The sequence below is a fragment of the Anser anser genome, assembly GCF_964211835.1.
Source record: "Anser anser genome assembly, contig: SUPER_W_unloc_7, whole genome shotgun sequence".
NCBI classification, from domain to species: Eukaryota; Metazoa; Chordata; class Aves; order Anseriformes; family Anatidae; genus Anser; species Anser anser.
Window position 1 is genome coordinate 436,512 of NW_028154225.1, and position 284,763 is coordinate 721,274.

The 284,763-nt window shown below is 50.0% G+C and overlaps 3 protein-coding genes and 1 long non-coding RNA gene across 10 annotated transcripts in view; 2 read left to right on the forward strand and 2 right to left on the reverse strand.

Moving 5' to 3' along the window:
• LOC310888949 (uncharacterized protein) overlaps positions 1–48,639 on the forward strand; it is a 389,701-nt gene extending 341,062 nt beyond the window's left edge. The window contains exon 2 of the mRNA XM_083852616.1: positions 47,219–48,639. Within this exon, the coding sequence (XP_083708742.1) occupies positions 47,562–48,557 (996 nt within the window). The 5' untranslated portion in view covers positions 47,219–47,561 and the 3' untranslated portion in view covers positions 48,558–48,639. The remainder of the gene's footprint in view (positions 1–47,218) is intronic.
• A 17,888-nt stretch (positions 48,640–66,527) lies between these two features.
• On the forward strand, positions 66,528–213,789 carry LOC310888951 (CBP80/20-dependent translation initiation factor-like). Of its 5 annotated transcripts, none has more exons than XM_083852617.1 (12): positions 66,528–66,684; positions 90,553–90,765; positions 94,681–94,764; positions 107,944–108,017; positions 108,808–108,912; positions 111,392–111,467; positions 150,832–150,908; positions 173,319–173,760; positions 175,549–175,878; positions 195,263–195,418; positions 208,399–208,452; positions 209,900–213,789. In XM_083852617.1, the coding sequence occupies exons 2-12, from the start codon at positions 90,586–90,588 to the stop codon at positions 210,113–210,115; spliced, it is 1,794 nt and encodes a 597-aa protein (XP_083708743.1). In that variant the 5' UTR covers positions 66,528–66,684; positions 90,553–90,585; the 3' UTR covers positions 210,116–213,789. The 5 variants fall into 5 exon arrangements, with proteins under 5 accessions (XP_083708743.1, XP_083708744.1, XP_083708745.1 ...); XM_083852618.1 differs by having other exon boundaries at positions 175,579–175,878; XM_083852619.1 differs by lacking the exon at positions 195,263–195,418.
• An 18,332-nt stretch (positions 213,790–232,121) lies between these two features.
• LOC310888954 (mothers against decapentaplegic homolog 7-like) lies at positions 232,122–259,509 on the reverse strand. Of its 3 annotated transcripts, none has more exons than XM_083852622.1 (4): positions 258,686–259,307; positions 257,933–257,986; positions 253,432–253,503; positions 232,122–234,451 (listed from the first exon to the last, which is right to left on the reverse strand). In XM_083852622.1, the coding sequence occupies exons 1-4, from the start codon at positions 259,170–259,172 to the stop codon at positions 233,913–233,915; spliced, it is 1,152 nt and encodes a 383-aa protein (XP_083708748.1). In that variant the 5' UTR covers positions 259,173–259,307; the 3' UTR covers positions 232,122–233,912. The 3 variants fall into 3 exon arrangements, with proteins under 3 accessions (XP_083708748.1, XP_083708749.1, XP_083708750.1); XM_083852624.1 differs by having other exon boundaries at positions 232,123–234,451; positions 253,432–253,506; positions 258,686–259,509; XM_083852623.1 differs by lacking the exon at positions 253,432–253,503.
• A 7,022-nt stretch (positions 259,510–266,531) lies between these two features.
• Positions 266,532–273,328, reverse strand: LOC310888944. Its single transcript, XR_014576274.1, has 2 exons — positions 272,170–273,328; positions 266,532–268,740 (listed from the first exon to the last, which is right to left on the reverse strand). It is a non-coding gene; the product is annotated as an uncharacterized lncRNA (long non-coding RNA).
• Positions 273,329–284,763: the final 11,435 nt, after the last annotated feature.

The window sequence follows — 284,763 nt, forward strand, 5'->3', positions numbered from 1 at the left end:
GGCCCGTCTGGATGCCTACCTGGGCAGCCTGCTCTAGGGAACCTGCTTTGGCAGGGGGGTTGGACCCGATGATCTCTTGAGGTCCTTTCCAACCCCTACAATTCTGAGATTCTGTGATTCTGTGAAATCACAGAATCATTACGGTTGGAAAAGACCTCCAAAATCACTTGGTCCAACCTTCCCCCTCTCACCAATGTCACCCACTAAACCATGTCCCTAAGCACCACGTCCAACCTCTCCCCCACGGACGGTGACGCCACCACCTCCCTGGGCAACCCATTCACATGCCTATCCACTCTTTCTGAGAGAAATGTCTCCTAATTTCCAACCTGAACCTCCCCTGACGCAACTTGAGGCCATTCCCTCTAGTCCTAGAAGAAATACTCAGGTCCAAAGAGTGGGTTTTACTGATGTTTGTTTTGTTCGCTGCTGTTTGGGCAATTCTGTTTTTGTTTTGTTGTTGTTGCTTTGCTTTATTTATTCTTAAGTTAGACCTAGCCAAAAGGACAGTTAGGTTCCATTTTGCCTGGCAGCCAGCCCCGCCATCACGTCTCCGTGCTATCCCACCAGGTCCCCAAGTGCCGCTGGCAGGATGCTGATCATGGAGGAAGGCTGGCAGCCCAAACTGCGTGCCTCTGAGGCTTCACCCCCGGTACCAGCCACCCCAGTGGGCGATGCCCTTCATATGTGCGTTAAGAGCATTTCCAGCATTTTTACACACCCATTTCCAGGATTTCTGTGGCAGACACAGCAAACTTGCATCAAATGTTTTCAGTGAAGCACAGTTTCAAGCTGCTCCTTCAGGGTACGTTGTTCTGCAGCCCATCTGTTTCAGGTGGAGGACCCTGGAATGGCGATGCTCTGATTCAGCCTGGGATCTCCGCTCTGAGACCGAGTCCAGCCGCTGCTAACCACTGATCCTATCTGGGATCTGGCTCCAAATGCCTTATGTGGTCAAAACACTCCAATTTCAATGGAAATCCTTCCCTATTCTTGCATTGTTTTATTTAAAGGGAAGGTTTAAATTATGAAGGATAGGGAGCAGCTGCTGTGACTTTTCTCTGCTGATGCAGGAATGTACATTCCCAAAAGAAAATGGAGGCAGGATTTGGGGATATTACCCAGCAAATTGCAGAGAGCTTTTGCACAATAAACCGTGAGTCTTTTGTGTGGAACTTCAAGTTGGCGACGGCAAAGTTGAGAGCTTCTGGGTAAGGATTAAGGGGCGAACAAATAAAGGAGATGTCGTTGTGGGAGTCTATTACAGACCACCCGGCCAGGACGACAATGCTGATGAATTATTCTTTGCAGAACTAAGGGATGCCTCGAGATCAACTCCCCTTGTCCTTATGGGGGACTTCAACTTGCCAGACATCAACTGGGATCACCACACAGCCGACATGAGCAAGTCCAGGAGGTTCATAAAGCACCTAGATGATAACTTCTTGGTGCAGGTGTTAAGGGAGCCAACTAGGAAAGGTGCCCTCCTAAATCTGTTGCTGGAGAACAGAGAGGGTCTTGTGGGGGACGTGGCAATTGGCGGCCATCTCGGCCATAGTGACCACGAAGTGGTTGAGTTTAGAATTTATGGTGACAGAAGGAAAACTGCCACCAAAACTTCAGCCCTGGATATGAGGAAAGCAGACTTCAGGCTGCTCGGGGAACTAGTCAGCAAGGTCCCCTGGGAAACTGCTTTTGAAGGCATTGGCGTCCATCACTGCTGGTCAGTCTTTAAGCACTGCCTCCTAAAAGCACAGGATCAGGCAATTCCAAAATATCGGAAGTCAAGCAGGTGGGGCAGAGGGCCGGCCTGGCTGACCAGGGATCTTCTTCTGGAGCTTAGGCATAAAAAGAAAGTGTACGGCTGCTGGAAGGAGGGTCAGACGACGAGGAAGGAATACAGGGACGCTGTTCGCATTTGTAGGGAGAAAATTACAATTAGAGCTGAAGCTGGCCAGGTCTGTGGGAGACAATAAAAAGGGCTTTTTAAAATATGTGACTAGGAAAAGGAGGACCAGAAAAAACATAGGTCTGCTACTTGATGGGGAAGGTCACCTCACAGACAAGGACATAGGCAAAGCAGAGATGTTTAATGCCTTCTTCGCCTCTGTCTTCAACGCTGATGATGGGCTTTGGGACCCTGGGTGCCCTGAGCTGGAGGACCATGATGGTGGGAATGACAAACTCCCAACCGACCCTGAACATGTGCGGGATTTGCTGCTCCACCTGGATCCATACAAGTCCATGGGTCCAGATGGGATTCATCCCAGGGTGCTTAAAGAGCTGGCTGACGTCATCGCGGGACCTCTCTCAATTATTTTTCAATGGTCTTGGGAATCTGGAGAGGTCCCATTGGACTGGAAGCTGGCAAATGTTGTGCCAATTTTCAAGAAGGGCAAGAAAGAAGACCCTAGCAATTACAGGCCTGTCAGTCTCACGTCAGTGCCTGGTAAAATTATGGAGAAGATGATCCTTGAAGTTACTGAAGCGCACCTGGGGGACAATGCAGTCATCGGTCCCAGCCAACATGGGTTCACGAGGGGTAGGTCCTGCCTAACAAATTTGATTTCCTTTTATGATAAGGTCACCCATCTAGTCGATCAAAGGAAACCAGCTGATGTAATATTTTTGGATTTCAGTAAAGCTTTTGACACAGTTTCCCATAGGATCTTACTGGACAAAATGTCCAGCATACAGCTAAACAAAAACATCATCTGATGGGTGAGCAATTGGCTGATGGGCAGGGCTCAAAGGGTTGTGGTAAATGGGTCTGCATCAGGCTGGCAGACGGTCAATGGTGGGGTCCCTCAAGGCTCCATTTTAGGGCCAGTCCTCTTCAATGTTTTTATAAATGATTTGGATGTAGGACTAGAAGGTGTTTTGAGCAAATTTTCTGATGAGACTTAACTTGGAGGAGTTGTAGACTCTGCTAAGGGTGGAAAGACCCTGCAGAGAGATCTGGACAGATTGGAGAGCTGGGCAATCACCAACCGCATGAAGTTTAACAAGAGCAAGTGCTGGGTTGTGCACCTGGGACAGGGAAACCCTGGGTATACGTACAGACTGGGCAACGAGACGCTGGAGAGCAGCCCCGCAGAGAGGGATCTGGGGGTTGTGGTTGACAGCAAGCTGAATATGAGCCAGCAGTGTGCCCTGGCAGCCAAGAGGGCCAACCGTATCCTGGGGTGCATCAAGCACGGCATTGCTAGTCAGTCGAGGGAAGTGACTGTCCCTGACTACTCTGCGCTGGTGTGGCCTCACCTCGAGTACTGTGTGCAGTTCTGGGCACCACAGTACAAAAAGGACATGAAACTGTTGGAGAGTGTCCAGAGGAGGGTGACGAAGATGGTGAAGGGCCTAGAGGGGAAGACGTATGAGGAGCGGCTGAGGTCACTGGGCCTGTTCAGCCTGGAGAAGAGGAGGCTGAGGGGGGACCTCATCGCAGTCTACAACTTCCTCGCGAGGGGGAGTGGAGAGGCAGGTGACCTATTCTCCGTAAACACCAGTGATAGGACCCGCGGGAACGGTGTTAAGCTGAGGCAGGGGAAGTTTAGGCTGGACATCAGGAAGAGGTTCCTCACCGAGAGGGTGGTCGCACACTGGAACAGGCTCCCCAGGGAAGTAGTCACTGCACCAAGCCTGTCTGAATTTAAGAAGCGTTTGGACTGTGCACTTAGTCACATGGTCTAAACTTTTGGGTAGACCTGTGCAGTGCCAGGAGTTGGACTTGATGATCCTTATGGGTCCCTTCCAACTTGGGATATTCTATGATTCTATGATTCTTTTGTATTTCCTGGTTTTGGAGAGGAAGGACCAGAAAAAGGATCCTTTTCCATCCAGAGGAAGGATGTGATCCAGCTACAAGAAACCTCCAAAGGGGCCGGAGGGGATTTTCCCTGGGGAGGCTGAAAGCTTGAGGTCTGGCAAACACTCACCAGCACAGCAGGCAAGAGGCTGAAAGCCTCCCCAGGGAAAATCCCCTCTGGCCCGTATTGAGAAACCTCAAGCTTTATCCTGTTGTGCAGATACAGGTTTAACACCTGATTATTTCTAACATAACAACCTCATGTAAAACACTCTTGACAGCAACAATGTGATGCTACCCCCTGATCTCCCCTGGTCATATCCTGCTTTCAAAAATCCATCAAGGTCATTTTGCCTTCCCAAGTGTCCAAGCTCACCGCAGCAAATGCATCTTGGAGAGAGTATGTGACATGAGACAGATGTGTGCTAAGGACTCACCTTGCCGAGGCAATCGGCTCCAGGGCAGACGCGTTCTGCAGCGGAGCGGGGGATCGGGACAGGCAGGGCTTTTTTTGCGGCATCGAGGCCACTCGAGGGAGCCGCCAGGACCCGGCAGCCCTCGCGAGGGAGGCTGACGAGGCGTAGGCGGAGCCAGCAGCGCCCCGTCCCCGGCCCTTCAAAAGCAGCCCCTAGGGAGTGACCAGGTGCGTGGCGATCAGGGCGGGCAAACAGGGCGTGGCACGTCAGAAGGGCGGGGCGCGTCAGAAGGGCGGGGCGCGTCAGAAGGGCGGGGCGCGTCAGAAGGGCGGGGCGCGTCAGAAGGGCGGGGCGCGTCAGAAGGGCGGGGCGCGTCAGGGCGCGCAGGGAGGGCAGAGCGGGCAGAGCGTTCCCCCCCCCCCCCCCCGCCCATTCGAACAACTCCTCTAAAAAAACGTTAAACCTGCAGGTTTAACGTAAATAAATGATGGGAGAATTGTGATACCATATTAAATTGAATGGTAATTGTAGAACATAATAAAGCATGCTGGGGAGCTGAAGTAGTATAAGAGTTTTTAAATAGAAAATGGATAGGGCCTAATTTGTATACCATTGTTAGACAGGTATAACAGTAATCAAGCTCCAAACAGTGGCAAATTATTTTTTTTTGAACTCCCAAGAAAAGGGGGGTATCAGTATTTATTCGGTATTAACTGACACCTTTTCAGGATGGCCAGAAGCATTCCTGACTAGAACAGCCAAGGCTCGGGAGGTAATTAAAATACAAGAAATAATACCATGTTTTGGAGTTCCAGCAACTATATCCTCTGACAGGGGACCACACTTTATCTCAAGAGTGGTACAAGAAATTAGCTGCCATTTGGGTACAGACTGGCAACTTCATATCGCCCTCAGTCGAGTGGCCAAGTAGAAAAAATGAACCACTTAATCAAACAGCAAATTGTGAAACTGGGACAAGATGCAAATTTGGTCTGGCCTCAGTCTCTTCCTTTAGCCCTTTTGCGTATACCAAGGGCAAAGGAAGGGTTAAGCCCCTTTGAAATCTTATATGGACGACCCTATGGAATACAAAGAGGGATATCCATGCAAGCTGGGGATGAAATTATGACCTCCTATATGGTGGCCTTAGGTAAACAGCTCGATGAAATTGGACAGCATGTGAGTGGGACTCGGGGTAAAGGGTTAGATGGACCAGTGCACAATATACAACCTGGAGATTATGTGTATGTAAAGTCTCTTGCAGAGAAGACCTTGAAACCACAGCGGGAAGGACTGTTCCAGGTCACAGCGACAAGAATCAAGGAGCAGAATGCCTGCATCTATCACAACAGAGTGAAAAAGGCACCCAAGACCCCATGGAAGGTTACTCAGGTGCAACCTGGAAGGTTACATTTCTCACAGTCTTAATGGTATCATTGGTCAAGGAAACTGAACAGTGGGTGCGCAATACCTGTGTGAAACTCACCCAGGCAGTGAGTGATAGTTTCAACCTTTCTGACTGTTGGGTGTGCACAGTGCTGCCTAGAGGCAACCTAGAATTCCCCGTATGGGGCATGTGATGTATAAGAAATGTTTGTTCATTATTTTTCATGGCTATATTAAGAAGGGAACAAAAGGAGTTGCTCAAGCGGCGGTAAAAAACCTTGAGACATCCTGCCTGTTGATGTCTCGGATATACGGTTGAGAGAACTTTGTGTAAACAGTACAATTGCCAACCCGATAACCCACTGCCCTATCTTAAGAAAAACTAACATGACCAAATAAGGAGGAGAAACGCTGCAAACTAAGCAGAGGAAGACTACTGCCTTCATCCGCGCGACCACCAGAGGGACAGAGACGACCCCCTAGCAACAATCGACGCAGCCGCAGTACTAGAAAGGGGCCACGTAACCCCGGAAGAACCTGATGATAAAAGGGGACTGCGAAAGGGGGAGGGTGCGCGCCGTTTGGAGGAGCATGGACTCCCCGGCCGCCCAGCGCTGTTTTGCTTGCTGATCGCTTACTCAATAAACTAATCGACTTACTATAAATTCTTTCTGGCTAAAGAGTAATTTATAACAGGGCATACCCAGTATGAATTGGACATTGACCTTTGCGCACCCAAGAAATGGAACATGTCCATTTGGCAAGGATGATCGTGAACATCTAGGGGAGAGATTTGAACTACTCCCACACAAAAATGTTAACATATACACCAGATGCTTAAACGATAAAACCTCATGCATAGGTACAGGTCCACTTAGTTATTTAGCCCAGGAACCTGACAACTGTAGTATGGCAGAATATGTCGGCTTACTAAAATTAGAGATTATGGTGTAGGTGTCAACGAACTCAGGATCTCACGGCCTCAATTTTCTCACACAAATCTGCAAGCTACAAAAAGGATTCTATTGGCTATGCGGAGATGATCATGCTAGAAAAAGCTTACCCTTAAATTGGAAGGGTCATTGTATTGGGGGCTATCTTAGCCCTCGAGGGGGTATATTCAAATAACCCCTTTGTGATGAGACCCACGGGATTCCACAGTTTTGTAAGGTGGTTGATTCCATCTCTGGGAATAAGTGAATTAGAAAAAGCTGTCGTAAATATCTCAGCCACAGCTGATGCTCTTTCGGCATTACAGGAAGAAATTTCCTCCCTACACAAAGTAGTACTTCAGAATAGGATGGGATTAGATATACTTTTAGCCAAGGAGGGAGGATTGTGTACAGTCATAAACCAAACTTGCTGTGTATATGTCAACAAAAACAGATTGAGACTGACCTGGAGAAGATTTGGGAAAAGAATAAAATTTTGCATGCGGGAGCTCAGGACGATACATCCTGGGGATTTATAGACTTGGTATAAAAATTAACTTCCTGGTTGCCAAACCTAACCTGGCTAAAACAGTTGTTTATCACAATAATCGTGGTCGTGGTTTTGTTCATGGTTCTATGTGTAGTGATCTGATGTACCTTATGGTGTTTTAAGAGTACAGGAAACTCCTACAGCAAGTGGAAAAAAACAACTCAGACGGAAACTGGAGTCTAACAGATATTTTGAAAGAGTGATAGAGAAACACTATATTGAACCTAGAAATAGTAAAAGAATTTACTAACTTTTTAGAAAAGGGGGGACTGAGAGAGGGAGTTAGGAGAATCTTATCAAGTGCTGATGGCATTAAACTAGGATGCTACTTAGTGTCTTTGCTAACTATGGTGCATTGTGCAAATTAACTAAAGCAAGAAGCCTTGGGCCCCTTACCAAGGTCAGTCTCTTAATAAGAGAGTGAGCCTGTCTTAAGAAACTGGTAGAAACTGGTCCTGCGGATGGACAAGAGCCAAGGAGCAACTGAGTCTGTGCAAAGACAAGAGGTCAACTAGCAGTGACGAGGAAGAGTCATCAATCTTCATCCCCATGACCCCCGATGACCACCACCAAGAGACGCTGCTCAAGCGCAGATGGGAGGAGTTTATGGAAATGACTCCTTGGAACTAATTTTAATAGGAAGCGGGGACAGGTTATGAATATATATAGGCGTATTGTGAAACTTCATGCATATGTAACTCTTTACTGCATATAACCAAGGCAAGTTGCCGCGTCAGGCGCGCACGACTTTGGCGGGACTACCCCCCGTGCTGCCCAGCGCTGAATAAACATACCTACTTTACAATCTTACTGATTGTGGAGTCTGTTTTCTGCAAGTCACCCGGGGGCATGGTTCAGGCACGGCCGATGGCCTTCTGGGCTCCCTTGTTTACAGGCGAGCGGGTTGTTGCTCCTGGGAAAACGAGCTGAGGTATTTTGGGGATCGGGACAGGCAGGGCTTTTTTTCCGGCATCGAGGCCACTGGAGGGAGCCGCCAGGACCCGGCAGCCCTCGTGAGGGAGGCTGATGAGGCGTAGGCGGAGCCAGCAGCGCCCCCTCCCCGGCCCTTCAAAAGCAGCCCCTAGGGAGCACGAGCGACCAGGTGCGCGGCGATCAGGGCGGGCAAACAGGGCGTGGCGCGTCAGAAGGGCGGGGCGCGGCAGAAGGGCGGGGCGCGGCAGGGCACGCAGGCAGGGTAGAGCGTACCCCCCTGCCCATGCGAACAACTCTTCTAACGGCTGTCGACCGCTAGCTAGGCTGCAGTGGTCTACACCAGGCAGAGTGCTCTCTCTAGAAAGTCTGTAACCACCCAGACTGACTGCCTGCTCAAAAATGCGGCAGTTCAGGTCTCTGGATGCAGGGAGTGTCTGAGCCTGTTGCTGCCATCTGAGGGAGGCAGAGAGACTGTGTGTGTGAGGTGCGAGCAGGTGGATGACCTGGTCCGCCTGGTGGCAGAGCTCAAGGAGGAGGTGGAGAGGTTGAGGGCTGTCAGGGAGTGTGACCGGGAGACAGACTGGTGGAGCGACTCCCTGCAGGGCCTGAAGGAGAGGTACCAGGGTGAGACACCCCAAATGGGGGTGGACCCCCTGCCCTATTGCTGTCGGGCAGAGGGAGGGGACCTAGGAGTTGAGGAGGAATGGAGACAGGTCCCTGCTTGACCTCGCAGGTGATGCTCCCCCCCCCCCACCGGCCCCACCTTCCCAGGTGCCCTTACACAACAGATTTGAGGCCCTGGAGCTTGAGAGACCGGTGGGTGAAGATGAGGTAGAAAGTCTACCCAGGAGGATGCCTGGGGCGAGGAAGTTGACTCCACGCCTCAAGACTGCCTCCACCAAGAGAGATAAAAGGGTGATCGTTGTAGGCGACTCCCTTCTCAGGGGGACAGAGGGCCCTATTTGTCGGCCTGACCCTACCTGTGGGAGAAGAATTCGCAGGGAGCTTTGTGCTGTTTTGTGGGAAAGGAATTCGCAGGGAGCTTTGCGCTGTTTCACACGTCCCTGAATTAGAGATAATGAGGAAAACAGTGGTAAAACCAAAAACTTGAGCAACGATGAGATAAAGTAAATTGGCTACAGTGTTAAAGACGAGTTTTGGGCAGTGGCCAATTGCTGGCTGGTTCAAGGCACGTGTCTGAGGGTCTCTAACCAATTGTAAGACAGATTCAGGTGCATGGACAGCGTGTGGGGCTACGGGGAAAGTATATGTAGTGGTGAAAAATGGCAATAAAGGTCCTGCTGTTGAAGAGCCATCAGGAGTCCATGTCGTGCGTGCCTTCACCTACCCGTAGGGAAGTCTGCTGCCTCCCTGGGGCCAGGGTCAGGGATGTTGCCAGAAAGCTTCCCAACCTGGTTCGCCCCTCTGATTACTATCTGCTTTTGATAGTCCAGGCTGGCAGTGATGATATTGAAGAGAGAAGCCTGAAGGCTATCAAATGGGACTTCAGGGGACTGGGACGGTTAGTGGATGGAGCGGGAGTACAGGTGGTGTTTTCGTCTATCCCTACAGTGGCAGGGAGGGGTACAGAGAGGACACGGAAAGCCCACCTGATAAACAGGCGGCTCAGAGGCTGGTGCCAACACAGAAATTTTGTTTTTTTTTGACTATGGGGCGCTTTACTCGACACCCGGCCTGATGGCCGCAGATGGGTCCCTATCTCTAAGGGGAAAACAGATCCTAGCCCAGGAGCTGGCAGGGCTCATTGAGAGGGCTTTAAACTAGGTAAGAAGGGGGATGGGGCTGAAATAAGGCTTGTTGGAGCTGTGCCAGGGGGAATAATGGCAAGGCCGGGGGAGAAGGCAATGGCCCGACTGAAGTGCATCTACACTAATGCACGCAGCATGGGTAACAAACAAGAGGAACTGGAAGCCATCGTGCAGCAGGCAGACTATGACTTGGTTGCCATCACGGAAACATGCTGGGACCACTCCCATGACTGGAGTGCTGCAATGTCTGGCTATAGGCTCTTCAGAAGGGACAGGCAGCACAGAAGGGGTGGTGGTGTGGCTCTCTATATTAGAGAGTGTTTTGATGTTGTGGATCTTGAGGCTGGGACTGATAAGGTTGAGTCCCTATGGGTTAGGATCAGTGGGAAGGCCAACAAGGCAAGCATCCTGGTGGGGGTCTGTTATAGACCACCAAACCAGGATGAGGAGACGGATGAGGAGTTCTACAGGCAGCTGGCAGAAGTAGCAAAATCGTCAGTGCTTGTTCTCGTGGGGGACTTCAACTTCCCAGACATATCCTGGAAGCACAACACAGCCCAGAGGAAGCAGTCTAGGAGGTTTCTGGAGAGCGTGGAAGATAGCTTCCTGATGCAGCTGGTTAGAGAGCCTACCAGGGGAGGTGCCCCGCTAGACCTTCTGTTCACAAACAGTGACGGACTGGTGGGAGATGTGGTGGTCGGGAGCTGTCTTGGGCAGAGTGACCACGAAATGGTAGAATTCTCTGTTCTTGGCGAAGCCAGGAAGGGGACCAGTAAAACCGCTGTCTTGGACTTCCAGAGGGCTGACTTTGAGCTGTTCAGGACACTGGTTGGCAGAGTCCCTTGGGAGGCAGTTCTGAAGGGCAGAGAAGTCCAGGAAGGCTGGGCACTCCTCAAGAAGGAAATCTGGCTCAGGAGCGGTCCGTCCCCACGTGCCCAAAGACGAGCCGGCGCGGAAGAAGACTGGCCTGGATGAACGGAGAGTTGTGGCTCGAGTTTAGGAGAAAAAAGAGGGTTTATAATCTTTGGAAAAGAAGGCAGGCCACTCTATAAGGACTATAAGGATGTTGCGAGGCTGTGCAGGGACAAAATCAGAAAGGCCAAAGCTCATCTGGAGCTCAATCTGGCTACTGCCGTTAAAGATAACAAAAAATGTTTTTTTTATAAATACATTAACACGAAAAGGAGGACTAAGGAGAATCTCCATCCTTTACTGGATGCGGGGGGAAACTTAGTTACAAAAGATGAGGAAAAGGCTGAGGTGCTTAATGCCTTCTTTGCCTCAGTCTTTAGCAGCAAGACCAGTTGTTCTCTGGATACCCAGTACCCTGAGCTGATGGAAGGGGATGGGGAGCAGGATGTGGCCCTCACTATCCATGAGGAAATGGTTGGCGACCTGCTACAGCACTTGGATGTACGCAAGTCGATGGGGCCGGATGGGATCCACCCGAGGGTACTGAGAGAACTGGTGGAGGAGCTGGCCAAGCCACTTTCCATCATTTATCAGCAGTCCTGGCTATCAGGGGAGGTCCCAGTCGATTGGCAGCTAGCAAATGTGACGCCCATCTACAAGAAGGGCCAGAGGATAGACCCGGGGAACTATAGGCCTGTTAGTTTGACCTCAGTGCCAGGAAAGCTCATGGAGCAGATTATCTTGAGTGTCATCACGCGGCACTTGCAGGGCAACCAGGCAATCAGGCCCAGTCAGCATGGGTTTATGAAAGGCAGGTCCTGCTTGACGAACCCGATCTCCTTCTATGACAAAGTGACGCGCTTAGTGGATGAGGGAAAGGCTGTGGATGTGGTCTACCTTGATTTCAGTAAGGCTTTTGACACCGTTTCCCACAACATTCTCCTCAAGAAACTGGCTGCTCGTGGCTTGGACTGGCGTACGCTTCGCTGGGTTAAAAACTGGCTGGGTGGCCGGGCCCAAAGAGTTGTGGTGAATGGAATCAAATCCAGTTGGAGGCCAGTCACTACTGGAGTCCTCCAGGGCTCAGTGCTGGGGCCAGTCCTCTTTAATATCTTTATCGATGATCTGGATGAGGGGATCGAGTGCACCCTCAGTAAGTTTGCAGATGACACCAAGTTAGGTGCTGTTGTGTTTTAACCTGGCTGGCAGGTAAGCACCACACAGCCATTCGCTCACCCTCCCCCCTCCCTCTCTGGGATGGGGGAGAGAAACGGGAAAGTGAAGCCGGTGAGTTGAGATAAAGACAGTTTATTAAGACAGGAAAATAATAATAACAATAACAATAATAATAATGATAATAGTATTAATAATAATAATGTGTAAGAAACAAGTGATGCACAATGCAATTGCTTACCACCCGTTGACCGATGCCCAGCCTATCCCCGAGCAGCCGGCCCCCCCACCCCAGCCAGCCACCCCTATATATTGTTTAGCATGACGTCAGATGGTATGGAATACCCCTTTGGCCAGTTTGGGTCAGCTGTCCTGGGTCTGTCCCCTCCCAGCTCCTGCTGCACCCCTAGCCTGCTCGCTGGCAGGACAGAGCGAGAAGCTGAAAAGTCCTTGGCTTGGTGTAAGCACTGCTCTGCAACAATTAAAACATCAGCATGTTATCAGCGCTCTTCTCATCCTAATCCAAAACATAGCACCCTACCAGCTACTAGGAGGAAAATTAACTCTGTCCTAACTGGAACCAGGACAGATATCCACCCCTTATTCCATACCATTTATGTCATGCTCAGGTTACACTCTTTCCAATACATTATAATTAATCACCATTTTCATCTATGATATATAGCAATCATGGTAGTGATGACATACAGTATTATATAATAATTAACATACTACAATTCAACTCATGGGCTATTCTCACCCAGTATTATATCTCCTTGAGGTACACACCGGACCTCCCCATTCTTTTGCATTACCCACCAAGTGCATCCAGGTCCCTGAGCAAAAGCAATTCCACGAATGGGTTTGCCTTTTCCTGAGGCAGGAGTAGCCCAGACTGTTTTACCCAGCATGTTTCTTACGTGCACTACAGGAACTTTATCCCCTTCTACAGTGCGTAACAGGTTTGATTGGGCAGGTCCAGCTCGGTTGGCAGATCCCCTGGTATTGACTAACCAGGTGGCCTTTGCCAAATGTGTATCCCAATTTTTGAATGTCCCAGCACCCATTGCTTTCAGTGTAGTCTTTAACAGTCCATTGTATCGTTCAACTTTCCCGGAGGCTGGTGCATGATAGGGGATGTGATACACCCACTCAATACCATGTTCTTTGGCCCAAGTGTCTATAAGGTTGTTTCGGAAATGAGTCCCATTGTCTGACTCAATTCTCTCTGGGGTGCCATGTCGCCATAGGACTTGCTTTTCAAGGCCCAGGATAGTGTTCCGGGTGGTGACATGGGGCACTGGATATGTTTCCAGCCATCCGGTGGTTGCTTCCACCATTGTAAGTACGTGGCGCTTGCCGTTGCGGGTTTGAGGGAGTGTGATGTAATCAATCTGCCAGGCCTCTCCATATTTATATTTCAGCCATCGTCCTCCATACCAAAGAGGTTTTGACCGTTTGGCTTGCTTGATTGCAGCACATGTTTCACAGTCATGAATAACCTGTGCTATAGTGTCCATGGTCAGGTCCACCCCTCGATCACAAGCCCATCTGTATGTTGCATCCCTGCCTTGATGACCTGAGGTGTCATGGGCCCATCAGGCTATAAATAATTCACCTTTATGTTGCCAGTCCAGGTCCACCTGAGCCACTTCAATCTTAGCAGCCTGATCCACCTGCTGGTTGTCCTGATGTTCTTCAGTAGCCCGATTCTTGGGCACATGAGCATCTACATGGCGTACCTTTACAACCAGGTTCTCTACCCGGGCAGCAATATCTTGCCACAGTGCAGCAGCCCAGATGGGTTTGCCCCTGCGCTGCCAGTTGTTCTGCTTCCATTGCTGTAACCACCCCCACAGGGCATTTGCTACCATCCATGAATCAGTATAGAGATAGAGAACTGGCCACTTTTCTCGCTCAGCAATATCTAAAGCCAGCTGAATGGCTTTCACTTCTGCAAACTGACTCGATTCACCTTCTCCCTCAGCAGCTTCTGCAACTCGTCGTGTAGGACTCCATACAGCAGCTTTCCATCTCCGATGCTTTCCCACAATACGACAGGACCCATCAGTGAACAGGGCATATTTCTTCTCATTTTCTGGTAGCTTGTTGTACAGTGAGGCTTCTTCAGCACGGACCACCTCCTCCTCTGATGATATCCCAAAGTATTTGCCTTCTGGCCAGTCCATAATCACTTCCAAGATTCCTGGGCGACTGGGGTTTCCTATTCGAGCCCGCTGAGTAATCAGTGCAACCCACTTGCTCCATGTAGCATCAGTTGCATGATGTGTAGAGGGGACCCTTCCTTTGAACATCCAGCCTAGTACCGGCAGTCGGGGTGCCAGGAGGAGCTGCGCTTCAGTACCGACCACTTCCGAAGCAGATTGAACTCCTTCGTATGTTGTGTTAAGGGGTGGAGCCGATTAACTGTTATGGGTCTGGTTGGATTTAGGGTACTGAACTATCACAATCACAGATTCACCAATAACCAATATGGGTCTGGTCGGATTCAGAGCACTGAACTACCACGGTCACAGATTCACCAGTAATGTATAACCGTCCTTCCTCTAGTCATGTTCAATGAGAACTATCACAGCTAGGAACAATGCAGTTAAGTGCAACTTATTACAGCGACAGGTACGCAGGTTCTTTGGATTGCCGGTGATAACTTACTGTCTGCAAAAGCAAGCTAGCATGCATGAAATACATGGGTGTGCAGCCTGGAATTTAACGCGTTAAAAGGTACAAAGACTCTATAGAGATTTCTAAGTTTCCGTGGAGACACACAGTATAACCAAGTGTTGAAATCTCACCCAAAGGTGTCCTAATATGGGGGAAGAGAGGCTCAGCCCTTCGACTGATCCCAGGGCTCAGGAGGTCCTCGGGATGGTGTATTCCCTCAGGGTGGTATCTTCCCTGACATCCCCTCTCTCTTAGGCCAATTTATATTATTTTCTGTCTTTTAGGTGGAGCTTGAGTGACTCTAGTCAAGCATATCTTAGTTATGATTGGTGAAAAGTTTTCCTGTCTCTGTTTAAAGGTATAGGCTCCAAGAAATTCAGAGCACGTGCTCAGTGAGGGGTGGTTGCACCTTGGAAGTGGGTAGCTTTTGGGATGGAGGTGTGTTTTGGTATTATAATAAGCAAAAGTACACTAGAGTACAGCATTTGTCAAAACACGACAGGTCGTTGGCTCAGGGTAGCAAAAAGTGCGGCTTATCGGTGTCAGTGTGCACAAGAACAATCGAGTCCCCACCTGGTCACAGAGCCTAGCCGCTCTACGCTCCACTCTACGCTCTGTACTGTTCCTTAGAGTCAGCACACCAGGTTCCCCCAGTGTGATAGCATCTAAGGTTGGAAGCCTAGGGAACGCTCAGGTAATGCAGCTACACCCTACCCTGAAAGCCTCTTCAGTGCAGTACATTTTCTTTAAAATGTGAATATTAGTTTTATTTTACCACAATATGCTGCCAATCTCTCTCTTTTGGTTGGAGTGTAGCGGGCCTCAGATCTTCTGTATCCCTGACTCCAAAACCCTAGGAGTCGACCTCGAGTTTCCTGGGGCTCTTTCTGGAAGAGGCTCCAGGTAGGGCCATTCTCTCTCATCCCTCTCTGGGATGGGGGAGAGAAACAGGAAAGTGAAGCCTGTGAGTTGAGATAGAGACAGTTCATCAAGGCAGAAAAGAAAATAATAATGATAATAGTATTACTAATAATAATGCGTACAAAACAAGTGATGCACAATGCAATTGCTCACCACCCGCTGACTGATGCCCAGCCTATTCCTGAGCAGCTGCCCCCCCCCAGCCTGGCTAGCCACCCCTATCTATTGTTTAGCATGATGTCAGATGGTATGGAATACCCCTTTGGCCAGTTTGGGTCAGCTGTCCTGGGCCTGTCCCCTCCCAGCTCCTGCTGCACCCCTAGCCTGCCCGCTGGCAGGACAGAGCGAGAAGCCGAAAAGTCCTTGGCCTGGTGTAAGCACTGCTCTGCAACAATTAAAACATCAGCATGTTATCAGCGCTCTTCTCATCCTAATCCAAAACATAGCACCCTACCAGCTACTGGGAGGAAAACTAACTCTATCCTAGCTGGAACCAGGACACTTGACTTGTGCAAGGAGTGAATCAAAAGAAGGAACTGAGCTTCCAGCTTACAAGCACTGTGCTGTGCACGCAGGCATATAAACACGTAAGTTATTCTTTAGTGTTCAGTTCAGTGCAAACCTCTTGCTGGAGGGGTCAGTATTTCAGACCTCCTGTAGCCCTGTTCGGGGTTTCTGTGTAGGGGGGTGAGGATATACTGGGTTTGAGCTGGAGCCTTAGAAATCCAGGAGAGTGGAAGTTTGTGGTTTGTCATATACATGTATCTTTGCTTTGTCATCAGTGTAAAGCGCTTTCAGTCTGAGTAAGTCACGGTGTTTTAAAAAAAAGTAAAACAAGAAAAATCTTCAGTGTTATCCCAGGCACAGTAAAATGAGGATAATATATTGCCAGTTGTAGGTGACCATACACGTAGAGTTCTTTTCATTGTAAAGACCTGGTACCTTGCTGCTGATGTTTTGGGGCAGATTCTCCTGTCCTGGGCTGACTTGCTGGAAAGCCTTCGATCCATCAATTGCCCCAGGGAGGTCATGCCAGAATGGTGACAGTTTAAAGCCTGATGCTGTAACTTTTCCTTTTGCCACTGTCTATCCACTATCCAAGCTGGCTTGAAAGCAGTACGGTATATTCTAGAAACATGCTTGCAGGGGTCTCCGTCCCATCCGAGACCTCAAATTCTTGGTGAGCCTTGCAGCTGGCCTAGGGGCCCTGTTAGCTACCACGCTGAGTGCCCCCCACAAGCTGATGGAAAGCAAGCTTGGGTGTGACCACTGCTATGTCCCCAAAACCCTTCACCAAGGTCTTTGGCTGATGCATGTCCCTATTAGCATGAGTATTACTCATCTGAAGAGCAATTGCTAGACAATACCCTTGGTTGTCATTGCTGGTTGTTCTTGTCATGCCTCCAAAGTCTTGCAAATCAGTCATGGCTTGACATGATTGTCTGAGTATGTGAGGAGAGATCGACTGAGAAATTGTTTTTTATTATATGTTAGTGCTAGCAAATAAATAATGTTCCCTTTATATTGTGCATGGGGAGACAGTTTTCTCCCATGCTTTCAAATCTGGTGATTAATAATAACTATTAATTCCCATGAATGACAGCAGTATATTTGGAGTGAAGCACATGTTAAAATAACTTGAGAGAATGATGTAAGGTCATAGGCTAACTTGTTCTCTTCATGTATAATACTTTCATAAGGTATAAATATTTCTAGACTTGAGACATTGGCTAGAGACCCAGTTTAAAGAACATACAGAAGTGGATCATAAACAAGGGCATTGGTAGGGTCTCAGCATCACAGCCTGAACCAAAACCAAACTGAACTTTTTGCATAAATTCACTCAAAAGTTGGATTCTGGAAAGACAGAACTATTCATAAGCTTAAGCTGAATTTGGCAACTAGATATGTTCAAAATCCCTAGGGAGAGTTAATTTATTTTTAATGTCCAGGCATTACATTTGGAATGTCACAATGTGTCATTTTGGAAATGCCAAAACATTTCTCTTTGACATCTTCTCGATGAAGCTTTTCAACTTTGTGTTTTGAAATGGCAGTTTTCAGTTAGAATGAGGAAAGGTTAAACAACATGATTAAATGACTTGAAAGTGAACAGAGACATTGCATTTTGATTTAAACAAAAATGTGGAGGGGTAGCAGTTGAATACAGCTGAACCCCTTTACCTTCCCCCAAAATCTGTTTCCAATTGACTCAAGCCATTTTACTCCTACTTTTAGCACAAATAGGAAATGTCACCAGAACAAAAAATTCATTATTCCCCCCTCTTCCCGTTCCTGTGGGGCCCTAGTTTGGAAATGGTAAAAACCACTAATTGAAAACCTAAGAGGGAGTATGCAGAACAGCCTTTTAATAGCTAATGATCCTAAATACAGAATTTTTTGGCAGGCTAAATGCAGAAAATTTAAGCCAGTGCTTCACATTTTCCACCTCTGGATGCTCGTGCCCTTGCTGTGCATGCTGCAAGGGTAAAGGCCTATGCGTGGTGCCCCTTTGGTGGTGGTAGGAGCAGCATTCCTCACAACATGCCCATGGGGTTTGGATCTCATCTTCCTCCTTCCTGGTGAGTCGAGGAGGGTGTCCCTGCTTGGTGGCTGGGTACAGACAGATGGGCCATGGCTGGGTGGCCAATGCTCCTCCATTGGCCTGGTAGTTCATCCGTGCTCTCCTGCTACCGGTAGCGCCTAGGCTCACGTTTCTTGTTTCAGTAGGGCTGTTTTTCTTCTCAGGCTGACCCATGTCACTATGGGATGGGAAGATGTGAAGGAAGTCATAGGGTTAGTGGCAGTGGGGACCTGTGGGAAACTGGGCTCAATTTTAGGGCCAGTTCTCTTCCAGTGTTTTTATCAATGATCTGAACAAAGGAGTTGAGTGCACACAAAGTAAGTTTGCAAACAATACTGGGTGTTAGGGAAAGGTCACTTAGAGGGTGGTCAAGCACTGGAAGAGGTTTCCCAGGGCATTGGTCATGGCACTGAGCCTGACGGAGTTCAAGAAGCATTTGGACATTGCTCTCAGACAAAGGGTCTGATTTCTGCATGGTCTTGTGTGGAGTCTGGAGTGGACTCAATGATCCTCATGAACCCCTTCCAGCTCAGGATTTTCTATGATTTTTGTGCTGCTGCCTGGTGAGGGGATCCTCTGGTGCCATGTAAGATGGCTCCCATGGTGCCTGACCCAGCTCTTCACCCCTTGCATTCCAGCCCTTTGGGCCACCGTGGGCTTTGTCTGAACCTGACCCTGTGCCCCGGCCAGTGGTAGACAGCCATCCATCTGTACATACCAACTTTGCAGGCAATAACACAAGCTCTTCCCTTAGCATTTTGGGCAGAGGATGTGTCTTGCTGCCTGCTGCAGCCCAGGCAGGGACACTCTAAAAGCGAGGGATGTGAGAGGCTCAGTGGAGATTCAAGGATCGTTCCGATCAGAATGTTTCCTGGCACTTCTCTCCAGCCTCATTTTACATGTCTCAGCGCAGACATGGGCTGTTCCTGGTTTCTCTTGCTTGCCTTCCCCTGCAAAAATAGGGGCTAGAGGGGCTTCCCTTCTCTTCACTGTATGGCCTAACTGGTTCCTCTCTATGGTAGTTGTTTCTGAGTGAGCCCCTGCTAATTTCATTTTGGGTTCTATAGGAAACTGTGCTGCCTCTCTGGGGGAGCATGTAATACTCAATAGGAAGGAAACAGTTGCAAGCTCCTCCCCCCCCCCCCCCCCGCCCTCAAAATAAAATATATCTAATAGGGTTGTACAGAAATGACTCTGCTGCTGAATTTCAAACCTAGAGCACAAAATCCTTTGCACTTTTTCTTCACCCTTTCTAAGCCATCCTCTGGAAATCCGTGGTGGGGATGCAATTCTCTGTCCTGTGATCTGTCAGCGAGGCAGAGAGGAGGTGGTGCTTGCTGAAATACTGGAGGGCTTCTTACAGAGGCTCACAGCAGCAGAAACACTGAGGATGTTGGAAAACAAGGGTGGATATGTTCACTTCATTCACCCTAATTAACAGGCAAAGCTTCAAAATGTGTCCCAAAAGCGAGATAAGGGTGGGGGGGGGGAGGAGAAGGGCTGAGACAGCCTGCTCAGATGACTGGAGAATCCCAATGGCCACTGACAGTGCGGAGCTGTCAGCGCTGTGGCGTGCGAGATGGAGCTTAGAAACCTCCGGGTGAACATTTTGCACGGTGTGGGTCTGTAGCTGTCATCCAGTGCTGAGGTTTGGGAATAGCTATGTGCATGGTGATGGCAGCATCCCCATGGTTTTTGTTTCTTTAATTGCTAACAGGCAGGTGTTGCTGTTTTTGACACAGCCCTGTGGTAGGGGCTGTGCTATATGTGGGACAGGACAGCTCAGTGAGGTGCTGTGTGTCATGGACATGATGTTAGTCTCCTCTACCTCCTTTCCCATCTATCCCTTGGAACTGCAGGAAAGCTTTGTGGCACCTCTGGTGAACAGAGGTGTTTGAGTGCTGTTGAATGTCCCACCTCACAAGAGTTGTGAAAGGCTAACCTTTTGCATAGCTTTGGAGCAGGCTCTGGGAAGGCTCGGGCTGCAATGGTCACTCCTGAGTGGTCTCAGCCATGGTGGGATGTCTGTGCAGTTCTGCATTTAATCAGATGAGGTCAAACTAAAAACCGAATGTGAAGCCGGTATGCTGGAGTTTGTAGCTTCCCTTTGCCCATTACATCTGCCTGACTTGCTTCAGCCTTTGCAGCATGCTCAGCTCGGGAGGATTTGTGCACTTCCAAGGTAGACTTAACTAGCACGAGCATAAGATTTTCTTTCAAGCTCATTTAATGGTGAGATTGATATAGGGAAATGATGCCAAACATTTCCTTGGTTATTCCTACGTGTTGGTGTAGTAGGGTTTTCAGATGGTTGCCCATATGTGGGGTAACATGCTTTCTGTTACTCATACTCAGAAAAGGGTTTACTGTTAACAACTGTCTGGAAAAGGCACCTTGTAGCTCTCCTTGCTGAAGGGCCCAGTTCAACATTTGATCTAGGCAGTCAAGCGATTCGCAGTGGCATCAGCAAGCTTGGGATCTGGTCTAGAAGTGATCCAGAGAGCCAACAGTCAAAATAAGGCAGATCTTCATCATTGTTCTTCTTTCGCTTTGACTGCTCTGGCCCTAATTCTGCAGACAGGATGAACTGTCCATCTGGGGTTAATGAGGATGCTTGTGCCCCAGCGTGCCAAAGTATTTGATATGGGGTTGTGGGCGGTTGCAGGTGGAACTGTGGCAATCTCAAATGTCATCTGGTCTGGGGACAGCATCATGGCTGTCAGCCTGGGCACGTGCACAGTGCGCATGAGTCTGTGGCTTTAGAGTGGTCCATGGGCTTCAGGAGGCTCCGTACATCTGTAGGTTTTGTGACCTGTCTCGTTTGTACTTTCCAAACATAGCAGTACAGTATTTGTGCTGAAGGAGTGCTAGCTGCTCTGGCTGGAGGAAGAAGAAGGAAAAAAAATAACCTCAAGCCCAGTTGAGGTTATGAGGTTTTGAGCCCAAAAATAACCTCAAGACCTCCCAGTCTCTGATCTGCATTGATCTGCCAGGCCTCTCCATATTTATATTTCAGCCATCATCCTCCATACCAAAGAGGCTTGGACCATTTGGCTTGCTCGATTGCAGCACATGTTTCACAATCATGAATAACTTGTGCTATAGTGTCCATGGTCAGGTCCACCCCTCGATCACGAGCCCATCTGTATGTTGCATCCCTGCCTTGATGACCTGAGGTGTCATGGGCCCATCGGGCTATAAATAATTCACCTTTATGTTGCCAGTCCAGGTCCACCTGAGCCACTTCAATCTTAGCAGCCTGATCCACCTGCTGGTTGTCCTGATGTTCTTCAGTGGCCCGATTCTTTTCGCAGTTGTTTTCTTTTGCAATTCACGTACCCGTGCCTCTAGGGTTGCAGTAGATTTTCCATCCCATTTTCTCATGTCCTCTCCATGGTCACGTAGGTAAAACCACAGGGTGGCGTGGGGTGTGTCCCCACCATATTGTCTTCCTTGCACAGATGAACGTTTACCCCTAATAGCTGAGACACTGGTTTGTACAGGTGGGGAGGAAAATAAACTCTCTTTAAGTTGGTGGACCTCTTCAGAGAGTTTCTCCACAGCCGAGACGCAGGCCTGTAGGGAAGAGGAGAGACTTTCTTCGTACTGCCGGAGTTGTTTAGCCAGTTCATCCACTGTGGGTTCCTCATCCTCTTTCCAGGCCATTATTGCCAATGAGCTGGCATATGATGATGGTGCACTCCGTACAAACTTCCACCACATGGGTCGTGTACACTGGACTTCATCTGTATCTGTGGATATTTGTGCATTGTCTAGGTCCTTATAAATTACCTCCCGTACGGCTAATTCCCTCAGGTACTGAATTCCCTTCTCCATGGTGGTCCACTTGCCTGGTAGACATACAAGTTCTTCCTTGAAGGGATACCTTTCCTTCACAGCTGACAGGAGACGCCTCCAGAGGCTGTGAGATCGTGCTCCATCTCCAATTGCTTTGTCAATGCCTGCGTCTCTAGCAAGGGATCCCAGCCGCCTGGCTTCCCTGCCCTCTAATTCCACACAATTGGCTCTGGTGTCCCAGCACCGGAGCAGCCAGGTGACAAGCTGCTCACCTATGCAGCGACCAAAATCTTTTCGCACATCTCGTAGCTCACGCTGGTATAGGGTTCGGGTAGTTACTGTTGATTTTTCGACATCCTCATCTTCATCCTCCTGCACATTTGATGGCCCAGCCTCGTCTTCTCTATACCTAGACCTAGCAGAAGACTGTCTGCGTTCTAAACGACCTGAGCCTCTATACCATTTTTTCACCTTGTCTACAGGGGCAACTTGCACTGCTACAGCTCGTTTCTCTGACCCAGCCACAGGAGTGGGAGCGGCTGCAGGAGCTGGAGCAGCTGCAGGGGCTGTGTTGTGGTTTAACCCGGCTGGCAGCTAAACACCACACAGCCGTTCGCTCACCCTCCCCCCTCCCTCTCTGGGGTGGGGGAGAGAAACGGGAAAGTGAAGCCGGTGAGTTGAGATAAAGACAGTTTATTAAGACAGGAATATAATAATAACAATAATAATAATAATAGTGATAATGATAATAGTATTAATAATAATAATGTGTAAGAAAACAAGTGATGCACAATGCAATTGCTCACCACCCGCTGACCGATGCCCAGCCTATCCCTGAGCAGCCCGGCCCCCCACCCCGGCCAGCCACCCCTATATATTGTTTAGCATGACGTCAGATGGTATGGAATACCCCTTTGGCCAGTTTGGGTCAGCTGTCCTGGGTCTGTCCCCTCCCAGCTCCTGCTGCACCCCCAGCCTGCTCACTGGCAGGACAGAGCGAGAAGCTGAAAAGTCCTTGGCTTGGTGTAAACACTGCTCTGCAACAATTAAAACATCAGCATGTTGTCAGCGCTCTTCTCATCCTAATCCAAAACATAGCACCCTACCAGCTACTAGGAGGAAAATTAACTCTGTCCTAACTGGAACCAGGACAGGTGCATGTGTCGATCTGCTCGAGGGTAGGAAGGCTCTGCAGGAGGATCTGGATAGGCTGGACCGATGGGCTGAGGCCAACTGTATGAAGTTCAACAAGGCCACGTGCCGGGTCCTGCACCTGGGGCACAACAACCCCAAGCAGAGCTACAGGCTGGGAGATGAGTGATTGGAAAACTGCCTGGCAGAGAAGGACCTGGGAGTACTGGTTGATAGTTGGCTGAATATGAGCCAACAGTGTGCTCAGGTGGCCAAGAAGGCCAACAGCATCCTGGCTTGTATAAGAAGCAGCGTGGCCAGCAGGTCTAGGGAAGTGATTGTCCCCCTGTACTCGGCTCTGGTGAGGCCGTACCTTGAGTACTGTGTTCAGTTTTGGGCCCCTCGCTACAGGAAGGACATGGAGGTGCTCGAGAGAGTCCAGAGAAGGGCGACGAGGCTGGTGAGGGGTCTGGAGAACAAGGTTTATGAGGAGCGGCTGAGGGAGCTGGGCTTGTTCAGCCTGGAGAAGAGGAGGCTCAGGGGCGACCTTATCGCTCTCTACAGGTACCTTAAAGGAGGCTGTAGCGAGGTGGGGATTGGTCTGTTCTCCCACATGCCCGGTGACAGGACAAGGGGGAATGGGCTAAAGTTGTGCCAGGGGAGGTTTAGGTTGGATGTTAGGAAGAACTTCTTTACTGAAAGGGTTGTTAGGCATTGGAATGGGCTGCCCGGGGAAGTGGTTGAGTCACCATCTCTGGAGGTCTTTAAGAGACGTTTAGATGTTGAGCTTAGTGCTATGGTTTAGTGAAGGACTTGTTAGTGTGAGATCAGAGGTTGGACTGGGTGATCTTGGAGGTCTCTTCCAACCTAGACGATTCTGTGATTCTGTGACTCCCGCGTGCCTTCATCTGGTAAACACTCACCAGCACAGCAGGCAAGAGGCTAGGAGGGGGCAGCTCGAGACGAGGCATGTCACAAGGCAGAAAGAAGGTGTCGCCCGTATCAGCTTGTCATTATTTTCTTCTCCTGCCCAGCCATGGGCAAACCTGAGATGGGCCCACACCAAAGAGGACCTTGTCCTGAGGTTAGATATGGATGAAATAGAAACACAACTCTTCCTGCTCTGCTTTGCATCAAGTCATGACTAATTGGCTTTAATTGCCCTGACCAACCTCTCCTCTACCCACACATCCTCTACTCCTTGGTCCAGGGTCTCCATTTCCACCCAGGTCTAGGCACCCAGACCTTGTGGGAGCTGTACTGTAGGAGCACCCATCTACAGTCCTACTTGTGGCCCTGTGTCTTGGCTTAGTGTCACATCTGCGTTGTAGCCTGTCCTGTCTCCTGCTGCTCCCAAGTGGACCCTGGACCTAGTTCTTTCTTTCACCTTTCCTGGGACTCTTGGCAGTTCCTTTTTACCAGTACCTGGCCCCCATTTTCATTCTTTGATTCATATGGTTTAATGTGCCATGAGATGGAGCTCAGTGAGTGAGTCACATCGTAAGAGCTCTCCTGTAGCTCCTGGTGCTCCCTCTTGGCAAGTGGGTCATGGTTGCTTCAGCATGTCTGAGTCTTCTCCGTTCCAGCTCTGTAAGCCTCCAAGGCCCTGTTAGGGAAATCCCTAAGCGCAGACCTTGGAGGGATGGCACCACACCACATGTGGGGCTATTGCCAGGGTCGAGACACTCACAGTCTGGGTTAGGTCCAGCCTGGATGAGGGTGATGCAGTTCTCTCCACCTGGGGGCATCCCATTGGGATGCCGAAGCCCCAAACAGCTCGTGGCATGGACAGGGAGCCCACAGCTGGGCGAGCTCAAGCTGTGGCAACCCACTCCATCCTGCAGGAGAGACAAACCTAGCTCCTGGCTTCCATCGTGTTCCCAGGGTGCCTGGCCATTCCTACTGGAAGAGGCTGGTGGTGGCACCCACCAGTGCTTCTGGAGTGTCCGCCTGGGTTCTGAGCCCACTGTGCTGACTGAGTGCTCCTGCTCGAGTGCGGGGCTCTGCCAAGAAACCTAACGGTCCTTCTCTTCTCATTGTAACATTATTTGCTTTAGTCCAATAACTTGATAACTGATTTTAGTCTGGAGCTGCCTGTTCAACAAGTGACAGAGCTGGATATGAATTTTTCCTCCTTTATTTATACGCTGAGGATGCAGGGAGAGTTCCTTCGCTGATAACTCCTTTTCTCCCTGTGCACTGGTCTGACAGCAGTCTGACTCCACTTGTTCTCCTAGAGCTATCCTGGGTTTTCTGTCAGTTTGGGTGGGATGGGGAGCTCAGAGTGAGGCCTTGGAGGAGGGCAGCACAGAGGAAAGACAGCAGCTGGCCTTGGGGCTCTTGAGATCTTGAGTCAGCAATGGCCTGAACCACCTGGGCTGAGTTTGAGTTTGCTCCAACTGTAGAGGCACTCACATGATGACTGTATCCTGGACTGCTTCTCAGAGGTTACCTGCCGGTCCCCAGCACATACTCCAACCCCCCTCCTAACCATATCTCCCGTTAGAGCTTTCCCCATCCTAATGCTCTTTAGCCCCCAAAATCTGCATTTTCCATGTGCTATGCAGAAGCTACATAAATGTTAATGATAGCTAAGTGTCCTCAGAGATGCAGGCAGACTCCACTGAAACCAGTGGTGAGTCCGACTTCAGATCGATGTGCCAGCTGCTCTGCTGTACCACTGAAGCATCATGGCGCAGTGGGGAACCTGGCCTGATGCATGCAGAGAAGGAACTGAAACAGGAGAAGCCCTGAAATCCTGCCTGGAAGTAGGGACACCTTGCATCCGAGTGTGAGCAGCTGAAAGCAGCTTGGGGGAGAAGGTGCCAGCTGAGCTCAGCAGGAGCGTTAAGGGTTACGGACACTTGTGCCGTGACAGGCGGCCCTGGACATGGCTGAGCACGTAGGGTGGAGGCCAGCCAGCAGGACTGACTCGATGTAACTGGGAGCTGGATCTGAAGCTGGATGCTTAACTTGGGACTGCCCAGGGACTGAACAGATGGTTCCTCTTTATTTGCATGCTACTTGGATTTGTGAGTCAAGCAGAAGAATAACTTAATTTTTGACATTTGCTCCTCCTCAGAGCCCAGCACAATTTATGTTATACTGGCATTTGCATGAAGGATGTTGCTTTAGGCACAAAACCCATCCCGGCTTTAACCCTAAAAGGAGCCAAATAGGCAGGAACCATATTCCTCCCAAGCTCTTTTATAGTCTCTGTCAAGGGATATCACACTTACACAATGACCAAAGAATCAGGAGAAAACAGTCATTTGGGGCTTGTGGAAGGAAGGGGCAGGGTTGGAGTTAAACTGGACTGGAAAATATCGCATTTGTAGGCCTGAAATGAGAGACTGTTTGTGGGTGAGGTTTACCTACTATTAAAAATACCCTTCAAGGCCTGTGCAGTTCATCTCAAACAGAGGGGATAAATTTAGTAAAGCCCTGTTCCTGCTGACATAAACTTAAGTGAAAATAATATATATGGCCAGGTCACAACATCTGCAAGACAATTAAAAGCCTGGCTGATCGCACCCAAGATGACAGTCACCATGACTATTTTGTCTGTGTGCCATCCCTGCAAGAGGGAAAAAAATAAAGGAGGTTTTGCTCGGCTGTGCCACATAATCCTATGCCTGCAGCAGCTCATGGTGCTGGTGATAGCTCAAGTCACTGGCATCTGTCCTCCTCACCAAAATGGTTGTGCTGCTGCCCGCGGTAATCCTGCGTGGTCACGTATGTGATACTCATGAGTTTGATTGCGAGTCAGTGATGAAAGTCACGGGGTATGAGAATAAAGCCCATCTTCTGGCCTGGCTGCATATAGGACGGGAGACTTCTCCCAGGTAAGGACTTGTGTGCTCTGGCCAATGGAAGCATACCTGTTTTTCAAGGGCTGTATTTGAAGTACTTTGTACCAAGAGATGCTCCTGGTTTTCCACTGACCCGAGTGCAGTTCTCCTGCACCATAATTTTAAGCGAAGCATCAGGGGCTGTTGGGGAAACTGGCTGTGATTGGGAGTTAAAGCTGCCAGAGCAGGGAGCTCTGTGCCCTGAAGGTACTCCAAGTCTGGGGCTGCGATACCTTTCCCCTGCAGTTTTCAGCACCTCTTGCATTCACTGCGATCTCCATCTTGTGGCTGGTCCTGCGCCTGCACGTTCCCCTGCCTCTGCCCATCGAGGCTCACTTGCATCAGGCTCCTGGAGCAATGCAGCTGAAATAGGGTGGCTCAATAGGGTAGCTGCCCCTCAGATGGGCATCCCAAACTGCAAGGTAAAGTGCATTGTCTCCAGTCCCTCCTGTTGGTCCAGCCCCTCCGTTACCACCTGGCTTGGAGCTGCTGACCCTGTGTAAGCTCTTAACCTGCTCCAGTTGTAAAGTAAAACTTGTGGTTTAATCCACGTTCATGGTGGGATCAGCAGACATATTTTCCTTCACCACACGGGCAGGCTACGAGCACTCACAGGAACAATTTAGCAGCCTGCATCATGGGCCATAACTTACTACAGTACAATAACTTGGTCACTTTGATTGCATGTTTGAGATTTGGCCTGAGCCCTGAGAGAAAAGAAGATGCCCAGGACACAGCGACTGCAGTCTTGCTTGGGTGCAAATGGGTTTTTTAACACTACCCCCACCCCCCCTTTGGTGCCCTCTACGTCTCGTGGAGCACAAAAACATTACAGTTCTCATCTCGTTAAGCTGGGTGCTTTGAAAACGGGCCTGAGCCCAGCATCCACGTAGGGCTGGGAGCTGTGGCACAGGGGATCTGAGTCCCCTAGGCCAGCCCACAGTTTTCCAGGGCCTTCAAGGATGCCAGGATCTTTGCAGACTGAATTCCTCTGCTGGCTGTCAAGCCATTGAAGACCAGAACCCTCTTCCTTTGGTGCTGCAAGGAGCTGGGACAGATAGTCTGTGCTCCGTGTCCTCTTCAGGATCCATCTATGTGCTCAGATTCAGGGTCTAGGGACCAGCGCTGAGACCCCTTTGAATCTCCGCATAAATTTTCACCTACTATTTGTGGTTTCAGAAACAAAACGCCCGATGTTGAAACAGCCTGGCATGTGGGCGGGCCATATGTTGGATGTGACACAAGCATACCCTGCTGCTTAGTTAGTTTCTTCGTAATTCTCCCTGGGTGAGACTGGCCACAGCACAGGGCCTGCACCAGAAGCCACGCGCAGCCGAAAGCCAGCACGCAGCCGGAGGGCTGCTGCAGTTAGCAGCTTCGGGACCGAGCTGCGCAGTGAGAACAAGCGAATGCACTCCCTCTCGTGGCTGTGCTCTCCCCTGTCTTTCCATGGAGCAGAAGACCAGGCACCCTAAAGCTTCACCATGTTTACAGGGCATGCCCATGGCTGGTGCCAGTCCCCTGTGTATCCAGATCCGTCAGCGCAACAGCTCACTTGAGACTCTGGTCATTCTGCTTATAGCTTTGCCAAACTGTAATTGTTTGGGCTAAAATTTTTCCACACCAGATGTCTGCCTTAGGCTGAAGTTTTCTGGAAAGTTTCAGCCAAACTATTCTGACCATTTCCAAGAATGAGGGGAAAACACAGTGTTTTGCCCAGATTTTGAAAATAAATAATTCCATGAAATTGCTGTGAGAGAGAGGAGCCTCCATGTTTTGGAGAAAGACCATGGAATTTGGCCCTGCTGTCAAAAAGTACCATTTGCCACTTCCATGAAATTTTGTTTAATTTTGAATTCGTTGTAAGTGCTGAACAGAGCTGGTCACAGACTTAACGCCCTGCTCTCCAGCAGGCACGCTCCAGCCCCGGCTGTGAAGCCTGGAGCACTGCTCTGCCCAGCACTGCAAATAGGAGCCGGGGAGGTGGGAAAAGCTGGGGGGAGCAGAAGGGTTCAGAGGCAAGGGTGGGAGGTGTTGGATCAGGGTCAGAAACGGGTAGGTGCTGCTGGGGATCTTTGAATGGGGTGGCACAAGCTGGCCTAGAAAGAATAACAACAAAGCCGCTCCCATGAGAGGTGTGGGGCCAGATGTCCTCTCCTGCTCCTCCAGAAATGCCTCCCCTTGGTGGCACAGATAGGTGGCCTCAGCACTGCCCCTCAGGTCGCCTCCTGAGCTGAGCATCCTTCCCACGGAGGAAGAGTTTCTTCTCACAGCTGCCACAGGGATGGTAGTCTGAGGTTCAGAGTTTGGCTGCCATGCTGCTGTCCCAGGGGCAACAGCAGGGGGAAAGCAGGGATGCCTGAGGAGCGTGTCCAGGGGACTTCCAGCTGGCAAGAACTGCTGCAGTGGAGGTGAGGGTGAGTGATCCAAGGCCTTGGTGTGTCCCTGGGTGCATTCACCATCCAGAGGCCAGGCAAGCTGAGCGCTAAAACTCACACTGGGTGTCTGGACACTGCCCCGCAGCGTGCCCTGTGGCCTCAGAGGCAAATAGCATCTGGCTCTCTCTTGTCCTGGTAAGAAGGTTGTCTTGCTTTACAGCACTGCAAACCAGATGCCAAAAACGCACTTTTGCCAGTGGAGGCAAGGTTAAGAGCAGAGGCGTTGACACAAAGTGCCTTTGGGGGAAATGGCATGGAGCAGCATCCCTAGTTCAAGAGGCTGTCTGAGTTTAGCAATAGTCTCTTGTTCCCAGGCTCTAGGCCAGGGTAAATTGGCTGCAGTGTACTTTGGGAATGAGGATTTTGCCTCCAGGAGAAAAAGAGTTTAGCACAGCTCTTCCGAGAGTTCTTCTAAGGTTCATCCACACAAAGGGCCGGCTGCCAGTTCCCCAGGTGGGCTTGCTGCTGGGTGCAAACCAGCTTTGGAATCACTCTTTGTATGCTGTGCGGTGAACCGGATCAGTGAACAGACCCAAGACAAAAACTGCTCCTCTCCCCACCCCAAAACCCCTCTCTAGTTATTTTTAACCTGGGTTACTTACTGATCTGTTTTGGTGCCAGGACAACTGAAGAGCCTGCAGTGATGTAGTAAGCAGTCAGTTTGGAGAGAGCAGAAATTTCTCAAGTTGGCTTTGCTGCAGAGGAGAAAGTCCTTGCAAATGATCCCGCTGCGGGTCCGATGCGGCGGCTTTGCTCAGCTTCCCCACAGTAATGCATCAGGTTTCCTGGCTTAACCAGCAAGTTGAAGCAGAGGCAAGCTGCCAGGCACAAGCTCAGGGTCTCCTGTTGTTGCAAAATCATAACAAAGCATTTTGCTTTTCAAACACTTGCCTAACCCAACGGGAATAATTTGCAAACGAATCCTGACTATACTTGCATTTCAGTTCATTATCTTTATGATCCTGTCCCTAAAAACATTTAATGATTAATAAACCTTAAGGAAATACAATCTTGCAGGCAAATGTTTTGGCTGAGCACCTGCTTCAGTACTGAGAAGAGCTGGTCTTGTGTCTCTTTAATTGCCTTTTTAACTTTTTCAGAATACAGTCTTTTGCATTAGCCATAGGACAGCTGCAGAATCTGTGACACCGAACCTCTGGCTGCATGTCCCCTACAGAGGATCATGCTCCACAGCTTTTTTGATGCTAACCTTTCTGCAGATTCTGCTGTTCATCCCAGAAAGGCTCTTCAGAACCCCCAAGGAAGAGGTCTGGCATTTACAAAATGTCCATGGGGAGACCCAGTGGCAGTTTGGAAGAAATCCTAGTTTTTTGATGCCACTCTTCAGCCTGTCTCAAGACTGCAGAGCCTCATTTGTACACATGGAAATGTTTTAGAGGAGAGCTCGGCATTGCTGCTCCGCATTTGTAGGTGACCCTGAGTAAGATGGTCTGCATGGGCGAAGCTGGGCTACATCTGCACGGCAAAGGGAAAGGCTCCAGATGCCAACTTAGGCTGAGCTTCAGCATTTGCAGCAGAGACCACGGGTAAAGCTAATCCCGAGCCCAGGTCTGGACGTGTGCTGAGCTGATGGTAGAGTGGCCGCAGTGGCTGTTGGCATGAGCTGCCTTGGCTGGCTGGGAGGAGAGGGTGAGGATGGGGAGCAGATCCCTAGCAGGCTGCCAGGAGGTGCAGTCTTCCATCTGGGGCATCTGGGCTGCACTGTCTCCTGAACATTGGTGTATGAGCTCATCCTTTCTGGCAAAACGCTGCCATGGGGAAGTTGGGCACTGAGAAGCCCATGGGTTAGAGCACCCATCTGGAAGTGCTCGAGGAGACCTTGCAAACCCCTTCCCAGATTTGAGGAGATTAGCCACCTGGCAAGTAATTTTGGAGCGGGGCTTGTTCAGCTTCTTTCTCTGTTTTGTATAAAATAATTGATGGAGAGAGCGAGACAGAGGGAATGTGTGAGTTTACAGCTCATTGCCTAGGCATTTATCCAGAAGGGGAAGACCCAGTCCCTGCTCTTAAGACTAAGTTAAACAAAACACTGCATAACTCCATGGACTCTGCCAAGGGACCTTCTCTGTACCCAAAGGAAAGTAGAAAATTAAACCAAGACTAGTGAGGAGAGATGAGATGAGAGGAGAGTTTCCAAGTCAACAGCGGCCTCTTCAACATTCCTGCCCAAGGATTGGTGACACCTGGAGATCGCATCTCTCACTTGTGGACCTTGAACCCTAAGACTTTTCAAGCATTGAATGTCATCAGCATAGCCAGGTGTTGCTAAAGTACCTGCCGCCTCGACACCTAAATGCAAGTGATAAAACTAAAAGTAAATTTTTAGTTTCCTATAATAAGATCTCCGCAGAATATGGCAGAAGCGAGGGAGCAGGGGTGTTCCTGTGACAACACCTCTACAACCACATGGGTAAATTTTCTCTGTCCTCTTGGGCAGCAGCTTAAGATCCAAAGCAAAATGGAGTAGTAGCCGGTAGGAGGGATCCCAGTGATATGGTGAAACCTAAATGCAGCGCTGCCCTGCAGCTCAGGGGTTCCTGGTGTGCTACTGGATGGCAAATCTGATCTCCAGAGAGACAAGGTGTGTCACCAGCCCCACTTGGTTGGAACGGTTCGTCCATTTTCTTCCTAGTTACTAATGCCTGATGATGGCAGATTTCTTTCTTAGGAATGGGGACATACCCTCATTTTTGCCCAGTTCCCTTGTTTTTAGTGTGAAAGTCCCTGGAAGAAAGGCTTGATCTATTACAAAGAGGATTTAGTGGGAGCTGCCCCCTGGCCCTCTATCAGTGGTACACCGCCGCCACGCAAGCCTGTAGCTAGTGGTGTGTTTGTCGAGCCTTTGTTCTCGTGTTTGGTGAATTGATCTTGATCTGAGAAAGTATCATTCACTGTCAGAATTCAAAAACAACCCATGAAAAGAAAAGGAGCAGCTTGACTTCAAAGGGCTGTGGTTCTTTTCTTGTGGCCTCTCCTAACCTGCATACAGCTGAAAAACTTGTTTAACCCAATTCATTGAAGGCCTCCTTCTTTCCCTCTAACAGACAAAGGTGCAAAAACAATGAGCGCATTCAGGTGCAAGAGAGGGAGGGAAACGCGGGGACCCAGGCGAGGTTCCTGCCGCACACACCCTGTTCCCAAAGATAAGCACAAAGCCGGAGGAGGGACGGGTTATCTCGGGCAGAGCCAGCTACATGCAAGGTCTCCTTGAAGTCAGTGGTATGTGTGGAGAGATGCTATCTTTTATTAGGCCAACTGGTAGAGTCAGAAAAACCGGACACGCTCTGAGGCACACCGACCCTTCTTCAGGCTAGTGAGGCATCTGGGCCAGCTGATGGCAAGAGAGGCAGGAGGTGTCCTAGGAGGGACAGTGTGGGATGAGAGGATGGCAGGGGTACGCAGCTGGCCAGGACGGCCCCGAGCGAAGTGGCTGGCAGCTGGCTTGGCACTGAGGGATTTGGTTTTGGACCTGCTCAGCTCCTGACTCGACACGTGGCAGCTAGGGGGGCGTATGGCCACGGGTGGGACCACAGCAGCTTCCCTTTTGGTCAGTTTAGGCTGCCACGAGACAGTCCTTCAAGGTCACGCTGAGCACCAGCAGTGTGCTGGGGCTGGCAGCTGGGGCCTTGGGGCTTTCCGACAACAGACGACTTGCTCAGGAGAGACATCTCTGCATCAGGGGTACCTCCCAGGCAGGGCCCTCCTTCCAGCAGGAGCACCACCTCAGACAGTAGATTTCTGGATTTTTTTTTTCCTATTTCTATTTTTAAATGTGCTTGGGAGTTTTTTCTTCAGTGATGCATGTACCTTCATTTCCTCAAGCTGATATTCATTCTTGCCTTCCCCCTTCTTTTTTTTCCAAGAGAAATGTCTTAACATTTGCAAAATTGAACTACTGTTTTTGCACTTCAGAAATGTGAACGTCACTATAGCAATTATCTCTTAAACTTAACAAAACAGGCCTAATGCTGTTAAGCTTAATAGGAACTTTGTCACCTCTGAGCACTTTTCTCTTTATTAATGACTCATTGTAAAGCACATTATCACTGGTGTCACTTTCCCAGCACTGCTGCTCTGCAGCTGGATGTAGCATTAGTGCAAGGCAAGCAGATCTCAGCCACGGACCTGCCTGGTGCGGTGCGAACACCTCTGGAAGTTCTCTGTTGTATGTCGATAAAATGCAAGTAGGATCCCAAAGAAAACCAGCCAGTGGATGGCAGCAACTAGATGAGCTTTGACAATGTAAGGACTGATTGTACGGATTGCCAGGTGCTTGAGAGGGCTGGGTGGCTGCTTCGCCACAGCCAGGAACAGGCTAGTAGCATGCCAAGTGGTTTGGGTTTGGGGGTAATACTGATGGTGTTCATGGAAAAAGAACCAAAAGACAAGGGAAATGAACACCTCAAGCTTTGGGGTGGTTCTTGAAGCTTGATTGCTGCTACAGAGTGTAAAAGCCAGCACTTCCCCTGAGCACCTGCTGTGTAACCAGCACTGAGGAGGAGCTCTGTGCTCTTACACGTGTGTCACTACAGCAGCACAACTGCATGCAGCCTGGGCCAAGCTTCTCCCTCTCATCACTGATAAAACACCATCTACAAAAATCCCTCTGCAAATCTACTTCATATGGCCTGGAAATTCATTTGTCTCGGTCATCCCCAATCACCCAGGCAGGCCCTATTTGTGGAAGAGTCCTCCAAGCTTATCCATGAAGGACTGCATCACCAGTGACTACAGGTACAGGTTTTTGCAGGAATCAGTGAGGTTCTCCAGGGAGATAGCACCCTGGTATCCCTTGCATATCCCCAGTGGTCTAAAGGATCGATTGTTGAGACGTGAGATCCCACTCAGCAGCAGAGCTGTAATGTCTGCGTGCAAGCTCTCTGGTTAGGGGCCACTAGTTAGCAGGAAGAAATAGCTGGCAGCTGACGTGGGCTTAGATCATGGTGAGGACAGTTACTGCTGCTCAGCTGGCATAGGATATCATTAAGCTTCTCTCCTTAGCTATGCCTGAGCTCTTAGTTTCTTTATTTGAGATGCAGTTGCACCATATGTCTCTGTGCCTCATCCCTTGCCCGTGTGGCAGGGAGCAGTGCCCAGGGCGTTGTTCCTCCAGTCTCTGCCATTCCTTGTGTCCCTGTTTGTATGACAATTGTAACAGCAGGGATGGAGGTGAGTAGGATGGGTCTTCTTCAGGGGATGGGGCACCCACTCCCCTGTGTCCAGCCCCGCACTGCCAGAAGGGGCTGGAGAAGCAGGCGAGAGAAGCTGTCTTCTTGTCAGATGGCATCTACCCTGAGCAAGGGTGAGGAAGGCGATGCAGGGATTTAGCTGTCTTGCTGGAGGTGGTTTCCCCTGGGACCTGATAGCCTAAAGTGTCCCTCTCCTAACTGTTATTGGGCACTTCATCAGCATGTACAGCTCAGGACGTGTTTTTGAGCCCTTCCCACCAGCAGAGTACATTAGAGCCCCTCCAAGCCAGCATCTGTGCCCTGGGCCAGCGCCCCAGACCAGCAGCCTGGCATTGCTTCTCAGTGAGCTTTCCCTGAGGTCCAGAGAAGACTCTGGCATCCTTACGCCCAGTTCAATTCAATGCCTGCTGCTCCTCTGCAGCCCTGTGATTCCTGAGCACAGCACATTTCTACTGACACCCTGTGTGTGTGCAGGTTAGTGCTGCTCTGCCAGGCTCGGCGCAGGCTTCTAAATATATTAGTGAAGAAGAAAGCTCTGGGATGGCTTCCAATTTTAGCCAAGGTCACATTGGCAAGTGCTGATGTGCAGAGAAAGGTTGTTATACACAGCATCTTTCATGAGAGCTGTATTCCAGCTGCATATGACATTTCTGCAGTGAATAGAAAGAAATGGGAAAGGAAGACAGAAGCAAGAAGCCTGGGTGATCTAAAGTTTTGCTATGGGTGTGCTGTGTAGCTCAGGATCTTTGTAGCTCTGCTTATTTTCCTACAACAGCAAAAATTAAGTGTTACCTACCTGCTTCAGATGGTAGACTCGGGCGTAATGTTTGTGAAAGTGCTCAGAGCTTTGGGCCCTGGGATTCATCCCGGCAGACAATTTTCCCATTAGGAGGCAGCCAAATGCTCCGGGGAAGCCTACAATGCTGGAAACAGTGATTGCATTCCAGATTTACCCAAGTCTCTTGATGATGCATCCTAAGAACAGCTTTCCTTCTCGCCACAAGAAAGAGCTCGGCAAGGCCAAGGACCGGAGGTGAGGCACATCACAGAGGAGGTTTGAAATCCCCCCTCTGGCGGGGGTGACTCTCCGTGGCTCTCGCCATAGGAAACGGAAGAGACCCGGCCTTTTAATTGCAGCCCCAGCCTGGAGAAGGAGGCTCGGCAGCGGCTGGCTGCGGAGGCCCAGGAGGAGCAGAAAGAGAGGAATAAAGAGGAGATGCATAGTTGGAGGCAGCAGGGACAGAGGCAGACTGCTCTGGCGGAGGACAAAAAAAAGCAGAGGCAAACCAGTGGAAATTTTGCTCCCAGCAGTTTCCAGTGGGATTTAGGAGCCCCTTAAGGCTGGGGCAGCTTCCCACTTCTGTAGTGAGGCACTGGGGGGCCCCGTGGTCCCTCGAGTCCCAGCAAAGTCTGGGGGAAAAAGGAGCAGGTTGCTCCTGCACACTGCCTCTCCCTTTCATGAGGAACGAGAGCAGTGCTGGTGTCTCCCAGGGAGGAGACTCACTTAAGGCTGGCAGATGTGGGTTTGTGAAGGGTGCTGGAAGCACCCCGATGCTCTGTGGTTATTGGTGTGCGGCGAGGCAGGGGCTGCGGGGTCCGACCCACCTCCTAACGAAGCTCCATCTTTTGCCTGCCTCCCCCCCCAAATCTACGAGGTATGTTTCAGTCTGGCAAAGCTCCACAAGTTCCAGATACACTTATGCCTTATGTGGAAATGAGGCACTGGGGGGGAGAGGAGGACTTGTTCGGTGCCCCAGTGAGGGGAAAGCTGCCAGCAGAAAGCCCCAAACATCAATAAGGGCAGACGGGCACTGAGTCCCTGGGGTGTGCACCTGGGCAGCTGTGCCACTGGGTCTGGGTCTCCCAGGCTCACCCCTGGTGAGCAACGTGCCCGGTCAGTAAACCAGGTGATGTTTTGTCTGCTTGCCTTTATTTTTAGCTGTCTCCGGTCAGCAAAACAACTCGGTAGCATTAGGAGATCTGCATCTCCAGACCTAATCAGCTGGCCTGGAGCCATCCTCTATGCAGGTAGGCAGTCTGTGCTCAGTAGTTTCTCCCCAGCTCATCTTGCTCCCTCTGACGGTGCCTCCAGCTCCTCCTGAGGGTCCCAGCTGGGGTACCAGACCCCAGCAGCACACATGGGGATCTCCAAACCCGGCGCTCAGGGTCCTGGCATAGCCCCAGCCTTGCCCCGATGCCCTGCAAGCAAGCCAGAGCCTGGCCATGGGGACATGGGTGCCACCCTGGCTGGGGTCGTGGCATCCCATGAGGAGTTTTATAGGCAACTGACAGAAGTTGCGAAATCGTCGGCGCTTGTCCTCGTGGGGGACTTCAACTTCCCGGACATATCCTGGAAACACAACACGGCACAGAGAAAGCAGTCTAGGAGGTTTCTGGAGAGCGTGGGAGATAGCTTCCTGACACAGCTGGTCAGTGAACCTACCAGGGGAGGTGCCCCGCTAGACCTTCTGTTCACAAACAGAGAAGGACTGGTGGGAGATGTGGTGGTCGGGAGCTGTCTTGGGCAGAGTGAGCATGAAATGGTAGAGTTCTCTATTCTTGGCGAGGCCAGGAAGGGGACCAGTAAAACTGCTGTATTGGACTTCCGGAGGGCTGACTTTGAGCTGCTCAGGACACTGGTTGGCAGAGTCCCTTGGGAGGCGGTTCTGAAGGGCAGAGGAGTCCAGGAAGGCTGGGCGCTCCTCAAGAAGGAAATCATGATGGCACAGGAGCGGTCCGTCCCCACGTGCCCAAAGACGAGCCGGCGTGGAAGAAGACCGGCCTGGCTCAACAGAGAGTTGCGGCTTGTGCTTAGCAGAAAAAAGAGGGTTTATAATCTTTGGAAAAAAGGGCGGGCCACTGAGGAGGACTACAAGGATGTTGCGAGGCTGTGCAGGGACAAAATCAGAAAGGCCAAAGCTCATCTGGAGCTCAATCTGGCTACTGCCGTTAAAGACAACAAAAAATCCTTTTACAAATATATCAACGCGAAACGGAGGACTAAGGAGAATCTCCATCCTTTACTGGATGCGAGGGGAAACCTAGTTACTAAGGATGAGGAAAAGGCTGAGGTGCTTAATGCCTTGTTTGCCTCAGTCTTTAGTGGCAATACCGGTTGTTCTCTGGATACCCAGTGCCCTGAGCTGGTGGAAGGGGATGGGGAGCAGGATGTGGCCTTCGCTATCCATGAGGAAATGGTTGGCGACCTGCTACGGAGCTTGGATGTGCGCAAGCCTGGAGAAGAGGAGGCTCAGGGGCGACCTTATCGCTCTCTACAGTTACCTTAAAGGAGGCTGTAGAGAGGTGGGGGTTGGTCTGTTCTCCCACGTGCCTGGTGACAGGACAAGGGGGAATGGGCGAAAGTTGCGACAGGGGAGTTTTAGGTTGGATGTTAGGAAGTACTTCTTTACCGAAAGGGTTATTAAGCGTTGGAACGGGCTGCCCAGGGAGGTGGTGGAGTCACCATCCCTGGAGGTCTTTAAAAGACGTTTAGATGTAGAGCTTAGCGATATGGTTTAGTGGAGTACTTAGTGTTAGGTCGGAGGTTGGACTCGATGATCTTGAGGTCTCTTCCAACCTAGAAATCTGTGATACTGTGATACTGTGATCCCACTCCTGCACACCTCCCGGTCCAGGCAGAGGAGGCTGCCTCTTTCTGCCCTGGTCCTGGAGCGACAAGTTGCTCGTTGGATGCAGACTTGCTGTGGCTTTGTCCCCAGGTCGGACCGTGCCCAAAATGCTGGTCGGGGTCCCTGCTGGCAGCTAGGGGACGGGTGTAGCAGCAGAGATGTCCCTTCGGGGGACAGCCATCATCAAACAGTGCTCTGGAAGGAGCAGTCACCGCAGAGCTGTGTTTTTCAGCTCTCCTGGCTGTGCAGCTCCCCTAAAATTTCCTGGTGACGGTGTCTGCAAAGTGAATCAAAGCTTGAAGGCTGTTTTGCTTATGTTGCCTTCAGAAATCCCTTTGACTTGGTCCCCGGACAGAGGTTGTGGGTTGGTGTCACAAGCCACAGACAGAGCAGGGCTGGGCGGGCTCTCCAAGCTGAAGCACAGTTTTGGTCTAGAAACCATCTAACAGTGTCTTACAAAACCTCCAGGATTTCACAGGCTGGACTCAAACAGAAATGCCATAGGCAGCGCTGCCAGCCTCAAGCATTTAAACCCCATGAGTCAGCCCCCTCTCCCTGGCTCTCCGAGGCTCCTTTCCTTTCTGGGTCTGCTGAAATGCTAGGGTAAGCTCGGTTCGTATTTTCCAGGTCTCTCCCCACATCTCCCCTCCCCTTGTAGGAGGGCCAGCACCGAGCTGCTGCTCGGAGGAGGGAGGATTTCCAAAAGGAGGAGGAGATGCGATGCTCGGAGCAGGGCCCTAAGTAACGTTGTTGTGCGACTTATGATAAATCTGTGAGATTTGGCAGCGCTTCAGCCTGGCTCCTTATTTAATTGCCTGCAGATCCCGCCTTGTCATTAACACCAGAGGTCAAGGTACCGGCAGTAGTTCCATGATTTGTGGATGCATACTTATCCTATAAATCAGGTCTTTGCCCCGACATGAGCCCTCCTTCTTCACCCAGCTGCACTCCCCTTTGCTCAGCTCCTTTGCCTGACTCTGCTCTTCCTTTCCTTTGTGAGGTACCTTTTGCAATGCCTCTGCTCGGGAACTGGGCATACCATTAAAATCGGTGTGTGCAAATAAATGTGGCCCAGGAAAGGTGTTCTTCCTTTTCCAGGTGAAATGAAGCTTAGAGCTTAGCGATATGGTTTAGTGGAGTACTTAGTGTTAGGTCGGAGGTTGGACTCGATGATCTTGAGGTCTCTTCCAACCTAGAAATCTGTGATACTATGATACTGTGAAGCAGAAGGGAAGGCAAGTGGCTTTCTCAGGTGCAATAATCGCACCATGCCTGCAGCTGGGGCATTGCCAGCCTATGGTTATAATGCATACTATAAAACCAGGGACTGCTTTGCTCTTCCTTTATGGGGCATGATGTGAGGTTTTTAACTCCTTATGGGGTGAAAAGGGAAAGGGAAAAAGAAGCTCTTTTCTTCCTCAGGCCTCCCTGAAGGCTGGGGTTGGTGGCTGAGGATCTCCCCAGAACCCCGGGTTGATCCAAGAGGCCTTTGTACCCGCCGTGCTGCAGGTACCTGCTGGCAGCACAACAGGGAGGCTCCAAAGGGCCAGGAGCGAGGCCAGCAGCACTCAGCATGGAGCTGCTGCTGGGAGCCGCTGGGAGAAGCTGCGGACAGAGAGGCTGAGGAAGGAGAGGTTGTGGAAAGAGAGGCTGCGGAAGGGGAGGCTGGGGGCTGTGCCGGGCCGCAGGGAGGCGAGCTGCAGCCGGCAGTCTCTGGCACCCCTCCGCGGCCGGCCGCGCAATCACAGGCTGACGGAACTGTTGGAGGGACCTTAAAGCCTTGTGCAGGGCTACCTTCTGCTCGCTCAGGGTTCCCAGGCCTTGAGGGAGGCTCAGTCTGTGCTGTGGCTGCACGGGTCTGACTTGCGGAAAACAGACTCCACAATCAGTAAGATTGTAAAGTAGGTATGTTTATTCAGCGCTGGGCAGCACGGGGGGTAGTCCCGCCAAAGTCGTGTGCGCCTGACGCGGCAACTTGCCTTGGTTATATGCAGTAAAGAGTTACATATGCATGAAGTTTCACAATACGCTTATACATATTCATAACCTGTCCCCGCTTCCTATTAAAATTAGTTCCAAGGAGTCATTTCCATAAACTCCTCCCATCTGCGCTTGCGCAGTGTATTCTGGTGGTGGTCGTCGGGGGTCATGGGGATGAAGGTTGATGACTCTTCCTCGTCACCGCTAGTTGACTTCTTGAGCACAGACTCAGTTGCTCCTTGGCTCTTGTCCATCCGCAGGACCAGTTTCTGCCAGTTTCTTAAGACAGGCTCACTCTCTTATTAAGAGACTGACCTTGGTAAGGGGCCCAAGGCTTCTTGCTTTAGTTAATTTGCACAATGCACCATAGTTAGCAAAGACACTAAGTAGCATCCTAGTTTAATGCCATCAGCACTCTATCTCTACTTGATAAGATTCTCCTAACTCCCTCTCTCAGGTCGAGGCCAGTTCTGCCTCCAGGGACAGGATGGGGTAAAGGGAGCGGGGGCAGCTAGACCCCTCCACGAGCAGACTCATCAAACCAGGCTTTTGGGGGAAGAAACCGCAACACCTGATGGGCCTCTGTGGTGTGTAGAGCCCGGGGCTTTCCCCTGTGCATGCGGGTCCTTCCCGTCTGCCCCCAGACCCTCCCCTCTTCGCCCCTGCGTCCATGTCTCTGCTTTCCGGCAATTCTTTAATATTGCCAGTGCTTGGAACGAGCTGGATGGCATCCACAGAAGGTCAAGCAGCAAGCTAAAACAAACTCCAAACTATAAACTATCCTGCAGGGTGCCTCTGCCTTTCCATCCCCAGCCCTGGCTGCAGGAAGGTACTGGGCTGCACTTGCAGGAGAGGTGATCAGAAGTGTGATATATGGAGTAATAATTCGTGTCAAGAAGATGGCTGATGTTAAAGAAGGGGGAGATGTGGGAGTGTAAGGAATGGTCCAGCAATTCGTGCCACTAAGGGGTTTTGAAGGGTTAACATTGAGGCCTGGGTTTAGGCGAGAAGAGATCAAAGGGATTTCTTCAGAGAAAAACTGCTGACTTTGCACGAATGTGCAGTAACTTCTGACAGCCGGCCAAGAGACCACTAGATAAGGAGGAAGAATACGAGCCTCCCTGTCCGAGCGGCCCCCGAGAAACTAACAGAGACTGATAAGCAGGCGCACCTGGGAGGACTTCGGATTCGGGAAACCAATTATAATAACCTTGCCTCTTTTAGAAGTAGTAATAAATATGTATTAGCCTAGGAGTATAAAAAATTAGATGCCTTACGTAATGGGTGTGCGTCCCGGTGGAGCAGAGACTCCCGGCGCACCCAGCGCTGTTTGCTTGCCTCTATTCGTTTAATAAATTGTAAACTCTGATTGTAATCCTATTTGGGACTCAGTCATTTATAATAATTGGGGGCTCGTCCGGGATGGTCTTGGTTCCTGAACTCTGGCTTGATCTAGGAGGGGCGCCCCCACCATTTGGTGGCTCCTGTTCGAGTCAGGTCGGGACTAATGCCATCTCGAACCTGAATAAGGGCAAGCAAAGATTTAGATTTTTATGAGCTCCCTTTTGCCGGCTGCAGCACTATATTTTGCCCGTAATTCTGCGCGCGAAGATCCGAACGAAGACGACGGAGTCATAAGTATTTAATGTGTATACCGTTCGGTTGGGTGGGAGTCGGTTGCCTGTGTGTGTGTGAGAGTGTGACTGAGACGGAACGTAGTTCCGAAGCGATTGTGGAGGTCTTCTAACCGCGGTTCCAATCTCCCGCGAGGGACTTGGCCGGTGAAGGACCGAAGCGATTCCTATAGGATTCGTGGGTGGGTGATAGGTCCTAAACCCCCTGCAAGACACTCTCACTAAGGCAACCAAGGGCTGTAGGAATTGCCACAGTAAAATTCCTAGATGGGTCAGACAAAATCGAAGACCCGGGACCAGAGAAAAGGGAGCAAATTACCAGACATACCACCAGAAAGTCCATTAGGGATAATGATTAGAAATTGGAACGATAGGGGCCCCAGAAAAGGAAAAAGCAAAGTAAAAATGATTCAGTATTGTATGATAGAATGGCCAAAGGAGCCTTTAAGACCACATGTCTTTTGGCCTATTTTCGGATCTTTTGAAGACTGGGTTTGCCAGGCTTTAAATCTACATGTTAATTCAAAGGAACCTTTTAGTCAGGAGGAAAGTGATTATGCAGGATTATGGATCAGGACTTCACGTCCTTTTCCAGCCTCAGTATTTACACTAAAAACAGAGGAGGAGTTTGAAGACAGAGAAGAAAAACGGGAAAAAGAAAAAGAGGATAAATGGGAGCCATTAGATAATTTACCACCTCTATATTCTAACAATCCACCTCTGGCAGTGGCCCCACCTCCGGCAGCTGTGGTATCTCCACCGCCGACAGCACCGGAATCAGACCGACCCCCGGCTGCATGTACGAGAAGTAGGACTGCCACATCTGAGGGAGCTTCTCTATATCCCTTAAGAGAGGTACCCCTGGGAGGCAATCAGGGAGGCATTGGGTTTGTGGCAGTCCCCTTAAATACCACAGATGTAAGGAATTTCAAGAAAGAAATGGGGGCCTTATTAGATGACCCCCTTGGAGTAGCTGAAAGACTGGACCAATTCCTAGGTCCCAATACTTATACCTGGGAAGAAATACAGTCCATTTTAGGGATCTTATTTACTGTCGAGGAAAAAGGAATGATTAGGCAAGCTGGAATGAGAATGTGGGAGAGACAGAATCAGGCAGGACCCCCAGGAGACCAAAAATGGCCAAACGTGGATCCCCACTGGGATCATCAACAACCCCAAGGAAGACAGAATATGAGGGATTTGAGAACATTAATCATACAGGGAATAAGGGAAGCTGTTCCCCGAGGGCAAAACATTAATAAAGCATTTAATGAGCAACAAGGGAAAGACGAATCTCCAACAGAATGGTTGGAGAGATTAAGGAGAAGTTTACAAATGTATTCTGGAATTGACCCGAATACGGTGGCTGGAACTGCACTCCTTAGAACGCAATTTGTAGCTAAATCCTGGGGGGACATAAGGAGGAAATTAGAGAAGCTGGAAGATTGGCAAGAGAGGGGATTAGAAGAGTTACTTAGGGAAGCACAGAAAGTATATGTTAGGAGAGATGAGGAAAAACAAAAAGCAAAAGCTAAGATTTTTGTAGCAGCAGTAAGAGAAAGTCAGAGAAATAAGACTCTGTCCGGAGAAAGGAGGGAGAAGGGAATAGAGAAAGCCCCTAGGGGGCAGTCTTGTCGAGAGAAATACACCATTCCCGCTTGTTACTATTGCAACAAGAAGGGACACATTCAGAGGAACTGTCGTAAGCGGGAGCAAGATGAGAAAACATTCAAAGAAGAATAGGGGTGTCAGGGGCTATATCTTCTGGGGACTTCAACATCAACGGAGCCCTTGATAAAACTACTAATTGGTCCCCATAAAGAGGAAGTTTTGTTTTTAGTGGACACAGGAGCTGAAAAATCTACTATTCAAAAACTTCCAAAAGGAGTAGAGGAAGGGAACAATTATATGTCAGTGATAGGGGCAAAAGGAGAGCCTTTTAGAGTGCCTGTCTTGAAAAATGTAAAAGTAGAAACTGGGAAGAAAACTTATGTTAATGATTTTCTTTTGCTCCCTGAAGCGGAGTACAATTTACTGGGGAGAGATTTGATTTTAAGATTGAATTTGAGCATTCAGAGTCAAGGGGACGAATTGCAGATTAAATTATACACTTTGACACAAAAAGATGAAGAAGTCATTAACCCTTTAGTATGGTATAAGGAGGGGGAGACTGGAAGGATAGAAATGGACCCCATAAATATTCAAATAATGGATCCCCATCGTCCAATCCGAGTCAAACAATACCCTATACCAATGGAGGGTCGAAAGGGGTTAAAACCTGTGGTTGACAGACTTCTGGAAAAAGGAACTTTAGAACCGTGCATGTCGCCTCATAATACACCCATCCTCCCCGTAAAAAAATCGGATGGGTCATACAGGATGGTGCAAGACCTGAGAGCTGTAAATCAGCGAACACTCGCTAAATTCCCTGTGGTGGCAAATCCTTATACTTTATTGAGTCGCATATCTCCCAAACATACCTGGTATAGTGTAATAGATCTGAAAGATGCATTTTGGGCCTGCCCTCTGGATGAGAGATCCAGAGATTATTTTGCCTTCGAGTGGGAGGACCCCGAAACGGGAAGAAAAAAACAATTAAGATGGACTGTGCTACCACAGGGGTTTACAGAGTCACCAAATCTATTTGGACAAACTTTAGAAAAAATTTTACAAGATTTCACGTTACCTAGGGGGGTCAAATTATTGCAATATGTGGATGATCTATTAATAGCAGGAGAAACTGAAGAGGGAACCCGAGAAGCTACTATTAAATTGCTAAACTTTTTAGGGGAAAGGAGATTAAAGGTGTCTCGATCGAAATTACAGTTTGTGGAACAGGAAGTAAAATACTTGGGGCACTGGCTGAGTAAGGGGAAAAAGAAATTAGATCCTGACAGGGTATCAGGGATTCTATCTTTAAGACCCCCACAAACTAAAAAGGAAATTCGGCAAGTATTGGGATTATTAGGATATTGTAGACCGTGGCTTGAAGGCTACAGTGAAAAGGTCAAATTCTTATATGAGAAATTAACTAATAACCAGCTTAAGTGGTTCACAGAGGATGATCAGAAATTTGAGGAAATAAAAAGGGCTTTAATACAGGCACCTGTACTGAGCCTTCCAGATCTGGAAAAACCTTTCTATCTCTTTGTAAATACATCGAACCAAACAGCATATGGAGTTCTCACTCAAGATTGGGCAGGGATTAAGAAACCTGTAGGGTATTGCTCTAGGTTGCTTGATCCAGTAAGTAGAGGGTGGCCTGCTTGTCTTCAAGCTCTGGTCGCTACAGCATTATTAATAGAAGAAGTTAGGAAGATTACCTTTAGTGCTCCTTTAAAGGTGTATACTCCACACAATGTTAGAAGTGTCTTACAGCAAAAAGCAGAAAAATGGTTAACGGATAGTCGGATCCTAAAGTATGAAGCAATACTAATTGACTCACCTGACTTAGAACTGAGGGTAACCTCTGCTCAGAGCCCAGCACAATTTTTGTTCGGAGAACCACAGGAGGGAGTACAACATAACTGTTTAGAGGTAATTGAGACTCAGACAACAGTGAGGCCGGATTTAAAGGATGCTGAGTTGGAGAAAGGAGAGGCACTGTTTGTAGATGGCTCCTCCCGAGTAGTGGAAGGGAGGAGGAAATCAGGATATGCAATAATTAATAAGAACTTAGAACCTGTGGAATCCGGACCTTTGAGCCCATCATGGTCAGCTCAGGCTTGTGAGCTGTATGCCCTATGTAGGGCCCTGGAACTATTAAAAGGGAAAAGTGGGACGATATATACAGACTCTAAATATGCATATGGGGTGGTCCATACTTTTGGAAAAATTTGGGAAGAAAGAGGTCTAATTAATACTCAAGGGAGGAATCTTATACATCAAGAGTTAATAATAAAAATTTTAAGGGCATTAAGAGAACCAAAGGAGATAGCAGTGGTACATGTAAGAGGACACCAAAAGGGATTGGATTATCGAATCAGAGGAAATAATCTAGCAGATAAGGAGGCCCAGGAAGCAGCCCTGAGGACTCAGGTTGTTAAAATCAATGTGATACGAGAGGAAGAAAGGCGAGAAAGAGAAGAAAAGAAATTTACCCCTGAAGAACAAGCAAAATTGGAGAAAATAGGGGCTAAGTTAGAACAAGGAGAATGGACACTGCCTGACGGGCGAGAGATATTGCCAAAAGCCTATGCGAGGCAAATACTGGAACGTTTACATGCACAAACACATTGGGGTATGAAGGCATTAAGCGATCATTTCCTTAAACAATTTGGTTGCATTGGAATTTTTGAAATAGCGAAACAAATTACACAAGGTTGTTTAACTTGTCAGAAAATAAATAAGAAAGTGTTTCGACAAGCAGCTATGGGAGGGAGAAAAACAGCTTATAGGCCTTTCGAGAAAGTACAAGTTGATTTCACTGAATTGCCCAAGGTAGGGAGAATGAAATATCTATTGGTAATCGTAGATCATTTAACACAATGGGTAGAAGCTTATCCTGTAGCACGAGCTACTGCACAGACAGTGGTAAAAATTTTATTGGAACATTTAATACCAAGGTATGGGATAATCCAGTACATTGATTCTGATCAGGGCACACACTTTACTTCTAAAATAATAAAATTGTTGTGTCAATCATTAGGTATTCAGTGGGAATACCACACTCCCTGGCACCCACAGAGCTCAGGGAAAGTAGAAAGGATGAATCAAACAATAAAACAACAATTGACTAAGTTAATGATTGAGACACAGCTGCCCTGGACGAAATGCTTACCATTGGCACTTTTAAACATAAGAACTAAACCACACAGTGAGACTGGATTATCATCATATGAAATGTTATATGGTATGCCTTATTCTCAAGGGATGCCCCTAGGGAACAATGTAATTGAGGATCATAGTATCCAGAAATACATAATTACCATTGGAAGGAAATTACAGGAGATAAGAGAAATTGGGATGATGACTCAGACACCACCTTTAGGATTTGCTATTCATAAAATACAACCAGGAGACAAGGTCTTAATAAAAACCTGGAGAGAAGAATCATTGAACCCTCGATGGGAGGGACTGTACCTTGTTTTACTTACTACTGAAACAGCTGTGAGAACAGCAGAAAGGGGTTGGACCCACGCATCCAGAATAAAAGGACCAATAACTACCAAAGCCTGGAGGGTTGAGTCCACTCCTGGGGAACTGAAACTGAGATTAAAGAGGAACTGATATCCCAGCAATAAGGTTCTGCATGAATTAAGGGCACTGGATAAAGAGGACAAGTCTGAAGGGAGGAAAGGGAGAAGGCAAGACCGGGGTAGGACCCTCCACTGCGGTGTGTATGGTCTACCGAGGGAGGCAACCCCTATGGGTATTGACCGCCGAGTGAGAGGGCCTCGACCGGACTTCTCCCGCGCTAAGATCAGGTTGTCCTGAGAAAAATAACATGAGAACCTCTTAAACCCATAATGAAATTGTGATTAGTTTTTCCAGGAGCTGGATCACCCCGAAGGGCTGAATGGTAACACAAGCTCTGAAAGCGGGCCCAACCTCATGATTGAAGGCGTTTCCCACACTCTCAAGATTGGATGACGAAAAAGGATAAGAACTGCTATACTTCCTGGTATTGTTTTTACAGGGGCAATTGGGCCATGGGCAAAAATGGAGGAATAACTTTTTCACTTTGGGGGAGGAAGTGGCCAAGGCCTTTAACCTTAGTAACTGCTGGATTTGTGGAGGACCGGGGGGAACTGAAAGTTGGCCCTGGGTAGCTGGCCCGGTCGAACCCAAGTGGTGGGTCAGTAATCTGAGCGAAGTTCATAATGGGATGCAATTTTGGAAAGAGGAAGGAGGTCCATGGCAGTTGCACTCATCAGCTCGGGGTGTATATTGCTTGAACAGAACAGGAACAGTGGCGGTGGGAAAAAGTATTTGCAATTGGACTCTGTCCCCCGGATATGATTGTACCGATCCTGGATGTAGTCCTATAAACTGTACAGCACGTAGTGGGAAATGGAACACCACACATGTTCAGCTGAGAAATGGGACTTGGCTGAAATGCTCATACAGAGAATTTTTTGGATCCGGATGTAAAACTGTGGCAAGAGCACAAGCGGGGGGACAATTCGATGGTCAAATCTTGAGCTGTCAGCGCGATAACACCACTAAGGAACAGCATGTGGTGCGGGTCTATCGCTGGAGATGGCAGAATGAGAATGGGAGGCGAGTGTTCTTTAAGCATTTCTGGTCAGCTTATAATATAACTGGCCACCAAGGAGAACTGAATTGTGACTGTAAGTGGAAACCCAACGTGGGAGCTTGGAAGTGCGCATATACGAGAACAAACGGGGCAGACATTGTAACAGGACCACTCGGTAACAAGGACACTCTGTATTATCACGCCCCAAGGGCTAAAAAGGGATGGAATGGTCCTTTTCCAAATGGGACATGGGCCCTAAAGGGACATTATTGGGTGTGTGGCAAACATGCTTACAAGAGGCTACCTGAAAATTGGTCGGGAATATGCTATGTGGGGTACATAAGACCCTTGTTCTTTTTATTGTCACAAACACAAGGAAATCATTTAGGAATAAGATTATATGATGACCTGAACAGAGTGAAACGATCTATAGATACTTCCTTAACCGGGGGTAGTGCCCAAAAATGGGGAAAGGATGAATGGCCTCCTGAAAGAATCATACAGCATTATGGGCCAGCTACCTGGAACCCGAATGAGTTGGTATCAGGAGCCCGAGAACCTATTTATAATTTTATCCTGGTTCCAGTTAGGACAGAGTTAATTTTCCCTCCTAGTAGCTGGTAGGGTGCTATGTTTTGGATTAGGGTGAGAAGAGCGCTGATAACATGCTGATGTTTTAATTGTTGCAGAGCAGTGTTTACACCAGGCCAAGGACTTTTCGGCTTCTCGCTCTGTCCTGCCAGCGAGCAGGCTAGGGGTGCAGCAGGAGCTGGGAGGGGACAGACCCAGGACAGCTGACCCAAACTGGCCAAAGGGGTATTCCATACCATCTGACGTCATGCTAAACAATATATAGGGGTGGCTGGCCGGGGTGGGGGGGCCGGCTGCTCGGGGATAGGCTGGGCATCGGTCAGCGGGTGGTGAGCAATTGCATTGTGCATCACTTGTTTCGTACACATTATTATTATTAATACTATTATCATTATCACTATTATTATTATTATTGTTATTATTATACTCCTGTCTTAATAAACCGTCTTTATCTCAACTCACAGGCTTCACTTTCCCGTTTCTCTCCCCCATCCCAGAGAGGGAGGGGGGAGGGTGAGCGAACGGCTGTGTGGTGTTTAGCTGCCAGCCGGGTTAAACCACAACAGCCCTTTTGGCGCCCAACGTGGGGCTCGAAGGGTTGAGATATCGACAAATTTGACCAGAGTGTGTTAAACTAAAATTGGTATAAGTATTGGACCTGCTTAATAGGTGCTAGTCACGATGTTGATTGCCTTAATCTCCAGTCTGCTGTACCTGTATTCCAAATTGAGTTTTATGGTGCGTTACTTTCTGTATGTGCTCCCTGTTGCACTGTTTATCCTTTCCGGGCCCTGGTTTAAGATTGTTATGGTACTGTGCGGTGTAACAATGGCTTATGAAATGATGAAATATCTGGTCACGACTCTAACCTGGTATTTGTACTCAGCACTGACGTCGACTCTATACTTTGGCAACCATATCTCGGAAACTATTAGCAATTACACCTATTGCCTGTTTTCGTCAGGGAGCCAATCTGTGAAGGGGACAGGGGAAGACATGTTTCCCTACCTGTTCACTCTCCCTTTCTCCTTCACCACCACCCTCTTATCCCCCGAGCTAGTTACGGTGGTTCTCCGAGATGTTGAATATCCTTGGGATACTCAGACCAGCCTGCTCTTGTTGTTATGTCTCCTGAATGCGCTTCAGATTTTGTTGAGGGTTAAACAACTACTTAGGAATCTCATCCGGAGATCTGTCTTGAGGCGGGATAGTTGCGAGTGGCAGGGAGTGTGGGAGGATATGGGCAGGTTTCTAGAGCAGTGGTCACCTCCAGTGTTTTGGACATTCACCCCTGAACAACTGCAAAATCCTAAAAAGCTGGCAGAATGCTTGAAAAAAAGGTGTCATGACTCTGGCAGTTCCAAAGTGGCACAAATCACTGTAGCGTGCTGGGGTCTGGCTTGTGCCTATCGAGCTGCAATTGATGCTACTATCAACCTAGCTCCAGCTCCTGCAGCCGCTCCAGCTCCAGCTCCTGCAGCCACTCCAGCTCCTGCAGCCGCTCCAGTTCCAGCTCCTGCAGCCGCTCCAGCTCCTGCAGCCGCTCCAGTTCCAGCTCCTGCAGCCGCTCCAGCTCCTGCAGCCGCTCCAGTTCCAGCTCCTGCAGCCGCTCCAGCTCCTGCAGCTGCTCCAGTTCCAGCTCCTGCAGCCGCTCCAGCTCCTGTAGCCGCTCTAGCTCCAGCTCCTGCAGCCGCTCCAGCTCCAGCTCCTGCAGCCGCTCCAGCTCCAGCTCCTGCAGCCGCTCCAGCTCCTGCAGCCGCTCCAGCTCCAGCTCCTGCAGCCGCTCCAGCTCCTGCAGCTGCCCCAGCTCGTGCAGCTGCTCCCACTCCTGTGGCTGGGTCAGAGAAACGAGCTGTAGCAGTGCAAGTTGACCCCGCAGAGGGTATTCCAACCCCTGTGGCAGACCCTGCGTCTGGGTCAGAGAAACGAGCTGTAGCAGTGCAAGTTGACCCCGCAGAGGGTATTCCAACCCCTGTGGCAGACCCTGTGTCTGGGTCAGAGAAACGAGCTGTAGCAGTGCAAGTTGACCCCGCAGAGGGTATTCCAACCCCTGTGGCAGACCCTGTGGCTGGGTCAGAGAAACGAGCTGTAGCAGTGCAAGTTGCCCCTGTAGACAAGGTGAAAAAATGGTATAGAGGCTCAGGTCGTTTAGAACGCAGACAGTCTTCTGCGAAGTCTGGGCATAGTGAAGACGAGGCTGGGCCATCAAAGGTGCAGGAGACTGAAGATGAGGATGAGGATGTCGAAAAATCAACAGTAACTACCCGGACTCTATACCAGCGTGAGCTACGAGATGTGCGAAAAGATTTTGGTCGCTGTATAGGTGAGCAGCTTGTCACCTGGCTGCTCCGGTGCTGGGACACCAGAGCCAATTATGTGGAATTAGAGGGCAAGGAAGCCAGGCGGCTGGGATCCCTTGCTAGGGACGCATGCATTGACAAAGCAATTGGAGATGGAGCACGATGTCGCAGCCTCTGGAGGCGTCTCCTGTCAGCTGTGCAGGAAAGGTATCCCTTCAAGGAAGAACTTGTATGTCTACCAGGCAAATGGACCACCATGGAGAAGGGAATTCAGTACCTGAGGGAATTGGCCATACGGGAAGTAATTTATAAGGACCTAGACGATGCACAAACATCCGCAGATCCAGATGCAGTCCGGTGTACACCACCCATGTGGCGGAAGTTTGTACGGAGTGCACCATCATCATATGCCAGCTCATTGGCAATAATGGCCTGGAAAGCGGAGGAGAATCCCACAGTGAATGAAGTGACTAAAATACTCCGGCAGTACGAAGGAAATCTCTCCTCTTCCCTACAGGCCTGTGTCTCGGCTGTGGAGAAACTCTCTGAAGAGGTCCACCAACTTAAAGAGAGTTTATTTTCTTCCCCACCTGTACAAACCAGTGTCTCAGCTATTAGGGGTAAACGTTCATCTGTGCAAGGAAGACAATATGGTGGGCACACACACCGCGCCACCCTGTGGTTTTACCTACGTGACCATGGAGAGGACATGAGAAAATGGGATGGAAAATCTACTGCGACCCTAGAGGGACGGGTACGTGAATTGCAAAGGAAAACAATTGGGAAAAAGGGGTTCTCTGAAAAGTTTGCTGCTCCAACTTCCAGCAGGCAGTCCTTTAAACACAGAAACGAAGATTCTGACCAGGACTAGAGGGGCCCTGCCTCCAGCCAGGGGGAGGAAAGGGACAACCGAGTTTATTGGACTGCGTGGATTCGATGGCCTGGCACGTCAGACGCACAGAAGTATAAGGCTTTGGTAGACACCGGTGCACAATGTACTCTAATGCCATCAAGCTATAAAGGGCCAGAGCCCATCTGTATTTATGGTGTGACGGGGGGATCCCAGCAGTTAACTGTATTGGAGGCTGAAGTGAGTCTAACCGGTAATGAGTGGCAAAAGCACCGTATTGTGACTGGCCCAGATGCTCCGTGCATCCTTGGCATAGACTATCTTAGAAGAGGATATTTCAAGGACCCAAAAGGGTTCCGCTGGGCTTTTGGCATAGCTGCCTTGGAGACAGAGGACATTAAACAGTTGTCTACCTTGCCTGGTCTCTCAGAGGACCCTTCTGTTGTGGGGTTGCTGAGGGTTGAAGAACAGCAAGTGCCGATCGCTACCACAACTGTGCACCGGCGGCAATATCGCACCAACCGAGACTCCCTGAGTCCCATCCATAAGCTAATTCGTCAACTGGAGAGCCAAGGAGTGATCAGCAAGACTCATTCACCTTTTAATAGTCCCATATGGCCAGTGCGAAAGTCTAATGGTGAGTGGAGACTAACAGTGGACTATCGTGGCCTGAACGAAGTCACGCCACCGCTGAGTGCTGCAGTGCCGGACATGCTAGAACTCCAGTATGAACTGGAATCAAAGGCAGCCAAGTGGTACGCCACAATTGATATCGCTAATGCATTTTTCTCCATCCCTCTAGCAGCACAGTGCAGGCCACAGTTTGCTTTCACTTGGAGGGGAGTCCAATATACTTGGAATCGGCTGCCCCAGGGGTGGAAACACAGCCCTACCATTTGCCATGGACTGATCCAGTCTGCGCTGGAGCAGGGGGAAGCTCCTGAACACCTGCAGTACATCGATGACATCATTGTGTGGGGTGACACTGCAGAAGAAGTTTTCGAGAAAGGGAAGAAAATAGTCCAAATCCTTCTGAAGGCCGGTTTTGCCATAAAACACAATAAAGTTAAAGGACCTGCACGAGAGATCCAGTTTTTAGGAATAAAATGGCAAGATGGACGTCGTCAAATCCCAATGGATGTGATCAACAAAATAACAGCTATGTCTCCACCAACTAGCAAAAAAGAAACACAAACTTTCCTAGGTGTCGTGGGGTTTTGGAGAATGCATATTCCAAATTACAGTCTGATTGTAAACCCGCTCTACCAAGTAACCCGTAAGAAGAATGCTTTTGAATGGGGCCCTGAGCAACGACAAGCCTTTGAACAAATTAAGCAGGAAATAGTTCATGCAGTAGCCCTCGGGCCAGTCCGAACAGGACCAGATGTAAAGAATGTGCTCTACACCGCAGCCGGGGAGAATGGTCCCACCTGGAGCCTCTGGCAGAAAGAACCTGGGGAAACTCGAGGTCGACCCCTGGGGTTTTGGAGTCGGGGATACAGAGGATCTGAGGCCCGCTATACTCCAACTGAAAAGGAGATACTGGCAGCATATGAAGGAGTTCGATCTGCTTCGGAAGTGGTCGGTACTGAAGCGCAGCTCCTCCTGGCACCCCGACTGCCGGTACTAGGCTGGATGTTCAAAGGAAGGGTCCCCTCTACACATCATGCAACTGATGCTACATGGAGCAAGTGGGTTGCACTGATTACTCAGCGGGCTCGAATAGGAAACCCCAGTCGCCCAGGAATCTTGGAGGTGATTATGGACTGGCCAGAAGGCAAATACTTTGGGATATCATCAGAGGAGGAGGTGGTTCGTGCTGAAGAAGCCCCACTGTACAACAAGCTACCAGAAAATGAGAAGAAATATGCCCTGTTCACTGATGGGTCCTGTCGTATTGTGGGAAAGCATCGGAGATGGAAAGCTGCTGTATGGAGTCCTACACGACGAGTTGCAGAAGCTGCTGAGGGAGAAGGTGAATCGAGTCAGTTTGCAGAAGTGAAAGCCATTCAGCTGGCTTTAGATATTGCTGAGCGAGAAAAGTGGCCAGTTCTCTATCTCTATACTGATTCATGGATGGTAGCAAATGCCCTGTGGGGGTGGTTACAGCAATGGAAGCAGAACAACTGGCAGCGCAGGGGCAAGCCCATCTGGGCTGCTGCATTGTGGCAAGATATTGCTGCCCGGGTCGAGAACCTGGTTGTAAAGGTACGCCATGTAGATGCTCATGTGCCCAAGAATCGAGCTACTGAAGAACATCGAAACAACCAGCAGGTGGATCAGGCTGCTAAGATTGAAGTGGCTCAGGTGGACCTGGACTGGCAACATAAAGGTGAATTATTTATAGCCCGATGGGCCCATGACACCTCAGGCCATCAAGGTAGAGATGCAACATACAGATGGGCTCGTGATCGAGGGGTGGACCTGACCATGGACACTATAGCACAAGTTATTCATGACTGTGAAACATGTGCTGCAATCAAGCAAGCCAAACGGTCAAAACCTCTTTGGTATGGAGGACGATGGCTGAAATATAAATATGGAGAGGCCTGGCAGATTGATTACATCACACTCCCTCAAACCCGCAACGGCAAGCGCCACGTACTTACAATGGTGGAAGCAACCACCGGATGGCTGGAAACATATCCAGTGCCCCATGCCACCGCCCGGAACACTATCCTGGGCCTTGAAAAGCAAGTCCTATGGCGACATGGCACCCCAGAGAGAATTGAGTCAGACAACGGGACTCATTTCCGAAACAACCTTATAGACACTTGGGCCAAAGAACATGGTATTGAGTGGGTGTATCACATCCCCTATCATGCACCAGCCTCTGGGAAAGTTGAACGATACAATGGACTGTTGAAGACTACACTGAAAGCAATGGGTGCTGGGACATTCAAAAATTGGGATACACATTTGGCAAAGGCCACCTGGTTAGTCAATACCAGGGGATCTGCCAACCGAGCTGGACCTGCCCAATCAAACCTGCTACGCACTGTAGAAGGGGATAAAGTTCCTGTAGTGCACGTAAGAAACATGCTGGGTAAAACAGTCTGGGCTACTCCTGCCTCAGGAAAAGGCAAACCCATTCGTGGGATTGCTTTTGCTCAGGGACCTGGATGCACTTGGTGGGTAATGCAAAAGAATGGGGAGGTCCGGTGTGTACCTCAAGGGGATTTGATACTGGGTGAGAATAGCCCATGAGTTGAATTGTAGTATGTTAATTATTATATAATACTGTATGTCATCACTATCATGATTGCTATATATCATAGATGAAAATGGTGATTAATTAGAATGTATTGGAAAGAGTGTAACCTGAGCATGACATAAATGGTATGGAATAAGGGGTGGATATCTGTCCTGGTTCCAGTTAGGACAGAGTTAATTTTCCCTCATAGTAGCTGGTAGGGTGCTATGTTTTGGATTAGGATGAGAAGAGCGCTGATAACATGCTGATGTTTTAATTGTTGCAGAGCAGTGCTTACACCAGGCCAAGGACTTTTCGGCTTCTCGCTCTGTCCTGCCAGCGAGCAGGCTGGGGGTGCAGCAGGAGCTGGGAGGGGACAGACCCAGGACAGCTGACCCAAACTGGCCAAAGGGGTATTCCATACCATCTGACGTCATGCTAAACAATATATAGGGGTGGCTGGCCGGGGTGGGGGGGCCGGCTGCTCGGGGATAGGTTGGGCATCAGTCAGCGGGTGGTGAGCAATTGCATTGTGCATCACTTGTTTCGTACACATTATTATTATTAATACTATTATCATTATCACTATTATTATTATTATTGTTATTATTATATTCCTGTCTTAATGAACTGTCTTTATCTCAACTCACCGGCTTCACTTTCCCGTTTCTCTCCCCCATCCCAGAGAGGGAGGGGGGAGGGTGAGCGAACGGCTGTGTGGTGTTTAGCTGCCAGCCGGGTTAAACCACAACAAATTTGAACCGAATAATTAGGTTGCAAGCTATCCTCGAAGTTGTAACAAATCAAACAGCGACAGCCTTGGATCTTTTGGCTGATCAATTCACTCAAATGAGAAATGCTATATTCCAACATAGAATGGTCTTAGACTATTTACTAGCAGAAGAAGGGGGAGTATGTGGAAAACTGAACGATTCTAATTGTTGTGTACAGATTGATGATAATGGAAAAGTGGTCAAGCAGATAACAAAGGAAATTAGAAAGCTAGCCCACGTCCCAGTACAGACTTGGAAGGGTATGGATTGGGATTTCTTTTCATGGTTGCCTGGTGAACCATGGGTTAAAAGGATGCTGTTTTTATTTTTATGTGGTGTAATGACATTATTGTTTATACCTTGTATGATACCTTGCTTTACGTTGTTGATACGGCGGGTAATAAATAGCACCCAATTTGTGATGACTTCAGTGGAGAGAAAAGGTGACGTGTCGATAATGATGCTTAAGAAGTGGACACCCCGAGAACTGACTGATGAAATCCAATTGTTACTGACAAAGGTTGAAGGAGAGACACGAATTGATGATAAAAAAAAAATAAAAAAAATGGAGGAATTGTAAGGAATGGTCCAGCAATTCGTGCCACTAAGGGGTTTTGAAGGGTTAACATTGAGGCCTGGGTTTAGGCGAGAAGAGAACAAAGGGATTTCTTCGGAGAAAAACTGCTGACTTTGCACGAATGTGCAGTAACTTCTGACAGCCGGCCAAGAGACCACTAGATAAGGAGGAAGAATACGAGCCTCCCTGTCCGAGCGGCCCCCGAGAAACTAACAGAGACTGATAAGCAGGTGCACCTGGAAGGACGTCGGATTCGGGAAACCAATTATAATAACCTTGCCTCTTTTAGAAGTAGTAATAAATATGTATTAGCCTAGGAGTATAAAAAATTAGATGCCTTACGTAATGGGTGTGCGTCCCGGTGGAGCAGAGACTCCCGGCGCACCCAGCGCTGTTTGCTTGCCTCTATTCGTTTAATAAATTGTAAACTCTGATTGTAATCCTATTTGGGACTCAGTCATTTATAATAGGAGTGTGGCCATGGGGGTCGACAAGCCCCATGGCTGGTGATAACATCGGACTCTTAACGATGAGGCCATCAGGAATGTAGAGTTTAGAGGGAACAAAGAAGGGTGATTCGGGAGACGCCATGCCGTCTCGGGTTGCTTGTTCTCCAGCCGTTAAGGCATGGAAGTTGCTGGGGGTTTGCTGTTGCCGGGCAAAGTTGTTTGACCAATGAAGAGTTAGGGGAAAAGTACTGCTGTGGGGCGAATGGTATAAGAAGGGAGCCTGTCCTCGATGATGAAAACAAACAGGGACATGAGCAACAGGAGCAGGGACAGGCTAACAGAACAGGGACCAGGACAGGAACAGGGACACTGATCGCCTAATGAAGATAGGTTCGGCCAAACTCAGCAAACCGCTCAAAGAAGCTCGCATAGAAAGTCGCTGGAAATAGGCGCACCAGAGCTGGAAGGAAGCTCAAGCTGAGGGAAGCGGACCCGCGCACACAACTGCCCCTCGCTGGCCGAAGGTAAGCAGTTGTGTGCTATGGGGGATCATATGTCCTTAGAAACAAAGACTGTCCTGGTAACCTTACAGCTTATTCCCTTTATTAACAATCAGACAGTTTATGATCCTGAAACATGGGACCAAACTGAGGTCAGGGTGTGGGACTCTGCTACTAAAAACGACAAGGTTGCGGTGGGATTGCTCGGCACCTGGCGAGCAATCTGAGGCCTTAAAGAGCCGTGTGCGACCACAATCAGAAACGTGTGGTTTGCCAGACAGTGAGGGAGCTGCGGGCTCATCCACCGATCCTTCTGCTACACCATCGGCCCCCCCGCCGCTACTGCCATCGCAGGCCTTTGCTGTTACGCCCCCAGTGACCTGAACGTTCCTTTTGATCCAGGCCCTATAGGCCCTGAAAAGGAGCCGGATCTGTTTCCCTTCGATCCGGGAGGAATAGGATACACAAGGCCCGAAGGCCGAGTTGCTTAACAACTTAAAGCGAGACATATTGTTCCCACGACTAGCTCTGGAACTCTCCGGGGTTTGTAATCAAGAAAAGGAATGGAAAATGGAGACTGTTATATGACCTGAGAAAACTTAATGAAGTCATGGAAGATATGGGAGCACTTCGACCAGGATTACCAACTCCAACTATGCTCCCCAGTCATGGCCATTACTATTAATAGACTTAAAGGATTGTTTGTTAAACCCTTGCCAGAATTCGGAAAACTTTGCCATGTTTATGTTTCAATTGATACCTTTTCTGATTGTACCTATGTATAGGCGTACTCGGGTTTCTTATGAATATGTAAAAGCGATGTTCTATATATTTAGAAAGTTTGACGGTTGTGTGTGCGTGTTGGTAGAGAGTAGACTCCCCGCGCACCCAGCACTGTTTACTTGCCTTTTATAAATATTACTAAATTCAGATTGAGTTGTATCTTCATTTATAACAGAAGAAAGTGGCTCGGGAGCTGCATCCAAATGAGCCCTGCAATTCCTGGCTGCTGAGAGCAGGGCCAGCCCTCGCCATGCTGTTCCTGGCATCATCTCCCCAAGCAGTCTCCATCCCCTGGTCCAGCACGTGGGACTGTAACAGTGGGATCTGGCCCAGCAGAGCTTGCTGCACTGTCCAGAGCTTCACCACCCTCTGTCTCACCCAGGCAGGCACCAGGCTTGGGGCAGATCTATGCTTGCATCCCTGCAGGGAATTAAACACCTTCCTCATGTGTGGTTGGTGCTTGGGCTGGAGAGGTGGGCTGCTGTCACCTCTAACCCCCGAGAAATGCACGAAGGCAGTTGGGAGGTTGGGAAAAGCACATTCCTGGTGCTTTTCCCTTCGCACCATTTCCTTTCCCAAATTTTTCCCCAACTTTTCCCCAGAGCAGAGCTGCTGCTGTCGCTCCTGCTGAGTGCGGGCAAGGGCGCAAAGGGGCGCACAGCCCGGTGGTGCAGGCTGGGGCGGGGAGCAAGGGGTACAGCCAGCTGTGCAGGGGGTGCAGGCAGGACTGCATCCTAGCCCAGTAGGGGTGCTGGGGGTGCAGGCAGCCCCCGCAGCCACCAGGTGACGCCGCAGCGCTGCCTGCAGCCTCTGTCGGGGCCAGGGATGGGGATGGGGATGGGGGGAGCGGGGCTTTGGGGGGGCTGCTGGGGTGCAGGAGCTTGGGATGGGGAGCAGCAGGGTGCAGAAGCAGCGCATGCAGCCCTCTTTCCAGCCCCTTACAAATGCTGCGGGTGGGGTAAGGCCGTGTGCCAGCTCTGCTCACCCCCCCGGCTCCCCAGACAGCCCTGGGACCCCAAACCTTCCCAACCACCTCACCCCAAAATTGCCAAACTTGTTAAAAAACGAGGCTTGTCTTTCAGTCCTGGGGGCTTGGGGTGTGCGTTGTGGTGTCAAAACCTGGCGATGACCTGAGGCATGCAATTGCAGGCGTGTGCTGCCCAACGGCACCACTCGCGTGGTGGCAGTGCCAAATGTGCTCCTGCAGCAGGATCCTGCAGCAGGATCAGTGCATCTTCAGGTTTGCCCTAAACAGAGGGGGCAAGCGTGCATGTGGCTGTGCTAGCACAGTGCCATGCAGCTGGGTTGGGCAGCGTGGGGCTTGCCTGTAGCAATCTGTGTTTCTCAGGACCTGCATCAAGCTCTGCCAAGACAGTGGTGGCAGTGTGACAGCAGACCCCATGACACCAAGAATGCTGTATTTTAAGATGTTTCTGAAAACATCTGCTCCAGGTGGGAGCTAACTATTCAGCTCCACATCCATTCACCTCCTTTGGCAGCATGAGCTGCATGCTGCTGCCACTTCTCGGGGCTCAGTGTACACAGAAACAGGTCTGCAGCAGCGATGGACAGCGAGAGTGTGTCTGCCTGCCTCTAGCTCAGCCAGCGCAACCCGGGGACTGCTCAGAGCAGGACACCATGTGAGCAGCGAACATGGGGGCAGCGAGTCATCTTGTTTATATCAAAGACTGGAGGGAGGGTTGAGCACGGGATCTGCTTGCTCCAAATTCCTAGAAGATGTGATCATAGAAGTGATTGTTCAGTTCAGTTAAAGACAACCTGTCCTGAATGTGTCACTTTGCTTGGTGAACTTTTTTTCTTACATTTAGTATTTTCATTAAATATTATCTCATATATAGATATATTAATTCTACATTTCATTGCATTTTAATGCCAGCTTCTGCACAAGAACAAACTCATGGAAAACCGTGGAGTTTTCCTTTTCACTTAAAGAAAAAATGCTTCTTCCCCACCCTAACCAGTAAATGTTAAGGAGCTGAATATCAAAGCTTATTGTCTCTATTTCCCATTTCCTGATCTTCTGTCCCCCCAGCCTGTAGGGTAAACATTAAACCCTGGCCTTTGGGCATGACTGACTGTGAAGCGTTTTGAAGCAGCTGTGCAATGGTGCTGTTGTTAACCCAGCCGGGGGTCCGGACGCTTGGGATGTGAAAGGATTCAGCTGACTTTGTGTATCCTAAATCCTAAAGCTCGCCAAGGTCACAGGGCCAGCAAGCTTCGTGGCAGGCAGACAGCAGAGGATGCTTGTAGGTGTCTCGTAGCATCCCACGTCTCCGCTTGCTGGATGCTGTAACATGAATTAGACATGGCTTTCTGATGTTTCCATGGTTTCTGGTGTGCTCAGACATCTGTTTTGGGCTCGTACAGTGTTGAAGGGATGCAAGACATGGACTCCTGATGGCTCTTGAACAGGAGACCTTTATTGCCATTTTTCACCACTACATATACTTTCCCCATAGCCCCATGCGCTGTCTACGCACTCAAATCTGTCTTACAATTGGTTAGAGACCCTCAGACACGCGCCTTGAGCCAGCCAGCAATTGGCCACTGCCCAAAGCTCATCTTTAACACTGTAGCCAATTTACTTTATCTCGACCTTGCTCAAGTTTTTGGTTCTACTGCTGTTTTCCTCATTATCTCTAACTCAGGGACGTGTGAAACAGCACAAAGCTCCCTGCGAATTCCTTTCCCACACAGTGTGACTTTGTTCTGTGGAGCCAGAGCAGCCTCAAGCCAGAGGGCGAGAGGGGCTAACCCATGGCAGCAGCTGTGGCCACCCACGGGGCTGGGAGCCGCGTCACAGGCGGACGCTTGCACAGCAGGTTGCTTGGGGAAGGCTGAGCCTCTGCCCACTGGGCCGGGCATCCTCTGGTTGGGGCCTGAGTCAGGTTGCCTGAACTGGGGTTTGGACATCGCTGGTGGTGCTGGAAAATGCTCGGATGTGAGAAAAGGGAGGGAAGGAGGAGGTGACTGGTACATCGGGATCATGGCATGGGACCCTGCTCTCGCTCTGGTCATGAGCACTCCCATAGTTGGCTCTCCATGAGAGTGGCTATTGCACAAAGCCATACACAACCGACAAAATACTGACTGTGCGGGTCAATGGCTCAGGCTCAGAGACCCATCTCCAGCTGGTGACGCTTTTCACAAGCCACTGCCAAGCTTCCCCTTCCATGAACTGCAGCAGGAGCCCAGGACGATGGTTTCAAAGGCCAGCTCCTGCTTTGCCTGCAGCAGCGCTGAGTCAGGCTGCCGGCTGGATGCGGTGCTGCTGGGGCAGGAGAACAGCAGGGACGTCCCTGCGGCTGTCCTGAGTATGTCGGGGTGTTAGGAGCAGGGAAGGGGAAAGACGGGGCTCATGGCACTCCCATGGACACGGGCCTGCCTCCAGCATGGAGCTGGTTAAGGAGGGCAATGTGGCCGAGAGCAAAGAGGTTCGTGGGGGAGTGCTGTGCCCCATGCTGTGAAGCACCTTTGCGACGTCCTCCCGTAACTCCTGCGGGCTCTGCGCACGCTGCTCACCAGCTCAGCTCTATGGCACCCGGCGTGCCGCCAGGCCTAGCGCTTCCCTTTGCATCCGAGCACACCCAGAGATTTCATCCAGGCGTTCAGAAGTGATTTCCCAAGGTGAGCAGGACCAGACCTGCCGAGCGCAGGGCCGGGCAGGACACGCTCATCCAATGCCCGCTGACACGGCCAGGGGGCTGCACCCGGCGGTCCCCGTACTACAGCCACCACTTCAGCTCTAGCACCCTGTTTTAGAAGCCTCTATTAGGTACTTAAAAATAAGGAAACAGCTTTGATTAAAGACTCGGGATGATGAGGAATCCACCACAGCCCCAGGTCCCACACGTTTTTTGTTAAATGTTTGCCACTGAATTTGTCCATCTTCCATGTCCTGCCATGAACCCTGGCATTTTTGGACAATTTCTTGTCAATCCCAATCTCCATCTACTGCAGAATTAATAGCATGAGATTATTCTGTCTTCTCCTATAACAGGAAAGATGATTTTCAGCATCTTGACTGTACTGATGATGGTGAAACTGAAACTGGTGATGTGCTGATGGCTTTGGCCATCCTCTTCCTTCAGGACTTGCAGTGTGAGCAGGGTTTAGGAAAGTTGGAACTCCACGTGGCATTTTTAGAAGTATTTAGCAGAATTCAAAAACCACAGCAGTCGGTGCATTTTACACCAGCTGCTCTGCATCGTAGAGCGTAGCCATTGAGGTACAACCCTACTACAAACCCAGGCAGGCCAAGGAGGAAAGGAAACCGCTCTGCCAGTGGTCAGGCTTTTCTTCTTTACAACTGGAGGCATCATTTCCCATCAGCTTGCTCTCCTGTGATTTGCAGCATGGCCCTGGCAACATCTGGTGCCTTTCCTTACCACTTGCTGGAATCCAGAAATGGATCAAATGTGTCATTAAGAAAGAATTTTACCTGCTGTGATTGCTGAGTGCCCCATATATGCTCAGAGATTGGACAGGTGGGAAGGAGAACCTAAAATCTCATGGTTATTTGTTTCAGAAGAAGTGCCTGGGTCTGTGATACTGTGCTTCCCAAAAAGGCTAGAAGAGCCTTGCTGCATTTCTCTCCCTCTGTCCTGGAGGTGAGCACTCCAGAAAGCTGAGAACTGGGTGTCTGGGATGGCAAAACCTGGCAGCTTTAGCAGAGTGGACCTGTGGTTTATCAGGAGAGCAGTTTCCTCTGGTATTGAAACGCAACTGCATCGCAGGAGAAAGGAGCAGTGATCTTAACATAGCCATCACGTGCAAAATGCAGGCATGCTATGACTCCTTTAGCAAGAAATTAGGAAGTCAGAAGGCAAACATCATGGACTTCTCATCAACAAGGTTTTTCTCTGCTCCAGCACCTGAAAGTTGCTAACCAAAGTTTGAGTCCACTGCTACCACGTGTCTGCACTTCAGCCTGTGTGAATGAAGCCCAGCTGGGGAACATGGGTTTATTACACAGAAATTAAACATTATCTGCTGGAAATCATATTATCTGGAGTCCAAAAGCAGGTCTTTCATGATTACTTTCTTTTCAAGAAAGCAGGTTCTCTCTGTGGAATGCACTTAATTGTGCTGCTAGCCCTTTTTAATTAGAGTAGATTAGCAATGAAGTTAAACATTTTATTTCAGCAGTGGAAGAAGAGGGGACGCTGGAATAGGTGCTGGTGTGAGGGGTGTGCCTGCTCATCCCCAGCCCAGCTCCAGAGACCCGCCGATATTTATTCCCAGGAGCCAAGCGTTTGGGCATCCAGCCCCATAGCGCTCGCAAGGGGAGACGGACTCAGCATCTTCCCAGATTTTGCTGACGTTTCTGAAACAAGGGGAATTGCCTCCCCCAGAGCAGCGGGCTGCCCCCAGCCAGCTCATGTATAATGTGGTAGCAGAGGCAGGCAGAGAACTTTTTGGTTATTTGGCAGCTGTAAATTTCCACCTCGTGTGCATATGCTATCCTGTGTGTACACAGGAGGCTATTCACAGCGTGTATATATGCAGGTATAGATTTCTGTGGGTTCAATGAATGCAGAAATAACATCCAGGCATGGTAAGTATAAACGTGCACCACTCTGATTCATAAAATATAATAATAAATAATAGTCATATGCTTGGCATGCTTGTGGGCTGATACTGTTATCTCCTTTCCCCCTATTAAAGCAGGAACGTGTCAAACCCTTTCCTTCTAAGAGGTTTTGCAGTGAGCAGGCAGCAATGGCATTTCCCTTCCCTCCCACTCACCTTACTGGGGAGGCAGTACTGGGGTACCAGTTTGCCAAAACCACGGTCTGCTGCTGGGGAAGGGAGACCAAGTCCCCAGCCCTTGGCCCCGCTGGCATACTTTCACCAAAGCGGTGCGATAAGAAGTAAAGCCCATGTGAAGATAAGCTTGTTTGTTTTATTAGCAGAACAAGGATACATCCTGGGCTCTTTTCATTGCTCAGCCTGATCTGCCAGCATGTGGAAACCTTCTCTGGAGTAAGGTTTCATTCTGCAGTGGAGGACTGTCATTTGATGGCACGGACGTGCTCAGTGTGAGTGGTGAGAAAATCAGGGCAAAGCATAACCCTGGGGTGCTCCGGCTGAACACCACAGCTCCCTGGTAAATCATTCCTCCACCGTGAAGCCAGCTGGAGAGGTTCCCCCTTGTATGTAACATACAGAATGTATTTATTTGACAAAACCATGCCAATTTTCCACGCTTACCCATTCCAAATGGTGCGAGAGTGCTGCTTGCTGCCCACCCGCCTTCCTGTCCATGGCAGCTTGGCTGGAGGGTGGAGAAGAGAGGGGATTTGGGGCAAAGGGGGGACCTCTGCGCCCACAGGTGAGTCAGAGTCAGGAAAAGTATGGTTAGAAGATGAGGGGGAGATAACAGTGGGTGCAAGAAGGGGACTGGAAGGATGTGGGCTCCCAGGAACCAGAGAAGCATGAGGCTGGGATGCTGGTGTGAGTGGGTGTGTGGTGAGAGCCTGGGGAAAAAGCCTCTTTGGTGGGGATGGGCAAACCAGAGAGCATCACTCTGCCCCTTGCTCCTCCCCACCAGTGCCTGGAGGAACTCAGGGCGAGGCAAGAACCCTAAAGGAGAGGAGGCACAGGCTGCAACGCCCTCTCTCTGCTACTTCATTCAGGTAGCCTGTCGGGGCTGTAGTTTGCTTAAAGGCACTGGTGTCAATAAAGCTGCCTGTGGGTAATGCGATACGAAGTGATGAAAAGGCCCGGAACTGCCAAGCCAAACCAAACCAAACCACCCGTCCTTTGTGCATCGGGAGCAGAGTGCTGCTGTGTCATCCAGCCTGATGGCTGCACTCCTCCAGCAGTGCTGCTGAAGTCCTCCGCCCTGTGTGGCCGTATCCTGCACCCCGTGCCCCGACTGGAGGCTTTTTTCAACCCATGGGGGGTGAAATTCCCTTCTCCCAGCCCGCAGATTCGCAATCCCCTCCCCACTGTCAGCCTTTGTGCCTCCTCCCTTCCGAGCAGCATTGCGATCCTCTGATGCAATTAATGGCCACAATAAGGGATTGTGGAAAAAAAAGTTGCATCTGCAAGCAGGGGAAGAGAGGTGCATTTCCAGGGGTGCTGCGTGAGATTGTGCCAGTGGAAGGTGGCACGGAGCAGCACCCTGTGGCACAGCCACGCTGCGCCTGCCGTGTGCCAGCTGAGTGGAGAGCTGGTCTGTTGTCGGTGACTGAACCAAATCCTCCTGCCAGCAGAGCTGGAGTTATGGATGCTGCTGCCAGGGATGCTCTCTGTCAGCCTGCGGAGGCATCTGAGGAGGCCAGCACTGTCTGGTGTGGAAGGAGAGCCTTTACCACCCACTGCTGCTCCCCGCAACACCTCCTCCTCCGAACATCCTGACCTTGGCAAATGCCCATGCATTTCCTCGGGGCTGTCAGAGTGGCAGTCCTTTAAAGCAGTAATTTGTTCTTACCTGTATTATCATGCTTTGCATTTCTATGGCCTCTTTAATCCCAAGATGTAGCTGCAAATTAAATCAGGATGGGAAAGTCGTGAATTATGTCCAGGTAGCTCTATTATGCGGCTGAGTTATGAGAAATACCAGGAAATGAGGGCTATTACCTTCAGCGACATGGGAGGTCAAGGAGAGAATCCAAACACTCTGGCTCACACCTTGTCTCTGGCAGCATGGAGAGCCTGAAGGAACTGGTTAGACTGGGAGGGACTGGGACAAGGGATTTAGAAGGGAAGCAGGGATGGATGTCACCCCTGCCATCACAGAAGAGGGGGAAGAGGCAATGTCACAGCAGGTGATGGCACGCGCTGGGGCTGCACAATGAGCCACCCAGCCCAGGGGCAGCTGCTGGGCTCCTGGGACCAAAACGCAGAGGGAATTGATGGGCACCAGGTGAGCTGCCTTTGCTCCCGCTTTTCCTGCAAAGGGAAGGAAGAGAAAAGGAAATATCTCCTTGGGTGTCCCACCCCATCCCGTCTCAGACCTCCACTGAATCCCAGTGAATTTGGTGTTGACCCACAGCCATTGTGATGCTGGATGCACATCAGCACGTTCATAGGGAGAGTGTCACTCCTATGGGCCAGGTTCCCAAACGAGGGCAACATGTTCTCAATAACGAGGTGAGACAAGCTGTTATCAGGTTCAGGTTTAAAATCCCAATCCCAATTTCAAGACATGCTCATTAGCAGGAGGGCAGAGTAGGCCTTGCCTCTCCTCAGCTCAACTCCTGTGCTGCTGGATTAATAATGAAACCCCAGTAGAGCCATGGATAAAACCATGCAATTCCAGGTTGCTCCCCTTGCTAAAAAGAGACTGAAAGCAGAAACCTGGTGCTAAACCAACACCGTGCTCCCCACTTCCAGCTGCCCTTGGGTGCGCACAAGGTTGTCGTGGCAAACGCACAGCCAAAAATACAGCATGGCGGGGGGGGGGGGGGGAAGGAGGCCTTTTTAATCCGATTTAACGCCCAAATCGAAGCAAGGCTGCGCATCGTTCCGGGCTTTAGGGTCCTCCTGCTGGCCCTGGGGAGCTTCCCCGAGGCGGGCTGGCGCCCGCCGCCGCCAAGCCGGCGGCTCCCAGACTACAACTCCCGGCAGGGCCGGCGGGGCCGGGCGGGGCGAGGGGCGGGCAGTGGGGCCCGGGGCCCGGCCGCCTCCCGGAGCCGTGCCGAGCCGGCCGCCTGCCTGCCTGCCCGCGGCCGGGCGGCGCCCCCTGCCCCGCCGCAGCGCCCACGGTAAGGCAGGGGCCGGGGCCCGGGGGAGGGGGTGCGGGGCCGGGCCGGGCCCCGGGGGGGGCCCCGCCGTCGGCCCCGCCGTCACCTGCAGGGCCTTCGGGGAGGGGTCGCGGTCCCGGGGGCCCTGCCGGCTCCCGCCGCGGGGGTGGTGTGTGTGCGGGGGTGTTTTGTGGCTCTAATGGAGCCTGGCTCCTGTGGGCAGCGTTTGGGGCTGGGTGGTGGTTAGGGCGGCCTCCGCCTGCTGCTTGCCCTCCCTGCTGTCCCTGTGTCGTCGTTGTCCTTCCCCCCCCCCCATGACACCACATCCCCCCCGTGGCACTGCATCCACCCCAACACCTGCCCTGCCTGCAGCCGGGTGCCAAGGTGATGGGTGGGTGGCGGTGGCATCCACAGCAGGACAAGGATTTGGACCCAAAGCTTCCCTTTGAGCGAGGTGGTGGTGTGCGTGGCCTCGGTGGCCGTGGGATCACATGTGCTCGTATGGTGTTTGTGCTCTCCAGCCCGGCTGCAGATCTGTGCCTGGCACCTGAGAGCTCACACGCTGGCAGTTTTCTTGTGAGCGGTGCCGTAAGCCTGGAGGCATGGCTGCTGGGCGGCCCTGGGGTCCCAGCACCTCAAAAATCAGTGCCTCCAGTCGTTTTTCTGGAAAATAAGGCTGAGAGGCATCCCTGGAGGATGCACATTTGCCTTACAGGAGGAGAGATGCAGAGCAAAACCTTCCTTGCCCCTTTTGCATCCAAGCTCGCCACAGCACGGCGTGTGTCATGCCAGTCTGTGGAGGCACGTACGGTGGTATTTCTGGCTGCCGGCTTGCTCCTGGCATGTAATCTGATGTGAGGGCAAGCCGTGGGTGTCCCCGGCCCTGAAATAGTGCAAATCTGGGGCTGAGCTTTGGGGATGGCTTTGTCAGGGTGGAAAGCAGAAGGGACCTTCCTGCAGAAACAGTTGCTCCTCTGAAATAGTAGGCTGTGTTCATTTGTCTGTCTGTGCTGCCTTTGCTCCCACATGCCGTTCCTCCTCCATTGCTTGGAGGGGTGCAAACTGCTGCCGGGAGTCACAGCCACCACTGGGACTGCTGTAGTAAAAGCCAGCCTTGTTGACAGCAACAAAAGGTATGGGAGGAGACACAAGGTACTGAGCTTCTAGGCTCTTCCTCTGGTGGTTTAATGCTCCTTCCACCTACAAACCTAAGAAAGCTTTCTGATGGTGGGTGCTATCAGAGCATCCAGTTACTAGCAGCGCAGCAGGGGATGTCATGTGTGTTGGAGAGGGAAGCATCACACTCTGCTTATGGTTCCTCTGGTCTTGGCATGCAAATGTTCATGCTTTGTCCCCACCACATGGAAAAAAACATTGTGTGGTGTAGGTTCATGTTCTTTTTCCTTGTAACGACCATAAAGGCTTAATTCTGCACTTAGCTGATCCTGAGGTCCAAAAGCAAAACCTTGCACTGGATTTTATTCCCTCAAGTCCAGAGTAAAATTTGTAGCCTGTTTTCTTTGGCAGAGATGCACATGTTTTCTGTTTTGGGCAGCTTGGGCTGTGTTTGTATTTAAAGCTCTTTCCCTCTGAGCTCTGGGCCTTCCTTCTGCAGAGCCTGCACTGGAGCGCTCTGAGAATTGACTGCGTCACAGTTAAAGTACTGTGGTACTAATAATGTTGTCCAGCTCTGAGGAAACATTTTTTATCACTTATAAAATCTCAAATTGCTTTTAAAGGGAAGCAAAGGAACAGCGGTTAGATGGTGAAGGTGATGTGGTAAATGATGAGTTTCAGGTGAGCAGCCCCCAGGGGCTCCCCAGCTGACAGGGCTGAAGGAGGCTAGCGAAATCGTTTGTGGAGATGAACTGAACACCAGCCCTGCCTCTGCAGAGGGATCTGCGAGAGGAGTGAGCTGTCTGAGGCATTTGGCGTGCTCTCACATGCTTGTTCCTGTAGCTGAGTCAGCCTTGCACACAACTGGGCTGGGAATTGTCTGTGGAGGGTTCCTGAGAGCTGTGACAGATCATGTGCGAAGCGTGGAAACATTCTCCACAGTGAGCCTTCAGTAAGGTCCTGTGTGTTTGTGAGGAGCTGTACCTAAATCTACAGCAAGGCCTATGGCTTCTGTGGAAGCTGGGGGCTGGGATCCTATATTTCAGGAGCTGTTTTGGGCACACTTAGCATATTGTTGGAATATTTCTGCTAAAATGCAGAGCAGTGGAATACTGCAAATTGCCTCATTGTTCTTCAGTTTAACAGAAGCATTCAGATGTTTACATTACACATGACGTTGTTAAGTTTCAGAGTTAACAGTCTGCTGGTGTGTTTGGGGTAGCTCTTCTTCAGGCTGGGGAAAGGACAACTGTTCCTATCTGGAAAATCTGCAATGTTGAAGCTTATAGGCAAGTAGTGTCCATAAATGCTTCAGGATGTCCTTGTGAAACTCCTTGGAGAAAGTACAGTTCTGCTACTGTAGTGCAATTAGTGCTTTATTGAGTCATCAGAAGGGAAGGGCTAGTGTAGCTAGCCAGTAATTTTATGTTTACTTGCGAGAGTGGCTGTTTAATTTACACTTGATATAAATTATATATATAAATGTATGTATCTATAGTCAGTTATAAAATGAATGCCTTGCTAATGATTATAAGAGAAATACATTTCCTGGTCAGTTCAGACTGAAACAGGGATTCCATTGGGTGTTCTTAAAGCTTTTGAGCATCTATATACTAGCTTCCATGCTGGAAAGAGAGGCTTTGTTTCTTCCACATCTGCCTTGGGCTGTCCCATGTTTGGTCTGGCTTTGCTGGCTCGGACTTGCAGAAAACGGATTCCACAATCAGTAAGATTGTAAAGTAGGTATGTTTATTCAGCGCTGGGCAGCACGGGGGGTAGTCCCGCCAAAGTCATGCGTGCCTGACGCAGCCATTTGCTGTGGTTATATGCAGCAAAGAATTACATATACATGACATTTCACAATGTGCCTATACATATTCATAACCTGTCCCCGCTTCATATTAAAATTAGTTCCAAGGGATCACTTCCATAAACTCCTCCCATCTGTGCTTGCGCAGTGTATTCTGGTGGTGGTCGTCGGGGGTCGTGGGGATGAAGGTTGATGACTCTTCCTCGTCACCGCTAGTTGACCTCTTGTCTTTGTGCAGGCTCAGTTGCTCCTTGGCTCTTGTCCATCCGCAGGACCAGTTTCTACCAGTTTCTTAAGACAGGCTCACTCTCTTATTAGGAGACTGACCTTGGTAAGGGGCCCAAGGCTTCTTGCTTTAGTTAATTTGCACAATGCACCATAGTTAGCAAAGACACTAAGTAGCATCCTAGTCTAATGCCGTCAGCACTCTATCTCTACTTGATAAGATTCTCCTAACTTCCTCTCAGCTCTGCGAAGCTACTGTTGCTGTGCTCCTACTGAGATCCCGAAAAGATGGCTAATAATGGAGATGGCGTCTCTGTAATGGATGTGAGATCTTTGGCTTTTCCACATTAGCTTTCAGGGCCTTCTTTGAGGTAGTCCATGGAGCTCCAAGGCTTTAGAGACCACAGGTGGATGAGGAGTAGTCTCGTGCTTCAGGAAAGCCATTGCTTCTGTCTCTGCACTCCTACAGGGCAGCCCACAGAATCGTCTAGGTTGGAAGAGACCTCCAAGATCACCCAGTCCAACCTCTGACCTAACACTAACAAGTCCTCCACTAAACCATATGGCTAAGCTCTACATCTAAACGTCTCTTAAAGACCTCCAGGGATGGTGACTCAACCACTTCCCTGGGCAGCCCATTCCAATGCCTAACAACCCTTTCGGTAAAGAAGTTCTTCCTAACATCCAACCTAAACCTCCCCTGGCACAACTTTAGCCCATTCCCCCTCGTCCTGTCACCAGGCACGTGGGAGAATAGACCAACCCCCACCTCGCTACAGCCTCCTTTAAGGTACCTGTAGAGAGCGATAAGGTCGCCCCTGAGCCTCCTCTTCTCCAGGCTGAACAACCCCAGCTCCCTCAGCCGCTCCTCGTAAGACTTGTTCTCCAGACCCCTCACCAGCTTGGTCGCCCTTCTCTGGACTCTCTCGAGCACCTCCATGTCCTTCTTGTAGCGAGGGGCCCAAAACTGAACACAGTACTCGAGGTGCGGCCTCACCAGAGCCAAGTACAGGGGCACAATCACCTCCCTAGACCTGCTGGCCACGCTGCTTCTTATACAAGCCAGGATGTTGTTGGCCTTCTTGGCCACCTGAGCACACTGCTGGCTCATATTCAGCCAACTATCAACCAGTACTCCCAGGTCCTTCTCTGCCAGGCAGCTTTCCAGCCACTCATCTCCCAGCCTGTAGCTCTGCTTGGGGTTGTTGCGCCCCAGGTGCAGGACCCGGCACTTGGCCTTGTTGAACTTCATACAGATGGCCTCAGCCCATCGCTCCAGGCTATCCAGATCCTCCTGCAGAGCCTTCCTACCCTCGAGCAGATCGACACACGCACCTAACTTGGTGTCGTCTGCAAACTTACTGAGGGTGCACTCGATCCCCTCATCCAGATCATCGATAAAGATATTAAAGAGGACTGGCCCCAGCACTGAGCCCTGGGGGACACCACTAGTGACCGGCCTCCAACTGGATTTGACTCCATTCACGACGACTCTTTGGGCCCGGCCACCCAGCCAGTTTTTAACCCAACGAAGCGTATGCCAGTCCAAGCCACGAGCAGCCAGTTTCTTGAGGAGATTGCTGTGGGGAACGGTGTCAAAACCTTACTGAAATCAAGGTAAACCACATCCACAGCCTTTCCCTCATCCACTAAGCGTGTCACTTTGTCATAGAAGGAGATCAGGTTCGTCAAGCAGGACCTGCCTTTCATAAACCCATGCTGACTGGGCCTGATTGCCTGGTTGCCCTGCAAGTGCCGCGTGATGACCCTCAAGATAATCTGCTCCATGAGCTTTCCTGGCACTGAGGTCAAACTAACAGGCCTATAGTTCCCCAGGTCTACCCTCTGGCCCTTCTTGTAGATGGGCGTCACATTTGCTAGCCTCCAGTCGACTGGGACCTCCCCTGATAGCCAGGACTGCTGATAAATGATGGAAAGCGGCTCGGCCAGCTCCTCCGCCAGTTCTCTCAGTACCCTCGGATGGATCCCATCCGGCCCCATCGACTTGCGCACATCCAAGTGCTGTAGCAGGTCGCCAACCATTTCCTCATGGACAGTGAGGGCCACATCCTGCTCCCCATCCCCTTCCACCAGCTCAGGGTACTGGGTATCTAGAGAACAACTGGTCTTGCTGCTAAAGACTGAGGCAAAGGCGGCATTAAGCACCTCAGCCTTTTCCTCATCTTTTGTAACTAAGTTTCCCCTCGCATCCAGTAAAGGATGGAGATTCTCCTTAGTCCTCCTTTTCGTGTTAATGTATTTATAAAAAAACATTTTTTGTTATCTTTAACAGCAGTAGCCAGATTGAGCTCCAGATGAGCTTTGGCCTTTCTGATTTTGTCCCTGCACAGCCTCGCAACATCCTTGTAGTCCTCCTCAGTGGCTCGCCCTTTTTTCCAAAGATTATAAACCCTCTTTTTTCTGCTAAGCACAAGCCGCAACTCTCTGTTGAGCCAGGCCGGTCTTCTTCCACGCCGGCTCGTCTTTGGGCACGTGGGGACGGACCGCTCCTGTGCCATCACGATTTCCTTCTTGAGGAGCGCCCAGCCTTCCTGGGCTCATCTGCCCTTCAGAACCGCCTCCCAAGGGACTCGGCCAACCAGCGTCCTGAACAGCTCAAAGTCAGCCCTCCGGAAGTCCAATACAGCAGTTTTACTGGTCCCCTTCCTGGCCTCGCCAAGAATAGAGAACTCTACCATTTCATGCTCACTCTGCCCCAGACAGCTCCCGACCACCACATCTCCCACCAGTCCTTCTCTGTTTGTGAACAGAAGGTCTAGCGGGGCACCTCCCCTGGTAGGTTCACTGACCAGCTGCGTCAGGAAGCTATCTCCCACGCTCTCCAGAAACCTCCTAGACTGCTTTCTCTGGGCTGCGTTGTGCTTCCAGGATATGTCTGGGAAGTTGAAGTCCCCCACAAGAACAAGCGCTGACGAATTCGCAACTTCTGCCAGCTGCCTGTAGAACTCCTCATCCGTCTCCTCATCCTGGTTTGGTGGTCTATAACAGACCCCCACCAGGGTGCTTGCCTTGTTGGCCTTCCCACTGATCCTAACCCATAGGGACTCAACCTTATCATTCCCAGCCTCAAGATCCACAACATCAAAACACTCTCTAATATAGAGAGCCACACCACCACCCCTTCTGTGCTGCCTGTCCCTTCTGATTTGAAGTACGTGAGAAACCGTAGCTGCTGCTTTCTAACATGCTGGAGAGAGCTTGGAGCACGTGACAAAATGAGAACATTGCTCGGAAAGCTAAAGGGAGGAGTTTCCAGGCTGAGTGTGAGCCTTGTGCCTGAGGTCTTTGCACCACTGGGGAGTGTGGCAAAGTATCTGTGCATATTTAAGGGGGATGCTGGGTTTTGGGTAGCAAACTGGAGTGACTGTATGAACTGAGTGGTTGCATGAAGTGCGTGCAGGGCAGGTGAGTCTGTAGGATGCTCTTCTGGGATGAAGAGCAGCTGGCTGGTGGAAATGCTCACTGGTGTCAGCCTGCCTTGGCAGAGGCACAGCTGGATGGTCCCAAAGCACAGGGCTTCGTTCACAGCAGCATCTTGTGGCTTCGGTCTGTGTGTGGCTCATCCCAAGCAGGCTGTACGTGCAGTGTATGGCCAGCTGCCTCCAGCCTCTTAGCAGGATATCAGCAATAATGAGTGCTTGGTGAGGCAGCCGAAAGCCAGGCTCCTGCCTGATGTCCTCCATACCCCTGTGCAAGCATCTGCTCTGAATTTTGCTCCCACATAAACCCTGGAGAACAGTGTTTTGCTTTGCTCTGGCGCTGATGCCACCCTGCTGTGCTGGCATTAAGCATAGCTTAGGTATTTTTAGCGGCTGCAAACTGTGAAATGCTGGGAGCCTGCTCCTGCAATATCAGACTTGTTTCCTACAGAGTCACGAGGGCTTGGAGGTTGGGCTGTGGCATTGGATGGCCAGATCAGAGACAGATGATGGCTCTTGCTTGGTACAGATGGTGAGGAAGAGAGGGGAGGAGGCAGGACAGTGAGCACATCCTCCCCTTTGGTCTTCCCTTCCTGTTTGCTTGCTCTGGTGTCAAACATCTGGATGTGAGCTCAGCCAAATTCCTGCTCTGGGGCTGCAGCTGGAGCCCTTCTAGCTCCTTGTGCTGTGCCTTGAGGCTGCCAGGGTGGGCAGAGCTGATGTCAGACCAACCTGGAAGGAAGAGACAGGTAATACAAAGCCTCCTGCTCCCTTTGTATGGAGAAAAGTACATGTGTACCCTGTATAGTAGTCACAGCGTGGGGCTGTTCTCTTTGTTCCTTGTCTCCAGCAGCAGTAACCTTCACTTACCGTGGTTAATTGTCGTGTATTGTCACGTTGACCTGAGTTACCTCTCCGAAAGCTCAGCCTGGGCTTCCAGGCTGCTTGCCGTTGGGAAGAAGTTTTCTTCTGGTTTTGATTAAGCTGGAGGTAAGACCTGGTGGCCTCATCCTGGAAGTCTGGGCTGAGGGAAGGTCTCCTTGCATAAGGTCCTGGAGTTGATTTGGTTCAGAAGGGAGCTCTGCTGAGAGCAGGGTTGGCCTCAGAGTCAAACCTGGCTGCTCAGGGCCTCATCCAGCTGAGCTTTGGCGCTCTTTCCAAGGATGGAGACTGCATGCCCTCTTGGGTCATCTGTTGGGTGTTAAGTCACGCTCACAGTGAAGGATTTATTTTCTTCCATCCTTTATTCTCTTATATCCCATCAGTTTCCCGTGCTGCAGCTGCTGATGGTCAGAGCGCAGGGTGAGCGGCTGCCATGGGTTGCTGCTGGAGGAGGCTTTGTGCTGCTGGTTTTAGCGGTGCCCCGTGCCCTGCTCTTGGCCCTCACCATGGGTTTTGTGGCCAGCCAGGGATGTTGCCACTCTTCAGAAACACCACAGTGCTCATGTGCGTGCATTTGAGAAAGGTTATTGCCAACTGACCTAATTATTATAATCTCACTCTTCCCTAGTTAGTGCAGGTTTCCTTGGCTCTCATGAGGCTTTCCCAGTTTCTCCAAGCTGTATTTTGATTTCTTGTCTCTCTTTTAATAACATTGTTCATTCACTCAAGCTATGCAAGCCAGATGCATTGAAATACTTGTGAATTGCCATCCTGCTGTGGTTCAGCTGCAACTCTTGGCACCTCGCTGGGCTGGCCCTGGAGCTCCACTGTGCCCAGCCTTCCAGGCAGCCCCCCTGTGTTTGTTTGCCTGTGGTCCTGCTCTTCGTCACAACCCTGTCCTCTTCCCCCTGCCCCAGCTGTACATCTTCATTGTGGAAATCCTCTCTTTGCCCATGTTACAGGTAAAAATCATGTATTGTCCCTCTGCCCTGCTCATGGATGTAGAGCTGTTTGCTGTCCATTTTCTTGTGCCTTCTGCAAGACCCCTGCTGCTGTCCTGCCCTCCCTGCTGTGGATGCTGCCTGCCCTACCTGACCCCTTTCCTTTGCAGAAGGGTTTATTTGGATACAGATATAGGCTGGTTAACTCTTAAAGGTGCCAAATTGTACTCCAGCAGGACAGGGATTTGCAGCACGTCAACAGGATTTAAGAGCAACTTCAACACGGATAAATGAAATGAAGCCTGCGGGGGGGGGGGAGGGGAACAGAACAACAAAACATCGCATCTTGGGGTGAGTTCTCTTCATTCATAAATGTCTGAAAACTGGAGAAGCAGGGTGTTTCCTGGTGTGGTCTGAGAGCCTGGCAGTGGCTGCCTGGCAGGCAGTAACCGTTTATAGCCTGGTGCCTCTTGCAGGGGCAGAGCTTACTGCTAAGCTCTCATGTTAAAGCACCTGATGGGGTTAGCAGAGGGCTTGAAAAACAGCAATTCAGCACCATTGTCCTGAAAACTTGTTTCCCCCCCCCCCCCCCCCGTCCTCTTCTATATCCAGTTCATCTTGGTTTGATGTGAAGAGGATCAGAGGAGCAGCGTGGAGGCATCAGCAGGGCTTTATCTGCGTTGGGGTTTCTGCGGCTATCGGGGTTATCTGGTGCAAGGTCTGGCAGTCTCTGTAGAGTAAATATTTTCTAGTCAGGTGGAGCATCCCATGTAGGAGCTCTTAAAAGCTAAACCAAAAACACTGCGAGGAGCAGAAAGCCCAAAAAAACTGGCCCAGGAGGGTTCCTTGCATCGCTACCGCTCCACATAGCCAGGGCTGCGTCAGTCCGCATGCTCTCCTGCCCTTTGAGGGGGAGTGTGGGTGTTTCCACGTCACTTTATTTTTTAAATAAGAGGGAAATATTTGATGCATGCCTGAGGTTCCTGTAAGTGTCTAACTGCTACCACATGCTAACTACAGTAATGCTTTGAATGACGTGTTCTGTGCTGGCGCTGCTGTGCCCTCTGTGCAGTGTGCTGGGGACTGGGGGTACCCCAAGTTAGCCTCAGTTGTCCTGAGTGCTCCTAAATAGCTGTCTATAGAAAAAATAAGTGATGGTGACTTTTTTCAGTTACTCGGCCTGTAGAAAAACTGTGGTAACAAAGATAGTTGTGAGGAATAAGAGGGTTTTAATTGCAGTCAATCAGAATAGAGCTGTTTGATTTCATTAAAACAGGAAACCAAATAACGTCAAGTTAAAGATGCTTCATTCAATCCAAAGCAAAATATGTTTTGATGTTTTTTTCACACCATTAAATGGAAAGCTGTGGAAACTGTGTATATCACTGTGAAACAAAAGCAAAAATCCTTTGTTTAAAAATACTAAACCCTGCAAAAAGAAAACTCCTTCCAACATTTTCTTCCCAGTGTTTTGGCTGAAATGACTTGACCAAAACTATTTAAAAGTCACAAAGCCAAATTGGGGTTTCTGGCAAACAAGTGATGGTGGTGTTTGTTTTTTTCCCCCTTTCTGGCTCTGTGCCATTAAATTATTTGTGTTTGTTGCAATGTGACTGTCAGAGGCTGTGTGGCTTCCAGGTGCTGACTTGCTGGGAATGGATTAAGATAGGTTAATGGCTTCAGCCTTTTGCTTCTGCAAAAGGGAATTCAGTTCCTCAAGTGACCGCAGGCAGCAGAGGTGCACGAACCTTCTCCCATGCTGGAGGAGAGGAGCTGTGGAGGCTGAACTGTGTAGCATGTGGGGGTCCTGGCCATGAGGCCCTGCCCTGTCTTCATTTCTTGGTCGTCTTGGGTAGGGTAAGTCAACATCTGCTACTCGGTGCCAGGTTTCACCTCTCTTTTTCTGGTGCAGCAGGTTGTAGTATTGGAAAAGCTTGGACATCTTCTGGCACTGCGGTATAGGGGCGCTGTGTCAGGGCGCAGAGGCTGGGGGGATGTTTGGGGCAGGGTGTCCCCATGGACCCTGAGTCCTAACTGAGCTCAGCGCTGCCGCAGACCCCTTCCAGGAGGGAATAGGAAGCACATCTTGGAAAAGAGAAGGAAATGAACTTCACACTTACTTGCGGTGTGTGTGTGTGTATTAGTAGAAGTTACAGGACTGACAGTTACCTCTGGTGAAAGAGACTGAGTTCAGGAAGGTACCTTGAGCTCGAGGTGTGGGATGTGAAGGCTGGGGAAAGGATTTAAATCCTCCTCCTGCATGGGGTTGTTAGGACTGCTCCTGTGGAGGAATAGGGGAAGAATTGCTTAGAAAGCCAAAACTGGTCCCCACAATGGTGTAGGGCATCACGTTTGCTGGCTGAAGAAGAAAACTCCAGTGGGAGTGGGAAAACCCTGCACCAAGCCCCAGTGTTTTGTGCGCCATCCAGTACGCCAGGCACTACCTCAGCAGTGGCATTTGTTAGTGTCACTCCCACTTTTCTCGTAGTCTCCAAGAGCTTATAAGAACTCTGTGCAGCTAGGTGCAGGGTTTGTTTTCTTGACCATCCCTACAGTGTAATTTATTCCAAAAGTGCCTTCTCCACTCTTGTTAAGCTCAGCTGCTTCATTTGTGGCCTGTGTGTCTGGTGTTAATACAGCTGTTTCACTCAAATTACCCTTTACCTTTTTCCTGTTTTTTTGTTTTGTTTTGTTTTTAATTTTATCCAGAGCTAAATAGTTTGGGCTCTTTATTTGTCTCTCTGAGGTCAAAGGTATGTGAATAGCAGGCTTCCTGCCGCAGCGTTTCTGCTGAAACTGCAGATGGTTCTCCCCTTTGCTGCAGTCACAGTCATCCCCCCACGTTCTTGCTATGATTAACTTCAGCACTGTTAATCCCTGGCTGTAAGCAGAGGTTGGCCAGGGCAGTGAGGCTCGGGAGGGAACTTCCTTGGATGCTGACAGGTCCCCCAGTCACTGTGTGGGGAGTGGGCATGGCTGGGTCTTGGTCAGATTCCTCGGGGTGGACACAGCTGTCCTGAAGGTGGATCTTGTTGGTCTTGGATGTCTGCGGGTGGTCCTGGGTCTTCCAGTCCTTACCCAGCCCTGTAGGAATTGCGTATCTGGTTGGGTCATGAGGCACAGCTATCAAAATAACTATTTCTGGCATTATTCCTGACCAGGCTGTGTTTATGGGGGGGGGCGGGGGGCAATCTCGGTGCCTTCTTGTCATGTTTTTCTTGATCCTGTTTCTCTTGAGCTGCAGGGTATTTACTCAATGCAGTTACCCCAGAGGCACTCTGAAAACTAAGACCAAACTTGTGGTGCTCCTCTGCTCTCACCAAGCCCCTCAGGATCCCCGGCACATTCCCTGTGGCTGGGCTTTGTGGTGCTCATCCGTGCCCTCAGAGGCAGTCAGCATGTGGTGTGGAGGGCAGAGGCTGTTGTTTGCAGACTGAAATTGATTCTGGGGTTTTTGGGCATGGGGCTTGGCGTGCAGCACAGGTGCAGTGGGTGCTTGGGTCCCTGTGAAATGGAGTGTGCGGCTGCAGAAGTAGTTGAGAGTGAGCTCTTCTGTCCCCCAAAATGGGCAAGTTTGGGGTTCTTGTCCCAACACACAACTCAAAATGTGGAAAAAACAATAGTGAACAGGGAAGGCAGCCCATTTGGGCTGTCTCCGGGCATTCCCTGGGCAAGGCAGGTAAATGCCTTCCAGCTGTGCTCTGAAGTGCATGCTTCTCTTGAAAAGCATGGCGTGCAGCTGCTGAGTTGGCTGGCAGCACCCATCCCAAGTGTCACCCACATTAGGCTGCTCAGCCTTTCCCAAAATGCTCCTTTTTCCACTCAAGAGTTAGTCTGCTTGGAGGCGATCAGAGCTGCTTCCCTAAGCCTGCCAGACTTGACCTTGGCTGTGCAGCGAACAAACAAGGAGGGGGTGCCCAGGCACGGTGACGGTTCTGCCTGTTCCTTCCTCACCACGAGCCACATCCATGTGAGTGTGAAGCCAAAAAAGCTGCTGGTTCATGTCTTCTGGGACACTTACATTGGTCAGTCCAGCTGCAGAGGTGAACATGTGGCTCACAGTACAGAGTCCCCAACCCCAGTGTTGATCCCTTTGCTTCTGGCACCGGGGTTTGGCCGGATGGGTTTCAGCCCGTCCTTGGAGGACAACTGGAGGGGAGTGGGTGTCCTCTTGCCAGGGGTCCCGTCCTGGTAGGAAGCTCAAAGGGCAGGCTGCACCTCTGACCCTGCTGGGAAGGAGGCTGCTGGCATGAGCAGCACCAAACCTAAACCCCATTGTTTTTAGGAAGTTGTGATGTCTGTGCAGCTTTGTGTGTATGCAACCGTTGCAGGGTCTTTGGGGTTTGTGTTGGTGGTCTGACCGCAACCTCTCTGCGTTGAGTCTGGGCATGGTCCAGAGTTGTGAAATCTGATTTATTTATTTATTTATTTTAACAGAATTGAAATCTGAGTTTTTAAACAGAATTCATCACTCCTATCAACCCCAACCGGGTTGATCTCATGCTCATCTCATGATGTCCTGGAAGTACCTTTCTCAGGGTGGCACGTCACCCTGGTTGGATGGGCTAAGCCCATCCCATGCATGCCAAAATAATGGTGCTGGGAGAGAAAAGTGAGGCCTGGGGCTGAAGCTGAAGCAGAGCTTTGTAGGAAGGGGGCATCTAGTGACAGGGTGGCCGGGACAGAGGGTGACATGGCAAGATCTGCAGCGACAACAGTGGCTGCCGGTGCCTCCTTCCAGGAGCAGGGACTGCAGGCAACGAACAAATGGCCTCAAAGATGTATTTGTAGGGACACACGTGCTTCTAACCGGTTAGTGGCAATAATGATGTTGACAAGCAAAATGCGCTCAACCTGTTTGTCACCTCCATTTGCTTCATATTAATGAAACCTTCCTGTCCCTCTCCTGTCCGCTGGGGCTTATCCGAGCCGAGCTACATTTACCTTTTAGCAATCAAAGCCAACGATCCCCTGGGCTATCGATAAACATTGCCACGCAAATGCAGCATCATTACCCCTGGGATTCAGTGGGCTGCTCATCACTCCTGTCCCCTCGCTTGCCCTTCAGCACTGGAGGTGTCACTGTGGGGACGTGGTGGCTTTTGGGGAGACGTGCAGTGGCTGCTCTGCTGAGTGTGAGTCTGGAAGTGATTGCACAAATGCTCTTGCAGCCTCAAAACCGAGGCTGGTGGCTGGCCAGTAACGCATTAAAATTCCTGTCTGGGGAGTTTTTCTGCTTGGTGTTTGTGTGGCTGGGTTCTTGAAGGACACATTGTCATGGTGGGTTGGTTCAAGTGAGAGGAGTTGCTCTGCGTGCCACCACCTTGCAGATGACAGCGAGCTCTGCCACCTGGCATTGCTGGCATGGTCCTCACTGATCCCTTCCAGAGAGCTCCTCTTGTGCCCTGGGGTCCTCCAGTGCTCATCAGAGCCAGGCTTTGATGCTGATAGCACCGACCCCCTGCCTGGGTGGGGGTAACTAGCGATGTGGTGGTGTGATGTCTCCACAGGCCACTTGTTGTCTGCGGGGAACAGAGTGGTACGTCAGCCTGGTGGCACAGGTGGATGCTGCTGGGCACGGTGACAGCCTCACTGGCCCCTCTTGGTGAGCGTGAGGTCCCCCTCATGTAGCAGTAGAGAAAATAATGCAGCTGGTAAATCAAACTGTCATTCCCCTATTATGCAGGGAGGGTTTATGCCAGACGTCTGGGCGATGGCAAAGCCAAGACTTTCAGGTGGTGCTGGTTTGCGTTGGGATGGTCTATCTGGTTGGAATAAATGTCACTTCTCTGAAATGTGATTGCTTTTCTGGATGGCAACCTGCTTCCTGAACCACGTCCTGACCATGGTGGGAATTGGGAGCAGCTAAGGAGGACACCGTCAGCCTCAGGGAAGGGAAAGATTCGGCAGCCAGCTCAGGCCTGGTCAAACACCTGTTCTCAAATACACAAGGGTCAGACATGGTGCCATGTGTCCTGTCCCCAGCAGAAGGTTAAAATAAATAGGTAGGATGTGGGAGATGCTGCTCATGGTTGGGGTTTTTTTGGTTGATTTCCTTCCCCTATCTTTGCAAGCTCTTGGCTTGTCATCTTCAAATCTGGAGGATGCCAGAAGCAGGGGTTTTAGGGGATGGAGCTCCCTCCGTGGCTGCTGCTGCCCACCGTGGGATGCTGCTGCCCCCAGCCCTCCCCTCCCCAGTGCTCTGCTGCAAGGATTACTTCAGCCTGCTAACATCTCAGCTTGGGTTGGATGTGTCTTTTAGGATTACGGGGCTTTTCACAGCACAAGTGCACATTATGTTGCCTCAGTGCCTGAAAAGAAAAGATTTACTTCCTGATAATGGTCTCCCTTTGGTTGTTCACAAAAGACCATATGTGCTGGCTGGTGCCAGTGCTCACCCATGCTCTTCCACGGGGTGGAAACGTGCTCGCAAACAGCATGGATCAGCTCGTTCGTCATGGCAGGGTGTGCTTTGAGAGCAGTGTGGTGCTGGGACAGGGGACATGCTCTGCTGGCTGAGGAGTTTTGCACCGTGAGGGTGCCAACACCCTGTCCCTGCGTGCAAAGAGGATATCCTCCCTTTCCATGCTCTTCAAACTTATGGTGCTTATGGTGCCAAACTTATAGCCTTATGGTGCTGCCACATTACCCGCTGGCTGGTATGAGCACAGTGTATGGCAGTGGTGTCTAGCTCTTGGAGGAGAGGCAGTGCAGCTCCGAAGAGGAGCGCATGTGAAAGCTCTGTTTTTGCTATTTCTTCCATTCTTTTGGTGCTGTTTCATGTGGAAAGGTGAATAATAACAAGAGTAAGATGTGATGCGGGCTCTTGTTCCAGTAGCTTTTAGTAGAAACAAGTGAATGTGAAAACAGTTCCTGTCCAACTTAAGTCACAGCTTGTAGTAGCCACTAATATACGTTACAAAACTCAGGCTGTTCTTGACTCAGGGGTCGTTGGTTCTTTTTTATGACCTGTTAGAAATTCTATTTCTAGAAATACCAACGTATTTCCATGCATTGTCTTTGTATAAAAGCAAGGGCTGGGGAGTGCACCTTGCCATCATGCCATAGCCAGAGTGATGCCCAGCCAGCCCTGTCCCGTGTCATGGAGCATCCCACTGCAGGGTGGGACTGACGTTCCTCTCAGATGCCCCATAAGCCCACCTCCGCTCACCTCATGAAACCCAGAGGTGTCTGCATTGGTTGTGGGCTGGTTTTCCCTTTATTTTTCTTGACAACATCCATCACAAACCAAAGGTAATATCTTCCCCCCAGGCAAGGAAGCACATCTGTTGGGAAAGTATCTAGTGCACAGATTTGACATAACAAAAGGCTTTTTCTTTCTAAAGGTGTAGAGGTTTTGGTTTTGTTTAACAGGGGGAAAAAATCCACCTCCCAACTGCAGATTTCTTAGAGCAGCAAAGCAAGCTGCACAGCAAATCACTGCCTGGGTGAGAACGAGGGATTTCTTGGTTTCTGTGGCTTCCTCGCCCTTCCTCTTTGGATCACTGCGTCAAGACAGCTGTTTGGGGTCAGATTCTGTGGCCTTTTGCACTTGGCAGTCTCCTGGCTTTTGCTTGCTGTTACCGAGGTCAGCAGCTTTTGGTAGCATCAATTTGAGCGATGTAACCCTGCTTGCAGCTGGTGGAGAAGCCAGGTGAGGTGAGCTTGTCCTGTCTGCATCCTGGGCCATTTTGGGATATTTCCAGACTCAAATCCTGGCAATGGGGTACCCCACGGTGCTCAGTGCTGCCAGGAGGGCTCCCTGCCTTGCAGGGTACCAGGGTGCAGCTGGGGGTGCCCCGTGGCTGATATTTACATTTATTTGTATTTATTTTAATGCGATGGCTCCATCTTGATTTGCCATGGCGTTCGCTCGCTCTGTGACATGCCAGGCACATCGGTGGCACGGAAACGTGGCAGCTGTTGGGCTCCTGGCCTGTCACTCAGACTCTTCTGCATGGCCACGTAGCAGAAACTAGACCTGAGCCTGGAAGGATGATGAAATACATAAAATGGTCAGCCAGCCGTGGATACATAGAGTATCTGAAAAGCCTAAGGCTAGATCCAGCAGCAGTCGCTCGATGCAAGGTGTTTAGAGTTTAATTAGAAAAGGGTCAGATCCAAGATATAATAGTTTATATTGCTGTGCTTTGCCTTTTCTTATCCAGGAAGATACCAGCTAGGGAGCAGCAAACCCAAACCATCCATGTGATGCTGGCAGAAACTCATCATGCGTGAGAAAGTGTATTAGGCTTTCGGCATGCATCCTATGAAAGCAAAACAAATGGAAAACATCCTCATCTTGTTTCATTCTCTGCCAAGGCAGTAACAGTAACCACTAACCTTCTTGAGATGTTTTGGTGCTTAGCTGCTGGGTGGATGCTGCTTTGGCCCTGCCTGCTGGATGAACGTCCAGATGCCAAAAAAATGATCATTCTTTCTGAGCTTACTTGCTGATAAAGGCTAAAACTGTGCTAAAGGAGGGCTAAAGGAAGAACCCCATTTAGATCACTCTTTAAAATAACAGCTATTAACTTCATTGTAATATATAATTATTATTAATCACTACTAAGTCATAATAATGGGTTTGCACATCTATAGACTTTTTCTGCTGCTGGTTCCCTGCCTTATGGTAACAACAAGCAAGGCTTGGGCTTTGTGGCAAAGGTTTGGAAGGTAGTTTGTAGACCCCAGAAGCTTATAGCCTTTGTGCTTTGACAATGGAGGGGGAGAGAGGAAAAAAGAGATTTGAGGTTGTTCCCTATTAATTATCATACAGGGTACACCTCTGGGTCAGGAATCCTGGACAGCAGGCACTGTGCCACCAGGAGTCCAAGGGACGGCCATTCCCCAAGGAGCTCACAAGTGCACACATTGGCTCGGTTTCTGAAGGCATCAGCCCCTTTGTTGTTTGGATATGGCTTTTGGGTTTTGTTGTACATGCTTCAAGGGTGAGGCGAGATGGGAAACCTGTTCCCATCCTGTTGTGGTGGGCATGGGAGGCTGAGAGATGTGACTCACCTGTACTGCACGGGTCAGGTTGGTCCTGTGGTACCTGCCCCATTAGGAGGTTGTCATTAAGAGGTTGTGGAGTCCCCTTCCTTGGAGATCTTCAAAAGCCACCTGAGAAACCTGGATGGGACGACCAGCAATGTGATCCATGTCCCATGCATCTGGGCTTTGGGCTCTGCGCTGTTGTTCCATTAGGAGAAACAGTGATTTGGGGCAGTGGGGTGTGGTGATGGTGGTGGTGGCTGTTTGTGCAGTGACATTTACTTGTGTTTAAGTGGAAACATCCTGGTGGCTGCTAGAAGCAGGCAGTGAGGAAGTACTTCCCTGGTTGGTAGCTGGATAGGGTTAATTTTGAAAAGGGAGAAGGTTTAACTTTAGACATCAGTGTGGAGGGTAAAGCTTTGCTGGGGGGCTTGAATTGGTCCAGGTCTAGCTAGCTGCCTCTCATCCCGAGGTGGCTCCTGCAAGGAGGAAGGGCCACCATCTGAACCCCAGAACGGCTCATGTGGGGAGCTGGTGCTTGTAGGAACCAGCAGCAGCACCTCTGTGAACCTGTGATTCCTTTCTGGTTTTATTTTGCAATGAAACAAAACCAAACATCATCTCGCACTTGGTGGAATTTGGCAAAGCCTGGAAATCCATAATATCAGCTGAAAAAGCCCTGCATGAAAAGGCTTCCTGAGGATGGCAGCCAAACTAGCCCTCACCTGAGCACATTTTGGGGAGCGCTGGGACATCTCTGGTGGAAGGGGGGAAGACAGTTACATGGTAACTGGGAGAGACTTGTCTGAAATGGGAGAGACAGCTCAGAGTGAAGTAGGTAGAGCAGGCTGAGAAAGCAGAGGAGGTGCGGTGGTTTTACTCGGGTGGGTGGCCGAGCTCCACCACAACCGCTCTCTCACTCCCCCTCCTCAAAGAGGAATGGGGAGAAAATACGATGAAAAGGGCTCAGGGGTTGAGATAAGGACGAGGAGATCGCACAGTAATTATTGTGACGGGCAAAACAGACTCAGCGTAGGGAGACAGTAAGATTTATTGCCTATTACTAACAAGCTAGAGAAGCGAGAAACAAAGGAAAGAAACCAAAAGCACCTCCCCCCCCATCCACCCTCTTCCACCTCCTCCTCCCAAGCGGCACAGGGGAATGGGGATTGTGGTCAGTCTATAGCGCTTCTCCGCCACTCCTTCTCAGTCACTCTCGTCCCCTGTGCTGTGGGGTCCCTCCCACGGGATGCAGTCCTTGCTGAACTGATCCGGCGTGGGCTGCCCACAGGCAGCAGCTCTTCAAGAACTGCTCCAGATATGGGTCCGTACCACGGGGTCCGTCCCTCAGGAGCAAACTGCTCCAACCTGGATCCCCCACAGGCAGCAGCTCCTGCCAGGTCACCTGCTCCTGCATGGGCTCCTCTCCACAGGCTACAGGTCTGGCCCGGAATCTGCTCCAGCAGGGGCCCTCCAGAGGCTGCAGTCTCCATCGGTGCAGGTCCACCTGCTCCACCGTGGTCTCCTCCACGGACTGCAGCGTGGAACCCTGCTCCACCGTGTTACTCCATGGGCTGCAGGGGGACAGCCTGCTTCACCATGGTCCTCACCACAGGCCGCAGGGGCCTTCTGCTCCGGCGCCTGGAGCACCTCTCCCCCTCCTTCTTCACTGACCTTGGCACCTGCAAGGCTGTTCCTCACTCCTCTCACTCTCCCAGCTGCTGTGTGGCACAGTGTTTGTTTTTTTTTTTCCCTGTCTTAAATATGCTCTCACAGAGGCACAAAACAACATCACTTATAGGCTCGGCTCTGGTCAGCAGTGGAGCCCTTACCTAACATGGGGCAGCTTCTAGATTCTTCTCACAAAAGCCACCCCTATGGCCCCCTGCTACCAAAACCTTGCCACGTAAACCCACTACAGGAGGATGAACAGTGCAGTGCTTGAACGTCATCTCCCAGGACCATAAAGCCATTTGGGCTGGAGAAGACTTCAGGAGGTCTCTAGTTCAGCCACTTGTCCAAAGCATGACCTTGCGTTTGTCCAGAGCATGGCCTTTGCTGAATTTGGATATTAATTAACCTTTTGCTGTATTGGTCAGGCAAGCATGCTCTGACCAAGAAGCCCAGTAGGAAGGGAGTAGGGTCAGAAGGAAAACTTAAAGGACAAATGCAAAAAACTCAGAGCCGCAAGTTATCTTGAAGCACCAGGCAGTGCCTGTGCTGTTGTGCCTCTCCACTGACACCCACGTTGGTGACAGCAGCCCATCAGCAGTGGCTCCAGCCCGTCACAGAGTTGTTGTGGGGATGATGACAACCCCGTGGGGCTGCTGGTCCTTCTTGTTACATGACTCACATCAGCTCCGCGCAGACTAAGTGCATAAAATTTATGTGCTGCGACTTCTTAGTCTCTTATTTTATTGTGAGCATTAGCTGTCGACCAACTTGCTTTGCTGTCAGTGCCTGGCCACCTGCTCTAGTGAGCTCTGTGTGCAGCGATGATCCTAAACCAAGCGTAGGTGGTAATTCATCACCTGTAAATGTGGGGTGCTTCTACTCCTGCCGAGCTCTGGTTTCCTTTAGGGAGATGGAGGTCCTGTAAATGACTCATCTTTGGAGCTTTCCGCTAGAGACACAGCGATATCTCAAACATGAGATTTGGGCTTGTTTGCTGCGCTTTGTGACTTCAGCCAAACCTGTTCCCTTTCAGTCCGTCTCTCCTGTTGCTAGTGTGCAAAGCGCTGGCAGATACAGGGGTGAGCACCCCAGGTGTGGGGTGCGATTGGGAGTGTCTTGGGGCAGCAACCCAGCAAGATCTTCCCTTGGCTCCATGCCCTCCAGCATCACCCCCCAAAAAAGGCAAAAAGCCCTCTTGTGCTGCTGTGGCCCTGGGGACAGGCCACCCTCTGGCCCTGTCAGTTGAGCCCCGCTCCAAAGCGATGCCACTGGTATTGGCCGTCCCCTTCCCCATGCACAGGCACCTCTGTGTGCTGCTGTGTCCTCCAGGATGTGCTGTGGTCACCTGTGCTTCCAGCTCAGGGCTTGACAATTTCTTTAGCACTTCCTATTTAATAATTGATGCTTTCCATTTGATAATTGGCACTAATTAGCTAAGGGGTGAGAAGCATGCCCTCCACCGGGGCTCCGTGCTCTCTGGGGCTCTTCTTTATTTTTTTTCTTTCTTAACATGCCACATGATTTTGTTTGGGAGCTAATGTGTGATATTGATCTACATAATGAGCCTTTTTGACAGTCTGGGCACATTTGGGAATAATTCCTTGGGCAGATGAAATCCTTAGGCCAGAACTGCTTGTTCTTGGCAGTTTCCAAATGAAGCTGCAATTGTTCTGAAGTGACAGATGAGAAATAGTTCAAGAGCTGGAAATTACACAAGCTGGGAACGGATTTTTCTTCTTCCCTTCTGGATGGCATGTGACTCACTCAGTTTTTGCTTGGTAATTTTATACTCCTCTCCAACCAGGCTGTAAATACCAGTTGCTGGAGCAGGGGAGGGCAAGGGATGAAATCTCTGTCCTGCCATGCAGCAGGAGCTCCCGGTTCCTCACCCCACCACCCGCAGGGAGGGAGGAGCATGAGCCTTGCTGCAAGACTCTGGTCCTAAATCCTGCTTAGTTCATGTGGAAACAAGCCCCTTTCCATCCCAGGTGCAAAAGCCTGGTGGTTTCTTTTCTTTAAGGTGTGAGTGGCATTCAGCCACAGAGAAATAGGAATGTGGTTGTTCACCGGATGCTCAAAGCCATATGCAAACACCACAGGGCTTTGCAGTTGCACTAGAAATAGCTAATAGCTGGTTGATGCAATTTTGCATTCATTCCCCAAAAGAGGTTGTTGGAGTAGCAGGGCACAGGGCAGAGGAGGGCTCCGTTTATGTGGTTCCCCTCCTGTGGCTGTTGCAGGGCTGCATCGATAGGCTCGTGGTGCAGAGCCTGCTGCAGCTTCTGGCTGAGGCTCCTCCTGGCCCCATCGTGCAGCAAGTTCCCCAGTTTTTGCCTCACGTGCAAAATACTTCATTTTGATGGCCCCTCTCTGATGGTCCTTTGGTGTGGCTACCTGCCTTCCCCAAGTCAGGGGAGCTGGGCCTGTGTTCCCCTGTGGCTTTTGCTGGCATTTAACCGCCTGCCAGCCAGGATGCTTGGAGCCTGCTCCTGGGGCTGGGGTGTTTGGGGGAGCTAAACATGTTTGCCATTACAAGAGATTTGTGCTCAGACTTTGTTGTGTTTATTTCGCAGCTGTAGTGAGTGATCTCCAGTAACTGTCAATCCTCCCCGTGCTGCTTCCGTTTTTAATTTGCGAAGGCTCCCCAGAGGCTGGGAGATGTGGAGCTGCTGTGTGATTAACGAGGAGCCTGCAGCTGCACGAGCTGCTGCTTGCAGCCCAAGCAGCTCCCGCTGGGGTCAGTACCTTGGGGGACCTCCCGGGGGACCTGCCATGTGTGGGTTCATCCTGCAGCCATGCTGGTCCTCCATGTGAGTGTGCATGCACAAAATCTGACATTTCATGGGAGCATCAGGTTCATCATGTGAGCAGTGATTGTGTTGTGCAGTAGCCTGCTTGCATGGTCAGATGTGTGGTCCTCGTGTGCTGGAAGCTCCTCTGTTGGTCATGTGATGGAAGAGGAGCATGGTGGCTGGGGAGAAAGGTGGTGTTTGAGTAGCTGGTGGGCTGCTTGCTCCATCCTGCTTCAGACCCTAGGAAAGAGGCAGAGGGAAGACTGGGGGGGTTGGCATCGCCTGCTGGATGCAGGAGCGGTGGCTCCTGGCTCCCATGTGTGCTCTGGGAGTTGTGTAAACCCTGGTCTCTCTTGAGGAAGTGTCCATGGCTGCTGTCATCGGGGCAGAGGGGTCCTTGTGCAGTTCCCATTTCAGGAGACCACAGGAGGACCTCTCCATGCCTTTCATTTCTGGCCCTGCTGGCAGCATGTTTTTTTCAGCAGTTGCCTTGTTCTGCACCAGAGGAGGCGGCATCTCGGTGGCATGAAGGAGGTGACCTATTGTCAGAAAGCAAAGCTGGCAGGCTTTCAAAGGAGATCAGTATTCTGGGACAGATACACTGGGTAGATGCACGTGGTGACCACAGGAGCATCCACTCGAACGCCCTCAGAGCTGCCCTTACTGGTGATGTTATGTTTGAGGTTTCATTGGCTTCTCTTCAGTAGATGCACGCCCTTCAGTCTGGGTGCCACCTGCTGGGTTCCTTACGGCTTCACTCACTGGCTAAGGGACAACTGCAGGATTTTTTGCTGAAGTTCTTCATTTCCTCTATGGATCAGAGGAGATAAAAGGGGTTTGAACTCAGTCCCTGGTATCTCCTGCAGAGGCGTATAAGTACTCAGGGGTGCATCCATTTGCACGTGTTGGCTTTGGAGGGGGGCAGGGGTTATTGCTGGGAATGCACAGAGCTCTGGTTTTGTTTTGCAGCAGAGCTCCTAATTCCTTGGTGATCTGTGCCCTGAATGAGACTGTCCTACTCTCCCAGTAGGGTTTGTAACATAAGCCCCCGGGTAATGGCTTCTTATTGTGCTAGCAGTAGTCTACATGTGAGCTTTTAGGAGAAGGCTGTGCTTCTGGAGCAGGAACTGGAGGGAGGGGTAGCTGAACCAAGCCCTGAGAGCCAGTCTTTAATTTGGTACCTGCATCTATTTGTGTTTGCACAGCCTTTTTCTCCTTTGCTCTGTATTTTGACTCTCACCAGTAAGAATACATTTAAATACGTTTAAAATCTGCACAGAGAGCACCTAGTGATCCATACTGCTGCTGCTCAGAAGGTTTGCATCCTGGTTGGGCTACCTGCTAGTCTGCACCCTGAGCACACCTTAAGGTACAAGCCCCCCAAAGTCCTTGTTTTCTGCAGAGCAGCATCCCTGCGGAGGCAGAGCCGCTGCCATGCATCCCTGGGGGCGATGTGATCCCTGCACTGGGCACAGCATCGCCTGTGGCTTCCTCCAGGGCTGCCAGTCAGCCAGTTGACGCAGAGTGCACTGTGGTGCTCTGCAGAATTTTTTCCCTTTTCCTAATGCATTTTTAACAAGCGGACGTTTTAAAAATAGATTCTGGTGTGATCGCTGTTTCACCTCCACATCCAAACCTCCTCCCTGGACTGTTAGCAGGCGCACTGCTGACTCAGCACCTTGCTTACTGTCGCAGTCCTAGAGAAGCTTTGCAGTTCCTGTCCTCTTCATGTCCCCAGCCACAACCCGAAACTCATCATCCTGCCACTTCCAGTGCAGCCAATGTCACGGGCCTTTTAAATTAAGCTTTGTTAATTTCTTGGGTGTGTTTCTAGAGGTTTTCTACAGCTTTGGTTGTGGGGAGGATAGGCAAATGTTGTTGTGGCCCTTAGGTGTAGGATCACAAGATGGGTCTCTTGCTCATGAAGGAAGAAGGGGGCATCTGTGCTGGTGGGAGAGGCAGGCACTGCTCAGCAGGTGGCCGAGGACTCAATTTCCATCCTTTTTCCTTCCCAGGCCCCCTCCATTCCCTCTGTCCCAACTGCAGTGATGGAAAACTCGTCGGTGGTGTCGGCCTCCTCGGACGCGGGGAGCAGCCGCTCGCAGGAGATCGAGGAGCTGGAGCGCTTCATCGACAGCTACGTGCTGGAGTACCAGGTGCAGGGGCTGCTGACCAACAAGGTGGAGGGGGACGGGGAGAGCGAGAAGACACAGTCCAACATCTTGCAGGTTGGTGGGGAGCGTGGGCTGAGGGGGACTGCAGGGCTGGGCAATGCCAAAGCAGCTTTCCTAGCGTAGAAATGCAGTGAAATGCTGGATTTGGGGCAGCTTTCTGCTTCAGCCAGGTGTGAGTACTTCCCAGCTGTGCTTTGTGTTTATCATGAAGTGGTCTCAGGGTGTGCCTTGAGGTTTTTTTGGTTCCTCCAGGGTTCCTTTGTCAAGTGAAGGACACTGGTGAGAGGCTGCCCTGCGCACAGGGGCCGGCAGGGTGCACATGTCTGGAAGCAATGGGTGCTGTTTGGGTGGCATCTCCATGCTGTCCCTTAGGAGTGGGTGCATGCGAGTGAAGTCTGCCTCAAACAATGCGTTGCCTCGCCCAAAAAATCCCACCAGCTTTAGGAAAAGCTGCGGAAACCCAGCAGGGGGTATCTAAATACTGAGAAGTGCTCCCACATCCCTACGTGCCTGTGCTGCTTTTCTCCATGTGCGCAGGGATGTTAGTGAAGAGACAGAGATGCTAAAGGCATTAAAAGCCCCATGTGCCCCCTAACAGTGTGTCATGCCACTGCACATTTTAATATGTACAATAACCTGTTTGCTTGCTTCCTGAGTGTTGTGTCAGAGAAGCAAACTGCTCTGCTACAGAGGATGTGAATACCCAGCAAAGAGAGCGATCGCTTAGGGGAGATGAGATTTGGTGGTGTCATTAGGAGCAAAAAAAAAAAAAAAAAACAAAAAAAAAACCCACCACTTTAAAAATTGGCTTTTTGGCTTCCACACGAGGAGAAATTTAAACTTCCTGAACTGATGTTGTCCTGAGGGAAATCCTCCGTATCATGGAGCCAGCGCTCCTGGAGATGGGATGGCCAAATGGCACGGGGCTCACGCAGTGGGGAGCTGGAGGGCTCTGCTCTGTGCCCTTGGGTTTGTGAGGCTGCAGTGAGCCCGGGTCCATGCAGTGGGGTGCTGGGCATGCTGCTCTCCTGCCATGCAGAATGGTAGAAGAAGAGGTGCAGGCTATAAATCGTGTGCACGCTGGGCCTGGGGACTGGGTAAGAAGGACTTGAAGCCAGGGTAGGCGCTCCCTTCTTGGGGCACTTAGCTAATGAAGCGATACCCAGTAAGCCTTGCCAGGGCTTTCCAGAAGGGACTGGAGGTGTTTAATAATGGATGGGGTGCAGAGTCCTGCAGGAGGGCTCACTCTCTTCCCTTTGCCCAGGAGATGGGCAGCAATCCTCAGTCACCGGTGCTGTGTGGCTAACAAGGTTCCCTCTGCTCCATGGCTGCAGGGGGGCCAGGGCACCTCTTCCCAAGCCGGGCTTGCTGTGGGATGTGCTTTATGTATTAGTATGATGTATTGGCATGACGAAATTACCAGCAAAAGGAACCTTCTAAAGAATAGGTTTTGCTGAAGAGAGGTCTTTTGTGAATTGATGATCAAAGCCATTATAAGTGGGGAAAAATATATTTAAAAATCAGGTGATCCCAAGCACTTCAATGATGCATTTTTTTTGTAACCCTAGGCTGGAAAATGGCTGTGTTTGAAGTGATGCTTTGGAGGGGCATCAGGTCAAACAGGAAAGCGCTGTTTTATTTAATGTGTCAAGCTGAGAAACACTATTGAATTAGAAATAAATGAATAGTCAAAGTTTTATAACCACTTTGCAATTCAGAGGAGGCTTAACTCTGAACAGTAGGAAAATTCTCATCCTGATTTGCTCTTTCCTGTAAAGGAAAAGGTAAATGAAATTGGGAACTCGCTTAAAAGCTATTACCCAGACTGAGTGTGAGATAGGAGCGTGGTTGGTAAATGGGATTTGGTCTGCCCAAACCTCTGCCCTGGAGTCTGCATCCCCCTGCATCCTCAGGACAGAAGATGCTAATTCTCTTGAGGACCTATTTACAGTTTTTGCATTAAGGTCCTTCCCTGGCTGCCACAACCAAATCCATCTTGTTTTTGTGGAAATGGGGCTTTGGCTTTTCTCCATGGCCTGCCTGCACGAAAGGAGCTGCTGTGTTGTTGTTGTTGTTGTTTGGTTTTTTTTGTCAGTTCTAGGGATACTGCTTTTAAAGACAGATTTTATTTTAGAGGAAAAATAGTAACGGAAGATCTGAACAGTGAACCTTTTAATTAGACCACTTTTAAAGGCATCTCAAGTTAAGCAGCTAGATGTGGTTGTACCTCAGACGATGGGTGTCTACTTGGAAATAGGATTTCTGTGTGACTCCAGTGAAATGCAGTATTTTGTATTACTCAGGGCTGCGCATGGGACAAGTGATGTTGAGCTTCTAGATGTATCACCTGCTTTTATCGAGTCATGCTTTCAGGGTTGGACTAAGAAGGAATTACCTGTTGTCTCCAAAAGGTGTCTACTTTCCCACCTGCCCAATACTCCAGATTGTATAAGAAATGAGCAGGAATCATTTATTTCTGTTTTTCTTCTCGTGATTGCTCCTTATCAAAGCAAGCCATAAACACACACGTATCCTGCCCCTTGCTGGAGTAACTGTGTTGGAGCCGGTGTGGGGTGTATTGGTTTGCCAGCCTGATTGAAGGCAGCAGGCTCCCTTTCAATGAGAGCTGGAGGAAAAATGATGGCTTTATGGCTAAGGTGCTGGACTGAGACCAAGAAAACTGTTTTAACTGCAAGGCTCTGCTGGAGACTTAATCTTTAACTTGGGGCAAGTTATTCAGTGTCTCCGCAGTGCACTTCCTTGTGCCTGTGGTAACGCTTCCTCTGCCAGAGAGGGGATGTGTCTGGTGCCCCATCCTAAATAGCTGCTCCCCATGCCCAGTGAGTCTGGCAGAAGGCTCTGACGTGTTGCCAGGAGCAGCACATCGGGGAAGCAGCCCATGAAAGGGGTAGTGCGAGGCAGAGGTAGGGTGTGACAGCCTGCTGGGCGCCTGGCATGGCCCTTCCAACACAGAGATCACTTTATGTGGCTTTTAGACTCCTTGTCCTATTCCATGGCTTCATCTGTGCCTGACAAGAAGCTCTCAATTAGTTGCTGTTTGGAGGGAACCCTTTTTTTATTTTATTTTCCATGGTATGAGTACACCCGCGCAGCAACAGTTCCAGGATGAAAGACCTCAGAAATAGGAATGGTCAAAAAGGTTAGGTCTCAGCTGTGGCAGGGAAATCAAAATGACTTTAGGATTAAACAGTATCTTTCCTGTTTGTATAGAGAAAGTTGCTTTATTATTTGTTTTGACAATATGCTGTAGCTCATCTCTTCTTTGGGAGGTGGATATCAAATGGCCCCAAATTGAAATGCTTCGATGCATTGCTGCAGCTGTGGTATAATGTTTCGGCTAAACCTGCAGCACTATTGCACTATTTTCTGTTTCATTTAAAAATAAAAACATCACTTTTTTTTTTTTTTAAACCTCCTCCCCCCCCCCCCCCCCCCCAGTCCTCTGTAAAGGTGCAGCTGAGGCAGGCTGGCTGCATTGGCCCCAAGCCACCGAGTTTGGAGCCTGCAGGGAAAAGCAGAGGGTGTTTTTCTTGCAGAGCGGCATTGCGGCCGGCGTGCTGGGATGGTTCTCGTGGCTTTTGGTGATGGCAGCTTCTCCTGGAGTTTCCTGCAATTGTTCATGAATCTTTCCTCTGCTTGCCATCCATGGGTGGAGCGTTTCCCAGCCAAAGCTTTTGAGATCATCCCTTGCTGTAAAAGGGAGCCCTGTTTCTCTGGAAAAAGAGATGGTGCCACAGAGGGAAGGCTTGGGCTGCGCCGTGTCCCGGCAGAGCAAGGGGCACGAGTCACGCTGCCTTTTGCTAACAGTCCCTCCTAAAAACACGCTTACCCATAGTCGTACAGGGATGCTCTTGGCCCGGATGGTGTTTGCTGCATGCTGTGGGCTGACAGAGAAGTTTCCCCTGCCCAGCTATTATTTTACACAATGCCTTTCTATCCCTTTTACAGTGGACAGCGGACTGTAGTGAGCAGCTTGATGGCAGCTGTTCCCCATCCAGAGCAAAGGGCTCATCGTCTCCTGAACACAATCAGGTAGGACTGTGTCTAGCTCTTCCTCCCCAAGCATTGCCTCTATTCTTCTACTGTGTCTCCTGGTGCTAAGCCTGCCCGTGCTGCCAACTCAGCATCACAGTACTTCCTCCTCTTGGAGGAGGAGGGAAGTGGGAAGATTTTATATAAATACTTTATTTGCATTCCCTTTGTGGGGCAAGTAGGAAATTTTGATGCATTTCTGAGAGCAATTCATTAAGTGAAATGCTTTTGGTATGGTATGTATTGAGGGATCCAGCAGGGCTGTCGGACATGAAAGGCCTGGCAGCAGCTCTGTCCCAGGCTCCACTCACAGAAAGGGCACTAACAAAAAACAGAGCTTCTCTGAGGGTTTGTCCCATTTCTCCAGGCGGAGGGAGAGGGAAGGCTGAAACTCGTTCCTGGCAAGGCCCGTCCCTCCCTGTGGTGGCTGTCCTCTGTCATCACCAAGCAAAAGCCTGTGTTGTTGGCAGCAGATGGGACTGCGATTTATTTTACTGCTGCTTTGCGTGAGTATCTGTGTCCTGCCACACTTCCCAGGAACTTGTTGTGTGGTTGGGAGCCTTGGAGGCTCCTCCAGTTGATGCCCATGTCATGTGCCTCCTGCATGGTGGAGAAGTGAGCACGGTGTTTAGGTCACATCATGGGCACCAGCTGAACTCTCCTGCACCCTCTGCTCTTGCCCTCTGCTGCCTTCCCTGAGGGGCTGCTGGTGGAGCAGGTGACTGGGTTGGCCTTCCCGTTAAGCCAGCAGAAACAGCAGCATGTCTGTGGCGGGTGGAGATGGTGGGCTTCCACTCCAGGGTGCTGGTTGGAAAGGACTAGCCCTAGGAGCATCCCCAGGATGGTGCTCACAAGTTCACAGTGCGTGATATCGGGTGTCCTGCAGTGTTTGGGAGTGTGGAGCTGTGAAGTGCTTTGCAGGGGTTGTATGTTCTTGTCGCTGAGCCTGGCACATCCTGCCAAGGGATATCTGGACCTAAGCCTTGCTAATAACAAAAGCTTGAGAAGTTCCCACACCTCCATGAGATCAAAGCTAATCTCCTGTGAAACCTTGTCTCCGTGACTCAGCTGCTGAATGCTGTGCTGCTGTCCTCCTGGGAGATGCTTCGTGCTGTGTGAGCTCGAGCTGGAGGCAGAGGACATCTCACCTGCCTGCACCTGGGGAGGTGTCTGACTGCTGTGGTGGGGTGGGATCGGAGAAGATCCCCTTAAGCCCCGTGGGTCACTCTGTGTGGCTCACCTGAACCTCAGAGCCCCCTCTGGTGATGAGCACTTGGTCAACTGTATGAAGTCACAGCTGGAAAGGCTGTTACAGTGCCAAATGCTGTGTATTATAGGCAGCAAAATTTGTGTCGTCACCTTGTTTTGGCAGGTAGGAGGCTAGCAGTGTGGCTAGCTGTTCTGTGCCAGTCATCCTCAGGTGCAGTGAGCACCAAAATGTGATTTTCTAGGGTTTTTTTCGCCTTTGACTTGGCTTTCCCACTGTATTTGGTTGTGGCTGCCATACTGAGGAGCTGCTGGGATGAGCGGCTGCAGACACATCAGTTGTCTTTGTCTCGGTTCCAACAAAGAAAGAGAAAGCGAAAGGCAGGGAGTGACTTTGGGGCGCTGCCAGTGAAAAACAGGTTGTTGTAGCCCTGCCTCAGAGAAGAAGAAATTAAATTTCCAAGTGAGGTGACCAGCACACGATCAAAGAGCAGCCCTGAGAAAACCTGTCTTGTAATCGTTTTCTGTCTGTGACTGCTGGCTGATACTCCCTCTGTACAGTGAGTACAGCCCTGCTCGGTTCTGGTCTGAGAGGAGGACTGCTGAGAGAGGAATTAAATCATTTAGCTGATGTATAGGTGTAACTTTCTCTGGGACTTGTGTTTGGGATCTGCCTTGTGAGTCAGCAGCACCCTTTAAAAAGGAACAGCCATGTATTGTTTGGTGATTGATTTCTGCTCTCCATGCTCTTCAGGTTTTGCCACATCCATGTTCATCTGGGACATGAGTATACTGAGAATATATGGGAGGGAGAGGTCACTGTGACCTTTGGGTCTGTGTGCTTTCCATTCCCATCTGCGACTGACTGCTGGTGGAAACAAGATACAAGGCTAGATGGACCTTTGCTCTGTCATTTCCTATATATTTACGGTGTTTCTTCTGGCAGATTGGTTCTACTTTTCAGCTGTACAAGCTCAATAGCTGCTTTAAGGGTGATCTTCGTTGTCCAAAACATCTGTGTCATGGCAGTGCATCAGTGGTGTGTGGAGAAAGAAGGGAGAAGAGTAAGCCAGAAACCCCCGAGGTTCAGCATCTCCATCCAAGGCAAGACCGTGCGTGCTCCTGGCCCGTGGTGCTGCTCAGTTCAGGCCGTCAGCATCCTGCTGCAGGCTGGGGTCGGGCTAGGTGTGCTCTGCAAAAACAGGTTAATTGCAGAGGGGGCTGCAATGAGCGCAGCTCATGCCAGGAGGGAACTAAGGGGCTGTATCTGTGTTTGCCTACACCATGCTGTCCTTGGCTGGTGGTAAATGAAATGGGGGATTTCCACCTCAGTGCTAATTTTCTGCCCTTCTGAACATCAAATTATTTAGAGATATTCTGAAGCAACTCGTGCTGTTAGGCTGCTGTCTCAGACTGGAAGGTTTTGGGGAGGGGGAGCCTGTGAGATGCACGTAGCTTTAGGGCCACTCCTCGGTGCCCTGCTTGGGCATCAGAAGGGCTAGGAGTGAAATGCTTCCCGCCTTTGCTGCCTGCTTTAGAAGAACTGGTGCTGCTTACAGAGGATGGAGGAAGGCATCCCCAAGGTCTGGTGTCACCGGTGGCTTGGGTTGGAGGACGTCTCATCGCCTTGGGTCACCATTTCTGTCGAACAGGTAGAGCGGGAGGAGAGGACAGCCGGCTTTCCCTCAGTGCTTGTGCTGTGCAGGTCTGTGTCATCTGCTCCCTCCCTTGCACGTCTTGTGTGCAGACCCCTGCCATACCCCTACACGTCCCTGTAGGGCAAAGGACAGCAGGGTTGGGCAGCGCTTACACCTACCCTACTCTGCCAGTCAGCCGCTGCCCTTCAGCACAGACGCCAGCTGGGGTTTACCCACTGAAGGGAGAGCTTCCCATGCTCTAGTTCTGTGAAATTTGCGGTAGCTGAGTTATCTCTGAGGTCTCTGTTCTTCTTCCAAATCTGGCTGAAGAGACCAACAAGTGCCGAAGCCCTTGGCAGGGAAGGGGTGGTATGAGCTGTTTCCTGCGAGGCTCAGGCAGGGCTTGCTGCTGGGTTTCTGTGGCCTGCCCGAAGTTCTCGGTGCCATCCTGAGTGCTACCAGTGCTCCATCTCGTTTCCATCCATGTGAGCAAAAAAGCTATCTAACACATTATCCTTGGCTAACACATCTTGTGATGTTGTCCAGAGGAGCACAAGTAAGCACACAAACTGGGCACTTTCCTGGGGAGTCCAGGAAGATCTTGTAGGCTTGATCTCCTGCGTCCAACCCATCAGGAGCCCTGGGCCCTTTGGTCCTGTGTTGTGGCACAGGTGTAGGCAAAACCTTATTTTTCCTGCTGGGAGAAGAGCTCCGAGTGTCTGCTGTGCCTTCACCAAAGCAGTGAGCAGGTACCATACCTTGTAAGGTCATGTACCTGGGGGAAGGAGGAGGGAGCAGAGGACGCTAATGGATTTGCACCAGCACAGGGCTTCCTGGGGGAGAGGCTGCAGTGTGCTTGGGAGCCTGGATTTGTGGGCTTGAGCTCCCGAAGTGCCTGTGCTGAGGTCTCTGGTTCACCCATCTCAGCTGTTGTGCAGAGGACTTGCATAGCAGAGGGCAGGAGAGCGTGTGGCTGTGGCCACTACCCCCAGCATCCCCTTATCAATCAATCGAAAAACACTCCACCTCAAGGCAAATTCCTTGGAAACTGAATTGTTTCCTTATCTCTGGTGTAACTACTTGTTTTTTTCTATGTGGTTGTTTTTTCTGCGTGGTATTTTTATAAGGATGAAGTTTCTGTTCTTTTAGTTTGTTTTTGTTTTATAGCTTTATGCAATGCATTGAGAATGAAGAAGCTGGAAATTTCTTCCAACTAAAAGATTTGCAGTATATTTTATAGCTTTTTCTTAAAAGCTGTGTTTAAAAATATTAAAATCATTATTTCTATTATAAATACTTCTTTTTCCTGTAGAAAAATTGGAATGGATGTTCCTGAATAGGTCTAGAAGAACAGGGAGATGTTGTCTGAAATACTTGGAGTCCAATGACAAAATTCTGCCCAACTGGAAGATTTAGCTGTAGCACAACTGCTGGGTGGCATCTCAGACCTGGAACTTGAAACTCTTGTGTCATGAGAAGTCCCTTTCCTGTGGCCTGCCTTAGGCTGAGAGTACTGTACATCGAATGTGGGGAATTTTGTGTAAATTGTAACAGGAATCCCTCCAGGAATGCACCGTTGTCTTCAGACCACTTAAAGCTCGTGGCATTGCCAGCAGAGCGAACTTTGCCCATCCTTATCTCCACATGGGAGGTTGCTGCGTTTCCATTTATTGCCTGCTTATCAGGAAAAGCTATCCCCCCTTTTTTTTTCTGCAAATGAGATTTTCAAACTCGCACTGAAGCACCAGAAAGAAATAACTCTTGAGCTGGCAGAGGGATCGGGATTAATTAGTTCATGCCTCAAAATGCTGCAAAGGTGAAAACTGCAGTGTAAGTGAAACATATGATTAATGCTAATTAAAATGTAAATGTTAGATTTGACAGCTAGTTTCCAAAGGAGGGTGTCTGGCAGTGCTGATGTGCAGAAGCCTCGCCATTCCCAAGGGGGTGCAGAGCTTGGCCAGAAGGATTTACATGGATGAGAGCAGCTGCTGGGAATCACTCTTTGGAGGGGGTGATGTTTGCCTCCAGGCCCCAGAGCCTGGCACAGAGGTCCCCTCTCGTGGCAGTGAGTGCAGACCTAGTAAGGTAGCTGGGGCCCAGGGAAGAGCTGGGAACAGGAGCTCAAGGGCCTTTGGGGTGTGGGAAGAGATAAGGAGAGTCTTGGTTTTCTGGGGATGCATAGCAAGGAATAATGGGGCTAGATTTGGGAGGGTTGGATTGGCAGGAGACAGACAAGGGAGGGAATTCTGTGCTGTTACAGCCATTTCTTGAAGTTTTGTCAGAGCTGCAGGCAAATTTCCTCATGCACCTTGCTGTGTTAGTTTAACAAAAACAGAATCACAGAATCGTCTAGGTTGGAAGAGACCTCCAAGATCACCCAGTCCAACCTCTGACCTAACACTAACAAGTCCTCCACTAAACCATAGCACTAAGCTCAACATCTAAACGTCTCTTAAAGACCTCCAGGGATGGTGACTCAACCACTTCCCTGGGCAGCCCATTCCAATGCCTAACAACCCTTTCAGTAAAGAAGTTATTCCTAATATCCAACCTAAACCTCCCCTGGCACAACTTTAGCCCATTCCCCCTCGTCCTGTCACCAGGCACGTGGGAGAATAGACCAACCCCCACCTCGCTACAGCCTCCTTTAAGGTACCTGTAGAGAGCGATAAGGTCGCCCCTGAGCCTCCTCTTCTCCAGGCTGAACAAGCCCAGCTCCCTCAGCCGCTCCTCGTAAGACTTGTTCTCCAGACCCCTCACCAGCTTCGTCGCCCTTCTCTGGACTCGCTCGAGCACCTCCATGTCCTTCCTGTAGCGAGGGGCCCAAAACTGAACACAGTACTCGAGGTGCGGCCTCACCAGAGCCGAGTACAGGGGCACAATCACCTCCTTAGACCTGCTGGCCACACTGCTTCTTATACAGGCCAGGATGCTGTTGGCCTTCTTGGCCACCTGAGCACACTGCTGGCTCATATTCAGCCAACTATCAACCAGTACTCCCAGGTCCTTCTCTGCCAGGCAGCTTTCCAGCCACTCATCTCCCAGCCTGTAGCTCTGCTTGGGGTTGTTCTGCCCCAGGTGCAGGACCCGGCACTTGGCCTTGTTGAACTTCATACAGTTGGCCTCAGCCCATCGGTCCAGCCTATCCAGATCCTCCTGCAGAGCCTTCCTACCCTCGAGCAGATCGACACACGCACCTAACTTGGTGTCGTCTGCAAACTTACTGAGGGTGCACTCGATCCCCTCATCCAGATCATCGATAAAGATATTAAAGAGGACTGGCCCCAGTACTGAGCCCTGGAGGACTCCAGTAGTGACCGGCCTCCAACTGGATTTGACTCCATTCACGACGACTCTTTGGGCCCGGCCACCCAGCCAGTTTCTAACCCAGCGAAGCGTACGCCAGTCCAAGCCCCGAGCAGCCAGTTTCTTGAGGAGAATGTTGTGGGAAACGGTGTCAAAAGCCTTACTGAGGTCAAGGTAAACCACATCCACAGCCTTTCCCTCATCTACCAAGCGCATCACTTTGTCATAGAAGGAGATCGGGTTCGTCAAGCAGGACCTGCCTTTCATAAACCCATGCTGACTGGGCCTGATTGCCTGGTTGCCCTGCAAGTGCCGCGTGATGACACTCAAGATAATCTGCTCCATGGGCTTCCCTGGCACTGAGGTCAAACTGCCAGGCCTATAGTTCCCCGGGTCTACCCTCCGGCCCTTCTTGTAGATGGGCGTCACATTGGCTAGCCGCCAGTCGACTGGGACCTCCCCCGATAGCCAGGACTGCCGATAAATGATGGAAAGCGGCTCAGCCAGCTCCTCCGCCAGTTCTCTCAGCACCCTTGGGCGGATCCCATCCGGCCCCATCGACTTGCGTACATCCAAGTGCTGTAGCAGGTCGCCAACCATTTCCTCGTGGAAACGTTTCCTCCAAAACGTATGGAGATAACTTGGTGGCTGTGCTGCTGGCTGGAGGGTGAGCAGTATGGCATCTCGCCATGCAGCAGGAGGGTTTTGCTGTGCCTGGTGATGCTGGTGGAGGGGTTTTGCTGCTCCGTGGTTGGTTTTTAAGGAAAGATCTTTACGTGCATGCTCCTCCAGCATCACCTGTGAGATTTGGTGCAAGCTTCTCTGCTCGCATAGAAAGGAGGTCTGCAGAGAGGGTTCATTTCAGCACAGAAGACTATTAGACAACACAAAGCTGCTGGAAGTGCATGGGAGAGTTGCTGGTGGAGGAGCTTTTGCTGGTGGAGGAGCTTTTGCTTTGGTAGCAGTAGAGAGCTGTTCAGCTTTGGCAATTAGTCAGAAATTCAGGTAAAATTCTGATCTTGGCTGTGCCAGTGAGTTTGAATATGATGAATTTAGGCTGCACTTGATCGGTCTGTCTTCAACCCTGGGAAGTTTCAACAATTTTCCGTGCAGATTTTATTTTAAAATAGTTTATTTTAAAATGTAAATATTAAGAGGGCTAGATAAAGGAGGGCAGAAAGCACAGAAGATGTGGAATGTGAATAGGGAAAGGTCCCAGGCCATGGGTTAGAGCCAGGAGACAAACTCATTTAGTAAGAGCAGTATCCCTGATTTTACCCAATTCGTTCGTGATATTTCTGCAGGCTTGTCTGGCGCCTTCAGACGTCGGTGCACGATGGCACCAATCTCCCTGTTTCTCACTAGGGTTTTGTTGTGGCCAGCTGCATTTCTGGCATTTGCATAGCTTCAAGTTGTCTGCAGGCAACCATGACCAAAAGTTGGGTAAATACAACCAAGGGTTGGCAAGGGTTGTATTTTGGGTAAGCATGGCTGGTTGGGTCAGTTATTTGGGTTTTGGGGTGACTCAGTTTGCCCTGGGGGTTGCTGACTGAACAAGAAACCTGCCCTGTTTTGGACAGCAGGACAAGTGTGATGAGAAGAAAGGAGAACATGAGGCCCTTAATTTGACAAGCCCTTAACCAAGTAATTTTTTTCGTTAGTTAAGAACATCTGGCTGGTGAGCACCAAGTATTTTCAGGTGTTTGGATAGCTGGACTCCAGCTGCGGGCTGAACAGAGGGGAAAAATAGAGGAGTTGATTTGTGTTGTGAGGGGATTAAGGATATATAAGCAGTTCTAGAGGGTTGCTGAATATGTATAATTAATTGTCATGAAGCCATAGGAGGTAAGTAGTATTTTTCCCCATTTATACACTAGTGAACTAGAGCACTAGAGCCAAAACTTATTACCATTTCAGCTTCCCACAATGCCAGCTCTTTGCAAGGTGTAAGTATGAGAAAATTTCATCCAGATACTTTAAAGGGCTCAAAGAAACCCCCGAACAGGGCCATTAGGCATGGGCATGTTTCTCCAGGTGCTTGTGCACACAGCCTGGGGGCTCGAGCTCTGCCAGCTCAGCTGTTTTTGTGGGTGCGGGACGGTGTTGCCCTTGACTAAAGCCAGCTGTTGTTTCCAGGAAGAGTGGGATCACAGCAGTGGTGGGAGCGCAGGATCCCAGCTGGGGTCGGGCTCCAGGTGCGGGTCTGGATCCTGGTCTGGCAGCTGCAGCAGAAGCAGCCAGTTCAGGCAACCGACCAAGGTATTCCTAGTGGCCATGGTGAGAGCCAACTGCGGGGTGCTCCAGTCGCATCCTGTGCTTGCCGTTCGTCGCTGGCGTCCTCCTGATTGCGTGGCTTGTGTGTGTGCCTACATGTAGGGTGTGAGTGCCTGGCCATAGGGGAGTGTACCTGCCAGACCTACTTGCTTTGTGCATAGCCTATGACCTGGCTGCTGAGGGATGTAGCTGTCTGTCCTTCAGCCCCGAGGACTGTTCAAGCATGACAAGCGCCTTACTGTTGGGAAAGAAGTCTCGAGCCAGCTGGCTTAGTGCAGAGGAAATGTGCTTTTTCCCTTGAAATCGTGGAGTACTTTTATTTGGGGAAATGAAGAGATGCCTGTAATTATTTTTTGGTGAGTCTTCTAAAGAAAGTTGGTATATGACTGAATGCCATGTGGGCAGCGAGAAATGATGACCTTGAGTCCAGCTGCTTTCCATGAGAGCCGTCAGCAGGGCTAGATGGGGAGTTACCTTCCTGCCATGCAAAATCTGTGGGGAATTTGCTTTTGATTTGGTTTTAGGGCCATTCCCTGCTTGAACTCTGAGCAGGGACCTACTTCTGCACACACAAACATTGGGTGTACCAGAAGTGGAGGACAGGCTTGGGAGGTTTGGGCTAGTTTTCCTGGTCCATCCATCCATCTCAAGCATCCTGGGGAAACTGAGAAAGCAGTCTGAAATCGTGAGTGGTGCTACGGAGATCAGGGCTGGGATGGAGGAAAGCACAGCCTCCCCAACTTGCAGAAGCAGGTTGTTGTTGAAAAGCCATGGGCCTTTCTGGGGGGGAATGAGGCTCGCCATATCCCTGTGTCTTTGACCAGGGATAGCATTGTCTTGCTCAAAATGTCTGTATTTTTCTCAGTTTTGATAAACTGGTGTTTTTCAACAAAAAGCCTTCAAGCAGAGCCTTTTTGGGCAGCTCGGTGTCTGTCTGCGGGCTCTTCTCTGACTCCTGGATGCATTTGGTAAAAAAACATAGGTAGCTGAAAAGGAGGAAATGTGGGGGAATCTGTGCAACTTCAAAATCCTTCTTAAAAGTAGCATGACACAGGATAATCCCTGAATGTATACCACAGACAGCACTGAGACTTGGCTGACCACTTGGTGCTATTCTACATTAATGCAAAGCATGATGATGAGGTACGCTGTTGCAATTGTGGGATGATGAGCATGGTTTTCTATTTGTCATGGTTTGCTGCAGAATGGTAATGAGGAGTGGTGAGAGAAACCAGTGTTACACTGAGCTGACTTCTGAAAAGCTGCTGCATGCATTTCAATGCTGACTTTGCGGGAATTTGCTGAAGTTGCATGCATAAGTGAACAGTCGGAGTCCATGCAGCTGTCTGTCCAGGGCATGCTCTGTCCCTGCTTGTGCATGTGCTCCCAGGGACTGGGCAGTGATGGGTGTGGGTTTTAGGCACCTGGGCGTGTTCACTGGGTCTGCAGGACGCAGATTATGAAAACGCGTTTAAACCATACTGGGGGTAGGAGCTGCCTTACTGAAGCTAGGGTGCATCTGAGCACTTGTGATGTTCTCACCACCATCTCTCACAATCATCCTTCCTAGTGGCTTAATTAATTTTCAGCAATCCTAACCCTTTTGCAGTGAAAATTATTATCTAAAGCTGAGGGTTGGGTCATGGGGAGCTTCAAGTTAAAACTGCTCACTGTTATAATTGCAATCCTGGGGGAACTGACAGCAAGTAACTTCTTTTCTTTTCCTAAATACTCCCCCCCCAGTCTTGAGAATTGGCTTTTTAAAAGCCTTTTTATAGAGTCTCAGCACCGGGCTCGGAGCTGGGTAGCAAGTGCCCTGCCTGCAGAGGGCGTGGGTGCTGCTCACCCCCTCAGCTTGGGCTTTGTTCCTTCAGGATAAAGGTGGTCATCGCAGGTGGCAAGGGTGTTTGTCTCGAAATGACTGTAGTGACTCATGACTTAATGGCAAACTGTGTTATCATTTGGCCCCAGCGTAGTCTCTGTGGAGTCAGGCTGACACTTGGAGCATCTCCCAGAGGAGATGGGGTTATGGTGTAAAACTTAGTAATAGGTAATAAATCTTACTATCTCCCTACTCTGAGCCCGTTTTGCCCGTCACAATAATTGTTGAGTGATCTCCCTGTCCTTATCTCAACCCTTGAGCCCTCTGTGTCATATTTTCTCCCCCTCCTCAAAGAGGAAGGGGAGTGAGAGAGTGGCCGTGGTGGAACTTGGCTGCCTACCCAAGTAAAACCACCACAGGGAGGGCCAGGAGCTGCAGCCCAGTTGGGGTGGGAGCATCCAGCCACTGCCCAAAAGCTTGCACCCATCTGACCTCCTGCACCACTTCGCAGGAAGCATTTCCACCAGCTGCTGGGAATCGGGGCTGAACCAGCCACTTCCAAACTGGAGGCTATTTGTTAAGTGCTTTGTTTCAGGGTTCAAGAAGGGACACTGAGCTGAATTTGGGTGACAGTTTTATGACACAACCTGTTGCATTAGGAACCCATTCCCATGTTATCCTAAATTTTGGCTGTTTAAAGTTGTTGTGGTTGATTTATCTCATCCTCATTGCAACTAGTTACACACTCACACACTTTTTCCCTGAGCCACAATAATGAACTCCTAGGACATCCTATTGTAGGTAGTTCATTAACAAGTACTTAAAATATCCAGTGTCTGTAGAAATGGGAAGAGAAATGAATCTGTCTGCAGGAAGAGGTATTTCTTCTTTGGGTGAAGACCAAAGAAGAAATAAAGACCAAAGATGCTATAAAGATGTGGACATCTGTGTTTTCATTATGCTGCATGACAATGCCTTTAAGTATTTAGAATTAATTTCTCTCTCTCTGGTGAGAGAATTTTTGCTTACATTTGCTTAAAATAAAATCTCTGCTTCCATAATTGTCCCTGGGGGTTTTATACTTTACTCGTAGTTTATTTCTGTGCAGACATGTTGACCTGTAGATCGCTGGAGGTTAAAAATCATAATCCATACACCCCTTAAAGGAGACCAAAAAGAAGGGGGGAGGAGCAATGCACCTGTTTGAGTATCTATTTGTTTGTTGTGCTGGGAATGGCTCTGTAATCTGTCTGTGGCGTGCAATGACAATGTGTGTCCATGTTGGGAAAAGGCTGCTTGCTTCATGGCAAATTGGGGTCTGGGACTTCACTGAGAAGCATTTAGATTTTTGGTTTTTTTTCAGTGTCTCAGTTATTAATATTTGAGTATGGCAGTTCCTCAGGAAAGCTGTATGTGGACAGAAGAAATATTTTTGCATAGTAATCTTTGATAATTGTTGTCTGCATGACAGTTTATCACGATTTTATGTGTGTGTGAACTCGGTAAATATAGTTTGCCTGTTGGAAACAGCAGCCTTGAGGAGAGCCACCAGAAATACTGCAGCAGGGTAGTGCTTATATTCACTCGTGCTTGTGATGGCTGACAGCTTTGAAGATGCTCCCAGTACCTGACGGTGTAACTGCGGCTGGTTGGGCCCTCATTGCAAGGGTGTTGTGGGTATGAGGAGACGAACTTGCTTTTTGTGCCTGTGCCGAGGCTGAAAGCAGTCTGGAATTGCTTTGGCAGAGTCTGGCTGTGTGGTGTCCCCTGGAAAATCATAGGATGGGGGAGCATTTGGAAGCCGCGTTCTCCAGCACTACTTTTTGCCAGAGCTGGACCATTTGGGCTGGAATACTTCAATAAGGGCAGCCTGCTTTTTGTGGGGAGGATATGTGGAGGCTGGTGAGTGTAAAGGGGCTGTGAAGGACGAGAAGCAGTCTGGGGTCTTTGCTTTAGATGCTTTTCCTTTTGCGTTGCTCTTTTTCCATTTTTCCAAAAAGCAGCTGCACTGCAAAATTAGAGGCGCTTTGTGGTTTATTGGAGGTTTCTCATAATTCCCATCTGATTATACCATAAGGCTTTTGCTTCTCAGGTGGAATTAAAAAAAAAAATGTTCCTGCAAGCTCAGCATGATGCTTTCTGACGGTTTGTATAGCAGCTTCCTAGCAATTCCTCCCATCCTAATGCCTACAACCTACATGCACCTTGTGCCCTCCCTTCTGTAACACCAGGTCTTGGGGACCCAGGCAACTGGAGTCTGCAGCGCTGGCAGGAGTTTCAGCACAGTGCTGTATCTTACCTTGAGACTTTCATAGAACAAGGCCAGGTTGTGTCACCATGACTTCTTGAAGAAGCAGTCACTGCTGTGGTGAAATCCAGAGGTGTTTGGAGGTTCCTTGGGCAGCTCTGCCTCGTGCATCACTGATGGTTGGCTTTCCATGTGCTTGTTGGTGACAGCCCTTGGAGATATTGAAGAGCCACCTGGATGTGGCCCTGAGCAACTAACTGGCTTTTAGGTGGCCCTTTGTGACCTTGGTTGGACCAGATGACCTTGGAGGTCCCCTTCCCAGCTCAAGCAGCCTGGAGTTCTGTGATGCTGAGCATCTTTGTGGCCAGCATGTCAACCTGCCCACTGGGTCTTGAAGGTCTTGTACCCACGTTGACTGTGGACAGGGGATAGAAGGATGGGGCCAACATCAACTAATGCGTTGTCTGCTCTGTGTCGTCCACAGCTTTGTGTCCCAAAGGCCAAAACCATGTGTCACTCCCTGTCTTCCAAGTGTACTCCTGTGGCGAGCGAGGGGGCTGTGTTGGGCTGGCGTGGAGGTGGCAAGGCTGGGCACAGAGCTGTGCCACCTCCTGGCTGGCATGGGAGATGCTGGGCAGGGCTGGGCACCTTCTGCCAAGTAACCACCTCTCCCTCCTTCCTAGAATGGCAACAAGGAGGGCTCCCTTGACATGCTGGGCACCGACATCTGGGCTGCCAACACCTTTGACTCCTTCAGGTAAGCTGATCTGAAAGCGCTCTGAGAGGAGGGTTTGCGCACGTGCCTGTCCTGGGTGTGCCCAGCTGGGCGCTGGCCTCATGTCACTCCTCCTCGCCACTTAGTCCATGGTGCTAAGCACCAACAACCTACTCAAAGCATCGTGTCTGCTTAGGAGAGGTTTGCAGTCCAAACATCTGAAAAAGGTACTGATATGATTATTTGCAGGCATCTCAGAGCTGCACCGGTGAGACGGAGGCAGCTATGAGCTCCTGCTCCAGGACTCTCTCTTCCATGAAGTGGCGGTGTGATCACGCCTTGCTCTGCAGCTGCTGAGAAGAGCTGCTGCTTCAGCATGGGAAAAGCAAGTGTGCTGCCCAGCTCGAGCAGTGAAACATGCTTTCTGTCTGGTTGTATGCATTTGTGTGCCGTGCCTGAAGCACTGCAGGAGTTGTGTTCCCACCTGGGACTTGCTCCAGGCCCCTAAAGCATCTGCATTGCATGGACTGGACCAGCATCTGCTGCAATAAAAGGTGCTAGCTGCGCTTGCTATAAAAAGCAAGTGCAGCTAGCAAGGCGTATGCTGCATCATGATGCATCATAAGTCTACATCAAAACTATGGGCTTAGCATAACACAGCAGCGTAAAGGTCGGAGGCCTGTGGCAGCATGCTCTGCAGCAGAGAGTGGTGCCTCCAAAGTACCAGCTTTCATCATCTACAGGCTTGTGTGAGCCATCTGCTCTTCAGCGAGGTTGCGTTTAATTAGTAGGGCACTGATTTTTCTTTCTCTCCTTGGTTTTCCTCTCCTAGTGGTGCAACGTGGGACTTGCAGCCTGAAAAACTAGATTTCACGCAGTTTCACAGGAAGCTCCGAAACACCACCAAACACCCACTGCCTCACATAGACAGAGAAGGGTGAGTGCTGTGCATGTGCATAGTTATCCTGAGATAAGTGATATGATGCTCTCCAGCAAGATGTATAACCTCTCCTTTGCAGTGGGAATGCTGGCTTGATGGCATAGCCCACACAGAGGACCTGGAAAAGACATGTTGGACCACATATGGGGGCTGAGAACTTCATGATCAGTCTCTTTGGCTCCTCTATCAACAAGCTCTGGGTTAGAGCAGAGCTGTTTGCTGTATTTTGTATTGTTTGAAAGAGTTCAGCTTTTAAACTATGTGGGCTCCAGGCTATGTCTCCTAGATTTAAGCATCTCTGAATATTGGGGGAAAGATCCTGGTTACAATTCCAATGAGTGAAAGGGCTTCTGTTGTTCTCCCCAGCAAGACTTGAGGGAAGAGCAGAGCATCAACATGGTCCATCTAGATTGAAATGTTCATTCCCTACCTGCTAGGCATGTAACTATGAGAACATTAAGTAGCTCATCTTGGTGGTTACAGCCTCCTGGGGCTTTCACAGTGTTGCTGGATTCTTCTTTGGCTATGCGTTGGTCATGCATATAGACACCAAGAGATTCACCGGTGCTGATGAGAGACAGACATTCCTCTGCAGATTCTGCCACTTGAGAAACGCTCACAGCTTGGTTTCCCCTCTCCTTGTCACTCGGTCCTGGTGCTTAACACACTGGCAGTGCTGTTAACAGATATGGGCAGTGTTACCTGTTCTGTTATCCCAAGTTATGACAAGGCTTCAACTCATTGCTGATGGAACTCGTTGCACATCTCAGCTAAAGAAAGAATAGAGGAAGTGCCATATCCACGTTTTATCTAATATTTTTTCTGATTTTCTTTTCCTAGTGATTAGTCATTTCTTGCCCATAGAGGATGATAAAAATAAAAATGGGTCTAAAAGATGGGGTTGAGAAGGCTACAAATGACTTCTCAGTGCCATTTTAGGCATAGGGATAGAAATCTTTCAGCAAAGTTTCTCTGTTGGTAAATTGGTTTTGCCAAAGTATGAGCCAGTCTGGGCTCACAATCCTACCCCAGCCCAGGTTCAGCATCTGCAGGAGGCTCCCATACCTGTTTGTGACAGGCAAACCCACATGACCATATAAGGCTTTTTTCTGCCCTGTAAATATTTATGATTTGCAATTTTCAGAATATTTGAAACAACATGAGTAACACTGAATTTCAAAGTCTCTAAGTGCCTCACTAGGCAACAGCTCATGTTTACCCCTACAGATGGTTTTGAAGCACGGGATGAGGGGCCCTCTGTAAAATAAGGTGTAATGGGCTCCATGGTTCACGGCACTTGCCAGGTGGTCCTGCCAGAGACACCAGCTATGTACAGCAGCAATTTCATTTGTGATGGAAAGTCAAGTCACCTGTTGAACACCTGATTTTTCATAAAGTAATTAAGGCATTAGTTAAATGCCAGTCCTCCACTACCTTCAGTTTAGTCCCCTATTGCTCCTCCACAATCTCGCAGGTCTGCGGCCTGCTTCACTGGGCTGTGGAGGTTTCCATTCAGCTTGCTATTTTTCAGGTTTGATGTTTTAGCACGTTCCATTCTTTCATTTTACATTTACTGTAATTCCACCAATATCAGTTGTCCTTGGACTTAAAGACACTGGATGTTTGCACCTGCAGCTGTCAAAGTTTCTTTCTTCTGTAAGTTGTTGAACAATATCTTGTCACTAATTGACCACAAAATACATCATCATTTGTGCATAATAAATCACTCAAATTCTTTATAAATGCAGATGAACAATGTTTACTGCTCTTTTCTTATTGTTTTCATTTTCTCTGCATTCAGCTAGTAGCAGGCCTTATGTGATCAATTTTTTTTAATTTCTTGATACAAGCAAAACTTGCTAATTATCCTTACCCTGTCAACTATGTACTTGGTCTGTTAATACTTGGCTTCTCACCCTGATTTTTTTTGTGTTTCAAAACGTATGTTTACATTCATATTGATTGCTGTTTACTGCTTTTCTCCTGTTTGAGATCTGTGTTTGTGCTTGCTCACCACCACCTTTCCCAGCAGGGGAACAGGAGCTCCTGGGGAGACTGGCAAATGAGCAGCGGTTCAAAAGAAGCATTTTTCATTAGGTTTTTCTGTCCCCATTTTTTCTTCCCAGTGGGCTGTTTAGTTTTGCTCAGTCTGGGAATTGAATCATCTAAAACTACTGCTCAGGGCTGCCTTTGGTTTTCTTGCTGCTGATATTACCAAAAGCATTTTAATGCTGTGGCGAATGGATAGTCACTAGTTCAGAGGATAGGGCTGGGAAAAGCATTTCATTTGGTATTAACGGCTTTGTGCCCACATGGGAGTGTTTTGGAGACACAACATATTTGCTTCAGAGAACCTCTTTGTTTTTATGAGGGTCCTTTGCAGTAAGCGCTAATCTTTCCCGTGTGCCATAATAGAACATTAACGTAGGTTCCAGTGAGGTTTATCATGCTTTTGTTTGTTTTCTTCCTGCTGCAGGCTCGAAAAAGGGAAGTATGAGGACGGTGATAGCATCAACTTGAACGACATAGAGAAAGTCCTCCCAGCATGGCAGGTAGGTGCTGAGGCCACTGCTGAAGGCAGCAGCTTCCCTGCACAACCTCTCCTTACAAAACCATCCCTGGAAGGTGGGCAGGCTGCCTGGGCTGGGCAGTCAGAGAACTGTGCCTTGGTCTCAGCAAGCCTTGCTTTCAACCTCGCTGGTACTGCACAGGCTCTGTTGGGAGGTGAGATGTTGAGGACAGTGTATTGTGTTCATATGCATGTGCATATACACACAGGGCTCCTGTTTTAGGAAAGGAGATTCTGAAAAGCACCAAGCCTCCTGACAGCTCCAAAATAAATTGCTGCCAAGAAGCCAGTAGTGATGGTGTATCGATCCAGATGTTTCCCCTATGGGATGCACATGTGTGTGATGCAATGACTACTTTTTCTCCAGCCTGTTTCTTCTCCAGATCTGTCTCCACAGCCAGTTTTCAGCATTTCTGGTTAAATGACCTTTGGTGCTCAAGTGCTGGGGAATGGCAGGGTGAGGCCTTCAGTTAAACAGTCCTGTTTGAATAGCTTAATTTGTCAGTGTCTTAATTTTTCACTTTCCAGTGCCCCAATCCCCCGAGGAGCTAAGGTGCTTAGCGCGCTTCCGCTGAAGGCACCTCTGAGCTTCTCTCTTCCTTCAGAGGGAAGGATGGAGACACCTCCTCTGCTAGGGCAACGCTGCCCTTTTGCATGCTGAGCAAAGCCTTTGACACGGTCTCCCACAGTATTCTCCTGGGGAAACTGTCTGCCAGTGGCCTGGACAGGTATACTCTTCTCTGGGTAAAGAGCTGGCTGGAGGGCTGTGCCCAGCGGGTTGTGGTTAATGGAGTTAAGTCCAGCTGGCGTCCTGTTACAAGTGGTGTCCCCCAGGGGTCGGTACTGGAGCCTATCTTGTTTAATATCTTTATTGATGACCTGGATGAGGGGATTGAGTGTACCCTCAGTAAGTTTCCCGATGACACCAAGTTGGGAGGTAGTGTCGATCTGCCTGAGGGCAGGGTGTCCCTTCAGAGGGATCAGGATAGGCTGGATTGCTGGGCTGAAGTGAATGGGATGAGGTTTAACAAGGCCAAGTGCTGGGTCCTGCACTTTGGCCACAATAACCCCGTGCAGCACTATAGGCTTGGGGCAGAGTGGCTGGAAGACTTGTGAAGAGGAAAGGGACCTGGGAGTGTTGATTGATGCTCGGCTAAACATGAGCTGGCAGTGTGCCCAGGTGGCCAAGAAGGCCAACAGCATCCTGGCTTGTATCAGGAATAAGTGTAGCCAGCAGGAGCAGGGAGGTGATTGTCCCCTTGTACTCAGCTCTGGTGAGGCCACACCTCGAGTACTGTGTTCAGTTTTGGGCCCCTCACTACAAGAAGGGCATTGAGGCCCTGGAGCATGTCCAGAGAAGGGCAACAAAACTGGTGAGAGGTCTAGAGAACAAGTCTTACGAGGAGCAGCTGAGGGAGCTGGGGTTGTTTAGTCTGGAGAAGAGGAGGCGCAGGGGAGACCTCATTGCTCTCTACAACTTCCTGAAGGGAGGTTGTGATGAGGAGGGGGTCAGACTCTTCTCCCAGATAACTAATGATAGGACTCGAGAAAATGGCCACAAGTTGTGCCTGGGGAGATTTAGATCAGATATCAGGAAAAACATCAGAGTGGTCAGGTGCTGGAACAGCCTGCCCAGGGAGGTGGTGGAGTCACCGTCCCTCGCGGTGTTCAAGAAGTGCCTGGACAAGGTGCTACGAGATGATTTAGTAGCTTAGTGGGTAGTATTGGTGATAGGAGGATGGTTGGACTAGATGATCTTGTAGGTCCCTTCCACCCCTGTGTTTTTATGTTTCTATGATTTTAAGTACGTGAACCAGTGAAAAGAGGGAGAAGTGCTGCTGACTTTGGCACGCAGAAGTACTGCCTGCAGCTGTTTTCTCTTATGTGTTCAGTCTGTCTGGACTTCAGGTCAAGGGGAAAAATATCAGGGCCAGTTGATAAAGACCCCAGTAACTCTGCAAAATAAGGTTGTTTTTCCTTGGGGAATAATTAGAAATGCTTTACATGGAGAATCAAAGGGAGTTTCCAGATGTATTGAGATTGGATTTGAAGGGCCACCAGCCGTGTTCAGCATCACGTGTTTTGTGTTTCAACCTTTGGTTAAAATGTTCCTTGGTGAACTCTGGCCCTGTTCTGCAAAGTACTCTTGCTCATGAGCTCGTCCCCTGGGAGGGCAGAGGAAGGGTGCAAGTTGTGCACAGGGAGGGTGAGGGATTTGCTGGAGGTCATGCAGGGTGACCCAACTGAGAAGCGCTGAACCTCGGGACAGTGGCTTCTCTTTGGGATGATGCTCTCCCTTCACGGCATGGCAGCATGGCTTGTGCAGGCAGGGAGGCAGAACACGGCATGGTAAGTGACTCTGGGCACAGGGCAGCACAGTGCAGAGCTCAGCCCTTGTTGGCCAAGGGCTCTGCACCAGCAGGCTGCTGTGAGCTTGGGCTGTTTGGGGGAAGAAACTCATCTTTGCTGTGAGGAGCTGGCATTCTTAGAGTTCAACCTCCTTCATAATCAACAGCTGTTAAATAAGCCAGCTCCTCCAGGGCTGGTTATCTCATCCTGTTGTAACACAGATCGAGTTCGTTGACTTCAGTGAATTAATTCTAATATATACCTGTAACAAAGGGGGATCTATTTCTGTCTCATATAAGCAGCTACAATCACATCTTAATTGTAAGTGTGGCAACTCTAAGCTGGAAGACCTCATGGAGGAAATGCTTGATCTGGTGTTTTGTGCCTCTGGGCAGAGTAGTAAAATATTGCGTTATTTTGGAGACTCGCTTACCTAGGCATGTACAGTCATAAGTGCATGTGAGAACTAAAAGCCATGTCATTATTGGTGAGGATTTATCTTGTTCAGTGTTGATAAGTGAAATGCTTACTGACAGCTGGTTTAATCCTGACATGTCACTGTTAACTGGATTTGAATGTGATCGTGCAATGCCAGTGGTGGTTGTGCTGCTCTTTATCACTTTCTTGTTTGAAATGGCTCTTTGGCATACAGTATGTGGGATCATGAGGAAAAATATTAGCATGAGCCTATGAAAGAAAACCCTTTGCCTTCCATAGGCCTTTCCCACATTGTGGTTATCACAGTATCACAGATTTCTAGGTTGGAAGAGACCTCAAGATCATCGAGTCCAACCTCCGACCTAACACTAAGTACTCCACTAAACCATATCGCTAAGCTCTACATCTAAACGTCTTTTAAAGACCTCCAGGGATGGTGACTCCACCACCTCCCTAGGCAGCCCGTTCCAACGCTTAATAACCCTTTCGGTAAAGAAGTACTTCCTAACATCCAACCTAAAACTCCCCTGTCGCAACTTTAGCCCATTCCCCCTCGTCCTGTCACCAGGCACGTGGGAGAACAGACCAACCCCCACCTCTCTACAGCCTCCTTTAAGGTAACTGTAGAGAGCGATAAGGTTGCCCCTGAGCCTCCTCTTCTCCAGGCTGAACAAGCCCAGCTCCCTCAGCCGCTCCTCGTAAGACTTGTTCTCCAGACCCCTCACCAGCTTGGTCGCCCTTCTCTGGACTCTCTCGAGCACCTCCATGTCCTTCTTGTAGCGAGGGGCCCAAAACTGAACACAGTACTCGAGGTGCGGCCTCACCAGAGCCGAGTACAGGGGGACAATCACTTCCCTAGACCTGCTGGCCACACTGCTTCTTATACAGGCCAGGATGCTGTTGGCCTTCTTGGCCACCTGAGCACACTGCTGGCTCATATTCAGCCAACTATCAACCAGTACTCCCAGGTCCTTCTCTGCCAGGCAGCTTTCCAGCCACTCATCTCCCAGCCTGTAGCTCTGCTTGGGGTTGTTGTGCCCCAGGTGCAGGACCCGGCACTTGGCGTTGTTGAACTTCATACAGTTGGCCTCAGCCCATCGCTCCAGCCTATCCAGATCCTCCTGCAGAGCCTTCCTGCCCTCGAGCAGATCGACACACAAACTTAGCTTGGTGTCATCTGCAAACTTACTGAGGGTGCACTGGACGCCCTCATCCAGATCATCGATAAAGATATTAAAGAGGACTGGCCCCAGTACCGAGCCCTGGGGGACACCACTAGTGACCAGCCTCCAACCAGATTTGACTCCATTCACCACAGCTCTCTGGGCCCGGCCACCCAGCCAGTTTCTAACCCAACGAAGCGTATGCCAGTCCAAGCCCCGAGCAGCCAGTTTCTTGAGGAGAATGTTGTGGGGAACGGTGTCAAAAGCCTTACTGAGGTCAAGGTAAACCACATCCACAGCCTTTCCCTCATCTACCAAGCGCATCACTTTGTCATAGAAGGAGATCAGGTTCGTCAAGCAGGACCTGCCTTTCATAAACCCATGCTGACTGGGCCTGATTGCCTGGTTGCCCTGCAAGTGCCGCGTGATGACACTCAAGATAATCTGCTCCATGAGCTTTCCTGGCACTGAGGTCAAACTGACAGGCCTATAGTTCCCCGGGTCTGCCCTGCGGCCCTTCTTATAGATGGGCGTCACATTGGCTAGCCGCCAGTCAACTGGGACCTCCCCTGATAGCCAGGACTGCTGATAAATGATGGAAAGCGGCTCGGCCAGCTCCTCCACCAGTTCTTTCAGTACCCTCGGGTGCATCCCATCCAGCCCCATCGACTTGCGCACATCCAAGCTCCGTAGCAGGTCGCCAACCATTTCCTCATGGATAGCGAAGGCCACATCCTGCTCCCCATCCCCTTCCACCAGCTCAAGGCACTGGGTATCCAGAGAACAACCGGTATTGCCGCTAAAGACTGAGGCAAAGGCGGCATTAAGCACCTCAGCCTTTTCCTCATCCTTAGTAACTAGGTTTCCCCTCGCATCCAGTAAAGGATGGAGATTCTCCTTAGTCCTCCGTTTCGCGTTGATATATTTGTAAAAGGATTTTTTGTTGTCTTTAATGGCAGTAGCCAGGTTGAGCTCCAGATGAGCTTTGGCCTTTCTAATTCTCTCCCTGCACAGCCTCGCTACATCCTTGTAGTCCTCCTCAGTGGCTCGCCCTTTTTTCCAAAGATTATAAACCCTCTTTTTTCTGCTAAGCACAAGCTGCAACTCTCTGTTGAGCCAGGCCGGTCTTCTTCCACGCCGGTTCGTCTTTGGGCACGTGGGGACGGACCGCTCCTGTGCCATCACGATTTCCTTCTTGAGGAGCGCCCAGCCTTCCTGGACTCCTCTGCCCTTCAGGACTGCCTCCCAAGGGACTCGGCCAACCAGCGTCCTGAACAGCTCAAAGTCAGCCCTCCGGAAGTCCAATACAGCAGTTTTACTGGTCCCCTTCCTGGCCTCGCCAAGAATAGAGAACTCTACCATTTCATGCTCACTCTGCCCAAGACAGCTCCCGACCACCACATCTCCCACCAGTCCGTCACTGTTTGTGAACAGAAGGTCTAGCGGGGCACCACCCCTGGTAGGTTCACTGACCAGCTGCGTCAGGAAGCTATCTTCCACGCTCTCCAGAAACCTCCTAGACTGCTTTCTCTGGGCTGCGTTGTGTTTCCAGGATATGTCTGGGAAGTTGAAGTCCCCCACGAGGACAAGTGCCGACGATTTTGCAACTTCTGTCAGTTGCCTATAAAACTCCTCATCTGTCTCCTCATCCTGGTTTGGCGGTCTATAACAGACCCCGACCAGGATGCTAGCCTTGCCGGCCTTCCCGCGGATCCTAACCCACAGGGATTCAAGCTTATCATTCCCAGCCTCAAGATCCACAACATCAAAAGATTCTCTAATATAGAGAGCCACGCCACCACCCCTTCTGTGCTGCCTGTCCCTCCTGAAGAGCCGATAGCCAGGCATTGCAGCACTCCAGTCATGGGAGTGGTCCCAGCATGTTTCCGTGATGGCAACCAAGTCATAGCCTGCCTGCAGCACGATGGCTTCCAGCTCCTCCTGTTTGTTACCCATGCTGCGTGCATTAGTGTAGATGCACTTCAGCTGGGCCATTGCCTTCTTCCCCGGCCTAGCCATTGTTCCCCCCGGCACAGCTCCAACAAGCCTTGTTTGAGCCCCGTCCCCCTTCTTACCTAGTTTAAAGCCCTCTCTATGAGCCCTGCCAGCTCCTGGCCTAGGATCTGTTTTCCCCTTGGAGATAGGGACCCGTCTGGGGCCATCAGGCCGGGTGCCGAGTAAAGCTCCCCATGGTGAAAAAACCCAAAATTTCTGTGTTGGCACCAGCCTCTGAGCCACCTATTAACCACATGAGCTTTCCGTGTCCTCTCCGTGCCTCTCCCTTCCCCCGTAGGGATGGACGAAAACACCACCTGCACTCCCGCTCCCTCCACCAATCGTCCCAGCCCCCTATAGTCCTGTTTGATGGCCCTGAGGCTTCTCTTTTCAACATCGTCACTGCCAGCCTGGACTATCAAAAGCGGGTAATAGTCAGAGGGGCGAACCAGGTTTGGAAGCTTCCTGGTAACGTCTCTGACCCTGGCCCCAGGGAGGCAGCAGACTTCCCTATGTGTGGGGTCAGGCCGACAAATAGGGCCCTCCGTTCCCCTGAGGAGGGAGTCGCCTACAACAATCACCCTTCTTTCTTTCTTGGTGGAGGCAGTCCTGAGGCGTGGAGTCAACTTCCTCACCTCAGGCATCCTCCCGGGTAGGCTTCCTACCTCATCCTCACCCACCGGTCTCTCCAGCTCCAGGGCCTCAAACCTATTGTTCAAGGGCACCTGAGAAGGCGGTGCCGGAAGGGGAGGGCATCTCCTGCGAGGTCGAGCAGGGACCTGCCTCCATTCCTCCTCAACTCGCAGGTCCCCTCCCTCTGCCCGATGGCGACAGGGCAGGGGGTCCACCCCCCTTTGGGGCGTCTCACCCTGGTCCCTCTCCCTCCGGTCCTGCAGGGAGTCGCTCCACCAGTCTATCTCCCGCTCGCACTCCCTGATATCCCTCAGCCTCTGCACCTCCTCCTTGAGCTCCGCCACCATGCGGACCAGGTCGTCCACCTGCTCGCACCTCACGCAAGCAGTCTCTCTGCCTCCCGCCGATGGCAGCAAGAGGCTCAGACACTCCCCGCATCCGGAGACCTGAACTGCCGCATGTTTGGGCGGGCAGTCGGTCTGGGTGTGCACTGACTTCCTAGAGAAAGCACCGTGCCTGGTGGAGACCATTGCAGCCCAGCTGACGGGAGAGTGCCGTTAGAGGAGTTGTCCCTATGGGCGGGTGTGAGCGCTCCACCCTTCCTGCCCACCCTGCCTCGCTAACTGCCGCGTCACTCCCCCCGCGTCGCTCCCTGTTTGCCGGCCCTGGTCGCCGCGCTCCTGGTCGCTCGCGCTCCCTAAGGGCTGCCTTTGAACGGCCGGGGGGAGGAGCTGTCGCTGACGCTGCTGGCCCCGCCTACGCCTCGTCAGCCTCCCTCACGAGGGCTGCCGGTGCCTGGCGGCTCCCTCACGTAGGCTCGATGCCCGAAAAATAGCCCTGCCTGTCCCGATCCCGCGCTCCGCTGCAGCACGCGTCTGCCCCGGAGCCGGTCGCCTCGGCAAGTGGCCGAGTTATGTTTGTCTCATATCCTGAAAAGAGACTTGTCAGACTGGAGATGCATAAACTCTTGCTCCATCTGTATTTGAAGATCTCATGGGTTGTTTGCCAGCAGCCACCTTCTGATTGCTTCTGGTTCATCTCTTAGGACTTGCTTTTAGCACCGTCTCCCCCATGATGCAGAGCCACTCAGAGCAAAGGTTTTGCACTGCCGAATGTGCTTCAGCAGCTAATGCAGAGTTAAGAGCACCAAGCTGCAGAGAGGTTGCAAGTCTTACGTATGGGCTGCTTTGGAAACTCGGTTTCCTTTGGTAAGGTATGATTCATGTAGGGCACGAAACTAGGAATAGTTTCCAGAATGCACGTGGGTCCGTATCTGTACTCGTATTTTCAGCGCCCCACTGATGGGTGGGGCAGAATGTTCTGGATATGTGGACATTAATGCCCATACTTGAGTTTTGCTGCTGGAGTCAGGAGTATCAGGAGTATTTTAACAAAATACTGCAAGGAAAGCCTGTGCCTATCTGGTGATTAAAAGGGGAGGGGGGGGGGGAAATAGGGAAAAAGTCCCACCCTTCTCCAAACCCTCTTTCTTCATCGCTATCCGTGAGAAAAATGCCTGTCTCCAGCCTTTCGTTTTGAAACTGGAGGACGTGCACTGGCTGCTGAGAGATGCTGTGGGCAGCCGAAGCGGCGTGGTGCGCTCTGCCATCTCGTGGTAGTGTGCAGGCAGGAAAACATGCTCGCTGCTAGGCTCGCCCTGCTCCTCAGTTTTTAAGCTTTCCCCCTTGCCCCATCTTTTTAAGGCTCAACTGGAGTGCTTGTTTTTACTGGTAAATAGATGTTGTTTTGAAATCTTCTGCTGTGGTGGTTCCAAAAAAACAAACGAATTGGTTTGAAACGCAGTGGGAGCGGCCCCATGCCGCCCTTTGTGTTTGCACAATGCTCGGGATAACACCGACACTGCTGGAAACCGGTTATAAAGCACGTTGTGCCTGGGGTGGGCTCCTCTTCTGCTATTCAGATCGAGGTAGTGAGGGGCACTTGGAGCATCTCGTTCACACGATGCGTGCCGTGCCTTTTGCTCTGCCTCTGCACACTGGTCAGGAGCACGTGAAGTCATTGCTTTGGCTCAGCTCCTGGGCTGTAACCTCTTCATCTCTCCTTACTCATCAGAGTCTGTAGTTGGATTTGGGCACTACTTCATGTAAGTGCTGCCAAAAAGTGGCTTTGGAAGAAAATTTGAAGATAAGTATTCCCTATTCATAAGAGATGTTGTTTTTATGGCGCTCCGGGGAGGGTTGCTCATCTGCCGCATTAGGGAGGCACAGCTCAGATGCAGATCCAGTTTTGCTCAGCCTCGCCGTTACTCACCTTGCTGGTCAGCTGGCTGGGCGGAGGAGACCATGTAACCGGCTCTGCATTGTGCAAGATGTCATGGGGAGGGCTAACACAGCGAGTTCCGCTTTTTCTCCCTCTGGCAAATGCTAAGAAAGGCTTTCAGGCTTGGACGTGTCACAGCTGAATGCCCCAATCCTACATACAGTCTTCAGACCGAGCCCTTGGCACACTCTACACTGAGAGAACAACCCAAGGGGCCGTGTCCTACAGGATCTCTTCCCTGGGAAGCTGCTGTAGTTCAAGAAGGATGCGCAAGAAGGACGTGAATGCTGACAGACATGAGCAGAGAGGTTTGGGATGCATCCCAAGTACTTTCTGGACCGGCATCTTGCAGCTTTTGGCTGTGGGTTTGCTGGACGCATGCCTCCAGGCTGGGTCTGCCCTCCTCTGAATGGTACAGCCATACCTTTACTGGCTAGCTGCTCCTGGTCTGGTGGCTTAGGAGGTAAAAAATATGTGGCACTTCTGAAAGGGGTACGGGGCTTCACTGGTGCTATGAGACAACGTTGGTGTCTTTTCATTGGGCATCTTAATTGCCTTGCAGCTCATCTTTTTCCCTTTCCTTATTTTTTACCCTTTCTGTCATGTGTTTGGAGTTATAATAGTCTGCTTGTTTCTCTTCTAGCTATAGTTCTAGCTTCCTTGCTGGGTGAGAAACAACAAAACTCCTTAGGAAAAATGCAGACTCAGTAACTTGTTTGTGTTCCTTGTAGCACCACTGTATTCCTGACTTTGTCCAAACCAGGCTAAACAGCACCAGGACTCCTGATTGTGCTGGGATCCCATCTGAATTTAGGCACTTACTTTATGTCTCTGCCTGCTCTCTCCTGTCTCTCCTCATTGACAAGTACTTTCAAGTCAGATCTTACAATTTAGTGTCACTTGGGCTGGTCACTTGGGGTTCCTGCCATAGGGAAGGTGTGGACACATCTGTGTGTTTCCCTGCATCTCAGCGTATAGGTCTGTAGAAGGTCAGATGATGCCTATCTGAGGATATCCACCTCCCTTCCCTGTCTGGGAGCACATCTGGACACATCTGGATGTGGTAGATGCCTAAAGAGTAACAAGCCAAACCAGGTGTCACGGGGGAGAAGGGTGAACCATGGACCAACAGTCCCGGTGCTGCCACTGTCTGTGCGGGGTGAGAAGCTTGGCATCTGGCACTGGTGTAAGGCTCACTGAGGAGCAGTGCAGATTTGTGACCTTCCCATGTGGGTGGTGGCAGGGGCACAGGTCTCTTTGGTGGGGTGAAGTTATTTATCTTCTCCATACAGTGGCTTCATGGTCCTTATCTTCTCTTCATACCTTCTTGCCTGCTCCTACTGCATCACGAGGTTTCCAGGACCACTCAGTCATGTCCCTGGGCAGCTCTCATTTTAGCCACCTCTCTAGCCAGCCCAGATCGCTCTTTCAGAGCAGGATTTTTTGGATGATGTCTCCTGGCTATCTGAGGTTGCTAAGCATCTTCTTACTCTTCAGCCCTCCCTTGCACTCTAGCAAACACACTTCACACTGCTTAGCCAGCAATTGCTGTAGGAGACCTATGAGATGTCTGAGCTGCCAGGAGGATGAAGAGTGTGATGCTCTTACTTTTCAGGAGCAAAATGTGCCCAGCAAACTTGGCTCACAGAGCTGTCACCGTGTACAGGGATTGCATTCGATGCTCAGCCAGACTTTGAAAGAGCAAAACTGGGGCTCTGCTATGGGGGTTACAGCTTCAGAAAGCTTGTCTGCTCTTCCACTGGAGCTGAATGAGGAATTGGAAGTGCAGGAGGTTCGGCTGGGAGCAGCTGGCAGAGGGAAGTTGCCACCATACTGGGTAGCCGTGCTGTGCGTGCCCACCCTAGGAACTGCAAAAGTGGGTGACTCAAACAGGCCGAGTGTGTTGCATGGAGCTGGGACCCAGGCAAAAGGTGTGTCCCTAATCTCCCCTGTGCTGCATACCCCTCCTGCCACTCCTGTGCTCTTCCTGGGTAACACTGAAGTCCTCCATGTGTCCACCCAGCACTTCCGAACAAGCCGTGCTGGCTGCCTGGGAGCCCCAAGCTGGGCACAATTCTCCCCACCACCCTGAGACTCTGCCCAACTCCGTCAGCAGTGTGTAGGCATGGCACAGCCTTCGGAGGAGGTTTTTAGTTTCATTAGTTTCACAAGCCAGCTTCCCATCTCCCAAGGGTCTTTCCAATACTGTAACTGCTCAAACTGCTGTGGAAATTCCCTGTCAAAGAGCCAGAGTTGAGCATAGGTCACAATGTATTGAGAGTCAGATCTCCACGACTGAGTAAAAAGCCTTTTTTGCTGTGACTTCCAGTAAGATATCCTTACCCTGGCCCATTTCTTTGTTTCATTTAACCCAACTGACAGTGACCATTTCCTTGGGAAAAGGAGCGGGCTGAGAGCAAACTGCCATGGTCACCCATAACCCCTTCAGCTTGCCCCCCAGGTCAGAGTTAGGGTCCCCAGTGGCTGAGGAAGGCAGGTGAGGCTGCTATCATTTGTGAGGAACTGGAGAGGAGACATCTGGACCAGTGTGGGCTGATCTTCCATGCAGGTTGTCAGTTCGAAGGCCTTGGTGTAAGGGTAAGGGACAGGTCTTGTCTCTGGCGATAGAGCACAATTGCTCTAAGCCCTGATCCAGGTTATAAAAGCCATGTTTTTTATCAGATCTGCTGAAAAGAGATTTTTCTAGTGGGTTTTTCAGATGATGATGGCCTTCTGTAGCATTTAATGGTCTTATTCACTGCACAAATGAAACACCAGGGAAATGGCCAAGAACTTTGACATTTCTATTATTATTATCAGGATTCGGAGCTGGTTTCGAATTGTAAGAAATGAGGTAGCCTCTCACTTCTCTGGGCTGTTTTTATTTTTCTGGCTGTTACCTAGTTCACAGACTTAGTGGTATTGACTTAGTGGTATTGGCTCCTAATTCACAGGGGTTTCTACCTAAACAGATGGGCTCAGGGATTCATTTTTTCTTGTTGAAACATAGAGTTTCTGGAGCCAGTACTGGTCAGCTGGGCAGGGTTGGGGCAAGGCTGCCCTGTTTTTTGGAAAGTGGCAGACCTACAGTGAGCTCCTGCAAGGACAGGAGAAGTTGGGGTGCCTTCATGTCCTGGTAGGGTCGGCTGGGTTCAGGTTTGGGGGTGTCAGTGGAGAGGATGAACGTGACTTTGACTTATCTTGCAACCTTGAGGGTTGTAGGAGGCCAAGGTTTTGGCAGATGGAGGGTGAAGCCGCTCTGACAACGATGGCTGTGCGAGGGGGAGCGGAGATGGCTGGGGAGCCACCAGTGGAGATGTTTGGAGACGATGGGGCCGGTGCACCCTGCAGCAATAGAGGGCACTGCGGCATCACTGCACAGCTCCGAAACCAGCTCCGTGCAGAGGAAGTGGGCTTTTTCCAAAGGCTTGTTTCCAAATGCTTTTTCAAAGCAGCAAAACGCACCCTGTAGTGGCTGCGTCTTGCACCCCTCCTGCAGCTCCATCCCGCTGCACCCACGGAGGGGGAAAGTGCTCCCCTGCAACGTGGCTAGCTCCACACGGAAACACCAAGACTAAGGCCCCGAGCAAAGCAGGATTAAAACCTGGAGGTGTTTGTGAACCCCTCATCCTCGTCATTGCCTTGCCCAGGCCCCACAGCCCTGTTTTGCAGAGGGGAGCTGGTGCCTGGGGGTGGCCATGCCCCACAGCATGTGTCTCCCTTGCTTGCATTGTGATGCCACCCCCCCCCCTCCCCCTTGGAAATCTGACTTCTACAAATGTGCCCTTTTGCCCATTTCAGGGCTTTTGCAAACGTGGACTTTTTGTTGTTCTGCAGGGCTCGGTCTCACAACAAAGAATGGTGCCATGTGTACTGAGAGGTCCTCCCTCTCTCTGCAAGATGTTGCTGCCCCCATTGAACATAGGCTGTTCATCTGAACACTATCCCTCTGTCCCTTATCTATCCTGTCGTCCCCAAACCATGTGGAAGAATGTGTCTACCTCAGCAGGAGGGAGAGGAGACCGTGGTGGCATCACAGATGGACTGTCTCTGGTCCTTGGGCCCCAGTTTGCCAGATGCTGGTTTCTGCTACCAAAAAAAAAAAAAAAAGATGAATAATGGTTTTTGGGCTGCTTTGCAGGCTGGGACAGGTTGACGGAAGGGTAGACACAAAGCAGCTGAGTGGCAGGACTAGGCTGGGCTCACCAACAAGAGGTGATGGGTTTTGGAGGAGCTGGGTGAGACGCAGAAGAAGAGGAGCCCTGCAGGAAACATCTAAAGCACTGGTGTGAGGAGAAGATGGAAAGAGGGAAAACTGGGCAGGTAGGGATGGGCAAGGGAAATGTGCAAGTCCTCTGGAGCTCGAGCAGAGATTCACAGCCAGGGGCCGCAAGGAGATGTACGGAGAGGCCGGGAGAGCTGAATGGGAAAGTGTTCCTGGCAGGACAGTGAAGAAAGACGCTTTATTTTGCTTTTAAGGAGTTCACAAGTAGTTTTAAACCTGAGAAGCTCAGTCTTCCAGGGAATTAACTGATTTGTATATGGGGACTAGTACTGGAGTATAAATAACAATCCAAGAGGCATTTGAGGCTCTAAAACATCACCACACTGAACTCTGGCTTGAACACAGTGGAGAGCAACCCAGGCTTTTCTCAGGCTTTTAGCTGACTTTCATTTCAAAAAAGGTTTGTTTTTATGCAACTATATAATACCTAAATAAAGCCTGAAAGGTTCTGTTTCGTTCTTTCCCAGTCCTTTCAATACACTGTAACACCACTCCCTACTCCCAAAATCCTGCCTGAATTTTATTTTAACTTCTAAATAGTGTTACATCTCTTTCTCCCTTGTTTTCCCAAAGGATTCATTAGAAATCTGAGAGGTCTTTCTTAGCACTGCCATGAATTTTGCTGAGTATTTTCCTGAAGCTGGTTGTAGAGTAGCGTTTAAGTTAAAAAGTTGTTAAAAGTAGCAGAAGTAAAAACAAATAAATAAATTATTAATGATACCAAATAAAAGCTCAGTTCCTCTTTGGTCAAGCAGCTATTTCTTCTGGCTTGGCTATTTCCACATCCTAATCCCCTTCCCCATTCTGCATGTGATGCCTGAGTTTTTAATAAAATAAAGGGAAGGAAGGAATTTCTCTCTAAAAAGTCGACATACCAAAGAAGAGAGATGTGCACATATCTCTGTTGGCAGAGGAGCCTACGGAGCATAGAAACACAGCTCTTTGTAGCAGTTCTGCTAATGTGGGATGCCATCAGCCTGTGTCTGACAAAATAGGAGGTTAATATTTCCTGTAGCGCTTAAAATTTATTCTTGACCAGAAGATGCTCCCCCCTTCTGCTGCCTTTCCTCTGATGTTATGGAAATAGCAAGCAATACAATAAATCAGACCAGAAGCTCTTAGGATGCGAGTTTCCTGCCTGGAGGCAGCAGGTAAGCACATCCCCTTGTGTGCGGTGGCCGAACGTGATGTGCTGCTTGGGGTGATGTATATATAGCCGTGGGTGTAAATATAGGTACGTAGGGGCAGGAGAAGCATTTATGGCAATACAAGGTGGCTCAGTCAAAGACTGTCCTGTAACGGGGGAGTTACATGATGCCTGCGTGTCCTTCTCATGGGGAAATAAATTCATGGGGAAATAAAGATTGTTTCTGAAGGGAGCTATACAATGTGACTAAGAGGTCCTTTCTACTCCTGCATACCTGTTGTCCATATTTTTTTCTCTGTAGATTACACTTTTAAATACCTTCTGGGTTTGTTTGTGTATTTAGTTGGCTTCAGAACTGGCGAGCACTGGGATTTGGGACAGTCCACAGAAGAGAAGGCTGTGCCACCTCCAGGATGCTGCTGCAGGCTTTAGCCTGGGTTAATAGGAAGAGCGAAAGGCATGTGATACAAGCATGTGGGTGCCATGCGTTGCAGCATCTGCATGCAGAACCAGGGGTGGGGAGGACAGAGATTTTGCTGAGGTCTCCCAGAGGGGCTGTAGAGAAGCTAGGAGAGGGCTGCCCAGCCCTTTAGCCATATGATGCTGTCCTGGTGGCAATTTGTCCTGTGGCCAGGCAGGGTTATTCCCTGGTTTTTGCCTGCTGGTACCACCATGGAGAAACTGCTCATTGTTGGGTTTCTATTTCTTTTCTTCTTTTCATTTTTCCTTTTTTTCCCTTAATTTCTGTAATGTATGAGCAGAGAAACTACTGGAGAACGATAAAGCTTCATTTCTTCTTGCTTTTGTGGTCCTCTTGATTATTTCATTTCTCATTGTATATTCTTTTGAGGTCGCCCATCCAAACGGAAAGAAAATATGTATGCTTATAGGAGCAGTTTGTTTCCGTTCGGCTGAGCAAAACGAGCAGATATCGCACCAGGCCCTGACTGCTTCTACTTGCAGATCCTGGGGAGGGAGCCCCCGACACTCCATCGCATGCCCGTGGGTGACATTTGTGAAAGATCAGGGGCTGCCTATGCTTAAGCTTTGCCAGCCTTCCACTTGGGACTGTGAATAAATAAAATATGAAAATCCAGCTTCCTTAAGTTTGGCTTGCTGCATATCACTGAGTAAGAATAGTAAGGTTTAGGGTAAGCAGCTGCCAGGACATGACCTGAACCAGCAGCTTGAGAGCTGAGATGCCCTGTCCTGGTCTTTACTGGTCACTTCGCAATGATGATCTTTACTGAAGCCAGTTTTCAAAATTCAGGAGTGAAGCATAGATTTGCATTTGTTATATTTTAAAGGAAAACGTGGGCCTAGGATTTCTTCGGGTTCCCTGTTGCTGCGCTTTGGGATGCGTGGAGCGTGGAAAGTAGTGGATGGGTGGCTTGCCTTTCCCAAAGAGCCAATGTTAAACATGTTAGGAAGAAACAGTGTTTTTTAATAAAATAGCTAGGACTTAACCATGCGTGAGGCTGTCCCTGGGCTGGCCAGTTTTGCAAACTGAGCCCCTGCAGGTGCTGGGTGAGGAGGAGACAGTCCCAGCAGGCTGGCAGGTGCTGTGGAGCCAGGATCAGGCCCAGGCAGTGCCCTTGCCCTGCACTAGGTTCAGGATGGTGGCTGAGGTTGTACAACAGGCCCATCTGAAAGGTTCTGGAGAGCCATAGAGGGCTTGGGGGCTAGGTGGGTGCTTGGCCACCATTGGCAAGATGGGTTTGCTCGATGCGGCCAACATTTAAAAAATAATTATAAGATCATCTCCTTGCATGCAATTTGTCACCTGGAAAGCCAGTTGATTGATGGCTTTCATTCCCTGGCTTGCCCAGGTAAATCTTAGGCTACCCGTGGATCGATGTGTGCTTGGCACATCACATCCCTCACTAGCTGCCTCCCAGAGAGCGGATGGCATCATCTTGCCGCCCTCGGCATGGACGAAGCCAAGCCGATCAGTGCCAGCCGTCAGAAAGGCTACACGGGGTGTTTCGGCCAGAGAGAGCAAGGTTGGGGGGGAAATACAACCATTGGCCACCTTGTTGTACAGTCGCAATATCATTTTTCTGTTTTTGTGGTTGGCTTAACAATTAAAAGGCTGCACTGCACTTTGGTTTTTCCAGTCTGCTGCATCGTGTGATCCCTGTGACTCCGAGTTAAGCCTCATTATATAACGGTGGGGTGGTTTTTTGGAAGAACTCCATTTAATCCTTTCTGAGCAGAGTTTGCTGGTTTTGTTTTCTTTCATATCGTTGTCTCGCTTCCCCCCGCCTACCCCTTCCCTGGTGTGCGCACGCTGGAGGCGTCAGTCTGGGAGCAGGGTCCTTTCTTCCTTTCTTTTTTTCAGATCTGCAGAGAAAAATGGTTTATTTTTGCTTGGGTTCCAGCGCCTTTCTCCGCGGCTGGGGGGAAGGACTACGTGATGTGCAGCAGGTATTTTGTGAATGGAACACAACCCTGTGACTCCCCGTCGCTTGGCCGAACGGGGAGGCAGGGGAAGGAGAGAGACAAAAAAAAAAAACAACAAAAAAACAGTGACTCCATATGACTCGCTCTGGCTGGAAAACTTTTTCAGCGCCGTGGTTCTTAAGCCAGGAGGAAGCTTTCTTCTGGCCCAAGAACAATAAAGGGGTCAGCAGCCTGATCCTCCCTCCTACACCCTCTTCCTTCCATTGTAAGGGGTATGTGCAAATATCCCAAGCTGCTTCTGATGGTGCCTGAGGGACTTTGGCCGCACATGTGACATTAAAGAGAGACTCTTGAACAGCTCTGCGAGTGTAGCAATACTGAGTTGGAGAGAAAGAAAAAAAAGTAAAAAAAAAGTGAAGTCTCTGGGGTGCTCTATTTCTGGTGTAGTGGTAGCTTGTTGGAGAAGACACTCTTGGGCATTTCTCACAGTGGGGAGAAATCTGCTTACCATGCCCCAGGTTTGGTGTAGGTGCTCCTCTGTGGTGCCATGGCAACTTCTTCCCCTGCATCTGCTCCGTGAGCAGCCAAATCCATGCGGAGGGTCGTGTAGAGCCCTTGTGTCTCCCAACTCTTCACCTCCTCTGTGCCCCTGGTTGTCCAAGGTGGGGGAATTTCTGCTGCTCATAGTGTGCACACATCCTGTGTGCTGGTGGGGTGGGCATCTTCAGCAAGGATGGGGTTGAAAAAGGCACGGCTGCTTTCCACATGGTGCTTGCCCTGCCTAACATCTGCCAGCAGCTGGGTTCTCAAGCTGGCACCTTTCAGGCTGCGTGTGCTTCTTCCAGGACACCTTCCACAGACCACGAAGGTCTGATCCAGTGTTCCTTGCAGTAAGAAACCCGCGGGCCCGGCGGGGCGGAGCGGAGCCGGAGCGGAGCGGGGCCTTGGCGGAGGCCGGGATGCAGCGGGCGGCGCCAGCGGGTAGAGCTGATTTTCAAGATCATAATGCAGCAGAAAAATGAAAAAACACAGAAGAAATTTGCTTCTGAAAAGAAGTCAGTTGCTGGCCCAGTCTAGAAGGTGGACCACTGGATTTGGGGAGCTTGGGAAATACTGCTTCCAAAGGCAATTTTTCCTAGCTAAGAGGAAAAGACAGAGTGCTCAGCTAATTGTGAGCTTAAATCACAACAAAGCTGCAGGAGCTGGAGCGGCTGCAGGAGCTGGAACTGGAGCGGCTGCAGGGTCTGTCACTAGGTTGCTAGTAGCATCAATTGCAGCTCGATAGGCACAAGCCAGACCCCAGCACGCTACAGTGATTTGTGTCACTTTGGAACTGCCAGAGTCATGACACCCTTTTTTCAAGCATTCTGCCAGTTTTTTAGGATTTTGCAGTTGTTCAGGGGTGAATGTCCAAAACACTGGAGGTGCCCACTGCTCTAGAAACCTGCCCATATCCTCCCACACTCCCTGCCACTCGCAACTATCCCGCCTCAAGACAGATCTCCGGATGAGATTCCTAAGTAGTTGTTTAACCCTCCACAAAATCTGAAGCGCATTCAGGAGACATAACAACAAGAGCAGGCTGGTCTGACGATCCCAAGGATATTCAACATCTCGGAGAACCACCGTAACTAGCTCGGGGGATAAGAGGGTGGTGGTGAAGGAGAAAGGGAGAGTGAACAGGTAGGGAAACATGTCTTCCCCTGTCCCCTTCACAGATTGGCTCCCTGACGAAAACAGGCAATAGGTGTAATTGCTAATAGTTTCCGAGATATGGTTTCCAAAGTATAGAGTCGACGTCAGTGCTGAGTACAAATACCAGGTTAGAGTCGTGACCAGATATTTCATCATTTCATAAGCCATTGCTACACCGCACAGTACCATAACAATCTTAAACCAGGGCCCGGAAAGGATAAACAGTGCAACAGGGAGCACATACAGTAAGTAACGTGCTATAAAACTCAATTTGGAATACAGGTACAGCAGACTGGAGATTAAGGCAATCAACATCGTGACTAGCAACTATTAAGCAGGTCCAATACTTATACCAATTTTAGTTTAACACACTCTGGTCAAATCTGGTCATATCTCAACCCTTCGTGCCCCACGTTGGGCGCCAAATCAACTGTTGTGGTTTAACCCGGCTGGCAGCTAAACACCACACAGCCGTTCGCTCACCCTCCCCCCTCCCTCTCTGGGATGGGGGAGAGAAACGGGAAAGTGAAGCCTGTGAGTTGAGATAAAGACAGTTTATTAAGACAGGAAAATAATAATAACAATAATAATAATAGTGATAATGATAATAGTATTAATAATAATAATGTGTATGAAACAAGTGATGCACAATGCAATTGCTCACCACCCGCTGACCGATGCCCAGCCTATCCCCGAGCAGCCGGCCCCCCACCCCGGCCAGCCACCCCTATATATTGTTTAGCATGACGTCAGATGGTATGGAATACCCCTTTGGCCAGTTTGGGTCAGCTGTCCTGGGTCTGTCCCCTCCCAGCTCCTGCTGCACCCCCAGCCTGCTCGCTGGCAGGACAGAGCGAGAAGCCGAAAAGTCCTTGGCCTGGTGTAAACACTGCTCTGCAACAATTAAAACATCAGCATGTTATCAGCGCTCTTCTCATCCTAATCCAAAACATAGCACCCTACCAGCTACTAGGAGGAAAAGTTAACTCTGTCCTAACTGGAACCAGGACAAAGGTCTTCGGAGAAATGCTGGTGGGGCCTGACCCACAGCACTGCTCATGCTGGTGCTTTCTGTGTTTTTGGTGGTCATCAAAGCCACCTGCATCTCTTTGCGGCCAGGGCTGTATGCAGGTGGCAGGGCTGCTGTGCCTTCTGTGGGTTTGTTCATGAATCCAGGGCACTCACACAACAGTCCCAAGTACCATTGCAGGCTTCATGTTTCTGCCACCATGGATGGTGACGTTTTTTCCAGATGTCAGCTAGACAGCCATAACACTTGCTATCTGCCAAACTTACTTCCCTGAAGGAGAAGGGATCTGTGGCCTCCTGTGGGAAGGTGGGGTCAATACAGTGAGTCAATACAGTATTGTGCGCTGATGACCTGATTCATTTGTCAGAGGGAGAGTGGCTGATGCTCATCAAACTGTAGGAGCGCACCTCTGTTTTTTTCCTTTTGCACAATAACCAGCTAACAGCACGTGCGACCTCCTCTTGCCATGTTACAGCTCGCTGGACCTTGGCACCAAGCAGTCGCATGAATTGCGGTGGTGATGTTACCGTAAGGCAGTTCCTGTCATTATTTTCTCCTTTGCTGTGTCAATAATGCTTTAGTGGCGATGACCAGGATTTCCTCACACTACAGAACTTTCCTGGAGATCAGCTCTGCAAGTGCAGGAGGAAGTAGCTGGTAGGAGATTGCACCTCGCTGCTGAGGACTGGGTGGCCAACTTCAAATGTAGGTGCAACCTGACATGGTCCTGAGAGCCCTGCGGTGGCTCCACTGCCCCCGTCCGCCTGGTCACTGCAAGCAGGGTCTGCGTGCATCCGCCTGCACGTGCGTGGGTCCTGCTGCTCTGCAAAGGCTCTGAGAGGCTGCCAGGTGTCCTGGGGCTGAAATGAAGCCAAGCCCGGCTGCAGAAAGCTGTCAGAGACCACAATGCTAGCAAGGGAGATGGGGGGAGTTGCGCCATGTCTTGCCTGATTTCAATCTTGAGGGCATGGTGGGACACTTGTGGCCAGGGAGAAATGCAAGGTCTCCCGCCCACCCCTGTGGGTTGCAGCCACACACACTGCAAGGATCCTTTATTTGAATGGAAAAGTATCTTTGGTTCAATTTATAAATGCTTAGACAGACAGGTTTGTTATTTAAACTCATTTTTTACAAATGCCCATGTTCAAAGGTAGAAGTAAGCAAGCTATGAGTTCTTATTTCAGCCTTGGTGTTTTGCTGGTTTTGTCCAGGTATTAGAGCAGCTTTCTAGTCTCTTCATCCAGCATCTAACATTTCAGTTGTGTTTCCAAGCAGCATAGCTACACAGGTAATGAATGATAACAGAATGGGCTACATTGGCCTTTGTGGAGAGCAGGTGAAGTGTAACAGACTTACAAGATATAGCTCTTTTGCCACTTCTCCTCATCTAGAAGAGGAAATTGTGCACAATTGACCATAGCCAGTGTGATAAATTAGCGGGTGTTTGTTCATTGTCTTTAAAAGGAATTCAGAGGATCTGCTGAGAAGATAAGGTTTTGCAATTTACGACCTTGTTAAGGGGGAAGACTAAGCAAGTAGATAGTGGGGAGGGGGTGTTGGATAAACGTCCTTGGTAAAACAAAGACTCTGTGAAATACTGTTTGCCGCTTTACTACCCTTGAACACGAGCACAACGCATGATCATTGAAAGAAACAGAACGAACTGCACAGCTTCAGAAGATTCAACAAGTCCTGACAAGCCGAAACTTGGATGCTGACAAGCCGAACTTGGATGCTATAAAACGGCGACACTGAAAAGGGAAAGTTGCGTGCTGTGATGGAGCGGAGACTCCCCAGCCGCCCAGCGCTGTTTTGCTTGTACCTGCTTACTTAATTAATAAATTATCTTCGATAGACCAGAAAATTGCGTGGTCTCACTTATAACAAATTTGTTTTGTATAACAGCCAGCGAGGCCAGGGAAGTATTTCACAAGTAGTTCTGAGGGCTGGAAGTGTGCACGAGGCTGGGAACCTGCTGCGTTAGAGGTGGAGTTCCTTGACTACTTGACCATCCTGCCGTTCCTGTCTGAAGGAGAAGCAGATCACCTTGTTTGGCATCTTTTCATGGCGAGGTTTGCATGCAAGGCGGTACTTTAGTTTAATCTGCCAGTCCTAACTTCTGAGAGTCATGGGCTTCAGGAAGGGCAAGTGTGGCAGCCCGTGGCTGTGCCCTTCTTCTGGGAGGTCTGAGGTCCAACCTGATGTAAGGTTGGACAAAAAGAGTTTTTTTTGGCATTGAAGAAGTCTGTGCAGAAGATTGAAGATCTAGTGCTCATTTAGAGTCTTTAAAAATTTGGATAGGGTCTCCTGTCAAGTCTGGGCAAGTTGCTGCTTCTTGATGAGAGCAGTCCTGTTTCTGGAGAAATCAACAGCGAATCTTCATCCTCTGTGTCCAAGTTTCTAGTCCTCTGCCCATGTCTTCCACATCCTTCTGTGCTGCCTGTTTGGAGTGGTTACCTCTGTGCAGGAGGGCTTTGTCTCTGCCAGAACTGCACACCTGCCTTCAGCCACCAAGGCCCTAGCAAGCATAGATGCAATTGAAAAAGAGTATAAAAGCTCATATGAAAGGGCATGGAAGACAAAGAGAATCAAGCAGGAGTCTGGGGGAGACTTCTAGCCCTTTAGAAGCTGCGTGGCCTATTGGAAGATTGATCATCGGGTGCTGCACTTCCCTACAGGGACAAGCCTGTCTCATGGATTTTGTGTCTCTTCTTTCCCCATGTGTCCACCGAGAGGCTTTTCAGAGTGGCGAGGCAGGATCTGAACATTCATGGAGAGCCATATCCAGGGGCCAGCTTCAAGGCTTCTGCCTTGGGAAATCGGGACGGTAACAGGGTTTCTCCTGGTCCTTTAAGGAGTGTCCCTAGGCTGGGAGTTGCGTACAGTAGGAACAGTCATCAGCCTCATCTTACGTGCACCTTGTCTTACTGGTTGGGATCGCTTCCCCCGTGGAAACCATCAAGAATTTCCGTTATTTCCTTTCCTGAGGCTTTGTTTGGGTGGTGATTTCTGGAAGGTATTTCACAGGCAGGTATAATTAAAGAAAGACATACTCTGCCTGTAGGTTAGACAAGGTTTCTTTAAAGCCAACCTCTAGCGTGGTGGCAAAACAGAAATTGTTTGTTGCCTGGTCTGATGGAGGGCAGTCAGGGAAAGGGTGGAGCCAATAAGCCCAGAATCATCCGAGTTAAACGTGGTGTACTGGGGCTAAGGCCCTTATCCAGCAAATCCTTGAAATATGTGCTTAATTTTAAGTCCCACTGACTTCAAGCTGTTTACTCTTGTGCTTAACTTTAAGCATGTGCCTAAGTGCTTTGCTGGCCGAGGGCCAAGGCAAATAGTCGACTTGGGAGTGGGTTTGGGTAAAATAGATGCTCTACTGAGCTGATGGCCCACAGAGGCAGTCAGGAGAGAGTGGGGTGCTGTGCCTTCCTGGGACCGCCAGCGCTCTGGCAGGATGGGGATGATGGAAGGGGATGGTACCGAAAGCAGCACACTCGCCTTTTGAAGAGAATCATAACAATTTAGTCTCTAACCAGGTATCTTGATGGCAGTGTATCTGTATTTCATTTTTCTGAAGGTGTCAGCCTCACAGGTAGTCTTATGCATACCATAAACACAGTCTTGGAAAAGATATACATTTTTTTTCCTCTTAATTGGGAGAAAGAAGCATTCTAGTGGAGTGAAAGAGCCTTGATTTTATCATCAGGAGAGGAAACAAGGCAGATATATGACCTGACTAATAAATATTGGTAGGAATTTGCATGGCTGCATTAACACTTACAACAAAAAGGACTCCTGTATTAGTGCAAGCTTTTATAATGGCTTTATCTTCTTCTTTCCTGTTCCAAGTTAATTCCTGAAAGCCTTGTTTTAATCCCCCTTTTGCTCATCCAGCCTGGACTTCTTAGAATGGCAAAGTTTTTTTCATTATTTTTATTCTATGCATGGCAGTGATTAAAGCTAATAGCTGTGGCCGTGGCGTGCATGAAAATGAAAAGCCAGCATCGGAAAACAAGCTCTGTTTTTTTGAAAACACCACTACCAGGGGTTAAGGGAAATCTGCAGCTGGAACAAATATAGCGCTTGTCTAACTTCCTCAATAACTCTGCTCGGGGAGCGCACAGTTGCCAGATGAAGGAAGTGTGGTTAGCCATTGAGTCTTTGAATGCAGCTTCATTTCCCCCTCAAACCCATGGAATTTATATTAACCTCCAGCTTTTCTTAACTGGTGGGATTTTTTTAATTATTTTTATTTTTTAATTATTACTTTTTTTTGTGCTTGAGGAAGAGCCTTGCTTTTGTTCCTTCGGTTTGTTGGAGGCACGGAAGAGATGCTTGTGCTCCTCATGAGGTGTTCTGGCTGGCAAAAGGCCATGGATCTTAAGTGAATATTTTGGGCATTGATAAGAAGAGAGAGGCTGAGGCTGCCAAGTGCGGAGATGCAAGCACCCGTGCAGACATCTGATGAGTTGACTTGCGGGAGGGCAGGCTGCAGCCATGCCACCTCGCCGGGCTGTCTGCCTCCCCAACAGAGGTGCAGGCAGGAGGAGGGACCCCGTGTGCCTCCTCTACCTGCATGCAGCTGTGCACAGCGGGCAAAGAGATGTATGGAGGCAAGGATGTCTAAAACCAGTTTGGATACAGTACTTAGCGACCTAATTTAAGGTTCGTACAGCTCTCCATGACCTATCTCTCAGAGCTCTCCAACTTTTGGAACTGAGCCCCTGTATTGCCTACCACACATGCCAACAAGAAGGGCCTCGTACACCCAAGCGAAGGAGCTAAAAACACCCCGGCAAGGTGGGGTGGCATGCTTTGTTTGCTATGTTTTGTTGCTGGTTCTTCTTTGTCCCCGCTTGGTTCTGATGAAATACAGCCTGGAGGAACTTGGTCCGATGCAAAATGAATTGAACGGGTTTCACCCAGCTCCCGACAGCCATCACAAAAGTACCCATAATGCATGTTTTTACTGGCAGAAAGGCTGATCTTTGCCTGGTGCCTGGAGAATATGAGGTTTCCTTGTATCTTTGGAGTTGTCATGGTTGAGGTTCATCCTTTGCAAGACATGGGAGAGCAGATGCTGCTGTCTTGCTTCCTGTCCTCTAGTAAATTTTAGATAAGAAGCCATTTTTTAGGATTTTTTTTTGTGGAAATGCCAGATCCATTTACAAATGTCACATTTGGAGACTGCTGCGAAGCAGCTACAAACTTGCTTTACCTACTTGTACTCGTTTTGCTGTTCAAGGTAGTCCATGCTGTTTTGCTGTTAAAGGTAGTCCATGGCTCCCAGAGGTCTGCAAAGCACCAGTTAAAAACCACCAGTGTAATTAATAAATGAGGTGGTATGACTGATACTCTGTGGCAAGTGCATAACACCACTTGCCGAGGCGATCGGCTCCGGGGCAGATGCGTTCTGCAGCGGAGCGGGGGATCGGGACAGGCAGGGCTTTTTTTCCGGCATCGAGGCCGCTCGAGGGAGCCGCCAGGACCCGGCAGCCCCCGCGAGGGAGGCGGACGAGGCGTAGGCGGAGCCAGCAGCGCCCCGTCCCCGGCCCTTCAAAAGCAGCCCCTAGGGAGTGACCAGGTGCGTGGCGATCAGGGCGGGCAAACAGGGCGTGGCACGTCAGAAGGGCGGGGCGCGTCAGAAGGGCGGGGCGCGGCAGAAGGGCGGGGCGCGGCAGAAGGGCGGGGCGCGGCAGAAGGGCGGGGCGCGGCAGTTTGCGCAGGCAGGGCGAGCAGGGAGGGCCCCTCGCCGTTCTTTTGCAGCGGTCTTTCCCTTCGGTACTTGTAACCTGCCTGCGAGGAACCTGGCCATGGTATCGAGGCAGAAAACCATGGCTTCCGCATCTCTTGCGGCCTCTCCAGCCACAGTCACCGATGTGGCCACTCAGACGGAGGGCTTGGGGAAACACACTGCCATCCAGGTCTTGGGCTGCAGGGTGTGCCCGAGTCTTCTGTCGGTATCCGACAGCAGCAGCGAGGGGTATGCCTGTGGGAGGTGTGCCCAGGTTGAAGAGCTGCTCAGCCAGGTAGCGGAGCTTCGGGAGGAGGTGAGCAGGCTCAGGAGCATCAGGGAGTAAGAGAAGGAAACTGACTGGTGGAGGCATGCTCTACCCTCTCTGAGACAGACTCACGAGCCTGCCACAGCACAAGTGTCTCCTGCTACGCAGAAGACAAAAGTTCCCTCATCCCACCAGGCAGTAGGAGGAGACCTAGGCCAAGGGGGGCAATGGAGGCAGGTTCCTGTTCGGGGTGGTAGGCGAGCCCTGTCCCTGCCCACCTCACCTTCCCATCTACCCTTATATAACAGGTATGAGGCTCTAGAACACGACAGTCAGAACAACGAAGTAGACGAAAGCCCATCCCAGTTGGAGAGGATGCCTAAGGCAAGGCAACCTACCCCCCACATTGCTACATCAACTGTCAAGAAAGAAAGAAGGGTTATCGTCATGGGGAAATCCCTTCTGAAAGGGACAGAGGGCCCAATATGCCGACCGGACCCAACCCACAGGGAAGTCTGTTGCCTCCCTGGGGCTCAGGTGAGAGACTTCGCTAGGAAAGTCAAGCGCCTGGTACGGCCCACCAACTACTACCTGCTACTGGTCTTTCAGGCTGGTAATGACGAGGTAGCAACGAGAAGTCCGAGAGCGATCAAAAGGGGCTTTGGGGCGACTACTTAAAGGATCAGTGGCACAGGTTGTGTTTGCCTCTGTCCTTCCGATAGGGGGGATCGATGCTGACAAGCAGAGTCGTCATATTAATACATGGCTTCGGGACTGGTGCAACCAGCAGAATTTCGGGTTTTTCAATCACGGGAAGGTCTACGCGATACCGGGCCTGCTGGCACCACATGGGATGTGCCTCTCTCAGAGAGGGGTAAGGATTTTTGCTCAGGAGTTAGCAGGGCTGATAGACAGGGCTTTAAACTAGAGTCGAAGGGGGAAGGGGATAAAACCAGGCACGCCAGTGATGAGCTAAGGGATGGTGCGCTAGAATCAGAGGGACTGTGTCCTAGTGAGGTCCTTCGGTCTGCTCCACAAGGTGCTGCATGTAGGGAGGCGCATTTGAAGTGTTTCTACACAAACGCACGCAGTATGAGGAATAAAATGGATGAGCTAGAAGTCTTGGCCCAGTCCCACATTGGCATAAGCAAAACCTGGTGGGATGAGTCCTGTGGCTGGTGTGTTGCAATAGATGGTTACAGGCTCCTCAGGAAGGACAGGCAGGGTAGGCGAATTGGCGGGGTGGCGATATATGCGAAGCAGGGGCTGGACTGTGTGGAACTTCAAGTTGGCGATGGCAAAGTTGAGAGCTTCTGGGTAAGGATTAAGGGACGAACAAATAAAGGAGATGTCGTTGTGGGAGTCTATTACAGACCACCCGGCCAGGACGACAACGCTGATGAATTATTCTTTGCAGAACTAAGAGATGCCTCGAGATCAACTCCCCTTGTCCTAATGGGGGACTTCAACTTGCCAGACGTCAACTGGGATCACCACATGGCTGACACGAGCAAGTCCAGGAGGTTCATAAAGCACCTAGATGATAACTTCTTGGTGCAGGTGCTAAGGGAGCCAACTAGGAAAGGTGCCCTCCTAGACCTGTTGCTGGAGAACAGAGAGGGTCTTGTGGGGGACGTGGCAATTGGCGGCTGTCTCAGCCATAGTGACCATGAAGTGGTTAAGTTTAGAATTTATGGTGACAGAAGGAAAACTGCCACCGAAACTTCATCCCTGGATATGGGGAAAGCAGACTTCAGGCTGTTCGGGGAACTAGTCAGCAAGGTCCCCTGGGAAACTGCTTTTGACGGCATTGGCGTCCATCACTGCTGGTCAGTCTTTAAGCACTGCCTCCTAAAAGCACAAGATCAGGTGATTCCAAAATATCGGAAGTCAGGCAGGCGGGGCAGAAGGCCGGCCTGGCTGACCAGGGGTCTTCTACTGGAGCTTAGGCGAAAAAAGTGTACGGCTGCTGGAAGGAGGGTCAGGCGACGAGGAAGGAATACAGGGATGCTGTTCGTGTTTGTAGGGAAAAGATTCGTGTGGCCAAAGCCCAACTAGAGTTGAAGCTGGCCATGTCTGTGGGAGACAATAAGAAGGGTTTTTTTAGATATGTGAACAGAAAAAGGAGAACCAAAGAAAACATATGTCTGCTACTTGATGGGGAAGGTCACCTCACAGACAATGACATAGGCAAAGCAGAGATGTTTAATGCCTTCTTCGCCTCTGTCTTCAACGCTGATGATGGGCTTTGGGACCCTGGGTGCCCTGAGCTGGAGGACCATGATGGTGGGAATGACAAACTCCCAACCGACCCTGAACATGTGCGGGATTTGCTGCTCCACCTGGATCCATACAAGTCCATGGGTCCAGATGGGATTCATCCCAGGGTGCTTAAAGAGCTGGCTGACGTCATCGCGGGACCTCTCTCAATTATTTTTCAACGATCTTGGGAATCCGGAGAGGTCCCAGTAGACTGGAAGCTGGCAGATGTTGTGCCAATTTTCAAGAAGGGCAAGAAAGAAGACCCTAGCAATTACAGGCCTGTCAGTCTCACGTCAGTGCCTGGTAAAATTATGGAGAAGATGATCCTTGAAGTTACTGAAGCGCACCTGGGGGACAATGCAGTCATCGGTCCCAGCCAACCTGGGTTCACGAGGGGTAGGTCCTGCCTAACAAATTTGATTTCCTTTTATGATAAGGTCACCCATCTAGTCGATCAAGGGAAACCAGCTGACGTGATCTTTTTGGACTTCAGCAAAGCTTTTGACACAGTTTCCCATAGGATCTTACTGGACAAAATATCCAGCATAAAGCTAAACAAAACCATCATACGATGGGTGAGCAATTGGCTGACGGGCAGGGCTCAAAGGGTTGTGGTAAATGGGGCCACATCTGGCTGGCGGATGGTCACTAGTGGGGTCCCTCAAGGCTCCATTTTAGGGCCAGTCCTCTTCAATGTTTTTATAAATGATTTGGATGTAGGACTAGAAGGTGTTTTGAGCAAATTTGCCGACGACACCAAACTTGGAGGAGTTGTGGACTCTGTTGAGGGTGGAAAGGCCTTGCAGAGAGATCTGGACAGGTTGGAGAGCTGGGCGATCACCAACCCCATGAAGTTTAACAAAAGCAAGTGCCGGGTCCTGCACCTGGGACAGGGCAACCCTGGCTATACGTACAGACTGGGTGACGAGACGCTGGAGAGCAGCCCTGCAGAGAGAGATCTGGGGGTTGTGGTTGACAGCAAGTTGAATATGAGCCAGCAGTGTGCCCTGGCAGCCAGGAGGGCCAACCGTATCCTGGGGTGCATCAAGCACGGCATTGCTAGTTGGTCGAGGGAAGTGATTGTCCCGCTCTACTCTGCGCTGGTGCGGCCTCACCTCGAGTACTGTGTGCAGTTCTGGGCACCACAGTACAAGAAGGACATTAAACTGTTGGAGAGTGTCCAGAGGAGGGTGACGAAGATGGTGAAGGGCCTAGAGGGGAAGACGTATGAGGAGCGGCTGAGGTCACTGGGCCTGTTCAGCCTAGAGAAGAGGAGGCTGAGGGGGGACCTCATCGCAGTCTACAACTTCCTCGCGAGGGGGAGTGGAGAGGCAGGTGACCTATTCTCCGTAAACACCAGTGATAGGACCCGCGGGAACGGTGTTAAGCTGAGGCAGGGGAAGTTTAGGCTGGACATCAGGAAGAGGTTCCTCACCGAGAGGGTGGTCGCACACTGGAACAGGCTCCCCAGGGAAGTAGTCACTGCACCAAGCCTGTCTGAATTTAAGAAGCGATTGGACTGTGCACTTAGTCACACGGTCTAAAATTTTGGGTAGACCTGTGCGGTGCCAGGAGTTGGACTCGATGATCCTTATGGGTCCCTTCCAACTTGGGATATTTTATGATTCTATGATTCTGTACTTGTCCCTGCATTAAGACCCATTACAGCAGGAGTAATTGGAGGGCTTGATGCATAAAGGGAGGATCCTGGGAGGGAGCAGACAAGAAACAGTTTCTTCTGCCCAAGTCCAAAGTACCAGTAGGCTAGCAGGGGGTCAGGGCAAAGGAGTGGGACTTTTCAAAGGGAAGAATGAGGTTTTTATAGGATTAAATCAATGTTTACACACCGGGGTATGTTGTGAGCTAGGGTGGCAGTGACATGAGGTCCTCACTTGTTCCCACAGAGCTGGACTAAGTAGAGACTTGAGAATGGAGAAAAAACATTTCTTTCATTTCTTTGTGGTATAGCCCCAGGGAAAATGTGTTGGCTGTGTCTTGGGAATAGGAGTCTGAAAACAGGAATATCTATTGTGTGAAAATGTTTCAAGCACAATACGAGGGCCTTGAAGAAGGAAAGGCTGTTGATATTCTGCACTGCTCGTTTCAGCCAGGAAGGTGCCGTCTTTGAGCCTGCGAGAAGGGCTTGGCCTGGTGGACCAAAAGGGGCTGCTACCGTCATGACCCCATTGAAAGTGGCGGTGAAATTCCCCTCAACTTCAGTGTCAGAGTGCATGGATCACAGCGATAAGGATGATGGTGAGACAAGCCACCTCTCTGAGGCCACCTGCCTCCCCTCTCCAGGTAGAAGAGCAGAGAAATGCGCGTTGACTTACTAACTGCTGCCTGCCATCTTAGAGTGGTGTGAGAGTGTGCGTTTGGATCGTCTCCAAAGGGAGGTGCCAAGGGCTGCATGGTGAGAAAGTCTCTACCATGTTGAAAGGAAAGAGCAGCCACCTATTGTTTGTAAGGTTATGAAGTTATCAGTCTGCAATCGAGGGCCTTCATTGCTGCTGGACTGTCCCAGGGAGTTTGCATGAGCATGAGCTGAAACTCTGGTCCACTCAAGTTGGGTAGATTTGCAGGGACTTGATTCTGGGGGATTGTGTGTTTTTCATGTCCGCTTGGGCAATCTTTTGTTAATAATACGGGTGAAATGAAAATATATATATACGTGGGTACAACCCCTACCTTCTTTTGAGAGTGGTGCCGAGGTGAGCACATGGGGCAGAAGCTGCTTTTGCCAGAGGGTGTTGTACCAAAAAAAATAGCTGGTGGTTGCACAGAGCTTCAACAGACTCTGCAGGGTAGAAGGTGACCTGGGCCCTACTCCAAAACTCCCTCATGTCCTATTGGATCCATTCAGAGATCACAAAAAATCCATCAGGGAGGTCCTCCTCGTGCCACCAGCCCCACGATGCATGGCGGGGAGGTGCTGGGGGGTGATCGCCATGCCGGGGAGGCAGGATCAGCATGTCCACGTCTACAGACTGGGGGCTGTAGGCTTTGAAGGGGCAAGAAATGAGGAAAAACAGATTTGGGAATGTGAAAAATACAGAGGAGGAGTATACTTTAAAGAAATGCATGGTCCCAGAGGGACCGAAATAGCTGAAGTTACAAATATTCCCATAGCAACGTCACAACATTGTAAGTCCCAGCTAGAGTAATTCCTCCCTCACCCCCAAATTAGCAGCAGCCAAGCAAAATGTAGGAAAGGCTTTTCCAAGCAGCACAGCCCTTTCTCAGGGTAAGCCTGGGTGAGCCGGGAGCCAGTCTGTGCCCCGAGCTCTCCAGCCCACAGCAGAGCAGCTTAGTGCCCGTCACCCAGCGCGACGTGGAGCCTGCTGGCCAGTGGTGGTGTTGGTGGCACCGGTCAGTCAGGGAGAGTGCCACTGCCAGCCAGCATCCCCATGGGCAAACCCCCAATTGAAGGGAGCAGGAACGGGGCAAGTTGAATCCATCACCTCTGAGACCATCGGTTAGTGCCAAATTTGATGCTGTAGTGTTTGCACGGCATGAGCTGAACAGACCACAAGGCAAATACCAGGGCCTATGTGATGCAGGCAGCATTTATCCCCGATAATAGGTGAAAGAGGCTCTGTTTTCCAGGGGAAAGCAAACCCAGGTCGCCAACACTGTTTATTTTAACGTTGATTCTTTAAATATTCTGCATTTAAGGATTCCAGGCAATGCTGTGGTTGTATCTGTATTTACTGGATAAATGCATTTATTTACGGATGGGACGCTTTACTGCTGACAGTAAGGTTTGTTTTTAAGCATGACCGGGCTAGAGGAAATACATACAAATAAACAATAAACCTAAACAACACTAAAATAACATCAGTTAAAACAATTAAAGTTACTTCCACTCGTGAAGTATTGTTCCCATTTTGCTTTAACATGGGAAAAACTCCATTTCCTAAGTCAGATTGTGACTGATTTTGGATTTGCGGATTCTGGTAACAAAGGGGATTTCTTTTGTCTGTTATTTATACTCTTCCTATGGCACCGCGTGTCTGTGTCAGTGCGACTGGAGCACCCGGCATCAATGCTTCCAGTGTGCACCTCGCTCCACGGCTCCTGCTGCTGCCCCTGCCCAGCACGGTTGCGTCGGTGGGTACCATGTGTCTGCGGTTCCTCTGAGGAGACTTTGTGCAGGATTTCAAAGTTTTTATATATATATTTCTCCAAGATTTTTATATATAATTCTTGGAATTATATATAATTCAGGAGATATGGGGCCAAGTGTTTAAAACAAAGCCCAGAAAACTTGCTGTCAGTCATCAGCAGATGGCACTGCGGAAGGTTCAAGGTGCATTTCACTGGAGGTACTTTGCCTAATTATTCTAATGCTTTAATTACATTTGCATCCTTCACCTCACATGGGCAGCTTGACGCCAGGCTGTTCCTGCCATTCTCTGTGTCTTTGGTTTTATCCCAGGGCTGGTTGCAGAGGGATGAAGCTGCCCCCAAGTATTCAATGCCAGGGTCTGCGCTATCATCTGTCTAGTGGGTGTCCGCTCTGCTGGGAGCTGATAGCAAACGCTGGGGAAAAGTGGTGGGAAGAGATGAGTCAAAGTGATGCTTCTTCAGATCTGGAACTCTGTGTGTGTGGAGTCTGTAATTCATTAAAACGCCCACGGTTTTGGGAGAGGGGCCATATAAACTGTCGTTAACACTCAGCAAATGGGATTACAGGAGTTTGTACCCTTAGGGCAATGTGGGAGGGCAGAGCCCTGTAGGAAATTAGCCCAGTACTTTTAATGATAACCAAGGAAGGAGTGTGTTTAGCTGTGGCCATCGTGTTTGCCATCACAGTCATTGCTCATCTGTATCCCCACCCTTTCTTTGGGAAAAGAGTCTCCTCTGAGGTGCTCACCACCGAATCACGCTGCAGCTCCACGTTCAGCCTTTGCTGGCAATGTACATTTATGGCATACTCCCCTGTCCTGGTTCCAGTTAGGACAGAGTTAATTTTCCCTCATAGTAGCTGGTAGGGTGCTATGTTTTGGATTAGGATGAGAAGAGCGCTGATAACGTGCTGATGTTTTAATTGTTGCAGAGCAGTGCTTACACCAGGCCAAGGACTTTTCGGCTTCTCGCTCTGTCCTGCCAGCGAGCAGGCTGGGGGTGCAGCAGGAGCTGGGAGGGGACAGACCCAGGACAGCTGACCCAAACTGGCCAAAGGGGTATTCCATACCATCTGACGTCATGCTAAACAATATATAGGGGTGGCTGGCCGGGGTGGGGGGTCCGGCTGCTCGGGGATAGGCTGGGCATCGGTCAACGGGTGGTGAGCAATTGCATTGTGCATCACTTGTTTTCTTACACATTATTATTATTAATACTATTATCATTATCACTATTATTATTATTATTGTTATTATTATATTCCTGTCTTAATAAACTGTCTTTATCTCAACTCACCGGCTTCACTTTCCCGTTTCTCTCCCCCATCCCAGAGAGGGAGGGGGGAGGGTGAGCGAACGGCTGTGTGGTGTTTAGCTGCCAGCCGGGTTAAACCACAACATCCCCAAAGATGCAGTTAATCAGGAAATCCTCCAAACCGGGACATCTCCCAAGAAACAACTTCCTATGCCTCCCATTTGATAGGCGTGTTGCGCCATGCCATGATTCATCGGGTGAGCACGTCCTATTCCCGAGGTCCCACAGCGCATCCTTCTTCCTCCATTGCTGCGGGGCCTGGCGGCGGCGAAGCCCGAAGAGCTGTGCTCCTGGGGTGGCTGGAAACACAGGCACCTTTGCCAAACCAACAGCTGAATTTAGACTGAAGAAGCATCCTTGGAGGTGGCCAGAAGCCACGTGTGCTGTGCCATGCATGCTGCGTGATGGGAGAGCCACCACATCGCAGGGCTGTAACGACTAAGCCACCTTTTGCCTTGGGCTTGGAGCATGGTGTGAAATCGTTGCGCTTTCTATTCAGTTGGCTTTGAGTCCTGATAAAAAAGGAGCACTGACTGATTCCTTATTCAGAAGCAGCTAATATTGTGAACACCTTCCAGGAAAAATGAATAGTTTGCAATTTGAAGGAACAGATTTATCACTTAAATTTTAACAGAGAGGAAATCATTTACAGGCCCCTTCCTGCCATTGTTTGGTATTCTTTCATGGCTTCCAAATCAGGTCAAGGCTTTAGGTTGTGCCACAGCCCTCTTCTTTCAAGAGGTAGAAAATTCCCCTCATGTCAGAGGAGAGTGGATGGCAGGCCACTGTTATGGGAATTCCTGGAAGGGGAAGAGATACCGGCAAGTGGTGTCCCAGCAGCTGGCTTTGCTCAAAGTGCCCCTGGTGCCGACAAACACCGGCTGCAGAGGTGATGGGGACATCTCTGGTGGGGTATGTCCCCAACCGCTCATCCCACGCAGGCACCGCCTGGTCCATACCTTGCAGCCTGACCCTGAACATGCTCAGCGTTGGCTGAACATATTTAAATAAATAGATCCATGTAGTCCCAGGCTTTCCAGGCCTGCAGCGAATAACCCGTCATATAGGTGGATGGAAACCTTATCAGGATATGTTATGAGTTTCTGGGCTGGTTTCTGTGGATCATTTCTGGAGCTGCAATATTTGTTTAGCTTTTGGCCCTGCCTTCAGCCACAGTATTTCTGTCGCTGCTGTTGCAGAGGCAGTGTCTTCAGTGCTGCCATAAACCCAGCCCTGCCCGTCACTTCCCACTGCCTCCGAAAATAAATCTCACCCTGAACTTTGGGTGTAATAAAACAGAGCAAAGCTTCCGGCGTCTACTGGCGGCCTAACAACCTGTTTGTTCAGCTCAGGCCTTCTGCCACCATTTGCTTAAGATAAGCAGGGGTGGAGATGTTTCTTGAGGGCACAAAGGCTTTTGAGATAAAGCTCTTATGGACCAGTACTGCAGTATGGCCAAATCATTTATTTTACTTCTCCCATCACCCCAGCCTTGGTTGTTTCCATCTGTCCCACTGCTTTTTCTCAATCTGCTTGTTCTGGGTTTCAGTTTCCCTTTTGGGTCACCTTTGCCTACTTGACTGTCTCAGGGCTGCGAGCATCTTGTTCGGTGGCTGTAGCAGAGGCTGATGGCATGGGTAGCGGTGAAGAAGGGCATTTTACAGAGTGAGGTTTGGCATCCAAGGGTCAGGCTGCATTAGGCGGACATCAGCAACATGAGATGAAATGATGAACACCAGACTTTCATATGCCCATAGATTTTTACTGAGTCTTTGTGGAATGCCCTTAAACTTGGCCTTCTGATTTCATAGAATCATAGAATATCCTGAGTTGGAAGGGACCCTTAAGGATCATCAAGTCCAACTCCTGGCACCGCACAGGTCTACCCAAAAGTTCAGACCATGTGACTAAGTGCACAGTCCAATCTCTTCTTAAATTCAGACAGGCTTGGTGCAGTGACCACTTCCCTGGGGAGCCTGTTCCAGTGTGCAACCACCCTCTCTGTGAAGAACCCCCTCCTGATGTCGAGCCTAAATTTCCCCTGCCTCAGCTTAACCCCGTTCCCGCGGGTCCTGTCACTGGTGTTAATGGAGAAAAGGTCTCCTGCCTCTCGACACCCCCTTACGAGGAAGTTGTAGACTGTGATGAGGTCTCCCCTCAGCCTCCTCTTCTCCAGGCTGAACAGGCCCAGTGACCTCAGCCGTTCCTCGTACGTCTTCCCCTCCAGGCCTTTCACCATCTTCGTAGCCCTCCTCTGGACACTCTCCAACAGTTTAATGTCCTTTTTGTACTGTGGTGCCCAGAACTGCACACAGTACTCGAGGTGAGGCCGCACCAGTGCAGAGTAGAGCGGGACAATCACCTCCCTTGACCTACTAGCGATGCCGTGCTTGATGCATCCCAGGACACGGTTGGCCCTCCTGGCCGCCAGGGCACACTGCTTTATGGTAGCATTTATGGTAGCATTTATGGTAGGATTTACTGTCACCTGTAAAAAGAGACAAAGCTGGTGCTCCAACTTCCTCAGTTGGTGCTGCTGCAGAGGAGGCACTAGAAAAACAGCACAAAAGCTCCGGCAAGGAGCAGGGTCGCTCTAAAACTCCCCATTTCCCTGCATTTCACTGGCCATGCCCCTCTTCCTCGTGTCCCTCCCAGCACCCAGCAGGCTAGGTGAGAGACAGAGGCTCTGGGGTTGCTGCAGAGTGCCAACGAGACATTGAAAGGTTTTTGTTTTTTCATTCATTAAAGTTTCATGTCAATGGGCCTGGGGCAGCACAGAGGGGGCTGCCGCCTTTCTGAATTCCCATGGGTGGGTGGACAGGGCTGAGGATCCGACAGAGGTGCTCAGCAAGGCTTCAGCCACACCGTGACCTTGCTGAGCATCCCTGCCGCAGCAGAGCTCCTCTCCGGCTCCATCTGCCCTGCGAGCTGCTTCTTGGGGCAGCTTCCTGGGAGCAGCGACAAACCTGCCCCGCTCTGCTGCCTGCTTGCAGCAGTCAAGGTAAAGGACAGCTTTCCCTTGGCACCTGCTAGCTGGCCAGGTGACAGTCACCTAAGCTTGCCAGACACCACCACCTCTTCTCCAAGAGCTACTTTCCCAAAAACATCTGAAAAGATGTCAGCACATCAGAGCTGATCTCTAGGGGACTGGCCAGAGAGCGGGCTGGTCCTTCTCTCACAGAGCTGCTGGCCTTTCTTGTAGCAGCGCGCATGTCTGTAATTTAAATTTGACATACACATACATTAGAAGTCCCATGGGCTTCTCAGGTTCTGCTCCAAGTTTACCACCATGTAAACCACAGAGCGTTTTGCTCCAAGATTGAAAATGACCTCTATTAGCGGTACTTCTGAAGACCATGGACTACTTGTTCTTTGCTTTTCCCACACCTCTCGCTTCCAGAACCAGCAGCGCTGAAATGTTGTTTGTTATGTTCTCAAGCCACCTGTGAATAAATATCAGAATAAAACTGCTGTGGGAGAGAGACCAAATGTGATTTTACTGCCCACGAACAAGTCACAAACCCGCGTGTGAAATCCGTGGGCACCTCGGCTCACTGCTGTCTGCTGGCTCGGGCAGGAGCGAAGAGCATCCCTCTGGTGTACTTGGAGACCCATTGCAGGGCACAAGGTGGTCCTCTGCCCGGCAAAGCATATCCCTTTGGTTCTGCTTGGGGATTTCAGCTTCATAGAGAGCCAGCCTGCTGAAAAATGGAAGAGCTGTGTTTCAGATCCCCGTTGTCCTCAGTGAATTAACTCTGCTAAAGGCACTTCCAGCGCCGCGCTGCGTGACCTGCAGTGGGGAGCAGCCTCCAGACAAATCAAAGAGCCATGTCATAAATACATTTACTGTGCCCTTGGGACTCTGGCCTGCACCCACCCACCCAGCGCCCTCGACTTGTCCAGGCACTTCGCCCTTCTTGGGAGTTGCTGATATTTCCTTTTACATCAGCTTGCTGCACAAAAAAGTCGACTTTTCTCCCTTCCAAATTTAGCTTTGCTTAGGCACCAAAATAGACAAGAGTAGGAACTAGTGACAGTTTTTTTCCAAAACATTGTCTGATGGCTAGGACTAAGGAAGGGAACCACTCGGCCGGAGAAGGGAGATGCTTGCTTCTCCTAGCAGGGACGCTGAGTTCTGCTCAGGCACGGGCAGCGGCCAGGCGTGCTCCTTGGGTTAGGAGCTGTGTTCCCATGCTGTTAACCCATCTCTCACAGCTGGGTTGTCTGTTCTGGAGGACAGAGGGCTGAGGAGGAGCAGCGGTGTGCTGCGAGGACGCCACGCAGCAGTGCACGGCTCTGCCTATGGGCATGGGCAGGACTAGAGCTCCCGACACTTAATGAAGGCTTCGCTCATGGGAAATCAGTACTTTAGGTGCTTGTGCTCTGCAGAGATGGTTTCGTTTTTCAGGGTAATTGTATTTGCACATGTTTTTGCAATGCAGCTTAAATTCTTCAAAATACCCCAAGCTTTAGCCTGCTGTGGTAGTACAACATTTGGAAATGGTCTCACTGAGTATTGTGCTAATTTTAGCCTTGTTTCCTAACCTAGTACAGCTGATGCGATTGGGCTGTGTGTCTGCTCCCTCCCTTCCTTTTCCCATTAGCTTTGGTACCCATTGGCCAATTGCAAGCGAATTTTCGGAGGACCAGATCTCAGAGAGATTAAGCTCCTCCTGTGCAATTGGTGAACAAGAAGCGATCAAATAGGTGAGAAGGCCTCAGACTGCAGCCCCAGTAATGAAAAAGCCTCAGTATAATTTCAAACTGCTTGACCTCAAAGATCTCCAGGCTCGTTTCAGTGGTGTCCAGGCTCTTTGTGGCAGTGCCCAGGGCCAGGCCCAGAGGCCTGTAGCAGAGCCCTGGCGGCTCCCCCTGCCTTCCAGGCCACACTTCTGTGCTGGGCGGGTGCCGCAGCCCTGGCCCATGCTGCCCAGAGGGGCTGGGGGCTCCTCAGGGAGGTCTCTGTGGTTCTGTGGTGCCATCCAGAATTAACCATAAGGTGTTTGGCTGCAGGAAAAGCCCAGTCAAACCCAGTTAACCAAATGATAATCCCACTGCAGCCCGGGCAGAGCAGGCCTCCAGCTTTTGCTGTCCCCAGCCTACCTCTCCTTAGTCAAGGCTGGGCTGTGGCAAGGTGCAGGGAGTGTGAGGAGAGCTCTTTATGGTGCGGGGTGATTCTCTCTGGAAGAGTAGAAGTGAAAAAGAAAGTTAGGAGGGAAACCACCTTCCCAAAAAACACACTTCAACCCTGCTGGCAAAGCAAGGCTGAAATGGGGGCAGGCTAGCCAGCAGCAAGACTTACCCAGGGGCTTGGTGACTTCTGCATTGCTTCAAATCTCAAAGGGTGAAGGTCTCCGAAGTGCTGTGGGTTTGCTGCAGCACCTGCGGGGTGCCTTTCTCCAGGCTGGATGGTCAGGATAAGCCCTGCTAGTCTCAGACTCTGGGATGCCTGCTCTGCTCTTTGCCATCTACAGCAACCTTTCTCCTCTGTTACATCTTCCACCAGAGGATCTCAAAATATCTGTAACCGCTACCAAAATTAACTAATTTTTAAGGCTGTCTGTGCATGGAGAGGGATTTTTTTTGCAGGCAGTATTGTCATGCCAATGTGACAAAGCTGCTGCTCGACGAGAACCCATCCCGCCCAGCCCTTGCCCTTATCTTACTGCTCCCCGTGGCCCCTTGCGCAGGCTGATTCACCACCTGCAGCTCCTGCGCGAACAGTGAGATAGATCGCTGTGGAAATAAAAGGACTAACTTTTACAAGGCTTTTATTGCCAGCCTGGGGAGTACGATGCTACATAAATAATAATCATTAAGGTTATGACAACTTCATAGTCCCTGGGAAATAAATAACACTTTGCACTTGCATAGTGCCTTTTGTCCAGGAGCCTCGAATCCCTTTGCTGACATTAATGAAGCCTCATGATGCCCATAGCAGGATGGTAAATACAGCACCCCTCTAAGCAGACAAACATCCCAAGTCGGAGCCAGGTAACCTTGCACCTTCAGTGGAGAGAGGAAGAGTAGAAGTGGAGAAGAAAGTTTTGATTGGGTTTGAGGTATTGTCCTGGTTTGTGTTTTGTAAGGATGTATAGATGGAAACATTTTCTTCAATCAGCCTCACACACTGGGCACACAGCTCTGTCTCACTCTGAGCACCTACATATTGATGCCTCCTGTATCTTGGAATTGATGGTTGCTTTTCCCTCTGTTACAGGGTTACCATCCATTGCCTCATGAAGCTGAAATCGCACACACCAAAAAGCTGTTCAGAAGGAGGAAAAATGACCGGAGGTAGGTGAAACCTCTCTTTAATGGTTTTTTTTTTTTTTTTTTTAGCCTTCTCTTCTTCATTGCACATCTTCCCCCACTGTCTCATGGAGTGTCTTTGAACAATATTGCTGTTTAGCAGCTGTCACCATTGAATTAATGCAAAAACTGTTATTGGAGCGCTAATGTCCTGAAAATGCTGTCTGTCTCCCTCCAGTTTGTCTTTGAAATTTGGGGTATGTCTTGTGTTGCTCCAGACCTCCTCTTCCTCTTAAATATTCCAGCATAGCCAGATCCCTCCACTTTCATTAGAAGAGGCAGCTGGCAAGACATTATCTGTAAAGGCTTTGAGTCCCTGCGACTTGCTTCCTCTCTTTCCATAGAAAAGCAAAATTTGCTGACTTTCAGGGTTTGCTGCAAAATGGGTTGAGAGGGGTTTGCAGCAAGCCTCAGATGCCGTTCTGCGTGAACAAGGGGATGTGCTAAATAGGCAGGCAGCTGAGTTCCTGTGGCATTGGTGGTTTCATTCCATTTAGTTAATTTAATTGGGTAAATTGTATATTTAATTGTGTAAATTGCATATTTAATTATATGAGGGCATCTAGAGTCCTTGATAGGAATCGTGACTATGGTTAAATGTGAAAATAAGCTGTGAATAAAGGAATCAGTTACACATGCAGCTTTTTTCTTCTGCTGTGGCAGAGACAACAAAGCCAGGGCAGTAAAGCATTTCTAAAACCAGGAGTTTGCAGGATTGGTGTTATTGAACAGGAGGAGGAGAGGCCAGTGGTTTCTCAGAGCCTCAGTTGCAATGCCTCGTTGTGGCCTCATTTTGGGGGGGAAGTCTTGCAGAGACTGCAATGGCAGGCAGGATGTGTCCCCAAATCTCTAAGCAGATGACTCGAGCCACTGCTCCTCAACTTGCTAACAGCCTGCAAGGAGCCATGGTGCAGTTACCTCTGTGCTTGGGTTGTTTTCCCTCAATTTTACAGAGCAACTGATAAAAGCTTGCTCGGACAGCCCAGAAATTGTCTGTGGGCAGCGAGCAAGTCTTACAAAGGGTCCTCCAATGCATCCTCTGGGGCTCCAGCAAAACTCTGTTTTCCAATTTAACGTGTCATTTCTGCAATTCGGATGGTTATGGCGTAGCATTTCATCATCAGCTTCTGTCTGGTTTTGCTTGCTCTCATGTCGCCATCAAGGGCTTTACAGTTTCTTCGGTTTAAGTACAGCAGTCTTGCAGGGATAAATAGGACCGAGTGACAGAGGTGAGGGGAGTTTGAGTAATCCCTTACAGTACTGGTGTGCTGCTGCTGTGAGCTGGCAGTTGCAAGCCAGGAGGAAAACCAGACCAGTCTGCAGCTAGCAGTCACTGGGGCTCCCTCCTTTTTTCACCATACACAATTTAAAAGACAGTTTTGTGATTTAAGGGAAAAAAAGAAAAAAGAAAAGAAAAGAAAAGAAAAGAAAAGAAAAGAAAAGAAAAGAAAAGAAAAGAAAAGAAAAGAAAAGAAAAGAAAAGAAAAGAAAAGAAAAGAAAAGAAAAGAAAAGAAAAGAAAAGAAAAGAAAAGAAAAGAAAAGAAAAGAAAAGAAAAGAAAAGAAAGAAAGAAAGAGAAAGAAAAAGAAAGAAAGAAAGAAAGAAAGAAAGAAAGAAAGAAAGAAAGAAAGAAAAAGAAAGAAAGAAAGAAAAAGAAAGAAAGAAAGAAAGAAAGAAAAAGAAAGAAAGAAAGAAAGAAAGAAAGAAAGAAAGAAAGAAAGAAAGAAAGAAAGAAAGAAAGAAAGAAAGGAGTCTTGTTTGTGCTTGGTTGCAGCCTTGTGATCACAGAAAGGGGATTAAAGCCACACTGAAGTCTGCTGGTGTTGCAAGAGGGATCTGGGTGGGCTTCATCCCTGTGCTGTGCTGGAGCCCTGAGCACCCCAGAAATGGCAGCAGAGGCTGGGGCTTGCTGCTCCCAGCCTGAGTCACCAGCTCAAACCTTTTGTCAGCAGAGTTTCTGATAAAACAAGGATTTAAAATTATAGGTGATTTTTCCCATTAGAAATTAAAAAAAAAAAAAAAAAAAAAGCTTTTCTAACTCAGTCTTAGGAAGAGCTGCATTTATGCCCTTGGCTGTGCACATGCGAACACAGCTCTCTCTTTGCATGTTTCACATTACACGAGTACTCTTTCCATGGGATGCAAGCTTCATTTGTTGCATAAGATAGAAAGAGTGGATTAAAGGTGTTAAAACAGGCTTTGACTTACACAGTTAAGGAGCACTGACTCTGATCTGTTTGACACATTTTCAGTAACAGCGATAAGTCAGCCACATCTGGTGCGGGGCTTGATTGCATGAGGTCTTGTAAAAGCGTGCGGGGGGGGGCAAAGAGCTTGTAAGCAGGGAAGCAGACCAGGAATTGCTCTCCCCACCTTACATGGCAGAAATCCCACACCCCATGTTTTCTCCATCAGTTTGGACTCACGAGGTGTGTCACCTTCTGTGTTGGATGGGAGCGACGGAGGGAACCGCTGCTTAATGGGATCGTTGAAGGAGCACAGTGGAGACACGTTTTTTGTAGATGCCCCTGTGAGCAAGTGCTGAGTACCAATGAGGTTTTACTGTCCCAGATGCTAACCCACTGTTTGCTACCACAAGACCCACCTTACGCAGACAACACTAAAGGCAATTATGGTTTGGCGTCCCATAGGAGTGGGATACAGAGCACAGCAGACCCATTTCTCGAGTCCTCTAGTCCTCTCCTCCATCCCATCTCAACCTGCTGCTTCTCTGCTAGTGACTTGTTTCCCTGGGAAGGTGGGCTCTGAGTTGTGCCCACTGGTTTTCAAAAAGCTCCCAAAACCACCACTTCTTAAGTACCTACTGTGGTGGTTTTACTCAGGTGGGCAGCCGAGTTCCACCACGGCTGCTCTCTCACTCCCCCCTCCTCAAAGAGGAAGGGGGAGAAAATACAACACAAAGAGCTCGAGGTTTCAGATCAGAATGATTTAATTAAAGGGAAAGGGAATGGAAAAAAAAACAACAAAAAACAACCAAGGCTGCGCGGAAGCACAGAGAGAAAGGGAAAAAAAAAAGTTATTCTCTACTTCCCATCAACAAGAGATGTTCGGCCACATCCTGGGAAGCAGGGCCTCAAAACGCGTAACGGTTGTTCAGGAAGACAGCCCCCTCCCCCCTGAGAGCCCCCCTTTTATTGCTGAGTGTGACATCAGGTGTTATGGAATATTCCTTTGGTTGGTTTAGGTCAGCTGCCCTGGCGATGTCCCCTCCCCATCACTTGCCCACCCCCAGCCTGCTGGTTCTTGGGGGCTTGGAGGGAGTCCTGATGCTGTGCCAGCACCATGCAACAATAGACACAACACTGGAGTGATACCAGTGCTGTTCCAGCTACAGAGCACAGCACTGTGTGGGCTGCTGCAGGGAAAGGTGACTCCATCCCAGACAGACCCAGCACACCTACCAAAGCATTGCAAGTCAACTTGCTGCTGCACAGGGTTTTTCCGGTCTCTGTGGCCTCCTAGGATGATGTGTTTGGGGATGGAGGTCCAGTTGGCCAAACGCCATGGCCCTGAGGCTCATTCACAGAAGTTTGTGTTACGCCGCTTGGGCCAGTGTTAAAGGAGTGGTACAAAACCTTGCCTGGTCTGGTTAGGATACACAAGGAATACATGGGTTTGTGGGGGGTTCTCTCAAAGCAGGGTTAAGACAGGTGAGTTTGTACCTGCTTCTTGGTCTCCTGATTAATGGGGTGCTGCAATTGTTCTGTGTCACCTAAGGACCAGGAAAAGATTGCTGGGGAACTCTTAAAAAGTTTGCACCGTTGTAATCACACTGGTTCAATCCCATCTTGTTCGATTCAAAGGTCAGATCAGGTTGATTTCCTTAGTGGAAGGAAATCCTCATGTGTGCATAGATGCTGGCAGGTATCTCACAGGGCTTTTGGTAGCCAGTCTAGAGGAAAGGACAGGAGAGAATTACAGAGGGGAACACAACCCCATGGCTTGGAGAGGATGGAGTAAAAGCCTCAGAGTTAATCAGTCTCCTATTTCCAAAAGGCATCCAAGTTCCTATTTTCAAAATAAGTGTGGATCCTTTGTGCTTCCTCCGTACGCAGCATGGGAGTGTCTCAGGTCTTTGGGATGACCAGAGCAATGAGGGGCTGTTCTGCAGGGACCTGCCTTGGAGTCCTTGGAGGACTGTCACCCGCAGCAGTGGCTTCTCCTCTCAGATGGAGGAGAATTTCTGCCATCCTTCAGAGAGCCCTTGCGTGGGGGTAAGGAGCTGGAACAGAGGCTCAGCCCCTTTTGGCTGATACATGAAGCAAAGGGGTGGGAGCTTTCCCCATCTCTCCTCAGCATGCCCCAAATACCGATTGCTTTGATAACAGGATTACAGAAATGTCCCCAAGTTTTCTCTTGCACTGTCCCAGTTTGCTTCCTACCGTTAACTTGGCTTTCCACTTAAATGATCAGGAAAAAGCAGTCTGGCTTTTTTTTTCTTTTCTTTTTTGTTTTGTTTTGTTTTGTTTTAATGAGATTCAGAGCTGGGGGAGGCAGAAATATCCTCCTTCCCTGGAGAGCCGCGGGTGGCTGTCAGGGACAGTTTCCTCTTCCTGAAGCACAAGGGTTGTGTAAGCACTGCTGACCCCTCCTGCTTGTGCCCACACCGAAAACAGGGTCATCTGGGGTGACTGCAGCAGGGCGGACGCCCCTGCCCTGCCTCTCCACTCACAGTCCAAAGCCCCATTACACCAATCTGGGTCTCCTCCGTGGCCACCGCTTCGCTAACGGACATCCCAAGGGCTTGTCCACGTGGCCCCGGCCGGGGTCTTGTGCTGGGGCGAGTGTGGTCCTACATGGGGGACAGCCCAAAGGATGGTCACTGCAGGCTCGGGGCCAGGCAGGGAGCATCCCAGATCCACTGGCGGCTCTGCAGAGGAGCATAAGCAAGCTGATATATTTCTTTTCCCATTATATTTGATTTTACAGACCTTCAGGGACTCTCAACCACCTACAGTGATTAGTTCAACTGATTAAGCTTCTTTTCCTCTTGTGGCAAACTCCCTTTGTGAAGGGTTTTCAATAGCCACACTGCCCGGGACATTTGTTCCTGTACAATTTCCTTTCAAAACACCATAAAGGGTACTCCACCACTTTACCCTGCAATAAAATATTACAGGAATCAGCTCTGCCCAATTCAGTCTGCAGGGGCAAAATCTCCCCATTTTCCTGCCCATTTTGCCCCATTTGCAAGGGCAAAATCTCCCCATGTGGGGAGGAGGTACGGTGGGATGAGAGTAGCAGGACTGCACAATGCTGGAGCAAGGTGGAGCCTTCAGCAGGGGGGATCTGAGGTAAGGAGAGGTAAAGCAGAAGTTTTCTGCTTGGTTTTTTTTTGTTGTTGTTTGTTCATAAGAGGATCCAGGGTCACCTAGGGAAGCGAACAACAGACTTAAAGCTCAGAGAAGGAAAGAAATGCTTCCTCGCATATCTCTGGTTGTGCAGCCTTGCCAGGCAGACTGGAGAGGATGTGGATGCTCTCGAGGTACCCAGGGTACGTGGCGCAGGGGGAGAAGGGCTGTTCCTGCTGAAAACACACATCGCCATGGAAAGCAAGCAGCTGAAAACTGGCCATCTAATAAAGACTGGAAATCAGAGGAAGATCTGCTTTGATTGCCACCAAGGGGGTAACAGGAGTAAGGAACTGAATGGGGTTGCAATGCACAAGGTCCTCCCATGTTTGTAGTTACCCCAGTACCTTCCTTTCTCACCAGGCTACCAGGTAGATTCATACAAAGAGAGGGTGTCACTGGGACCTGGTTGGCCCATGGGCAAGGCAGTGATGGAGCAGGATGGAGATGCTATCAGGAGGAGCCAAGCAGGAGCCCCTTCCTCCTGGCAGAGCAGCACTGGTGAGACACGCTGGCATTGCCCGGCCCCGCTGCCCTTCCTTCCAGGCATCAAGGAGAAGGCTCTGCCAGGGCTCACAGCGCTGGCACCCCTCTCCCAGGAGGAGGGAGCTGAGAACAAAGACCTCACCGGGCTCCCCATTGAAGGAGCGGCCCCTGAATGATCAAAAAGCCAGCTTGTGATGACCCGCGGGCATCCGCTGCAGGTGACTCAGCCATGGGTGGAGCTGCTGGAGCTGCACTGCAGCTTCTCGTCAAGAGGGACCTCTCAGAGCTGAGCTCTGGAGGTGGTTTGGCTCCTGGGGAGCCCCTCGCTGCCCTTGCAGCATGCTCTGGGTTCAGTGAGTGGGACACGCAGGAGGACTGTGGTGGTCCAATGCTATCCCTGTGCAGCAATCCCAGCAGAAGGTCGAATAGCTCCGCAGAAGCCATCTGAAGATCAACTGAGTTTGTATCTAGCATCAGGCCTGGACAGGCTCATCTAAGAGCCGCTTGCCTGGCCCAGTACTGTCCCCAGAGCAGCATGTGTGGAGTTTTTCCATCACCCAAGTGGTCCGTTTAAAACAGCAGCATCAGTGAGTGGAGCAGTTGGTGTTTAGCATTGGTAGGGAAGTTTGCTTTGACTGTCACCTGCGCCTCGGTCTGCGGTGGGGTGGCAGGGGGTTTCCACCCAGCTGCTCTGCTCCTGCCGCTGCGGCCAGCACTAAGCCCTTAGGTGCTGAGCAAGTCAGGAGAGTGTGTCCAGCCCTGAGGCACCCCCGAAGGCAGATGGTGCGGCTGCAGTCCTGCTGGAAAACGCGCCATGCAAGGCAATACCACATCTACAGCTCCTTCCCCAATGGTAACGACTACAAGGGTTTGCATTTCATGCAATACAGGGAAAATGCATTCCTGTAAATATTGGAGCACTCTGTGAGCTCAAGAGTAGCCTAAAGAGTAAAAAAAAAAACATTTGTGAGTTCAAGAGGACACTTGACATGAGCAGGGCTGGGAGATTCACATATATATACTCCATCATCCTTGTGTGCCTAGCTAAAGGCATGGTACAAAAGGGTTAAAAGATACTCATCTAAGCAAATTTAATCCTTTCCTTTCATTGTTCCTTCTTTTTAATGCCAGGAGGCAGTGGCAGGAGAGAGACGGGTGTGTTTCCCAGCTGCAGGGTTGCCGCCTCTCTATTGAGAGTGGCTTTGTCATTACATAAAAACTGTACAACACAAGACTTCTTATTCTTTTTTTTTTATGATCTTGGTGACTGACATGACCCCTGTCCTGCAGACTAAATTTAATATGAATTGCCAAGCTGCCAGTAGACTTTATGGCATCAGGAGGCTTTTGCAGGTTGTTTTTCTCCATCTCTGCAGCTGATTGAAAGACTTACATGCCACTGACAGAACATTTTACTGTTATGAAAGCTCAACAGCAATGTAATGGCCTGCTGGATAAGCTCAAGGTTTTATGATGTTACTTCCTAGGAAGCAAAATAATTGCTCCAGCAAAAAAATCCAGGAGAACTTCAGTGGGTGTCTGAGGTGGAGGGACACCTGCTTTCATCAAAGCTTAGTATTTTTAAGCATATTTCTCCCATGTGGCAGCAGGGGCTGGGCTGGTGGACAGTAAATTGTTGACTCTGACAGCTCTTCACTCTGTCCTTTTCTGCTGTTGCCTGTTCTTTAGAGCATTAGAGAATGGTGAGCAGGAGCTCATGGTGGCAGTACAGCTAGGGAGAAGGTTAGCAAAGAGACTGCTCTTGTCTCCAAGGCCCCGGGGAGGACATGGGAGACCTCATTTCAGTTCTCACTTTTACCAGAAACACCTGGGATTCACCTCCGTGATCACAGCTGCGATTTCAGATTCCAGAGCATATCATGAATTCCATGCAAGGAGCTGGCAGACACCAGTCCTTGTGAAACCTGCACCAAGGTGGATGGGAGAAAAGCACCACAGAGCATTTCCAATGATATCAGCACCGTATCTGTCCATAACTAACTTGGTCATATACAGATTGGGTGCCATGGTTCCCACTACCTGTACTGGTTGGGCTGCCACTGACTATAACGGAAGCCTCAGTCCCCACCTCCCATTTGGTCTCTGACATGGCAGACACCTAAAATTGGATGATCTGAACCCACAGTGTGTGAAGCTTGTGACCTTCTCCTCATGCCTGTATTCTCCATGCGGTACGTGGTATTTTCTCTTGCTGCTGTAAGCTGTTGGGGGAGCAGTTCTGTACTCTAAGAACACAAGCACAGGGCCCAAGGCTCTCCACCATGGCTGGACTGGTAAATTCCTGCACAAGACTGAGCAACCCTACAGTAACCCAGAGCTGCATGGAGAGAAGGGAGGATTCTCCTTCTTCTGGGCCCAAGCGGGAATGTCCAAAGGTGGCAATCGCAAGGACTTGGAGAGCCCTGAAGAGCTTTACGCTGAGACATCTTCTTGCCCCTACAAATGAAAAATGAGTCTGGCCATCTTGCAAGAACAGGTTTCCTTGCTTTATTTCACCTTCCCACGTTGACCAGAGCCAAGGAAGTCTGAAAATCAAAGAGCTGTGGGAGGAGCTGAACCAAACCACCTCACTCTGGAGGAAGCACTGGGTCGGGGATTTGTTTCTGTTCTCCCTTCAGCAAGAACAAAGACTTGAGACCGAGCATCCCATCCTCTCCCATATCATGGAGGAGAAATCTCTTCTTACCAATTAGCACCTTCTTCTAGAGTGTGTCTTCTCCACTGGTGGGCAACTGGGAGGTGGGCACACCTGAATCAGGGGTGTTCTAAGGCAGGGGATTGTCTGCGACGAGGTGGTGGCATCTCAGGTTGGGCATTGCAGGGACACTTCTGGCACTTGCATTTCGGACAATGTGTGAGCTCCCCAAACCCTTGCAGTCAGGTGGGATTTGGGGAAATGCTCATTGAGCTCTTGGATCCTCAGGTCTGCCTAAGCTCTAGTGTGAATGTATGTGCGCTTGGATTTGGTCCTAAATGTCAAGAAGAAATACATACACCTAGGTGTGTCATGGGCGCTTGAAATCGTGGGAGGGTCAGGAATGGACCCTAGAGTTGTATGGCTTGTAGTTCTGCATGTGAATTTTAAACCTATTGTCCAGTTTGTGTTTAAAGGATGATATTGCCTTTTTTTAACATGAAAATCTTCTGTCCTGTGTTCCTGACTATCTGGTTCTGAGTTCCCATACATCAGCCCCTTATCTGCTATTTAATATCTCAATAAAAAAATGCTTCTCCCTCTTGTTTAACCTCCTTATTTTTCACTTTTTACTCAGAGATACATATATAACTGCACTGTTTTAGCATCTTGTCTTGCAAAATGTTTTCTTGGTGGGATTTTACCAAGTAAAAACCTACACACTTGTTTTCACAAGCACCATATCAGCAGAAGGCTGAGATCGCAATGGCATGTCCTCTTCAGACAGGTAGTTTTTGTGCTGGGAATATTGATAAGGTTGGTAAGAAAAGTCCCAAGCATCACTCAGTAGCATGCCATGCGTGGTATTTATTTGAAAGCTCTTTGCAACAAGCTGGCAGCCCGTATTCATGCACTTTTCACGCTGTCATTAAAGTTGCACTATTTCCAGAGCTGTTCCCATGCTGTTCTATTCATGGTCAGTGCTAGTGCATGTTTCACAAATAAAAATAGTCGCAGGAATGTCACTCACCATGGATTTTAAGATTGCAAGCTATATTGGGTGAATGTGAAGGTGAACGTGTTTTACGGATGATATTAACGTGTCATTTTTAATGCTGGGAGATTTTGGAAAAGCCTTCGAAAACCCGTTCTCAGAGGTCAGCAGTACAAATCTCTCCTGCTGGGAGAGTGAATAGAAATGAGTTCATAATTACAGAGTATAGAACTGATGCGTTTGCTTTTTCACTATTTTAACTGAGGTTTTCAGAAAGGAAGAGAACTTAAAACAATAGAGAAATGTCTTTTGTTCTTACAGGGCCATTTATTGAGGGGGTTGCAGTGAGTGGAGAGGATGTTTATTAACGAAAGCAACAATATCAAGACATTATTTTAGTGCAGAATTGCTGTTCCTCACTGGAACAAAACAAAATGTTTCAGATGAACTTGCTGAAAACTGGTGTCGAGCGAAATGATTTGCAGTGCTTTTACTGTAAATAGTTTTAGAACAGGAGAAAGGGAGAGGAAGGGAAGGAGCCGAAAAGGTTGTAAAGTAATATTTCAAAGTGTAATTTAATTAGGCTTAACAGTACATGGGGCTGAACCCCTGAAGCGGTGTCTGGAAATCAGGTTTCTATCCTCCTCCGTGCCCTCCTGGGAGCTGGTGGAGAGACACGGAACCACCGAGGAGGCTCTCCTTGGAGACACAGAGGAAGCATCCCAAGCCCACGAGGGATGTCCTGGCCACCCACACCGAGGAGCTAAGCCAGCCTGGTGGTGCGTGTCTGTGGGACAGCCCTTCTCTTCAGCAAATTTAGGACCAATGATTCCTTATTTTTAAGGACAGAAGTAAGTCTCTGTCTGCACTGATGGGAGGCGGTACGAGCATCTGGCTAAATCACATTATTAAGAGTGCAATGATACAAGCAAGAGCAATAAATGCCTCTAGCAGCCGGAAGCACCTAAGGGTGCTGTTAAATCAGCAGGCTCTGTCCTGCTGAACATTTAGAAACTTTGAAGCAGCGGGGAAGGACAGGCCCCGTGTCCAGGAACACCCGTGCTGAAGGCGCAATTCAGAAAGAAGTTGGGGAAGCTGCATGGCCGAAGCCCCACATCTTGGAGAACCACATGAAGAAACCTTCATGGAGGTGCTGGATCTTCGAGGCAGGGGTCCTCCAGGATGCAGAGGTTGTACGCAGAAAGGTAGCGAGGCAGCAGCCAGCGATAACTGCACACCTGCCTCGGAAAGCTGGGCCATGCCGGGGCTGTGGACGAGCCATGCATCAGCCGAGGTGTTAGTTACAGGCAATTTAGAGACAGATCATCGATTCATTCATTGTGATTGTCCGCAACATCGCTATGAGTTATTACACTAAATTAATTCTCTGAACTGCAGGTCCCCAGAGGGCAATATTGTCTCGGCCATTTGTTCCTAAAAGGGCTCAGCTGGGTGATTGTGTTACTGCAGCTTAATGAATGGCCGCATATGAGCTGGTCGCTGGTAATTGCCTGCGCTCCTGGCTGTAGGCGCAGAGTGCATTACACTGAAAATCCTGCACCCAGCCCTGAGATGGCTGGCCTTCTCGGACGTGTGCCACAGGCCAGGCATGTGCCTTGCACATCAGCACTTTCCTGTTTGCAATCACCTGAGCAAAGGTGGTGGTGGGCTGGAGCCGGAGGCGAGTGCGAGCAGAAGGGGAGCTGCATTTGGTCACACCGGAGCGCCCCACTCCCTGCCCAGCACACGTCCAGGGCTGCCACCCAGCAGTGCTCTCCCATTCTCCAGGAATTTGCAGCTGGAGGACTGGCAAGGCCACGCTTGTGCCCAGTAGCTCCTCTTGGGTTTTCTTTGTGGGGTTTTGTCAGTGTGCTTTTTGGTACCCATGTGAACTTCTGATACTCACAGCTCCAATAGCCTGACTGCATATAGCACGCATACACTGTATATTATATCAATTTAACTGTGTATTATGTGAAGAAATATCTCCATTTATTCTGAACCGTCCTTTTGTTATCACGAGAGTTAGCCCCTCAAAGTGCTGTGCCTGCCTTTGCTCTCCGCTTGTACCAGCAACATGGGAGTCAGCATTCAAAACGGGTTTTACAATTTTCAAAGCGAGACCATCAACAAATTCAGCAGCGCCTGCTCTGGGATCATCCCCCTAAGCCACCTGGTCGTATCAGTGTAGGTGATGGTGTGACTTATTTAAGTTTTACCAGCCTGCCAGGAAAGTCCTCGTCCTGTGGGCAAGCAGAGTTTAACCCCTGGCCACCAGCTTCCCCCGGCACCCATCAGCACACCCTTAAAGACTGCTGGTGTCGTGTCGTGCAGCCCAAACGTAACTGTCTCCGTGAGGCTGGTTCAGCCTGCCAGCATCGAGGGAAGGAAATATAGCGGCAGGTTCCCCTGCACTAGGAAACCCATCTGCTTTCTCTTTGGTGGAGTGTTTCCAGCACGGCTACTCAGGGCTGAAAATGGTTCTGTTTTACGTGTTTTCTTTTTTTACCTGACCGTGAATGTGCAGCCGGAGAACGTTGGCCACCCTTCCCTCCTCCCTGTGAACCGTGATGAAGCTCTGCGGGGCCTCCTGACAGGGACGGTGCATGAAGGAGATGCCAGCTCGAGTTGTTTGGGCTCTTGTTGCAGAAACAGTATTTCTGTCTGACCCCAGTTAGCAACTGATGTTTGCAAAATAAAGAAGTCAAGGCACTGGAAATACTTTCCATTCCCGCTCCTGTCTCAGCCTAAAATATTAGTATTAAAAATATTGAATCTGTTACATGCAGCTAATATCTCTGCTGGCACGTAAATCACCCAGGGATTTTTCATCTCCATATTAAAAAAAAAAAAAAGTGAACTACACTCTATTTTTGGATATTTATTAACTGTTTCATTTCCATTTATTCCTGCTAGGGCCACAGCAGTCTGTCTCCAAGGGACCATCTGTGGGAAAGACAGTCCCTGGATTGATTAGGACGGTGCTGGGGTCGATAACAGGCATGAAGGTGCTGAATATCTACTCTTTCTCTGATAATGTCTTTGGCCTGATGGCCTCTAGGCATGAGTGGACAAGAGGCTTCTTTCATTTAAACTGACCTATTTTAATTAATTTTGTTGTTACGTGTCACTGCAGAGTGAAAGCAAAATCAGGAACAACCACCCACAGCAGTGTTTTTTCCCAACACAAATATCTATGCTGCTGTGAGCGGGTTTGCTCCGGTCTGGGCATGGCTTGATGATACAGGAGCTTCATCTCCTTCCCGTTCCCTTCTGCTCTCTTCCCCTCCTGTCCCTTTTTGTGGTGGCATCGCTTTTTTTTGGGGCCATTGGGGTCATTTGGGATCATTGAGGTTGGATAGGCGATTCTTCAGAAAACTGCCTTTGCTCCGCCCTTGTGTCCTTTCTGAAGCTCAATCCGTTTGCTGGGGCAGCTGGGTTGCTCAGCCTGCCCCAGCCCACAGCGGGCAACAGGTCACCCTCTCTGTGTGTGTCACTGGGGCTAACACAGGAAAAATGTATGGGGCCGTGGAGGTCTTGTCCGTTCTTAGCATCCCTCTGATGCATTTTGAAGCAAGGATGCACCCTGTGCTAGGAGAGTCCATTCCCAGTGCTCCAGATCATCCCAGTTTCCCATTTAAAATGGGATGCTGGTGCCCAAGCAGGAAGGGTTAGCACCGATGCTACACTGGAGCTGCAGAAGGTGACCCAGCTCTGTGCCTCACCCCAGGCTGCGTGTTCCCATCCAAACCCAATGGCAGCCAAACTGTGAAACCCATCCAAGAGAAAGTAAATTTTTGACACAGCTCACAAGCATTAGTGGTAGCATGAGAGAGGAGGCAGAGAGAGCAGGAGGAAACTCTTCTTTTGACAGTAGGACAGACGCATTTACATGTGCTATTTGGGAAAGTCTGCCTTAGGATTGTCACTGGGTTACAGTTAGCCAATATCCAGATCAATCCTAGCTCCCAAAGCTCCGCACTAAATGCTATAGCAACCCATATAATTTTTGTAGAAGTTTGTTAAGTGCCCGAGAAAGGCTTCTGGCACATGTAAGTCTAAAGCATCTCTGTTGCTTGGGTTGCAACAACCCAAGATCCCTGTGTCGGAAGTAATTGCTTGCCATGGACTTTGGGTCAGCTCATGTGTCTGGACAGCTGTTAGGAGATCCTGTCGGAGTTCATGTTAAATCTTGCTTTAGCTTCTAGAGGAAAGATATTTATTTCTTCACTAGAAAGAGCTGGTATAAATAGGATATGGAAAAACCTAGGATGTTTCCTTGCTGCGGGTCAAAGAGTCACAGAGGTCTGTAGGAAGACAGCTGAACAAAATGGCAGCAGGTGGGGTTCATGCGTGCCATTTAGGATGTGTCTTTAGGGACAGGACCATGGAGGGATGGAGCGGGGCTGTGTCTGGGAGCCCGTGCATCTTGGCACGGGTTTAAGTTTTATATCTCTTGGATTATCTGATCTCGGGATAACTGGTCAGCCTTGGTGTATTTTTACAGGAGGGAGCCTGGAGTCTGAGATATAAGCTCTTTTACTGCAAAGCAGTAAAAGATGAATCTATATTCATTCAACTCACATTCCTACTAGTAGGCCAGGATCCGTGTGTATTTGCGCTCAGCAGATTCTTGGGAAACATTGTGTACTGTGGTTGTGTGTTTCAGTTTTAAACTACTTCAACTGAAATGGATTAATTCCCTTGTCACTGTATTTTCCTGTGGTTTTCATGTAATTTTTGCTATAATGTTTACAGTACAGTACGAATCCAAAAACATAATTTCAAGCAATTTATGAAGAAAACAATTTCCGAGCAATTTCTACATGAAATCACTGGAGTGATTTCTACACCAGTCTGGGCAGACAGCCTTGAAGTCCGGGGGGTGTCTTCCTAGCTGGTCGCTCACTCTGTGCAACAAGGGCCTCCGTCTGGAAGTCCCTAATGATTTGTGGGAGATACAGCAAAGCGCTTAAAGTGCTGTTTTGGAGCTATCTCACATGCCATCTGTACTTGGGATGTCTTTCCCAAGCTGGTGTTTCAAAACAGCTACTTAAATTCCTCCAGAAGATTCGTTTCCATGAAGCTTAGAAGAAAATAGCTGACTCAGGCCGCCCATGCGGCCAAGCACTGCAGCATGGGAGGACTTTCTTTGGACTTCAGCAGAAGACAAGTTTGCTCTTCAATGCTTTGCTGAGTCTGCTCTGATGGACGTAGTGCTGCATCCTTTCAGCCCAACAGCACTGTCACTGCTCCCGTGGCCCAGCCTGCAGAATGGTCCCTGTGGATAGGGTGTCCACCACCGTGGTGGGAGCAGCAGTGGGGCCCGATGGTGTGAAGGGATGCTGCAGGAAGGTGCAGGGAGAAATCAGATCTCTTTCTGTGTTTGGAAAGGCCAAATCAATTGGCATCCCATAGCAGAAATAGGGCATTCCATGAGGGACCATGCCTTGCAGCAGTCCTACACCATTTTTTGACAGATTACTGCATGGGCTCCCTCTTTGAAGCCCTCCAGCACTGCCCTTTTCTTTTATGGTGGGTCTACGTATGTTGTAAGGGCCAAACAAAATCATATCTAGCAAAGAAAGACGTGATGTCCAGGCCCAAGGGAAGGCTGTCTGCTGCAACTGGGCCCCAGAACCAAGGTGGCGAAGAGAGCTGTTCCCAGGTAGGTGACTTCTCTGAAGATTTCATAATGCTCTTCCCAGCAGCCAGATGCTTTTGCTGTGAGCCTCATCAAAAACATCTCTACCCACATAACGTTTTTGTTGGCTGTGCTGGTCCTCTAGAGTTCATTGCATGTTTTCAGAGATGCGTACGTGTGAGACAAGACTCATTACAGCTCAAATGTCCAAAGATGATTGCAGAACCTGATCACCACATTTTGACAGGTGGATTTTCTGTGCTTCCAAAATGCCGTCTGTCCAGACACTTGGGCTGTTCCTAGTGATGGGATAGACTTTGACCTTGGTGACAGAAAAGCATAAAAGAGGTGTGAATAATTTCATTTTTGTTTTCAGAAGTGAACATGACATCTTGTTCCCTTCTCATCTGAGAAAAATGCAAACAAAAATGAAACTGGAGCCAAGCAAAACCAGTTTGAGAGAGAAAGCCAAAGGGAAAACACACAGAAGTCCTGTGTTCTTCATGCTTGGAGCTGGTGGTTGTTGCTTTCTGTGGGGTTTTGAGGTTTTTGATTAAATTGTGTGGAACCATCAAGCTTATTTGATTGTTTCCCACTCTCAGTCATAGCAAGGGTAGAAAGCAGCCATGGCTGGGCTGTAACATTCCCTGCACCAAACGATAACAGTACATAATGCTGAGTTATCGTTATACGTGTACATACAGCATCACAGGGCCTCTGATGGAAGTAGTTTGGTGAAGAATACTTCCTGGAAGAAGTTGAGGTCTAAAATAGAAATTCAGACCTTTTTCCTCATTAGATTAACAGCAAAATTCCCGGTATGCTCCCAGTGCTGAGACGGACCTCCAGGACCAGTTTTAGATGCTGTACCCAGGTCCTACCTGGGATCCTTTAAGCCCTCCAGTTTGAGCCACAATGTCCCTTAGGTGTCCAAAGCCAGTGCCAATGGGCATTTTTGGCTGCAGGTTAGGGCAGATTAGTGCACAAGACTGAGGTCAGAGATACAACATAGTCCGTACCGCTTCTGGGGTAGAGGGGCCGTGGTGGCATTTAGCCCCTCTGCAAGAGTATGTGGAGAGGACATGGGGATCTGCTGCAAAGGAGGCTTCTGGTGCACCTCTTCAGGAGCTGTGCCGACTCATCTGGTGCTGTGGCTGATGTGGGTAATGGCAATTCCTAATTAATTGCAGCCATGGTAATAGGAATGCCAATTATGAGATACTCGCAAGGCTCAGCATCATACTCCTGTGCCTCTGCTGCAACAGAGACGAGATACTGACTATGCAGGAGAAAGGATGGAAATACATCTTCTGTATCAAAATGCATTGAGGAACATGTTCATTCACACACCAGACAGGTGAAGGGAAGGTTTGACCTTGGCCACAGCACTGCTGTTCATTCTCAGCTTCTTGCCCAGGTGTCTGCAGGTATGTATTAGCTGTTAATTGTTGGCCAGCCTTGGTCATGCCCCTTGGCTGTCAGGCGCTACATGAAAGCAGGACAAAACCTGTGTCCCTCCCCTGCAAGGAGCACAGCATGCCCAGGAGGGTCTGTCCCATGGAGAGGTGCCTCGGACTGAGGGATAGCCTGATGTCCAGGCAGTTTCTTCAAAGGCAAGAGCCGTGATGTCTAGAGCACCCAGTCCCTGAGCCCGCAGGCAATATCTCAGTCTGTTCGACCGCACGGAGTGCTCTGCACCGCAGGGTAAATTTCTCAAGTGCCGTTGGAGATAGAGCTGCTTACTTCTCAGTATTTACAGGAATTGCCTAAGCAAATCTCCATGCAACCACCAGGAGAATGTAACCCCGCGTTGTCCTCTGGCTTTCAACATGCCAGACGAGTGGTAAGGGCTCTCGGAGGACTTGTCTAGCTCTAGGGATATGAGCAAAGCTGATGGGAGGGAGCAACTGTGTTTTAGACCACAGCTGTGCACGTGTCTGGAGTTATTTTCCCCAGCTTTGTGCCTTCCAGTCCCTTTCCTTGGGAGTGAGCGATGCAGTAAAACTTGCAGGAATCCCATATTTCTGAGCACATAGGCTGGTAATCACAGAGACAGCTGAAGCCGTAGATTTGTTTTCATAGGCTCCTCCAACAGAGCAAACATTTGTCAGATCTAAATTCTGTTGAAAGGTATCTCGTTTTGTTAATTAAACATTGTATCTCGTCTTGTTAATTAAAAAAAAAATAAAAATCAGTGGAGAAACAATAGCACAAATGATACAATCCTATTTCCAGCTTGGCAACCCTGACTGTCTCCCCTTGATTTTTAGTACTTGTACAGTTTCTTTGTAACTCTGAATGTCTCTTTAGTTTCCATGTTGACTGATGGCCAAATTCCCAGTCCCACTGAACTCAGTGGGAGTTTTGAGCTGAATCAGAATTGCAAGAGAAAATAGTTATTCAACATGAAACAAAACAGGGGCAACAGACCATTGTGCTGCAGTGGAGCACAGGAGTGAGTGGGGCAACAGCATCTGGGTTTTGTGTCTGCAGAGCAAAGGGATGCCCATGTCTCTCGATGCCTGCCCGCTTTCCCTGGGGCCTCATGTTCTGTTGAGGTTTTTAGGAGTTCCTCTGCTTGGGAAGAGGCTGATGCTCATCATCACTGGAAGATTTGTGTCTTCACCCAGGCATTTTAACAAAACATTTGGGTGAGGTAGGGTGGAAGAGGTTAATTTTCTACCAAGGCTGGTCTACCATAATACAACACTTCAGAACAAATGTGCCCTGAAAGTAATGCAGGTGCCAGGTCTCCTTCTGCTGTGGTTCATGCCAGCAGTGCAGTACTGTCCCCACGGCTGGCCCATGTCACTGGTGCATAAACTGCTGCCAGGGAAGTCACTTCTACAGGATGTTCCTGCAGACCACAGCCTGTCCCATGGCCTCAGCCAAGAGTCCATATTTCAAGGATTGCTTTTTTGTCCCCCCACAGTGTTTGGTCCTGCCCTGTATCAGCAGTGTTAAGACAAGGTTAAAGGGGGATGAGTGAAGAGGACAGCCGGCATCTCCTGCCAGTGTTGAAATGCATCTTCCCACACTGAGAGAGCTGCTGTCTCCAGGACCAGCACCTCCTGCGCGCCCTCCAGAATAACCCATGGATCCCCAAAGTCTTCAGCCCGCAGGTTGGGAACCCCTGTCCCAACAACAGAAGGGACTGAGTGGTGGGAGATCCCCATTCTCATGTCCACCACTTGTCCCTTCTCCGAGCCCTGGTGCCTCCTGGTGCTGCTCCCCATGCAGGCAGCAGGTGGGGGACCAGAGCTGAGTGATGGACATCACAAGCCCAAAGCCCTGGGTCTGGAAGTGCCTTTGGGTTCCCGCACAATGCGGTTACCTGAGCGTGGCCGCTTATCCCAAGTGAGCCGAGCCACCCTCTGGGTGTGTGCGCTCCTGCACGAGTTTGTTTCCATCAGCTTCACCCCCAGCAAGAGGGCAGAGCCAGCTCCAGCCTGCGACCCGGGCTCCCATCTCATCCCCCTTCCTGGGGTCTCGGCCTCGGGAGCGCCTCCACCACATCTGGAAGCAGGGATCGGCCATCCCAATCTGCCAGGCTTTGCAACGCTCTGCAGACCAAAAAAAAGTTTCGAGATTTGGGCCCCGTTCTCCCTCCTTTGGCTTTTTGTTCTGTGAAGAGTCTTATTTCTTCTTGGCTTTTCTTCTTCAGTGGGGTGTTGGGAAGATAATAGCACAAAACGAGTCTTTGCCTGAATGCTGGATTATCGTCTAGACCCGAGCCTTCTGCCAAGTCATGGACACTGCTTCTTGCTTGCCATTCTCCTTCCTTTGCCTTTTATTTCTAGCATTTTTTTCCTAACTTATTTAACTCTGGTGTTTTCCGTCCTGTGGTCAGTGACTGCAGAGTTTGCAGTTTGCATTAGTGTTTGCTGTGCCCCTTGCCATGTGAATTTTGCCTTTCAGCTATCCTGTATGGGAACAGAGCTGCTTTTGCTCTCCCTGTCTTGTTGTTAAAGCCCCAAACTGAATAATCTTTCACATTCCACATTGACTTAAGTGGGATGTGTCTTTTTTTTCTGTTAAACTTTTTTTTTTTCTTTCACAGCCCTTAAACAGAAACTGTTGGGTTTATAGTATCATTATCTTGAGAAAAAAATGTCCCTTCACGCATTTCTTGCAGGAATTTATGGCAGTGGGAAGAGGCTAGGTTGGCTTCCAGGTCCTTTCCAGACATTATGGTTTACCCCTTCTTATATTAAAACTGCATCTGCGTGCAGCTTTTATCATTTCTGTGCAATATCTGCAATCTAAATACAGTGACCATCTATTTGGCTGATCCCCCAAGACTGGAAGTGCACCCAAGCAGTTAAACTCTGATATTGAAGATGAAAGAGCAAAACCACAGAAAGCAAAGCTTTTGCACGTTTAAGCATGTGAGGGCTTAGAGCTAGATAAGGGGTGTAACTAACTTTTATTTTGACATTCCCCTTTTAATAAACATTGCTCTTTATGCATTTCATAAAGCGGTTTATATGATTGCATTACTGGGAGGAAACAAAGAAATGCCAGGAAAACTTTATATGGAGAATCTGTACTCATAAAATTGTTGTAGGCTCCAGCAAAAAGGAAAGCTTCCCCCATCTCCTTTTTTTTTTTTTTTTTAATATTCCCTGCCATTCAGCTTGCAAAAAAGCATGTTGAATATCTCAGAAAACGGGATTCAATGGTCTGAGACTAAACACAAATTCCTTCCACTGCTACAAAGAACAAGCCTGTTGGGCCTGCCTTGGCCAAACATGAGCCCTTGCTCTTTGTGGTGGAGAGCCAGTTGGCCTCGCAAAGTAGGTTTTAACTCCCATGGCTGCCAAGGAATACAGATTTGAGGGGCAGCGTGGTTTGGCAGGCCAGGCTGGGGACGGTTTAGCCACTGACCATTGCAATGTATTTGTGAATGGCCGCTTCCTGCGCCCCAGCCCACTTAGCTGAGCAGCGCAGGTCTCGGCGGTGAAAATAAAACTAGTTGCTATGTGGGACGTTTAAAATTAATGGAGCTATTCACCCAAACAGAGGTGGGGGTTTGGGGTAAGGGATGAGACTGAGCCACAGAAAAGGGATTGTGACGGCTGCAAAACCAGGAAGGATGTGGCGCCGTATGGGCACTGCGGTGCTGGCGCATTTGCTCCTGCAGCCCTGTGCCTATGCCTGCTTGCCTTAGCAAGGACGAGGGGGAATGGGCTAAAGTTGCGCCAGGGGAGGTTTAGGTTGGATATTAGGAAGAACTTCTTTACTGAAAGGGTTGTTAGGCATTGGAATGGGCTGCCCAGGGAAGTGGTTGAGTCACCATCCCTGGAGGTCTTTAAGAGACGTTTAGATGTAGAGCTTAGTGCTATGGTTTATTGGAGGACTTGTTAGTGTTAGGTCGTAGGTTGGACTAGGTGATCTTGGAGGTCTCTTCCAACCTAGATGATTCTGTGATTCTGTGCCTCTGCCTCATGGGACCCTGGAGAGGCTGCCCTGTGCCTCTCCAGCGCTGCTCCCAAGAGTCTTGTAAGGAGCGGAGCGTTTGAGCATCCCACATGCTCTCTGAGCAAATACCAAGCGTTAAAAAGGCAGCAGGCACACAGGGAGTTGCCGCTGCACTTAGGGCTAGCCCTAGCGCCAAGGTCTTTAAACAAAGCCGGTTGCTGCTGCTTGGTGCCTCAGGGTTAACCCACTCCAAAGGAGCGCAGCACCAGGCAGCTGCCAGCAGCCCAAAGCCTTGCCCTTCGGGGTGACGAGAGACCTTTAAACTTCCTTCGCTCTTTTTCTGTGCACGTATGTGTGTGTTGTAAGCCCTGATAATCTTGTCTTCACAGCCTGTGTGGAAATCTGAAATGTCCACATTCAGTTGGAGGGTACAAGACACTCTGGCCACATCTGCTGGCAGGAATTTCCTCTCACTCCAGCTTCCTGGAGGAGGGAGCAAGAGGAAAGTTTCCTCGCCCTTGGGCTGTTTTTTTGCAGCTCAGTGCAGCGGTGTCTGCTTCTGAGGAGCCCTGTCACACCAGGCATATTTCTGGAGACGACATGAGCTTTGGATGCAAAAGCAAAGAGGCTGCCAAAGCATTTCTTCCACTCAGCTGTTGGGTTTTAGGGGACCTGCAGTCTCAGCTACTGCTTGCAGTGAGAGGCGAGCGATGGCTTCTGAGCCATGCTAGTCCCTCCAGCAAACCACTCATGGGCAGTTCCTCCTCTTTGTGCCTGTTGAATGTCCATGCTGCCCACTTTGAGCCACATTCTTACTGCCTCCTGTCCAGATCCACTGGTCCTGGCTCCCCGTGCTGCTGGAGCTGAGCGTGGTCCTCAGTTTCTTCATACACATCCCCTGCATAGCAATGATGAAGGACATGCATAAGGGAACTAGAAGACAGGGCAAAACCATTTGGTGTGGGCACCTCTTTTCCTTGGCAATTTACTTTTTAGCTTTTTTCTTTCTCTGTTAGAAGTTCTTGGTAGGCTGGAAACGGCACGCTGCAAATGAGCACAGCGGTACGCCCAGCTGGTGCAGCGGAGGAGGCATGCAGGGGAGCGATGCTGCAGGCCAGGCATATCGGGAGGACTTCAGAAAAACATGACTTGTGACATTTTTTCCCTGCCTGACTTCCAGCTGCTGCTATGAAACTAACCAAATATTCCCTGGTTTAGTATGGAAGCAAGTCTTCATCTCACAGAGAACCTCAGGGCAGCTTTTCCTGGGAACCAGTCATGTTATCCAATTACTTATGAAAACTTTAAGCTGAAATATGCTAGTTGGTACTGGGTTGTGTTAGATACCATTAAATTGGCTCCTCTTTTGCGCTAGGGTGACCGGAGAGTCACCCCAAGGGCCAGCCTGTTTGGTGAGTCAGATGTGCTGGCCCAGTTGGTATAACACTGACCTGCCAAGCAAACATGACATAGTGTAGCACGGGATTTTTTAGGTGTCATGTGGCTTGAGTCTGGGGTTTGTTTCCTTCTCTCCATGAAGGATGCATTTGATGTAGGGGGTTTAGAAACATTAGTTGCTATGAGACGGTGCTGCTGGAGTAATTTATATGAATGCAGAGGGCTGAGATCATTAGGTAGTCTGTTCTTATGTTGTTTCCATGACACTGCAGACACTACATGAATGAAGCCATTTTGTGAGTAAATATGGTTACTGGTGCCTGCTCAGAAAAGACCTACCTCATCTTTGTTGCTTTTCTGCTACTAGTCCGTGCAAAAAAGGGCATACTCTTGGCATACATGACCTCTTTCTTTGACTTCCCAGGCGACAGCAGAGACTTCCCGGTGGGAACAAGTCTCAGCAGCACACAGATCATCAGCAAGGCGGCACCAAACACAACAGGGACCACCAGAAACTCTACCAAGAAGGCCAGGCCCCTCACTCCTCAAGCAGGACGGGCCACCATGGCTACAGCCAGAACCGGAGATGGCATCACAACCAGAAGCACTCGCCCAATGACAAAGAAACACACAGAAACACCAAAGAGACTGAGAATTTGAAAATTGAGGACACCTCTGTCTGCATGGTGCATAGTCCGGCGGAGATGCAGCGGGGCCTGGAGGCGGTGGAGAAGCAGTCTCAGCAGTACATCCAGGAGCCGGAGACCAAGTGGAAAGACAGTATTCACGAGCGCATTGGGGAGAGACCCAAGATCAATTTGCTCCAGTCTTCCAAAGACAGGCTGCAGAGGAGACTAAAAGAAAAGGTACTGCTCTTAGGGGAACTTGGACTTACCCTTTTTCCAGGAGTCTGGCTGCTGGCCATACAGGGTGGGCCATACATACTCCATACAGGATGGGCTGGGCTCAAGGGACCTCTCCATGTAATGCACCCAACTTATCTTAATCTTCCCAGTGTCAACACTTCTCTTGAAGTGTCTTCATGCTTCTTCAGGAGGTTTTTTACTGACACAGTGCTAAAGCTCTTAGCTTGCCTCCGCGGTTGAGGTTGCTACCAGCTTCAGTTTTCCAGGAGGGACTGACTGGGAGCTCGTCCCTATCCCTGCAAACACCCTCAGGGAAGGCTGGGGCACGTGCGAGCTGCAACGCAGGCACTCCCTCCCCTGCGGCTGATCCCAGCTGACTGCCTCCACTCTGCAGAGCTCGTCTGCCTCGCAGAGAGGTCTAAAAAAGGCAATTCGTCTCTCCGCAATTACAGAGCGAAATACCAAGCTTTGACTTTTGAGTGCTGAGTATTTGTAGTCAGCTACTTAAAAGTTGATATCCGTTTATCTCGGTAATTAATTGAAATGGTCTTATCTTTCCCCCTTCCTTCCAGCAACCCAACAATAACAAAACTATTGCTTGCAAGTGATGGAGGAGAATCCAAACAATATTCAGCCTCAGATTTCTGAGGAATTCAGAGATCTCCATTTGCCCTCTGTGCAACCCAGACTCTTTCTCCTGAGATTCTCTTTTCAGACTGGAAAATGCATTCGTGGGGGTATCTCCAATGAGATTTTCAAAATGTGTAGCAAAAATAACCTGAACATATACAATTCCATGGGAGTGTACGTTGGAAATGTATACCTTTAAATGCATGTGCATTTACTATTTATGTATGTGCCATGAGGAGGAGGAAGAGATTTTGTTAGTTAGTTTTGTTATTTAAAGCAATGGAAGTATAGCAGAGACTTTCAGAGTATTCACTTCAGTGTCTGCCCTGCAACTTTATAATCTGGTAAGAAACACATCACATAAGCACCCACTCTGGGATGTGTGTAGTTAACCCTGCTGGTCTCCTGATAGCTCCTGCCGGCTGGTGTTGCAGTTGTCCAAACAATTGCTACAGGTTTGTATGGTATAATCTGTTTTAAGATTGAACCATGGGAGGTGAAGGGAGCAGACCAGAGCAAGCAGGATGCATGCCTTATGATGCAGAGGAAGGGACAAATGCTTAATTAAATGTTAAAAAGAAGCAGTAAGTTGGTTCTGTGGTAATGACATGAAGTAAAATGTGTAACAGTCAAGAGATGGAAAAGTTAAGAGTTTTTCTAATGCCTGGAACATGTGACATCTTTGATCCCAATTTAAATCATTAAATATACATTAAAATGTAGATATTTTTGTGGGATTGCGATGTGAGCATTTTGCAAACAAGAATGCACTTTCAAAATAGAGGCAAAAAAAATGACCATTACTACCATGTTCCAGATGGGAAGCTGAGCAGACATGGCCAGAAACCTGTCTGAGACTGTGAAGGCAGTCGGGGTGATCTGACCTTGGCATCCTGGCTCAGAGCCCTCAAGCACAACTTCTCCCTGAGCTGAGGAGGAAGACTCTGGGATTGCGTACTGCGGGAAATGGGGAAACAGAAGATTTCTGGGTCAGGACTCATGCACTTGTGGCTTTCAATGCTGAGATGAGACCATTGTACCTCTAGAGTATGCTCTGATTTTTCTAGGTCTGTTTATATGTCTCCCCAGTCCCCTTTCCCCCTTTGCTGTTTGTGGAAGGACAAGGGCTGATGCATCTGTTTTCTCCTTGTGTAACAGACGCCTTGTCTTTCCCTTTTCACGGACCAGGACGAAGTCACGGTTGAAACCACCAATCCTGAAAAGAACAAAATGGACAAATTAATTGAAATCCTTAACAGCATGAAGAACAACAGCAGTGATGTTGACTCCAAGCTCACCACCTTCATGGAGGAGGCCCAGAACTCCACCAACTCTGAGGAGATGCTGGGGGAGATAGTTAAGACCATCTACCAGAAAGCGGTGACAGACCGCAGCTTTGCTTCCACAGCAGCCAAACTCTGTGACAAAATGGCCCTCTTTATGGTGGAAGGAACCAAATTCCGGAGTCTGCTCCTCAACATGTTGCAGGTAATTAGATGAAATTATTTGGTTAGGTGCTTGCAGCTTCACCCCGCCGGGTCTTACCATGCATTTGGGCAGGAGCTGAGCTTTTACCAAATTTCTTTTAAGCCCAGGTAATGAGAAGAGAAGTGTTTCTGCATTTCATTTGTGCCCACCTTTAATAGTTACTGTAGACATTGTTACACCGCAGGCATCATCCAGTTGCTCTTCATTCCCATTTCAGGAGCTGTACGTGGAAATACAGGATGTCACGGCAGGGCCCATCTGTGAAAGGAGTGGGTTGCTTGTGGCAGCATCCTCGTGACATGAAGAGAAGTGAGCTTGGCACTTAAAGTGAAGGGTCGTTGCTGCTCTTTTGGGCTCTCTTGCTGTTTTCCCCACACCTCTCAGCACCATGGGTATCACATTAAGTCATGGTCCCTGGGAAGGCTGTTGGCCGTATCACCTGGCAGAAGGGCTTGCTCCTGGTTTCTCATTGCACCCTGGACATTAATGATTTGTGTATTTGCTAATTATTTTGAGTGACTTGCTTAGTAGTATAGGCAGCACTGGTTGGTTGTTCTGCTCCAAAAACCATCAGCGACAGCAAAGTTGAGGTGGGAGTGTGCTTTCTGGAGAGGGTGTCACATAGACCTCCGTCTTTCTGCCTCTCTGGAGACAGGTTGTGCAGAGATGAAAGCACAAATTTGCATCTTCACTTTAATTTGCATTTCTGTTTGGCCACTTGCTTACACACACAGTTCATCTGGAGCATGTGCGTACAAGTAGCTCTCGTTTTCTCTGTGACTGTTCTCCACACATGCTCGATATTCAGAATTGTGCCGTTTTTTTGGCACACCTGCCTGCCCTCCTTGCTGTGCCTGTGTGTACCTGGTGGGGGCCAAACACAGCTTTTGGGCAAGTGGCGTGTGGCAGCCACTCGTGCTTCTGATCCTGCTGTGGAGGAGGTGTTGGAAGGAGAAGTCTTCCTGCCCTCCAGATACCTTCTCATGTCCGATCAGTAGGCAAAGGGCTGCCAGCTGTATTTACAGGGATGGGAGGGAAGAAGCTGTCATCTTCTGCCACCTCCACCAACGTTGCTGTCTGTGGGCAGCAGCATCCAGAACAGTGGTGCTCACTGGGGATATTGGGATTTATTTATTTATTTCCAGAAATGGAAGCTTGGCCTAGAAATGCATATTTTAAGGAAAATGTTTCTGGCAAATGATTTTCATATGGAAATGAGAGGAAAGCTGATAGCCAGTTGTCTGGTAGGTTTGGTTGTCTACCAGATTCAGGGCTCTTAAGTTTGCTGTGCTAGTGATCAGTCTTTTACCTTGGGCAGGTCTTTCCATCTCCCTCTGCCTTGGTTTCCCTTGTTTGCAGTAATTCTGGGCCCTGCAACCAGGGCGCTCAGCTGTTTTTTTCTGTTTCCATTGACACAAGCTGATGTGGCTTCATAAACAAGCCTCACAAAAGCCAGCTTGTATTTCTTCTCGAATCTCTTGATATTTTCATTTGAGTACCTGCTCTTGCTTTTGCGACTATAGCTGCTGGAAGGACTGAGGATGGGGAGGGAAGGGACAAAGGTGATGAGAGGAGTATCTGCAGTTTCACATGATGTCGTAGCAGGGAGATGCTACGTGACTACAAAGAACAGGCGTGCAGGCTGCTAGGGCAGGAGTTTGGAGGAAACCAGGATGTAGCCAGAATGGTAGAGCAGGGTTTAGAAAGCCCACCTGGATCCAACTTGCACATAAGTCCGAGGAGATGTGACTCCAAGAAGGGTGAGAGTTTTCCCTCTGCTTTACAGTAGGCGAGGGATGATGTGGAGAGACTGAGCGCTCCAGGTGAGGCCACCTGTGCAACAACCCACAGTGGTGCAAGATCTGAGCTCAGGTTCTCTCATCTCAGATCAGAGCCCAAATTACAGGAGTTTGCATCCTCTTGTGAAGACCAATGTCAAAGGCTCTCTCCAAAAGTCTGCGAAGGCCAAAACAAGATATGTAAAACTAAGAGAGGGAAAAGGCGGATACCTACAAATGCTCTTCACTCGTAAGCAACTAGGAGGGATTTAATCTGCTGGAAGCGAAGCCTAGCGAGATGCAAAGGCGTGCAGGGAGGACTGTTCCCTGCAGGGAGGACTGTTTCCTGCAGGGCTGTCAGGGTGAGAAGAGCCAGTGCCCACCCCATGGAGCTGCTGGGAGCTGCGGTGCTGGATGAGCTGAGAAGGGGTGAAGACATTTCTGCGTGTCACCACTGGAGCAGCAACTCCTCAGGGCTCTCCTGGCCAGTGGCTGCTCATCAAAAGTCCCAGCCTGCTGGTGAGGCTGGAGTTGTCCTTCCCACCAGCCCTTGTGTCTTTGTCCTGGGCCAACCAAGGCTTCAGTGCCCTGAACCCAGACTGAGGAGCAGATCCAGCTAATGGGGGTGTCATTTAGGGCATCCAAGCATCCCAAATGTTGCTTACCAGGCATGTCCTGGTGTTTGGGGCACAGCAGCCGTGCCCACCATTTCTCCTGCTCCCTGCAAAGCAGTTTGAAAGTGGGGAGCAGGCGAGTCACTGGGCTGCTCCTCCCATTTTTATTGGCTTTAAATCAAGATGTTATCTCCTTTTAAGGGGAAGAAAGCTATTTTTAAGGAGGAAAACATGGTCTTGGTGCAAGACGAGTGCAGCCAAGGCACATGGTTCCTGCCACCGGCTCATCCCCAATGGGTGGCTGCTGTGTGCAGTGACCAGCACCCTCTGGGTGAATCCATCCCTGAATTCATTGCAGTTAGGTGAGAACAGCATTTCTCAAGCATCTTTGCAGCCAAGACCTTGAGAGGCAGCTGGGGATGGTCGTGGGCACGGAAGCAGGAGAGTGTGGGCATGCAGCACTGCCCTAGGATGCACAGAGGTGGGCAGGATGAGTCCTTTCTCACCTGACAGCCAGAGCATCTGTGGACAGGGAGCTCTGTGGCCACCAGACACTCAAGGAAACCATCTGTCTCTTTTATTTCCTTTGGCCATGATGGAGGAGGGCTTCTTAAGTTCAGTTTTATGGCTAAGCACCACATAACTGCCCAATACACTTGTCATTTTTTAAATAGTAGTGCTTTTTAATGTTAGGTTATTTTCCTTTTCCTGGGATTAGAGGTTTTTAAGGCTCCACAGCTGATACACGGATTGCATGACTCAGGCAGTTCAACCACCGACAGAACTGCGCATAAGTCACATAATCGCCCTGCTGCAGAAATAATTTTGCCCTAAAGATAGGTTTTAAAAAATAGGTTCCCAGGGAATAGCCCGGTGTCTGCACCAGAGCTGAGCGAAATTGTGCGTGGCAGGAGAAGACAGCGAGTTCAGGTGTTGGCCTTCCGTAAAGATGAAATCACCGAACGGGGATGAGTTCTGGTGACCCGTTTGTCACAGGGTTCCCTGGCAGGGTTACCAGGAATTTCTCCTTGCATCTTCAGGAACAAGTGGGATCGTTACTGTCTGTGTGTCTCAGCGCACTGCCATGCACAGCACAGGGAGGCTAGCCCTGTGCATTAAAACATTGGAAAAAGCCTACAAGGAGAAATGTGCACATTTCTGTTACCACTAATCCCAACCAATATCAGTTTTTTGTTTTTTTGTTTTTTTTTTTTTTTGCAGTAGTCTGTGTGCAGATGTGGCAGAACCCTTGCTTTCCCCAGGGATGGCTGGGAGGAGGTACCCCCCTGGCAAGGTGTCGTAAGTCACAGAGCAGACCTGAGATCCAGTGTCACCTTGCTTTCATTATTTACTGCAACTGAAACAGCTGGGAGCTGCTCAGCAGGCTGTTACAGCAGCTGTGCCGGGGTGAACCTGTGTTGTTCTTTGGTTTTGGATGATGGTGACATTCAGCAACAAGGGAAACAGGCAAAGAAGAAACAAAATAAAATAATTAAAATCAGTATTTATTGTAAGCTAGGGTAACTCCACGTTGCTTTTCTTATTGCCCTGGACACAACAGATGGGTTTGACTGAGCAATATAAAAAAGATAGAAAGAGCAGAGCTAAAGCAGGGTCCAGCAGCGATGGCCAGAAGCAGCAGGACGTTACCCAAAAGGAGAGGAGGATGGCAGCCCCGCTGGGCTAGGGAGGACCCTTCCAACTTGCCCTCTTGTCACAGCACCGCCACCCTTACCATCAGGCCTAGTGAGCTGATTTATGGTGCAGCATCATGTGCAGTAATGAATGGATTCACATTTAGCTCTTCGTGGCTGGAGTGCAGGATAAATAATATATCTCATTTCTCCAGAGAGTCCCTAAGTGCTTCCCAGGAATGTGTAACCAGCCTCACAGTGCTCGGTGCACAGGGAGGGAGCGCGACATCTGCCTTGGAAAGCTGCAAAGAAATCAAATGCAAAGAGTGAGCAGGCTGTGTGGGTAACTGCTTTCATGTGCAACAGCACAGAGGAATGCAAAAGGGGTTGCTCCACTCAAAACTGCACATCTTTTAAAAATATCCTGGTGGGGCAAAAGGTCAGTACAAATGAAAAGCACGTTAGGTTAAATTAAATAATTTAACATTTCGTTTCTGGGAGTGAAGCATTTTTACTTTCTCCAAACACAGTTTCTTTTTCCAACCAAAATAATCAGATGCATTCACACTGATTTATGAAATACTTTGATCAGCCCCAAAACAGCATTTTTTGTGGCACATTCAGGCTTGATAGCCCTGGCAGGAGACGGATGCATGTACACAGCACAGAAGACTTGTCACAGCTGTGAAACAGGGGGGTTGGCTGCATCAGGGAAAATCTAACATTGCCCAGCTCCAGTCCTGACCTCTCCACCATCAGGCAGATGTTTTCCAACAGCCATTTCCAGATAATTTCCTGTTAATTAAAAAACTCTAATAAAACGCTTGCTCTGGAGCTGGATTTGTGTCTCTGCAGCACCTTTCAGACTAATCCAATCCCTGGACCTAAGGAGCTTGGCTCGCTGGGCACCGGCGAGCTGGGGAATTACTCCACTGGGGTGTGATAAATCGAGATCACCATACCCCCCCCCCGGTTGATCCCCCTGGCTGGGGCCAAGCCGCTCACCCCCCCAGATGGCGCCGGCAGATGCTCCTGTTTTGAAGGGGCTGAGCGGACTTGTTTGTCCCTCTTTCTAGGAGCAAAACGCCTGCCAATTGCAGCAGCTCAGCCCTAGACGCAGGGTGGAGCATCTCCCTTAGACACTGCTGAACAAACTGTCTTTTTAACCTGGTTCCTCTTATATTTTCAGCTGTTGACAAATGCCCGCGTTGGAGGGGTGCTCGCCCTGGTTGCTCCTGGGGGCTGCACATGTTCACAGCTTATCTCATGGCACTGGTTTTAATCTCAAAACAGATGCCAGCGCTGTGGTGCAGGAATGCTGTCGTGTCATCCCCTCCCTGCAGACAGCTCTGCTAAAGAGCATCTCCCCGGGCAGTGTGTGCCCTCGCAGAGCTCACAGCCGCGGCTGGGAACGGAGCAGCTCCATGTGCAAAAGGCGCGCAGCTGTCCTGGCCTGAAACGAGAGGATTGGGGTCAGGAAAACCCTGGTTTGAATTCTTCTGTCTCTCCGTGTTTCGGTCCCGGATTTCAGCCTTGCTGTTGAAGCTGGATGCTGGGAACCTGGGATGCTGGAGGAAAGGCGGGGAGGGCAGCTGTGGGGCAGGCTGATCAGCCTTGGGGAGATGTTGCTGGCCCTAGGCTCGGTGCTGGGGTTTTGAATTTTTCCTCATTGAGTTTTTTTTTGGGGATTCAGTCTGAGACACTTGATCTGACTACAGATATTCACCAGGAAACCATTAGCTGCAGCAGACTGGTGCAAAACAGCACCAGTTGCCTTTGTGCTTTCCTCTTGGGGGCAATTGTCCCCCTTTCCTCCTCCTTTCCACCCAAACCGTAGCTACAAACTCTGTTTCTCCAGGTCCAAAAAAAAAAAAAAAACGTAGTTCCTTCACGCATGGGTCCCTTGATGTACGTACCGCTGTGGTACGAGGGGTGATTTTGGGCTGCACGAGCCCCCGGGATGGACACAGCTGAACTGGGGACCTTGGAGGGAGAGGGGCATGAAAAATGTCTTGGTGGATACATGTATGGTTTCTTTGCCCCTCTACAAATCCCTCTGCATTTAATAAATCGCAAGGAGGCCTCCTGCAAGAGATTTTTGCTTGTCATACTTTCAGTCGCTGGCTTCTGCTGGCCACAGTGCTTTTTTCTGCAGTGGGGAGGTGTTGAGCAACATGCCACAGACCCTTCGCATGTAACATAAGTTGGAGTATTCCTCTGTTCAAATCTCCGTGCTCTTTATAGCCAAGATGTGTCTGCATCTGAGCTATGCATAGCGAAGTATATTATTAGAGAGGACATCACTGGGGCTGTAATTGTACACTGCTCCCCTTAGCAACCGCGGCCAGCAACACATCAAACAGAAGGCTGATACCTTCTTAAAAAAAAAAAAAGAAGAAAAAAAAAGAAGAAGAAACGAAAGGCACATCCCTGCACAGAGCCCAGCACGGCCCCTTGCAGGGCTCACACGTGCACCCAGAGGCGAAGCCTGGTGTGTCCTCGTCTTTGGCGATGCCTTGGTGCCAGTAGCCAGGACTATTTCCATTGCATGCCCTACTGCATACCCTATTACATACCTAATTACATACCCAGTTGCATACCCTCTTGCATACCCAGTTACATACCCAGTTGCATACCTTGGTTTGGGCTGTGGGATGTGCATACCCAGTTACATACTCTATTGCATCCTCTTTTACATACCCTCTTGTATATCCATGCAGGGTTTCCTCCATGCTCATCAGTCTGGTGCTTGCTCAAATGCAGAAGTTTGTTCTGAGCCATTCAAATTAGTCATATTAGTGCAATCTCCTGATGCCCGAAAAATGACATTTCCATGGTTTGATGCTGTGCTCTCTGATTTTAAATACTTGACTCAGACCCTGTGGGTTTTGGCACCGGTCACACCTGTGTTTTGGTGGAATGAGATGGATTTGAGATGTTCAGGGTAGCTGCTTCTGGAGGAGTTTAGCCGGGAAGGCTGCAAAGCTCATAAACCTGTTGCTGTCAGCCCAGGCAGAGGACAGATGAGTAAAATTTAGCTTGAATCCTTTATTGGGATAGAAATGTTGAGGCATTAGGTACTGGAGAATCGACTGACAGTCAATGGTTGGACTTGGTGATCTTGAAGGTCTTTTCCAACCTAGATGATTCTGATTCTGATCGATTACTTTCAATAAATCAGGGTGCAAAGGGAAGCATTTACCATGCTGAGCACAGGGATTTGGGAAGAGTGAGCTGAAATCCCTCCTCTCCTGCAGGCTCCCTGTTTATTTGAGCCAATGACAACCTCCTAGTGATGGGAGCACTTTTTTGGGTTGGGAGGATAAAGACACCGAAGATAGTGAAGTGAGGGGGTACTATGGTAATAGGGACATGGAAGCAATATGCATGGTTCGTGCTGAAAGGCACTAGCATTTCTGCACAGATGTTGGCAGCACTGTCCTGGTTTTGTGAATGGCTGTGGGACTCACCTGCTAAATGCAAAGCCCTGTAGCCAGAGCTTGGCAGGTGGGATTTGTTTTATTTATGCCCAGGGAATTCAAAGGCAATTCTAAATTAATGCACACACATATACGCATAGTATGTATAGGTGTGTATGTATGCTGACACACATGCTGTTGTGCAAGCTGTGCAGGCAGTCCCAGCAGGATCAGCATCAGCCACACTTTCACCCTTTCACCACCCTTCCCTTCCCTTCCCTTCCCTTCCCTTCCCTTCCCTTCCCTTCCCTTCCCTTCCCTTCCCTTCCCTTCCCTTCCCTTCCCTTCCCTTCCCTTCCCTTCCCTTCCCTTCCCTTCCCTTCCCTTCCCTTCCCTTCCCTTCCCTTCCCTTCCCTTCCCTTCCCCTCCCCATGGAGTGTCTCTGAAGATGCACCACGATTCTGAAATATTCTATTTTGCATCCTTGTTGGGGCCCAATGAAGCCCTCACAAGTGTGGCAGTGGGCTGGTGTGCTGGCATTACAGGAGCTGCTCGCAGAAGGTCCCAGGCAGGTCTGGGAGTTACTGGGGAGCCCTGGATTAAAAGTCAGGCTGCATGCTTTCAACTTTCCCATTTCCAAGCAGAGCAAGCTGGGAGGAGTGGGGTGGCAGGGAGAGGATGCACCAGGGATTAGCACTTTTCAGAAACTAACAGGGGGATGAGGACTGGGATGTGGGGCTTTAGTGGCGTGCAAGAAAAAGGCAACAAATAGCCTTTGGGGAAGCAGGGAAGTGGACAGGAGCCACCAGGCAGCAGGGGCTGCAGTCCCACTGATGCTTCTGCACAGGGAAGGTGTTCAGTTTTGGGTAGCAGGGCACCAGGTAGTTTACCATTTGAGAGACTGATTGGAAAGCGGGACTAAGTTGCAGAAACAAACTGTAGGAGTTTAAAGAATAGCTCAAATTCACTGCGCTGGTAAGATTTTATCTTGCACTGCTCAGGCATATGGTTAAAAAAATACCAATGGCCTCCTTTGCTCCATAAATACATTGTGCGTGCTTCCTTCTGGCTCTTTGTCACCCTGGAGGGACCAAGGGCCAGGACAGGGGCTAGGCCCCATCAGCCCTGGGGTGCGGATGGACCCATGCAGGGATGCAGCACTGAGCAGAGACTCCGCTGGGCTCTAGGTGGAGACTGCGGACTGTGCAGCCTGCCTGCAGCCCCGGCCGGATCCAGGCAGCCGCTGCCCTCCAGGAGAGCCCCCAGGCTGCTCCCAGTCATTGCTGGGGGGTGAGGATGCTCAGGGTCTGAAAGGGTACCCCCAGCCTGCATGCTTTCTTAGGAGAGGTGGGGAAAAAAAAGCCTCAAAATCAATTTGCTTAAAGCAAATTCACGAGGGTCTCTCTCCCTCTGTTTGACCAGGCTGGATGGAGTTTTAAAAAGCTGGCATCAGCTCGCTGGCTCTGCCGCAAGGAGGACCCATTGTCTCTCGAAAGGCTCAAATCTGTCCCCGGGATGCGGCAGCGTGGTTTGCCAGCCCCAGGACTCAGCCAGAGTTAATGCACCAGCCTGCCAGCTCATCTACTGCCCACGTAAATCCGGGTCAGGCTGCTGCAGTCACGCTGAGCCGGGGATTGGGGATGTTGACAGCTGTGGGGTTGGGAAATCCCTGCTCCTGGTGCCCATTTTGAACCCCCATCCACAAAGTGGGGACACAGAAAACAGGAGCGAGCTTGGGAGGTGGCTCCAAGCTGGCGGCAGTGGCTCTGTAGCCCCAGAATGGAGGCTCAGGGTGAGCACCCCGCGAGGCATTGCCCTACCTGGGGTCACCCTGCAGCCCCCCCAGTCCTGCCTTGCAAGAGCAGGCTTGCAGCAAGCCGAGGTCAAATGCCTGTGCAAGCCCAGATGGCCTGCAGGGACTCAAGCTCGCCAGCTCCTTCTGGGGTCAGGCGAGCCCAAAGACGGCCCCGTCCCCTCTCACCCAGCTGCCCTGCTGGCCCCCAAAAGCACAGTGCACTGTAGGAGCACGCCCAAGCTGACACCCCTGCAAACCCCACAGCCCCGAACCCATGGGCTGTAGCACAGCAACACCAGTGCTATATTGCCTTAAACATGTGTCAAACGACCGCCCCGGCTGTTTGTCCTCAGTTCTCTCCTGGGTGTGAGCTACACGTTTTACAGAGGGAATGCAGCACGGGAGCAGGTGCTGGAGCTGGAGCCGTCCCTGCCAAGGCCAGAGCAGACGCAGGTGCCAGCGTCAGCCTAGCAGTCAGGCTTGGGGAGGACGCTGGAGGGGGCAGCACTTCTTTTTTCTTTCATGGGAACAGAGTGAAATGGGATGTCCTGTGCCTGGCCCATCCCTGCCTTTCCCAGGCGGTTATGTCGGTGCTCTCGGTGGCAGCAGCAGCGCGGTGCCACTCCATTGCACCTCCCAGCTCCTGAAACATCTCTGCTCAGCTGGAGGGCCAGGGCATCTCCCCATGAGCAGGAGTGCAGGGGGACGCGCTCAGCTGGCAGACCCCACAGGTCTCGGCCATATCCCCCTGTAGGCGTGGCCACGGGCGGCCATGACACAGGGTGCTGTGCACGCAGTAGCACGGGGGACTTCCTGGGGTTGTTTTTTCACTCCAGCAGCAGTGACTGTGGGACCAGGTGTGCAGTGTGTGCAGGTGAGGGATGAGATACAGTAGAGGTGTTCCAGGTTGTGTCCCACGCCTGGCCAGCAAATGAGGCCTGTTACCGGTGCGAAATGCAGCAGTCAGGTTTGAGGACGCAGGAAAGCATAGGACAGCTGGATGATACCACCCCGCTGTGACACATCCTCTGGTTTGGCCCGTGGGCACAACGTACTGCATCCTGTGCAGCCCCTGTCCTTGCCCTGTTTGCTGAGTATCCGAAACCAGTGTGATCATCTTTGCCCACGTTGCTTCTTCCCTTCCCAGTGATAAATTGCTCCAGTTTTCTTTCTTCTCCTGTTTTTTTTTAATTTTTTTATTACACTTGCTCTGCACGTTATTTTGTTAATAAGGGGGTGGGAGGAACGTTTGGAACAACGCTGGAAACCCAGTGCAGCGATATCGCCTCAGGTCTGGGAGCACCAGGAAGTGAAACTGGATACAGAGTGCAAAGCCACAGTGGTAAGGAAATAGTGCCGGGCTGGGGAGACAAAACCTGCCACTTGTGCTTTGCTCCTAGGGATGAGGTGTGCTGTCCCGCGTCTCTCTATATCCCAGCCCCTGCTGTCTGCTGTTTTATAGAAAGGCTCCACCGGGATGTTGTGTATTACACTGCAGAATGTGCCGTGGTAATCATGAGTGTGTCTATAAAGGCAGAAAGTTTGGAGGGACCGAGGGGTTTTCAGGTCATGTTTTCTGCAGCTTTTCAGCCCGGTTCTTTCCATAAGCTCAGCTTTTCCCACGCAGGCAGACAGCTTGCAACGCATGTAGGGTATGTACATCTTCAGGGGGCGAGCAGAGCAGATCTTTTTACATCCTTTAAAAAAATGTTAGTCAAAACAACATTTTCTATAGTAGAAGCTCTCTGGCTTCATAGGATTTGTAAACATTACCCCCAAAGAAAGATTTTCTGCGATCTTTTGTGTAAACAGAGCTGGATGGTGACGCTTTTTAGCAGACTGGTACTTCAGCTCGGGGCCGCGGCTGTTAGATACAGCTCGTCCCTGTCACAGGGAGCCCCAAGCAGCCTCGCCAGCAGGACACCAGTGCTGGTACCACGGGTCCGTGCCCGTCCCCTTGGCCGTGGTGGTGAGAGATGGGTGAAAAGTGGATAGCAGAGATAAGGGAGTTGTGAGTCCTGGTGCGTTTGCTCAGCAACGTCCTCATGCTGGGCCAGAGCCACCGCCTCCCTGCATACTAAACAGTTGCAGCATGTTCTCCCATGACCAAAAGAATTTAGAAAAGGGTCCTGGAATGAAACTTGACATGAACTCTGGGTGTCTCGAATATCTCCAGCTGGGAGCCTGTTAACCCCGTCCCCTCCGCTTCCCTCCTCACTGTGCGGTTCAGGCTCTGGGCAGACAGGGGGAAAATTCCATCCTCGGACCAAGCTGGCCAGCTGCCTGTGGGCTCCCAAGCCTTTCTGCAATTTTTTTATTTTTACGGCACGGATTTTGTGCAGTTTATGTACCCCTGCTGTGCTGACACACGGCAGTTTGCTGGGTGAGGCGGTGCTTGGGGAGAACGGGGATGTTCAGAGATCCCGGGCCCTTGCACCTGGAGAGGTTTTTGGGGTTTGTGAGCAGGGGCACGAACTGCCCGAGCCTCTCAGTTTGCTGGATGTGACAGAGGCTGCTCATGGCACCGCGCTCACGGCATCATGCCACGAGGTCAGCTCAGGCTTTGGTTGCATCCATGAGGTGGAAAGTCCCAAAAGCCTCAAAACAGCAGAGTGGTGGGGAAGGAGCCCCTGCCACCCACCCGCACCTGCCCCCTCGGCAGCGTTGGCGGCACTCATGGCTCTCTTTGCAGGCTTGGCCCATCTCCATAGACTCCTTGGCACCTCTGCATTATCAAGGGGCCACATCGCATGCGTGGAGCTTAAAATAAGAATGCAGCCTGCTGACAAGCTCCAGCTGGACCAAAAAAAACCCACCCGCATGGATGTTTTTTCAGGCACAGAAGTGGTCCCTGAGTGGATGCCAGGAATGGTGTTGGGGCTCCAACCTCACCCCGGCACAGAGGAGGGCTGGAGGAGTCCCATCGAACCATCCACCCCTGCAACAACAATTCAAAACAGTCCATATATGCTTGCTGGGGGAGTTATGTTCATTTTTTTCCATGGAGTGGTGGGGACCAGCACTGCTGTGGTTCCTGGGACAGGCAGGGATCTGCCCCAGGGCTTCTGCAGCAGCAGGACTGAGATGTGTGGCAAAGCTCTTCTGAAATATCCCAGGGGAGCAAGCCTGAGAAGTGGGAGCTGCCTCCTCTGGGCATTGCCGTGGGGTGTCCTGCAGGGTTGGGTCAAATGGGTGCCCCAGCTCCTCTGATGACCACCCAGCGAGTCAATTAATGTGTGTGTCTCAGCATTACTGAGACCTTCCTTAGGAAGATGAGCTGTTCCAGCCAGGTCCAGGCTCGTGGGAGAAGCAGGGCTTTCAGCAGCAGTGACAAATAGCTGTTAGCCAGCTGAGCTAGCACCCCACCAGTGTCTGTGAACCCAGCCTTAACCCACAGAGGGGCTGGGTAGGAAGGGCAACAGTGAAAATTAAGTAACGAGGAAGACAGCTCTGTCACCTGGGTACCGCTGGAGGATGGGTTGGCCAACACCCTCTGGTGAAGCAATCAGGGTGCCCAGCATGCCCCCACCTCTTCTCTCTATTTTCAGAGCATTTGTGCTCTTGGCATTATCCCACTTGAAAATTGGCTAAAGAAATGCTCCTGCAGTAACGAGGTATGAGGCTTTGTGACTGCCAGGATGCTAATGTCTTGTGCCCGAAATGGGATGCTGTGCAGTTGAACCGTGCGCTCCGCTGACCCTCAGGACACGGCATCTGCATCTCAGTTCTGGTTCTTCTCCCTCTGCGAGAGAAAAGGAGAGAGGTGTGGGATGCACTTGGGCTGCCTCCTCCCCACTCTACCGTCTCTGTGCAGACCGTGTGTCCACTCAGAGGCTCATTAGAGAAGATTTTTACATCAGGACAACTGCTAAATGGTGTTAGCTGTTCCTCGTGGCCAGACAGGGCTACTTCACCCCCTGAGCCATCCTGGAGCATCCACCCAGACAGTGCTCCAGGATCTCCAGCAATGCTTCTCTGTTTGCAAAGCCATTATTAGGCTCCCCCTCGGGTGCTGTAAAACTTGACTGAATTAACAATTAACCGAGGACCTGAGAGCCTCACTGAGGCAGTCGTGAGACAGCCACACCGGGTGGGAGGTCCCGAGTGTGGGACCAGACGGAGGGGTGGTGGAGGGACAGGGGGCACGGGTTTCAAGTGACCCCTCAGTTGCTCATTTTGGGATGACAGGGTTATTTTGGGTATGCAGATGGGTAATACCCCCCGCTACTGTTGGCTACAGTCTCTGATTATCTTCTGCCTCAGGATAGGTACCCCAAAAAACGAGGAATTTAAAATTCCTGGATGTTGCTGATGCTGGGAGCTTGCCTGGCATCTCCCAGAAAACCTTCAGGAGGGCTGGGAGTTTTCCAACCCTCATTTTCCCTTCCTGCCCAATTCCATGCGAGAGGAATAAGCAATATTTCCACAGTAAGAGCAGGCAAAACCTGGCTGTTTCCTCCTTGCAAGATGTGTCTATCCAACAGCTGCAGGATCTTTGGTCTTGTGGGGCAGCGGCATTTCACACCAGTAGGTGCCCATGCAGTGGTGGTTACTCAGACCTTCACCATGCAGCACATTTTGGAGACCACTGCCATACACGTTTAGAAAAATGGTGGTGTAAAAACATGACAGAAACACAGAGCTGTGGCAATGAAGAAGCCAGATCCACGCTGAAGGCCACCGGTTTCTTTTGCTGTTCTTGCCAAAGTGGCCAGGACTGCCCGAGAAGAGATGGGTGCCACTCGCCCGGCTGCAGATCCAGCTCGAGGAAACGCTGTGATGAAAGCCCATGGGAGTGAAATACCTCATGGCTGGGTGAAGCCCAGACCTTTGCAAGGCTGGGTAGAGTGCCATCTGTAATTTAAAGAGTTTATCTGCTTTAAATGTCAATAGCTCCTTTGTTGGAGTGATAATAATTGTTACAATTTGCATGTCTCAGTCACACACCCCAAAGCGCTGTGCAGAGGAAGATGAGTAAATTGTTCCCACTTGCAAGCCGAGAAATCAGGGTACAGAGGTGATGGGAGCCCACGCAGGACTGAAAATAAATCTCAGTCTCCTGTGCTGCTATTGCCAAGTCCTGCTCTCTGCTCGGAAGCTGTTAGCTCCACTTTTTCTTTTTGTCTGTGCTGGGCAGGCATGGCGTGGTGGGATTTTGGTGTGGTCCTTGGGCACAGGCAGGGGCCAGGAGCTCTGCTTTTGGAGGAGAGGAAGAGAGCCCGTGGAAGAGCTGCCGGTCCCCCCTCGTGTCCCACAGTCACCATGGATGAAGACTGCACAGGAGCTTTGGCAGTGGGGCCCAAGCGCCTCCTGACCTTCTTCTGCATACACCAAGCACACCTAGTTGGGCTGTATTCCCCAGAAAGCAAAGCTGTGCTCCAGAGCCTGACCCAACCTGGGACCTAAGTGCAAGAATTATTTAAATTACAGCCCACATCCGAGGGAAACAAGGCAGCAGTGCTGAGTGTGCCACAATGGCTCTCTCTGGGAGGATGCAGGGAGGGAGCAGACATCTTCTCTGCTGCCGTCGTGCTTGGGAGCTCCTCAAACCTGTTTTATTTATCTCAGGCCCTTTCCACACAGCCCTTTAAGGCTCCAACCTTTTGTAGCACATTGCCAGCAGGACCAAGTATTTAGTGCAGCGTCTCTCATCTTTTTATATAGCGCCAATCGCTGATACCCGAGCATTATATATTTCTTTTTGCGCAGTATTTCTGACTCAATATTTCCTGCCTCCTTGACAATGATTGAGTAAACAGCAAAGCTGCCAGAGGAAGAGCCCTATGTTTACAGAGCAACAAGCCCAAATGTGTAGGGTTTTTTTCCATCAGAAGGTGGTAATGCTTAAATTAACTCTCATTTTTATCCCATGGTAAACTTTTGCCCTCTAACTCGCTGCTGACACAGCTAGCCATGCGTCGGTGGGCCCAGCTCTAGGGCAGAGTTATTTGGGACTCATCTTTAAAAAGTGTGGCAAACTCCCCAGGGATGGGGTTTGGCTGCAGCTGTCGGTGCTGGAGCAAGGGCTTAGGTCCGATGGTCAAGATGCAGTGCTGCTCCTCGTCCTGCTTGCTGCTGCTGCCCACCAACAGCAGGAGAGGAGCAGAGGAGGGATTTTTCTCCTCTCCTTGGGGCTCTTCTGTCTTGAGCCTGGTCTTTAGGAGATGCCATGCCTGGGCCAAGAAGCAATAGCATTGCATGAGGTGCATCCAGATGAGAAGAGGGCTTTGACTTGGGTGCAAGAGTAGAGAGCCGCACACCAACAGCATTTTCTGCATCCCTTGCTGGCAGAAGCTTGGCAGGAGCTTCAGCTTAAGGACTCCTTGCCATGCAAGACGTGTCCGAGGGTGTGCCCATCCTTGTAGTGCATGGGCATGGGCCATCCCTGGCCTGCCTCTCATGCATGGAGGGTCCCAACGTGAAGAATGTGCTCAGCCTTTTGGGTTGTGCCCCGAACTTGTCCTGTCTGAGCCCCTTCACAGGTCTCCTTGGCATCCCCCCACTTGCTGCAGGGTTTCCTAATGATCTCTTCTCCCAAACCAGGCGGAGAAGTGAGGCCAACCCTGCTACCTGGTATAAATACATTTTATTTTAAACTGTAGGCGCTGGAGGAAGGTCATCCAGTAAATGCACTCAGCTTATCTACAGGCCGGGGCACCCCCAAATTAGTAATATAGTTCGTGTTTAAAAATACAGCCAAATTGATGAAAGATAATTTGCTTACTGCACTGACTTCATCACCTAAGTATGGGGCAGGCCAATCCATGGGTTATTTTTGTATAACTCCATGAGGCATTTCCAGAGCAAATAAAGGTCACAGGGCAGGGCAGTGGCTCTGCTGTCTGGGTTCAGCCCGTTTCTGAAGGGTTTTGCGATCCAGAGGTCTGTGGGTCAGACCTGACAGCATGGGACATGGGGTTTGTCCCTGCTTGTGCAGCCCCATGGCTCTTCCCTTCTCCCACTGCCCTGGTCCAGCTCATCTATTTTGGTGGCTAACTCCTTGGGGACCTGGTTGAATTGCTCTGCATGTTCTCCATGCCCAGAGCAAGTCCAGCTGCCGTGGAAGTTTGGCTCCTGGGGAGCCCAACTCTTGCCTGTAGAGAGACATGGTCCAAAACACCTAATTCCTACCTCTGTCAAGGTGATTTTCCTACTTTTTCAAAGGAATCCATATCATCCCTCCTTCTGCAGAGGGACACATCAGGCACAAGGGTGCAGCGATGCTCACGCAGCCAGAGGCAGCAGTGGAGCCCAGTTGTCTAAACAGATGCCAAGGCTGCCTGCTAATGGCTTTTCCAGCAAGGCTTTCCCCCATTTCCACGCAGAGCTGTGGCATAAGAGTCTTGCTAATGCAACCTGAAATGTTCTCCCTGCGCTTTGTCTGCTCCTGGAGGCTGCCGTCATCCCCATCTCAGCCCTACCGAGGTTTCCATCTCGGATGTTACAGATTATTCAGCTGCGGAGAGGGTTCTGGGGCACTGGCAACGTGGCTGTCACTGCATTAAAGTTGTTCAGAGGTGACATGTCACTGAAATACTCTGCGTGCTTTCCTTGGCAGCGGATGGAGTCACGTAAATAACTGGCTGCGAGTAAAGGCGCTCGCACAACATGGCACGGGTGGAGGCTGCGAGGCTGGTCCCCTGTGGTGGTGGCCTCCAGGAAAGCCCTGGGGGAAGAGTTCACAACAAAGAAATGGAAGGGGGGTTATCACAGAAGAGAAATCTAACTGTTTTCTCAGGCTGGGAGCATTCCTGTAGTAGTCACATGGGTGTTTGCAAAGGGCACTGAGCAAAAGTTTGCAGGTTCTGCAGAGGCTGCCTCCATGCCCCGGCCTCCTGCAGCCTGCCCTGGCTGCAGCTTGTCCCAGCCTTGATGGGAACATCACGGTGGCTCTTCTGGGCAAGGCTGAGGCTCTGCCTGAAGCTGATAGCACAGAAAGGCTTTTTCTCTTCCCAGCGGCCTGCCATGGGTTGCTTCCAGTGAACAGCAGCACCCTGCCAGCTTCAACCAGGAAAGGTATGCTTTCTCCTTGCAGCCTTGGAACTGGCAACAAACCCACCCGTCAGCACCATAAATCCCTCCTCTAACCTGCAAGGCTCCTTTAGGGTGGCTTCTAGGGGTGACGGAGGGACTGTCACATACATGGGGAGGTTTTTTCCTCACCTGTTCTTGGCTCATCCACCTGAAGCCCGGTGTGGTTATCCCAAGCAGCTAGGAACTCCCCAGTGTGCACCAGGGATCTCAAAACAGGCGATGCCCAGGCACTTTTTTGGCGGCCCCTGCTGGAGGATGGCCATGGGAGGAGGTCTCAGGGCATCAAGGAAGAGCCTTGGCACCCAGCAGGAGTGGCCATGCAAAGGAGCAGGGCTGGAGGCTCCCTTAGTGCAGCCAAGGGGCACGGGATGCTCTCATTGGCTTTTTTAATTGCTCAGTAGTCAGGAGGACATTTCTCTTTGGTTTTGGTTTGGTTTTCTTTGCCATTAAAAGTCAAGCAAAGACTCCAGAATGAGCAATTCAATAACCCTGGGGTGATAACCTGAGCTGGCAAATAGCTCTCCTCCACCGCTGGCCTGTGACCAGCTGAGTAACGAAAGGAAGAGCTTTGCAAACTACCCCAGAGAGCCTGAAGAGACCCAACAGTGTTTGGCTGCAGGTTGATTTCAGTCACAGACACAGTTGGGCAATTGCCTTATAGAAATGGGTGTAGAGAGGAATTACTAATCACTGTTTGGTTAATAAGTGGCTTGGGTATTTTACAAGTCTTTTTCCTGCATATGCAATTTTTTTTTTCCTTTTGTAGTGAAACATAAATAACTCCTTTCTTGGATCTTCTATGCATACAGTGCTGTCATGGAAATAATTATCGCGCTTTTGCCTGGCATTCGTTAGTAGCTGCTTTACTTACCTTTGCTTCAAAAGAAACGACTCCCGTGTGTTGTCCGGGGCATGAGAGTGATCTTTGGTGTGGTGGCTTTTATATCTTTGGCTCCACAGAGTGCAGCTGCAGGTTGGAGCACTGGGAGCAGCAAAGCCTTTGTCTCGGGCAGTAGGAATAAACTGAGATGAAAAAGATACAGGATAATTTATTTAGTTGCTGGATTTAAAACATTGTGCAAGCCGTGCTGGGAACACAGGCTGTTGAGAACAAACTTGTCCTGTTCTCTGATTTTCCCCTACTTAGTGCCTACTAATTTTTAATACCAAGGAAAGGTCACTATGGAGACAGACAAGTGAACTCATGTGGGATGTCTTGCAAGAGGCTCCGCAGCATCACTCAGAGCCCAGGGAAGACCTCTCGGCTCCGAGTGGTGCGCACACTCTGGTGCCATCCCACGTGGTGGTGGTGCCCTCTGGAAAGTTTTTTATTTGCTTTTCTCTGTTCCTCCTTGCTCGTTGCCACATGCTCCCAACACACACATACCCCTTTTCATGTCCTGCCTTTGGGCAAACCCTTTTTTCCTCCCTGGCTGGAGGACTGATGGGGAAGGCAGCTGCCTCCCTGCTCGTTCGCTCCCGGTGTTGCTCCATAAATAACGTCATCCTCATAATCCTTGGTCATGGCAACCATCAGCTCAGGAGCAGGGAGACCTTTTAATATCAACTCTGTGCTCCCCTAATCTTCTCCTGGGTGGGCAGGCAGCCAGGCTCTGCTGTAAGTCTGTGAGACCCCAGGGAGCAGGCAGAGCGTTGGAAAGCCCCCGGCCCGACACCAGCTCGGAGCTACCTTTGCTGGAGATGCTGGACCACCAAGCCTAGCCCGGCCACCAGCATCCATCGCATCCCCCAGGCACTGCATTTGAGCCACTTGCGGTCACTTTCATTCAATTTTGGTTGTGCATATGGCAAAGAGTCTCCAAGTCCATTCAAGGGGAAGGGCTGGGCAGGGGGAAGCCATGGCAGTCACTGCAGAGGCTGGCATTGTTTCTACAGTACCTGCTTCTGGTGACTTTGCCGTAGTTAAATTCCAGCCACTCCACTGGCGTTGAGTAATCTCCCCACTGTTACTAAGTGAGTCAGTCTGCCTGTCTTCCTCCCCCTACCCTGAGTTTCAATTTCCTCCTAATTCTCCATCTAGACAGCCGTTGCCTCCCCCCTGGCGATGTGGTCTTGCTTATGCAGCCTGTCGTCTCTGTCCCTCTTGCAGAAGGATTTCACCATGCGGGAGGAGCTGCAGCAGCGGGACGTGGAACGCTGGCTGGGGTTCATCACCTTCCTCTGCGAGGTCTTTAGCACCATGAGGAGCAGCACCAGAGAACCCTTTCGAGTCCTCGTCTGCCCCATTTATACCTGCCTCAGGGAGGTAATGCCTTCAGAGGTTTTCCTTCTCCACCTTCGGGACAAGCCACTGAATTGCAGTGTCTGTGATTCATAGATACGTGCTGTGTGATTCCCAGATGTTTGCTTTACCCCTATGAACACTTCTCACCCTAAGAGTACCGATGCCTGCAGGGACACTTGGCTCTTCCTGCCTGGTGTGATTCTGGTAATGAAAAGCACGTGCTCCAAGCAGGACCCCTTTGTCAAAAGGTTTGCAAAGCCCGACAACTGGGACTGCAAACCCAATGTTTAGGTTTGCAAATCCCACCACTGCAAAAATCCCCACCAAAGGAGCTAAGAAAGCTTCTTAAAAGCAGGTGAAGCCAACTGAATGGATGAGACAGACTGAGGGGAGGAAAGAGAGAGGGAGTAATGACATAGGGGACCACCTAATGCAGTGGAAACCCAACCCTGCCATCAGGGTTGGGGACATTTCAGAACTGGATGAGGTGAGCATAGTACAGGTTGGGGGCAGAAACCTCACTGGGGACAAATGGGAAAGGAAACTCAAGTGTTAACCTTCAAAAGAGCAGGAGAGGACTTTCCTCCATGCTGTTTTAAAGATGGTTTTGTCTCCTGCTGCTGCCTGTAGAGGACTTTCTTAGGAAGAAGTCTGTCTCATTGCCCAGGGTTGGAGCTGTGAGTCTGAAATTGTCAGTAGCACTTCTGTTGGGCCATAAATAACTCACTGCAAAATAAGTTCTCCACTAGACCTTGGGCAAGGAAAGGAGAGGGAGAGGGGAAAAAATTGCCAGTAATGACTTTTTACATGCATGGAAAGATTTCTCTGAATGCAAACACATTATAAACATTTTGCCTTCGCAGTAATGCTGTGAGTAGAGTTCACAGACAGTGACTGCAACAGTGAGAAAGTGTCCGGGCATCGTGATGAGGCACACGCATCTAGCGGAGGAAGTGGGAGAGGGGTGCTAAGAATAGTGGAACTTCCCCAAAATCTCTGCCCACAGCAGTATGTGTCACCTCATCGGGAAGATCCTGGCGTCTGGAAGAGCCCACGTTCCCCCCCACTTCCCATCACAGCCATGACACAATCCAGCCCTGATTCTGCCAGGATTTTTCCCAACCCGCTCCCATCTGCCCTCACCGTGCTGTCACGGTTGTTCTCGTTGTCTTGCCACTATGTGGTGACACGGCAGCGATCTAAAGACATGTTGAAGGATGCGAGTTTCCCATATTGGGAATATTTTTTGCTACAGAATGGCTCCGTAAAAAGCTTTTAATGATTATACCAAGACCTAAACTTGCTTCTTAAAAATACATCTATTCCGTAAGAGGACAGCTCTGTCCGAGTGGTTTTGTTCATTGGAGATGAAGACCCTGTAGCACGGCTGATGTGGGTGAGCCAGAGCCTTCCAGCTCTCCTGCCCCAAAATGGCTGATCTGTGCCTGCTCACTCCGCAGAGCTGGGACCCTGACTCACGCCATTCCTGTTCAATGGCTTAGGGCTGGCTTTTCGTGCCGCCGCTGTTGTTTTTTGCTGTTTCAGCTAATCCTGTTGCACGGGGCCAGCCCAGAACAGGACCCAGAGGCTCTGAGGTGGCTGCCAGCACAACCCCGCTTGGCCCGTCCCCGACCCACAGTGAGGGCCTCCAGCAGGGACAGGCACTTTACTCTGGGTTTTTGCTCTCCTGTGTTAGTGCACTGGCACATCGGCGCCAGAGTTGCTATCTTTGGAACTCAGCTCTTGGGATACACTTCCCTTGGTGGGTTTCATGAAGCTGGGCTGGTGTCCCAGGGCAGGGCAGGGCTGGTCCTTGTGGCCTGGCCACTTTGGGACTGGCCACTAGCCGTGGGAATCCCTCCATTGCCTCGGGATGGGTTTGTGAGGTTTAGTAGTGCTCTTCGTGGCTTTTTCCCCTTCCTGCTCATCAGCACACACGTGCCCATGTGCAATCTCAGTCCCTTGCCCCTAATTCCTTCCTCCTTGGTGGCTCCCTCTGTGCTGCTGCAGCTGCACTTAGCTCTCCCTGCCTCCATCCACCCATCCTTTGGCGATAAATCATTATCAGAGGCGAGATAACATCTCTGCTTCTGCCTGTCCTTTCAGCTCTTCTTGCTTTTTAGTTTCTCTGTCTTTTTTTTCCCCTTTTCCTTTATAGCTTTGGCAGACTGAGCGAAAGGTCAGCAAGGGAGTGAGCAAGAGGAAGGGGAACGTTGCCTGATGACTGCGGCAGGAATGCTTCTTCCCTTCCCCCTGCAAAGCTTCCTCTCACCAGCTCCTTTCCTCCCCCCCCCCCCCAGTAAAAGCTTATTAACCCTGTCCTAATTGTGGAGCTGGGGAGGAAGCGAAGATGACAGTGAGGACATCGGTGGCCCAGGGAGGAGGAGCAGGACTTGTTTTTTCTGGCAGCGAGGGAACCTGCCATGTGAGATGGTTGCGCCCTGCTTTTTGCTGCCCGTCAGCTCTGTCCCTCTCGCTTGGGCTCGGGGACAGAGCTGGCCTTGGGAAGGGTGAAACAAGGTGGGGACAGGCTCTGGGGCTGTGCCTGGGTGCAGGGCAGCGTGTCGTCACATCCAAGCCAAAAAAAAAAAGCAGCACATCCAAGCTGAAGTTCATCTCGGGCTAAATGTATGAGTGATAAACAGTCAGGTCTGCTAGCCGATGGGAGCAGGGTGCTGCACGGGCTGAGAGCACTGCATCCCTGGGGAGCCAGGCAGCTGTGGCGGCAGGCATGGGAGCAGACATTTAATCAGAGCCCAGGAAATTTGGGTCAGAGCTGCCACCATGCCTGGGCAATGTTTTGGGAGTTGAGTGACGGTGCCCCTGTGAGGGGACGTGGTGCCAGCACGGCAGGGAAGGGCGCACCGAATGGGGTGGAGCAGGGAGGGACGGCCACCAGCACCGTGTCCGAGGTGGGGACAGGGCATCCCGTGAGCTGAACCCCCAGGAACCAACAGTATTTCATTTTCACCATTGGGAGGTTTGGGGGCAAGAGGTGTGCAGGCAGACAGGAAGGTGTATTCACAGGAGGGGCAAAATTGGGATTTTAGGCAAAGATGGTTTGCCAAGAAAAGTAAGACATGGGTGCAGCCATCATTAAAAATGGTTTGACAGAACCCAGTGAGCTTGTGTGGTGCTTTGGATTGACATTGTGGGGTTTAAAGATGGAGAAGGAGAATGGGTCGCCTGAGCCCAGGCCAAAGTCTGGCATTGCAGGCAGCTCGGGAGTATAGAAAGGAGAGCCCTTTTTCGGGTGAGAACCGGAGGACTATTGCAGCCATCAAATCTGGGGAGTTTGTGCAAAGAATAATAAGGCGTTGAGGTTAAACATAAATAAGAGAAAGAGCTTTCCTCCTATCCATCCCTCTGCACCCGGGGGAACCGGGAGTGAGCTGGAGGAGGGTGTTGTTCCTGGGGAAGGGCTCTCTGCAGGACTTGAGATAATAAACAATGCCATTTGCCATCTGTTGTTAACTGGATCTGACCACTTCCACCTTCCCTACCTCTCTCCTGGGCTGTCCTTCACCCTGCTGCCCATGACCGCGTGTGCTCGGTGGGGTTGGTGCAGGTAGCCCAGCTCACTGCCCTCCCTGCTTAGTCCCCAAAGGGGAGCATAAGGCCTGGGTCCTGCGGGCCTGGCACAGCTCGTGGTGACGGCCGAGGTGTTCTGGGAAGGAGGGGTGGTAGCCAGCGCTGAGCCATGGCTGTGCTCTGCAGAAGCCAGGACGGACAACTGGTGTCCGGAGGTTTGGCTTCTCTCGCGTCTCCATCCCATCCTCAATGGGATGTTGTTTGGACGCCAACCCAGGCGGTGCCTCTGGGCCTGGGAGCTGCCACCTTCCTGCCAGCCCTCTGCCAGCAGGAGCAGCTTCCAGCCAAGGTGTTTGGTGTCAAGTGCTGCTTTGGATGTATTTGCTTATTTTTATGATGCCATCCAGCAGCCAGACCGTGCTTTACATCCAGGTAACCTGAGCAGTTGCCTATGGCAGCAGAGCGAGAAGGTGGAAAAACTGGCTTGCAGGACTTCGAGAGGTGCCAGGCAGTGATGTTGCTGGGGTTCCTCAAGGCACCTTGCTGACTGGGGTCCCACAAGGGCCTGTGGGCTCTGCCTCCCTCCTACCCCCATACTAACCCGATCCCATCCCTTCCCCCTGCCCCGTGCTCGTTTCCTGCACAGGACTTGGTATTTTTCCTTGTTGACTCCTTGCTCTGGCCCACTGAGGTCCCTCGGGATGGCAGGGCCTCGAGCACACTGAGTGGTCCCCCTGACGCAGTGTCATCTGAAGACTTGGCAGGAGTGTGCTGCTCACCTCCTCAGTCATTGATAAGGATGCTAAATGGGGCAGGCCCCGTTATAAACCCCATGGCACTCCTCGTTACTGGCCTCCAGGTGGAGTTGGGTTGTAACCCAGTAACTACAACACTCCGAGCCCAACCGTCCAGCCAGTTTTTAACTTACCTGGTTGTCCACCCCTGATATCCTAGCTCGGATATGGGAATCTGTGGGAGGCAGAATCAAAACCCTCGCTAAAATCAAGGCAAAAGACATCTGTGCTCTTCCCCTATCCATAAATCCAGAAGGTGAGCAAGCTGATGAGGCACATCCACGCCAGTCTCCTTCTTCTCCCTCACGTGCCCAGAAATACGTTTGAAGATGACTTGCTCCATGGTTTTTCCAGGGCCTGAGGTGGGGCCGGTGGGCCCATAATTCCCCATATGTTGCGTCTTCCCAATCACGGACTTGCCAGGGGTGCCAGGGAGCAGCCCTGCTCTGGCACCATCCCACTCTTGGCACCCTTGGGTGCATCAGATGGGGCTGTCGGGGAAGGTTCAGAGCAGATCCCAGGAAGCAGCTCATCACAGACTAATTAAACCACAGAACTAACTACTTGTGCGAGAGGCTGCGGCTGCAGGACCAGCCCACGGAGGTCCCCCCCGTCTTGGAGCGCTTATTGCTGACAGGGCTGGGAGGGCACCCTGGCTTGTGTCACCACGAGCATCCCTGCCGATCAGGGGTCCGTGGGCACCCAGCTGCCCCGCGGTAGCTGCTGGCAGTTCTTATTCCCAGCCCTGAGGGCTGGAGGCAGCGTCCGGGCGCAGTGAATCAGCCTGCGGAGGCAGTGGGGAGTAGAGCTGGCAGGCTGGCAGCGGGCAGGACAGTTGCTCCTCTGCAGGAGCGTCTCCTGCCTCCAGTCTGGCTGGCATAGACGGTCCCATTTCAGCATCGTTTAAAATCCTGGCATGGTCCCATCACTTCCCTGCCTTGGTACGCGCTGCTAACTTAAAGCCTCAGGGTGGTGGTGCAGGAAGGATAAATACTCCCTGTCTAATTGCCTTTCCCCCACGTCTGAGTCTGTGGTGCACAATGCAGACTGGTATCCACTCCCCTCCCTTCTCTTAGTGCCTGTTATCTCCTGGGGCCATATTGTGTAATTTAGAAAAATATTCTAACACAGTAATTAACATCTGAACTTCAAGAGGGCACTGCCTTTTCACTGTCTCCTTCAGAGGAAGAGAGAGGGAAAACCTTCCCGACTCCAGCCAGACAAGCTGGAGGGTGGTGCTGTTTGGGAAAGAAAATTGTATCTTTTAACGTGGAGGGTTTTTTTATTTTAATCGCTCTCACTTTTTAAAAAGCATCAAGCTTTTGAGTCAAATGAGAGTCTTTGACAGTATAATATGATGCTAGGATTTTAAGATTACGCTCCCAGTCAGAGAGCGAGACAGGATTTGCCTCTTTATCATACAAGTGAAGGCACCGAGAAGGCCAGATCCTGACCCCGTGCCACCCTGCTGCCCAGGTAGCTCCACGGGGCTGGGCCTGACCAGAGAAAATAATGAAAATATAAATCCTGATGGAAGAGGAACTGGGGGTGGGGAGAAAGGAGGAAATCAGTGTTAAGTTGTTACACCTAAAAAGCTGTGCCAGTCGTTGAGCTGAGCCCCAAGAAGAGACACCTTGCCTGACCTTGTCCCCACACAGTGTCCTCCTTGGTGTCCCCTCAGACCATGGGGACAAATGCCTTTTAGGCATGATGAAAATCGATTTCTTCCAGTTTGTGCTTCCCCACTTTGGACAGGGACAAACCAGAACATTTGAGGTGGGCACTTGCGAGGCATCTCACCTCGAGAACAGATGATGAGGAGGGACAGGGACACCAAACTGACAAGGTCTTTGCGATGCCGTGGAGTCCCACTGCTCAGCTTAGTGTTTTGAGCATGGGAACATGTTTTCTTAGAAAGCTACAGGACTTTGTTTGGCCCTAGACAGTAAGCATGAAAACCGCAGTGGCATATTTTAAATAGGGGAGGACTCTCATGCCAGAGATACAATTTCCAAGGAGAGAATGCGCTCCCATACACACAGCTGCTGACTCCGGGCTTTGCTCTCTTCCATGTAGGTTTCCATCACAGTTACTCTGATTTGCATGGGTTTGGAGCAGCTTTGCAGGCAGAGCTGCATTTAGGGCAGAGCTGAGGCCACCAAGGACAGCCAGGGCCACCAGTGTCCCCTTGCCCCGCAGGAGAGGTGGGGAAGCATCTTCATTTCTCGGGGACCCACGGAGAAGGTAGAGGAAGCAGTTATGTTGGAGAAGAAACGAAGCTAGATACCATCTCACCGGATGGTCCCTCCTCCTCACGTGGCTTTGTTTCTGTCTTTCGCCCTCCATACCCAGCATTGTTAGTTCCCGAGGCCCTTTCAGCTGGATGTAAACACAACTATTTGCGTCTGCTGCCATGCGCTCGCAGAAGAGCCAGGAAAGCGGAGAGCATCCGGCGGGCAAGGGTGGAGCCCTTTGCAATCAAGCGTGATGGTCTCGCCGCTTTTTCTTTCCATGTTTTGTGTTTCCCTGGACCCTTGGGATGAGATCACATCCTCTGCTCCCAGGGTTATTATGTCTTCAGACAGGCAGGATGAAGCCGACTGTCTGGGTGGCTCGGTGTCTCGCACGCGCAGACTGGGTGGCTCTGTCTGTCCTCACCCACGTGTGCACCTTCGAGTCCCACTCGGAAAGCCCCGGTGGTCCCGCAGGTGAGGGTGATGGCCCCCCACCTCCAGCTTGAGTGCCTAGTGGGAGCCACCGGACTGCCCTGGCTGGCTTGGTGAGTGACCCTATTTTCTTTGTCACTGTCTCCAGTAATTGCCTTTTAATGGTTTCCATCTTCGTAGGAATCCCTTCTGCTGTTCCAGGTCCAGGGAGAGAGAGTCATGTTTCATGGTTTCCCTTGTCTGCAGTGGAAAGGAGTAGGAGGAGTTTCCCACGGCTGGGTACAGGGTTTTGTTCCTCTGGCCTTAATTCAATTTGCTGTTAAGTACCTCTTGTTTGAGTTCCTCAGGAGCCCGACAAGGAGGATACCCAACATTTTGGTTTACTTGATGCAATAAACAAACTAATCTCTTCTTACCGTCCTCCCAGGTAGTTCTGGTTGGGTAATAGGAGAACACAAGTCTCTTCCTCAGCTAAAAGCAGCACGTCACTGTAAAACAAGTAGGTGCCACCAAGCCAATTCCTTCAAGTTGTCCCGAATACATTAGGGAAAGGCCTCGCATGGACACGGCAGCCATGCCAGCACGAGTAGCTCCAGCCCGTAGCTCCTTGTGGGGCCAGCAGTGCCCCATGCAGGTGGTCTCTTCCTAACAGAGCAAGTGTGAATTGCCATTGGCATCTTCTCTAAGGGGCTGAGACCAGGCCACCCCTGTCAGGGAGTTGGGAAGAGGGACCTCTAGATGAGATGTAAGGGCTGGTGGCACCTTGTGCATCTTCAGGGGGCTTGAAACCTTTACTGCATGAGCAGAAGGCCATGCGGAGAGAAGGACCATTTCAAGCGGACGGCTCAATGCTAGATGGCAACGAGTTGTGTGAGACGGGTCTCATGAGCTGGGGGTTATCCCATTAACCCTCCCCAGGGATGGTGTGGACATGGTAAGGTTGAGCTACAGCAGGGTGGACACAGCCTGGCGTGCTGAGGTGAGCACCAGGACCTGCTACCTGTCTTCATGCAGACCTCACCAAAACAAGCCTGGAGGCCACAGGCTGAGCTTTTAGGGTGGCTGTTCTTGTTTTCTCAAGTCATGTTCAGCCTCACCCTCTGCTGCTGATTCAGAGTGCAGTGAGGCTGGGCAAGAAGGCAGTGTGCCTTCTGCATCCCCCCCCATCAGCTCCATAAGGGAAAGGTTCCCCAAACACATTTAACCTTTGGGCACCCTCAGCATCAAATGGCTCAGCAGAGAAGATGCCGCTTGTGACTGTGGCCTTCAAAACGTCTTCTCTTTTCAAGAGCTCGCTTGTTTTTTCGTTAGAATCTGGACTCACCTGACTTGCCTAGCTCAGGGTATGCCCTGCATGGTACTCAGTGCCCCATAGAGACAGTGGCACTGGCACAGTTTGTTGGTGGGTGCAGGGTCAGCCCAGCTGACACTCTGATGCCCAGGATTGGGGAACTGATACTTCTGATGGGAGCAGATTGTAGAAATCCTGAAACTGGCCTTGTTGGTAGAGTGTTTTGTAATTACTTGTCCCCCACACCCTCATTTGTACTTTGCATTTTCCCCAGTCTTGGTTGTTTTCACCACCCCGTGCCTAGTGACAATAAGAAAACTGGAGCTGTAACAATCTCCTTTAGCTCCAAGAGCTGCGTGACTGTCCCTATGCAAAGCAGCAGAGGAGGCACATGGATCTTATTGCAGGCATCTTCCATAAAGACTTGCGACAGTAGGTTGATAAGGGTCCTCTGGAAAAGCAGCAAATTGCTATTGATGTCTTTCTGCAGAAAGCCTGGGAAGAGCAGCCCCTCCTTTGCAGGAGGCTTTTGCTGCCAGGAGGATCCATCTAGCAGGACGTGGGACTTCCAGGAGAAGGCTGTCAGCCCTTGCCCTGTTTCCCACCAGTGCCGTGAGCCCCCCAGCAGCTGCTACAAGCAGAGCATGCGTTCGCACCGCACTGGTCCCGCTGCTGTTGCTGCTCCCCAGGAGATGGCTCCTCCGCTGTCTCACCACTCTCCAAGAAGTCCCAACCATCCCGTGGCTCTGGGTGAATATTTCGGGAGGTGGGAAAGTTTGGTGCTTTCACACTGGAGTCATCACTGAAGCATCACAAAACACTGCATGCTAAGAGGCAGTTTGCGGCAAGCACTGCTTATGCCATTTTGCAAGTGCTATCGTATCCAGTAATTAGTGCTGTGCCTTACAGGAAGAATGCTGCTGCAGTTGTGAAGGGTAATGTACACGTTTGGCTGCTCCCACTGCCTTTCCCGGTGGGGAGAGCTGCAGAGCACGATCCAGCCTGCATGGTTTGGTGATAAGCGGGGGACTGCAAGGCAGGTTCTCCATCCTGCTTGTGGCGTGCGCGCCCTGGAGAATGCCACGTAAGCACTTCAGCCTCTCTGCCGCCCCGTCTGTCTCTGGAGAAAGTAGGTAATGAACCCAAATAATCGCGGGTATGTGTAATGGGGGAGTGTGGCTTGCTCCTGGTGGTCTGCACTGACAGCGTGCGAGTCCATTGCCGTTTGGAGGGAGCCAGCCAGTTCTCTGTGGTGAAGTCCAGCTGCAGGTTTAGGGCCTCTTTGCCCCCTCAAGCACTGTTGCGTACCCATTCCATGGGACTTCCCTTTGCAAAGACTGGTGCCAGCAGCACTTGTTTCCCTCGGGAGTGCAGGGGAGGAAGGAACTGGGGGAAGAATGCCCTGCGCCCCACGTAATCCCTGTCCCCCCACTACACACAGCACTCCCAGGAACAGCCCCTCAGGTTTATTTTTGCTTGTTCGCAAAAACATTTAGCACCCATCGCCCAGCGGGACGCAGAAATTCGGGAGCGGGAGCCCTCCCTCCGCAGAGATGTAGGCGCGAGCGCCTGCTGCCTCCTGCCAGTCTGCAAAGCTGTTAGTCTGGCACCAGCAACAAAAGTGAGAAGCCTTTCACAACCGAGACTGGGTATTATATGACCGGCCGGGCAGATTCTGGCATGCAGCCTCCACTCTTAGGAAATTGAGCAGACTTTTTGTCTGCTTTCCAGCAGGAACTGCTTCTTTCACTCGCCCGATATGGGGACCGGCTGGAGAGCAAAGGGAAGTTTTCTTGCAGCCAGCCCGAGCCTCAGGGGGATGATTACAGGCTGAGCTGAGCAGCATGTGAGGCTCGCTCACCTGCGCTGCCTCTGCTTCGCACTCCTTCCCCAGCTCCCTCGCCCGCGCTGGGCAACTGGGGTAAAAGATGTGGGAACCTGCTGGAGAGTGACCTGGTGGGGTGCGGGCACATCTCCGCAGCAGGGAGGAGCGGCTATAAATACTTAAATAAATAACAATTCCGATGTGGGAGCACTAAGTTAATAGGTATAGCCTGTTTATGTTAAGATATTTTAAGTAAATATAAATCTGATTACGAGGGTCAGGTTTTGATCATGCAAAAGCCACGACTGCAGGGCTACAGTGTCCCCGGTAGCTGCAGAGTGCCTGTCTGGGCACAGCCCTGCTTGTGTGACCTGGCTGGCACTCGGCCCCCCTGGCTGTCCCAGGGACATCCCAGCAGGATGGAGAATGACATCTGACTGCAGTCTCCTTTTGGCCACAGGTAGATAAGGCAAATATACCCTTTAGCCAAATTGCTGCGCATTGGACAGTCTTTGATGTATTCACCCACATAACCACTTTTTGAAGCAGGCAAGAGTGTCCCAGCTCCATGGCTGGGAAGCCAGGGCAAGGAAAGCCCAAGTGAAGGTGCAGCTTTCCCTGGCTGCATCTCACCAGGGTAGACCAGGGTCACACGAGGAGAATGCAGCAGAGGAAGGACGGGAATCAGGCCACCATGGGACCTTCCTAATTGCCTCAGCCTTTAGAAAATCTTCCCCCAGTTTGCAGACTGAGTATGTTTGCATAAAGCCATGGGAAGGGAGCATCAGTTTCTGCAGTCATCTTCCTGTTAACTTGCTTTAACTCCACATTTCTTGCTTTAATTTTCATGCTGTGTACTTCACTAACAAATACCAAACATAGGCGAGATGAATGTATGTTAACTTGCACCCCTGCTCCATTCCATGCTCACAAGCCAGTCTCCATTAAATACCCCAGGAGCTTGTTTCCAGGCTACTGCCTGTTTATATTTGTCCCTGACTGAAACATATATTTTTTGCTGGGTTTAAAGTAATCTCATGGGTTTTTTTGTGAAGGATCTGTGAACTATTTGTGAGAACTTATCTCAGAGCATGCGGCTTGGGCTTAACTAACTTTTTCCAAACAACTCAGCAGGAAGATAAACTTGTGGGAACTGCTGCATGTATTCAACGCCCTGGCTGGACCTTTGGCTAACGCGAGATAAAACCGACAGGACCACATGCTCAGGCAGATGCCGTAAACATCGGCTTCAAAGCAAACAAACTGCTGTCTGCGGAAAGCAGAAGAGAGTGAAGACAAAACTTTGAGACCAATGATAATTCCTCAAGTTACCTCTTTTTTCCTAGCTTTTTCCAGCGGTTGTGGGCCTGTAAACAAATTGGCATTTATTTGGAAAGGAAGGGAAAGAGGGAAAAATGAGTGGGAAGGAGAAACGATTAAGGCTGAGCAGCAGAGCTGCAGTGTTAACTAAGAAGTGTGACTTCAGAGCAAACCCAGTTACACTGAGCGGTGTTGTGCATGGGCAGCTGTAATTAGTCCAGCCGCTTTTCCCAAGTATGCCTTTCCCTGATGAATTTCAGACACTAGTGAAGTCAGTTTTCCCAATTTTTCTCCATTTTCTCCATGTTTAGCGCATGCATCCAGGGAGCAGCTCAGGACCAGCGGTACGTGGCTGCACTGATACCGGTTTCTAAGCCCAACAGAGTGGCAGTGGCTGTAACTCCCAGTGCTGCCAGCACCTGTGATTTTATCATGCACCTTGCGATAGCGTGTTGTTCACAATACCCCGGCTCCCTGGGTCAGCTGGCTGAGAATCTCAGCTTTTATCTGCTTGGAAAACAACCCAAACAACCATGCTTTATCTCCTGTGGTTTGAGCAGAAAGCCTGAAACGGTGTCTTCGTGCGCATGACAAAGTCAGAAAGCGAAGATGACAACAAAGAAGCGTGTGCTAGCAAAAATATAAGTGGTTTTGATCCAGTTTTGCTCATGGCCCCTGATTTTGTAGGGTCGGACAGGCTGAGCTCCTGCGCTTTGCGATTGCCAGGTGGACGCTGCCCCCCTGACCACATGCACCAGGTCTGAAACAAGAGGGGAGAGCGAGGTAGCAGCCCCCAGGAAGGCATCAACACACAGCAAGGAACTGGTAGACTGGGAGTTGCACAGGCATCTTCCCTCATCCCACACCATCATGGTTTGACCTTACAGCACCATTTGGGCTTTCTCTTGAAAGCTGCTTGTGCCTACAAGCTTGTCTTTGTAATGCAAAGCTCACAGAGAGCAGAACAGGGCCTGGAGTTGGTTCCCAAAGTGGGGAAGCGGCTGAAAACATAGCCAATAAAATGCCAAAACGTGGATGGAGATCCTCCTTCACTGCTTTGAGGCCTCAGATGGAGGATGAGATGGTGAGAAGGGACGAGGGAAAATCCCATGCTCTCAGCAAGCAGCATTGCTCCAGAAGAAAAGTTTACACCTGAGACACAAGAGTTTCACTGGAACCATTGTGCTTGCAACCATATATAATCAGCCTGGAAGGAGTCATATTCACAACGCGCCGGATGTTCGCACTCTGCCATCGGGTAATTTCATGGCTGTTGGGAGACCGTCCCAGCGGGACAGGGAGGCTCGGCCGTGGGCAGGCAGCCCTTGGGCAGGAGCCCAGCATAGCCCTTCCCTCCCAAAGGGCTGCTCTGCTGCCTGGGTACAGTCATCCGAGGGCTGTGTTTCCTGGCCATGTACGTGGAACGAGTGTATTTTCTCAATGCCTGCCGGGGGGATAAAAAAAAGCCTTGTTAAACTAATGGAAATTTATCCTGAAAGTTGTTAATCTAAAAGATCCAGAGGGAGGAGGAGGTCGTGCATTTCCACTCACCCCCTCTCTCCTCTCTCTTGCAGTTGTTGCAATCTCAGGACATGAAGGAAGACGCCGTGCTTTGCTGCTCCATGGAGGTAGGGAAGCTCTGATGCCACCTGCCCCTCCTCATTGCTCTGCCCCTTCTGTCCTTGGTTGTGCACGTGCCCAAACCCAGAGCCATGTCACCTAGCTGCGTTACACCCAAATACAAAAGACAACACCATGGGATAAGAGAGGCGGCTGTCACTGTGCTTCCAATGCATGTGAATGGATGCAACCAAATTTGCTAGCCAGGGTCCCACCACAAAACTAATTCCTATCATCCTGGTTCCTTTGAATCTCTTCCAGATTCCTTCAGATCTCACCGTGCGGTATTTTTTAAGCACAAAACTACTTGTATTGGAGCAAAGGCTCCATCATGCTGCCTTTGCTCATGCAGTGGCAGTGGCTCCCGCAGAGAGGCTTGCTGTGCTCAGAAAGCTTTGCAGAGAAACGATGGTACAAATATAGCATGGGTGAAATTGCAAAGTTTCATTAGCTTCACTTTTTGGAAGTGATTGGCCCATGGGGACTGATGTTTGCCTTGAAGAGAGAGGTTGAAGTAGGCTGCAAAATTGCAGCTGGATGGTTGAAATTCAGCAAAGTGGCAGGCAGCTGAAGAGGAAAGTTTGCATTTTTAAAGTCAGGACTTTTGAGAACTCTCCATTCAAATCCCTGATGCCTCACGAGCCTGAGATTGGGTTTTCTGGGGTTTACGCTGCTTTAAAAACACTTGGCCATCCTTGGAGAAGAGGTGCGATGGCTGGAAATGCAGACCTTGCTGCTGTGCAAAGGGCAGGATTTGTTATGCATACAGGAGAGCCCTGCTTAGTCAGATTAATGACTGGGAGTCACTGACAGCTGTGAATCAGCGCGTAAATGAGGGAGCAGGTAAAAGGCAGGAATACCACATCACAGCATGCACTTTGTTTTGACAATAGTTTGATTTTTAAGTGGGATTTTTCAAAAGCACCCGGTGCTGCCACCTTTGAAGTCAGTGGGAGCTGAACCATTCACTCCTACAGCAGGCCGGCGCGAGTGCTTTCGAAAGCCTCGCCCGTAGCACACAGCTCTGGGCAGCATCGGGGAGCGTGCTGCGGGGTGCCTGCATTTCTCACCAACGGCAGCATCTCAGCATTGCCCAGCTGGGGGAAAACTGGGGGAGTGTGAAATGTGGGGTAAAAAAAAAAAAAGAGCAGGCTGCATATCTTTTGAAAACAGCCCTACTATGTAAATATTGCCTCGCTGTTGCTGGAGTTGGCTCGGTGCATGCCCACAAGCCGTGACACGGCAGCATCTGTAGCTCGCGTCCTGCTTCCCTCCTGCCAGCATCACATTTTCAGCAGTGCCAAGCAGCCTTCCACCCCTCCAACATGGGGCCAGCTGTCCCGGCTGCCCAGGAGGATCCCCCTGACCCTTGCCCCCCTGAAACACAACAGTAGCGCAAGCTGTGGCGGCGGCTCACGCTTTAACGTGCCACCTCTGACCCCTCTCTCCCAACAGCTGCAAAGCACTGGCCGGCTGCTGGAGGAGCAGCTGCCCGAGATGATGATGGAGCTGCTGGCCATAGCCCGCGACAAGATGCTGTGCCCCTCCGAGTCCATGCTGACGCGGTCCCTCCTGCTGGAGGTCATCGAGCTGCACGCCAACAACTGGAACCCGCTGACGCCCACCATCACGCAGTACTACAACAAGACAATCCAAAAACTGACAGCCTGAGGGGTAGGGCAGGGAGGGGTAGAAGGAGCGAGAAGGAGACATGCACCTTAGGGGGATCTGGCTCTCGCGGCCAGGCGAGCGCCTTTCTGATTTAAATACCTAAGCAGACAAACCCCAGCATGCTCGAGAATTTGTTCGTGGGGTGGGGAGGGAGAAGCATGTTTCTTTTCAGCTGTGTCTCCAAGTGCCACCCCTCTTCCCTGCCGTGTTTTTGTTTTAGGGTTTCTTTTGTGAAATCATTGCTCCAGCAGCAGTGCATCCCACCAGGTTATTGTTTGGCTTTAGAAAGAAGGAGAGTTGGAAAAGCGAGCCCGAGTGGGGGCTAGTATTGTTTTCACACCATCCTCCTGGCTTGCCCTGGCCAACTGGCAGGAGACAGCATGCAGCAGATGTCCCAGGAGGACAAAGTGCGACACATACTACACCAGACACTCATAACTGACGGCTTTTGTCAAGCGGAGCTTTTGTTATTTCCCCCCCTTGTCTTCGACTTTCTGCTCCCCCACCTCCCCTCCGTCTACTCGTCACCCCTTCAGATGCTGACCGGCGAGCAGGATGGTTTTCTTATTTGCACTGGGTTTTATTTTTCTTGGTCATTTGTATTTTATTCTATTTTATTTTATTGTGAACGGACAATTGCGATAAGCACGGAGACATGGAAGTGATGCCTTCCTGCAAGCTCACAAATGATTTATGTGAAGATGCTGAAGTAGGAGGAGGATTTTTAAGGAGCCCAAAAGCCACTGTAGAAGTAACATAGCCACAGTTGTCTTGCCAGTAACCTCGCAGATTAACTGAAAAATGTGTGCCCTGAGCTGAGAGCTCCAAGAAACACGGGATGCTGCGGCTGTTTGCTCTGGCTGGTAAAGCCATGGCATCCCCCATCTACTAAACTATAACCCATTTATTTTTTTGTAATTTTTTTGTTTCTGTTGAAAGAGTGCTTTATTATAATTACTGTCATGGTTGTAATAATACATTTAAAACCAGGCCCGTTGTAGTCGGGCCTAGTAATGTACAGGGCAATGGAGAAATGAAGACTTGATGTTCTTGGGAAACCAGTAGAGAGAAGACAAGTGCATGGCAAAAAAGAAGGGAAAAAAGAAGAGAAAAACAATGAAAAGCCAAAAATACAGGTTTTGAGCCTGGCTTCTAACTGGCTGCATTTCCTATCCAGTATTTGTAGGTGTGCATTGTACAGGGGCGGCTGTGTGCCCTGGTCGGTGTAAGTAGTACCATGTCCCCGAGCGCAGGGTGACGTGTTCGGAGGGAGCAGGGCGAAGCGGTGAGCGGAGGGACCCTGCTTTGCTGCGTGCTGGGGTGGCTGGGCTGGTGCTGGGGAGGTGGGAGAGATGGGGAGAAGGGAGGGATGGGGAGATGATGGAGGATTTGGGGAGGCGTTCGCCCAACGGAGCTGGAAGTGCCCAGGCATGGATGGCAAGTGAATAGCGACCAGCAAACGTCAGGACTTGGTGTTTCCTTATTTGCTTCTCTGCTGATGCTTGTCCACATGAAATCCCTGCCGGTGCTCATTTTGGTGAATTGGGAGAGGAGCAGAGGAAGCCCTGACCCCGCGGTGCCATCCCGATCTCGGGTACCTTAGGGAGCTACCAGCCTGCGTGCAAGGGGCAGGAGGCTTCCCTGCCACACAGCTTGAAGGGCAGAAACCTTCCCCGTGCACGTGGAGCTGAGCATCCTGGCCATGTGGTTCGGCATGACTTGAACTTTTCATGAGGTTGTCTGCGGGAGCGTTTCCTAATCCGCACGTGGAGCACGAGGAAAGGAGCTGGAAAGAGGAGCTTCAGTGGTCCATGGCTGCACAGACTGATTCCTGGACCGGGGATGCAGGCCCGGCTAGCTGTGTTAGCACTGCCGTAGAAGAGCAGAGAGGTTGGGAGGTGTTAGCACAAAGCTGGACTGCATCAGGCCTGTCAGTGTCGGACGGTTGAGGGCTGTGCCCTTGCTCTTGGCCTTCCCAGCTGCTTGGCCCTGCGGGGAGCAGAGGACCAGAGGCGTGAATGTCGGTGTGACCCCAGAAATTTGCCATCAGCAGCCCCAGAGCAGCCTTGGCCCCAGCCAAGAGGCAGGTGGGGAACGGAGGGGGAGCGAGGGCTTAAATTGAGCAAATGCAGTGAAATTACCTGCGGTGAGGACAATTTGTCAAGGGACCTTTAGTGTCATGACAGCCTCCGACGTGCGAGCTGCACGCAGTCGATCGGTGTAAATTAGACCCCGCCAGTCAGAAGCATTAATGAGGTAGCTGGGGCTAGAGAGGTGCTGCTACTCTTTCAGACTTTGGGGAGGAGACTGGAGAAAAAGCTTTGTTGGGGGATTTTTGAAGACCAGAAGAGCCTCCCTGCATCCCGCTCCACACCGCAGCATCCCTCGGGGCCTGCTCTCTGAACGTAGCAAAAGAAGGAAAAAAAAAAAGAAAAATGGAAAAGCCCGGAGGAGCTTCGGCCTGTGGCTTTGCCCTCCAATGCTGGGATTTCTCCCGTGGAAGAACTTTCCTGTGAAACCTGTCTTTTTTAATGTCTGTCGTCTGTCTCCGCTGTTAAGGTCCATTCATCCAGCCACTCACCGCTCGGTAACTCGGTACGTCAGTCACTCTGTTGGTGTGTGAGAATCTAGATGTTGACCAAAAAAGTATTTTTTTCCCCTGGAATTACGTATGGCCGCTGGCACCTCTGCAGTCCCTCGGTGGGAAGCCTGCCTGTTGGGAAGGGAAGATGCCACCGGCAATGTGATGCGGAGGGGTGGGGGCAGCAGTGCATTTTGGGGACAGAACACCCTCCTTTGGCCAAATCCATGCCAGGCCAAACCTGGGGCTGGTGTAAGGACGTGGTGATGCCCGGAGCTGCCGACTCTGCTCCCCGCGGAGCTCCCAGCACCTGGTCCCCTCCTTCTCAGGCAAATCATTGCCAAACTGGAGGCTTTGGCTGTCTGCAAAGCAGCCTGCTTTGTTTCCCCATGAGGGATTTGACCCCCCTTTTGGAGAAGTCTCGTTTGTACGGAGGTGAAATGAGAATGGGGGGAAAAAGGCAAAGTAAGCGATTTGCCTGGTTCCCCTCTTCCCCCGAAGGAGATTAATTAGTATCTATTCTTGGCATGATTGATGGCTTTGAAGGAAAACTTGTGAGAATAACTTATGATTTATTTTCCTGCTTATTTTTATAACATCCCTCACTTGGAAGTCTCTCAAAATCTGAAATACAATTTTTATTTCCCCGTTAGGCATTTTATGGCTTTACACAAATTTTGCTCTTCTTGGTGTTAGCTGTTAGCCAGTCCCGGTGATGCAGTATTTTTCAGGAGAAACTACTGTAAGGGTTGCAAAGTCCTGTTGATGGCCAACAGGGCTGTGGTGTCCTGCAGAACATGGATTTAACGCTAGCAATTCATTGTTAATGTATTTATTTGCATTCGAAAAAGCAACATTTTTAATCATGTTTGTTAAACTAAGTGCTTAAAAAAAAGGACAAAGGTTTTGGGGAGAATAAAGACTAGGTCTTCATACTAGAGAAAACAAAGACTCATAGTTTTCAGCATTTCAAAGACTGTTAAAACAAAGGAGCTAATAACTCTTTGTGGCAATTCAGTCTTGTTTATGGAACATCCAAACCCACTGTATGCTATAAAACGCATCATCTGTGTAATAAATGTTTAAAGCTTGACATTTCCCCATCTCTTTGTCGGTACGTGCAATCAGTTTTGGTGGTCTGGGGGGACTTTTGTTTAGCTTGGAACAAAGGCTGGAGGGGGAAAAAAAAAAAACAACATTGTGGTGTCTGCTTCAAAATGTAGCCCCTGGGTCTGATTCTGCAGCTCCGTTTGGTGACTCGTCACTGCTTGGCACTAGGGATGTGACCGACCCCGTGGTGCATCACGGCTCGGAGCAAACCACTCCAGCTTTTACTCAATGCAACCTGCTAAGAAAAAAATAAAAAAATAAACCTCTGTTTTTTCTAAGCAGTCTTCACTGGAAAACCCGTCTCAGCCTAGCTGGAGTCAATTAGAGAGGGTTTTCAGCTAATTGAAATGCGTGTGTTCACCCAGGAAGCCACAGGTCACTTGATGTGAGTGGTTTGTGTCATCAGGCTCCCGAGCTACGGACAGGAAATTGCAGGTGATCCAGTTACTGCTGTTGGAGAAGCCTGCTGTCTCTTGCGAAACGCCCTATGTGACCATGCGTGTGTGCTCGCAGCTCGCTGCAGTGCGGCTGGGTTGCAAAATAAATAGAGGAGCGGGTGGGAGGAGGTGGGTCCCGCTGCTGGCCGCCGCTCGTCTCCTGTACCAGCGGGTCTGCAGCAGCATGGTCACTCAGCAGGAGCACAGCTAGCAAAAAAACTCCTTTTGGCTGTTGTTTTCCCATCCACAGACGTAAAGTGATGTTGAGTTGAGCATCCTCATGGGAAAGGTGATGCAAACCCTGCTCAGCCCTTCTGCAGACACACAGTGGATTCCTTTGGGTTTTTCTGAGGGCAGTGCAGGAGAAAGCAATCACTGTGTCCGTGCTCGCTGTCACTGCAGCATCCCAACCAGCTTCAGCTCAGGGCAGCCAAGCCAAAAGCAGGGCCAGGCCCTGGGTCACCAGGCCGTCCTCAGTGAGAACAGCATGCAGCAAACAGGAGGCTTGGGAGCAGATCGGTGGTCATTGCTGCGGGTCTGAAGCTTTCGAGACGCAGGAATATTTCTGTGAATTCCTTGCGGCTGCCAAAAACCCAGGCAGCAGCAAATAAAGGAACCCCATGAATCAGAGCAAGTTTGCTTTGCTTTCCTAAAGCATGGCAAACCTGCAAATAACAGGGATGTTTTCCTCTTCCAGCAGCTCTACTTCTAATACTGAGTAATGAGTGGAGTTTTTAAATGCTCGTGCTAGTGGCAAAATGGATAACAAAGATAAATCCCATCTAAGTGACAAAGCAAGTTCACGCTTAACATAATAGCATTGCTGCCGTGTTTGTGAGCTGAAATGTAGCTTAAATGATTATTGCTTTGGCAAAAGTAAAAACAGGCCATTAACTGGCAGGGTGGGACGGCCGTGTTCACTGCCTTTGTAATTAAACCCTTCTCCAAGGCTGCATTAGCAGCTTGCTTCAGCTTTGGTGACAGAGCCAGAGCTGTGCTCAGCATTTTTCTCTTCGGAATCGGAGTGCATGGAGCCTTCAGATCTGGCAGAGGCCGCACCGGCATCCCTGCTGCAGCTGGGCTCCAACCCGCTGCGCTCTGCCATGGCAGCCTTGTCTAAAAGCCTGCAGAAAATAAGGTTTTGTTGAGGGCTTTAGGCTAGCACAGGCACCACGTGTGCACATGTGGCCATCTATGCGTGTGGTGCCGGAGCATCCTGATGCATCCACATGCATGGGTGTGCAACCTCACCTGGGGTGCAGACACTCAGCCTTGCAAAAGTCACCCTGATTGGTGGGGGGCAGTTTGGGGCAATTTTCTGATGGTTTTAGGCTCTTTGGACGCAAGGAGTATTTTTGCCATATATGAAGGACCATGCTCTTAAGGTTTGGGTGCAACAAAAAGAACAAGGGTACAACAATAACATACACCACAAGACTGTATGGCCTCTTCCTTTTGAAACCTACACTGTTGCTCACCAATTACAAAGCCGGAGACTCATGTGGCTACTTAAATGTGACTATTGAGCTAGGCTTTGTGTCTATCCCAGCCCACAGGACTTTTCTGAATTAATGCCTAGAGCCTAACTTCTGAAAAAAAAAATATATATATATCCCATCCGGGCATGTGATTTAACAATTTAAGCATTTCTCAAGATGCAAACGGCTCCTGGAGAGCTGCAATAGTTGTCCTTGCAGCTGAGCATAAGCGTGGTGCCTCACAGGGGCAGAGGCTCGGTGGGTTGTGTGCTAAGCTGGTGCCTCACAGAGCACCGGATGAAAGCCGGCTAACTACTTAGCATCACTTATAGCCATGCCATAGCACTCATGGGGAAAAAAATGCAAAGTCCCTCTCAAGAGAAATGCCGAGATTTCCAAATTCCATTCTGTCCTAAATTGTCCGAGTTTTTCACCAAACAAAATGCTTCATTTCAATGTATGTTATGTTGCTGTAGCAATAGCATTTAAATAAAGTGTTTTCATTTTATTAGCACAGACCTTTTCAATAACTTCCCATCGAGCATTCCCAGGAAATGTTTCTGCTTCGTGAAAGGGGTGCCGAGAGCACTGCCTGATCTTGACCAGCATTCCCTACCTCTGCTTCGATAACATCCCCCAAATCCTTCCCCCACAGGAGGGGAGATCTCCTACTGTCCAGCCATGCCCTGCACGTCCCAGTGGTTACCCGAAATTAATGAGAAGAGCACCCTGCCAGCTCAGACTGCACTTCTGAAATTGCATTTTTGACATTTCTGGATTTTGAGCTCAAAAGAGCTCAAATTCACCTTCTGGAGTGAGCCTGGAAGAGCCCCATTCCAGTAAGGCAGAGGTTGGAGGAGAAGGGGGCGGGGGGCAGAGAGGATTAAAGGTGTGTTGGGAGATGGGTTACAAAAACCTGTCTGCTGGTAATTACACGTGTTCTGTTATGAAAAACCGGTTTGAGGGCAAATGCTGTAAAATACTGCTCTGGGGAGAGAAAGACAGCAAAGGTTGTGAAATACAGCTTGCGTATTGTTTTACAGCTAAGGTAACTTCTATCCCCAGGGCTGTGTTTTACAGCTATTGCAAGAAATCAAACCCCAGTTTGCAGGCCTGGGCTGCAGTTCTTGTAGAGCACGAGCATGCAGCACGCTTGGTACTGTTGGAAGACCAGGCTTTGTGTCGATTTCCTAAGATAGATACAGTCTTATTTTGGGGGGAGACAGGAAAAAGCATTTGGGAGAGTGACTGCGTAGCAATTGCCTTCTGGTTACTGTTTTTATAGTCACTGCACAGACACATTGCATGTTCTTTATCCAAAATTGCACTTCTGCTGCTTCTGTGATCACTTTTACAAGCAGTATTGCTGGGGCTTACAGGTCTCACAGGGGCTAATCCTAAATAACCCTTAGGTTTGACTTTTCAGTCCCATTTACCTGTTTATTCCCCATTTGCTCCCTGTCCTCTAACTAAATCTCTCTTTGCTATCTCCTGCGTTTCCAAACAGCATGAAGCTCCCCCCCCCCCCCCAGCTCCATGCTGGCACATTTGGCCACCGCAGCTCCTGTCATCCCTTTCCCCAGCTGAGGATGTCTCAGGGACCACAAACTGTTCTGTGCCAGTCCCCACCACCACATTCTTTTTGGGGGACATCCCTGGTCCCCATATTTCTGATTTAGCACCCTGCACAAGAGCTTTCTCCCACTGTAATGCTTTCTGCTGCTGCAAACTCCTTGCCTGGGGCATGCTGGGTTTGCATCCCCTCCTCTCCACCTATTTGTCCCCACAGTGCTGGACCAAATGGACCAAGGAAAAAAGAAACCAGAGGGAGCCTGGGTGAAGGCACATCTGACCAAGGTGTCACCTGGAGGATGCAGAGTGGCCTCATCCCCACAGTGCCATGTTTCTGCCCCACCTCTCCAGGCGACCCTCGAGGGGTGACACAAGCCCCCAGCGTGCCCCAGCCGCCAGGACCATTATCAATGAACTTTGGCTCCTTGAATCGTGGAAAACCCGTGGTGTCAGAGCGATAGGTGCCGGCGCCCAACGGATCGGGTTGCCCTGGGGGATTTGCTGGGAGTCCCATGATGCGGCTGGAAGGGAGCCCAGACAGCTGGGCACCATTGCAGGGCACTCAGTTGGGGTCTCCGGAGGACAGCCGGTGGCCTCTGTCCCCTGCTGCCACCCTCTGTGTGACAAATCCCAGCCCCACGTCAGCCCGGGGGCTCACCAGGGGGAAGGGGGGGGAGTAATTTGCACACTACTGTGTGGGACCACTGGTGTGTGGGATGAGGATGTGCAGCAGTGGGTTTGTCCCCGCATTGCCATGGTGCAAACCCCATCCCTTGTGCCTCGCCGGTCCTGCAAGGGGCATGCCCTGTGCCTGCATCGCCCACCCACGGGCATCCACCTTGCCCTGCAGACTCGGAGTGGTTTGGGACAGGTCCCTCGCTTGGTTTCCAGCCCTTACCCACTTTCTCATGCTGCCCCCCCTTCCCAGGAGCTGCAGCTTTCAGGCATTGCCCAGCAGGGTCACCCCAGGTCCTCGTGTCCCTCGCTGCTTTGTTTTGCCTCTGAGGTGCCGGATAGGATCTTGGTGCTGCTTCCCGGATGGCTTTGCGGGCAGGCTGGGAGCCCCCAGGGAGCCCCCACTCCATTTTGAGCCACCCAGTCCTTCTCCCAGGATGTGTGTTTCCACCCCAATTCCTCCTGGAAGCAGATAAGGCAGAGGAAGGAGATAAGATGATAGCTGCCCCCCCCCAGCAGGGCCAGAAGCCCCTGTGCAGATGTGGAGGTGGGATTGTGGTGTGGGTTCAGCACAGCCACCCGCATTCCGTAGGGAATTCCTGCCTGCATCCCAATTCCTGCCTGCTCACTCAGATCCTCCTTTCCCTTCTGCCAAGGAAATCCTGGATTTATTTGCCCATTTTTGGTGGCTGAGGGGCCTGCACCCAGATCCTGCCTGTGCTGCAAGCAGAGCTGTGTGCAGAAAAGGGTCTCAGAGCAGTGGCTGATCTGGAAACAGGACTGCGGAGCTGCCAAAGGTTTGTTCTGGGGTAATTCTGTTCAAAGGTCATTTTCTGGGGCAGTAGAAAGCAACACGCCCTCACCTTAGTGGTGGGCAGGGGATATGGCAGTGGGCTGGAAACAGCTGGATTTGGGGTCACCACCATAGATGTAGCTGATGCCACCAAAAATGCTAGTGAAGATGTGGTTAGGTGTACTTTAGTGCATATCAAATGGCCCGAATTAAAATCCACAGGGGAGGAAATTGAGCTCTCACAGAAACGCAGGCAGACATCTCCACCGAAGATGCACCTTTCAAGCAGAAAAAAAAATGTTTCAAAATCCCTTTTTGCCCTCAAAACATTTTTAACAGGCATGCAAGGCACACACAGCAATTTGCTCCTCTGTCACAAAGATCCCAGGGCTCCCCACGGTCCTGTGGCTGTTTGGCCCTGGGAATAGCTGCCCTTAACACAAAGCCATACAGAGCTGGCTGATATCTGGGCAACAACTGTTATGTTCTGTAATAATAATTCTACAATAATAATAGGAATAAAAAATGTAATGAATAACATTGACCTCCATAAGTAATATATGATAAATGACAGATAATGATTTAATAACAAAGGTGGTGAACTAGTAATAGGGGAAGTCTGGAAGACAATTTGTAAAGTGCTCAGAAAATTAGAAGATATCCCAGAGTTCGAAGGACCTGGGGTTGTTTAGTCTAGAGAAGAAAAAAAAAAACAGAGAGGGGACATAGTAAATCCTAAAACATAGCTATCAAGAGAAAGGAAATAAACCCTTCATAATCACAAAGGAAGGACTAAGAAGTCAGAGGCTTAAACTGCAGGAAGGAAGATGCAGCCTGGGTGACAGAGGGCAATTTATCAGTGCAGGGAATAATTAAGGCTTGGAAAAAATGTCTGAAAAAAAATAGTTTCACATGAGATTTTCAAGAAGGGGTTGGAAAAACACCTATCACTGGGGGTTTAAAGACAGCTGAATTGCCCTTCAGTTTAGGGGTGGGCTTGCTGATTTTTGGTGATCTCTTCCAATCCCATTTTCTAGTATTCGGTTCATTTTTCTTCCTTCATTGGGATGAATTTTGAATTTTAAGGACAGTTTTCTTCCTTGTCTGCATGCCCATCTTCCTGCAGGGGAAAGTTCTGCTCCTCCAGCAAGGCTAACAAATCTCCAAAGGACACATACACCGCACGTGCAGCAGGCAAAAACACGGGATAGAGATTACTAACTAAAAAAAGACGGGGATTTTACAGACATTATTCCAGCTATTTGACGTCCATGCAGAATAGATGGGAGCTGAGTTCCTAAAATGTCATCTTTCAAAGAGACGTGCACAGTAACAACCCTGGACGTGGGAGATGAAGAATTGTTTTGGTGAGCTGTTATATACCCGCCGATAGCATGGGCTCTTGCGTTCCTGGCACAGATAAAGACCAGTATAAGTGAGATAAATCCTGTCTAAATCCTTTTCATGTTCCTCAAGCTTGCACTCCAAGGACAGACAAGATGATAGCGAGACGGTGATGAAGAAGAAGCCTTGGTGTTCAGACAGCTCTTTGCGTTTCGGAGCTTTTTACAGAGGAGGCGCGTGGCACAGAGAAACCCTACAAAGCTGGGTCTGGAGAGTCTCAGCTTGGGAAGGTCTCAAAAATGAATGAGGTTTTAAGGAGGGGCTACGAGATGAGGGTGAGCAGGGAGCGGTTGGAGGAATTTTAATTAACATCATCATTTGCAATGTTATTTAATAAGGTCCAAAAACATCTGAGAACAATGAAAGCTGAAAACAGCATCCCACATTTCACGGAGTGGGGGCTAGGGGAGAGGGCCTGGCTTCCCCAGGGGGAAGAGGGCACCTGAAGGAGTGGAAGCTCCTCTGGAAAGAAGAGCTCAGAGCAGGAACATGTTCTGGGAGATCGCTGGGTCAAACAGCCAAGGGTGGAGGAAGGACCATCCCGGGGTGGGAGATGCCCCACGTGTGCTGTGGGTCCTGCACCAGCTCCTGGGGCTGTGCATGGTGTAGGGCCCCGTGAGGTGGCATTTAGGGAGGTAGGAGACCAGCAGTATCAGAAACCCTGGTCCTTTTAGGACCCAGACATCCCCTGCAGACATGCCAGGTGCTTTCAGGGTCTGCTGTCTGCATTAAGCACCTTGCAGAAGCAGCTGAGACCTGAATTTGCAAAGGATGAAAGTTCCTTTTTGCAATTCAGGCGCAGAATGGAGCAAGCTGACCTTGGCGAGGGCAGGGGGGAGAGAGCGGGGATAGCCACCAGACCACTGGCAGCATCTGCAGCAGTGGTGCAGGGGACAGAGAGGCCACACACCGTGGTTGGTGCCACAGGACCCCGTCAGCCTCCCTGCAGCAGCTGCATGCCCCAGGACCCCAACACACATTTGGCCCCATCAGAAAGGGCAGCAGAGACCAGAACGAGTTTCTGCAGCCCAAATAATGCCGACCACGAGTGCAGGAGGGAAGGGCCAGGCTGGGCTGTGCACAGCATGCAGCGCACCAGCCTCGTCTGCTCAGGCACTCCCCATGCCTGGACTTGTGGATGGGGTTGTTCAGAGCAATGACATAATTACAATTTCAATCACAGATTATTAAGAAGTGTTTTTTAGCAAACTCGGATGCATGCCTGAACTGGAAGGGCATTTCACCTCCCTGCTGCATGTATCCTAGGGTGCCATGCCCTCTTTGAAGTCTCCTGGCGTGGAGGTTTCATGAACCCCAGCAGCAGCGGGCCACTAAGGTGCCTTCTGAAGACATCCTTCCCGTGGCGCGTTATCCTTCGGGAAGCTGGTCAGCTTTCATCTCCAGCACAGAGCTGGGCAACGGCTGTATACATAGACTGGGAAGAAGCGATCGTGAGCCTCTAAAATAAATAACTTCTGCTGGTGGAGGAAAGCCATCCCAGCTGCCAGAGGTGCTGATAACCAGTCCATGGCTTGGTCAGGGCACACAGGTTGGTGTTGGCCACAGCAATAACATAGAGAAGCAGGAATATGATGCTTAAGGAGAGAGGTGGCTGTGTAATGATAAGGCAGCGAGACTTCTCTGCATAGGCGGTCCCCCAGCCTTTCCCCTGCCCCATCACGCAGCCCAGCACAGCTCCTTTGGGCCATGTGAATCCCTCACATCATTCAGGTTAGGAGGCTCTGGTGTCTGGTGGACAAGCTTTTGCATAGCACTGGGCTTTTCAAGCCTGGGGCTGACCCAGTGTGTCAGAAAGCCCTCATCAGGAGTCCCAGAGTACAACCCAACTATTTTAAAAAAATTAAATCACCCAGGCTGACTGAAACATCAGGATAGAGCCTAAAAACCTTTTAATCCCTTGGCCATCCAGCCTCTGGGTCTTCAGCCTGCTCTTAGCTCATGTTTTCACGTTTCTCCTGTGGTCAGGAGACTGGATACGTATGTGTGCTTTCAGCAAAGGTGAGGTGCATCTGTGAGCTTCAGGGGGCACCCAGGGGTGTCAGGCAGAGCCCCTGTGTGGGAACTGCGCATGGAGCTTAGAAAAGCAGATGAGACTTTGGGGCAGGAGCATACGACAGAGATTCACTTTTCCCTGCTCTTGCTGTTGACCATCTCCACTTTCAGTCCCATTTTAGACATTCCTTGAATTCTGCCTTACCACAATGCTGTGCCCCTGGTTGCTTCAGCTGAGGTTATTTTACTGGACTGTCCATCTCTATTGGAAGGAGGAGAATGTACTTTAAGCTCTGAACACCAAAATTGCCGTCTCTGTCTTCCTGGCGTTTCCCAAGCTGTGAGCAGGTCTGTATCTGGAGATCGGTTTCCTGTAACAAAGCAGGTCCCTATCTGGAGATCTGCTGTCCTGCAACAAGAATATGTCCCAGGTGAGAAATTTGCCTCCTGACCTCAGCATGGCCTCCCAGAACTAAAAGGCTTTGGATGGGGAGCATCAGGGTTGACTGTGCGAAATAGCCATCCAAGCCTGGAGCCACGCTGCCAGGCATCACGATGCTTCCTTGCAAAAGACCTCAGTGGTCCCAAGAAGCACTGTGTTCGTAGGATGCCCCCTAAAATGGTGCCTCCGACCAGCGATGCTGCTGCCTGTACTCAGCCCCATCTCCCAGAAAGGGCCTGAAGGGTTAAAGTAACAACGAAAATTTTACAAGTCCAGGTTCCAGATGTTCCAGCCAGGAAGATGAAAGCAACCTGCTCTGCCTGGATTTGGGGGCACTGAGCCCCCACAGCCCCCGCAGCACCCAGGCAGTGCCCTCCCTCCAGCCCTGCTCGTCCTGGCCCCGGCATGAAGAGCGGGTCGGGGAGCCGCTGCCCAGCTCTTCTCCCCCGATCGGTTATTAAAATCAGAGAGTTCTCCCACCATGACATTAGTCTCAGCTTCCCCATGGCGTTCTGGGCAGGAAAATCAAACCGCAGGGCCCACACTTGCAGGGGAAGGAGTAAACAGCACTTCCAGGTTGGGGCTTCTCCAGAAGTTTGGGTTTGCTGCACCAAATCTTTGCACCCTTTAATTCTGCAGACAAGCCCAATGACCAGTTGAGCATAGCCCCTGGCCACCTCGGCCACACGTCCTGCCCACCCTCTGTTGCCCCAGCTCCCGTCACAATCAGGAAAGTTGGTTGCCCTTCCTTTACATCCATCAAGCTCTAGAAATGCCTCGACACCTGGCTTCTGCTTGCTTTCAATGGGCACCTTCTTGCAACGGCTTATGTCATAGAATCATAGAATCATAGAATATCCTGAGTTGGAAGGGACCCTTAAGGATCATCAAGTCCAACTCTTGATACTGCACAGGTCTACCCAAAAGTTCAGACCATGTGACTAAGTGCACAGTCCAATCTCTTCTTAAATTCAGACAGGCTCGGTGCAGTGACCACTTCCCTGGGGAGCCTGTTCCAGTGTGCAACCACCCTCTCTGTGAAGAACCCTCTCCTGATGTCGAGCCTAAATTTCCCCTGCCTCAGCTTAACCCCGTTCCCACGGGTCCTGTCACTGGTGTTAATGGAGAAAAGGTCTCCTGCCTCTCGACACCCCCTTACGAGGAAGTTGTAGACTGTGATGAGGTCTCCCCTCAGCCTCCTCTTCTCCAGGCTGAACAGGCCCAGTGACCTCAGCCGTTCCTCGTATGTCTTCCCCTCCAGGCCTTTCACCATCTTCGTAGCCCTCCTCTGTACACTCTCCAACAGTTTCACATCCTTTTTGTACTGTGGTGCCCAGAACTGCACACAGTACTCGAGGTGAGGCCGCACCAGCACAGAGTAGAGCGGGACAATCACCTCCCTTGACCTACTAGCGATGCCGTGCTTGATGCACCCCAGGACACGGTTGGCCCTCCTGGCCGTCAGGGCACACTGCTGGCTCATATTCAACTTGCTGTCTACCACGACCCCCAGATCCCTCTCTTCTAGGCTGCTCTCCAGCGTCTCATCGCCCAGTCTGTATGTGCAGCCAGGGTTTCCCCGTCCCAGGTGCAGGACCCGGCACTTGCTCTTATTGAACTTCATGCGGTTGGTGATCGCCCAGCTCTCCAACCTATCCAGATCCCTCTGCAAGGCCTTTCCACCCTCAATCGAGTCCACAACTCCTCCAAGTTTGGTGTCATCAGCAAACTTGCTCAAACTACCTTCTATTCCTACATCCAGATCGTTTATAAAAATATTGAAAAGTACCGGCCCTAAAATGGAGCCTTGAGGGACCCCACTGGTGACCGCCCGCCAGCCTGACGCAGCCCCATTTACCATAACCCTTTGGGCCCTGCCCGTTAGCCAATTGCTCACCCATCGTATGATGTTTTTATTTAGCTGTATGGTGGACATTTTGTCCAGTAGGATCCTATGGGAAACCGTGTCAAAAGCCTTGCTGAAGTCCAAAAAAATCACATCAGCTGGTTTCCCTTGGTCCATCATACGGGTGATCTTATCATAAAGGGAAATCAGGTTAGTTAGGCAGGACCTGCCCTTCACAAACCCATGCTGGCTGGGACCAATGACTGCTTTGTCCCCCAGGTGAGCCTCAATAAGTTCGAGAACCATCTTCTCCATGATTTTACCAGGCACTGACGTGAGACTGACAGGCCTGTAATTGCTAGGGTCTTCTTTCTGACCCTTCTTGTAAATCGGCACAACATTTGCCAGCTTCCAGTCTACCGGGACCTCTCCAAATTCCCAGGATCGTTGAAAAATAATTGAGAGAGGTTCCGCGATGACGTGCGCCAGCTCTTTCAGCACCCAGGGATGAATCCCATCCGGACCCATGGACTTGTAGGGATCCAGGTGGAGTAGCAAATCCCGCACACGTTCAGGGTCGGTTGGGAGTTTGTCATCCCCACCGTCCCGGTCCTCTAGCTCAGGGCACCCTGGGTCCCGAAGCCCATCATCGGCATTGAAGACAGAGGCAAAGAAGGCGTTAAGCGTCTCTGCTTTGCCTATGTCATTGTCTGTGAGGAGACCTTCCCTATCAAGGAGCGGCCCTATGTATTCTTTAGTTCTCCTTTTTCCATTCACATATCTGAAAAAGCCCTTTTTATTTTCTCTCACAGACACAGCCAGCTTCAACTCTAGGTGTGCTTTGGCCACACGAATTTTCTGCCTACAAACACGAACAGCATCCCTGTATTCTTTCCATGACACCTGGCCCTCCTTCCAGTAGCGAAACACTCTCTGTTTCCGCCTAATCTCCATTAGAATGTTCCTGGTCAGCCACGCCGGCCTCCTGCCCCGCCTGCCTGACTTGCGATATTTAGGAATTGCTTGATCTTGTGCTTCTAGGAGGCATCATTTAAAGAATGACCAGCACTGGTGGACATCGAGGCCTTCAAGAGCAGTTTCCCAGGGGACCTTGCTGACTAGTTCCCTGAGCAGCCTGAAGTCCGCTTTCCCCATATCTAGGGATGAGGTTTTGGTGGCACTTTTCCTTCTGTCACCGTAAATTTTGAACTCAACCACTTCATGGTCGCTTTGACCAAGGCGGCCACCAATCACCACATCTCCCACCAGACCCTCTCTGTTTTCTAGCAACAGGTCTAGGAGGGCACCTTTCTTAGTTGGCTCCGTTAGCACCTGCACCAAGAAGTTATCATCTAGGTGCTTTATGAACCTCCTGGACTTGCTCGTGTCAGCCGTGTGGCACTCCCAGTTAACGTCTGGCAAGTTGAAGTCCCCCATAAGGACAAGGGGAGTTAATCTCGAGGCCTCTCTTAGTTCTGTAAAGAACTATGTCTCCATTTTCCTCTTCTTCCAAGCTCTCAGCCCCAGTTTGCCTTGCAGATGGGAGGCAATACTTGTTTTCTGACCCATTTTCCCCTGGAGGCTGTCTCTGAAATGAGCTGATGAGCCTCAGTGGGTGCAACACTGGGGGACAGTTATGTCCTTTCACTGGCTGAGTGATGGGGCTCTTCTGCTCCTTTATTTTGCAGGGTCCTTTGTGCAAAACAGATACTTTTGGGGTTGGAATGGGATTTTTCCCTCATTTTGAGCACATTCAGACTGGCATTCTCAGCTGGCCAGCTGCAGGGAAGGTCAGGGACACACCCAGATCTCTGGTGTCCCAGCACAGCCCAGCTCCAGTTATCCACCAGTATCAGAGTATTGTACATGTTTTCTACAGGACAGAGCATACACATATAAATACTTCCAGAGTAATGACAGCCTTAAATATTGCCTCTCCAGCAAAATTAATAGTTAGCTGCTTGCTGTATATGAGATTTTTTTCCTTTTCCTTGTGTGCGCTGTAACCCTAGTAACCAGCAGCACCCGTACAGTCAGTCGTCTGTCTTACACTGGTGTGTTCCCGTCTGATATGAAGAAACACTGCGAACAGCTGTCCCCCACTGAAGCCAACAAGACCAGCCAGGTTTTGTTCTCAGAGCTGCTGAAACACCCAGCAAGCCTGGATTTCCCTTCCTTCAGCAGTGATGGAGCCAAGAGCTCCGAGCATCTGCTTGCAACATTGGGCTCGGCAGGGCTCAGCTCCTGCTGGCTAGAGGAGATCTGAGTCCCATCTCCTGGTGGTGCCCGTGGCCTGAGCTGTGGGCTGTAGGTGAGTGGAGGACATCAGAGGACCCCGTCGTGTTTCAGCTACTTCCAGTGCCCCAGTCCAGGGCAGCAAAGCCCACCCTTGTGTGAGGAAAAAAAAAAAAAAATCTCAATAATTTTCTTCAGACAGGACCTTCTGAGAAGCTATTTTATTCGTGATTGCAATGGTGGGCGCCCTGCAAGCAGGAGCGCACAGTAAAAGTTTATCATAACCTTATATTCCCTGTTACCCAACACCTGATTTCTCCCCGTTTCCTCATTGGCTGAGTACTACAGGTTCACAACCTACTCGACGCACTTCTGTACCATATATGTACAATTTGATTTGACCAACCGTTAATTTCTCCTTTTCCTTTTTTTCCCTTCTTCTCTCATGACTAGACGGCCCGTGATTTTTGTTTTTACTGATTTCGTACTGCTCATCCTGTTTTCCTTAGCTATCCTCCTTATTTTGGGACAGTGGGACCTTCCCTTTATCTGCTTAACATACTCCCCACTGCTGTGCTGCACAATCAGTTTTGAATATGCAAGGTTAGTGGAATTTTCCACTGCAAAAACACCTTCCATTGCAAAAACACAATTTTGTTTCTCACACTTGTCCCCTCAAGGAGGATGAACTACGGCACAGCTCCACCTGCCTCTGCCCCAGGGCAGCTGCTAATCGGGGTCTTCTCCCTCCACCCAACTTCCTGTTTTTCTCTGAAAGCACAAACTGAATTCCCCCTCAGATTTCCACCTTGCTTTCAGGTCTGATTAACGCTGTCACAAGGTTCGGGAGTTACTCAGCGTGCTGACAGACAGACTGACGTCTGAGCACTGGAGCCTCTCGCCTTTCCGAATCGAGTGCTAAAAAGGAGGATGGTCTGGTTCATTGCCAGGAGTCCTTTGGCAGGCCATGATGCTGGTCCAGTCAACATGATGAAGAGGAAAACATCCTGGGGTTTTCCCCCAGAGCTGATGTCAGGGACTTCGGCTGGTAAACGTGACACAGTGGTGACTTGCCCGCTAACCACAAGAACTATCTGAGCCTCTCAAGTGTTTTGGTTTTTGTTTCATCTGTAAGCCGCCCAAAGAGTTACGCTGCGACTCACTGGAGTGCCCAGGGATGTCCCTCTGGCTCTGCTGTGCCAATGCACAGATGCCCATCCTGCTGCAGTGTCAGGGCTGGTGGCACAGCAGGACCAGGGGGACAGACCCCTCTCTCCACGGGCTGCAGGGGGGACAGGCCTGATCCTGGCCTTGCTGTCATCCCCATATTACTTGGGACAAGGTAATTCCCTCTGCAATGCCTGGCCCCAAAAGGCTCAGGCCAACATGTGTCCCCATGACCATGCAGAAGGATGGCCAGGAGTAGCTCCATCCATCGCTTCGTACTACACACATTCCCCCCAGTCAGTTGTTCAACCCCCATTCCCTAAACCACCAGGGATCTACCCCCAGCTTGACATCTTGCCTCCAAGCTTGTGCCCGGTAAACCAACACATATTTTTAAGCATGTGTAGACTACACAAAGCAAACGCTGTTTCCATGTGCAGGTGTTTTTTATTAATTCATCTCAAGCCAGTTCTTCCCTCCCTCCAGAAGCCCTTGCAAACCCAGTGTCCTGGTTTCAGTTAGGACAGAGTTAATTTCCCTCCTAGTAGCTGGTAGGGAGCTATGTTTTGGATTAGGATGAGAAGAGCGCTGATAACATGCTGATGTTTTAATTGTTGCAGAGCAGTGCTTACACCAAGCCAAGGACTTTTCAGCTTCTCGCTCTGTCCTGCCAGCGGGCAGGCTGGGGGTGCAGCAGGAGCTGGGAGGGGACAGACCCAGGACAGCTGACCCAAACTGGCCAAAGGGGTATTCCATACCATCTGACGTCATGCTAAACAATATATAGGGGTGGCTGGCTGGGGTGGGGGGTCCGGCTGCTCGGGGATAGGCTGGGCATCGGTCAACGGGTGGTAAGCAATTGCATTATGCATCACTTGTTTTGTACACATTATTATTAGTAATGCTATTATTATTATTATTGTTATTATTATTTTCCTGTCTTAATAAACTGTCTTTATCTCAACTCACAGGCTTCACTTTCCCGTTTCTCTCCCCCATCCTAGAGAGGGAGGGGGGAGGGTGAGCGAACGTCTGTGTGGTGTTTAGCTGCCGGCCGGGTTAAACCACAACACCGAGACATGCACATATACATAGATGTGGCCGGGCTACTGCTTTCACACTGAGTTAAGCCCCACCAGGGCAGCTTTCCACCGGTAAACTCTGAGAGCAAAGTGCAACTAGCATAAAGCAAATACTTTTCCAAGGCCTCACTCTTTGAACGGCGTGGAGCCACCAGCCCATAACCACCCCATCATCCTGAGGGCTGCATGGACAGAGGGGTCCATTCACCTCATGGACTTGCAAACAGCCTGCAAGATGAGAACCTGTAGATGCCTTGGGGTGGATGGGAAAAGAGTCCCATGATGAGCATCACCCAAGTGAGACAGGGGTCACGGCTCTGCCCCATGGAAAGCCATTTGTTCCTATGATCCCAAGATGGTAGAGGTTTACCTTTGTCCCTTGCAGTACATTGGACATTGTAGACACTATCTTTTATCAGCAGTTGACAGTTTGAGCATATTTCACGTATGATGTATCATCAAAAAGTGACATAGTTTGACCCTACTTTATTGCACTCTTCAATTACCGCTCAGCAACACCAGAAAAAAAGGCCCAACCGTGCTGTAATTTACTGTGTTGCAGTATGTCATTTGAAGATTTAGTACCGATTACGCTGGAGCCATGGTACAAAGCAAGATTACAGTTAACTGGAACAGACTGATTTCAGACATCCCAAATTTCCAGAGAAATCCTTTTGCAGGGAGGGAAGGAGGGAGACACGTACCGCCGGGAAATCAGGACTCGAGACTGTCTCAGCCAGCTCATGTCTGAGCCTCTTAAGTGAATGAGCTTTCGGTAAGGTGATTTCTAAGGTGGCAAGAGTGGGAACAGCAGCTAAGCTGTGCAGAGCACGATGATACATGAGGTTCCGGGGCCACCGCCGCTTTGCTGGAAGGTGGCTATGGACGTCCATGGCGCTGCGGGTGCTCATACCCAGGGAAGGTGCTGTGGCAAGGAGTGGGCATGGAGCAAGAAGGACATCATATTGCTGGTCAGGAGCTACCTAGAGGCTGGACATCCACGTCTTCTTTTGGGAAGGAGCCGACTCTGCCCTTGCCCACAGCTCCTCTATCCAAGGGCAGGTCCGGGCTGTGGTTCTGCTCCTTAATCTGGGCATTACTGGATCATCCAAATTCGACCAGATCAAGAGCAGCCACATAACTGCATTTCTGACAAATTACCTCCAGCACTTGGGCTTTATGTGAGCATTTGTGTTTCAGTCTGGCTTGGTGCCAGCCACAGCAGGACGGGTGCAGAGCAGGAGGGATATGACCAGGAGAAGCCTCCGGCCACAGCGCATGGCGCCGGCGGGAGCAAATAGGACCAGGTCAGCACCTTGCTTGATGTGGCTGCAGCCTTTCTGAGCCCTACATATGGATTTACAGCATTGGCAAACCCCAGCCAAGAGGAAATTCTTCCTCACTTTAACCTCCTAGCTCTATTTTAGCCTTCAGACTGCTTTCTACCCGAGCACCACCTGCATCTACCAGTCCTAGAGCTGAGCAAGCTCTGGGTGAATGGGAACACAGATGAGCTAGTGCTCAGCATCCTTCTGTCATGTTATTTTTCTTTTTTTTTCTTCTTTTCTTTTTTCTTTTTTTTTTTTTTTTGCATTGAATGAGGGCTAAAATTAGCTCAGCAGGAGGTGAAGTCTGGAATGTTTTAGCTAAAGCTGCAGTAGTACTGAAAAGCCATAGTTTTTCAGATTTTTTCCCAGCCTTCTTACTGAAAACAGTGTTGCCTGGTCTTTGATTTTGACAGACGAATGCAAGTAAAGACCCCATAAAATAAAGCGTTCCATGAAGCGTTTTAGCTCACTCTCCAGCCGAGCACCATAGCATTCAACCTGGCAAGCCACGTCCAGCCCAAGGGCCAGCCAACTCAGCAACATGTCTCCAGCCAAAGCCAGAGGCAGCCTCATAGGACAAGGGGTAACATGGGGTGTGCAGATAATTTCCTGGCCCCGGCAGACCCTTGCTGCTCCTGGTGAGCAGTGCCAAACCCACCAGTGCTGCACCTATGGGGACATCTCCACAGGCAGCCTCTGGGCTCTGCTGGGTCATTTTATCCCTTTGCATTATGTACTTTGGAAAGCTGCTGTGAGGTGTGCTCATTTAGGGGTACAGTCCTTCCATTCTCCTTTGCACCGCTCCCAGGAGGAGCTACAGTTTGTATCCTCTATTTCTCACAAGTGGAAGTCCTGAGAAACAGCAAGGTTAAACGATCTGGTGATCACTCACTGCCTGATGAGCAAGGACAAAAACAAAAATCTCCAGGCTTCTGGGCTTTAACCTCCAGGATAGGCTGAACCTCACACAATGAAATAAAAACATCAGCAAAACAGCCCTTAAATGCAGAGTCCTGTGGTGTGCCCACATGGCTTGGTGCTACCTTGAACCAGGGACAAACTAGGGACAAAACCATCATCTCAGCTCTTCTGGGTGAAGGCCCATGTCCAGCTGCCAGCACAGCAGGGAGACTTGGGGGGGGGGGAGTAAGAAGGAGAAGTAACCTTTGGTTACTCCAGAGTAAAAGCCAACTGACTGTAGGCCTAACGTGGCCCTCGACCTGATGGCTCCTGGGCTTGGAGGACTCCTTCCAGAGCAAGGTCCCTGCACAGCCCTGCTCCTGCTGGTAAGTGCTACAAAAGGAGGAGTTGAGTTAGCTTTGCAATAAAGTTGTCTGCTTTATCCATCATCTGCAGGGTCTTTGGTGCTGTGTTCTCTGGGTGGGTGTCAAGGTCATCTCAGGAGCACTGTTCCTTGAGCCTCCAACATAAACCATCCACGCTAGTTCGACTGCTGGCCCATGGAGATGTGAGGTGGTTATTAGATATTTCAAGGCTGCTGGCACAGAATGGAAAGGAAAGGAGCCAAACTGTAGTGTAGCTGAAGTTGCCCTGATGTCTGCCCTCTCTATTCAGTGCACATCAAGCAGAACAGGGCAGGTACATCCACCATACCCTCGGCTTTTGGTGCTGACTCCCACTTGAAGCTGAGGCTGGAAATTGAAACTCACATGCAAATCTCACACATGATGAAAAGCCATTTTGAAGCTGGTTTGTGCGCTCAGTGGAATGAATCCAACTGAAGGCACAGTCCATTCAGAGCAGACCAGATATTATATCTCAGTAAATCCCTTTGGGCAGGGCACGTCTCCACTGAACAGAAAGGCGTAGTGTTGAGTGAACCTGGTCCAGATGCTCACAAAGCCTCATCTACTGCTAGGGCCATCAGCCACATGAAGGGCAGAAGAGGCTGGAAGTCACATTCAAGCCCACGGTAAATCTCCAAAGCCTCCGGACTCCAGGACGCTGGTGGTTTTCACTCCAGAAAGGTTTCCTTCCAGAAGAGGTGGGAGCTGAACCAGCTGTAGGGCCCATCTCCCTGGCTGAGGGCACGTGCACTGCTATGGTGTCGGATGGGAGCTGTCACGGGAGTTTGCTCAAGCCAGAGTTATGTGAAACAGGAATAACCAACAAAAACAAGCCCATCAGGTTTTGTCCAGCAAGGGCCAGGTGGGTACCCTGCACGAGACCCGCGCAGAGCAGCATCCCTCCTGCCTGCCTCCTCCCCGCCACTAAGAAAGCCACTCTGCACAGCCTCGGTCAAGTATATGTTTTTATTTTTCAGTGGAACATAAACTCCTTTAGAAAAAACATTCATCTCGATGATAACACCCATAGAAAAAAACACCAATCTTGTGGGGTTTTTTTTTTTTTTTTTTTTTTTTAATTTGGCATTTGTTATTTGAATTTATATTAAAGCAAAGTGCATCTTTCTTATTTTTCTCATTTATACACATTGCACAATACATAAATAATGATGCTTATAAAACGTCTTTATATTTACAAGTAATAATATATTTATATATAACATAAAATACATTTTTTTCTTTAATAAATCTCAGGGTTTTTTTAAGGAGTCCTTTTTTGTGTGTTTTATTTCCAAAGCACTACAATGCTAAAGTTCCAATGAGAATGCTCTCTTGTTCATTTAAACCTTTATATTTAGAAAAATAGCTTATGTTAAGGTCTAAACATGCTCATTGAGCTAAGAACAGTGTAAAAGTATCATACTTGTGTATGAATTCAAGAAGAAATGAAAGCACAACTGCATTTCCAGATACGATGGTACCGGGATAACCTGATCTAAGCAGGTTATAACAGACCAACTATCATGAACACTTTTTTTCTTTTTTTCCCCATTTGCTTTTCTTTTGTTGTTGTTGTTGTTGTTTGTTTGCTTCGCTTCTTTTTTTAAGCTTATGCTTCTGTCACTTCGCATCTCAGCTCAAATTGTAAAACATGGGCCATGCATGGTTTCTTCACGGTTGTTTTCTCCCCTTGCATCAATCCATGACAATAAAAAAAGCAGTGGAAGGGCATCAGGTTATCATGTTGGGGCAGACTTCCCCCAACACCCACGTTCTTGTGGTGGACAAGATGAACACAGGGACGAGATGCCAGCCCAACGACAACAAAAAATCGACAAGGGTGGGTAAAGACTTGGCTGGGAAGGTTTTGCACCATCGTTTGGTTGCGGCTAGGTGGGGTTAGCACCACTGGGGAAGGGGGTCTCAGCTGGGTGTCACCGCCACTGGGGACGGCCGGAGGCAAGGGGAAGGTGGTGCATGAAAAATAGGGGGTCTCCTGTCATGTTATCCAAGAGAAAGAGCCATAACAAATAGCAAGTGGCTTCCCGATCCTTGATCGCATAGGATAATCCTTTCAGAGGTGGGAAACAATTATCGTATGCGATCTGCCCCCACCCCCCGCACCCTTCTCTTGCCCTTCTGAGTTATTGGTCATTCACACTTTAAAAATATATATATATTTATCAAAATACCAAGGCAAAAATCTTTCCATAAGCTATTTCTCAAAACAGGAAAACAAAACAAAAAGTTTGCATGAAAAGCAAGCACTCAGAAGGAAATAATAGCAGCAAAGTAGTATAAATGTCATGAGTCCACTCTGTCTCGAGTCATCGGTTATTAAAAATAACCTCCAACCAACACGGGCAACTGCTGATAAACTGTCTCGTGTAGCACTGGCCCCAGCCTTTTACAAAGCTGATCTGAACAGTAAATCCGGTCCATGGTTGCTGCATGAACTCATGGTCATTTGGCCTCTGCAAACTGTACGCCTTCTCGTAGTCAAAAGCCTTGATGGAAAAACCTGGAAACACTTTGTGCACCAGCAACATCCTGGAGTCGGGGTTGTCCAGTGTGGCCGACTTGATGAAGATGGGGTAACTGCTGCGGTTGTACACCCACACACCATCCACTTCCTTAGTGAGCTGGATGCCATACCCGATCTTGCTGCGGACCTTCTGTACCAGCTGGCTTTTGTTGTCCGAGTTGAGCTGTCCGAGGCAGAAACCATTCCCCTGAGGTAGATCATAGAAGATATCCAGGGAGGGCTCTTGGACAGAGTACAGCCGACCCACGCGCGTTTTCTCTTCCCAGTATGCCACCACGCACCAGTGTGACTGATCCCCCGGCTCCTGAAGAACTTGGGAATCTAAAGGAGGTGAGAAAAAAGGAAGAAGAGGAGAAATTGAGTGCCGTGGGGGTAATCTGACCCAAAAGTGATGCAACGCCATGAGGTTGCTTGCCTGCTCTCACTTTCATGATGCTCTCCATGCGTGCACCAGCACCCCTAGCAGAGCCACCGCTTCTGAAAGCAATGTGTGACAGCCACAGTTAAGCCCGTTTACACTCACCCACTTTTGGGTGTTTGCTGTGATGCTTCAGCGCCTGGTTCTGGTGGGAGACAAGGGCCCAAAGCACCAGCTCCCCCTCCTCAAAAGCAGCTCGAGGCACCAGCAGCACCTGCAGCACCTCCATCCCTCACCCAAACCCTAGGTGGGATTGCCGGGGCCGAGCAGCACCCTTCCTGCTTCGGCCAGCTGCGTTCGGCAGGACCAGGTGCCGTAAAACCTTTATTTGCACCCAACAGACACACTTGGGAGGTCACCCAAGTGAAACAGGGGGCCCAGGGCTAGGCTGCCCCACTTGGGGGGGCTTTTTCAGGCGATGGATGCTCAGGCTGGGCCCTCAGCAGAAGGCAGCCTGCGGGAAGCGCAGGCAGATGGCGGCTTGCAGTGGCAGGGTGGAGACCGGAAGCCTTGAGTTTGTTGACAAAAACGGTCACAAAAACCCACAAGAGCAGCCCCAAAGTTAGTTCCCTTAACCCGTTTTTTCAACTCCTTCTTCTCTGCCTAACCCTGTGAGAGCAACAAGGGTACAGCACGGGAGGGAGAGGAGGAAAATGGGGTGGGGGGGCTGAGAAATGTGAAAAACCCCTTTCCCTGACGGAGTATCTGTACCAGCCCAGTGCAACTCCTCCCAGCCTTCGCAGGCATATTAAGACCTGGGAACTAGTAATCTCTATAACTGTATTTTAAAAAATAATAATACAAAAATCCAGCCCGGACTGTGGGTTGGTGAGCAGGGGGCAGCACCCAGAGGCCTCCCCAGCCAAGCACCGTGAGGCACCGCAGTGCCGACTGAGCACCCTGCCTTATTTTCTGTATTTTTCTGTACTTTTTTGCTATTAATAAACCTGCTTCCCCAGCACAGGCATTTTCCTCTGGCCTCCTGTTTAAAGCACGGCACTGTGCTCTTAAAAAAAAAATACCTCCAGCTGCACACTTTTAATTTCATCATTTCTATGCCAGCAAGGAAAATATTTCTGCTGTTGCTGGAGGCAGTTATTAAAACCGGGCCTGAGCGCACCCAGCCAGCAGCAGGAGGGTCGCTCGGCCACCAGCCCCCAGAGCCAGCAGGGCCGGGGGTCCCTGGGAGGACAGCCTCACAGAGCATCACGCCACAGGGTCGAGGTGTGCCACCGTTTGTCCATCCACCTCCCCTTGCCAGTGCCTCCCAGGACTTTTGTTTCCTCTAACAATCCTGCTGAAACCTGGCACCGCTGGGGAAAGAGGACGAGCAAGGGAATGGGTGGCCCGGCTTGGGTTACTTCAGCCCTAAGTGAACGGGGTGCCAGCACCCCTCTTCCCTCTGCTGACAGAGGATGCCCCAAGAGGGTGTTTATCAAGAAACACCCCTGGGACTGCGTTTCCCATGGAAAAAAAAGCACAACCTGGGGGTAATGCAAGCTGCCCGGGTGTCCCGCTGTGTTGCGCCCCCCCCCCCCCTTGCCGCACCCTCCCTGCCAGCAGGAGTTTTGCCCAAGTAAAGAAACAAGCTTGGTTGACAGCAGAAAAAAAGTTAATTGCTAAAAAAGCGGCTGGCCCTGAGCCCTGGTCCTGGAGGCAAGCTGGGGGCAGCCACAGGAGCCTCCCCCCAGAGAAGCATCAGGCACCGCACTGCTCGGGCGGGGGGACAAAACTGCTGTTTGCATACATGCGCAGAGAGAGGAGTGGATTTGTGGTTTTTTTCTAAAGATGGTTTAACTAGCTGTTTGGTTAAAGAGCTAGTGAAAGTAAAGCTAGGTTGTAAAAAAAAAAAAAAAGCGCACAACCCAAGCAACCAACCCACCTAATCAGAGCCTGCCGTCAATGCCTAGAGCCTGCAGGTATTTTTGCTTTACAGCAGTTGAGGGAATTTTGCAGCAACAGCCATTGAACCCTGCTGAAATTCCTGTAAGTTTTGATTTATTTTCTTTAACATTAAATCATCCCTTGGGGGGGGGGGGGGGGGACAACAAAAAAGCTTTTTTCACCTCAGGTTTTTGCTTGCATTAGTGAAGACCACTTAACAAGTAGCTCATTGCAACTTACAAAGAGTTATTTAATTGCCAGTGTGTTAAAAAAAAAAGGCAAAAAGAAAAAGAAAACTGCCTTGGCTATGAATGAACAGACCTTTATGGAGGGCTGGAAGTTCATGAATGAATCCCACTAGGGTTTTCAATGACATGGAGTGACCAGACCTCAAGGACAAGTCTTAGGTAATCCGTGATTTTTTAAAAAAGCCAGTGCCAGCGCACAGTATAAATATGCCAGAGCGTCTTCTGTTTGCAAGATTTGGCTGTTGACTGGATGTCTAGTCAAAAAGCCATTAGAATATATGGGTTGAGCCTGGATAAACAGGGTCAGGCCTCCCTGCCAGCCTGGTGAGCCAGCCACCACCAAAGCCACTTTTCACGATTGTTGGGACCCCGGCGGAGCTCCCCCACTCCCCCCATTTTGGCATCAGCAGGGAGTATGGGTGGGAAAAGCCAGTGGCATTGCCTGGGCAGCGGAGGCAGGAGAAGAAGTTGCAGGAGAGAAGGAAAAAGTGACGCAGGCACGCTTCCGGCGGACATGGAAATTTTTTCCCCAAAAGGCTCCACTTTATGGCAATGCCCACAGGCTGGGCTAGGCACAGAAATGAAGCAAAATGCTCCAAAAAGTCCCAAAACATGCTGTCAGGGTCATCTCATGGTCCCGTGCCACCTCCCGCAGAAAGCCCTGCTGCAAACTTGCACAAATCCCCAGATCCTGGTAAATTTGGGGCCACATCTCCCGCAGCATGTCCTCATGGGCCACCTGCTACTATTGCCAGCGTGCCATGCACCGGCTGAACCAGGGCCACTGCGTGGGTCAGTACATAAACGGCTGAGAAACGCTTTGGGATTCCAGTTTTGAGTTAAAAGCATCGTTTTTATGAGCTCCTCGGAGCAAACACATCCATTTCTAAATGCCTGCAAAAGTCCCAGCAAGCTGTGAGCGCTCCCATATCCCAGCAATGATAATGCTTAATGCTAGAAACATGCGCACCATTATTTTCTTATTAAGCACCCCTCCATTTGCTGCTATCGTTAGTTTATTATTATTTCTATGGTTTGCAAGGCAGCCTGCCTAGTGGCCCCATCAGGATCAAGGGCCCCCCAGTGCATTGTGCAAACTTATTGTAAAGAAAAAATAACTGAAAATAAAGCTAGCCTCTGCCCACAGGAATTTGGAGAATTAGTCATATTGATCACTCATAGTCATGTCTACAGAGAACCACTGGCCAAAGCAGAGCACGTTTCTGCATGGAGGGGTGAAATCAAGGCAACAGTGTGGCACCCCAGACTTTTGGGGGCAACATTTCTCAGCAGTTTGGTGCCAATGTCTTTGAAGAAGATTTTGTTGACTCAGCACCACATTCTCACGGAAAACCACATTTTTTTCTCATTTATTCTACCAAGCCAGATGACACCCTCTGAACTTTCCAGAAGGGCCATCCTGACCTCTACCAACCCCTTCCCAGGGGAAGGAAGCATTGCTCCACGAAGGCATCACCCCAGCTCCTTTCCAACATGCAAACCTGTTCGACAGACTGTGAGGTTTCCCACCGCCTGCCTTGACCCTTGCAGTTGTCAAGTCCTGCCCAAAACTGCTCAATGAAAGGCCAGAGCCAGGGTTTCTCTTGCTTTGGCACCATGGAGCTAAGTGGGTGAGGGAGACTGACTCCACAGAGGGGACCTGAGTGACCCAGGAAGAGCCCCGTGCTTGGTTTTTGCGAGCTGCAGCAGAAGACTCACACCTCACATCACAGCTGTGCTGGAAGCAGCAAGGAATTTGTGAAGCAGCTTTGTTCCTCGATACATCAACAGCTTCGGGATGATGAAACCGTGTCACCTGCAGCTGTACTTTTTCTTTCAGAGTTCTGTCAGTTTTATGAGGGGACCAGGAAGAAAAAGTTCTTTTTCATTCAGGAACTGAGCCATTTCAGCTAATTTCAGGAGAGGTTTCTGTGATTTTTTTTTAAAGGCAATTTTGTATTAAAAAAAAAATACACTGAACATAATTTTTGGTTTAAAAATGTGCATCGGCCCTCTCCATCCCTCCTGTTCATCACTAGATGTTTTCATGTTTTCCAGTTCATCTATCCAGCCCTTAATACCCTCTGAGCTGGTATTAGGAGTGCCAGAAGCCGTTGCAAAAGCCGAGCCCTGCAGAAGACAGAGACCAAGCACTCGCTGCTGCTCACAGCTTTTGCCTGGCAGTGGAGGAGAAGAAAGAGCGGGTCCCCCTTTCTCTCTCCCTCAAAAGTTGTGTACTTCTTCCAGGCTCTGCCCAGAGGCAGCAACACTGCGGCCAGCAAAGCCTCTCGCAGGTTTTCAGATCTCAGCCTTGTCCCGGTGCCAAGTTCATAAACATCAGGGGGGAGGTGTGAAGGGGATCTTTTGTTTTGCTTTGTTTTGTTTTGACATAGCTAAAGGTTTTCCTGTAATCAACCGATTTCTAAGGAAAACAGCAAGTTGAGCACACACTGCCCTATCTTACTCGCCCGGACTACTCCCATTTGATCCAGTCAGGAGCTATCTAGATCGTCACTGGAATCTGTGACAGGAACAGCTCTTAGCTGAAAATGGGAATACAACAGCGCTCCTGATTAGATTTTTAAATGCCTGTAATTGGATCTTTTATCAGTGATATTAGGACTACAAGTAAATTAAATTATCCGACTGCAGAAGTGTTTTAACCACAGAGATTTACGTGTCTTGATTCTTTTTAACAGCAGCTTCGCCCTGCAGGGTCTCCTGGTGCTCTTCCTAAGCTTCCCACCATCACACGTCCCCCCCTCCTTCATTCCTCTGGGAGGCCTGGGCTGGGATTTCCCACCCAACCTCGCCATGCCATCACCTCCCCTGGCAAGGCCATGAAGGGCTTCTCTTTTGGGTACCCTCGCCGAGCCACTTGCGGTGGTGACCCTGCATCCATGACTGATAACCCAGCGTGAATGGACAGAGACGGTGGATAAATTAAAGTCCACATGCACCGAGCGCTGAAGAACAGATGAAACAAAGGCCCTTCCTCCTTTATCTGTCAGCACACACGGAGGGCATCTGTGCTTAAAAAAAAAAAAGGCTGGACTGGTGTCAGCACAATGTGTTGTCTGGTCGGGGCCAAGGCTGAGACCGAGCTCAGCGCATCTCGCGCCGTAATCTCTCTTGGCTGACCTTAAGTGGCATTTGTGAGCGCGGGGCAGAGCTGTGCCCCTCATCTTTTGCTGCTCACTGAGATGGAGACAGAGAAAAGGCAGTCACTGCCTGCAAGATCTCTTCCCACACACCCAAAAGCAGGCAGTAAATCCTGCGTAAAAGGTGCAAGGCTTTCGTGGTTCACATACAAATTCACTGCATGCAGCACCACGAGCTGGATGCAAATGTACTTGCTGCAACTGATTATAGCCTCCCCTTTTACGAGCAAATACACTTTAAAAAATGCCAGGAGTGGTTCATGTTGGCTCTGCACAGGTTTTTGCATGCTCCTCTGTGTTTTCTTGAGAGTCTCTTAGACCAGCTCGGGGCACTGCAGTTGCAATTTTGCCCCTCATGTCACTGTAAGTACCTTTTTGCAGGATCTCAGGAAAAACACATGACTGAACTATTATTCAAGAAGGGACCAGGAACTGCATCAAGGTGAGGAGAACAGTGAGCATGATGTGCAACCACAGAGCTAATCAAAGCGAAGACAAACAGGCATGAAACAGGGAAATGTCACCTCCCTTCTAATCTCTCGGGTAATTCACAGGGTCCTTGGGTGGGGGAACAAACAAACAAAAAAAAAAAGTCCAGAAAAAACCTTCAAAGCCAGATTTCCAGATATGCCTTGCAAAAGCAAAGAAAAATCCAAATTAAAGGACATACCCTGCTGTAGAAAAGGGTCTTTGTGCCTTTACTGGAGCTTGTGGGCAGCCTGCAGACACCACCCATGGGAATGTTTGCCCCAAATCTTTTATATCTCACTGCACACCAGGGCGAGACAGTTCCCCTCACTCCTCGCTCCCCTGCTTTTGATGGCTCAGATGATTTCTGAAAGGCTAATTTAGGGGATTGTCACGTGCTCAACTCCTGTTGTTTGCAGAGAAAATAACCCCCCCAGGGATGCGCCCACCCAAGCCACCTGCGGGGTGGCCCCCAGGGACGTGCCCCCTGCCAGCATGAGAGCCCCCAAAGATGTGTCGGTCACATCAACACTTGCTTAGGGAGCCCTTAATCTGTGGATTATTGACATGATAGACCATAACATCTCTTTAGGAGCCATTACAGCCCATCGTGTCAGTAGGTACTTACAGAGTCCTTAATCTGCGGATCGACAGGCTAGACCTTAATTTTGTGTCTATGTCTAATTAGGCAGTTTCTTATTACTCAACCTATACAGTAACCATGCTGGCCAAAGAGCCTTAAAATTATTTCTTTAATTCATTAGCAAGTTGCCCACCCAATCACTTAAATGTCTCCTTGCTCCTCAAAATAAGTAAACCTTGCGTAAAAATTGATGTCCTGAGTTTTTCCCCAAAAACTTTACTTTGGCACCAACAACAACACGAAATCTCCCTGCCTGGAAAATGAAAATCTCTATTCTCTTGGTGAAACCCCAACTTTCTATTCCATCACAAGCCATCTTCACTGCCTGGGGAAGGATGGAAGGCCTTTGCACTCCGTTCGTTCATTTTTCTAAGGGCTGGTGTCTAGAAGCCGAGTCACTGTGAACAGATTTGAAGTCTTTTGAGTCTGATGGGGATGCAGGGGATAAAATTTGGCAGAAGCCACCATGGGAAGGAGGCCGGGATTGTAATGATGTTTGATGTTTGTAACCAGGGCTTTGGTTCAGACCAGTTTAGCAGTGACTGATGTGGCTCTCCCCTGCATTAACGGGAGTGCTCTGCTCAGTCCAGGCATCCTCTGGGGACCCGAGCAGGAATTCCCATCACCTCCAACAGGGCTGCAAAACCCCCTTGTGAAATCAGCACCAAAATGAGGTGGGGTTGGATGGCGAGAAGAGGAGATAGCAGGTCCCCGAGGACATCCCCTACAGTTTCCAGCACAGCATGGTGGCACCTTGGGCCAGCCTTCTCCTGGGGTGCCCGACCTGGCACCCAGCCCCAAACCGTGGGGCTTAATTCATGGATGGGGCACAAGAGCAAACTGAGGAAGGGTTTGCTACGAAGCCCCGAGGGTGGGCAGCGATGTGGCAGAAGGAAGGCAGGGCTGGGAGGGCAGCCAAGGCGTGAGGAGTACAGCGTGATTCGCAGCCAGGTGCGGACACGCATGGGGCAGTGGGGAGCGGGGACAGGAAAGAAAGAACCGAAGTGAAACTGCCGGGTTCATGGAGTCCACCAAAACAGAAATTTGATTCACAAACATCTTATTAGTCATTGCTACTGTCTAGTTACAGTGATTAATCAATTATCACGGCTAAAAATTACCCAAGAAGAGAAGAACCTTTCTTGTGCCCATTTTCTTTAAAAGCCAGCAAGGCTGCAGCCACTGGTCTGAGTCTGCTGCAGCTACAAGGGGGAAAAAAAAAATACACATGCACACACCAAAAATGCCTGTCAGCCTGTCTCCAGCGGTTAGAGAGGAGCCAGCTGACTCCAGTTTCCTCTGTACCAGGCTTTGGGCCTCATCAGCCATGCAAATTATAGAGTACCGTGCTGTCTGAAGGCTGAATTTCAGCTCAGCTCAGAGAAAAGCCTTAGAGGAAGGGTGGGGATGAAGAAGCCAGCCAAATCCATTCATAATATTTACAGTAAATGGGCTTCTTTGTTGTTGTTTAGTATACAGTCAAATTATTTTTGAAGCTTTAATTTAAAGAACCTTCTTTATCTGCCTCTCCTTCTGCACCCCTCAAAGGTGTGGGAAACTTTTCTCTTTTTTCAGAAAGCGGCAGAATGGGAATCCCTCCCTCTGCGCGTCACTAAGCCCTGCCCGCGATGGGGTGGGAAGAAGGAGGCCTTCCAGGGGGACAGGGGAGACCCCTCCCGGGGTGGGGGGAAATATCCTGGGGGATTTTAAGACCAAAAGGAAAAGAAAAATCCTGCCCAACGTGTGGGAGCCGGGTGGGCTGTGTGCTGTGGTTAAGCACGAGGGCACAGATGCTGCACGCGGAGCCCCCCAAGTCCTAATGCAAACCCCTCCCAGACCCCTTTTTACCACACGTGTCCCCACTGCTCTCCTCCCAGGTGGCAGGGACACTTCCCTGGAGGAGCAGCTTGCTCCTGGATGCTCCCACAGCCCCTGCCCTTGCTCCCACGTGTCCCTGCGCCGTCTGCATGCATTTCATACAAGTCTGTGAGATCCCATTTTAAGGACAATCAGGGAGGTTTCAGGAGATTTCAGAGGCTCCTCCTGAACACGCAGGAAACCCCAGCAAGTCTTAGCGGTGCCATGCACCCGCCAAGTGACTCAGGGCTGGTCCCGGCCCCAGATGGTGGCAGTGATGAACAAACGCCTCCCTGCCTGGCTTCCAGCAGGGCACACCCCTTCTCCACCTCAACTCACCCCAGAGCTGAACCAGAAACCTGAGAAGGAGGAACCAGCACACAAAGGGCTCCCGAGTTACAACCACGCAAAGCAGACCCGAGGCTGAGCTTGCCAAAATCCCCTCTCCGGTGACAGCAACCTGCCCATCACCCTCTCAGCGTGGGGATAAATCACCACCACTGCCACCAAAGCCATCAGAGGCCACCAGGTCCCGCAAGCTGTGGGGTCACGGCCCTCCTGAACACAGCCCTCAGAGCTCAGTTTTGGGAGATGAAGACCTTGAAAGGCTTTTGCAATTCAAAATAAAAGCACAGCTCAACCGATAAGACGGTCGCTGCCGTCTGGTCCTGGTGATGCCCCAGCAAGCAGGGATGCAGCCCCCGAGAAAGCCATGGCTCTCCATGTTTTATTCTCCCCACTGACAACATGTAGCTATGCGGGTTACATGTTAAAGGGCTTGTAAAGGCCTTAATAAAAACTGATGCATACTAAGCTAGTATTTCCAAACTGATACCTAATACCCAGATGTGTGTCATGATTTTTTCCTAAGCGCATTCTGCGCACACACACACACACACACACGGGGCATCACTGCCGCTCTCATTTCCATAATGAAAAAAATCCTCTCCTTGCAACACACTGACCTGTAATTCTCCCCAAAGCTATTGCAAGACCAAAAACAGACATTTCCCTAAAAAAAAAAAAAAAAGACCACCACCCATCCCGTGCAGAGCTCTTTCCTGGAGGGCAGGGAAAGGCTTCTCGCAGGGATGTAAAACATGGAAAAGCACGGCTGGAACAAAAGTCCTTTTCATGCCCAATGTGCCCCCCACGGCCCCACTCCATAACAATTATGAAAACTGTTTAGCTGGGATGGCATTTGGAGCATTTACTGCATTCCTGCCAATAAATTCCATTCCCGGATCTGATGGAAAACGCGCCCCCCTCTTTCCTCCCTTCCCCTCCCTGCCTTCATTCCTTCTGTCTTTCTTTACAACCTAATACCCTGTCGACTCGGGGCCAGGGCCTACTTAGGGGGAAAAAAAACACCCAGCGCCAGACTGGAGACAGCATGCAGACTGAAAAAGTTAATCATTACTTCTGTCTGCCTTCATAATCTAATCACGCCTATTCCTAAGAGCATGCGGCAAAGCCCACTTGCGCGCAGGCATGCCGGGGCTGGATCTCCGTGGACAAGACAAACGGACGGCACCGTCCCCCCTGGCCGGTGCCCCCCAGGCAGGGCGCAAGCCAAGCGCCCAAAGGCCGGCAAAGGGCACTTGGATGGAGTTCACAAGAGAGGAGCTGCCTCGTCACGCACACACCCCTCCCCTCGCCTCTCGCTTTGCTCTGGATTAATAATGCTGAGCAGTTATAGAGAATATTACGTTCATTAAGTAATTAACCCTCACGGCGCTCCGGCGGAGCTGGCACCCCCATTTCGCAGACGGAGTGCCAGGGCCATCGGAGGTTTCGGCGCTTTGCCCCGAGCTATAAAGCAAGCAACACCCAGATGAAAAGCTCCAAAAAGCTGCTTGCTCCTGGAGGAGGTGGCTTCATCCAGCAGCATGGTGGCACAGGGGACACTTGAGGCAGCATCCTCGCCAGCCCAGGAGAAGCCCTGCTTTGCTGCCATGCATCGGTGCATCTCCCCCAGCCCAAAATGCTTGCTTTCTGCCCCCAAAATCACCTCGCTGCGCCGTCCCAGGTGACACCAGCCTGGTGACGCCCGCGACACATTTTCCACGCTCGCTCTGCGGGGCTGTGACAGAGAACAGAAAAACCACAGGCCTCTCCGTGCTGAGATTTATGAGTTTGTTCCTTATAATGAGCTAAAAGTCTCAGCCTGGCTTCCAAAGAAAATGAATTCATCAGTTCAAACACAGTGATGTAACTTCAGGCTCCCGACTCCTTTTCCAAATAAAACTGCTGTTTCTCGATTCCCGTGCTGCTGCTCGCAGCATGGCTTTATGGGGTTATTTACCCGCTTGGCCTGGGGAGGCGCGGGGTGCCCTAACCCAGCCGCGGGGCTCCCAGCGGCTGTACCGGGCGGCCGAGCTGCACCCCACCTCACCCCCCACTTTCTCAGTGCCCTGCGACAGGGCTGCCTTTTTCTTTTCTCCTGCAGGCCCCATTGCAGATAGCTGCGGCACCTCCCCGCACTGCCAACCTCACGGCAGACATCAAAGCGTGGGTGGCCTGGGCAGGAGCTCCCCCTCGGCGGCAGAGCCCGGGAATTCTTAGTATCTCTAAGCCAGAGCCATCGGTTTCATCACTGCGAGTCACCAGGGCCAGAGCCAACTCCACCGGTTGTAAAAGCAGAGGATGTTTGAACTTTCACCACCTCCACGGTTCCTGGGTTTCTCAGCTGTAAATCAGCCCGTTTCGGAGGTTAAGGAGCACCTGAGCAGGAGGGGACGGCGGGGATGGGTGTGGTGGCGGCACTGCCGGGGTGCGGGGCAGCTCTGCCCCATGGAGCCATGCCGCCGCAACGCTCGCCGCTGCGAGCCAGTGCTTATTTAATCAGCATTGGCAGCTCTACAAACAAAATCTATTCAAAAAGAAAATTACCATTCATAGACTCCTGCTCGCTTATTATGTACACATATATGTACATATTTGCAACAATACTCCAAAGGCTTAGCAGCTGGAGCGCTCCTGAGCGAGTAGCTTAATGCAGAAATCTGCCTGCCCACCTGCCCGATAGGAAGGAAAAGCCCTGGAAAGCCATGTGGGCATGCTGGGGGCCAGTGATTTACACTAAGAAGTGAGGGAGAGGCAACTGAGCCTTCAGTCGCCAAAACCCAGCACCTGCTCTGTCCTCGAGGATGAGGAAGGGCACGGGCACCATGGTGGCTGTGGGCATGCACAGTGGCAAGCAGAAACCAGGAGAGGAGACTGAGGAGGAATGGGGGGAAATGGACAAGAAATGAGCCACGGTCAGTCTCTGTGCACCACTGGGGACAGGAGCCCCAAGGGAGGGAGCCGCGCTCCAGCCCTGCACCCGGGGACACCTCCAGCATCCTGCAACCCCCCTGGGGCTTTGGCAGCCCTGAAAGAGCCCAGGGCATGGCAGGAGCCAGGGAACAGGGACGGGAGCTGGAGCTGCAACACTTTTTGTGTAACGAGGTTAAAAGGGTAGAGAAGGGCTGAGCCAGCCCTTACAGAGCTGCTCTTTTTTTTTTTTTTTTTCAAGCTCAAATCAGGATAATGACACTGGGTGGGGAACAATTTTGAGGGCTGAGCAGCCAAATCAAAATTAGTCTCCAAGCCAAAAGCTTCCTAGGCCTCACAGTTTGGGGAAGGAAGCTGAGAAAAGTCATGAAAAGATTCTTCAGTAAGTCGAGAAGCACGGCCGAGCGTAACGTTCAGGCAAAGGTGACCCTGCTGTTAAAATATTTTTCAGCATAATAAAAATAAAATAAAGCACTCGAACTGCCTCCCTCTGAAAGGTGGGCCCCACAAGATTGGGGGGGGTTCTCCTTTTCTCTCCTTTTCTTCTCTTTCTCCTCCTCTCCCGGCACTTTCTTCCCCTTCACTAAGCTACATTTTCTTGTATCTCTTTTTTTTTCTTTTTTTTTCTTGGCTCTTTCCTCATAAAAGACTGATGTAATTTCCTGTCTTGTCCCAATGTTTCCTGTTAACAGGGTGAAAGTTATCACCACAGATTTAAAAGGCTACCTAAAAAAGGGTTAAAAAAATAAAAATAAAAGCAACGGGAGAGAATGGCTGGCCATGAGCAATGCATCCTGGGGCACACCTCGTCACCTTCTTTCTCCATTCCTCATCCAGGGGCCACCTGCATGTCCCCCGGGATGCAGGGCTGGGAGGAGCAGCTTTTGTGTGGGTCTGGGGCACAGAGAGAAGCCCCAGACTTCCCCGGGGCAAGAATGCACCACTCCTTTCTTGCCAAAAATATAAAATAAAATAAATTAATCAGTGGAGAAAGTGGCAGCCTGGCTGCCAGTACCATGGTCACCCACCGCCCCCCAGCCTGATGGGCAGCACCGCTTTCCCAACATGCCCAGCATGCTGATTTTATTAAAAGTTTAAAACAAAAACAAGAAAAAAAAAAGGCTAATCACAAGCCCTCGCCACATCCTGTGCGATGCTGAGCACCTTCCCATCCTGCTGGCCCCCGCACCACGCAGGATGGGGCCGCGCTGCTTGTGCTGCCCCATTCCTCAAGAGCGGTGGGACACAGCACTGCACTGGCGGCACACAGCCCATCCTCAGCCAGGTGCAGGCAAAACAAAGGGATTTCGTCAAAAAGCAAGGGCGGGGGGGGTCAACTTGAACTCGCCTTTCTTTGCACGCCACCACTAAAACAGAGCGTGCATCAGCAATTAATAATATCTTGGCGCTGAAAATAAACTGGAAAGGAAGCTACTTTGTGACAGTAGGCAGGTGGCCAGGCTGTGGCGTGGGTCATTCAGTCCTGCCAGGGACAGTGGTGGGGCTGGCACTGACCCACGCCTGGCCTCATATGGTACCCACTGAGCGCGGCCGTCAGCCCACCTGCCTCCTGCACGGCTCTGGGGGGGTCGGTGCATCCCATATTCCCCGTATTTGTCCCCCCCCGGACAGTGCACACCCCGTTTTCCCCCCGCCAAAATGCTTCAATGCTGGTGCTCACGGGCTCTGTATTTAGAAACAGCATCACGCTGTGTCCCCCCATCCCCACAGCAGGTAAATGCATGTGGTTAATATTACTTGTTCCTATAGTGTAACTGATACCCAATCACAGACAGCGTAGATGGAAAAGATTCAGGCCCCATCTCTGCCAGCTCAGGACTGCTCCCGTACGAGTGTTTTTGTCCTGTCTAGTTTTAAATGTCCCCAGTGATCGGGTTTCCAGCACTTATTGGTACATTTTATTTTGCAAGCAGATAGCGGTTTGGATTGCTCTCCGGCAAACATGCAGGTACACCCCTCCCTGGCACCAAGCTTCCAAATTCACCTTTCTACTCTCATTCCTTCCCTCAAAAGCCCCAGGTTGTGGGAGAAAACCCAGTGGCCCAAAAGCCAGCTGCCTGAAACTGAAATGAGCCACAAACCCCTTCGGTGTGGCGACGACGAGCAAGGTAAGAGGCAGCGACCCTCCCCGGACACCATGCAGACGTCGCTCGCAGCGGGATTTCTTTTGCATTTTATTGCCGACTGCTCCCAAGGCACCGTTTGCTTGGAAAAATCCCATGGCGCCGACGCAAATGGATCAAGCAGGGATCACTGCTGGGAAGGGGGATGGAGTGACATGTGCTGAGGGCTCCTGCCATCGCTTGGCTTTTAACCCCTCCTGGGACAACATCTAGGGGAGCACCGAAACTCCTCCCTGGGCCCCGGAGCAGTTCAAAGCAACTATTCAACAGGTCCCACTCTCTTTTGGGCAGCCCCCAGGGTGAGAGCCCACTTCAAAAGCCCACAGGAGGCAAGGGGCCGAGAGCCGTGGGGCTGGTGCCAAGCACCAGTTCCCCCCTCCCCGTGCCGCTGGCCCGGCCGTGCTCTGCCACAGTCAGATGATGTGCGAGGCAGACGCGAGGCTCCTAGTCTGGCAGGCAGCCTGCTCTGCTCCAGAGGCTCCAGCGCTGTCATCCATGTGTTAACCCCTGATAACCTTGTCCTTCGGAGGACGGGGATGTGCTTTTTGGGGAGCTGCTCCAGGCATGGTGGCTCACGCCACTCACAAACTGCTCCGCAGCAAGACTCGGAAGGAAAGGGTGCAACAGCGTGAGGCATTGGAAGCAACCAAAAAAAAATTGAAGGGCCATATGCTCAAAAATAAACCCAGAATAAGTGACTTGAAAAAAAAATCCCAAGCAATTGTTTATCCCTGGAACAAATATACAATCCTAGCTACACAGGGAGATGTCTCAATTTCAGATTATAATAGGATGCCAATTTGTAAATAAAGGCATTTCACAGGAGGTTATAAACTCTGTACTACAGGGAGGTGGAAGAAGGGTTGGGAATGGGAAAGTATGGCCTGGGTTGGGAACAGGAAAGCACAGCCATGGCTGGGCCGGAGAAGCCACTCGGGATCCTGCTTGCAGCGGGGAGAGCGGAGGGACCCACTCACGAATAACTGTGGGTTTAGGCAAGGTGCTTCTCCCTGGCGAGCAGATACCAGCAGGGATCAGAGGCACAGTGAAACATTCCAGGCCTGCCCGCTATTCCATAATGAAATGTCACTCAGCGTCACGCAGTGCCTCTGCAGCAAAGCTGAATCAAACCTGAAGGAAAGCGGCCCATTAGACCCAGCACAGTCCGTTCCCAGGTGAGCACTGCTGGTGCCTCTCCAGCCTCCAACCAACTTTCCAGGTCTTTCCCCATCTTTCCAGCACACTCCTTGAGCGGAGGAGGTGGGAGGGAGAGGTTGAGTCTGCACTCACCCAGCCTTAAGCCACGGCGGGCTTGGGCTGGCGCCCACCCAGCACCATCACGCGATGTCCGCTGGCTGTGGGAGGCTCTGAGACGACTCCAAAGTCTGGGCGAGTCAACAGGCACTGCCAAGCGCAGGCTGAAGGCTGAGTAAACTCTTGCTTTGGTATTTTATGAATAACCCCAAATAAAAAAAATAAAAAAAGTGGCGGAGGTGGCAAGGATACGAGCCAGCTCATCTTGCTTTCTCTGCATCACGGCCTGGGCTTCTTGGAGAGCTTCTTTTTGCTGGCAGACCCAGCACTGTTCAGCTGTCCCGCAGGAGAGCTGCCTTCTCACCCACCATGGGCACCACAACCCTGCGCCGGCCAAGAGCCACCAGCAGGGCTGGAAGAGGGAGATGTCCATGTCCAGGACAGGCGGATGCCGTGTCCACATCCCATGGAGACCCAGCACCACCCCACTACCCCGAGTTCTCTGAGTGCGGCTTTGCTTGTTTGAAAGCACAGTCATAACCAAACACATCTGCTGGGAACAGGTCAGCTCAGAACATAGGAAAAACCACTCTGTCTCCTATTTAGAGACATTATTTTTATCTCCAACGGGATATTTCTTCTCTGTGCTTCGACCACGTCAGGGATACAAAGGACCTGGGCTGGTAGCACCTGAACACAACCACCTCAGTGGGCGACACCCTGGCTTACCCACACAGTGACCACCGATAACAATAAAGAGAGATATGTGGTAGTAAGGTGGGGGACACGAGCTGGAGGGACAGATGGGGAGAGACAGCAGAGGTGCCCTGAGAAGAGGCGAGGGGAATGGCACAGGGTCAAGGATGAGCCGACGCTGCATTAATATCCAGCCAAGCTGCATGCAGGCTCCATGGGCTTCTCTGCTCTGATTTTGACCTCTGGAACAAACCTCATCCCCATCCTTTTTTTTTTTCTTTTTTTTTTCTTTTTTTTCTTTTTTTTTCTTTTTTTCCCCCCCTATTTATAACTAAGCCAGCTAGGTCACAGAGGTGTCGTGTGGCTGGGTCCCCATCCCTCGCACTCTGCCCCCTTCCACACACTGTCACTGATGACGTCAAAGCACAACTCCACTACACAGGAGGTCACCCCGAGCATTCTGGGGATGCCCGTCCCTTTGTGGGGGACTCCCTGTGACTGCATTTTGACTTTAGGCTCCCCCCCTTTTTTTTTTCATGGAGGCAGGGCAGGAGCAGCTCAGCTTGGTGGTTGTGCGGGGGAAACACTTGCAGATGCCGCTCTCCATCCATCACCCTGGCCATGCCATGCTGTGCCATGCCACATGCCCTCCCACCTCCTCCTGCTTCTGCTCTCCCAGCACCTCTGGTATTCATCAATGAAACTGCCTTCGGCCTCCAGGAGAAAGCAGCCCTGCTGGCAGCCAGACCTGCGGCTCCCTTCATCAAAGGATCCTCGCTTCAGTTCCCTTCTTCATGCTCCTCTGACAACGCCCTCGTCTTAAAGCCCCATGCAGTTTTCCTGCCAGAATGGATGTTGACCCCGGGCTGGCCCGCTGCCCAAATTCTCCGTGTCAATAGTGATCTGCCTCACCAAACCTACCTGTCTGCCTTCGAGAAGCTAGGCCAAGCCTACCGGTTCTGAACGTGACTACAACACGGGCATCTGCTGCCCAAAGCAACCACTCCAGGCGCCCATGGTGCTACAGATCTACACGGCCACCATCCCTCCACCACGTCCTCCTCAGCTTCTGAACTGACAGAAATGGGGGTCTTGTGGCTTTTCTTAAAGCCTTTGTAAGGCAGACTGGAGGATGGGTTTTCCATTAGGCCTCTGTGGCCCGCACCTTCCCAAACCCAGATGAGCACTCCTCCCTGAGGTGAAGCGCTCCAAGCACACCCTGACTCATTAAAGCCCTCTTCATATGCACTCTTCTGCTAACTAAAATATGCCAGGAAAAAAAAGAAAAAAAAAGAAAAAAGGAGAAGGTTAGCTTTAGAGAAATGCTGCAAACTGCATTTATTTTCCTTTCTCGACTGGGTTTCTCCAGTTGGGAATTTTCAGCGCTGCACTTCTGTGCACGGAGTGGAGATGCCAGTAAATCAGACCAAATTCAAAACAAATGCTCTTTCATGTGGAAGCATTTGGCTTTGTTTCATAGCTTGTGTAGCTAACCGTATCCCTCCATGAGTCAACTCTCCTATCAGCTCCTCATTAAACTAAATGGCTACAATTACATTGTGGAGGAAAAAGAGTGGTTAATGATCATAAAAGGTTCTGTTTCCAGGCTTTTGGGGGGGAAAACCTTTGATAACCAAGAGAAGAAAAATAAATCCAATCACATGAAATAAAAAAAAAATGCCCTCGGAGGGGGGATGGTGCTTTCTTTTGGGGGCAGGGGGGGCTCTGTTCATGCAGCTCCTCGGAGCAGCCCCTGGCCCCAAGGCACAGCGCTGGAGCTCCCTTCCCACTGCCCTTCGGAGCGAGCCGACTGATTTCCTGCAGCCCAGGCCCCCACCTCCCTCTTTCCCTTCAGAAGCAGAGCAGACAGACGAGATGTTATCAATAGCTTGAACCTTTCAGAAAGCCCCCTTTTAAAAGCGAGTACTTCCTCTGCTTATTTCATGTGGTATCCTGTGGAACTGAACTCTCTCCTCCCCTCTGCAATGGGCATATTTCAGGAGGAAAAAAAATAAATCTAACAACATCCTTATTGTGTTGTTTTGCTCCTTGTTTCCTTTCTTTTTCCAGTCCCTTTTTTCTTCCCTGCCTTCCCTAAAGCTAGAGGCTCCAATGGCAAAAAAAGGAAAACCCAACATCCCACAATGCTAAAAAAAAAAGCGCAGCAACAAGTTGCTCCATTCCCTCTCCCCCTCCCTTTGATTAATTCTCATTAGGGCCTTTGAACAAACACTATGCTCCCCTCTCAAATAACAGACAAGGTATATATTAAACCGAAAGAAAAACAAACAAGGCTCACTTAAAGACATCCACACCAAATGCAATTCCTGGAGAGAGAGAAAGACATGCAGACCCGTGCGCACGCATGGCTGCTGATGACATATTTCTGAAATTCCAGTCTCAGGGCAATGAGCTGCATAACTGCTCCACAAACCATAAATCAGGGAGACATGCCAACAAAGAGAGCACCTTCCAACATCAGCGAGTACATGCAGGTACGTGGTTTCAGACACTCAGTGAGCATGCACAACTGCTTTCATCCTGGCAGCACCAACGCGTAGAGCCTAGCCTCAGGACTGACCTGGCCGGGGAGGGAGAAGGGCTGGTGGAGGCTTTGCACCTTGGAAAAACCCAAGGAGGGGTGGGGAAGCCACCCTCCAAACCCCCATCCCATGATGGCTGAAGGAGGTGGGAAGTGGGAAAACAAGGTAAATGCAGCACCCTCTTTAAAAGCCGAGCCTCACGCACGAAACTTTGGGTGCCGGTTACTCCAACCAGCAAAGCCTGAAGCAGTGCCCAGGCACAGCTCTTGTCCCAGGGATGAGACAGCGGTGCCACCGCTGCCAACCGGGCCAGACAGCTTGACACCAACCCCTTCTGCAAGGGACACCCACACCTGCTCCGATAAACCACGCATACGACCAAACTGACGGCCAACATCATTCAACCTTCCCCGGCACACCTCTTCCTGCCTCGCTCCGAAATTAATGGAGCGTAAGGCTGGAGTTCAAAGGAAATACAGGCTTTCGGGGAGGGACAGCTTTGCCTGGGATTTCAACACATCCTTTGCGAGCAAAGCTGCTACTGAAACGAAATCCAACTCCCCCTCTGAGCATGCCTTTCTCAGCGACTTGCATTCCTGAACCCCCCCGCACCCATTCTCAGCTAGGTGGGACCCTCGGCCGAGGAGACCCAAAGGGGTGCGGTGGAGAGACCTGTGGGCAGAAGTAAGGTCAACGAGAGGCGTCTTACCTGAAAGCCCCCCAGGGGCTAGACAATTAGTTCCCCCTGTTTCAGTGGAGGAAGGCACAGAGTCTGGACAATCTGCTGCAGCGGAGGGAAAGAAGAAGAAGAAATCAGTATACATGCGATTCTTTGCAGGCTCCCAGCGCTGCCGTGAGCGGAACACACATTCCAAAGCGTTTAACAGGAAGCAATTATTAACATGGTAGTTCATCAAGATGCATCCACCCTAACTCATCGCCTCAGTCAAGGCTCCGTGCTGCACTTAATCACCAGCCCAGGCTGATTATAGACCGGCAAATATTACAGACTGGCTGCCACCTCTCCATCCAAGTCACCAGGTAATGAAATCAAGGCTGTCCTCCTTAGGACGGAGCTGACAGAGCTCCCAAAATGCTTAAATTGCAGCTTTATGCACCTAATGCAGTCAACACCTGTACTCACCAGAACAGGAAATGAAACGGAAAAGTCTCTTCACTGCCCTGTTGCCACAAATGGTCTAAGCTTGTACTGCCCTATTCAGCTTTTGTCACCACCGGCTGCCGCAGACCTCACCCACCGCTGGCTACCCCTGGGAGCACAGCGTGCATCCATGGGGCCCACCCCTCCAACCACTGACCAAAGGGACAGGGTGAGATTACCCATCCTGTCCGCAGTTTCCCGTGACACATGAGAAGCTTTTGGGTTCAGGGTTTGGGCCTCTCCATCCCGAGCCACCCAAGCATCTGCTTCCCCTGCTCCAGGTGGTGACAGCCAGAAGCCACCACCGGTCCCCTGCTCCTACAGGCAAACTCCAGCTTTTTGGTCACTACTGCATGCAACACGAGCTCAGGGGCATGCTGTGCCTGAGCGGAGATGAAGGCAAGAGGAAAAATCCATAAAATTCACACAACCGCCAGGTCCTTGGCAGGCTGTACTAAAACACAGCTGGTTCCAGCCTCGCACTCTTCCTATCACCCACGTTAGCCAAGGGCTCTTGCTAGTAAGAGGTACTCAAGCTTGTGTTATGTTCGGCACTGAAGAGGTCGCCGGATCGGAGGTTTACACAAGACTACTGCTTGTGAATCTCCTCCCCCAATTCCCTTACTGCAATATAAAACCATCACGGAGATGTCCAATTATTCCCGGTGGCTACCATCCCAACCCTGCAAGGTGCCGACTGTTTCCTGGAAATTGCCAAACCTCTGACTCCCATGAAAATCAATGCCACAGGTGGGCATTTGGCTCTGCAAGCAAAACCTCAGTAGGTTTCCTGCCCTTGGATGCTCCGGCACCACCACGACAGCATGTGAGCACCAGCCCAGCCCAAGCCCCTCCAAAGCTGCCCGCAGGACGCCGTGGATGACTGCGCAGCAGAACCAGCACTGAGCCAGGCTCAGCAAGGCTATGAGTGGGCTATGGAGACAGCCCCTCGCAGCTCCTGTCCCGCTTAACAGTGGGTCAGAATATCTGCTTGAACTATTTGAGGGCACCACTGTCCCTCTCACTTCCAACACAGCCACAGGCAGCAGCCCCTGCAGGGGCAAGGGGACGCTGAGCTGCCATGCGCCTCCAGAAGCTCAGCTTCGCCCTGCGGGCTCAGCCCCATGCCAGCCACTGTCACCAGCCCCTGGGGACATCCCAGGTAAGGAACAAAGTCCTCACCTACAGCTTCTCCTCGATGAATGTATCCAAGCAAGCTGGCTCACACCTACAGCCTGGCGCAGGTAACACGTCTGTCAAGAGCAGACCTTTGTGCTCTGTGCAAAGTCAGGGAACCAGAATCACAGAACAGTTTGAGTTGGAAGGGACCTTTAAGGATCATCTAGTCCAACCCCAAAAGCATACGAACATCAAATCAACACAGAAGCCAAGGAGGCATTTCACTAGCCGCAGCAGACCCCAGCACCCTGCTTTCCTCAGGCAAATGGCACAGCCTCCCCAGCACCCTGCCACCAGAAGACGTTTGCCATAATTTCACCGAGCACACTGGTGACCACTGCCGGACCCTGCGCTGGCACAGGTATGGCTGTTCACATGAAGCACTTATAAGACACGGCACTAGGCACCTAAATATTTTTATTACCACTATCTGGTTTGATAGAAAAATACAAGTTTCCTACTGGGTGCACATCCCCAGCTCCATTGGCACTGTCATTTTTTCCTAAGTCGCCCAAGTTAAGTGGAGGCACTGCTCCTACCCAGGGTCCCTGGGGTGGACCGGCATCCGAAGATGCACGCATCAGGTAGGTGAAGGACTTTGCGCCGTCTCACCGCCAGCTACCATCCCTCCCAGCCGTGGCTAGCATTACGGAATGTACAGGTGGGAAATGTCGGTCACACGGCGCTGCCTGCCCTGCCATGGGGATGGAAGGGATGCTCAGACATGGAACCCTCCCCGCCTCGGCACAGGCTGCAGAGGAAGCGCATGGAAAGCCTGAGCTTGTGCAAGTCACCTGCGCCGACAGACTGAGAGGCTGCGGCGGCGCCTGCCGCGGCCCCACACGCCCTGGTAGTCAGAGTTCAACTGCCAAATAGATTTGTCTTTCAAAAAGGAAGAAAAGGAGGACTTTTTGGTGAGTAACCCAGTTGTTTCTGCGTTTCCAATTGGCAGCATTAATCACTTCCTATTGGCTGATCCGAATAACTTTTCCTTTCGAAATGGCACATTCATGTTCTGCGGCTTTTCTGTTTACACACATTTTGCTACCTTATGTCAACACTTGCTAATGAATAAATATATCACTCCACTAACTGAAAATGAGGTCCTGGCAAAGGCAGATTGGATGTTTAAACCCTGCTAATAGATTTAGCCTAACATCTTTACAGGAAGCTGAAGGCAGTCATTAACCCTTCTCTCCTGCAGCTCTCTCTGCAGGCATCCTCTGAACCCTCTGCAGAGTACTTTGCGTCCCATGCTGGGATCATCTCTGGGGAGAAACAAGGGCAACAAAGGAAGAAATCTAAACACCTCATGCTTTGGGGTGACCACCCTCTTGTCCAGCCACCATGCAGGTGAAATAATGACAATTTTGCCCAAACCCACCAATCTTTGAGACCCAGCAGGGCCTCATTGCTTGTCACGGAACAACCCTTCTGCAACCCAGCAGAGAGCAGCACGTGCTTGGGATGCTCAGCCTCCTCCCGATACCCTCGTTCATTCGTCAGCCTTTATCTTGTGTTTTTTCATAATGAGGCAAAATATTTCATGCTTTGCAACCCAATCGTTTATTAAAGAGCATTGCTTATTTCCACATGGCATAGAGAAGCTTGTTATTGTTTCTAAGAGTTTGCAGAGGGGAAAAGTCTACAGCGTTACAACGTCCTGCCTCACTGTGCTCCAAGGGAGCACTGGGCAGGATGGGACCCCACCACGGTACCCCAGACATCTGAGGGCACCCCAATTTTGGGGTTCCTTTCCTTCCTTTTTTAAGAACCAACTGAGGGCAGCCTGAAAACGAAAAGACTGACTCCACCGAGGCGGTCCCATGGGACTCATCCAGACTCCAGCGGCAGCCAGTCCCGAGAAACTGCAGAGCAGCAATTTTAGGGAAACTGCTCTTCTGGCAGAAAGAAAAAAAAAAGACCCAGAGCTGGTCTGCAGAAACACATCTGTCTTTGACTCCCTGCCCTGCTGTCCCCCAGCTGCCAGGCATGACAGGGGGGCACTGTCCCAAAGACACCGCGCTCCAGATCCGCTAATCCCCGGGGAGACAGCAGCTGCCCCTCTCTGGCTTCACCCCACTTCCAACTCTCCCCACCTTTCCTCCTGCCCTGTGCCAGCCCTATTTATCTAACACTGGCGAGCTTGTTGCCATTTGAGAGTTTATGCAGACAACCGCAAAAGAGCTGGTGCCAGCCTCAAACGGGCTTCTCCCCTGGCACCCTGACATTCAGTTACAATCAACAGGCATGCAGAAGGGTGCTAAGAAAAATACTAATTTTCTGACACACCCACCCACCCCCCTTCCTAATTTTCTCTGCCTGACAACATGGGATTAGGCTCCCTTAAAACACAGCAAGATTTCCGCCAAGCCCAGTTGTCAGGTCTCATTTGGGCTCCCAGCTGTCAAGGAGCTGCTTGCACGAACTGCACCGTTTCCCAAATTCCTACAAAATCCGGGCAGGCGCAGGAGTGAGCTGCACAACTGCCATTACCAGCACGAGCCACTCGTGGTTGGGCATGACACCCGTGGGGCTACTGACTGGGAGAAGCTGGCAGCAGCCCCAGCCTTGTGTTTTTCCCGTCACAGCCTTCCCAAACCACTCGCTCCTGAGGCCAGCCCGAGGGCCTGAGCCGCACCACAATCCCTCCTCGAGTTTCCTGGCAGAGTTGTAAAATCAGACTTTGTGCAACGCCTCTCTTAAACAAATTACACCTCAATTCTTCCGGGGGGATCGGAAGGCGCCCCGGCACGCAAGTAGCCCAAAAGCGAAATGTATCAATGTAACAAAGACCTTTTCCCTGAGAAAGGGCTGTTCTCCCTTTTTATCTGAAGGCAGCAGTCTGCATTTAAAAAGGTCCACTTACTCGTTGGTTTGAGAAAATCCATTGGATATCTGGAGTAGGGTGGAGGGGGAGACTCTGGAATTAGAAAAGTACAGAGAAAAATAAAGGCAGAGCCATGAGAAAGAAAAAAAAAAAAGATAGGAACTTATGATAACAGTTGCATTCTTTTAGCAAAACTGTTTGTCTTAGCTCTGGGGGTTGGAGGCAGGGCAGCGAGGCGGTGATTGCCTTGATATTTAGCTGTCAGATAAACAAAAGGGGCCGTCTGGCGCCAGCCTCCCTGCTATCTGCCGCTCGGGCTGTCTGATCGGGGCCTCCTTGGCTCGCCCGAGCCGCGGCAGCGCCGGGGCCGGCCGGCTGCGCCAGGCGGCCCCTAATCCCCCGGCACCGCGCGGGGCGGCGGGCAGGCAGCGCCGGGGGGGTCCCCGCCCCCTCCCCAAATCCGAAAAAGAAAAAGAAAGAAAAAGAAAATGCCGCGTTGCCCAGTTAGTTAGTTGGGGGGGGGGGGGGTGTTAAAGGAGGGGGGGTTGGGCAGGGAGGGCGTGTGGCTGCATCCTTGTCCACATCCCTGTCCCCAACCCCATCTCCATCCCCATCCCTATCCTATTCTGATCACCATTCCTGACCCCGTTCCCTACCCCATCCCAATCCCCATCCCTGTCTCCATCCCCACCCTCTTCTCCATCCCAATCCCCATCCCCTTCTCCATCCCCATCCCTTTCTTCATCCCAGTCTCCATCCCCATCTCCTTCTCCATCCCATCCCGTCCCGCACCTAGCTCGCAGAGCCGGCTGAGGTGGTGCGGGTTGCAGCAGACGAGCTCGGGGTGCGCCTTGCCGTACGACTCGCAGCAGCACAACCTCTTGACTTCGGAGCAGTGCCGGAGGTCGGGCCAGCGGAACAACTTGCAGAGCAGCACGGGCAGCGGGTACCAGTGCTGGCCCAGCCGCGAGTCGCCCTTGGCGGGCAGCAGCAGGCAGGGGGTGCGCGCCCCTCCGCGGGACTCCACGGCGTGCAGCAGCCCCTCCAGCTGCCGCTCCTTCAGCCGCTTCAGCACGGCGTGGGTCAGCGCCTTCAATTCCGCCTCCGCGGCCGCCCGGCCGCCCCTGCCCGCTTTGCCGGGGCAGCACCCGCGCCCCCCGCCGCCGGCATGCGCCCGGCCCTCGGCCGCCCCGCCGGGCTCGCCCGCCTCCTCCTCGCCGCCGGGGGCACGGCTCCGCCAGAGCCGCCGGACGAGCAGCGAGCGTTTGGTCCTGAACATGCGGGACGAGAGGAGGGGCCCCCGGCTACAAAACGGGCATGTCGGCCGCCGCGCATGAAGGGGCCGGCAGCCGGGTCGCGGCGGGGGGAAAGCGGCGGCGGCGGGGCCGAGGAGGGCTGTGGCATGCGCCAGGCTCCGCGCTGGCTTCTTCCGCCGCCCGCCGCGAAAGGTGCGAGGAAAAGGGGGCAAAAAACGGAGGAAGAGCGAGAGAACCAGAGGAGTGGGGAGCCGTCTCTCTGTCTCGCTTCGCCCCCCGGAGAAAAAAGGAAAGAAGGCGAAAATGCCGCCTAGAGCGCGGGGCCGCGGCGCATCGCGCGGGGGTAGGCGGGCTGGGCTGGCCGGCGCCGCGCAGCCCTACGCGGCTGCGGAGAGCGCCTGGAGCCGCGGGGGATCCTCGGCCTCCCCGGGGCTGCGGCTCCCATCAAGCCGCCACCTTGGGAAGGGTGGGGGGCGTCAGGGATGCGACGCGGGGCAGAACGAAGGAATTAAAAAGAAAACAGCGAGCCCAAACGGTGGAGATAAAAAAAAAAAAAAGGAAAAATAAAAATTAAAAAAAAAACAACACCACCGACCCTAAAATTCGGCCGTCAGAATCGATTTAAGCATCTGTCACAAAAGAGAAGAATAAGCGCATCCAGAGTGTTGTATCCCTTTTGAAAGCCCAGGTCGTCCTGATTCGGGGTTTGTGGTTTTCCTCCTTCTTCCCAAAGGTTTTAATCCACATGCACACACAGAGTCTTGATCCGGCTGCTACAAAAAGAAAGAAAGAAGAAAAAAAAAAGTGGGGCTGTGTCCCTCCTTCCCCAGCAGCGTGCTGTTCTCCGCGCTGCTCCGCGGGTACCGGGGGGGCCGCTGCCACCCGCTGCCTCCCCCGGCGCCGTGCTTACATGGGAACCCTCTCCGTGCTGCCGGCGCGTCTGGCTTTTTTTTATTATTATTATTTTTTTCCTCCTCTATCTTCCTTCTTTCCTTCCCCTCCTCCTTCTCCTCCTCCTGCTTTTTTTTTTTTTTTTTTTTTTTTTTCCTCTTCCCTCCGCTGGCTGCAAAGAGGCGCCCTCCCCGCACCAGCGCCTCCGTCTTCCCTTGCTGCGGGGGAGCCCCGGCGGAGCGGAGCCGGGAGCGGCGGTGCCTGCGCGCTCGGCCGCGCACGCCCCCCCGGTCCCCCCCTCTCTGGCGCCTTCGCAGTGCGCAGCGGCACGGCCCCGGCCCGGCCCGGCCCCGGCCCCATCACGTGGGCGTCTAGACACCGTGTCGCTCCGGGAGAGGAAAAAAAATATATATAATATATATTTATCTCCGACCGCCTTGCGCAAGCGGCGGCTCGGGTTGCCGAAAGGTTGTGGCTGTGTCGCACCCCCCCCTGCCGCCGCTGTGCCTCTAGGATGCTGCTGTCCCCCACTCTGCATCAGAAAACTGGGGGTCCCCGTGGGGTTGCCCTGCAGCAGCCCCCCCTCGGCACCCAGCCTGGGGGAGCCCCTAAAAGCTGGGTGTGCCCCAGACGCTGTAAACATTGGAGCACGAAAAGTGAGCCCTAAAAAAAATAATATATTTACAGCTATGATCCTGGGCATTGGAAGGGGGCATGGCATGAAAAGCAAAAATGCTAATAATACTTTGCACTTTTACAGCACCTGTTGCCAAGGAAGGGAAAGTATTTCGTAGTGGGTGAGTATGTTCCAATTTCCACAAAATGAGGGGCAGGAATTAATAGCACGTAGCATGCTGACTATTCCTGCTGCCAGTACCGCTAGCAGGAGTCATTTCTGGCAGCTAGGAGTACTCCACAGAGCCCACATCCTAATTCTGCCTGCAGGAACCTGCCCAGGATGGGGAAACAGACACCAAGAGGCTGTGAGGCTTGCACCACCGTGTCCTGGTGGCAGGGAGCTGGGGAACCCGGCTGGGCCTCGCAGTGCCCCCACATCACGAGCCCCTGGCCCCGTGCATGCTTCCACGCATGAGGAGCTCCCTTTTCTTATAATAAGCACTGGTGGATGAGTTGCTTCAGGTCACACAGTAAGTCAGTTACTGTGTTGGAATTAGGAGCCGAGACTCTTAAATCATGGCTGCTGTAAGCAAGTGCAATTCTAAAACAATTGCGCCCAACCAAACAAGACAACAGACATAAAGAACAGGGGACGCAGAAGGAGCATGGCTCCGGGCTCCGCATGCCGTGCAGGCAGGGTATTCCCAGGGCTGTCGCTGCTGGATGCCTGCCTTTGGTGCACGCAGGAGCGCAGGGATAATTTTAGAGCCCGGTCTTGCCCCAGAAGGCCGGTGAGACTCCAAGGGGGCCTGCAATCACTCATGGCATTTGCAGAATCTGGATCTAAACTAGTTAGAAAGGGTCTGGATTTGGGGGCAGCCTTACTAAATGGTAACAAAATTATATTTACCCAGGCTTAAAATCTGCTCACTTTTATGATAAATAATAAGAAAATATTGAGGAGGGGAAGAACATCATCTGCTGGCCTCTAAAAGAAAAACTGGGGAAGCTTATTAAAGCGGAGTCCGAGGAAGCGGATGGACTCCTAACTTCACCTCCCAGTACTTAATGGGCAAAGTAAATCCTGTCGCTTTTAAAATGGTCATCTCAAAGTCCTGAGAAATGGAAATCAGACGGCAGTTTGACATTTCGTTCATCAGCCTCTGAGGTGACCTCAGCTGATTTACTCGCTTCACAAGAGCACTGCAGTCCCCTTTTCACTGTGATGCCTATGGTAAAGTGCTGTGATAGGGGAAAAACTGGTTCCTATTCATTGCTGTATCTGCTGGTGGAATACACACTGGACGTGCCCATTAATAGGTGCATTATACTTTTTAATTTTTAAAAACTTTCCAGGCTGTTATAAATGAGATGGATTTCTTCAAGGTGTTTTTCCCTTTGCAGTTCTGCTTGCCTTGCTGATGACTTGATGACTGTGATTACTTTATGGTCATGAGCAGAGTGACAAAGAGCACACCGTGACGCATGCAGCGAAGGGACAGGGAACAGAAACGGGATCCAGGAGTCATTTTGGGGCCCTGCCAGAGGTTCCCTGTGTGCCCTGGGGCACATCTCTCTCCCATCAGCGGGTACCTGGGCTTTGACACTTGGGTCTGTGCAGTAGGCCAGCAGCACTTGCCTGTGCAAAGTACCTTGAGCTCTGCAGGTAAAAATTGCTACACAAGTGCTAAATATTAAATAAATGATAAGAAGTGCTTTGTAACTGACCCTGCAGACCCCTTTAAACAGGCCGGGTGTATGTGTCCATATGGAAAATACAGAAATAGGCATAAAGAAGGCATAAAAATGAGCACATTACCTGGGCTGGGAGACCCCCTGTGAACCCACGCCTGTGTGGCTGTCAGTGCTCACTGGCAGGTGAGGGAATAAAACCCACATCCCTCGTCAGAAACGCATTCGTGCGTGATCCCACGCAGCCCACGCTCCCCGTTTCAAGACCCCATTCCTCTGGAGGCTTCTGGAGACCCTTCTCGAGCCCGGCTGCCTTTGAAGAGCTAGGGGTGCACGATAAACCCGAGTCAATTTGCATTGCAATTCAGCCTTTGACAGACAGTTGGAGCCAAGGCACTGTTAACCTAATTGTTTTGCTAACAGCACCAGGGTGTGAGACGCACCAAAGGCACTCACACAAAGGGATAAAACCAGACTCGGGAAAAAACCTTTTCCTGACATCATTATCGGGCACAAACAAACAGAGCTGATCCCTCTTCATACGCTTTCTAGGCTAGGGTCAATAACACGCACACTTTGCTCTTTTGGGGGTATGTCTCTCTGCTACCAGGAGTGCAAAGCGTTCTCAGACCGCAGGAGAGAAGAAGCCAGGCTGGAGGCAGGGCAGGGGCAGAGTAGGGAGACTCCTGGCACCTTCCCATCCTTTTGTGCACATTAGGAATAGCTAAGCTGCTGTCCCTGCTTCTATTTTTATGCCCTATTTTCAGAGCAGAGCTCTCAAGCAATGTTCGAAGTCTGGGTTACGATGCCATTTTGGCTGTATCCGACTTCTCCTTCCGCTCCAGTAGCTCACATTGACGAAGCAAATTCATCTCCAAGACCTCAGGTCTGAAAACACTTCTCCAAGAAACCTCGGTGTCTGATGAGCAGGAGGCACGGCCCTCAACACTCTGTTCTCCCTGATGGGCATTGCTTGGACATCCCCATGGCACTGCTGGTGCTCCCACTGCTCTCAGCCATTCTGGGGCTGGAAAGGTCCCACTGCTGCTGGATGGGATGAGTGAGAAAAGCAGAGAAGGCCCAGTGAGCAGGGTGCTCGCCCCTGCTGGTCAGACACAAGGAAAAGCACTTCTGTCCCCAGCCCTGGGAATCCGACCTCCCAAATCAAGCGGTCCATCAGGAGCTACAAGGCACAGGCACAGGCACTGGCTTTGGGGACTCATTCAGCTGCGGGGATACCTCCATCCACCAAAGCACTCACACGCGCCTGATTTGAAGCATGTGCTTTGGTAGCTGAGCTTTTGTTAGCTTTCGGGCTTGTTCACACGTCTGTACTGCTTTGATTTTGTATCTAGAGGGGGTGAAGCACAAGGCGATCTCCTTGCCTGGACTCCGTTATGCCATCATCAAGGAAATAATCTCGGTATGATCACTCCCTAATTCTAGCCTAGCAGTAGAAGAATTTGCTGTTTCAAACATATGAACCTTCATGCTGGTATAACAATCTCCACCAAAGAGGAACACAAATGAGACGGAGATCAGAGCAGATCCAGTGTGATGTTTGCCCAGGGAAGCAGCAGGGAAACAATGAACGAATGTGGCCAGTGTCGGAGGGTAAGCGCTGCTGCCAAATGGGCTTTGCAGCCCAGAGCCATGACGCTGGCATCTCCATGCCGAGGTGGGCAGGAGGAGCAGCACCTGTCCTTCACAGCATCTCTGGTGGGTGCTCACCTGTGTCAGCAAATCCACGTCACGCCTACAGCTCTGTCCGTGCTTACACGTGTTGCTGGTGGCACCGTCATCCAGCCCAGCTCCTGCTGAATGCTGGTGGAATTCCCGACATGGGCACTGAGGGAGGTCAGAGGAAGGGGACTGAGGCCAGCCGGGACACGGGAGCAGAGGATTTCATGGGGCAGAACTGCGGTGACAGCACACGTGGCACGTGACACAGCCTGGGAGCCACGGGCAAGAGGGAAGAGACTGGGGCTGTTGGTGGCAGAGGGGAGACTGGGGCAGAGGCAGGTGGAACACGTGGCTGTACAGATAAAGGGAACCTGCAGATCCCTCATGCAACACATGATGCTGTGGTGGAAGGGAGTGATTTCTTCCCCCGGCAAGGAAGAAGTGAACGCCTTGGGGATCGGTGTGTACTCTGTGGAGTACTTCCAGGATCTTGCCAAATATTAATGTAAAATACACAATCTTAATGCACCATCTTAGGTGTAACTCTGACTTCCTTGGTGTTGTACCTGTACTTATGTGCTTCAAATTTCCAAATTAGTGAATATTTGTTTTCAGACTTGATTTTGTGTGTAAGCACTCAAGAAGGGATTTTTCTGTATGGAAACAGAAAGCAAAGCAGGTTTACTGGAACATTTGAAAGATAAGCACATGTGGACAGCATAGCTGTATCCCACTTTTAGGACTATGTTTCAGTGGTGTAAATCAAAATTCTCTTTATTTCAAGTAAGTACATTTGCCAAGTACATGAACTGCCATGTTTTACTTGTAATTACCTATAGTATTTGGCAGGCACTGGACCAGATAGTGGTGAAACATGGGATTAAAAATTAGAGAGTGATTGATTAAGAATGAATATGTAGGCAACACTCATTGCTTAATATGTGCTACATTTGCGATGTACTGTGCCTGTGCTGCGCTTAGGCCTCCAGATAACAGGAGCCCCTCGGACCCCGAGAACCGGACCAAACCAACCTTATGGCCCAGATTGTGACCAAGGCCTCAGAGAGCATGCGCAAGGAGATGAGGTGAAAAGTTCAGCCCTGATGAAGACATCTTACTTCATCCTCACGACCCTCAGCGCCCACCACCAGAAGGCACTGCGCAAGTGCAGATGGGAGGAGTTTATGGAAATGACTTCTTGGAGCTAATTTTAATACTAAGCGGGGACAGGTCATGCATATGTATAGGCGTACTGGGAAACTTCATGCATATGTAACTCTTTACTGTACATAACCAAAGCAACTTGCCGCGTTAGGGCGCGCACGACTTTGGTGGGACTACCCCCCGTGCCGCCCAGCGCTGAATAAACATACCTACTTTACAATCTTACTGATTGTGGAGTCAGCTTTCTGCGAGTCAGTGGTGTGTACATAAAGAGCTGTGGCTGAAATGGGTCAGAGGAAAGATTCCTTCACCTGAAACCTCTGGAGTCCAGAGTAGTGATGGAGACAGCTGCTTTCTGTTTTCAGCCAGTGTTCCCGATCTGCCTGTAGTCCTCAGGGTGCCTTCACTCAGATTCCTTCCAAAACACCAAAGCAAGTAAACCCAGGGCATCACACGAACATATGGTACTGACCACTACATTGAGACACCTATGGATAGATAGCCCAGGGGGACCGGGGAAGGGTGGGGTGTCCCTCTCTTAGAAGTGGCATTTCAGTCATAACGTTATCAGGCTAATCCCTGACTTCTGACATGACTATCAGGCTTCAGGGGGATTTATCAGATCCTGCTCAAATTGCAGCCACAAGGCAGGGATGTGCTGTTCTTCAGGACCAGCTGATAACACCAGAGAGGGGACTGCCAGGTGCCACGGATGTGTACATCAGTTTAGAAGCGGGAGGAACCTGCAATTCCTTCATGTGAAAGAAAACTACCAAAACCTCTTTGGCAGAAATAGTTGGAAAGTGGAGGGCAGAGGGTCAGGCAAAGCACACGGAAAACCACCAGAGTCTGTATTTCCTACTGCTGGCAGGTATGTGTATAATTCTGCAGTTCCTTCCTTTTAATGTTGTTATAAATGACTGAGTCCCAAATAGGATTACAATCAAAGTTTACAATTTATTAAATGAATAGAGGCAAGCAAACAGCGCTGGGTGCGCCGGGAGTCTCTGCTCCACCAGGACGCACACCTGTTACGTAAGGCGGCTGGTTTTTATGCTCCTAGGCTAATACATATTCATTACTACTTCTAGAAGAGGCAGGGTTATTATAATTGGTTTCCCGAATCCGAAGTCCTCCCAGGTGCACCTGCTTATCAGTCTCTGTTGGTTTCTCGGGGGCCGCTCGGACAGGGAGGCTCGTATTCTTCCTCCTTATCTAGTGGTCTCTTGGCCGGCTGTGAGAAGTTACTGCACATCTGTGCAAAGTCAGCAGTTTTTCTCTGAAGAAATCCCTTTGTTCTCTTCTCGCCTAAACCCAGGCCTCAATGTTAACCCTTCACACCCCTTAGTGGCACGAATTGCTGGACTATTCCTTACAATTCCTCCCTTTTTTTTTTTTTAATATCATCAATTCGTGTCTCTTCTTCAACTTTTGTTAGTAGCAGTTGGATTTCATCAGTCAGTTCTCGGGGTGTCCATTTCTTAAGCATCATTATCGACACATCACCTTTTCTCTCCCAAAGTCGTCACAAATTGGGTGCTATTTATTATCTGCCGTATCAACAACGTAAAGCAAGGTATCATACAAGGTATAAACAATAATGTCATTACACCACATAAAAATAAAAATAGCATTCTTTTAACCCATGGTCCACCGGGCAACCATGAAAAGAAATCCCAATCCATACCCTTCCAAGTTTGTACTGGGACGTGGGCTAGCTTTTTAATTTCTTTTGTTATCTGCTTAACCACTTTTCCATTATCATCAATTTGTAAACAACAATTAGAATCGTTCAGTTTTCCACACACTCCCCCTTCTTCTGCTAGTAAATAGTCTAAGACCATTCTACGTTGAAAGATAGCATTCCTCATCTGAGTGGATTGATCAGCCAGAAGATCCAAGGTCGTCCCTGTTTGATTGGTTACAACTTCGAGGATAGCTTGCGACCTAATTTTTCGGTTCAAATTATAAATAGGTTCTCGGGCTCCTGATACCAACTCATTCGGGTTCCAGGTAGCTGGCCCATAATGCTGTATGATTCTTTCAGGAGGCCATTCATCCTTTCCCCATTTTGGGGCACTATCCCCGGATAAGGAAGTATCAATAGATCGTTTTACTCTGTTCAGGTCATCATATAATCTTATTCCTAAATGATTTCCTTGTGTTTGTGACAATAAAAAGAACAAGGGTCTTATGTACCCCACATAGCATATTCCCGACCAGTTTCCGGGTAGCCTCTTGTAAGCATGTTTGCCACACACCCAATAATGTCCCTTTAGGGCCCACGTCCCGTTTGGAAAATGACCATCCCATCCATCTTTACCCTTTGGGGCGTGATAATACAGAGTGTCCTTGTTACCGAGTGGTCCTGTTACAATGTCTGCCCCGTTTGTACTCGTATATGCACGCTTCCAAGCTCCCACGTTGGGTTTCCACTTACAGTCACAATTCAGTTCTCTTTGGCGACCTGTCATATTATAAGCCTTTTTCGCCGTCCAATCTTGAGAGTGTGGGAAGCGCCTTCAATCATGGGGTTGGGCCCGCTTTCAGAGCTTGTGTTACCATTCAGCCCTTCAGGGTGATCCAGCTCCTGGAAAAACTAATCACAATTTTATTATGGGTTTAAAAGGTTCTCATGTTATTTTTCTCAGGACAAACTGATCTTGGTGTGGGAGAAGTCCGGTCGAGGCACTCTCACTCGGCGGTCAATACCCATAGGGGTTGCCTCCCTCGGTAGACCATACACGCCGCAGTGGAGGGTCCTACCCCGGTCTTGCCTTCTCCCTTTCCTCCCTTCAGCCTTGTCCTCTTTATCCAGTGCCCTTAATTCATGCAGAACCTCATTGCTGGGATATCAGTTCCTCTTTAGTCTCAGTTTCAGTTCCCCAGGAGTGGACTCAACCCTCCAGGCTTCGGTAGTTATTGGTCCTTTTATTCTGGATGCGTGGGTCCAACCCCTTTCTGCTGTTCTCACAGCTGTTTCAATAGTAAGTAAAACAAGGTACGGTCCCTCCTATCGGGGGTTCAATGATTCTTCTCTCCAGGTTTTTATTAAGACCTTGTCTCCTGGTTGTATTTTATGAATAGCAAATCCTAAAGGTGGTGTCTGAGTCATCATCCCAATTTCTCTTATCTCCTGTAATCTCCTTCCAATGGTAATTATGTATTTCTGGATACTATGATCCTCAACTACATTGTTCCCTAGGGGCATCCCTTGAGAATAAGGCATACCATATAACATTTCATATGATGATAATCCAGTCTCACTGTGTGGTTTAGTTCTTATGTTTAAAAGTGCCAATGGTAAGCATTTCGTCCAGGGCAGCTGTGTCTCGATCATTAACTTAGTCAATTGTTGTTTTATTGTTTGATTCATCCTTTCTACTTTCCCTGAGCTTTGTGGGTGCCACGGAGTGTGGTATTCCCACTGAATACCTTTCAAGGGGTACATCCTTCAAATCTTTGTGGCTGGCGTATGTTCGATTATTTGCACACAACTGTGTTCCAACGGTCCTTCTTCTGGAACAGTTCCTAGAAATACTGCTGGATATAACAGGTTAGTCGTTTTCAAGGTTATGTCATCTTGTTCAGTTAGGATTGCCTGATATTTCACCATCCAGCTGGGTGATAACCAGTGCCCCCCCCCCCCTTTGTTCCAAAACGGTTGTTACCATATGTGGTCCAAAAACTTCAATACGTTTTCCCATTTGAAGGCAAATAATTTTCTACTATCTTTATCAAGAGGTATGCAAAAGAAGGCATCCTTTAAATCTATCATGGTAAACCATTTATATTTCCCTTTCACAGATGTTAACAATGTGTAAGGATTAGCTACTACCGGGTGAATATCCTTTGTTATTTCATTTATTGCTCTAAGATCTTGTACAAATCTATACTCGCCATTCGGCTTCTTTACTGGAAAAATTGGAGTATTGTATTCCGATTTACATTCTTCCAGAATCTGATATTTGAGAAATTTGTCAATAATTTTCACCATTCCCGTGCCTAGCTTCTATCTTAAGTGGATATTGTTTGATTCAAACAGGTTTGGCTCCTTCCTTTAATTCCACCTTTACCAGTTGTGCCAGTTTCGACTTCCCTGGTACATCTGTTTCCCGTACTGTTGCTATAACTGCATTTTCTACTTCTCTTGGAATATTAACAAAGGGTTTATCTTTGATCATTAGGATTTGGCCTACTTTGGACTCAGGTACCTTCATTATTAATTCTCCATCCTCAAAGGTTATTGTTGCATCTAATTTGGCTAATAGATCCCGTCCCAAGAGTGGCATCGGGCATTCTGGTACATACTAAAATTTATGGGTTAGTTCCTCACCCCCAAAACGCAAATCAAGGGGTTGTAAGAATGACCATTCTTCCTCTTTCCCTGTGGCTCCAATTATTGTAGTTGTCTTAGTTCCTAATCGTCCTTTTAAACTATTTAACACTGAATATGTTGCTCCTATTACATTTACAGCCTAATTAACACAGAGAAAGAAGCTCCCATAACCAACAAAAAATTCAAGCCTCTGTCTTCGTTTCCTAGCTTTATTTCAACTAGTGGACCTGCTAGGGTAGATGCCCCAGGTCCCCATCATTCCTGACTGTTGTTTGTCCTGCAGCCTAAGACAATTTCTTTCTGATATCAGGGGCTGATTGCCCTGGAAAGAGGTTAGCCAGTTGCCTCTCTCTCTTTTTTTTTTTTTTTTTTTTTTAAGCCAGGTCCATTTTTTTTTTTTCATTGCATTTCAAAGTTGGTCCAGAAATTCAAAAATTCCATAAATTCCATAGGGGTTTCTTTTGGACCTTGTTGGAACAGATTCTCAATTCCCAATAGCCAATTTAACCAGATTTTAGTATTTACATAATTTCCGGGGTGATTAGGGTCTCAGTGAGGGGGTCGGTCAGGGGAATGCAATCGTTGAAAGTTCCCTGAGCGGTCCCATTGGCAATCTGAGCTCACACAGGAACTCAGGTTGTTTCAAGAGTTAGCTGCTTTTCTGTTTCCACGACAACTCTCTCGGACCCATCACGGTCCCCCTGCCCCAGAGGGTTCACACCCGCTATTTAGAGATCTCAGCCTCGGGTTGAGACGGAACTATTAACATTCCTACATCCTCTTTCCCTGCTCATTCAATTTCAAACAGCTCTGTTAAATACTACATGCCACACAACCTTTAACACCTCCAATAATCCTTTTAACACTTCCTTTATCTTTCTCCAGCCTGTACTTTTCTAATGCCAACACCAAAGGCTCAGTCAGGGGCCAACTTAATTCCAAACCTTTTCCCTCCAACATGCTGAAACAACATATCACTATACAACATTTCATCCTATTTTCCTTCTCTCCTCAAAAACATTAATTGCAAGACACTGTTATAGTCGATTGATCCATAAAGTGGCCATTTAGTTTATATAGTGGCCACCATTGATTGCAATACTTAGTGAAAGTCCTCTTGCTTTCTGTGCCCCCATTTCTAACAATATCCTTCCAATGTGCCAATATGCACCCAAGGAGGCTTTTTTTTTTTTTTTTCTAGGACGTCTTTTTTTTTGGATTTTCCCCTTTTCCTTGATTTCCCATTCCCTTTTATTTATTTATATTAGTTACTGTCCCTTGTTTCAATTTCCACGCAAACCTTTTTATTGCAGGTTTTTACTATCTTTTCCTAATCTTCTTCCCAAATGTCCCAATTCTCTGGGATTAAACTCTTCTTTCCACATACAAACTTTACTATTTCAGATTATTAATGAGCCCCATTCCAATCATAAATCCGCAGGACTTCGGAAAAACACCTGAAGCACTCAGCCTTCTGTCTTCTAGACAAACAATAACACCTTTTCCACAAAATTTACATTTCAATAAGACCGAATTTCAAGCCAAATGCTAATTTTTCTCATGCACTTTGTTAGTAAGCCTACACAAAACAAGGAATCACTCCTGTGTATCCGTCAAGATGGGGGTTTAAAAAGGTATTGAGGCCTAAATAAATTCGCTCTCCCCCTTCTTACCGAATTCCCAGGGCTCAGGCCCGAACCACCAAAGAAGTGACTCTCCGTTCTACCACTTTGATAATCAGTCAGCCCCCCTCCCCCGATACTTGGGAAACTGACCGAACACCACCGCGAATATACCCAAACTTCTAAACTGTTACTTAGATAATGCTCCCACCTTCCTCCTTGACACAGTCAAAACATTTAAGAACAAAACAGGATTACAAGATGCACCACCGGGGGTGGATTGTTAGGATATAGAGGTGGTAGGTTATCCAATGACTCCCATTCATCATCTTTTTCTTTTTCCTTTTTTTTTATTTTTTATTTTTTTGTTCTCTTCTTCGTCAAACTTCTCGTCTGCTTTTAGTGTAAATATTGAGGCTGGAAAAGGACGTGAGATCCTGATCCATAATCCTGCATAATCACTTTCCTCCTGGCTAAAAGGTTCCTTTGAATTAACATGTATATTTAAGGCCTGGCAAACCCAGTCTTCAAAGGATCCGAAAACGGGCCAAAAGACATGTGGTCTTAAAGGCTCCTTTGGCCATTCTGTCATACAATACTGAACCATTTTTAATTTACTTTTTCCCTTTTCTGGGGCCCCTATCGTTCCAATTTCTAATCATTATCCCTAATGGACTTTCTGGTGGTATGTCTGGTAATTTGCTCCCTTTTCTCTGGTCCCGGGTCTTCAATTTTGTCTGACCCATCTAGGAATTTTACTGTGGCAATTCCTACAGCCCTTGGTTGCCTTAGTGAGAGTGTCTTGCAGGGGGTTTAGGACCTATCACCCACCCACGAATCCTATAGGAATCGCTTCGGTCCTTCACCGGCCAAGTCCCTCGCGGGAGATTGGAACCGCGGTTAGAAGACCTCCACAATCGCTTCGGAACTACGTTCCGTCTCAGTCACACTCTCACACACACAGGCAACCGAAACCCACCCAACCGAACGGTATACGCCTTAAATACTTACGACTCCGTCGTCTTCGTTCGGATCTTCGCGCGCAGAATTACGGGCAAAATATAGTGCTGCAGCCGGCAAAGGGAGCTCATAAAAAAATCTAAATCTTTGCTTGCCCTTATTCAGGTTCAAGATGGCATTAGCCCTGACCTGACTCGAACAGGAGCCACCAAATGGTGGGGGCGCCCCTCCTAGATCAAGTCAGAATTCAGGAACCAAGACCATCCCGGACGAGCCCCCAATTGTTATAAATGACTGAGTCCCAAATAGGATTACAATCAAAGTTTACAATTTATTAAATGAATAGAGGCAAGCAAACAGCGCTGGGTGCGCCGGGAGTCTCTGCTCCACCAGGACGCACACCTGTTACGTAAGGCGGCTGGTTTTTATGCTCCTAGGCTAATACATATTCATTACTACTTCTAGAAGAGGCAGGGTTATTATAATTGGTTTCCCGAATCCGAAGTCCTCCCAGGTGCACCTGCTTATCAGTCTCTGTTGGTTTCTCGGGGGCCGCTCGGACAGGGAGGCTCGTATTCTTCCTCCTTATCTAGTGGTCTCTTGGCCGGCTGTGAGAAGTTACTGCACATCTGTGCAAAGTCAGCAGTTTTTCTCTGAAGAAATCCCTTTGTTCTCTTCTCGCCTAAACCCAGGCCTCAATGTTAACCCTTCACACCCCTTAGTGGCACGAATTGCTGGACTATTCCTTACAATGTGATACATCACAACCTAAATATCATTGATGTGACCTTCTGTATTGCAGTGGCCTAGCCAGATGCACTGCGGAGCTGCTTTCTCCCTCAAACACTGTCTGTCTTCACTGCTGGTGAGGTGCTGGCCTGTCACAGTCTTTTCCAGGGAAAATTTCCACTGATGTTAATGGGAAATTTGGCCCATCAGAGACTGAGATAACTTTGTTCTAAAAAGAAAATTCACATGTTTATGATGTTCGGGATCAGCATTCCTCATACTGACTTACATACAGTTTTACATGAAAAGAAAATTCAATGATCAGACATCTGACATGAGCACTTGATAAAGCAATGATGTTTTAAGAGTAGAGTATTGCCACAATCTGCTTTTAGAGAACATGTTTTAGATTTTTTAGATTCTTGTCCTCAAATCCAAGATAAATCCTAATTTTAAATAGCAAATTCTTGGGCACTTGTTTCTATTCTATCTCTATGGGAGCATTATGTCTATGAGACATTTTTGGCTCTGTTTACACTTGTATGATGTGCTTAAGAGAGAGCTGAGAAGATGCATACAAATAAAGATGCTCCACAACTGCAGACAATCAATGTCTTAGTTTCTCTAGAAGTCTACAATGCCTTAATCACACATGGGGAAAAAAAGCTTTGTTAATGGTTTCTTGAGTGCATCAAAGATGCAGCATGAGCCAAAAGCTGGAAGTTCTGTTAGGAAAAATCAAGAGAGAAACAAAGCATTATTTTTCACAGGTAATGATCCAGTTACAGTAATTAACCACTGGCTGCGGTGGATTCTTTGTCAATAACAATTTTGAAGTGAGGTTTTGGTGGTATTCAAAAGATGAGCTCCAGCCGGTTCAAGCCTGTACAAATGCAGGGAGCTTTTCTAGCCTGCGTTACTCAGGTGGGTAGTCTAGACAGTAGGAATAGCCCTTCACACCTGATAATTTATGAATTAGTAGTGCCAGTGCATTAAAACAGATAATTGAAAAGTCCTCATTCATCTAAATGTAGGGTTGGGATTTTTAATAACTTTTAACAAATATTAAATTCAACAGAAATGCTTTCATGACAGTCTTTGATGTGGCTCAGTTCCAGGGAAAACAACCTGCTTGAAATTGAATTTTTTCTAAAATATCCAAGTGGTAGAAGTCACTTGAAAACTAAAGAGTAGCGCTGCAATGAAAGTCAGGACCCTGCCTGATAGGGACTACCTCCAGGATGAAAAGTCTCCTTTGAACCTGAAATAAGGGAGTTTTGGGTAAACAAGGACTGGAGAGGAACTGACTACCCTGATTTCACAACCCAAATTGCATAAACTGAACCCCCCAAAAAAAAGGTATTAATAGTAAAGTGTAATTTGAAGATTGGATTTTCAAAAGCATATTACCCAAACCTCCACATTCATTTCAGCTTGAGGGAAGAAGGCATGCCATCTGATAGCAATGATTAATCCAAAAGAGGCCCAGACTTGTTCTCTTCATTTAAGAGGAAAATTACATATTTGGTGAGAACATAAGAGCAGCCATACTGGCTGAGATAGTTGTGGGCTGCTGGATGGGTCTTCTAGAGCATGGCCCAAATGTGTTAGTATTTGATTTTTTCAAAAACATCATTTCAGGAACTTTGGACTACAAATGATATAACAGGTATACTTGGTATACTTTTTTTTTTAATACTTTTTTTGGGGGGGTTGCTGGCATAGTTTAATGGCACAAAGTTGAGCCACCCAATACCACCTATAGAATAGAGAAGAAAAATGTTTTGAAGCAAAGAGGAAATGTACACTGTAAAGGGTTGTATGCTGACTATGCCTCCAAATTCAAAGAAAGACACTATTTGAAATTTAAGTCTATCAACTACGAGTAAAATTAAAAGTGAATGTTTTCATTTGATAGCCCTCATGACTGTGACCTCCCCCAAAGCCTTCCAACACGCCCCCCCCCCAAAAAACCCACAACCCCACTAATAAAAAAACCCCGTAGAGACAGGGAACACTTTACAAAGAATTAAAGAGTTTATAGGCATTGTTTAAAAACATAATTAACACTGTGTTTAAAGCAACAGTGAGACAATTACCACCTCCTAAAGGCCTTAAGAAATTCGAGCTGCAGACCTCCTGCCAGACTGAGTGATATCACAGGCACCATAAACAGAGGTTTGAAAGACCCACTCCATTCACAGCCCCAACCGCTATTGTCATTACGTGCTAAGGATTATTATTATTACTATTACTCTCTTTGTTTATGGTGATGTGCTAGGAAGTCAGCAGCTCGGCTTTCTCAAGCCCATCTGGCTCTGCTCTGCAAAGTGCATGCAGCCTCCTAAAGGAGCTGAGCACCTCACCTCCCAGTGGAGTCCAAGTGAGGTTAGAGCTCTCAGGGCTCCCTCACAGGTAGGTTGCTAGAATATTAATCATATTCTAAAGCAAAGAGCCAAAGAGGTTTTTTTCTTAGCTTGAAATCCTAAAGACAAGTGTTAAGCTTTTAGCTCACCTTGAGGAACACAATCTGTCTGACCCTTCCTGTTCCGTGTTTTAGAATTGCAGGAGTATACAGCTGCACAAAAGACACGAAGTACAACACATGCTTAATTGGTAGGACCAGTTACACATGTATATGGTAGGCAAATGGATGGCTGGCCATTTATGCTTACAAATTCCATCTTTTTATGTTCTGTTCCAACAACTGAATCCATAAATTCAATACAAAACTTGAACAGAGAAAGAAAGAAGGGACAACAAGATCTCAGTTTCTCCGTCAAGATGCCTAGAAACATGGCATGTCGTTCTGATACCTCTGGCGAGTCTTACAGCTCTCTGTGTCATCTTCTTCCATCTCAAATTTTAACTTGGGTAACTGCCTAGGAGGTGCTCTCAATGAGTTTGCAAAAACAGGGATGGCAGAGTTGTGTATAACACACATGCATTCACATTCATTTTATTGTATGGCATATTGTTGAACTCGGGAATTTGAAAATAAGACATTTGCAAGGTATTATGTGACTTGATTTCAGCAGCATGTAGAAAACAGGATATCTTGCCTGGGCACAGCTGCAACCCTCCTGCCTCTCTTGGTCCTGTGGAAGCAACACTTCTACTTCTGAAGATGCAGAACAGCAGGTAAGGTAAATTGGCATTGATTTGAAGGTTTGTTTAGTTTGGAATAGTTAAACTATTTTGCAATATATTAATTAAAGAAAAAACGTGGTAAATTAGATTAAGTAAAGCCAAAAGCCCTATTAATTGCTTTGACTTACTGTGAAGCAAGACTACTCGAGAGCCTCAGAAACAAAGGATGTATTTTCTATACTATTTTAAGCACTAGCTCCATAAACACAAAATTTTACCAACCATACTCCCCCAAGAACCTCACATAGCACTGGTTTGGATGTAGCCCTGGTTACAGCAGCAGCGCTGGGATAAAGGTGTCAGCTGTGCCACAACTTTGGGGCAGTTTTCAATTGCACAAAGGTGAAATACTCGGTAATATAAAAAATGAAGTAATGAAATAAACACAGATTTTGAAATAATTAATAGATATATTTATATTTAATAAAATTGCAGCCCATGGAGCTTGTCATGCTCTGTGTCGCACAGAACACCTGCCAGCCCCGGTGCAGCTTGAAGCAGGCACGTACAGCTGAGCAAGCAGCAATTTGTGCATGAAGACAAACTTTCACCCATTACTCAACCGGTTACCTGCAGCCTGAATTTTCAGGCCGCTTAATTACACACTTCAAGAAACTAATGTGGTGCAGGGGAATGGAGCCTGGGCCTGGGTCGGGGTTGGGGCTGGGGCTGGGGTCGGGGCCTGGGCCGGAGCCTGGGTGAGCCGCCACTGCCTGCCCGGGCGGGCCTTGCCCGGCCACCGCCACGGGCGGGGGTGTTTGTGTTGGGGAGAATCGAATGGATGTTTTATTAATGTCTCTTAGCTGATGGGTCATGCAGTATAATTAAGCATTGCCAAATGTACTTACATTATCAATTAATTTATGTATACTGGGAAGTTTAGGGAGTATATTATCAAATAATCTATGTATACTGGGAAACTTAGGGAGCATACTGAACAGTCAAATGAATCTTTGAAGGGGAACCCTGGGAGGGAACAGATACAACCTGACCTTGGATAAGGGCCTGGAAGTGCTGAAATGAGTTGAAGCAGAAGCAAGGAGCGGAGGGAGCATGCGTCGAGCGAGAAAGGTGAAAAGTTTAGCAGAGAGGAAGACTCCTTACTTCATCTGGACGACCACCTGGACGACCACCAGAGTGCACCACGCATGTGCAAAGGGGAGGGGAGCTAATTAGAATGGAATGCGAGGCTGATGTTGCAACCTGTAATGAATATGTATGCCTTACGTAATGTTGAATGTATAAATAATGGCTGGAAAGTAACGGGACTTGAAGCCAGATTTGGGCACCTGCCCCGGCTTCCAGCGCTGAATAAAGCACCTTCATATAATCACTTGGTGGTTATGTGGTTGCTACGCTAACAGGGGGATATCCCGGCTGCCGCCCTCACTCCGCCCGCACCCAGCCCCGCCCACTGCCACCGCCCGGCCTCGCGTTGCCACATCCCGCGGCAGCCGTGACTCAGGCTGCGGCGGCGGTTTCTCCCCCCTTCCCTTCCCTTCCCTTCCCTTCCCTTCCCTTCCCTTCCCTTCCCTTCCCTTCCCTTCCCTTCCCTTCCCTTCCCTTCCCTTCCCTTCCCTTCCCTTCCCTGCCCTGCCCTGCCCTGCCCTGCCCTGCCCTGCCCTGCCCTGCCCTGCCCTGCCCTGCCCTGCCCTTCCTCCACTTCCCCGCCGGGCGCAGAGGCTGGCGGCCCTGTGGCACTGCCCAGGTGTCTGGGTGGCAGAGCAGAAGTGTTCTTGCCGTGGTGGGGGAGCATCGTGGAACTGAATGGGAAATACTCACCACGCTCTGTTGGGAGAACAATAAAGTAAATTTAAAAAAATCATCCCTGTTTGAGAGTTCTTTATTAAATTCCATAGGTTTTATAGAGATGGGCATGCATTCTGAAGATGCTGCAGAACTGGTGGTTTAATGCCTTTCCCCTGAGACCCTTTGCAACAGGGCCAGCCCCCTGCCTCAGTTTACCAGTCTGTAACCTGGCGAAGCAACAGGTTCTTTGCTGAGCTCTGGCTGCAAGGCTGTGGTCCTGGCAGTTCAGTGCTCGCTTCCTCCTCCGAGACTCTCAAAAGGAGGCACTGCGAAGTAGAATATATTTTTATTTACAATTAAAATGTATTCTACGGCATGTACCTATCTGAAAACTAAAATGAGAAATGGAGAGCAGAAATAGTACAACAAAGCTAACTTCTCTCTCCCTCCCCCCAAACAAAGAAAGTCTCTCATTAGATGACATGGTCTTAAAGGAATGTTGTAACGTACAGAAATCCCATGCCATTATATGCACCCCTGAGGGCAGTGTGTATTTCTGTTCCAGCATCTTCCGAGGAACTTCTCTGTTCTCTAGACTAGATAAGAAAAACTCAATTAACTCATAGACCATTTGACATTGATTAAAATAATGTCACCATTGTTACTCTCCTGGCCGAGCATTTATAAGGTGAGGCACCTTGGTGGTGTTCACCTTGCCTAGCTGTGGCCTGAAGAAAAAAAGATTTCTGGTCTGATGTCAGGTGGGCTCTTTCCAGGGACTCCGAGACAAGACAAATGCCTCCAGAGGGCAATTCCTCTCCCTTCTCTGAGGCACCAACGCGGCATGGACAAGTCACCCTTGGAGGGACCCGCCTGCCACCACCAGGATGAGACCACTGGGATAAGGCAGTTGGGCAGTGTGCAGGCAAGTGATGAGCTGCAGCTCTGCCAGGTAGCATTTATGCCTGGAGAGCAGCAGGTCAGCCTGGGGACTGCTGCCTTGCACCCTGGTGAGCGCTGGCAGCCCTGGAGGTCTGCGGCAGCTCGGTGGGAGCCGGTGCCGCTGCCTAGCTGGGAGCAGCTGTTTGGCTCTACCTTGCCTGCGAGCCTGGATGGAGCTCCCGCTGTGCAGCTGCAGGCAGCCAGAGAGCAGCCGTTTCCCTAAAAAAGTGATGGCATGGCCCCATTTGATATAAAGCAAACAATCATATGGCGTTTCACCATGTCAGCCCGCTATGCTCAGAACCGTGCCGAGCTCTGCAAAAGGAGGGACATCCTCTTGTACAAGCCTGGGTCCTATTGCTGTCACCCCATGAGTGGCTGCGGGTCCCAGGAATCCCAGCTCCTGGGCCTCCCTGCCAACTTCTTTTCATGCCGTGGCAGCGATATTGCAAAAGGTCTGCATTTTTCTCCCTTTCTGGTTCAAGAGTGGAGGAGTGAGGGGAGCATGAATGTGTCGAGGTTGAAGGGCTTGGGCTGCAGAGTGGAGAAGAACAAATGGAAATATGAGAGTCAGTGCTCAGCCCCCAGATACATTAAGTGCTTCCATCCCCTTGTCCACGGCAGGGATCTGTTCCCTTCTTTCTCCAGATTTGGGTGTCCTGGCTTCCTGCCTGGCTGTGGTTCTCCCTGCCCCACTCTCGCTTGCCCATCTGTATGCAGGTCTGCCTGTTCTCTCGCTACCAGAATCTTCATTATTTGTCTGGGAGATAAATCTTTCAGCCAAGATATCCAGCTCGGCTGGGTGGGTGAGCAATAGCGTTGTGCTGGCAGGCGTCAATAGGAGTCACCAGCCACTTGGCTGATCTGCAGACAACTGCAGAGGTATTTGAAACTGGTTATGGCACTTCATGCTTCCCCATCGCTTCCCCCACTTCCCCTTCCTGCTTTCTGCTGCCCTCCTCCCCCCCAGTTAATTGAGTTTTGCCCACTGAGGTCCTGATCAGGGCTGAGCTTCCCAAACAAACCCACCCTTAATGCTGTTACTGCATTATAGGTCGCAAACGGCTCTGCGTGGTGCTGAGAACCAGCCATCCCTCGAACTGCATCCCAGCCCCAGAGCAGAAAGGAATGAGGTAGCGGACACGGAGGGAGAGCTGGAGTGGGCAGAGTGAAACAACTCATATCAGCCAGCACACCCAGTGCTTTGTGCTCGGTGCGGTGGGGTCATGAGTAAACACAACTCGATGGGGTCAAGAATGATTACTTCGCTGTGTTACAGCCCTACACCATATTGAACTAATTCCTGATACATTATGTGAAATAGTCTCCCAATAGCCTCCTTGGGAAATAAATACCGGCGCATACCGGAATGAAAACATTCAATGAAAAGGTTGTTTTTATGAATGAAGCTTTGGAAATAGAAAAGTACTTTTCAATCCTGAGCATCAGTTGATGGTGCATTGAAGAAAGCTCACGTGCAACTATAAAAGCTGAAATAACAAATTCCTTTGCTATGTACTGGGTAACCGTGTAGGGTCAGAGTTACACTAAGATAGGCACATATGTAAGTGAGATGTCTCTCCTTTGTAATTCCCCAACATCTCTTCTTGAGCCAGCATTTGTAAAATAATATTTCTATATTTACTTAAGCATCTGTTTAAAGAGGAATCCCTCATAATTACTCACCACACAGATAGATGACACTGTTTGGCTGTGTTTATTTAGTTTCTATTAGTGACTGGCAAAAAGTCTACTGTGGCTTCAAAGCAGATATAGATGAATGACCCGCTGATCATAAAATAAAGTATGATGATCTTTTTTAGGCCTCGTGGGAAATGGCATGTAGAGGGGACACATATCACTAACTCCTCCTGTCATTTTGTGATATAATATTCAATCCAGTCATTCTGGTCAGCTTGGCTCAAGAGAAGACATCCATAAAGTGACAGCAGTCTATGTCATAGATGAATCAGAGGAATTCGAGGGAAGCTGTTAGCTTCAAAAAGTGAGTTCCTTTGTCACTGCAGGTGATACATCCATCTCCAAGTCCCCACCAGCTTTTGCAGTTTTTACAGTCACACAGCTTCCACTATTTATAACTGGTATTTATTAACGAATTCATGCTATGATGGACAAAATATTAGATACTAGACTGTTAATCTCTAATTGTTGACATTCGCTTACCAGCTAGTGCTGTTACACAGCTCATCCCTGTCGAACCCAAGTGTGGGTCATCCTTGGTTCAGGCAGAGGCTGTTCATGGTCTGGTGTGGATAGTGCAGAGGGAAGCACGGCCAGACTGGGGTCAGAGGACACAGGAAAATGTGTCAGTTGTCATCACGTAGGCTCTGTCACTGTCCTCCATAGCTCTGCTTGTGGAGTACTCGTAGAGTGCCTCTTCCTCTTGTTTCTCACCAAGCCCAGTTTGTGCTTCTCTGGCTTGGTCATCGGTGCACACACCAGCCAGGTGTGGCTCCAGGTGTTTCTGAATTCATACTTTTTCAGCAGATCACGACCAAGCAAGGACATGTAGGGCAGGAACTGGTCTTGTCTATGCTCAGAGGAGTTAGCAGCAGCATTGTACCATTGCAACCAGATATTTCTTGCTCAACAAAACACACCTCGTACTGACTTTAAAACTCTTCTCACGTAGCTTAAATTGATCTCCTAAATGGCACAAGCTAGAAGAGCAGGAGAACTTGCCTGTGTTGATAATAAAGTTAACACTGCTGGGAGGTTATATTTTTGCTGATACACATCAGTCTTGCCAGCAAAACCTCAAGTCTTATAAACAGACCACTTTCTTTCTCTTCATTTCCATGGTGTTGGTTCATGGCCCTCTCTTGACTTTTCCATCCACTCGGATGCTGGGCATTTTATGGAGCAGGAACCACTCCCTCTTGAGCATGAGGAAATCCTCCAGGATTGTGAGGGTGCTAACACAGATGGGCAATAAATAACAACAATTCTGGATTTCTTGTGAATTTGCAAAATGTCATGGAGGAGAGAAAAATAACAAAGAAGCAGAGGACTAAGTTATTTAATTCTGCTTGGAAACAATGTTTGTTTCCATGAAAGGAGTGTCAGGAGGATGGAGCCAGGCTCTTCTCAGTGACACCCAATGATAGGACAAGAGGCAATTGCTGCAAGCTGGAACATAGGAGGTTCCGCTTAAATATGAGACAAAACTTTTTTACGGTGACGGTGACAGAGCACTGGAACAGGCTGCCCAGGGGGGTTGTGGAGTCTCCTTCTCTGGAGACTTTCAAAACCCACCTGGACGCGTTTCTGTGTGACCTGATCTAGGTGTTCCTGCTCCGGCAGGGGGATCGGACTAGATGATCTTTCAAGGTCCCTTCCAATTCCTAACATTCTGTGATTCTGTGATTCTGAGAGGTAGCTCATCCTCAATTACTACTGATGTCAGGGAGGGCTTAAAAGTATTTACAGCTTTCCTCAGGGGGACAATGGCTTTAAAGATAAAGCTGTCCCTGACTGGAAAGTTGGGTTTGGTCTGTGTCACACCACATGGGGAGCTTGTGCTAAGGGTGGTATGGCCTTCATTTGCCTGCTGCTGACCTTACCGGCAGATGGGTAACTATGGGCCAGCCATAAATGAAGTGAGTAAGGAGGGTGGCACGTTCTTGGAAGAAGAAAGGAAGAGACGTCTGCAGCCCAACTCCAGCCCCAGTGCTTGCCACATGCTTACAGCTAGGTCTTGTAGGCTTTAATAAGTAGTTATATAACAAAAATCTTTTCAGGTAATATCCTGGTCGTATGTGATTGTAGGATACACACAACAAACAAAAACCTTTGCTGAGCTCCCTTACACTGGCATGCTGTGGGCAAGCTCGCCTCTGCTTCTGGACCAAGTGACGGCAGGATCCAGACTCCTAGACTGTAGGATCTTTTAAAATTGGGAAATAGGCTTCTGCATCATGCCGGAACCTTTGTTAATTTTACCCTGGTTCTGTGGTTTCATTCCTCTGAATTGTTGTGTGCTATTCCCAGATTTTTAAATATATATAGACATACACACATATATTTGCATATATTAATGTTGTCAGTCATAATATCCACTATTCTTTCACTGCTCATTAAGGGCCATAAGCACACAGCACCTTGTAGACTGCAGCTTTGCTGAAGGCAATTCATCTCCAGTTTGAACTCCCTGACTTTAAACAGATAGATGGTGGATGAATTAGGTCATTTATCCTTGCCTTTTGATAATGCTGCTGTCCAAAGGTTATCAGTTATAGGGATTTCATAATCCTTTAGGTTCTCTTTTGTATCTTCAAAAGGCAGGAAATAGTTTTTTATCTATTCAAGAACCACTCGTCTGCAGGTAAAAAATTTAACAGCTTGTGGGAGTGCTACTTAATGCCAGCAATGTGACTGATCTTTCTTGGCACTGAAAAAATGCTTCTTAGAAGTCACAGTGTCAAAGGCAAAAACTGGGATATTTTTTTCACATATCTGCTAGCAACACTTAATACATGAAAACAAGCACCCACCATTGAAAGGGGGACTGTCTGCACTGATTTCTGTGGCAGAATTTAACTGCTCTGTTTTTTTTTTATTATTATTATTATTTATTTTTATTTATTTTTTCCCTAAGATTTGGAATAGAAAAAGAACAACTTGCTAAAGAAGGATTTAAAGGATTTCCCAATTTAGATGTTTGTGGTAGGAAAAAATGTTTAAAGTTAACTTTTTTTTTTTTTTTTTTTTTTAGGACAGAAGGATTTAAGAGCAAAAACCAAATTGCATAGATTGTTGTATGACATACATGTCCAGATGGTTAGGCTGGCTTAACTTTATTCTGGGATTTGGATGATCTGATGAGCTACAGTACATGATTTTGGCATGTATCTTGCTGGTTGTGCATGCGGATTTACCTGACAAACTCTCACTGTGTAATCTCTGACAGCTATTTCTCTTGTGCTTGATGAGCTGCACTATTTTATTTTAAGGCCATGGTGCTGCCTAACATGCAGTATTCATCTTCACAGGCATGCAAAAAGAGGCAGAAGCACAGGAGCAAATGTAGTTTAAGAGAACTGGTAGCCGCATTTGATCTGATTTGCCTAAAATAACAGGCCATGGTTGATAGGGGTATTTCAAAAAGAACAAACATAGCAATGTATCTGGCCCCACCTTGCCTTAAATTGTTGTGTCTTTGGGTATCGACAGCAGAGTGTTTTCTGTGACGCTTAAGTGATACTTCCAAGGTGTTTTGGATCATCTTTCGTGATCCTAGGATTTGGTATTATGCTAATGGCTAAACTCAGCCCATCCTGAAAAAAAAAATAACTGTAACAAGATCAGTGTTATGAAGGGTAACTTTAGTAACATTATTTTTTGATGTGCACTTTTACTCAGAGTAAACCATAGCCAAGGTCTCACTTAACAGAAGCATTACACAAGAGCAATTGGATAAGATTCCCATCTGGTTTTTGGTCTCCCATTGTAGAAAGTTTGGAGCTTTGTAGAAGTTGGAGCTGATTTTGTCTAGCAAATGACTACTTACTGTCCAGTCTTCCTGTGCAACAGAAAAACAAATACAAGCGTCCTGCAGGCCAGAAACTTTTTATGGACAAGGATGTCTACTAGCCGGACATAGGTTATGGACTTTCTCTCAAGAGGAGATGCAAGGAGGTGGGAGCACACTGATGGGAGCTTTTCTCCCAGGGCTGGCTCATGCAGAGCATCCCAGCGCACTTTCTGTGAAGCAAACGGGCTCCTGATGTCCTGTGTGCTATGGGCAATCCTCTCCTGGAGCTGCACAATGGATTAGCTGACTTTGGGAGCTTCTTTCCAAGTCTCATTTCTCATTTAGTTTCCTAAGAGGAAATGAGACTCCTATTATTTTGCTCTGATGCTCTCATCAGCATGAAAATTACGATGTGAAAATATTTGGTAATGATTTTCTTCTAATTCACAGAATCACAGAATCACAGAATTATTTAGGTTGGAAGAGACCTCCAAGATCACCTAGTCCAACCTCTGACCTAACACTAACAAGTCCTCCACTAAACCATATCACTAAGCTCAACATCTAAACGTCTCTTAAAG

Coding starts and splice junctions, on each gene's coding strand:
- LOC310888951 (XM_083852617.1), top strand. CDS start 90,586: ATGGAAAACTCGTCGGTGGTGTCGGCCTCCTCGGACGCGGGGAGCAGC. Junction 90,766..94,680: donor CACAGTCCAACATCTTGCAG/GTTGGTGGGGAG, acceptor TCCCTTTTACAG/TGGACAGCGGACTGTAGTGA. Junction 195,419..208,398: donor TTTATACCTGCCTCAGGGAG/GTAATGCCTTCA, acceptor TCTCTCTTGCAG/TTGTTGCAATCTCAGGACAT.
- LOC310888954 (XM_083852624.1), bottom strand. CDS start 259,172: ATGTTCAGGACCAAACGCTCGCTGCTCGTCCGGCGGCTCTGGCGGAGC. Junction 253,507..257,932: donor GGATTTTCTCAAACCAACGA/GTAAGTGGACCT, acceptor CCTCCGCTGCAG/CAGATTGTCCAGACTCTGTG. Junction 234,452..253,431: donor AGCCCCTGGGGGGCTTTCAG/GTAAGACGCCTC, acceptor CACCTCCTTTAG/ATTCCCAAGTTCTTCAGGAG.